Consider the following 246,526-nt stretch of genomic DNA (forward strand, 5'->3'; position numbering starts at 1 on the left):
CACGTATATTTACTATTGTTATATCCTCTTGCTGAATTGACACCTTTATTATCATATAATGTCTTCTTTGTCTCTTTTTCTGGTTTTTGACCTAAAGTCTATTTCATCTTATAGAGGTATAGCTACTTATACTCTTTTGGTTTCTATTTGCATGAAACATCTTTTTGCATTCCTTCACTTTCAGTTTATGTTTGTGTTTACAGATGAAGTGAATTTTTGTAGGCAGCATATAGTTGGTCCTTATTTTTTACTTCATTCAGCCTCTCTATATCTTTCAATTGGAAAATTTAGTCCATTTCCATTCAATGTTATTATTGAGAGGTAATAACAATGAATAACTACTGCTATTATGTTGCTTGTTTTCTGGCTATTTTGTAACTCCTGTCTTCCTTTCTTCGTTTCTTACTGTTTTCCTTTGTGATTAAGTGATTTTCTTTGGTAGTATGTTTTAATTTGTTACTTTTTATTTTTAATGTATCTATTATATGCTTTGGCTTAGTGATTACAATAAGGCTTACCAAAAACATCCTATAGTTCCGGGGTGTCCAATCTTTTGGTTTCCCTGGGCCACATTGGAAAAAGGAGAATTGTCTTGTGCCACCAATAAAATACACTAACACTAATGATAGCTGATGAGCTAAAAAACATCACACAAAAAATCTCATAATGTTTTAAGAAAGTTTACAAATTTGTGTTGGGCCACACTGAAACCTGTCCAGGGCCACTGGGCCATGAATTGGATAAGCTTGCTATAGTTCTAACAAGTTATTTAAAACAGACACCAATTTAACTTTTATCACAAAAAAAAAAGACCACCAGCAAAAAAGTTGGTATAAATTAATTCTCTTCTCCTTCCACATTTAAAATTTTTGATATCACAATTTACACTTTTATGTTGTCTGTTTAAAAAGTTTTGTAGTTATTATTTTTAATAGCTTTCCTTTTAGTATTGTTGTAAAGATATAAGTGCTTTATACACCAAGATTACAATATTAGTGTAACAATCATGTTAGCATTCTTTTCTTTTGGTTTGAAGAACTCCCTTTAGCATATTTTGTAAAACAGGTCTGATAGCAATTAATTCCCTCACCTTTCATTTGTCTGCGAAAGTCTTTATTGTTCCCTAGTTTTTGATGGACAGCTTTGCTTGGTATAGCATACTTGGTTGACAGCTTTTATTTTTCCTTCAGCACTCTGAATATATTGTCTCACTCCCTTCTGGACTGTAAGTTTACTGCTATGAAGTCTGCTGCCAGGTGTATAGGATCTCCCTTATATGTTATTCGTTTATTTTCCCACTCTGCTTTCAGGGTCTTCTTTTTGACTTTGGCCTTTGAGAGTTTGATCATAATATGTCTTATGGTATTCTTATTTGGTTTAAATCTTATTGGTGATTTTTGACCTTCCTGTATCTAGGTATTTCTATCTTTTTTCAGGTTTGGAAAGTTTTCTGTGATTATTTCTTCTAATAAGCATTCTACCCTTTTGTTTTTCTCAGTTTCTTCTTTAACTCCAATAACTCAATTATTTGCTCTTTTGATGTTTTCTCATAGATCTCATAAGGCTTCTTTCTTTTTTATTCTTTTTTTGTCTTCTCTATTTTAAAACAGACTGTCTTCAAGCTCACTGATTCTTTCTCCTGTTTGATCAATTCTGCTGTTGATGCTGTCTGTTGCATTTTTCATTTTATTTACTATGCTGTTCAGCTCCAGGATTTCTGCTTAATTTTAAAAAAATATTTCAATCTCTTAAATATTTTCTGATAAATTTATGAATTAATTTTTTTGTGTTTTATTGCAGTTCATTGAGCTTTCTTAAAACAGATGTTTTGAATTCTTTCTATAAGAGATCATACATCTTCATCACTTTAGGTTCATTCTCTAATACCTATTTTGTACATTTGGTAAGGCCATATTTCCCTGAATCTTCTTGATGCTTATGAACATGCAACAATGTCTGCACATTGAGAGATTAAGTATTTATTTTAGTCTTCACAGTCTGGCTTTGTTTGTGCTTGTCCTTTTTCAGAGGGCCTTCCAGAGATTCTAAGCAGACTGACTGTTGTGTTTGCTGAGCGTGTGACCACTGCAGCTGCCTCAGCAGTAGAGAATGCTCTAAGTCCAGGCTTGCTGCAAGTCTCATGAGGGCTCTGAGGTTTATATGGCAACACTGGGTAGGGACATGAGTTCAGAAGACTGTCCCAGTGGCCCAGATGGGTGTGCCTCCCAGCAGGTCTCTGCACATACAAGATAGGTCCCCCACTGCACTGAGAGGGGCTAGAGTTGAGACTGGACCCCCTCAGGATTTACTGGTAGGAATGAGGCTGGTAGGCCCATCTCATTGGCTCAAGTGGCTGTGCATCACCCTGCAGGACCCTGCAAAAGCCAAGTAGTACCTCAACTGCAACAGGAGGGTCCAGAGATGAGATGGGGTCTTCTTAGGATCTGCTGTGGAATGAAGGTTGGCATGTTTATCATGTTATCTCAGATGGGTATGCATCTCCCAGCATGTCCATACATGGACAGGCTAGTTCTCCAACTGTAGCAGAAGGAGCTGGAACTGAGACTGGAATCTGAGATTTGCTGTAAGAAAGAGGCTGGAGAAGCTGAGTGCGGTGCCTCATGCCTGTAATCCTAACACTTTGGGAGGCCAAGGCAGGTGGATTACCTGAGCTCAGGAGTTTGAGATCACCCTGGGAAACATGATGAAACCTCATCTCTACTAAATAAAAAATTAGCCAGGCATGGTGGCACACACCTGTAGTACCAGCTACTCAGGAGGCTGAGGCAAGAGAATCGCTTGAGCCTGGGTGGCAGAGGTTGCAGTGAGCTGAGATTGTGCCACTGCACTCCAGCCTGGGTAACAGAGTGAGACTCTGTCTCCAAAAAAAAGGGAGAGAGAGAGAGAGGCTGGAGAGTTGGGTCTCATTGGATCAAAGTGGCACACACCTCCCAGCAAGTCCCTGCACATATGGGATAGTTCTCTGACTGCAGTAGGAGGAGCTGGAGCTGAGACTGAGTACCCTCAGGATCTGTGGGAGGGAGATTGGTGAGACCATCTGGGAAGCTCAGATTCCTGGGCTGTGAGACATGGGTGAATCTTCCTCTGGGTCCTTGTGTGAGTGGTTCTGAGCTAGGAGCTCAGCTGAAGGGGGCTGGAGCAGAGCCACAGGACAACTTTCAGGTTCACTGCTGTGACTGCTGTCAGTAAGTAGATAAACCTTTCTGCCAAGCACTAGTGTGTGCAATTCCTTCTGAACCCCTTGGCAGATGGTTTTATTTGCAGGCTCAAGGCCAAATGGGGCTGTAGCCAAGCCCCTTGGAGGACTGGGCCATTTCCAGGCTTGAACCCAGGAGCAATCTTGGCAGATTAACCACCTGGGTGTTGGTTTTCACTCTCAAAGTGACCCTCCAAGATCTTGGACTCCACTGGGGTTTCACAAACTCTTACCTAAATCCTGAGGCTTTTGCTGAGAGAATGTGGATAGATGCAGAATTCTTGTTGTGGCGGAATATTATTAGGTTATCTTCTATTCTGCCATCTTGGTGACATCACTCTCTTTTAATTGTGGATAATTTCTATGCTTTGAAATACTCTCCTGTATTCCCCATATATTGCCTTTTTTTTAACAAATAATAAAACAAAATCAAAGATAGGCTGGAGAGGGAGTAACAGGCCAGGCAGAAACTTCAAGGATGAAAGAAGTAACAGCTTTAGAAATCTTAGAAATCCTAGAAATCTTGCTTAGTGACCAAGACTTTGGTGTGCTTTTTAGAGGTTGTATTGACCTAACCCAGGCCAGAAACAAAACAAAGGAACTAGTACATAAACAAAAGTAATATTTTTATTTCATTTAATGCAAGTACTTACTAAGTAGTTCTTATGATGGAGCTTAGAAATATTTATGAACTGTGGAATTATACTCCAATGTATTGTCATGTAATTTAACTTATCATTCAATTATTGGTATTTTGTTAGTAACTAAAACTCTGCTCTTAATAATGTTTGTTATAATTTTGATGTTACTATTTCTTCAGGACCAATGAATTAATTGATCAGCAAATTTTTACTAACACATTTTATTTAGATAACTAGCTTGAGAACTATTTATTAGATACCTACTTTAGATCTCTGGCTCAGTTTTCTGGTACATTTAATAAAAGGTGTGGCTTTCAAATTTTTCTGTGTATGTGAATGACTTGAGGATCTTGTTAAACCACAGATTCTGGGACAGTAGTTAGAGAGGGTGCCTGAGAGTCTGCATTTCTATCCAACCATTACTTTTAATAGCAGGATTTTAGAGAACTCTGAGGCCCCCAACAACTTCAAGTCTATGATATCATTTCTTACCATTAAGATGATTCCTGCAGAGCTGTGGGACTTAGGACTAGTTATACTGTAAAGGGCCTTTTCTACATTGTCTCCTCACCAACAATTTTATCAACTTAAGTCCTTTGGCTGGAAGGCAGAGGTGGGAAGTGACATCTGCCAGATTGTGACTGTCAGTGTCAAAGAGGTGGTCGAACGGCGACCGTGGAGGGAGAAGGAAGCAGAATTATGTGCTGACATGAATTGCATTGGCTGACTGACTTCTATTTTTATGACACTTCATCCTTCTCCTGCCTTCTCACTGGAACTAATTAAATAGGCCCATCAGGCTGAGATGTGACACAGCTTCAACCCCATCAAATTGTAAAATCACTTTCAGTTGTCCCATTCTTCCAGGCCGTAGAGACTGTTTTACCCAGCAGACTCATGCAAGACACTCAAGGCAATAAAAAACAATGATGCTTGATATTTTTTTCTCTGGAGGAGCTGACACCCCACTTGAGGAGACAAGAAATTGGGAGAAGCAATGAGAAAGTGAGAAAAATTGGAGTACTGTTAATTACTTTGAAGAACTGAGGACATCAAGTTAACCTTGCTTTGTTTAAGAAATTTTGAGGTAGTATGAATTTAAGAAGAGAAAACATTGCATCTGAATTGATCCCAATCAAGTTAATTGAACAAAGGGAAGCATTCCAGGAATACCTTTAATACTAAATGAGAACATTGATTTTCATTGCAAGGCATACACCCTAAGGAACCCTCCATATATTTCTGAAATAAAATGTAAACACTTACAATAAAGTTGATATTCCATTTTTACATTATTAGTAGGATCCAACCATATATTGGGAATATTAATAAATATGTTCTAAATTTATAATAATGAACTTTTTTGTTTTTAATTCAAGAAATATATTTGATAAAATTATTGGCTACCACAGAAACAAAGAAAGTTGGTTTGACATTTGGTAAGGCAATTAAAAACAATGGTTTCACATTCCTGTTGTTGAAACTGTTATTGAAAGTACTTTTATTGGCTTGATAGCAGAAATGTATAGTGTGACCTTGTGAAATCTAATGCATAGAAAATTTATTTAAAATTAGTTCATAGCAAAGCTCTGGCGTCTTTGGATAACATCATGCCTGCTCAATTGACCTTTTTCTTCTTTAGGGTGCTCTGCTGGTTAATGGTAGCTGTTTCAAGCAGGGAAAGCTTAGTGGTAACATGGTGCTCAGTTTTATGGTAAGGATAGGAAAGAAAACTCTCAAGAGGGAAAAAGATTAATGCTTCCAAATTAGAAATTTTTAAATGTCTCCTAGATTTAATTATAGTGGCTAAAGTTTTCAGTGCCCAGGATGGAATTTAAACTACAGAATTAATGGAATTCTGGTCTGGATCCAGCAAGATAGGAAAAGACTAAGGAGATTTTTTGAAAATGGTCCCCAGACCCCTAGAATTGGCCTGAATCTCAGAAGGTCAGAAAGTAATATCTAAAGCAGAGCCTAAGGTCAAACACACCTATATAAGATGCTATTAAATCAATTTTAGTTAGAGTTATATCATTTCCCCAAAAAATCTTTTTTATATGTAATCTTTTTTTGCAAACTAAACTAGAAATCCTTTTCCAAAATACATTTTTAAAAACTCTCTTAGTGACCTTACAGTGCACGAAGTATTTAGGTCAGTGAGATTTTGGAGTATTTTCCAAAGCAAATGGGAAAATTTTGGCCCATACTCTGGGCTGCACATTAAGATCAGGCCTGAAAGAAGCCTATAGTCTTTCAAGTGAAATCTAGGGTTATTTTGGAGGATTAGAATTATTTTCAGACATGACATAATCTGCATTTATCCTCATGGATCTCTGTGGTAGAAACAATCAATCCCTCTTCCAGAAAGAACTTAATGCCTCAGGTGTCAGCACCTTCTGAGTTTGCCTCAGTTGCACAGCCCCATTTTTCCAGGGCAAAGGCATTCCCAGAAGCCCACATCCAATGACTGATGGCAGATACAATGACTGATGGTGGTGGAGTATAGAGGACCAATGTGGTACCCCTCTGATAAACATATGTGCCCCAGCTTCCCTGGGGATTGGCTGAGGCTGTCATCCTATATCACAATTTGGCATATCCCTTTGCCCAATTCTGGCCCCACCTCTCCCTTATACATGAGTTGATTTCTGAATCCTGAGCAGCTAGTCTGAGACACGACCAGGAGTGGTGCCAGAATGCAGGTGATAAGATGGAGATTTGGAGCTGTATCACTTACTGTCCAGTGGGCAATAAGGACTCCAATAATGGTGCTGGATGGAGCACAGTGCACCTGGCATTGACTGTGAATTAGGATGGTATACTGGTGGAAAGGAATTCACTAGCAGATGTGATTTATTAGCCTTGTTGAGAAGTATGAGGAAATAGTAAATATAAAGAAAATGGCATTGGATAGCTATTGTTTAGCATCACTGATAATTTTGAAGATAAAGAAAAGCTATAGGTGAAGAAACAGTGCTTCTACCAACAGAAAATAAGTTGGGATTCAGATAAACCAATAAGGAAACACATTTCTAGGCCATAGGACATTCTGTATAGGTGATAACTCTCTGGAATAGTGAAAAGAAAAACGAATAGTTGAGAAGGGATTAAAGATTTTAGTAAAGCAAAAAAATGTGAAGGTTCTCCCCACCAATGTAACTTGTTGAAATAAAGCTGATTATTTTTGGTCACTCTTCTTACTAGCTTTTTTTTTTTAACTTTTCTACCTTTCCTTGTGGTTTTTGAGGGATTATCAATACCCACATTTGTGAGTTTCAACTGTGAATATTCAAATTCTTTTCACATATAAATGTGTCACTTAATTTTTCTTTGTTGGGCTATTTGTCATGATTGCTATTAACTAGATGTGCAAAGTGCTAATGCATCTCTTTTGTTTACATCAGAGATATTCTTGAATTTTGTTGATCTGAATGCATTCCACATTGCTCACCCCAAAAGCAGAAAATGTGAGCATTTTTCTGCCTTCATTATCTTGTCAAGTAGAATTAAGGCACTGAATGAACATAATAAGCATTTTGCAATGGACCACTGTTTCTCAATTTCCTGATGGAGAGAGAAACTCTTCTTTTCCCAAATCTTTTCAGAATCCTTCTAAATGCTTTTTTAAATAAACAGAAAGTGAAAACCACCAAAAATCAGAAGATTAACACTGAGGATATCAGAACATTGGCTTAACTAATGTCAGGTAGAGATATAAAAAGACACCTGAGAGAAATATATATCACTTCTTTCATATTTATTTATAGATACTCTTATGCATTGTCATTTTTAAATAGTAGAAATTATCAAAGAAAGTTTTCATGGGAAAAGAGACAGAAATGTTCACTCACTCTTAGGTGAAAGAGATCTCTCGGACAGCCCATGGAATCTACATAGAGTGGGCTTATTAGGGAAAATACACGCAGTTCAAGATTTGGGATTCCATCGTGTAATACATATAATGAAGTGCTGGTTTGAATCTTTTTTCCCTAATGGCAGCAGCAGCAGCTAGGAATCAAGAGACCTTGGCCAAATTGCCTCACCTTCTGGGCCCTCAGTTACCTCCTCTGTATATAAGTGGTTCTCAAACCTAGATGCAAATTAGAATCATTTGGGAGCTTTTTAAAAAAATCTATCATTATAGGTTATTTTTGCCTTTCTTTGAACTTAATAAAACAAAATAATACAAAATGTACTTTTTTCTGCTAGCTTTTTAAGTTTAACATCATTTCTGTGAAATTTTCCTTGTTGCATATACTAGTAGTTATTCTTTATTATTGCTGTAAAACATTCATTGTATAAATATGTCATAATTTCTCCATTCTCCTGTTGGTAGTCATTTGGGTTGTTTCTAGTTAGGGGCTATGAATAGAATACTGCTATAAAAATTCTCATCTGTGTCTTATAGTATAAATACATACTCATTTCTTCAGGGTAGGTATCTTATCTTGCCTTATAGTATAAATACATACTCATTTCTTCAGGGTAGGTACCTAGAAGTAGAAATGCTGGATCAAAGGGGTTTGTATATTTATCTTTAATAGCTATTGCCAATCAATTTTCCAAAGAGGTAGTGCTAAACAGCAGCGTATGAGTTCTGGTTGCTCCATATCCTTTCTGACCCTTGGTATCATCATTTTAAAAAATTTCAACCATTCTGGCAGATGTGTCATGATATTTCATTGTGGTTTTAGTTTGCTCTTTCCTACTGGCTATCAATCTTGAGCACTTTCTAAAAGTTCTTATTGAACCTTTAGGTAAAGTTTTTTATGAAGTGCCTGTTTAGAGTTTTTGCCCTCTAAAAATTAGTTTGCTTTTCTTTATTGAGCTTTAGTCGTTCTTTATATATTTTAGATACAAGTCTTTTGTTAAACATATCTATTAAAAAATTATTTTCCCTCTCTGTGACTTTTCATTTAGTTGATACTGTCTCTTGATAAAGAGCATTTATTATTTTAATAAAGTCTAATTTAATGAAATGTAATTTGTTGTGGTTTATGATTAATGTTTTTTGTGTCTTACTTAAGAAATCTTTGCCTTCCCCATGGCCATTAAATATTCTATATTTTCTTCTCAAAACTGTATTATTCTCAAAGCATTTATATTTAGATGTATCTACAATCCATTTGGAATTAGCATAAGTTAAGGCTCAGGTTTCATTTTTCCATATGCATATCTAATAATTTATTAAAAATATTTTTTGCATTTAAGTTCATGAGATATATGGGGTTATAATTCACTGTTCTTATAATGTCTTTGCCAGTTTTTTTAAATCTGGATTATGCTGGCCTCATAAACAAGTTTGGAAATGTTTCCTGTTTCTCCATACTCACAGAGTTTATGTAAGAGTAGTGTTATTCCTTCTTTAAACATTCAGAAAAATTCACCAGTGAAGCCATCTGGTCAGTTTCCAAAATCAAAGTCTTGGTGGGTTTCTGGAATAGCCTTCTAGTTATTCTCTAGCCTGTGTATGCCCCCCACCCCACCCCCACAATTTTTTTTTGCTTATTTGATCAGTTATGAAGTCGTTTTAAAGTACAAAAGAGGAATTAAATATCATTGCAAAAGATTTTCTGAGAGTATTCACACTAATTCCCCAGAGGAAATTCTAGTTATGGTTTAGAAAACTAGGAATCGTGTCATTTCTCCATTTAAGTGGATTTAAGTGCATTTAAGTGGATGGAAATGGGGAAATAATAGTGTGTAGGTGTGATAAGTGTTCTTTCCTTTTTGTACCAAACAAAATAGGAGAGCTGTGTCTGTGATCTAAGGATGTATTTGCTTATTTGTTAGATTTCTAAAAATGTGCTGCTGGGTATTTATAAAAATAAGCATTGTAATTAAACAAACTAAATGGTATGGCTCTGTTGAACTGTGAGTTTTGTTTTCACACAGAAATGACTGCAGTCCTATTTAGGGGAGGGGTAGAGAATAAATGAGTAGGTTGTCCAGGTAACAAATATTACCACTGTCTGGGAAAAATGACTGCCTCCATTAACTTAGCAGTATATGAAGTGACTTTGAAAGGATTAGCTACTGCAGCAGGTTGGAATTTTATAGAGACTCAATCTCTGTCTCCCTCACTTTTTCCCTCCGCCCCAGCTTTGACCTTCCATACTTACATTCCGGCTCCTTTGACCTCCCTGACTCCCACAGTCTTGCCAACACAGCTTAACTACATGCAGAAGAACACCCATCTCCCAACAAAATCCCCACAAAAACTCGAATGAAAACTAGATGGTAAAATAATTCAAATGGGCAGAAAATAAGACCAATAAAGTCTGTCTGAAGCGGTGTGATATGGTTTGGCTGTGTCCCCACCCAAATCTCAGCTTGAATTATCATTCCCATAATTCCTACATGTCATGGGAATTGTCCCTGTGGGAGGTAATTTAATCGTGGGGGCGGGTCTTTCCCACACTGTTTTCCTGTTAGTGAATAAGAGATCTGATGGTTTTATAAAGGGGAGTTCCCCTGCACACGCAATCCTGCCTGTGGCCATGTAAGATGTGCCTTTCTCCTCTTTCGCTTTCTGCCATGATTGTGAGGCCTCCCCAGCTATGTGACACTGTGAGTCCATTAAACCTCTTTTTCTTTATAAATTACCCAGTTTAGGGTATGTCTTTATTAGCAGCGTAAGAATAGACTAATGCAAGATGCTATAATGTTTCATTTGGGGTTGTTTAGAACTAGATGTGGGCCTTGGAGTGTGAGCTCCCTGGGGACTGAGGAGATCCTAGGAGTTAGAAAAAAATCATTGGAAAAATTGAAAGCAAACTTGAGAGTTTTTAGAGAAGGTTTCAAAACATGAAGAAGTAGTTACAACATAAATAACTTTGAGCCTCTGAACCAGGGATATGTAATTGGTGATAATTTTATGAACAAAGTTGATAAACGTTGTTAAAAAGTTTAACAATTTAACAAATTGTTAAACTGTAACAAAAAGTTACAGTTGAAATAGATTTAAGCAATGAAATGAATATGACCTGGAAATGGGGGTGAACCTGTAGCTCAAAGAGAAGAAATTTCGCTTTCCTATTAATAAGGAGGCTGGGAGAATTGGTTCTGATTTTCAAGGAAGATGCAAGTACACAGAAATTAGGAAAGGGCCTATGAAACTGCCATAAAATGCCATCACATTTGTCGACTTATGCCAAAAATAATGTATCGCTCCAAACTCATGAGGCTGTAACTCACGTGCTTTACAGGTAGTAAAATGTTTGTGCATCCCATACAACTGACTAAAGAAATGGGGAAAGGACAGTGTGAGAACACGAAGGATCATGCTCCAAGGAAACAGTCTCGTCAGGGGAATCTTCTGGTCTACTGGGTGTTAGACATAGAAGGTAAACTAGGTGAAACTGCTGAAAGCCTTTTTGCAGCTGTATTTTGCCATCTTATATGGCTGTGACATAGCAGCCAAGACAAAGATTGTTTACCTAGCTTCAAAGAAAGTCCAATTTGGTTGGCTGCAAGAATTCCATGTGTAACCTTGTGTAAGTGTTTTGACCTCTAGGGCATGATTTACAGCTTTGCCTTTTTTGTAGTCTTTGCATTGCCTCAGCCCAATAGGAATCCCCTGGGCCCTGATGTCAGCAGTCTAGGATTTTCAGACAAACAAGTGTTTCTTGGCTGTCACGAACCATGTTAAATTGTTCCCAACTGCGCTTCTGTGAAACCATGAAGCATTATATCAGACCATTAGATGTACTGATCCTCTGTCCCACCCCATCTTGCTTGCTGGTCTCTATGAAGCTGGTACTGATGTGCTCAGCTATTGTTCTTCCTACTGTGCCTTCCCTGTTGGGTAACCTGAATTCACAGTTTCACTTCCTTTCCAGAAACGAACCAGAAATATTTTGTTCATTTGTGGTGAATGAAGTGCCTGACGAGAAAGAGGAATGTAGCTTAATTCCAGTGTTGAATGTGGCTCTTGAGGCCAGTATATGCTAAAACTCAGAATAAGGATCCCTTTCCAATTCTTTCTCTCTTCTCATCCTTTGTGGTTAGTTATACTAGAGACAAATCAGTTGGCAGGGAGTCATTAAGGCTGGAGATTAAGCTACACTTCTAGGCAGGAGGATAACTGCTAATGACCCTCTAAATTCCACTTTTCTAGCCCTAAACACTAATTATTTTAAATATTTACTGTTTCATATATATTTACTGTTTAATATTAAATATTTACTGTTTAAAATATAATTATTTTAAAATAAAATTATTGTTTTGCTGCTTGCATGCTGGCAAGTGAAAGCACATCTAGGAGATCATGCAGGTGAGATGGGCCAGAGGGACCTCCAAAAGAAAATAGCCCAAGTTACATGTGTCCCTACCTTTGCTGTTGACCATAGACAGTGAAATCTATAAATCTGTGTGGAGCCTTCTCTGATTCTTGCAGAGTTTGGGCTCACACTGAGTTCATTAAAGCCTTGCTGATGGGCTCATTTTTTGCTAATCCCACTGTAGTTATATTTTTCTACCCTGCTCTTCTGCCTCAAAGCTACAGAAAGTGCTTGGGTGTCATGGAGGGGTTGCTCTTTGATCACTCTCTTCTCTTTGTCTATAGTAGGAAATTAACAAATGTTGACTGAATGTGCGAGTGAGTGAATGTTAGGGATTTCTGGACAATATCAGTCAAGGGAATGTGAAAGAGCAGAGCAGCCAAGGAAGGAAAATAGGGCTTGGAAGAATGGACTGGAAGACAGGTCCAACGGTAAACAGATTTGAGGAATACAAATGGATAAGGTTTTGTAAGGAGGGTTAGCAAGTTTGTAAAACAGTGCTCCCTAGATGCTAAAAATGAAGCCGTAACCTCTCCCAGCTTCTTCTCATCTGCTTGTGCACACCAATGGTAAGACATAGGGAAGAAGAAGTAGGTATTTGACTAGTACTTGTGTTGGGGGTGGGCTTAGAAAGTATTCAAGGGGGTAAAGCCACCAGACCTCTAGTCACTCTTCCTTTCACATCTTGAGTTTGTATGCATTGATTCTCTTTCCTTAGGACTTCTCAAGTCCATCTCTTCTCCATTCCGATGGCATGCCTTAATTCCAATCCTCACGTCATTTCTTACCTTGAAGCCTAGAGTGATCTTCTAATTCATTTCTTAGACTTCAGTAGTACCCGTCCAATCCACTGCCAACACTGCTACCAGAGAGATCTTTATAAAACAAAAATCCAATTGTATTACTGCCTTACTGAAAATTATTTAGTGGTCACATTGTCCTCCAAACTTGGGGGCTGCAAGACACTTTATGATCTTCCCTCACCTACCTCTTCAGCCTATTTCTTGCCAGGCCCCTAGCATTGCTGAACCACCTGCAGTCCCAGGGATTTACAGTGAATTTCTAACCTCTGTTCCTTTCTACAAATGGCTCCATCTGCCAGGAATCCTCTGTGTTCTTCCTCTTCATCTTTGCCAACCTCCTACTCCCATCACTGAGGTGACTCTTACTTATTCTTTTAGACATTGTTCAGGCATCATCTTACCTGAGAAGTCTCTCTGGAATCCCCATCTTCCTTTCCTCTCCTGGATGATTAGCTTCTTGAAAGTAGAGACTGAGGCTAGAATAGTAATGGGTACGTGGTGGGTATTCAGTAGCTATTTGAAAAAAGAAATGAGAGAAAAATAGAAGACTATACTGAGATATTGATCATTGCCTGCCCTGCTCATAGCCCTTTCTGTATCCATGTGATCCTATCCCTCAGCCTGAGTGGATTAGGACCATCAATGGCCTGGCTTGAAAAGACCAGCTGAGCCAATCAGATTTATTTATTGGTATTTTGGAGTTGGGGAATGAGAAACTGAGTGAATTAGAAAAGACAACTGGAGTTGAAGGTATGATGTAGAGTCAGGATATAGAGGCATGGTGGAAATGGAAATTATAGGAAGAAGAAGTTAGTTAATAGATGCGAATTGAGCAAATGCACACAGAAAAACAAAGATGTCATGAGAGAAAGGTCATATGAGAGACAGAGAGAGAGAGAGAGAGAGAGAGAGAGAGAGAATCTTCTGTTGTTCCTAACACTTTTTCTTGGGTGGGTTCCTGCAAAATCTGTTTTGTTTTGGGGGGTGATTTTTTTTTTTTGACAGTGTCTCACTTTGTCACCCAGGCTGGAGTGCAGTGAGCCATCTTGGCTCACTGCAGCCTTGACCTCACAGGCTGGAGTGATCCTCCTGCTTCAGCCTGCTAACTAGCTGGGACTACAGACACACGCCACCACACCCAGCTAAGTTTTGAATTTTTTGTAGAGGTGGAGTTTTGCCATGTTGCCCAGGCTGGTCTCCTGGACTCAAGGGATCTGCCTGCCTCAGCCTCTCAAAGTGCTTCTATTACAGATTTGAGCCACTGCAGCTGGCCTTTTTTTTTTTTTTTTCCCTTCTTCTTCTTTTTGAGTCAGGGTCTCACTCTGTCGCCCAGGCTGGAGTGCAGTGGCCTGATCTCAGCTCACTGCAACCTGCAACTCCATGGCTCAAGCAATTCTCCAGCCTCAGCCTCCTGAGTAGCTGAGACCACAGGCACATGCCACCATACTGAGGTAAAATCTCTGGATTTTAACATTAAATCATTATGGGAACTAATATGAGCAAATTTCTGTTCTGAGTATGTAAAGGAGTCTAAACTGAAATAGCAAGAGAAGAGAGAAAGGGAGAGAGGAAGAGAAGAGGGAAAGAAAAGAGCAAATAAGGCTGGTTCTAGACCACCAACTTCCCTTTTCCCCTAGGCTTCTGTTTGCTTGGGATTTACTCCATGCCAGAAAGGAACAAGGAAACCCATTCCCTCTCCACTAGCCCTGACCAGGGAGGAAGTCTGCCCAGGGTTTGACATCCATAATTTCTCCATGCCTATGGGCCCACCTTGGTCACTCACTGCTCCATAGCATTGTCATTGTGAATTATGCACAAATAAACAGAGGTCTGAAGAAACACCATAAATCCCTGGTGCTAACATAAAGAAATTAATTAAGAAAGTTAAAAATGTTAAATATCTTATTGAACCCCAAACACAGTTCACAAAAACAAAACTTCAGTAACAAAAAAAAATTCGGTCAAAGATATATTTTTGATCTTAAGAAATTGATTAATAAATGTTTTTAAAAATATGCATGAATTAAATATCAATGCTATCAAAAAAAGTTGCAAAATAAATGAGAGACAAAAATTATTTTGTTTCTAGTTATGTATCTGAACAATTGTTTTATTGGTTGCTTGTTTGGTTGAAACTTAATAATTTATTATGCAAAATGGACATGAGGATTTATAATGCCAAGAAATAGAACTCTGTTTTGCTCTTTTTTGGATTTCTCAAAAGGAATACCTTGAAAGAATGTCTTATAAGGGTGTTCAAAATATTCTGAGCTACTTATTGGTAAACAAAAATTTATATACTTGGATGAGATGCCAAAAAATTGAAAAAAATGAAGTCATATTTTTTCTTGTAGTGGGAAGTATGGCTAATATTTTAATACATGTATAGGCATTTATCATAATTGCTTGTTAGATATTTAATACATTTATCATAACATAAAAATGTATGATAAAGTGTTAGATGCTGGCACAAATTCATTAATTCTGTGTGATAGGTGTCATGGAAAGACTTTCTTGGAAAAAAAAATTCTTCAAAGCATATTGTTATGGGAATGACCAAAATTTCCAAGAAGGGTGGTTTTTTTGCTTGTTAAATGAGAGGAGTTTATACTCAATTCTTGAATTCTCTCTTGATAAAAAGCAGAAGTGAGAAAACTGTCAACTAGAATGATAGATGTGTAGTATAAAATTTAATGAACTCTGGGGAATTCCATATATTTTAAAGCAGTTTCTTTTCTTAAAGAAACACATTAACAGAATGGATTCTTTTCTACAGGAGCATTTCATTTATTTATTTTTTTAACTTTTATTTTAGGTTCGGAGGTACATGTGCAGGTTTGCTGTATAGGTAAACTTGTGTCACAGGGGTTTATTGTACAGATTGTTTTGTCACCCAGGTATTAAACCCAGTACCCAATAGTTCCTTTTTCTGATTTTCTCCCTCCTCCCAACCTCCAACTTCAAGTAGACCCCAGTGTCTTTTGTTTCCTTCTTTACATCTGTATGTTCTCATCATTTAGCTCCCACTTATTAGGGAGAACATGAGGTATTTGGTTTTCTGTTCCTGTGTTAGTTTGCTAAGGATAATGGTCTCCAGCTCCATTCGTGTTCCTGTAAAAGATACAATGTCATTCTTCTTATGGCTTGATAGTATTCCATGGTGTATATGTACCACATTTTCTTTATTCAGTCCGTCATTGATGGGCATTTAGGTTGATTCTGTGTCTTTGCTATTGTGAATAGTGCTGCAATGAACATTCTCATCCATGTGTCTTTATGGTAGAATGATTCATATTCCTCTGGATACATACCCAGTAATGGGATTGCTGGGTTGAATGGTAGTTCTGTTTTTAGCTCTTTAAGGAATCATCATATCACTTTCCACAATGGTTATGCTAATTAACACTCCCACCAATGTGTATAAGTGTTTCCTTTTCTCCTTGACCTTGCCAGCCTCTGTTATTTTTTTAGTTTTTAACAATAGCCATTTGGAACGGTGTGAAATGGTACCTCATTGTGGTTTTGATCTGCATTTCTCTAATGATCAGTGATATTGAGCTTTTTTTTTCATATGCTTATTGGTTGCATGTATGTCTTCTCTTGAAAATGTCTGTTTATGTTCCTTGACCCCTTTTAATGGGGTTGTTATTTCTTGTTAATTTGTTTAACTTCCTTATAGATGCTGGCTGTTAGACCTTTGTCAGATGCATAGTTTGTGAATATTTTCTCCCATTCTATAGGTTGTCTGTTTACTCTGTTGATAGTTTTTTTTTTCTGTGCAGAAGCTTTTAAGTTTAATTAGATCCCACTTGTCAATTTTTGCCTTTGTTGTGATTCCTTTTGGTGTCTTTATCATGAAATCTTTGCCTGTTCCTATGTTCAGGATAGTATTGCCTCATTGTCCTCCAGAGTTTTTATAGTTTTGGGTTTTACATTTAAGTCTTTAATCCATCATGAGTTGATTTTTGTATATGGTATCAGGAAAGGGTCTGGTTTCAATATTCCACACATGTCAGTTATCCCAGCACCATTTAGTGACTATAGAGCCCTTTCCCCATTGCTTATTTTTATGAGGTTTTTTGAAGATCAGATGGTTGCAGGTGTGCAGCCTTATTTCTGGGCTCTCTATTCTGTTCCATTCGTCTATGTGTCTGTTTTTATACCAGTACCATGCTGTTTTGGTTACTGTAGCCCTTTCACAGGAGCATTTTAGTTGTATTGTTCTTTATTAAGAAGACTATAGCTAATGTTAACAAAATCAAATTATGAATAAAATTAGAAAGCTTAAGTACATAACCTATCTTTTTTCATCAAGGGCCACTAATTTCTTTTTTAAATTGTTTTATTTATTTATTCATTTTTTATTTTACTTTAAGTTCTGGGATACATGTGCAGAACGTGCAGGTTTGTTACATAGGTATACATGTGCCATGGTGGTTTCCTGTACCTATCAACCTGTCATCTAGGTTTTAAGCCCCACATGCATTAGGTATTTGTCCTAATGCTCTCCCTCCCCTTGCCCCTGCCCCCAACTCCCCAACAGGCCCCGGTGTGTGATGCTCCCCTCCCTGTGTTCATGTGTTCTCATTGTTCAACTCCCACTTATGAGTGAGAACATGCGGTGTTTGGTTTTCTGTTCCTATGTTAGTTTGCTGAGAATGATGGCTTCCATTTTCATCCATGTCCCTGCAAAGGACATGAACCCATTCTTTTTTATGGCTGCATAGTATTCCATGGTGTATATGTGCCACATTTTCTTTATCCAGTAGAATGACTTATAATCCTTTGGGCATATACCCAGTAATGAGACTGCTGGGTCAAATGGTATTTCTGGTTCTAGATTCTTGAAGAATTGCCACACTGTCTTCCACAATGGTTGAACTAATTTACACTCCCACCAAGACTGTAAAAGCATTCCTATTTCTCCACAGCCTTGCAGCATCTGTTGTTTTCTGACTTTTTAATAATTGCCATTCTGACTGGCATGAGATTGTATCACATTGTCATTTTGATTTGCATTTCTCTAATGACCAGTGATAATGAGCTTTTTTTCATATGTTTGTTGGCCGCATAAATGTCTTCTTTTGAGAAGTGTCTGTTCATATCGTTCACCCACTTCTTGATGGGGTTGTTTGTTTTTTCTTGTAAATTTGTTTGAGTTCCTTGTAGATTCTGGATATTAGACCTTTGTCAGATGGGTAGCTTGCAAAAATGTTCTCCCATTCTGCAGGTTGCCTATTCACTCTGATGATAGTTTCTTTTGCTGTGCAGAAGCTCTTTAGTTTGATTAGATAAGGGCCACCAGTTTCTAAATGTTAATCCACTGTGGTCATATAAGAAGAAAAATAACTTGTTTTTTTCAGAAAAATAAGAAATGTTCAACTCATCCATTTAAAACCCAAATACTGAAAGGTGACATCACTACAGATCCTATAGACAGTAAAAGGATAACACAGGAATGAATATTACAAGCAATTCTATGCCCACAACTTCAATAACCTAGATAAAATGGACCAATTCCTTGAAAGACACAATCTGCCAAAACTCATACAAGAAGAAATAGACAATCTGAATAGACCTATATCTATTAAAGAAATTTAATCAATAATTAATAACATTCCAAAGCAAAAAGCATCAGGTCCAGATGGGTTCGCTGGTGAATTCTACCAAATATTTAAGGGAAAAACTATACCGATTCTCTGCAATCTCTTCCAGAAGATATAAGCAGAATAAATATTTTCTCACTAACTCTATTAGGCCAGCATTACTCTATTGCCAATATCAAAGACATTATAAGAAAAGAAAACTATACACCAATATCTCGTATGAATATAGATGTAAAAATACTTATAGAATTATAGCAATCAAATCCAATTACAGCTAGAAAGCTAAAACATCATGATCAAGGGGGTTTATTTCAGGAATACAACATTGGTTTAACATTCAAAAATTAATTAATCTACCACATGAACAGGCTAAAGCAGAAAAATCACATGATTATACCAAGAGATGCAGAAAAAGCATTTGACAAAATCCAACCCCCATTCATGGAAAAAAAGAGCCAGTAAACTAGGAATAGAGGAGAATATCCTGAACTTAAGAGGAAATATTTATACAAATCCTACAGTGAATAGCATACTTAATGGTGAGAAACGAAACTTTCCTGCTAAGATCAGAAACAAGACAATAATGTCCTCTCTCACCACTGCTCCTCAACATTGTGTTGGAAGTCCTAGCTAATGCAAGAAGATGAGAAAGGAAATTAAGGCAAAAAGATTGGGAAGAAATTAAACTATCTTTTTCTGTAGATGACATGATCATCTACAGTCATCCCTTGGTATCCATGGGGTATTGGTTACAGGACCTCTCTCACAAACCAAAATTGACAGATGCTCAAATCCCTTATATAAAATGACATAGTATTTGCATATAACCTGCACATATCTTCCTGTATACTTTATCATCTCTAGGTTACTTGTAATGCCTAATACCATGTAAATGCTTTCTGAGTAGTTGTTATACTGTATTGCTTTTTAATTCGTATTATCTTTGTTGTTGTACTGTTAATTTTATTATTGTTTTCTGAATATTTTTTATACACTGTCGTTTGAATCTGTGGATGTGGAACCTGCAGATACAGAGGGCCAAATTCATGTAGAAATTCTGAAAGAATTGACAAAGAAATCTTCTGGAACTAACAAGCAATGTTGCAGGTTACAAGGTTAATATATAAAAGTCTATTGCTTTTCTATATACCATCAATGAACAAGTGGAATTTGAAATTAAAAACACATTTAGCACCCCTCCACAAAGTAAAATACTTAAGAATAAATCTTACAAAATATGTTTTATGACTTATCTTCTTGTATAAACTTTTTGTTGATTACAAATGTAAACCTTATATGAGGTTCTATATGCAGAAAACTACAAAAGTCTGATGAAAAAAGTCCGATGAAAGATATCAAAGAAGAATTGAATAGAAAGATATTCCAGTCTATTGAAAATAAGACAATATTATCAAGATGTCAATTCTTCTCAACTTGATCAATAGGTTCAATGCAAATGCAGTCAAGATCCTAGCAAGTTATTTTGTGGATATCAACAAACTGGTTCTAACGTTTGTACAGTGAAATATGGCTGGGTGTGATGGTGCATGCCTGTAATCCCAGCACTTTGGGAGGCTGAGGTGGGTGGATCACTTGAGGTCAGGAGTTCAAGACCAATCTGGCCAACATGGCAAAACTCTGTCTCTATTAAAAATACAAAAATTAGCCGGGTGTATTGGCACGCACATGTAATCCCAGCTACTCAGGAGGCTGAGGCACAAGAATCACGAACTCAGGAGGCAGAGGTTGCAGCAAGCCGGGATTGCGCCACAGACTCCAACTTGAGCCACAGTGTGAAACTGTGTCTCTCCCTTCCGCTGCCCACCACAAAACAAAAAGGTTTATACAGTGAAGCAAAAGGCCAGAATAGCTAACTATTGAACAAGAATAAAGTTTGAAGGACTGGCATTACTCAGCTTCGAGACATACTTTAAAGCTACACTAATAAAGGCAGTGTGACATTGGCAAAAGAATAGGCAAATAGAGCAATGGAACAGAATAGAGAGCCCAGAAATATACCCACAAATATATAGCCAACCCATCTGTATTAGCCAGGGTTTTCTAGGGGGACAGAACTAATAAGATAGATGTATATATGGAGGGGAGTTTATTAACGAGTACTGACTCACACAGTGACAAGGTGAAGTCTCACAATAGGCCATCTGCAAGCTGAGGAGCAAAGAAGCTAGTCCAAGTCCCAAAATCTCAAATGTAGGGAAGCCAACAGTACAGCCTTCAGTCTGTGGCCAAAGGCCCGAGAGCCTCACTGGTCTAAGTCCGGGAGTCCAAAAGCTGAAGAACTTGAAGTCTGATGTTTGAGGGCAGGAAGCATCCAGTATGGGAGAAAGATGAAGACCAAAAGACTCAGCAAGTCAAGTTCTTCCAACTTCTGCCTGCTTTATTCTAGCTGCACTGGCAGTTGATTAGATGGTGTCCGCCCAGATTGAGGGTAGGTCTGCCTCTCCCAGCCCACTGACTCAAATGTTAATCTCCTTTGGCAACACCGTCACAGACACACCCAGGAACAATACCTTGCATCCTTCAATCCAATCAAGTTGACGCTCAATGTTAATCATCATACCATCTTTGATAAAGAAGCAAAGGCAATACAGTGGAGCAAAGGTAGTCTTTTCAACAAATGGTCTGAAACAACTGGACTTCCATTTGCAAAAAAGTGAATCTAGACACAGCTCTTGCACCTTCACAAAAATTAACTCAAAATGGATTGCAGACCTAAATGTAAAAATGCAAAACTATAAAGTTCCTGGAAGATAACATAAGAGAAGGCCTAAATGACCTTGCGTACAGAAATGACTTTTTGGATATGATATCAAATGTATAATCCATCAAAGAAATAGTTGATAAGCTGGACTTCATTAAAATTAAAAATTGTTACTTCGTGAAAGACAATGTCAAGAGAATGAGGAGACAAGCCACAAACTGAAAGAAAATATTTGCAAGACACATCTGATGAGGACTGTTATCCAAAATATACAAAAAACTCTTAGAACTCAAAATAAGAAAATGAACAACTGGGTTAAAAAATGGGCAAAAGACCTGAACAGACACCTTAACAAAGAAGATATATGGATGCTTATGAAAAACATACAAAATATATTCAACATCATATGTCCTTAGGGAATTATAAATTTAAACAACAGTGAGATACCACTACCTACTAATGAGAATGATGAAAATTCAAAACAGTGACAACAGCAAAAGCTGGCAAGGGCGTGGAACATGAACTCTCATACATTGCTGGTGGGAATGCAAAATGGTACAGTCACTTTGGATGATAATTTGGCAATTTCTTACAAAACTAAATATACTCTTTACATACAATCCAGCAATTGTGCTCCTTGGCATTTACCCAAATGAACCGAAAACTTATATCCACAGAAAAGCCTACACATGGATATTTATAGCAGCTTTATTTATAATTGCCAAGATTTGGAAGCAACGAAAGATGTCCTTCAGTAGGTGAATGGATAAGTAAACTTGGACTATATGGACAATGGAATATTATTCAGCATTAAAAAAAAGAGCTATCAAGACATGAAAAGCCATGGAGGAAATTTAAATGCATATAACTAAGTGAAAGAAGCCAATTTGAAAACACAACATATTTATGACTCTAGCTATTTGACATTCTGGAAAGGGTAAAACTGGGGAGATAGTAAAAAGATCAGTTGTTGCCAGAGGTTTTGGGGGAGAGAGCAGAGAACAGGTGTAGCACAGAGGATTTTTAGGGCAGTGAAATTATGCTGTATAATGCAATAGTGGTGAATACCTGTCATTATGCATTTGTCCAAGCCCCAACATCAAGGATAAACCCTTATGAGGCTGGATACCATGGCTCCTGCCTGTAATCCTAGCACTTTCGGAGGCCAAAACCTTAAGACCAGGTTGGGCAACATGGTGAAACTCTGTCTCCACAAAAATACAAAAAATTAGCTGGACATGGTGGCACATGCCTGTAGTCCCAGCTACTTGGGAGGCTAAGGTGGGAGGATCACCTGAGCCTGAGAGGTCGAGGCTGCTGTGAGCCATGACTGTGCCACTGCCCTCCAGCCTAGGCAACAGAGTAAGATCTTGTCTCAAAAAAAAAGAATAAACCCTAATGTATACTGTGGACTTTGGGTGCTAATGGTATGTCAGTGTAGGTTTGTCAATTGTAACAAATGTCCTACTCTAGTGAGGATGCTGATAATGAAAGAGGAAGAGGGTGTGTGTGTGTGTGTGTGTGTGTGTGTGTGTGTGTGTGTGTATGGAGAGAGAGATATGTGGGAACTCCCTGCACTTTTTGCTCAGTTTTACTGTGAATCTAAAACTTCTCTAAAAAATAAAGTTTACTAACAAAAAAACTGACTAGAAAACTGTATTTAATAAGCACAGAAAATAATACATTGTTTTAATTACATATTATAACCAATTTAGGGAGAAGTAGGACTCAGTCATGGCTACTAGTTCCCCCTACACACTCCATTTTCAAGGTCCCAACTTCTAAAACTTGTATCACTGTCTATTCCTCCCCTAGGTCTAACAAAAGGAACTTGGTAAAAATACATGAACAATTTTAGAAATGCAATGTTATAATATGCACAATAGTTCTGCTGATTTTATTGTTAAGAAACTGTTATCCTTTAGGACTCAACTAGGAAATATCTAACATGACTGAATGGAATTCAACTATTCAACAAACCAAATAGTAACTTAATGTTTAGCACCTTTGAGGTCCTTGAATCTAGTCAAAATTAATTTTCTCCTGAAACTGACAGAGATCTCTAAATGGTCTTGATCCAGTCCCAAACCTAAATCATGATTCACTTGTTGATTTATATGTAATATAATATAATATATGACATATTATATATACATAATATATAATATAAATAACATATATGTCATATAATATTTTATTATTGATTTTATAGTCACAAAAATGCTGACAGAATGCATTCTATTATAATTTCATGAATTGAATGAAAATTTTTGAAGTGAAAAATGTCTTAGGAATCGTCTCATAAAACACTTCATTTTATAGATTAGGGAATTGAGTGACAGTGAATTTAGTGACCTGACAGTGAATTTAGTGTCATAGTTCATTAGCGGCAAAACTGAGATTAGAACACAATTTTTCTGACTCCATAAATTAAGAGTTAAGTCCATATAATATACAAAGTGTTGACATCAAAGGGAAATGGGAAAATATTTGTAGACTTAATGGTTTCATCAATCAAAATTTTGAGCAATATGAATTATCAGTTTGACCAAAAGGAGTTAATTTATTTTTATTTTTTTCTGTTTTATTTTATTTATTTATTTATTTATTTATTATTATACTTTAAGTTTTAGGGTACATTTGCACAATGTGCAGGTTAGTTACATATGTATACATGTGCCATGCTGGTGCGCTGCACCCACTAACTCGTCATCTAGCATTAGGTATATCTCCCAATGCTATCCCTCCCCCAAAAGGAGTTAATTTATTAACTCAGACTTTCTTGGACTTGATATAGCTCACTTGTCCTGGCAGTACAATGTAACACAACCCAAGGAAACAAGAAATTTATTGTAGGATGTGATCTCAGTTATGTCTCTCAAAATAGAAGCTAGCTCTATTTAGAGAGCAGGTGTGTTATTGGGAAAAACATACCAACTTTTCACTTTGAATATAGTCCAATGCAGTACTCAATTTCTGATGAAGGGAAGAGAGGAAATATGCTGAATATTTAATATGCTGTTTTGTGGTTTCTCCTAAACCTCGATGTGAAGACAATATTTGTTTGTCTTGAGTGATGATTACATTTGGTGCATTATGTTCCATTTAGTATATAATCTATGCCATGTCAAAATCATTAATGCTATGAGAAAAGAAATAAAACAAAACTACAGTTGTTTATGGTCCTAGAGAAGAGAAGCAATGTTTTTATTAGGGTATAAATCAGTTTTCACAGATAGAATGCATCTTCACCAGAGACAAGCAAATAATAACTTATTCCCTTTATTTGAGCTTGTGTCCCTTTGATGACTCTTCCTAAAATGACTAAGATGACTCTTCCTTCAGTTAAAGAAAGAACATACTTGAGTGTTTCTTTCACTTCACTCAATTCATTGATTTACTCCCCATCTTATAACAGAGAATTCAAGAATTTTGTTAAAATGTTTTCAGATTTCCATCAAAAGCAAGGCTGAATGCTCCCTACCTTGAACTTCTTTCAAATATTTTGAATCTCCCTGCATGACATTTCTTTCCCTTACCTAGTCCCCAAAAGCTATTCTAATTTTAACTTTTTCCTTGACAACTCCTCTAAAGAAAAAAAAAATTGATTTTAGAACTAATACTCACAACGGTGTAAACACAAGCAAGCAGTGTAATGCCTTTTTTATGTAATTATTCCTTATTTCTATTTAAGTTAATAATGACATTTAGGAAGTGTGTTATCAGATCTCAAGAATTAAGCTCTAAATGTAAACATTGCTTTTGTCACATGATGAAACACTAAAACATTTTTCTTGTCACATTCCCTTATATTGTTGAACTATCAGGCAAATCTTTGTACTTTGGTATAAAGAATTTGCATCAAGCATGCAAATAACTTTGAAAAACCATTAGGTGGCAGAAATTGTATATTGATTGGCCATTCTTAACATTTACAATTTCTCATTCCAGCCTCTCCTGCCTTATTCTACTGCTGCCTCTCAGCACTGATGAGGAGAGTGCTGTTGCCTTACGAAAGCAGTTACTCTGAGATGGTAGGCAGACTCTCATTATCCAGCAAAGCACACCAGAAAGGAGGGGCATGATCGTTTTACAAAAAGTGAGACGATTTATTGACAGGGATTTGCGATTGCAAAATAACGTAGTAAAAATGTAAATCCAAGGTATTAAATTATTATTAGGAGTAGTTGAAGCCAGGATAATAGAATGGCAGGCAGGAGCACTTATTACCAGACTCAACCCTACCACTAACTACTTACATGATTCTGAGAACAGCATTTAATTATCCTTTTCTCCTGTGCTTGTATCACTGCGTAAGTTAGTCTACCACCAAACCTATTGTGTTACAATTGTTTGCCTATGTATCTTTCTCACCTATCAAAACTACATTTTCCTTGAGTATAAGAATCACATTACACACATTTCTCCATCACTCATGCGCACCTCTGTTCCTGATACAAAGTAAGTGCTAAAAGAACTTCAGTTGATGAATACATTTAACAGTTTTTGCATCTAAGATCTTATTGCTTAATTCTCATAAAGTCTAGTTAAGACCCCAGGTACAAAGCCTGGTGCCTGTTCTTTTCACATCTGATTTAAAATAATCTTGGTGTAAGGAAGTGAGATGGAGAATATAAGGTGTAAGGGATTATTTTACAGACAAAACCTCTGTGGAATATCAGCAGCATTCTTACTCAGGTGAGGTATTTTATAAGATCACTGTCAAAGTTTAAACGTATGCATGTGAAGCTCCCACTGAAATGGGAGTTACACATCAGCGTCTGCCAAATTGAGCCTGCCTTCCCTATTTTTGTCAGGCAACTCACCTCCCACATGAAAACCACCACAAATGCCTGCACATGCTATTTTTAAATGCATTTTTGGGTGTGCTCTTGAGTGAGCACCACTTCTAGCTGTCCATTCCTTGTGATACAGATTTCATCTGGGTCAAGTTGTTGGGGCACTATGTTTAGAAGAATTCCATCAGAAGTTTTTTGAGCCAATGTCTATGTTCAATAGAAGCAAGTGTTCTTGGTTCAGGATGTGGCCGTACACATGCCAAGGGTTTGTCCTCTTTGTTGGGTGTGTTTGATGGGTTTGATAATAATGACGTCTAATATTTATTAAATGCTTACTGTGACAGGAACTCCTACAAAGCACTTTACAACCATTACTTCATTTGATCCTTTCAATAACCCTTTGAGATATGTACAAAAGTCACTATTTTACAGATAGGGAAACAGATGTTCGGAGATGTTAAGTAATCTGTTCAAGGCTATTTGTATGTCTATACAGTAGCTGGTCAACCATTTAAAACACAAGCCATCATTTTCCAGGGCCTGTACACCTGACACTATACATACTAATCCAGATATATTCACCATGAAGAATCTTGTTTCTCTCTGATATCAACAACAACAACAACAACAATTTATGACACTATGAAAGCTCTCAAGTCCTCTGCCATCTGCCATGCCTTTTCTTAAAAGGAAAAACTGACTTCAGTGCTCAGGGGGACTCTGCTTCCTTTCTGTAAATGGCATATGGCAATGGACTTGAAATGGCATATCTCCAACATACGCATCTTTAAAAGGTATAAGTTTGGAAGTTTGGGGAGGCTGTGGGATTATTGAGTTCATTGCTTTTTCTTTCCTTTTTCGCCAGTGAAGACGTTAGCCATGATATTATCTGAAGAATGCTTTTGCTTTGAATGTAGTTGCTTCTTTAGTAAAAAGTTCAATAAGGTGGAGCCTGCATCTCGTTAACAGGCCACACTTCCAAATCCCATGTCGGTTGAAGGGCACAAATGTGTACCCATTTAAACTGAAGGTTCTGTGTCATAAAATACAGGAGAAAAATCTTTGACTTAGAAGATTTTTTTTGAGATGTGTCTTGCTATGTTGCCCAGGCTAGAGTGTAGTGTCTATTCACAGGTGCCAACATAGTGCACTACAGCCTTGAATTCCTGGCCTCAAGGAATCTTCCCATCTCAGCATCCTGAGTAGCTGGACCATTTTGAAGATGGAAGTTTTAAAATACCCTCACTCACATTTATCCTCATATGACTTACCATCATTAAATCTTTACATAGCTCCCCTTGCATATTTATTTTGTGCAGAAAGGTAACCTTACAACCCTGGCAGATTCAATAAGTATTTTTTTTTCAAAACCACTCTATGCTAGTATCTGTGCCAGATAATATTAGCTACAAAATAGACCCTGAGTAAATGAGCTGATCTATTCAATACAATTGTTTGATAGCATTCATTAGCATGTATGTTTAACAAAAACAACAGTCTGGAGGTTGGTATAATTAATATTTAGATGTTTAAAACATCTTGAGCTTCTCATAAGACCATTTCTAGCACTGAAAGAAAGGCTCATACAAGCAGAATATGGATTTTTACCATCATGTTTATTATGGTTAGGGTCACCCGGTTTGCCTGGGACAGTTCATGCTGATACTTCTTGCCTCGGTTCAGTTATTAATAGAATCCTATTCTACTTTCAAAATTGCCATGATTTGGATGACAAGCTATATCATTATCTTTGTATTGGCATGTGTCATAACTCAGACAAGCTCAGGCCTGGGGCACACTGTAACTGAGCAATATGGCTGAAGTGGGGATCAAGAAGGAAACCTCACCAGAATGGGGAATGGATGGGAGAGTGGAAAGATCTCATGGAACTATAACACACTAAAAAGTCCCAAAGTGGTGCATTTTTGTTCTAGAGGGTGTTACATAAGATCTAATATGGTGGATGGGACCATCAACAGGCAATTCTCAAAACCAGCCATGTGATCTAGTTCTGCTTAGGATAAGACTGAATATGAGTGACTGTGCACAGAACAGTTGGTTGTGGTAGTGACGACGGACATATACAGGCAGGAGCTGCGTGTGTCAAGGCCCCCAAAAGTAGTCTGACTTAAGGCACATCCCAGTCCTGGGAGGGAGACTAGGATGCTAGTTGGAGAACTAAAACATAGACTTTATTTTGTGGATTGGGCAATACAGCCGGAAGTAAGAGAGGGCTGCAATGTGGTGGGTTAATTTCAGGTACACTGGATATTGGGTCCACAACAGAAAGACCAATGGCAGATTCAGTCCACCATTAGTGCTACATGTCCTGCTGATCAGTATCGGCTCAAGAGCCAGATGTGACTGAATGACAGTTAGAAGTCATCATATTAACTACATATGGAAGGGGGTGGGAAAAGTGTTGTCTAAGTCTCTCTTTTAGAGAATAAGGAACAAATTGAAGAACTAGATTTCAAGTCAGGATGCTTGACACATATTAGCTGTTTAAAAAAGATTTATTGAGTGAATGAATACCCAAATGGTGTGGATTTTACCACTGAGAAAACCCCAAGTGAATAGAACTGTTAGTATAAATGCAAGCCAGAGTCTTTGAAGGGGAATCAAGATATGGACCAGAAACTCAAGACTCAAGGTCAGGAATGGGATCACACACAATTGATGGAGGCAGAAGCCAGAAGCAGACTGGGTCACAGGAGGAACAGATGGGAGGAGAGTTCATGTCAATGGATATTACTACCAATAGATAACAGTGGCATATCTTTGTGGGCCTGCAGATTATGCAGAGAAGCTGTGTCTGTTGCAGATACAGAGTTGAACTTGGTGATAGGCAAAACTGACCACAGGAAGGAAGCCGCTTTGTGTTCTGAAAACTGACCCAATTATGAAGCGCACATTGAAAAAAACAAGAAGGGCTAGGGTAACATCCTGTCTTATGCCAATGTGAAAAATATAATAATGCCAGAAAGGCTTTTCTGCCCACACTAATTCAAGTGTGGTGATTTTAATAAAGATGCTTAGGGAGCTCTAAAAGCTTTAAATCAATATTGCAATTGTACCACTTTCTCCTATGTGTGATTCTTGTCCATGACGTAAAAAAGACAACACGTCATTAAATACTTCCAAAAATAAACTCAATCATTTATTTTATGCAAAATTGTCTTAGTTAAAACAATATGATAGTCAATGGTACAATAGTTGAACTTTAAAGGTGATGACTCCTCCTGTGAGATATTAGATTGAGAAACTCTTTTTTTTTTTTTTTTTTTTTTTTTTTTGAGATGGAGTCTTGCTCTGTCACCCAGGCTGGAGTGCAGTGGCACGATCTCAGCTCACTGCAAGCTCCACCTCTCAGGTTCACGCCATTCTCCTGCCTCAGCCTCCCAAGTAGCTGGGACTACAGGTGCCCGCCACCATGCCCGGCTGATATTTTGTATTTTTAGTAGAGACGGGGTTTCACTGTGTTAGCCAGGATGGTCTCGATCTCCTGACCTCGTGATCTGCCCGCCTCAGCCTCCCAAAGTGCTGGGATTACAGGAGTGAGCCACCGCGCCCAGCCGAGAAACTCTTAATTTATTGGAAAATAAAGTGGAATATCATTTTAAGGAGAATATTTCATTGAAAGATTTGTAGCTTGGAGAAAATAATGAATTTGTTCTCTTATAGATATGATATAGACTATTTTGGTCAATCCTATGGATACTATATCCAAAATCTTTTTCCAGATTAGATTGTCATGCACACAGACACAGACACACACACACACACACACACACACACAGTTCTCATAACCATCCTACAAGTCTGTAACCTTCCTTTTATAGATGAGGAGATTGGGATAATTCACCTAGGGCTAACTGCAAGGTACTGGTGCAAGGTTTCAAATCCAGGCCCGACTTAACCTCAAAGCCCACTTTCTTTCTGTAAAGCAAACCACACTATGCCACCTCAATTTATTTTACTTCCTAGCCTGGTTTTATGCATATGCTAGGAACTCAATAAACAATACTTACTGATTAAATACTTACAGATCAATACTTATAGGTTTATATAAATAAGCACATTAAATACTATCAAGGTTCCATGTGAGATTAAAATCTACAGGGTCCTAAGACTGCAAGTTGCTGGTCTCGTGTATATCTTGTGTATTTGGCATGGAGCAAGCACCCAAACATTTGGTAAAGGAAGGGTGGGAGAGAAAGAAGGAGAAGGGAGAGAAGGAGAGAGGAGTAATATTGCCTTGGATGTTATATGATTATGAAGAATGGGGAAAGGGATTTGAAGTATTAGTACTTAAAGGTAAAGGTGATTTTGTAATTATCACCCAATGTGGAAAAGTGGCACCTGAGGCGAAAGTCAAGCAATGGAAGAATGTTCCTGGCTCATACGAAGAAAAATGAACACAAAGGGCAGAGAGAAACATGTGGAAATCTATGATTTTGAGGACTGAAAGTCTGGAGGGCATTTGGGTGAAAAGAGGAGAGAGAAAAATCAAAGATAGAAGAACATAGAAAACACAATGTTCCCAAGAGGTGAACTCGGGGACTTGTCAGACATATAACCCAGGTAGAAAAGCAATTCCTCTTTTGTGCTTCCTGCTATTTCCTCTACCCAGTGTCCATTTCAATCAATGGAGGTTTTCAAAGGAAACACATAATAGATAAAAGGAGACTTAAAATTTCAAGGATCCATGTGTGCAAGTGACAGAAACTTAGAAGGATAATATCAGAAAGACTCAAGTGTAGGATGTGCTGACTCTGGCAGAAATGCTAACAATATTTTCAGAAGGTTTTGAGTGATCTTTTTCTTAAGCTAAGTCCAGAACAAGAACAACAAAAAAGAGACATGGCCAAGGCTTGGGGCAGGTGGTATATCAACAGATGGTAGAGAAAAGACAAAGCTCAACTGTCTGTTTTATTTTTCTATCAAGAAAGATGATACTTAAACTGGGATTCATAAAGTAAATGTTGTTAAGAGGGCACAAAAGACCAGTTTAAGTGAAGCAACTATTGAAAATCATTTGCTTCTTTAAATGTCGTTAAAACTGTGGGTTTACATGAATCGTACCTGAGATTCTAAGAGATATCTCCATTCTGTAAGCTTCGAAGTTCATGGCAAAGAGTTTAGGTTCCAGAAGTAGAAAAATGTCACTTTTTTTAAAAATTTGAGACAGAGTCTTGCCCTTGTCACCCAGGCTGGAGTGCAGTTTCATGATTTTGGCTCACTGCAACCTCCACCTCCCGGGTTCAAGTGATTCTCCTGCCTCAGCCTCCCAACTAGCTTGGATTACAGACACCCAGCACCATGCCCAGCTAAGTTTTGCATTTTTAGTAGAGACGGGGTTTCACCATGTTGGCCAGGCTGGTCTTCAACTTCTGACCTCAGGTGATCTGCCTGCCTTGGCCTGTCAAAGTGCTGGGATTATAGGCGTAAGCCCACCCCACCTGGACATGTCACCATTTTAAAAAGTTAAATTTTGAAGGGTGGATTTGGGAAATGCAGATCAATGCCTGGCAAAATTCTAGCATAGGTTATTAAATAGATAGACAGTGAGTACCTAGGAAAGCCCATTGCCAAGGCATTGCTAGCTGGAATATTTACAGTGAAAGGAAAAAGGTGCACAAGGTAATTCTGAGGGGTCTGAGGAGCTATTCTGATTAACAAGCCTGAAAAAAAGGAAATCAAACGTGGAAAGAATCAGAAAATCATTCTGACAAGGGGAAAGAATGGAAAAAAGGATACCAACCAAATACAGAGTAACAAAAGGGCTGGGTGAGCTGATGTCATAGACAACAGGAGACAGAAACAGGCAGGGCTAGAGAGATATTGGAGCTAGGCCAAGGCAAGTGGGTATGAAACCCACTGGATCCAGTAAACTGAAGTGGGGTTTGTCAGGACTAAACTATCTCCTCACGGTTTGGTGCCTTTGGAAGCTTCTAACTCAGTACTGCATCTGGGCTACCGGGGAACATATGCCCTCTAAAGAGCCAGACACCTGAGAACTCGTCCTCTCAACCCCCTTCAGTTCAGAGCACCTTCCAGGTGTTTTCCTTTCTTTGTGTAGAAAATCAGTCATACTTTGAAAAGAGAAAGAATTTAATTGATTGTACTATTAGCTGCTTAAGATGCTTATTATGGTATGAATGTTTGTGTTCGTGCCCACCCCTTCCCCCACCACCCTATAATTCATGTATTGAAATCCTAACCCCCAAGGAGATGATATTATGAGGTGGGGCCTGTCATGGGAGCAGAGCTCTTATAAATGGGATTAGTATCCTTGCAAAAGAGGCCTCAGCGAGACCCCTCACCCTTCCATTGTGTGAGAACACATTGTAGGCATTGTCTGTGAACCAGAAAGCCAGTCCTCATTAGACACTGAACCTGTTGGTGCCTTGATCTTGGACTTCCCAGCCTCCAGAGCTGTGAGAGATAAATTTCTGTTGTTTATAAGCCACCCAGTCTATAGGTCTATAGTACGCTGTTATAGCAGCCTGAACGAACTAAGACAATGCCGCCTCATGGAAGCCTTAATTTTTTCATAGTCATCAAACATTAAGCACTTACAGTGCTTTTCTAAACATTACTGTAGGCAGAAAATGAGTGTTGCTGAAGAAGTTCTGCATGGCTAAATACTATTTTTTCTCTGTAATTTTAATAAAGGATGTTAGGTAAGAAACAGAATAACATGTTTTCCTTAATTAATTGTAATGAATGTTGCTTATCATTTTCAGCATCTTTTTTAAAAATGATAACTTGCTCCAGGTTAGCTACTCTTGGCAAGACTGTATCAACTGTTATAGTTCATATTTCCTGTGTTCAAAGAATTCTTCATTAGAAGAATTTCACTAGAAGTTCAGCTATACATAATAGAAATTTATATTTCTCTTATGACAGGTTTGAACAGCATATTTTATATATAAAAAAGTATTTCCTTCTGACAGTTGTATAGTCCATTACGTTTTTATGTAACCTTTCCTCAGATTTAATTTCCTGTCTACTGTCATGTATTTTTCTCATACTTGAATGTGTTCAGGGTTAGGAATAAAATGGATTTGTTTTTATTCACAGGAAATATCTTGAATTATAGAACTTTCTATTTGGTATTTGCTGCCATTGTATTAACTTCCTGACTATGTAATCAATCACTGATAAGAAAATATATAGTATTGATGATTGGAAGGCGCTTATTCTTGAGTTAAACAAACCACCATTTTTCATGAACTCTGTCTCGCTCTCTGTCTCTGTCTCCTTCCCCACCCTTCATTCTCTGTCCCTACCCTCTTTCCTTCTCCCTGACCCCTACCTCTAATTTTGACACATTTTATTAGTTAAAAATATTTTCCATATCAAATAATAGAAAACACTTTTGTAGTGGCTTAAATAGACTGGAGTTCATTTTTCTCACATAGGAAGAAGTCCAGAGATTGGCAGTGCAGAGCCTCTAAGAGCTCAGCAGTGTTATCAAGGATCCAGGCTCTTTCTGTCTTACAAGTAGTACCATTGTTAGCATGCAAGCATCTATCCTCATGATTACTGCCTCATAGCTCCTCCACCTGGGAGCAGAAATAGAGGGGTGAGAGTGGCAAAAGTCAAGTCTATCCCTTTACAAAAACCTTGTATTCACTTCATTGGCCCTAATTGGGTTGCATTGAAATCCCCACACAATCACTGGACAGTAACTAGAGAGAAGGAATACAGATGGGACTAGGTCAACCAAGCAACATCAACTGCCACACTTACCTATTTCCTCCTAGCACACCCTATAACTTAGTAAAAGAGTAATTTTAATGATTTCTAACATGTTTTGAATGTTCAGTATGTGCCAAAGATGATACAAAATGAATTATATTCATTATTTTATTTAAACCTGATAAAACTCCATGCAATTATCATCTTTGTTATTATAATTCTCATTTTACAGTTGAGAAGAGACAGAGGCTTGGACAGCATAGGGTCATGCAGCTAATGAGTGACAGAGTACACATCTGGTCTCCTCTAAAGCCCATGGGCTTAGTATTAATTTGACCTCTCAGCTGGGAGATATAGTGTAAAAAGTGGGCTTGAGTATTGTTTTTCTCCTAAAAACAAAAATGAGAAATTTTTGCATGTAAATCCACTCAGGTAGCCTTCAGATTTAAATGAATAAATGAGATATGAAGAAACGAAAGAAAGGAATAGATGGTTTTCTACCATCAACTATTGTAATCCTATCCCTCTGCCCCACATCTCTTTGAGAGGAGAAAACAAGTGGTTTGAGAAAAAGAATCCTAAGCCTGGGACACAGGGTCTGACTTTGTGTATCTCCTTTAACCATATGAGTTTTGTCAACTTGGGCTGGAGATGTTTAGCACCTGGTTCCCTGTGTGCAGTTCTGACATGAATGTCGATGATATTTTCATTTATGTTACTGGGAAAGAAAAAAGTGAAGCATCAAAGACATATGTTGGAACTTTATTTGTTCATTAGTGAGGTGACTTCTTTGCTAAATCAGATAATAAGATTTAAACATCCAAAGAACATTTTCTCAGTTTTTTGTGCTATTCACAGTGTAATAGCTATAGACATAAAACATTAATCCTTGTGAACATTTTTCATCACTTTTTAAAGTCTAGACAATCAACAAAGCAATAAATCAAATCCTGATTTCCATGGTGTAAATGTTTCCACCATAGCCAATTTCATGCTACCAACATCACATCACTGAATGTCGAGTTGCGAGGCATGTGCAGTAAGTAGCATACACTTCTATGGTATTTCTACCATGTAGACACAATAGATGTCAATAACCTCCAGATAATAGTAAAATGTAGCAAAAAAAGAACCTGGGAAGTGATGGGTTTTGCATATCACTTTTAAAATGTAATTTATTTACCTATAAATTAATAAAATTTATTTTTTTCTCTGTTAATATTTTCTACTTTTATTATTTTTAACTGACATAATAATTGTACATATTTGTGGAGTACAGGGAATATTTTGATACATGAATACATGTATCATGAATACATGATACATGAATGTATAATGATCAAATTAGTGTAATTAGCATCTCCATCACATCAAATGTCTGTTAATTTTAAAGTTTATGAGTATAAAATGACTCTCCTTTTCCCATTTTATAGCTTTTGCTCTGAATTCCACTTAGTTTAATACTAATGTGGGGACTCCTGCTTCTGAGGGTGACACAATTGTCTGATTCAACTTTTTCATCAATTTAATATTTCTGAGGCTCTTTGTCAAGTATGATACAAAAGTATCCACTGGATGTGGCCACAAGAAGTCCATCGGCAATGGTGAACCAGGGGGTTTCAGTGGAAACATCGAGCCTGCCAAACTTCAGAGTGCTGAGTGCTCCTGGGCTGTATAGAGCCTACTGCAAGCAACTCTTCCCATAAATGTGTCTGTGAAGAGTCTGACGTGAGAATGAGATAGGACGGGAGACATAAAAAGAAAAGAAAAATTCGGGGTAGAGGGTGGGGGAAGAGAATTAAGCCCCTTTAAATGCTGATGGGAAAAGCCCCAGTATAGAACAACCGTTTTGAAAACTCAGGTAAGAAAGTAGTTAATTTATGGCATTAAATCTCTGGAGAAACTGTTGGAAATGGGACCTAGACTGTAAGTGGAGGCATTAGTTTTATGAAGGAGGCAAGATGCTTCTCCCATCATCCTAATTAGGAGGGTGAACATAACCTTTAGGAACAATGGGAAGCTTGGGGATGAGGTGGCAGGAAGGTATAAGGCGCTTCCTCCTATCTTGTGATTTCTATTTTACCATGATATAGGAGGCCAGTTGTCCATTGAAAAACACAAGGGGTATGATAATACACAGATTTTCAGTGGTATAGGTTTGAAATAGTCACTCTGAAAAACAAGAGGTAAATTTGATGAAAGAAAAACAGTCAAATTGTCGCAGATTGCTGGAAACTCAGGAGAAGGTGAAAATCATGGATTTGAGATCACACTATGTCATGAAGTTGTGAGATTTCCCCCACTAAACTTTAATTTTTAATAATAGTTGTATTTAACAACTGGTTGACAAGATTCTTGAAAATGCAAGTGAACTCCAGTATCCAAGTTAACCTATTTTAGTTACTGTTCCTTATCATGCAATGAAAATTAATATTCTTGCTTTGTCTACCTGTGATTGTTGTGAGAATTACATGAAGTGATCCATTTGGTGAAAGGACTTTGTAAATGGTGAAGTCCTATGTAAATATAACCTCAGGAACAGGAAGAGATGCAGGAAGACAAAGAAGTCTGCTTTGGAGAAGTGTGTGCTGTATCAAAGACAATAAATTGAAAATAATTTTTTCAAATTAATTCATCAATTTGAGAGTGAAGACATTTTGCTAATGTGTAGGAAAAGGAAGGGAAATGAAGTGAGGGTCATGTTGGATTAAAAAAATTGCCACAATTCTTTGCACCTCGTCTCATCAAGAGGTTAAATGTGAGCTGATCTTGTGACTTGCTTTGGCCAATAGAATGCAACAGATGCAACATCCAGTGAGTTTTGAGCTTGGTCTTGAAAGGCTTGGCATGTTTCTGTTTGTGGCTTCTGGAACCCTATGACAGCTATGTAAAGGAGCTCGGGCTACTCTGTTTGGGGATGAGAGGCCATATGGAGAGGAACCCAACCACCAGAGCCAATAGCTCACCAGATCTCAGCTGATTAAGCAGCCAGCTGCAGAAGCATGAGGGAACCCCTGCAGAGACTGGTACAATGGCCCAGTTGAGCTCAGCCCAAATTATTGACACTTAGATCTATGAGTTAAATAAATGGTGTTGTTTTAACTCACTAAAAGTTGAGATGGTTATTACAGAGCAAAATCGACATGGCCCTATAATGTTCAAGAGTTTATACTGGGTTCTTCCTGTTATTTGGTCCCAATTAATCTTTATGAGTCTTGTGAGTATGTATTTTTAATCATATTCTAATTCTTAAAGGACACTGGTTAGAGGAATATGGTAACCATCAAATTGAAGGGTATATGGAAGGGTATATAAAATTTGTGTAAAGACTATCACTCTACCTGACTTCAAACTATACTATAATGCCACAGTAACCAAAAACAGCTTGGTACTGGTACAAAAACAGACACATAGACAAATGGAACAGAATAGAAAACTTAGAAATATAGCCACACACCTGCAACCATCTGATCTTTGACAAGGCCAATAAAAACAAGCAATAGGGAGAGAACTCCCTATTCTGTAAATGGTGCTTGGATAACTGGCTAGCCATATGCAGAAGACTGAAGTTGGATCCCTACCTTTCATCAGATATAAAAATTAACTCAAAATGGATTAAAGATTTAATACCTCAAAGTATGAAAATCCTGGAAGACATCCTAGGAAAAATTCTTTTTGACATCAGCCTTGGCAAAGAAGTTTTGGCTAAGTTCCTAAAAGCAAATGCCACAAAACCAAAAATAGACAAGTGGGACCTACTTAAACTGAAGAGCTTCTGCACAACCAAATGAACTATCAACAAAGCAAACAGATAACCTGCAGAATGGGAGAAGATATTCGCAAACTATGCATCCAACGAAGGACTAATATCCAGAATCTATAGGGAACTTAAATAAATAAACAAGCAATAATAATAATAATAATAATAATAACCCCATTAAAAAGTGGGCAAAGGACATGAACAGACACTTCTCAAAAGAAGATATAAAGTATCCAATACACATGAAAAAATGCCCAGCATCACTAATCACTAGAGAAATGGAAGTCAAAACCACAATGAGATACCATCTCATACCAGTCAGAGGCTGTGAAGAAAAGGGAATGCTTATACCCTGTTGTGGGAATGGAAATTAATCCAGCCACTGTGGAAAACAGTCTGGAGATATCTCAAATAACTTAGAACTATCATTTGACCCAGCAATCCCATTACTGGGTATATACCCAAAAGAAAATAAATCATTCTACCAAAAAGACACCTGCACTCATATGCTCATTGCTGCACTATTCACAATAGCAAAAACAGGGAATCAGCCTAGGTGTCCATCAAAGTGTGGTACATATACACAATGGAATACTATACAGGCATAAAAAAATAACCAAATAATGTCCTTTGTAGCAACATGGAGGGAGCTGGAGGCCATAATCCAAAGCAAATTACTGCAGGAACAGAAAACTAAAATACCTCATGTTCTTACTTATAAGTGGGAGCTAAACATTGAGCTCTCATGGACATAAATACGAGAACAATAGTCACTGTGTACTACTAGAGGGTTCAGGGGAGGTGTTTAAGAACTACTTGTTGGGTACTATGCTCACTAACTGGGTGATGAGATCTTACTCCAAACTTCAGCATCATGCAATATTCCCATGCAACTAATCTGCATACATGCCACCTGTATCTAAAAGAAAAGTTGAATTTTTTTAAAAAAAAGAATATTCACAGAAGATATATTAGAGTTTAAAATTGATATGTGGAAAAGATTTGAGAGATGAGACATAAGGAAGTCTATTTTTGTTGAGTAAACAGTACATGTTTACTTTCATAACTGTAAAATTTGGATCACTTGAACACATGGAAAATATACTGTGTAATCCCCATACTTAAATTTTAAAATAAAGGCAAGTATTTGGAGGAATCAATTTTCTTCACAAAAAGTCTGAGACTGTATCTGAAAGTCACTACTAGTTATTCTACAATAACGCTCAATGCTTTTTAAAGTTGAATGTCTTTTCTGAATTTCATAAAGCTAGTTTAAATTCAAGACTCTTTACTGATACAGTGACTATTAATATTTACTGCATTTGGCCAATATATACTATAACTCCTTATTTTGAACTAAATACGTTAATAGAGAAGTTGAAAGCTCTCTAAATTATACATACACATGTAAACTTTTAAGTAATGAATTGATATATATATATGAAATTAATTTAATCTTAAAATTACAAAAAAAAACACCCTGCAATGTCTTTACTTACACAAACCTTAGTTTTTATTAAGACACTGAATATAAAAATGCTGAATTTCAATTATTTCTCCAACTCCCCATCATTCTTAAGATATTCTCATTTCTTGCACGCGCGCGCACATACACACACACACACACACACACACACACACACACACTGTCCTGGTTGAGTTATAGGACATCCTGGTAAGAGTGTCTGCATAAAGCAAGAAACTGCTTACTACTTGTTTATTATTATCGCTTTACTTCTTTATGAAAGAAGATTGTTTTGGGACCAGCTCCTAAAAGTCATAGGGAAACCACCAGAATTATTTGCACATTTCTTTGCAAAAGAATTGCAGAAAGTATAAAGCTTATTCTAAAGATCCAGTATTGGTCACAGGCAAATCATGAAGAGGGTCTCATTTGTCTTTGAGGCCCCCATTCCCTACTTCCACTGCTGCTTTTCCAGCATCCTCATCTTCCCTTCTCACTACCAACGCTTTATTTTATTATTATTATTATTATTATTTTTTTTTTTTTTTTTTTGAGACGGAGTCTCGCTCTGCCGCCCAGACTGGAGGGCAGTGGCGCAATCTCGGCTCACTGCAAGCTCCGCCTCCCAGGTTCTCGCCAGTCTCCTGCCTCAGCCTCCGGAGTGGCTGGGACTACAGGCGCCCGCCACCACTCCTGGCTAATTTTTTTGTATTTTTAGTAGAGACGGGGTTTCACCGTGTTAGCCAGGATGGTCTCAATCTCCTGACCTAGTGATCCGCCCGCCTCGGCCTCCCAAAGTGCTGGGATTACAGGCGTGAGCCACCGCGCCTGGCCTCAAGGCTTTATTATATTACCCACTCTAACAAGTATTTGCATTTTTATAAGGACCAAATCCTTAAAGTAAATGGATAAAATTTTGTTGCAAGAAATTATCGAGTGTATGTGCGTGTGTGTGTGTGTGCAAATAGGAGTATATGGATCATTGTAACATCATATCATAGGGCCAGTGATCTGTTTCATGTATGCAGATTTGGAGCTTCAATGCTCTAAACACTGAGATTATATTGCCCTTCCTCCCATTTGTTATTTAAAATAAAAACAATATTAAACTATAAAATAAATGCAAGGAGTTCAGCAAAGTTCTGGCTTTTCTAATGGCGTTTCCTTGAATTTATTTTAATATTAATTTGAAATGTTTTCAAACATACTGATTTTTTTTTTTTCACTGTCTTTGGACCTCTGCTTACCTCTGAAGCCATAAACCAGACACTGGTGCTGCCCGTTGGTGACCCAGCAGAGTCTGCATGGTGAGGTCTTTTCTGCTATGATGAAAGCTAGCTTTCCAGGAAAAGTAATAGTGAGACAGCCTCATCAAGGGTCATTTGACACGGGTACAAAATGCTGACTTCTTTTTAGTACATTTATAAATTGGTAAGTATTTAGAAAGATCCTCTTTAGGACTAATTAGCCCCCCCTCAAAACTGTATATAAATTCATACAAAGTCAGGAAGGATGATAGCAGTAATACCTCTTGGGTACCTGGGCTCCTTACTTACTCTCCAAGCCTCTTCCTGACCTAACTCTTTCACTGCTCCCAGCTCCTGAGTCAATACTATCTACCTCATCCCTCTCCTGGTGGGATTTGACTAAATCCCTAAACCTCTGTCCTGGTCTTACAGTTGCAATTGCCTATTGTAGTATTGTCTTAGGGGGTTCAAGACAAATCAGGCAGAGGTGGAGCAAAGTCTGGCTGCACAGCAGGGTCTGTAGCAAATAAATCATGTGATGGGAGACTCAGGCCAAGAGGCACCTCCAAGCAGGATTGGTGTGCCCGAGAATCTGGGTAGGGTGAGGGAAGAGCCTAAAGTGATGAGTTCCACCAGCAAAATGCCTGCCCTTCACCTTCTGCCCTATTTCAATCTGAGTAAACTACCATGATTCACTAAGAAAAAAAAGAAAAGAAAGGCCACAAATACAGTAGTCAGATTCCTCTGAGTTATCAGTTCTGACATCTTGAACCATGCCAGGGGCATTAATATGAAAATGAGTCATTTTATTTTTAAATACATTTTTTATTATTTTATTTCAAATTAATGCACAGTAATTGTAGAAAATTAGGAAAATGTAAATAAGTAAAAAGAAGAAACAAGAATCTCAAATATACTACCCACATATAAATATTGTTAATATAAAATAATTTTGCTGTGTCTATACACTGTGGTCATGCGTAATGTATGTTATCTATCTATCTTTAAAATAAGGTCAAACTGTACAAACCATTGGAAGTTTGCCTTTTTTCATATAACTATATGTTGTGGATATCTTTAACAGAATCATTTTCAAGTGGTTTTCCTTTACCCTTTTCTTTTCATAGCGTGATTTGACATCTCTTTAATCTTGTACGTTCAGTCATTTTGAATTATCTGATATAGTTGTTTTAAAGTATGTTTTCAATAGCCTCTTATTAAGTCCAATTTTTATATAAAGAATTTTAACTGAGAAATTGTTAAGGCAGACAAAGAGAGCAAAAGAAAAATGACTAAGACAAGAGAAGTGTTGACTTAAAACAAAATACTTAATACATTTTGAAGGTTTTTTCCTGAGTTTTAAATGAAAACAAACCACTCCAATTCCCAACTTGTCCCAGAGCTCTTGAGACACACGTCTATTCAACTTAAATTATTATAAATTGCTATCGTACGTGTATTCCTATGGATAAAACATACAGTAAGTGCCTAGAAGGGAATCATTCTGTGAAAATACAGGCCCAAGTAACATAGTTCAGCATGATTCCCCAAATTACTTTGTGATTCTAAATTTCATGGTTTTTCATAGCACACTGAATGTGTTCAGTCTCATTCTGTGAGTGTACCACTATGAGGGTTCTTTACAGATGTCCCTACACAAAAGGTCTCTCAACCTGCTTTTTCCCCTTGTCTGAAGACATCTATCCAGACAATGGGACCGTCTACATTACAGTGTGGAATTACTATATTAAGATTCCTGTCTAAATTATCTTTTTCTTATCATCTAAAGAGATATCGTTTAACTATCAGATAATGAATGTTTTCCTTCATACTATAATCTTGATTTAAATAGTTCCAGACTCTTCTGGTGGATTCACCTGTTCAACAGTTGTGGTACATCACTTTACTGCTTTACAGGATTTAAACTGGGTTATTCATTTCTTTTTTTTTTTTATTATACTTTAAGTTTTAGGGTACATGTGCACATTGTGCAGGTTAGTTACATATGTATACATGTGCCATGCTGGTGCGCTGCACCCACTAACTCGTCATCTAGCATTAGGTATATCTCCCGATGCTATCCCTCCCCCCTACCCTCACCCCACAACAGTCCCCAGAGTGTGATATTCCCCTTCCTGTGTCCATGTGATCTCATTGTTCAATTCCCACCTATGAGTGAGAATATGCGGTGTTTGGTTTTTTGTTCTTGCGATAGTTTACTGAGAATGATGATTTCCAATTTCATCCATGTCCCTACAAAGGACATGAACTCATCATTTTTTATGGCTGCATAGTATTCCATGGTGTATATGTGCCACATTTTCTTAATCCAGTCTATCATTGTTGGACATTTGGGTTGGTTCCAAGTCTTTGCTATTGTGAATAATGCTGCAATAAACATACGTGTGCATGTGTCTTTATAGCAGCATGATTTATAATCCTTTGGGTATATACCCAGTAATGGGATGGCTGGGTCAAATGGTATTTCCAGTTCTAGATCCCTGAGGAATCGCCACACTGACTTCCACAATGGTTGAACTAGTTTACAGTCCCACCAACAGTGTAAAAGTGTTCCTATTTCTCCACATCCTCTCCAGCACCTGTTGTTTCCTGACTTTTTAATGATTGCCATTCTAACTGGTGTGAGATGGTATCTCATTGTGGTTTTGATTTGCATTTCTCTGATGGCCAGTGATGATGAGCATTTTTTCATGTGTTTTTTGGCTGCATAAATGTCTTCTTTTGAGAAGTGTCTGGTCATGTCCTTCACCCACTTTTTGATGGGGTTGTTTGTTTTTTTCTTCTAAATTTGTTTGAGTTCATTGTAGATTCTGGATATTAGCCCTTTGTCAGATGAGTAGGTTGCGAAAATTTTCTCCCATTTTGTAGGTTGCCAGTTCACTCTGATGGTAGTTTCTTTTGCTGTGCAGAAGCTCTTTAGTTTAATTAGATCCCATTTGTCAATTTTGTCTTTTGTTGCCATTGCTTTTGGTGTTTTAGACATGAAGTCCTTGCCCATGCCTATGTCCTGAATGGTAATGCCTAGGTTTTCTTCTAGGGTTTTTATGGTTTTAGGTCTAACGTTTAACTCTTTAATCTGTCTTGAATTGATTTTTGTATAAGGTGTAAGGAAGGGATCCAGTTTCAGCTTTCTACATATGGCTAGCCAGTTTTCCCAGCACCATTTATTAAACAGGGAATCCTTTCCCCATTGCTTGTTTTTCTCAGGTTTGTCAAAGATCAGATAGTTGTAGATATGTGGCGTTATTTCTGAGGGCTCTGTTCTGTTCCATTGATCTATATCTCTGTTTTGGTACCAGTACCATGCTGTTTTGGTTACTGCAGCCTTGTAGTATAGTTTGAAGTCAGGTAGTGTGATGCCTCCAGCTTTGTTCTTTTGGCTTAGGATTGACTTGGCGATGCGGGCTCTTTTTTGGTTCCATATGAACTTTAAAGTAGTTTTTTCCAATTCTGTGAAGAAAGGCATTGGTAGCTTGATGGGGATGGCATTCAATCTGTAAATTACCTTGGGCAGTATGGCCATTTTCACGGTATTGATTCTTCCTACCCACGAGCATGGAGTGTTCTTCCATTTGTTTGTATCCTCTTTTATTTCGTTGAGCAGTGGTTTGTAGTTCTCCTTGAAGAGGTCCTTCACATCCCTTGTAAGTTGGATTCCTAGGTATTTTATTCTCTTTGAAGCAATTGTGAATGGGAGTTCACTCATGATTTGGCTCTCTGTTTGTCTGTTGTTGGTGTATAAGAATGCTTGTGATTTTTGTACATTGATTTTGTATCCTGAGACTTTGCTGAAGTTGCTTATCAGCTTAAGGAGATTTTGGGCTGAGACAATGGGGTTTTCTAGATATACAATCATGTCATCTGCAAACAGCGACAATTTGACTTCCTCTTTTCCTAACCGAATACCCTTTATTTCTTTCTCCTGCCTAATTGCCCTGGCCAGAACTTCCAACACTATGTTGAATAGGAGTGGTGAGAGAGGGCATCCCTGTCTTGTGCCAGTTTTCAAAGGGAATGCTTCCAGTTTTTGCCCATTCAGTATGATATTGGCTGTGGGTTTGTCATAGATAGCTCTTATTATTTTGAAATACGTCCCATCAATACCTAATTTATTGACAGTTTTTAGCATGAAGGATTGTTGAATTTTGTCAAAGGCTTTTTCTGCATCTATTGAGATACTCATGTGGTTTTTGTCTTTGGCTCTGTTTGTATGCTGGATTACATTTATTGATTTGCGTTTATTGAACCAGCCTTGCATCCCAGGGATGAAGCCCACTTGATCATGGTGGATAAGCTTTTTGATGTGCTGCTGGATTAGGTTTGCCAGTATTTTATTGAGGATTTTTGCATCAATGTTCATCAAGGATATTGGTCTAAAATTCTCTTTTTTTGTTGTGTCTCTGCCTGGCTTTGGTATCAGAATGATGCTGGCCTCATAAAATGAGTTAGGGAGGATTCCCTCTTTTTCTATTGATTGGAATAGTTTCAGAAGGAATGGTACCAGTTCCTCCTTGTACCTCTGGTAGAATTCGGCTGTGAATCCATCTGGTCCTGGACTCTTTTTGGTTGGTAAGCTATTGATTATTGCCACAATTTCAGCTCCTGTTATTGGTCTATTCAGAGATTCAACTTCTTCCTGGTTTAGTCTTGGGAGAGTGTATGTGTCCAGGAATTTATCCATTTCTTCTAGATTTTCTAGTTTATTTGCGTAGAGGTGTTTGTAGTATTCCCTGATGGTAGTTTGTATTTCTCTGGGATCGGTGGTGATATCCCCTTTATCATTTTTTATTGCGTCTATTTGATTCTTCTCTCTTTTTTTCTTTATTAGTCTTGCTAGTGGTCTATCAATTTTGTTGATCCTTTCAAAAAACCAGCTCCTGGATTCATTAATTTTTTGAAGGTTTTTTTGTGTCTCTATTTCCTTCAGTTCTGCTCTGCTTTTAGTTATTTCTTGCCTTCTGCTAGCTTTTGAATGTGTTTGCTCTTGCTTTTCTAGTTCTTTTAATTGTGATGTTAGGGTGTCAGTTTTGGATCTTTCCTGCTTTCTCTTGTGGGCATTTAGTGCTATAAATTTCCCTCTACACACTGCTTTGAATGTGTCCCAGAGATTCTGGTATGTTGTGTCTTTGTTCTCACTGGTTTCAAAGAACATCTTTATTTCTGCCTTCATTTCATTATTTACCCAGTAGTCATTCAGGAGCAGGTTGTTCAGTTTCCATGTAGTTGAGCGGTTTTGAGTGAGATTCTTAATCCTGAGTTCTAGTTTGATTGCACTGTGGTCTGAGAGATAGTTTGTTATAATTTCTGCTCTTTTACATTTGCTGAGGAGAGCTTTACTTCCCAGTATGTGGTCAATTTTGGAATAGGTGTGGTGTGGTGCTGAAAAAAATGTATATTCTGTTGATTTGGGGTGGAGAGTTCTGTAGATGTCTATTAGGTCCGCTTGGTGCAGAGCTGAGTTCAATTCCTGGGTATCCTTGTTGACTTTCTGTCTCGTTGATCTGTCTAATGTTGACAGTGGGGTGTTAAAGTCTCCCTTTATTAATGTGTGGGAGTCTAAGTCTCTTTGTAGGTCACTCAGGACTTGCTTTATGAATCTGGGTGCTCCTGTATTGGGTGCATATACATTTAGGACAGTTAGCTCTTCTTGTTGAATTGATCCCTTTACCATTATGTAATGGCCTTCTTTGTCTCTTTTGATCTTTGTTGGTTTAAAGTCTGTTTTATCAGAGACTAGGATTGCAACCCCTGCCTTTTTTTATTTTCCATTGGCTTGGTAGATCTTCCTCCATCCTTTTATTTTGAGCCAATGTGTGTCTCTGCACGTGAGATGGGTTTCCTGAATACAGCACACTGATGGGTCTTGACTCTTTATCCAATTTGCCAGTCTGTGTCTTTTAATTGGAGCATTTAGTCCATTTACATTTAAAGTTAATATTGTTATGTGTGAATTTGATCCTGTCATTATGATGTTAGCTGGTTATTTTTCTCGTTAGTTGATGCAGTTTCTTCCTAGTCTCGATGGTCTTTACATTTTGGCATGATTTTGCAGTGGCTGGTGCCGGTTGTTCCTTTCCATGTTTAGTGCTTCCTTCAGGAGCTCTTGTAAGGCAGGCCTGGTGGTGACAAAATCTCTCAGCATTTGCTTGTCTGTAAAGTATTTTATTTCTCCTTCACTTATGAAGCTTAGTTTGGCTGGATATGAAATTGTGGGTTGAAAATTCTTTTCTTTAAGAATGTTGAATATTGGCCCCCACTCTCTTCTGGCTTGTAGGGTTTCTGCTGAGAGATCCGCTGTTAGTCTGATGGGCTTCTCTTTGATGGTAACCCGACCTTTCTCTCTGGCTGCCCTTAACATTTTTTCCTTCATTTCAACTTTGGTGAATCTGACAATTTTGTGTCTTGGAGTTGCTCTTCTCGAGGAGTATCTTTGTGGCGTTCTCTGTATTTCCTGAATCTGAACGTTGGCCTGCCTTGCTAGATTGGGGAAGTTCTCCTGGATAATATCCTGCAGAGTGTTTTCCAACTTGGTTCCATTCTCCCCATCACTTTCAGGTACACCAATCAGACGTAGATTTGGTCTTTTCACATAGTCCCATATTTCTTGGAGGCTTTGCTCATTTCTTTTTATTCTTTTTTCTCTAGACTTTCTTGCTTCATTTCATTCATTTCATCTTCCATCGCTGATACCCTTTCTTCCAGTTGATCGCATCGGCTCCTGAGGCTTCTGCATTCTTCACATAGTTCTCGAGCCTTGGTTTTCAGCTCCATCAGCTCCTTTAAGCACTTCTCTGTATTGGTTATTCTAGTTATACATTCTTCTAAATTTTTTTCAAAGTTTTCAACTTCTTTGCCTTTGGTTTGAATGTCCTCCCGTAGCTCAGAGTAATTTGATTGTCTGAAGCCTTCTTCTCTCAACTCGTCAAAGTCATTCTCCATCCAGCTTTGTTCTGTTGCTGGTGAGGAACTGCGTTCCTTTGGAGGAGGAGAGGTGCTCTGCTTTTTAGAGTTTCCAGTTTTTCTGTTCTGTTTTTTCCCCATCTTTGTGGTTTTATCTACTTTTGGTCTTTGATGATGGTGATGTAAAGATGGGTTTTTGGTGTGGATGTCCTTTCTGTTTGTTAGTTTTCCTTCTAACAGAGAGGACCCTCAGCTGCAGGTCTGTTGGAGTACCCTGCCGTGTGAGGTGTCAGTGTGCCCCTGCTGGGGGCTGCCTCCCAGTTAGGCTGCTCAGGGGTCAGGGGTCAGGGACCCACTTGAGGAGGCAGTCTGCCTGTTCTCAGATCTCCAGCTGCATGCTGGGAGAACCACTGCTCTCTTCAAAGCTGTCAGACAGGGACATTTAAGTCTGCAGAGGTTACTGCTGTCTTTTTGTTTGTCTGTGCCCTGCCCCCAGAGGTGGAGCCTACAGAGGCAGGCAGGCCTCCTTGAGCTGTGGTGGGCTCCACCCAGTTCGAGCTTCCAGGCTGCTTTGTTTACCTAATCAAGCCTGGGCAATGGCGGGCGCCCCTCCCCCAGCCTCGCTGCCGCCTTGCAGTTTGATCTCAGACTGCTGTGCTAGCAATCAGCCAGACTCCGTGGGCGTAGGACCCTCCGAGCCAGGTGCAGGATATAATCTCGTGGTGCACCGTTTTTTAAGCCCGTCGGAAAAGCGCAGTATTCGGGTGGGAGTGACCCGATTTTCCAGGTGCCGTCCGTCACCCCTTTCTTTGACTCAGAAAGGGAACTCCCTGACCCCTTGCGCTTCCCAAGTGAGGCAATGCCTCGCCCTGCTTCGGCTCGCGCATGGTGCGCGCACCCACTGACCTGCGCCCACTGTCTGGCACTCCCTAGTGAGATGAACCCGGTACCTCAGATGGAAATGCAGAAATCACGCGTCTTCTGCGTCGCTCACGCTGGGAGCTGTAGACCGGAGCTGTTCCTATTCGGCCATCTTGGCTCCTCCTCCTAAGCTGTAACTCTATTCATTTCTTATATACGTGGCTGGTTCTGGGTCCCTTGCGGTAAAATGATGTATCTGGTTTAAAATTAAACACAAAGATTTGATAACTTCTCATTGCTTCTAAGCATGTGAATTCTGTGGTTCAGCCAGGTAAAGATAATTTTTAAAATCAGAATTAATTTAAACTTGCAGGTGAGCATATGGCTGCTGCATTCATATAATTTCTGCTTGAATGGCCTGTGCTTTTGATGTTCTTTGCTTCTCTTTGTAAATCCTTATTTTTCTTTCCATTTGTGATCTATTCAGTTGTTGATTCCATATAACTGGAGAAGCAGTTTTAATGGAATCATCAGCAGTTTTCACTAATACTTCTCAGAGTTTTGTAGCCAGGGAGACATTTCTCCCAATTCACCTTTATTTCCTTCTGAGCCTTGAGCATACTCTACTTTTCCTGAGGAGTGATTTTCAGGAGTATGATTTGCCCCCTGAGAAGGATTTCAGTGATTTGGTAGAGGAATGAAGAGTATAAAGACTTCTTTGCTTAAGCTGTGTAGCAGCAATTTTCTTCCTTTAAAAGTTAAACCATCTCTTTTCCTTTTCCTACTCTGATATGTTCTCTTACATCAACTCTTTTTTAAAAATTAACATTTAGAGCCACAGCAGGTTGCTAAGAGTACATAGCATGCCATCGTGTTCCAGGGCCACCATGGCCTCTGCTCCTCCTGAGATCATGATCCCTGTAGAGTCCTCCCAGATGGATCTCTTATTTTCCTTACCTTTTTCCTCAAGGGCTCTGGAAGCATTTATCTTTTCATTTAAGACCATTTATAACTAGAAACTAAGCTTTAGTGCTTAGTTCCTTCAGCTGACTTTAGTCTTCCATGATTTCTGTTTCAATGCTAGGGTTTTCTGGTGTTTGATTTTGTTTTCTCTTTGTTCTGAAACATTCAACTTTCCTCTCCCCAGCATTCTATCAGGACATAAAATTGATGCCTATCAAACCCTTAGTATAAGAGTCTGTAGTATGTCACATTCATGTAAGTACATCTATGCTTGTTTATCATGCCACAAACATGTTAAATGATTTTTATCTTTGCAAAAGGTAACATTAGTGTTCCCTGAAGCCAGGTCACATGGAGTAGAATAGGTATAAATTCAGTAAACATAAATCCTGTGTTTTTTTCTTATGTTTTCAAGTCAATATTTTTCTATACACATATTTGCTTATATGTTTAGAAGTTGTTACTTGATGATTAGGGTTGTGATGAATGATACCATCCTTAGACCTAAAAAATTTGTTAAATTAACTTTTTGGTTCATATGGTGCACTCTAGTGGGGTCTACTTGAATTACAAACTGTCCTGTTCCCAGCTCCTTCCATCATTTTTGAAGATTGGGGAATTATCAGAGAGGCAGAAATTAACTAAAAATATACTGTGGCATAACATATATCATTTAAAAACTGGTGAACTCTTCTGAATAAAAGAAACATAGATCCAGAAAGGAGGTGGAAGTATCCAGTTCTTTCTATTGCTTCTAATGAGCACTTCACCTAAGTCAATCCAGAAGATAGATTTCTACCCTAAGCATATGTCTGAAGGAGAGAAGTAAATCATGCAACATAACTATTTTGTGTTTACTTTGAAAAGGTTTCAAATCGATGTTAAACATCATTATCATCAAATATTTACAGAGCATGAGTTTTGTACTTAAAAGTGTACAAGATGCTATGATTATTTTTTCCTGGGCTACTACATACATTATAACTACTGACAAGCCAGTACATTCAAGTGTATCTTTACATTTAATTGGAAAATCAAAATAGAATTCTTTTTTTTGAGACAGAATCTCACTCTGTCACCGAGGCTGGAGTGCAGTGGTGTGATCATAGCTCATTGTAAGCTCAAACTCCTGTCCTCCTGCCTCAGCCTTCCAAGTAGCTGGGACTATAGGTGTGTGCCACCACTCTGCTTTCCCTGGACTAATTTTTAAATTTTTTGTAGAGATGAGTCCTCACTTTGTTTCCCAGGCCTCAAGCAATCCTCCTGCCTCAACTTCCCAAAGAACTGGGGTTACAGATATGAGCCACTGGGCTGGGCCCCTAAAATAGAACTCATAGGATGAGGTGTATATTAGTCTGTCTCACCCTGCTAATAAAGACATATCTGAGACTGCGTAATTTACAAAGGAAAGAGGTTTAATGGACTCACCTTATGATTGTGAGGAAGGCCTCACAATCATGGCAGAAGGCAAATGAGGAGCAAAGTCACATCTTACATGGTGGCAGGCAAGAGAGCTTGTGCAGGGGAACTCCCATTTATCAAACCATCAGATCTCAGGAGACTTATTCACTAATATGGGAAGACTATGGGGGAAACCACCCCCATGATTCAATTATCTCCACCTGGCCTTGCCCTTGACACGTGGGGATTATTACAATTCAAAGAGAGATTTGGGTGGGAACACAGCCAAACCATAGCAGGGTGATACCATAACACTGTGGAAAATAGCCATGTTCTGCCAATAATGTTGGAGACCAGAGATATTCTTCATGGAAAATTTCTAGTCCATTTTCTTTTAATATAGCACATTTTCATTTCTGTGTGATTTTTTAAAAAAGAAAATCCAATAGACAATGTAGATATGAAGCTGTGCAATGTTGAAAGCAGAGAGGACTGAGAATTAAGAGATCTGGATTCTAGTTGGTGTGCTTTCACCAGCCAGCTTAGAGACTGGGCAAGCCAGTGAACAGTCTGGTCTTCCACTTTTTCATCTGTAAGACTAGGAGGTTAGCCAAATATTTCTTCATTGGTTGGTTCATTAGTTGATCCTAACTATGACATTGCATTGTTCACAAGTAGAAACACTATTTTTCACAGTCCCTGAAAATCTGTGAGAAATTTAGGGTACTTTAACGTTCATATTAAAGTCCTGTCCAAAGGAGAAAGTCGTATTAACTAGTTAATACTAGTCGTTTGTAACATAATTCAGACAAATAAGAATCATAGAAGAATGTTCTTTGAACATTCTCATTTGTTGGTAATGTTTACATTCTCTTGGATCACTAGAACTCGGTAGTTATGAAAGGTTTATAGTACTCATAACAGAAAGGAATGCTTAATTGCATAATAGGAACTTTTTGATAAGAAAATATGGATACAGATAGACTCCGTCAAAGTCCATATATATCCTTCAGTTTGGCATGCATGGGAAAACATTATTCACATGTTCTTCTCATAATTATTATTAAACCTATATTAATATATAATATAATAAAGATTTTTAGAGATGACTTTAAATATCTCTATATGCCTAAGGTTTTATATTAGGCCATAATAAAATGTGTGGATTCTGAATAATAATTTCTGGTTGTTACTTAAAATTTATACAGAAATATATTCTGCTAAATGAAACAAAGTTGAGGCAAGAATCAATGGCATGAGAGCTTCCTTGAGAAATGATTAAGTCCATCGCTTTGCCCACCTCTAAACCTATGTGCTACATTATCTGAAGAGAAAGAGACACTGACCTATTTTTAAATTCCCCATTCTGGTAGGTTCCTCAGTCCTCCTGAGTAATGCCCACATTCCTGTGTCTGACTCTTCAGATTCCTGCCTCCTCTTCAGGATATGGTGGTAACTATGTCAGCATTTAAAGAATGAAAAATTAAATATCATAGGGTACATAATTTATGCTACAAATTAATCCCCATTTCATTCACATATTCCATTGGTTCTCTGTTTTGCTTTTATCTCACCATGATTATCAAGTAGATGTAGTTAAATAATATCTTCACCTTCTGCCATTTAAAAAATAATAGCTCTTAGTGCTTAGTAGGTACTGGGCAGTATGTAAACACCAGGGTTAGAGTCAAGTAATTATTTTAAGACCTAAATTTGTTCTTTTTCTGATTTTATTAATGTCCCTAATTCCACAACATGAACTCTGTGGTAAACTACTTAATAAACTACTACCAAACGAAACAGTTGATTCAGTCAATATAGGGACAACATGTAGTCAAGATTTAAACAAAATTCTATTCAACAGCAAAGTCAGTTAAGAAAAAAGAAAACAACACTAATAAAACTATATTTGGATTCACACCAAACCAAGTATTTTGTTATAGTATAATACAATTCTTGCTAGTTTCTCATATATACATAAAGCAAATTTTAAAAAATCACCAAAATGTTGAAATATTATTCACTCAAGATTGGTAAGGTACTTGTCCCTGATGCTAATGAAATGTACTGAAGTCATGATATGAAATGTAAGCTTACTACAAAAGCTTTAATCATTTATGTTACAGTTCTACATTAAGGCACAAGCCAAGAGCAGTTGAAGAATTTGCCATATAGAGACCCAGATCAAGTTTCTGCATTTAATGAGCTACAAAAGGACACTATATTTAGCTCATGTCTCAGAGCAGTAATTCAGTCATTACCTCTATCTTGTAAAAAGATTGTTGGAAACAAGTCATTTTAAAAGCTGTTAAAATATCCTAACTTGATGAATTCATTCTAAAAATGGATACTATATAGATTAGTGCAGGAAATATATAAATACTATAAGAGGATTCACTTCCCCAGAAATTCACATATAGTCCATCTCAGGGGAAAAAATGCTGATTCCAATCCAGTAACAATTACCTCCTATAAATTTATCTGTCATAGGTTATTTCCCATCATCTTGGTATGTTCAGACTCTATAAATAAATCCACGGTGGTTAGAAATGTCACACTAAGGCTGGGCACCATGGCCCACACCTGCAATCCCAGCACTTTGGAAGGCCAAGATGGGAGGATCTCTTGAGCCCAGGAGTTCAAGACCAGCCCGGGCAACACAGCAAGACCCCATCGCTACGAAAGTAAAAAAAAAATTAGCCAGGTGTTGTGTTGCGCACCTGTAGTCCCAGCTACTCAAGAGGCTGAGGTGGGAGGATCCCTTGAGCTCAGGAATTCAAGGTTGCAGTGAGCTATGATTGTACCACTGCAGTTAAGCCTGGGCAACAGAAAGAGACCTATTTCAAAAAAATAAAAACATAGAAATATCACACTATGGCATTCTGGCGACATTTGATCTGGCTAAAACAATGAAATATAATCAGATTTTAAAATGTGTTCTCTTCTGAAAATGCCAAAGAACTCAAAAAGAATAATCACATTCACTTTCACGAAATATTCTAGCATCAGATGCATAAAATGCTAAAAGCCCCTTTCTAGAGGTAGAAGCATATAATACAATGAAAGACCTTAGAAGGAATATATTTATACACATTAAAGAGTCTCATTCTAGAAGAGCATGAATTTGCTTGAGTTGTTTTCTTCCTGTTATATAAGAGCATGGGAGTCAGCCAATGGACATCTTGCCACAGAGGATCGACAGATGCTTGCAGAGTAAAAGTGGGAAAAAGCCAGGAAGTCCAAATTAGCAAACTTCATTTTGACTATGGACAAAACATTTGTTTTAATGAAAGATATTCAACTCGTTTTCTAGTTTTGACATAGGCCTTATGACTTTATAAACACATTTTATTATCCACTTCTTTAAGGTTTTTAAAAAACAATCCATATTCTCGCTTTCATAGGTGCAGTGTTGTATTTTATTATACGCCAATAAATGAACTGCAATATGTGGCCAGAAATACTGAATATTTCAATATTATAGGCATAGCATTGTTGTTTTTAAGATGCAGCGAGAAATCTGAGCATTTGCATGGGAATGGTCTATTAGAAAAGTTTGTAAAAAAAAAAAAGAAGAGTAAAATTAATATAAATTTTCCTGCAAACAATTATTACCTTGAAACACTATATTTCATGTCCTTAGCATTCCTCATCTTGTTCTAATTATCAGCCTCTTTCCACCTTACCATGTAGTGTGATAGAGAGGGCACGGGCTCTGAAATTTTACAGGTCTGCCTTCAAATCCAGCTCCACTACTTGCTTGCAGCGTGATCTTGGAAACTGAGCCTCAGTTCCATCATTTACACAAGTATAATAAATTTAATTTAAATGGTGTTCTGAGGATGAAATCAGAAAATAATGTTTGTCACACTTAGTAGGTAGGGGTACGGTAGCTGTTTCTTCTTTTCAAATCTCCCTTCTACCCTCAAAACAACAAAACAATAAAACCTGGGTACATCGTGAGTATATTCTGGTTTTTGGTGGTGTAAAGCTTAAGAATACAAAATTAGTTTTAAAAATATACACTTAGAGGAGAAAATAAATCATAACAAATTACAAATTTTTAAAAAGCTGATTAAAAAATGAAGCATCATACTTTTTGATCACTTCATCTGTCAGCAATTTTGTAATAGCATTTTTCTATATTGAAAAAAAAATCAGACTTTTTTCCCAGCATGGTTGATTGAACTTTGGTTTTTAATATGTCTAGTCTGCACATTATTTTTCAGGATCATAACTGGTTATTGATAATGGCAGGTTAAATTTTAGAATTGTTGCCAATTTTAGAGGATTATTTATCAAATTTATTTAATTATACATTTCAAGATTTGGAAGAATTCCAAGTTTTCTCTAGCGAAAAATTTTAAATAACTTTTAAATTGGCAACAATGGACCAACTTTTTATTGATATTGTCATGTCCTGATGCTGGACAGAATAAGAAGTAGTATTTCTAGAAACTGTTCAGCCAGCAATTTATACCCAGATGTGACTTTGCACACCATGATTCCCATTAAATACAAACAAAATATATCTTCAATTCAACTGTCCCTTAATTGCACCTCATACTAAAAACGGAAAGTTACAGTAAAGAGAAAATGGTCTTATTGCCAACTGCAGTTAAAATACCTTGCTATTGCAAAGTGTACGAAACTTATGACTGCATGAATATATGGTCAGGGCCCTTCCCAGGCCTTGAAAGGAGTCTGTGTAAGGGGCCCTGAAGCATAAGCTTCATTAGCTTCATCTAAAATTCCTGCTTCTCATTTCTTTTCATTGTTTGTCTTCCTTTCCCACTCAAACTCCCGTCACTTCTCTGCTTCCACTCCCTACATTCTGACTATTAGCTCCATCACGATATTGAAATTGCTCTCTTGAATGCATTGACATTCAACTGCTTTTCCTCAATTCTGGTCCAACTTGATCTTATCACATACTAGGCCATTGATCACATGCTCCTTGAAACTCCTCCTTCCTTTTGTTTTCTGGTGACTCCTTAGTTCCCTATTTGTCTTGTAGCCTTGCAGCCTTCCTTCTTTGCCCTTTCCTGGCTTGTCTTTCTCTTTCACCTCCCACCTTATATGGATCCCTACAGTTCTCTTCTCTGCCTTCTATACTCATCATCCTGTGAACTCCAGAGAGAACTCTCAGCTCTCATGGCTCCAGCTGTGACCTCTACCTGGATGATTTCTAAATCTCTAATTCTCATCTTAACCTTTTAGTATGCTCCAATTTCATTTTCCCATCCATTTGAATAACAAGCCTGTTCAATGTCTCATCACCACCTTAAAAACCAGATGTTCAAAACCTACTTCATCCTCATTCATCCCAACTTACCCCATGTGTACTATGCCATTTGTACTACCTAATTATTCACTGGCCTCTAATTATGTCATCTCCTAAAATACTATATAAGTTTATGAAGGCTTAGAAATGTATCCTCCTCTCCCTTCCTGCCCCTCTTCTCCTTCTCCCTCTCCTCCTCCTCTTCTTCCTTCGACTCCTAGACAGTGCTGGCTATACAATTGATATTCAGTAAACATGTGCAGATTAAATAATATTCTCTAGAATGTTGAGAAAAATTCTATACATCTATTTCTTGTAAAGAAATAGATCATTTTCATCCTTTTTTTTTTTAAAAAAAACTGACTTTACAAGCTTAAAACCTTTTAAACTTTCAGGAAATCTTTTTTTTTTTTTTTTTTTTTTTTTGAGACGGAGTCTCGCTCTGTCGCCCAGGCTGGAGTGCAGTGGCGGGATCTCGGCTCACTGCAAGCTCCGCCTCCCGGGTTCTCGCCATTCTCCTGCCTCAGCCTCCCAAGTAGCTGGGACTACAGGCGCCCGCCACTACGCCAGGCTAATTTTTTGTATTTTCAGTAGAGACGGGGTTTCACCGTTTTAGCCGGGATGGTCTCGATCTCCTGACCTCGTGATCCGCCCGCCTCGGCCTCCCAAAGTGCTGGGATTACAGGCGTGAGCCACCGCGCCCGGCCTGGAAATCTTAAAACATGGGGAAATAAGGAGAAAATCACTAAGATTTATGAAGATGACACATGCACAATGCTCCAACTGTTTGGTCCTTCATTAAGATGAGAAAATCTGTGAAACACTACCATCTGCCATCCAAAGAATTACAAAATTTAAAAACACACTCAAATTAAGTCAATTGATGACTCACAACAGGGATACAGGTTTAAAAGGCGACACATTATATAATGAGTAATAGAGTGTAAAACAATGGCAGGGCAGAGAGGAAAGAGGAGAAGAGGACGAGAAGGGGGTGGAGGACCAATGGTGATTACCCAGTTGCCATGTCACTGCCAAGCTACAAGACAAGAAGATGGGAGGGAGAGAATGACTAAATTATTCTCTGCCCTCATCATTAGCAACCCACTGTTGCTGAGAGTCAAGAAAGTGTTCAATTTCAGGAAGAGTTCTTGTGCTTCAATAATATGATTGTGTTTCATTTCTTAGTTAAATCTTCCATCAATGGTGGGGGGCAAAATGAAAGAGTTGGGAAGCCCTAACTTACTCACAGAAACGTAGTTACACCCAGACAGAAGCATCTGATCCATGGTTGTTCATATTTTTTCGGGAAATAACCCAGCCCTGAAAAAGAAAAATGCTTCTGAAAAGAACTGGAGATTGAGACTGCATAACCCAAACTGGACAGTAAAAACAATGAAAGTAATAGCTACCCTCTGTTGAGTTCTTAATATGTGCCAGACACCTTTAAGTGCTATATACAGTTACTATTTCATTGATCCACACAGAAAGTCTATGAATTAGGAATGATTATTATCCTAATATGACAGATGAGGAAAGTAAGGCACAGAGAGGTTAAGCAATTTGCCCAAGGTTACACAGTATGAAAGTTTCAGAACCAGGATATGAACCCAGGTGATCTCACTTCAGACTTCACATCTTAATGAAGAAACTTTCATTCTTATTCTATGCTAATATACTATGGTGCATTTTAATGTATTTTAGGTGATTTTTTTATTATATAGACAGAATAAGATGAATTAGCTGTATTATTAAAATATCAATAAAGTCCTTAAAGTTCATAAAAGTAGGTATAACTATTACAATCACTTCAGCTTTAATAAAGGAAACAAGCATAAAGGAACTATAACTGAAAACAATGTAAAATACTGACATACTTAGGAATTTATCATTTTTATCTCCTAAGCAATCTCAGTTTGTATACCATTTTACAAATAAGTTAAAAACCTTAATAAGCTATGGTTTTGTCTATTTTGAAATTTAGCTCATTGTTGAAAATGAAAAAAATAGAAAGTATTTATTTTCTACTGTTACAGAAAATCTAAATAGACAAATTTTATTTAGTACCTAAACTTAGAAGGTTTTGAAAGGATTTATGAGATTGTAAAGTGACTAGGGGCACCTAGCACAAGCTATCTTTAAAAGGTTTCCTTGTAGGCTGGGCACGGTGGCTCACCCCTGTAATCCTCCCAAACACTTTAGAAGGCGGAGGCTGGTGGATTGCTTGAGCCTAGGAGTTTGAGACCAGCCTGGGCAATATGGCAAAACCCCTTCTCTACAAAAAATACATAAATTAGCCAGGCATGGTGGCAGGCACCCGTAGTCCCAACTACTCAAGGGGCTGAGGTAGGAGAACCTGAGTCTGGGAGGTCGAGTTTGCAGTGAGCCATGATTGCATCACTGCACACCCCGGACAACAGAGGGAGGCCCTGTCTCAAAAAAAAAAAAGTTTCCTTTTAATACAACTAAAACTAATATATAATAAGCCAAATTGCTGTTAATCTCCTATCTTAGTTTGGCCTCTTGCAGACACAGACCCTGAGATGAGGATTCAAGTGCAACCAGTTTGGGCAGAGGAGGACATGATCAGAAGAGAGTGAGGAAATGAGACAAGGAGGGAGGGCAGCAACAAAGGATGTGGTATGAAGTCTGCTATCACCTGTGAGTGAGGCCTAATCCCACTGGGCAAATCCTGAAAGCCAGTGTATACCATGTTCCTCAGAAGAGCGAGGGAGCTAGGACATTTACACACTAACTCCCATCAGCCCATTCCTTCAGGCGTTGCATGAGGGCTGCTCTGGTGAGGGGCAACAACTCTGCCATTTGTCAGGCCTGCCATACTGGAGGGCAGAGTGCACTCCAATAGCAAGAGAAAGCCCTTGGTGCAGGTGCTGGCGATGGGACATCCAGCAGCATATGCTACGCTTCTCCTCTGTGCTACTTTCCACTGTAAAAGGGACTATTTTTTCTATAAATCTTTACGTTCAAAACATCATCTACTCTTGGAAATAAGAAAACAAGAGATCAAATTATCCAACAATGAGACTTTTTTATCATGTTAGTTTGTGTGAGGCCTTCACAGAAGCAATGCTCAGACTCCCTGTTTCAAGCTGCTCTGGATGATTAAACACATGATGTCTTGCACAGAACAGTAGAGGAGGAGTTAGCAGGAAGACGTGTGCAAGAAGCAAAATACACTGAGTGTATCCCTTATTGAAGATATCAGGGCTGGGTGCAGTGGCTCATGCCTGTAATCCCAGCACTTTGGGAGGCTGAGGTGGGCAGATCTCTTGAGGCCAGGAGTTTAAGACCAGCTGGGCCAAAATGGTGAAACCCCGTCTCTACTAAAAATACAAAAATTAGTCTGATGTGGTGGCATGCGCCTCTGGTTCCAGCTACTTGGGAGGCCGAGGAAGGAGAATCACTTGAACCCAGGAGGCAGAGGCTGCAGTGAGCTGAGATCACACCGCTACGCTCTAGCCTGGGCAATAGAGCGAGACTCTGCATCAAAATATATATGTATATATCAGGATGCAGTCTGGAAAGTCTCTTCCTCTTCCAGTCCTTAGGTAAATTGATTGTTACTGTTTTGGGTCTCATGGTCATCGGAGGAAGCCATTTATCCTTCTTACTTTATCTATTCATGAACCCTAAATTTCTGTGGGCCTTCAAATCCCTTATTTATGAGGCAAGGGGATTTGCAGTCCTGAGAGAGACCAAGTGGCTTATCATTGGTCTTAAATTGAGTTGATGATTTAACTTGAGCCAGAGCTGACTCCATATCTGGTCAAGGAGATGGGAAGATTTGGAGTAAGAAACCTGCTCCAGCTCACTCACTGTCCTCTAAGATACACACATTGCCATTCCCACTTGCCTTCAAATTTGTCTCATTCTTTTCTTTCTTTCACATAAAAGTTTCCAAATTGGCCAAATGGCCAAATGACCAAATAGATGTTTTTCTTCTTTAATGTTCTTGCTTCCTTGTAGCTGTAGGTTAGAATTTGCATGTACTTCTTCAGGAGTGAAAGATATGTAGTAACGAGATAAATCCTCATGTGATTAGAAGACATAAAGGACATTTCAACCATCCCTACCTGCCCTTGAACCCTATTTTTATTCATCTTTCTCTCAGTCATACACTCACATAGTTAGAAAAATAGATTTGTTTGTATATCTTGTAGTTTGCCTCTTTTTTATTCATATTAAACTTTTTCTCAGGCTGTACCTTGATGCTTTGTTCTGAAACATCCTCACTCATTATCCAAACACAACTAATTAAAATTAGTTAATTTTGAAAAATTAATCATAAAGATTCCCCAAGTTGAAAAAAATTCAAGAAATAAATGTCAGGCTTTTAACAACAACAACAACAATGAAAAAGGTGATGAAAATCAGGAAATCACATGCCTAACTAAGAAGTGTGATTTTTCACCCTCTTGTTGGATGCCTGGCAGGATTGCAAAGAAGATGAAAAAAAAAGATTAACTATGTGATTTATATTTGTGCTTTGAAATTTGTCCCTAGCCTGAAATCAGATCTCTGTGTTTACTCAGCCATAAGTTGGAATAACATTACACCTCCAGCTGATGACTCACAGGAAATACTGGATGATTTTTAAAAGGAAAAATAAGCGTAACATTCTTTTTCTGAGCATCCTGAAAGATAGGGAGATAAGAGAAAGAGGATGGAAATGCCTTCCCACAGTCACCACTCAATAATACTCATTAAGTTCTGAAGAGAACAGAAATGCTGATAGTTTTCTCTGGTCTGTACACGGGGAAGTGTGAAAGGATGCTGTTACATTGTAAGTGCATTTGTTGGGAGGTTTTCTTCCCAGCTGTAACTCCAGGATGTATGTACATGTGTGAATATGTGCATGTATGTGAGTGTGTGTATGTAAAGGGGAAAGGTATAGTCAGAACTCAGAAAATGAAACATGAATATTTATAACTAGGCTTCTTATGTATTTCTCTTTTATATCTTTGAAGAGAAACATCATAAAGATGGAAAGTATATAAACATATAGATGATTACAATAGAAGAGCAACATACAGCAAAGGTATCAGGGTTGCATATTGCAATTTTGCATAATCCAAGCATTATATTAAATCATCCTTTGCTAGAAAAACATGCATTCCTATAAAAATTAGAGTACAACATATGCATACAACAGGCATACAACAGTGTTTTAATTGCATCAAGAATACTGGTAATCAGCAAACATTGATTGGACTTAGGATTGCCAAGAATATCCTGCCAATTTAGGGTTTATTGATTTACTTTGCTTGGTTATTTAGTCGAAGATGTTTCAATTATTTATTTAATGCTCTTGTTAATTTGATCTGCACCACATGTCTCTTTGTCTACAGTCTAGTAGACACTGACTCTTAGGCATGTGCTTAAGACAGAGAATGTGTTCTCTTTATATGCAGGCATGCTACCTTTATAGTGTGCTTAGATATTCAAGTCAGATAAAAGCATGAAAACCAAATTTTGGTTTCCTGGTGAACACTCATATTCTCCTTTTATGTCATATCATAAACTGAGGCTTGATATTCAAGGAATACATAGGGAATCTGGACCCTTGAATATGAATAAAATGTTATGACAACGTAATAGCAACTTGATAGACATTCATACTTGCCAGAGACATCTTAAAATAGTGGAAAATTGCCCTAACTACATCTAATAATAATTCAATTAGGTAGAAATCTAAATTAATGACACAAGCAAAAGAACAAATTATCAGAGTATTCTGGCATTACACAGAGACATTGAGATCTGTAGATAGAAGATGTAGCATGTTCTTACCCTGTAAAAATATAATCCCCTGAACCTAAAGACTAATATTGTCCAACAGAACTATCTGTAATTATGAAAATGTTTTATAATCTATTCCATCCACTACAGTGGTCACTAGCTACATGTGACACTTGGAATTTAGCTAGTACAATGGATAAACTGTATTTTAAATTTTAGTTAATTTAAATTAATTTAAATTTAAATATCCTCATAGGGTTAATGCTTTTGCAATATGTATATTCAATAATATCAAGCATAATGCCTGGCTCGAGATAAGTGTTTTATAAATATTTCAGTCTTTGTCATTCTTTCTCTGATATTCAGAATCACATTTTAAAACTGTCTATTGCATGATTGATAATTAGTTTATGAATATATATCAGTTTAGAAAGCCTTCAGTTATCACATATCATAGAACACCACATTTATGGAAGATTAAACCCTAGGGATATTTACTGTATTCTTCCAAGTTTTTATCAACAGCTCAAAAATGTCTTTCTTCCCTTTGGTTTCACCATTCTCAGTCTGTTGGACTTTCATCCATTTACCTAAGTGATAGAGCAGGTAAGGTACTTTTACTTACCATCACAAGATAGCGGCTGTAGCTCCAGGCATTATATCTTGATATAATTGTCCCAAGGTGTAAAAATGTATCCATGGCAACTGTGTCATCCCTAGCTAGAGAGGCCAGAAAAAGGAATGCCTGGGAAAGGAGAAGAGGGATTTCATGATTGGCTTAGACAATTCATCACTTGGGGCAGAGTATATTGCTATCCAAACAAAATTGGAATCTTCTTGGGAAAGAGAGACATGGCTCTTTTATAGGCTTAGGGAATGTCTGCCCCACTCTTGCATTTTTACTCTCGACTGTAGTTTCCTTGAAGGAAGAAATAACATCTTTATCCCCCAGAGTGCACAGTGGTCTTAAAAACATAGCAGTCACTCAGTAATTATGTGTTTGATGGTTGAATCCTTAACTGGTGTTTGGGACATTTCCTGTGCCTTCAAATTATGTCTTTATTTTAGGTACATTTCAGAGTCACAAACAGCTACCTATTTTGTAAATAAGAAAAGTTCAGGCCAGGCATGGTAGCTCACGCCTGTAATCCAAGCACTTTGAGAGGCCAAGGTGAGTAGATCACTTTGAGCTCAGGAGGTTGAGACCAGCCTGGGCAACATGGCAAGACCATGTCTCTACAAAAAATACAAAAAATGATCCAGGCATAGTAGCTTGTGCCTGTGGTCCCAGCTACTTGGGAGGCTGAGATGGGAGGATCGCTTGAGCCTGGGAAGCAGAGGTTGCAGTGAGCCAAGGTCATGCCACTGCACTCCAGCCTGGGCAGCAGAGGTTGAATTGAGCCAAGATCATGCCACTGCACTCCAGCCTGGGAGAGAGAGCAAGACTCTTGTCTCAAAAAATAAATAAATAAATAAATATTTTAAAAAGTTCAGCAGCACACTGAGCCAAAAGACACATAAGTTTAACACACTTTGTGTAGATTCCTACAGAACTCAGAAGCCAAAATACAAACTTTGAGACTGAGATTGTTTTTATTATATCTGCCAGATGTAAACATTACGTACTCAGCTAAACTGAGAGTCCTTTAATTATCTTTTTCAGGAAGCCTTGCTGAGGGTGTAGATCCTAAAGCTACCACCCAGAGCAGCTTCCTGACAGCTCATGCTTCTTTACAGCAGGAGTCAACCCCAAATAATAGTTTCTCTATCCATACATTATAGTATTTGTCTGAACACAAAGTAATTAATACCTCCATCAAATAAAATCTCTAATTGCATCATATGGTCTGAGCTACTCTCAGGTCACTCATCCATCTGGTTGGATTGATTTTGCCATTTGCCAGCATGTGGGTTTGTGTGTGTAGTGAGGGGTGTGTGGGGCAGCAGAGGATTGTTGGGTGTTTGGAGTAACACGTTACCACATGTGCATGGTCAGGTTTGCAACGTGCACCCTATCACTCCACCACTGTGCTCAAGTAAGAAAAAGACAATTGCTCCTGGTCACAACACTCTTGGGTTTAAATTCTAATACATCCCTATTTTGGTGTCTCCAGAGAGCATCAAGCATAGATGATATACATGTTTTACAATTAACTGGGTGAAAAGCTATAGCCTAGCAATTCCTCAGCTCTAAAAGTAAAATTCTACAGTTCACAGAAATAATGACAACTCTAGATGAAAGTTACACAGAGTTTTTGAGCCAGTGGGGAGAAAAATATAGAAAAAAATGTATGCAAAATAGTCTCAGTCTATGTATGTATTCCCAAATTATGTATATGCAGATTAGTTTGTACATACTCCCCAAACATTGGGATGGAAAGTGAAAAATTCCAAAAATCATCCACATTATTTGGTTATATGACATTGCACCCAGATGTTTTGCATCCAGCTTTTTACTTTTCTTTCAACTGCTTTGAAATTACATACATGTGATAAACAAATCTTCATAGATAAAAGGAGGACTGGTCCAATTTATACTGTAATAAATGCCAAAGATAGAAAATATTTAACCCAGAGTTTTTGGATTGTCTGAAGTTGCTGTTTATAAGACTGTCCTAAGAAGTCACTGAGGAAGTATAGATTGCATAGTAGACATACTGCAACTCATGAAAAGCCATTCCATATGTATGTTGAAATAAAATAAATGAAATAAAATAGGATATAGATACTTCACACAAGCCAAACGTAGCACTTGCAATGAATATCACTCAACAACGAATGAGAGTTGTACCAACTATACGTTTTACTTTTTATCAACTATTTCAATATACCTTTTCGTTTAGTTTTGTTTTCCATGAAGAAAAAATGAAAACTCAAACTGGAATGAGCACTTAATATGCTCTCCTCATAGGGGCTACACTTAAATTAACAATTTTAGCTGCCAAGCTGGGTAGGGAGTGTGGGGTGATGCAGGTGCAGAGAGGAGGATGATCAAAAATATTCACTTTGCTATTTGCTACTGTTGGTTATTATTCATTTTCTTAGACCATTTAACCCATGCTGATGTTTACCACTGAGGGTGACAGAGGGCATTAGGGCAGTCAGTATAGTGTTGGAGTGGAGGTTCTGAATGGGTTGAAATTCTGCTCCACTAGGGCTGGCAAATTGTCTGGGCTTGGCAGCTTGGGTAAGTTGCTTAACTTTTCTAAGTCTCAGTTTCCTTTTGTGTAAATTAACATAATAACAGTAATTATTTTACAAGATTGTGGGCAGACTGAATAAAATAATCATAGATAGGCCGGGCATGGTGGCTCACGCCTTTAATCCCAGGATTTTGGGGGACCAACACAAGGGGATTCCTTGATTTCAAGAGTTCTAGACCAGCTTGGGCAACATAGGGAGATGCCGTCTCTACAAAAAAATTTAAAATTAGCCAGTCATGGTGGCACATGCCTGTAGTCCCAGCTACTCAGGAGGCTGAGATGGGAGGATTGCTTGAGCTCAGCAGGTTGAGGCTACAATAAGCAGTGATCGCACCACTGCACTTCAGTTTAGGCAATGAAGTGAGACTGTGTCTCAAAAAATAAATAAAAAGTAAAAATAAAATCGTATATGTTGGAGTCCCCCTTATCCACGGGGAATATGTTCCAAGACCCCCATGGATGTCTGAAACCATGGATAGCATGGCACCCTATACACATTCTGTTGTTTCCTATACATATATACCTACAATAAAGTTTAATTTATAAATTAGGCACAGTAAGAGGTTACTAACAGTAACCAATAATGAAACAGAACAATTATACAATCTAGTGTAATAAAAGTTAGGTAGATGTGGTCTCTCACTCTCAAAATATCTTTTTTTTTTTTTTTTGAGATGGAGTTTCACTCTTGTTGCCCAGGCTGGAGTGCAGTGGTGCGATCTTGGCTCACTGCAACCTCCACTTCCCAGGATCAAGCGATTCTCCTGCCTCAGCCTCCCAAGTAGCTGGGACTACAGGCGCCCACCACCACACCCAGCTAATTTTCTTTTTGTATTATTAGTAGAGACAGGGTTTCACCATGTTGACCAGGTTAATCTTGAATGCCTGACTTCAGGTGATCCACCCACCTTGGCCTCCCAAAGTGCTGTGATTACATGCATGAGCCACCGCGCCTGGCCTCAAAGTATCTTATTGTACTGCTCTCACCCTTTTTCTTGTGGTAGAGAAGGGATAAAGCAGAATGGTGTGAGATTTCATTTGCTACTCAGAATTGCATGCAATTTAAAACTTATGAACTGTTTATTTCTGGAATTTCCCATTTAATATCATCAGACTGCAATTGACCATGAAAACCATTGAAACCACAGAAAGCAAAACTGTGGATAATGGGGAAAGTGCTTAGCTAATGGTAAACTCTACAAATGTCAATGTTGATATTATTCTAGTTACAGTGGTAATAGGAGAGAGGGGTACACAAGGGAGCGTTTTAAAGCCTATTCCAGACATCAATCATCCATTTATTTCTTCATTCAAAGGAAGTATACAGATTGTCATATTGCATGCCTACTGTATTGAGGTAGACATAACTGCTTTGGGAACAACACAAGATCTTGGTGAGATTCTCAAATAGGGATATTTGCATCTAAAAGCTTCTCGCTCTTTCAGCTTCCCTCCTCTAGAGCAGCAGTCCCCATGGTTTGGGGATGATTCAAGCACATTCCATTTATCATTAGAGTCTCATAAGGAGCACGGAACCTAGATTCCTCACATGCAGCAATTCACAATAGGGTTTGCCCTCCTCTGATAATCTAATGCCTGCTAATCTGACAGCAGGCAGAGCTCAGGCGGTAACACTCACTGGCCTGCAACTTACAGGGACCAGTAGATTTCCACTGCCCGGGAATTAGGGACCCGTGGTCTAGAGTACTGTTATCCCCACTGCCCTGGTGGTTCAGAATCACTCACTGGAGTTTACGTTAACAGACAAACTGTCACCTTAGTCATCCCCACCAAAAATCTCCTGGGCAAGCTCCCATTTCCTCAGGTGTTTTTTTGGTGACTGGCTTGATTAATGCTAAGGTGTTAAATTTTCTGGTCAGTGTGTACATGTTCTTAACTCTTCCAGGTATTAAGCTTGCATTTCAAGAGGAGCACTGTAGTGACACCATGCCTTACACAATGGAGTCCTTCTCATGCTGGAATTTCAGAGCTCAGAGTGGGCCTATGGGACCAAGACTCTGGGGAAGATAAGATGTTCCACATTTCACAAATCAAATCACACAGGCAGTTCTGTCTACATACAGGGATGGCTTGGCAAGAAGTAATGAGGTCCTGTTGAGAACTGAAGCAGCATAGAGTATAGTTGGAAAGATAAGAAATGTATCAATTAGACAATGATGGAATAAAACCCAATGGATGATAATATTGGTCTGAGAGCATATAAAAATGCCAAAGGTTTTTTTAGTTGTAATAACTGATGTGTATTGAATGCTCACTCTGTAAAAGCATATTTTATTGTGATAAAACACACATTAACATAAAATTTACAGTTAGTGTTATTTGGTATATTCACAGTATTGTATAACCATCACCACTAACTAGTTACAGAACATTTTCATCCATCCAAAAGGAAACCCCATGCCTGTTACACTTCCCTTTCTCCCCTATCCCCTGGCAAATACTAATCTGCTTTTTGTCTCAATGGATTTGCTTATTCTGGATATTTCATATAAATTGAATCATACAATATGTGGCTTTCTAGGTCTTGCTTCTTTTACTTAGCATGGTATTTTCAAGGTTCATCCATGTTGTAGTATGTATCAGTACTTCATGCCTTTTCATGGCTGAATAATATCCCATTTTATAGATATACCACATTTTGTTTATCATCCGTCAGTTGGTGGACACTTGGGTTGCTTGTATCTTTTGGCTATTGTGAATAGCACTCCTCTGAACACTCGTGCACAAATTTTCATTTGGGCTCCTGTTTTCAATCATTTGTGGTATATACTCAGGAGTGGAATTGCTAGGTCATATGTAATTCGATATTTAACTGATTGAGGAAACACCAAGCTGTTTTTCAGTTTCCACTTTACATTACCTCCAGCAATGTATGAGGTTTCTAATTTCTCCACACCCTCACCAAACTTGTTATTTTTCATTTTCCAAAAAATCCTAGCCATTCTAGGTGGTGCAAAGTGATACCTCATTTTGGTTCTGATTTGCATTTCCTTAATGACTAATGATGTTGAACATCTTTTCATACATTTGGTGGCCAGTTGTATAGCTTTGTAATATAATTTTAAATTCCTTACCTCATGTAATTATTACCATAGACTTGACAGGTATTTTATAGATAAGTAAACCAAGGGTTTATAGATAAGGTGAAATAAATTGTTGAAAGTCAGGCAGAATCCAATTCAAACCCATATATTTAACACTCTGGAAATGGGGGAAACAAGCCCGAAAAGTGATGGGCTTGCATTATAAAGAGTATCTGGTCCTCGGGTTAAGAAAGACCTCCAAGGACAGTGTCATTTCAATAAAGGCATGTGGGAAGCAAGTGACCTGGGAAGCAAGGCATCCAGAGGAGAGGACACACACAGCTGGGTCTCTGCACCAGTTGCTCAATGTGTTAACCCGAGGCATTCAGCTTTCACAAAAGGGGCTTTGGGAGCTTCTATAGGCCATTGAAAACTTATTTTTATTTAACAGCAGCGGCAGCAGCAACTGACACCACCTATCGTAATTACACTAAGATCTAATATCTTCCATAAAATGCCATTTTATTTCACTAACTAGGTCACTGTGGTCAGAATGTAGAAGATGAAGAAGTTAGACTTACATAACCCACTAGGAACAAAATCCCATGTTTCAAAGAGTTTCTGTTCCCTTAGGATATTCAAAGAGCTTTGATATAGGACTGGTGAATAAAGAACATATGACCTGGGACCAGTACTTTCCTAATGCACAGACTGACCTGACAGCCCATAAGAAGGGAGTCTGTGTACCGAGATATGCCACACATATCACCTATGTGGATGCTACATACAAAGGCATGCCATTGGCACATCACATATTATTAGCAACTGCTAAGACTTTACACATGTCTTGGCATTACTCTGCCATTGATTATGTAATTTGGAAATTAAATAATGCACAAATAGTAAAGAAAGTTCCTACAAAGTGCCATCGATATAGTGGTTTCTAGGTATCATGGTAAAAAGATGCCTAATGTCACATGGAGATTGAGCCAAATGTAGGATTTTAAGTTCCAGTCTATTTTACTCCAAATACTGAATAACCTTTCACTCTCTATGAGGCAGTATTAAAGTGATGTATGGCAGGACACTGTAAACTAGAGGCAGAGAGAATCAAATATACTTCAGGACTAGTTAGAGAAACCAAAGGTTTAAATGTTTAAACTTTAAAGTGCATTCATGAATCACATTAACGGGACAAAGCTGCCTGTGCTCTGTGGGAGCACTGTATTTTCCCAGGTACTTGTGTGAGTAACACTATCACATACCCTGAGTCATGTGGGGTGTTTTCATTAGCACGCAGAGGCAAATCTCCAGCAACACTAAAGCTTTCTGTTTACTTTAAAAGAAGTGCAAAGTATAAATGTTTACCAAATCTGGACTAGACTGCCTGGTCTCCAAACGAGTTTGGCTGTGATTTCTGTTTTCTTAAATGTGTTTTGATATGAGTAGAGCAATGGGACAGAAAATAGCAAGATTCACTCAGATCCCTTTTCTCCTATGATCTCTGCCTCCCAGGGGAAAGGTGAGGAAATTGGCAGGAATTTTCCTATCAAGAATGGTGACTGTGTAACATCACTTGTGTTAAGTATACGGCATTATGTTTTTAATAAATACTTTTTAAAGCAAGTGATTTTTTAAAAACATTTTCTTCAAGAATCTTCTCTCCTCATATAAAAAAAAACTCAGCAAAAGTAACATTTATGTTAAAAAGAGGCATTACTGGAAACAACTGGGAAGCATTTGCTGGTGCCAGGCCTGTATCTGCAGCATTTGTTTCCTGCAGAGTGTGATGAGATAAAGTGAGCTCTTTTGTCCACTTGATCCAAAATACACATGACTCAAAACCGTCTTAGTGCAGGGCTTAATCAAAGACGGGACCAAACAGTGAACACACAGATCATTCCCAACAAGATCTTTACATATGTGACTGGCTGTGGCATGGAGGGTATAATCCAGCTGAATTGACTTGAACTCCCTGGAGGTTATAAAAATGAATGAACTGTCAAAAGCAGTTTTACTTGTGTGTTTGAATTATGCAATTCCAAATTCAAAAAATAAAATAAGATAGTCTACATTGAAGTTTATTAAAAATTGGAAGAAGTAAACATTACTGGCTTTTAAAAATCTTCTCACCCCTAAAACATATTTCACTAAGGGTAGCACATAATATAAACATGACCAGGGGTTTATCTCTTTGATGCTAGCCAAAAAGAGCTATGTTTTTTCTTTACTTTTATATCATTTTAGTCTAAGTTTATCGTATTTTTCTGGTTATAGATAGAATATATAAACATTGTTGAAAAAAATAAAAAGTGTAAAAAATACATTGCAGAAATTGCAACCCCAATTGTAACAAATTTTAATGGTTTGGTCTATTTTTCTAGTTTCTTGTCTATGTTTGCATGAATGCATATGTGTAATATCTAGATATTTACTTGAAAAGTTGAATTTACACCTTAAATACTTTTTGTCTCCAGTTTCACTGAACATTATAAAATGAGATATTAACATGTCACTAAACACTTTTTGAGCATAAGATTTTAAATGACTACATAATATTCTTTAACAAATTCAACAGTATTGAGCATGTAGGTTGTTTTTAATTTTTTGTTCTTGTAAGTGATAACAGTGATAAGAATTTTGATACATCAATTTTGGAACCTATCTCTGATTATTTTCTTTGATAGATTCTGGAATTGGAATTGATGAGTAAAATATAAACCTTTTAAAAGTTCATGATATGTTTTTCCCTTACTATTTTGAATAAATATTCCAGTGTAAATTGCATTAACTCCCACCACTGGTGGAAAAGAATGGGCCTATCTATCTCAGCACATTTTCATTCAGATTTAATGATTAACATTTTAAAAATACTTTCCAGTTTGATATGCCAAAAACAGCACCACTAGCCAGGCATGGTGGCTCACGCCTCTAATCCCAGCATTTGAGGAGGCCAAAGTGGAAGGATCACTTGAGGCCAGGAGTTTAACACCAGCCTGGGCAACATAGCGAGACCTCCATCTCTACAAAACATAAAAAAAAAAAAAAAAGAATTAGCCAGGCATGGTGTCATGAACCTGTACTCCCAGCTACTTGGGAGGTTGAGGTGGGAGGATCACTTGAGTCTGGGGTTTTGAGGCTGCCATGAGCTATGATTACGCCATTGCACTCCAGCTCTAGCCTGGGTGACAGAGTGAGACCCTGTCTCTAAAAATAATAATGACAGTAATTGGAAGAGTATCAGTTTGTATGTTTTCTTTCAAAAATTGTTTATTTCCCTTGCCTATTTTTTGTTGTTAATTTGATATTTTTCTTCATTTTTGGTTTTTAAACTAAAAATAAATGCTCATTATAAAACTCAAATGAATTATAATTGTGTACAATAAAAATATTAAAATTACCCTTCACCTCTACCCCAACAGTATTGTATGCATATTTTTATGCAATTACATTTACTTTTACAAAATACACAGACATACATGCACATCTATAAGATATTCTTTGAACATAAATTAGATCACTTGCTTTTTTACTTAAAAGTATATTATGGACTTATTTACTTTTCAGTCATCAAAATTTCTCACTCATTTAAAAAGTCTATAGTAGCATTCTGAAAGTTGGATGTTGCATAGTTTATTTCACCACTTATTTGTTTGTGTACATCCTTGTATGTACATTTTTATGCTCATTGTGAATAAGGCTCTGGCCTATTTATATGCATCTTCTCTCTAACTGAATGTAAAGCATGGATCTCACTTTACACTTAGTCCTTTTCTGAGGGAAGAGGTTTCTCTTTTGCAGGCTGAGAACACAGTTCTTACAAACTAGTAAGTAAAATCAAGGGCAAAATAACAAGCTCTGGTAAGTTCCATTCTCCATACTCAGAAATGACAGAACAGGATTCCTGGAAAAGCTGCAGAAGATGTCTCTGAGCCTTCTCCCACCCCATTGTCATTCTGAAATCAGAGAACATGAGCATAGCTAGTCACAGCGCTAGTGGGGAGGAGGGGACTGAGTCACTCTCCTGCTGCACATCGCTGCTGAACTGGTGGCCTAATGCCTTAGCTATTGAGCAGGTTGCCACTGGCCACACTGACCAATCTGGCCCTATTTCTAGTGTAAAAAGCTCAAACAGCCTGCACAAAGTAGGCTCTTGGTTTCTGCCTCCAGGTAGTTTCAAGGCCAAAAAGCCTCTAGAGTACATAGGAAGGAGAAGCTGCCAGGTTCAGTCTCATTTTACCTCTTGCCTCTGAGCATTCTCAGACTGGACTTCCAGTAGAACTGCTTCAACCACCTGCCCAGCCTGCCTCAGGTGAGCATGATGGATGGATGCCCTGTCATGCAGATCCATCATTCACAAATTCTTACTCCTGAAAATCCTGGCTGGGGTGTGAAGGGGATCTCCTACAAAATCCATTCATTCATCCATTCATTCATCAATCACACATTTATTAAGTAGCTCCATAATTTTAGTTTCAGACATCTTGTTGGGCAGCAGGGACAGAATAAGGTAAAAACATGGTATTTGCTTTTGAGAAGCTTGTTGTCTATTATAAAGTGATAGATGTGAACAAATGATTATAATATCACATGAATGGTGCTAGGTCAAGAGTGCGTATAGAATAGGGGAGGCACGAGAGAGGAAGTGAGTTATAATATTTCTACTTGAGGGGTGAGGAGACTAGGAAAGCGGTCATGGAGGAGGTGCTGCTGAACCCTAGTCTGTTGGTCTTCCCAAACACTTACTTCCAGTGCATCCCTTAAGCTATGTCTGACCTCAGAGCCAGGTACTAACGGTTGCCAGAGCAAATATCCACTAGCTAAGCATGGCCACCCCAGAGCCCAAGGTTATGGATAAGTGTCTCGCCCATGGAAAGCTTCTTAAACTAGAGACAACAAGTCCAAGCCTAGGAATACAATGTCTCCAGGTCAAAGATTCAGCCCTCAGAGAGGACATGAATTTGAACCTATGATGGAGTTTCATTTGGCCTTTGCTGTCCACACCCTCCTGTGGATCCAAAAGGCCTTGGTTCCACTGTCAAGGCTTACAGTAATGAGAGCCCAGAAATGTTATTTAGGGCAAGAACACCATCAAGGTGAGGAATTTCTTAAAAATAGTACTTTTCTGTTTAATTTTATGAGGAAAATATGGTTATTAAAAATTTAAATATGTTAGACCCTCATTAATAAAATCCACTTTATTTTAAAAATTAAACTTCTATCTATTAACTAACTTCAAATAATTAAATCTAATATCACGGAGCAGACATGCTTTAGAGAGTGGAATCTGGAGTCCATTATCTTTGTCACAGAAAGAACACTCCCACACACCACTCATGTGTCTGTGGACAGGAACCTCCAATTGCAGCAGTCAGCACTGGGGGCACAGAGACATTCATAAGAGCCCTGAGCCCCTGGATCTTCCAGTGTGACCTCTGAAGCCCCAAACAGCTTTGGCCAACAATAGAGACAAGAGTGTTCACACCTGCCATGTTCTGATTAGCCCATTTCAATCCCTACCTATTCAATGTGACCACTGGGGTGTTTAGAAGTCACCCTCCTGGGGAGGTCACCTAGAAAACGGTGACCCTGTCCGGAGGCAGTGACAGACAGGCCTATTACTGTGCTGCCTCATAGTTGAGACGATAGGAGTTGACTTGATTGCCTGAGCTCAAATTCCAGCATTGCCATTGACCAGCTGTGGGATCTAGAGTTAAGTTGTTCAGCCTCCTTGTTCCAATTTCCTTATCCGTGAAGTGGAGATAATAATAAAATCTTATTCAAGGGTTTTGAAGAGTATGCCATGTCTTCTAGGCCTTAGATCAGGGCCTCATACATAAAAAGCCTTCAGCAAACGTTGATTCTGATGAGCAGGTTGATGCTTGAAGGTTCCTATCAGAGCTTTTGGAGGATGCTAGTTTTATACTTTCAAAGATTATAAGGGCACCTGCCAGGCTTTGTGGTGGTAGTCAAGGCCCAAAGCCTATACCTTTCAGGCCATGAAGTCTCTCAGAGCAATTTTTCTCAAACATTCATGTATCTGTGAATCTCCTAGGGGAATCTTGTTAAAATGCAAATCTGAGCAGATCTGAAATTCTGCAAGTTTAACAAATTTCCAGATAAGTTTGATGCTGCTGGTTTGCAGATTATCCTTTTAGTGACAAGCATGTGGGTTTCTTCAAGATACTGGCTTCACAGCCTCTTTAGTGGGCTCACATTTATAAAAATACAGTCATATAGAATGTAATTGTAAACCTATATAACATGGAGTTTAAAAGCAGAAAATTTAGAATTACATGAACCTGGAATTCATTTTTGGGTATATACTAGCTATATGACCTTAGACAAATTGTTTAATGTACTTAGGCCTCAGTTTCCACCTCTGCACATAGGGATAATGATATCTAGTTTACTCAGCTGAAAGACCTATGTGAATTAATGTTAATGCTGAAACACTTGGGCTGGGAGATCCCAGACTCCTGGCATCATGGAGGCAGCTCCTGGTCCTGTAATAGTAGCTGATCTGATCTAGACAGGTGTTTCTGGATGGCCCACCTTTTCTGTGTTCTAAAAGGACAACTAATATCAACCAATATTTGCCCATACTTTGCTCTGCCCATTCCCTCCAGCTTAAAGAAGATGTCCCAGTAAAGGGTCGTCACAGCACAAAGCTACCCTGAATTTGTCCCTTGAATCTCATCCAAACCCATTATCTTTAGTCTTCCATTCTCTGGGCCAAGGACTTTGCTATCCATTGTCCTGGTTTCATCTTTACCTCAGTGTTCCCACTAGATGCACAGTTGTTCCCCTGGCTGGACTGGTTTCTCCTGAGGACAGTTTGTTCTCTAATGCAGGTGCACTGATCTCATCCTCCTTTCCCAGAATGACTCTCTTAATTCAGACACATGACATAATATATATTTTGGGTTATTCTTGATCCCCAATTAATATTTGGTTTCCACATTATATTTGAATACTGCAAGTTATAAACTGGTTATATCTTAGGTTTTCATTGATTGATATATTTTACCATGAAATGTCTGAAGGAAATAAATGAAAGTGGAGAAATATTTTTTGTCAGGCAGGTTATGACCCTCTCCAACCCAGTCTATCTCCACTATCATATTTACCTTGGCTTAAAATCAAAGCAGACAGATCCATTTTGGTTGTGGAGTATTGTCAAGAAACATTCTAAGGAGCACATTCAATTCATTGCAAAACATTTATCCCAGCTAATTCAATATACTCTAAATCCATTATTTTTGGAAACTACTTAAAAGGTGCTTGCTATAACAAAAGACTTTGCAAGAAATTTCCATAGGAATATGTTGTATTTTCTACAGTGATGGATCCTGCTTTTATTGTTATTAGGCAGGCAATAAGCCCAACATGCCATATTGTCTTTTAGATTTTTCTCTATTATGATATTTTTCTATCTTCATGTTTTTATTGCTAGGTCTCATAGTAAATTTTTTAAAAATCTAAACTATTGCATTCTTGCTCTGAGCTATGTGCTCTACTACATTGAATACAAATGACACAGATTTATAAAATGACACAAAAATCCTTATTCTGGGTCATGCTTAAAATATAAATTTAGCTTAAATTGACTGTATATTCAGTCCCAAGACAATACACACATGTATGCATGGCATTAATACATTTCTGTGAATAAACATGTAGGCTTTCTATAAAATCCCCATTAATTTAGTATATTCTAAGATCTCTATCTAGTAATCACTTGAACAAGAGTCTCAAGATCTAGGCTGCATTATTGCATTCAACAATAATGATATGACATTATCCTTTCTCTGTTGCATTTCTCTATCTAAATATTAGGAGTATCAGTTTTTATTACTTATAGATCATTAGGGGAAAATGTTAGCTAAAAAACTATTATACCAAGATTCTTGGTCTTCTCCTATTGGTTTGCAGATGTGAAGGTCTGAAACTGGAGTTAGGAGATTTTTGTTGGTGTGCTGGTGGACAGGCTCTTTGGACCCTGCCTTCCAAAAATAAGAAGAGGAAGAAAAAAAGACCCCGCTTTGTAGAATTTGCCAATTTACATGGTGTAGATAGTCCTGCCATGTTGGATTTCAAGCTACCAGCGGTTTAACAGCAGGCTAGTCAAATGTTAACAATCAGTTCTTGAGGTGGAGACTGAGAGGGAGAGAAAGAGAAAAAGAGACAGACAGAGAGAGAGAGAGAAAGGGAAGGAGAGAGGGAGGGAGTGGAGAGGCTGCTGCAGCATGCCACTGGGTTTTGATACAGAAATGGTCAAAATTCTCAAGTAACCAAGGAGGTGAGTGTGATAGTGGAAATTGGTCAATTTAACGTTAAAATTCATTCTCTTTATACCTGTGCCATAGGTAACAAACATCTATATCATATAGTGTATGCAGAAATGTTTTGAGCTTTTCAAAGAACCATCTCTAAACAAACATATTACTAAACATAGAAAATTTTAGTAACCTGTAACATAAAGCTAGGATTACGATTGCATTGTCATAGACTTTGACCAGAATCCACATCCATGTGCCTAAAAATTCCCCAAAACTGATATTAGGCATATATGTTTCTGTAAGAATGGGAAAAATCAAAAATTAATAGATAAATATTCATAATTCATTTTCCAAGTATGTATTTAAAAATAGGTAACCATTTCCATTTTTCTCTATGTCCTACTCAATCCTAACATTATCCAATCTTCATCATTAATAGAGCTATGAGTTTTTCATCAAAATAAGTAGACACTAAAATTATCATTAAAATATACCTCTAAGACTCTGTGGATAAATTTGAGATTATAAAATGTTTCTTGCTATTCCTGTAAATGTTTAAAGCATCAGATTGCTACAGGAGCTTGTTTCCAAATTTGCCTTTCTTGTTCAATCAAAGGAAGGGATAACACTATCGAAGCTCCAAATATTCTTCTGAGTTGTATTGCATAACATTTTAGGGTTCCTTTTTTAAGTTAGAGGTTTGGAAATTTTTGTCCAAGATCAGTTCCTTAGCAGCAGTGTCTAGATAATATAACCTCATGGTTTGATGTTACAAGCCTATATCTTTGCATAATGCCTATACAAAAACTTATCTTTCAATTAGAGTTGACATGTTTAAATTTTGGGAGGGCTTTAAGTGCTTAAAATGTTCACTCAAAGAAATTAGTTAACTTCATTACATGAAACTTTGTTATGATTATTGCCCTGAAGATCTTGCATACTTTCACATTTAAATGTGATGTTGTAGATGTCATAAAAACTGTATGTAAAAATTATCTATTACCTTAAAGGAGATGTCTAAATTTAATCCAGATTAATTAAATGATTTTATCCAATACATTATGATATGGTTTGGCTCTGTGTCCCACCCACATCTCATCTCGTAGCCCCCATAATTCCCACCTGTTGTGGGAAGGACCTGGAGGAAGATGATTGAATTATGGGTGTGGGTCTTTCCTGTGCTGTTCTTGTTGATAGTGAATGGGTCTCATGAGATATCATGGTCTTAAAAATGGGAGTTTTTCTGCACAAGCCCTCTTTTTTTGCCTGCTGCCATCCATGTAAGATGTGAGTTGCTCCTCCTTGCCTTCCACCATTATTGTAGGGCCTCTCCAGCCATGTGGAACTGTAAGTCCAATAAGCCTCTTTCTGTTGTTGTAAATTGCCCAGTCTCAGGTAGGTCTTTATCAGCAGCATAAAAATGGACTAATACAGTAAATTGGTACCAGTAGAGTGGGGCACCGCTGAAAAGATACCCAAAAATATGGAAGAAACTTTGGAACTGGGTAACAGGCAGAGGCTGGAACAGTTTGGATGGAGATGAGGAACTTGTTGGGAACTGGAGCAAAGGTGACTCTTGTTATGTTTTAGCAAAGAGACTGGCAGCATTTTGCCCCTGCCCTAGAGATTTGTAGAACTTTGAACTTGAGAGAGATGATTTAGGGCATCTGGCAGAAGAAATTTCCAAGCAGAAAAGCATTCAAGAGGTGACTTGGGTGCTGTTAAATGCATTCGGTTTCAAAAGGGAAACAAGGCATAAAAGTTTGGAAAATTTGCAGCCTGACAATGCAATAGAAAAGAAAATCCCATTTTCAGAGGAGAAATTCAAGCCAGTTGCATAAATTTGCATAAGTAATGAGGAGCCAAATGTTAATCACCAAGACAATGGGGAAAATGTCTCCAGGGCATGTCAGAGACCTTTGCGGCAGACCCTCCCATCACAGGCCTGGAGGCCTAGGAGAAAAAAGTGGTTTCCTGGGTTGGGCCCAGAGTACCTGTGCTGTGTACAGCCTAGGGACTTGGTGCCCTGCATTCCAACCACTCCAGCTGTGGCTGAAAAGGGGCCAACATGGAGCTCAGGCTGTGGCTTCAGAGGGTGTAAGACTCAAGCCTTGGTAGTTGTCACTTGGTGTTGAGCTTGTGAGTGCACAGAAGTCAAGAATTGAGGTTTGGGAACCTCTGCGTAGACTTCAGGAGATGTATGGAAATGCCTGGATGCCCAGGCAGAGTTTGCTGTAGGGGCAGGGTCCTCAGGGAGAACCTCTTCTAGGACAGTGCAGAAGGGAAATGTGGGGTGGGGGCCCCCATGCAGAGTCCCTACTGGGGCACAGCCTAGTGGAGCTATGAGAAGAAGGCCACTGTCCTCCAGACCCCAGAATGGTGGATCCACTGACAGCTTGCACTGTGCACCTGGAAAAGCCACAACACTCAACACCAGCCTGTGAAGGCACCCAGGAGGGAGACTGTACCCTGCAAAGCCACAGGGGTAGTGCTGCCCAAGACTATGGAAACCTACCTCTTGCATCAGTGTGATCTGGATATGAGACCTGGAGTCAAAGGAGATCATTTTGGAGCTTTAAGATTTGACTGCCCTGCTGGGTTTCTGAGTTGCACGAGACCTGTAGCCCCTTTGTTTTGGCCAATTTCTCCCATTTGGAATGACTGTATTTACCCAATGCCTGTACTCCCAGTGTACGTAGGAAGTAACTAACTTGCTTTTGATTTTATAGGCTCATAGGCAGAAGGGACTTGCCTTGTCTTGCATGAAACTTTGGACTGTGGACTTTTGAGTTAATGATGAAATGAGATGAGACTTTGGTGGACTGTTGGGAAGGCATGATTGGTTTTGAAATGCAAAGATATAAGATTTGGGAGGGGCCAGGGGCAGAATGATAAGGTTTAGCTCCATGTCCCCACCCAAATCTCATCTTGTAGCTCCCATAATTCCTATGTGTTGTGGGAGGAACCTGGTGGAATATGATTGAATTATGGGGTCAGGTCTTTCCCATGCTGTTCTCATGATAGTGAATGGGTCTCACGAGATATGATGGTTTTAAAAATGGGAGTTTCTCTGCACAAGCTCTCTTTTTTTGACTGTTGCCATCCATGTAAGATGTGACTTGCTCCTCCTTGCCTTCTGCCATGATTATGAGGCCTCCCAGCCACGTGGAACTATAAGTCCAATAAACCTCTTTCTTTTGTAAATTGCCCAGTCTTGGGTATGTCTTTATCAGTAGCATGAAAATGGACTAATACACATTATTATTATTGATTCTATGATAATTTAAAAATGAGGGAAGGTAGTATTGGTAAGAAGATTGCCTAACATTGGACAGAACTTGAAGTCCATATCTCTGGAAAATTCTCTCCTTATCACATTGAAATGGGTTTTTTTAATCTAAAACACTTCATATGGACAAGTGTGTAAAACTGAATTCCCCTCAACAAACATTTATTAATACCTCTTGTAGTTTAGGCACTGATTTCAAAACTGGAAGTACCTAAATGATCTTTTCTGGAGAGAAGTTCAGGCTCTGGCAAGGAGAACGACCTAAATAAATGATTAGGTATATTCACAGTGGCGTGGAAACAGCAAGAGAAAAAAAAAAATAGGCCAGGGCTGTCCTGAGCAAAGGGAGTTTTGAACTGAGCCTTGGAGCCTGATTAGAGGTTTAACCAGGGGGTAATTAGGTGCATAAGAGTGGGAGTAGAGGAGTAGCAAAGGCAGAGTTTCAAGATATTTGATAAACAGTGATTCTCTTACAGTGGTTGGAAGATATAGAGGGGAGAGAGATTGGAGATGATGTTGGAAAAGTAGGCTGAAACCAGGGTGGAAAGAGCTTGGGTACTATGGGACCTTCCTATGGCTGCTGTAACAAAGTACCATAAATTTACTGGCTCAAAATAACACAACTTTATTCTCTTAAAATTCTAGAAGTCAGAAGTCTAAAATAAGTCTTATGGAGTAACAGTAAGGTGTCAGCAGGGCTGGTCCCTTTGGGGGCTGCAGGGGAGAATCCATTCCTTACCTCCTTCAGGTTCTAGGGGCTGCCTGCATTTCTTGGCTCATGGCCCCTTCCTCACATCACTCCAAGCTCTTGCTTCTGTTACCACATCTCCTACTACTGACTTTTATCCTCTTGCTCCCTCTTATAAGAACTCTTGTGATTTCATTGGTTCATCCAAATAATCCAGAATCATCTCCCATTTCAGGGTGCTTAGTCACATCTGAAAAGCCCATTTTACCATGTCTGATAACATATTTACAGGTTCTGGAGATTAGGATGTGGATATCCTGCTCTGGCTGGGTGGAAGGCGCGGGCGTGAGGAGGCATTATGCTGTCTACCACAGGTATCCTGTTGAGTGTTTTGAGATATAATAAAGATAATATATCTTTAGGATTATTGGGAACTACTATAGGTTCCTAAACTGTGGAATGCTTTGGTCAGATTTTCATTTTAGAGGACAACAATATCTGTAGGGTAGAGGACAAGACTCAGGACAAGACCAAGTAAGAGACGGTGAGGAATGGGAAAAGGGGAACATTAAACAATCATAGTAGAATACAAATATTCGGTCCTTTTAAGAATGAAAGTGTGTTTTATTCTTTCTCATTTCTTTGCTGAATTAGAAGGATGGAATATAATAATTTCCTTTTACTCCCTGGGGGAGTTCAAAGACTGAGTTCTTCATGCCCTTGAAGAAAGGGAGTTGGCTATTTCTGCAGCTTTTAATCTAGGCTCTAGATTTAATGAGCCATTGAAGTCTGTTGTGAGAGAACACAGGGCGTGGAGAAGGATAAAGAGATTGTGGGGATGGGGAAGACTGAAGAGCAAAGGAGCAAAAGATAAGTGATACTAGATGGGACCCCAGAAGCCTGGGGAATTGACCTGGGGGAATTGGCCCAATAAGGAAAAATGCCCAGTCCTAAGAGTGGGCCAGAGGAGAGACAGGAGTCCTCTTCTATGATGGTCCAGCCCTCACTGAATAAAAGCATTCTATCAAAGATATCCCCCTGGGCTCACACAAGGTCTCTAGTCGCAAGGGTCTGGGTGGGGTAGTATGACTTGCTCTGGGTCATTAGATGTGAGTGGAAATAAAGAAGGCTACTTCCTGGCCTGGAACATAAGAAATTATCTATGCTTGATTCTGCTTTCCCTTTCACTTGGAAGACACCTGCCCTGGAAAGCTGCCTGATGAGGAACATTTGCACTGGATTTTGCCTAAGTGAGAAATAAACTTTTATTGTGTAAAGTCAGTGAATGTTAGGGCTTATTTGTTACTGCAGCATGGCTTAGCCTGTCATGACTAAAACCCAGTGGATTTTAGTTTTAATTCCCAAGAGAACTTCACCCTAGGGGCCCCAGCATCATACCCAGTGAGTACACAGTAGGAGGGACATATTTGTAAGAAATACTGTTATGAGATTACTTCTGATTATCCACTGGTTATATCACACTGCACTTAAGATGCCTGTGAGTCCAAGGGAAGTCACATCTTGGATACCTAGTAAGGTAGTGAGATGGTAGAAAGGTCCAACATCTGTACTTGGGAAGACTGAACTGTCCTCACTCCTTTGAGATGGGACACCAGTTACTGATACCTTGGCTACATTGTATTATGTTTGCAATATTTAAGATTAGAATAAACAGGACCCACGTAAGTGTTGCTCATTGATTTCATGGACATGATCCCTGATCAGACTTTGTGTGGTCTCCTAAACATTTAGTCTGTCTTAGCCTGGGTTTTCTCCGAACAGAGCCTAAAACAAGGACTTGTGTACAGGAGGCTTATCTAGCATGTGATCATAGGAAGCAAGAGGAAGGGACCAGAATTATAAAAATTATAAATTAAAAAATTATAATTAAAAAAATTATAAAAGAAGGAAGGAGAAAAACTACCATAAGGGTCTTATACCAAGTTATTCTCCACAGTGGGCAGCTGGGGCTTGATCCCACCAGGATCTGCTGAAGCATGCAGAGGCTGTTTTAGAATTGTCTACTGAAGGATAGACAATTCAACAGGGAGAATTATTTATCCATAACCCATTGGTTGAGGTGGCCCCAGAAGGCACTGACTCCCCTGACTTCAGGGCTGTGCTTGGAGCATGCTGAGATGTCTTCCATGGTGTTAAAACAGTTTCCCCCAGGCAGAGAGCAAAAGATGCTCAGAGCATGCTGGAGGCAAGGTGCTGTCAGTGTGAAACTATCTGAATCTTACACAGTACTGTTTGCCAAAGCCAAGGCTGCAAACAGTGCTGAGGCTGGCAGGATGTGAAGCAGGTGTCTGATGCACATTCCCCTTCCCAAAAGCACCCTGATCTCTTTATGGGGATTTTTGGGGGGCTAGGAATTCCTGGCTCTGATGTCTCATTGCTCAGAAGCTGAAACCCAAGGGTAGAGATCCGTCCTCAGCCTGACCTAAGCTCACCTTATTGGTGAGTGAATAAGCCTGAGAGGCAGGCTACACACGCATCAGAAGGTCCTGGCAGGATCAAGTCCAGTTTCTCACAGTAGTGCACAACTTAATAACATCCCCTTATAGTAGCTTAGGACAGGGAGAGGGCATCCCCTGACCTTGAGTGTCTCTCAAGAGTATACAGCAAAGGACGGGAGCAATTTGGTGGTCAATCTTGTACAGTGGTGGCCTCGGCAGCAGCATTGTGACCAGCCTGTCCCTTTTGGGCGACAGTCTTTGTTTCCTGTTTCCAGCACCAGCCATTTTGAGTTTCTGTGTTCTTGTCATTCCATAGCTTGAATTCTAGTCTCTCATTGAGTCTATGAGCCCCTGATATTATCCCAATAAATTCTCTTTTCCTTAAGCCAGACTCTGATAGAACAATTATTAAATAAGAGAAGACAGGGCTACTCGCAGGGCAAAGGTTGAGAAGTAATTTCATCACCCTCCCAAAACAATCACGTTTGAACTCATCATGTGATTCACTACTAATTTGTGTCAACAAACCAGTGGGTATTATGTGTACATATATGTATTATGTTTATTATGGCACATTTGTCAGTAGAATTGTCAATAGAAACCAGCTCTGACACCATCTTGCTAGAATTAACATTGATTAAGAAAAAAAAAATCCCTCTAGCTTCTGCCTCAGCAGTTTATCAGTAATAGTCTATCAGAATAAGAGTACACATTTCTGATTTTATACTGACCTAGAGATTTTTTGGTTTTGCTTCAGTCCAACTTCAGTCATATGATTAAAGAGATATGGAAATGTGGATTGAACCCACGCATTTGTCTCAGGTCTCTCATGAATCCTGCTCAGATGATGGTAAAGGAACAACGACAACAAAAATGCATACATGTTCAAGGACAAAGAGAAGAGGAGTGGATGGAGGACCAGCTACTGACTCATCAGTCTGAAGAAAGCCGATACCTAAACCAGCAATGGGAGAAGGAAACAGCCAGAAACAAGCTGATTCATGCTGTAGAGCCCTGGGACGGCTTAGAGATTGGAGGCACCCGGTACTGTTGAAGATGAGAAAGTGTGGAGATGCTGAAAACAGAATTAGCTGAAAATCTGTATTTGCAGCAGTTAGACTCTTCCTCCCCAGGACATACACCAGGTAAATGCTCTTTCCCGATCACAGCTGAAGATTGGAAAGGTCGACCCTGACAAATTCCGGATTTGTCAGGAATTTGTCTTATACTCTAAAAATTTTAGATAGACTGCAAATAATCAATGGGTATATAAATTCCAGAACTTTTAATATCTAGGTATCTATTGTAATACAACTTTTCTTAGCTATCACTTACAAATACAACTTCAGGGTCTCACAGAAGTGAGAACAGCCTTGCTCCTGATAATCTGCTCTGGGAACTGGATGAAAACATAACCATAAACTCATAAGCCCAGAAAAGGAGCCCTGTTTTTCATAGACAAGCCACCTAGATGCTGTGTGGTCTAGTGTGTACTTCTAGTACTCCATTCTAGCCACTGATTATTTATAACACAGTAGTTACAGAGCAGTCCCTGGAATTGAATGGCTTGAGTCCAAACTTAAGCTCTGTGTTTACCTATCCCTTAAGGGATCTTGGACAAGTTATTCAACTTCCCTTAGTGCCTCAGTTTCTTTATCTAAAATAATTTTTTTTTTTTTTGAGACGGCGTCTGGCTCTGTCGCCCAGGCTGCAATGCAGTGGCGCGATCTCGGCTCGCTGCAACTTCTGCCTCCCAGGTTCAAGGAATTCTTACGCCTCAGCCTTCTGAGTAGCTGGGACTACAGGTGTACGCCACCACATCCGGCTAATTTTTATATTTTTAGTAGAGACGGGGTTTTGCCATGTTAGCCAGACTGGTCTCAAACTGCTGACCTCAGTTGATTCACCCACCTCGGCCTTCCAAAGTACTGGGATTACAGGCATGAGCCACGGTGCCCGGCCTCTTCCAAATCCTTATTGTAATATGCCTAGGACATACCTCAGTTTTCTGTATAAAAAAGAAAACCACTCAGAATTATATTGCTGTCAAAGACAGAATTTCAAGAGTTTCACTTTACAAATACTACAGATTGCTTTATTCTTTTCCACACCCATAGATTTAAATATCAAACAGAATTCTGAATGATAGGATTGCTGTATTTTTACAAATCAAAATACTAAGGTCTAGAATGCCAACTAATGAATTCAGGATGAATGATGGAGCTAGAAAGTCATAATTTTGAAACAATCATCATAGTAATAAATTTAGGCAAGAATCATCAATGGATGCTAAAACTAGTGGTAAAAGTTTAATGAGAAACAGGTAGCTATAAAGTTTCAAAATATCTTCCTATAACTACTTATTAATTAAAAAGGGAAAATAACTTCACAATGGAGAAACTTGACAGACACTAACTTAAGCAAGTGAATAAAGTTCATATCACAATAGTAGGACAAAGCCACAGTATGTGCCACCTGTTGGGATGCATTGAAAAAGATACAATGTCACAGCTGACTTATTCCTCCCAAATTTGCATAACTTGAATTAATCATGAAAAAAACATCAGATTTACTCAAATTGTAGAATATTCTACAAAATAATTGGGCAGTACTCTTTAAAATGCTGAGGTTATGTAAGACAAAGAAAGGCTGAGAAGCTGTCACAGACAAAGGGAAACTAAAGAAACATGCAAATTAAATTCAGTGCATGATCCTGGATTGAATCCTGGGCTAGGAAAAGAAAAGAGGTATAAAAGACATTATTGGAGCAATTGATGATATTTGAATACTGACTAGGGGGATTAGATAATAGTTATTGTATCAATGTAGAATTTCCTGATTTTATCAATTGTGTTGTGGTTATGAGAGATTGTTGTTGATTTTGGCATAAACATACTGAAATATTTAGGGATAAAGGGGCATGATGTCTGCAACTTACTCTCAAATAGTTGAGAAAAATATGTATGTGTATATATAGAGATAGGACAAGAAATCAAGCAGGGCAAAATGTTTAATAATTGGTGAACCTGGGCAAATGACATATAGGAGTCTTTGTAATCTTTTCATAAGTTTGAAATTACACAATATTAAAAGTTAAAAAAATGCCATGGCCAAAAGATTGCCTCTCAAATATAATCTTCTCCAGGTGGCATTAGATGATTCAGGTGACCACAGTGGATCAATTTATCCTGTTATCTCATATTTCCAAACTTAAAGAAACCTTGCTCAGTGCTTGAGAAAACTTGCTCAAACTATGCTCAGTGCTATGAACAAAGGCAAATAGCTCTAGACTCCCAGATTCCACTAAGTCTGTAAGTATGAAGGTAGGGAACCAATTTTTTTTTTAAATTATTCTTCCAATAAAACTTCTTGCAAGTAGTTTTAAGTAATATCTTCTATACAACAATGTGGCAGAATCTGCTATTTGCCACTCCAATATTCATTCTTTAACTCTTCCTTGGTAATGACCACCCTGATTTTTAGGTAGAGATAAGTTTGCTCACAATGAAGGCTATATTTGACAGCTTCCCTTGCAGCTAGGTGTGGCTAAATTGCTAAATTCTGACAAAGGAGACCAAACAGAAAAGTAACATGGCAACTTCCAAGACACCTCCTTAAAAGACATCAGGCACAAGCCCTTTTACCTTTCTTTTTTTCTGCTACTATATTATCACCTGGAGTATAAATGTGATGCCTGGATCTCTAGCAGTTATCTTGGGCAACACAGGCAAGGTCCATACCCTAGGGATGGTGAAGCAGAGAGACAGAAGAACTTGATTAAAAAAGAGCTATTATACCAACCCTGGAATGTCTACCTGGTAGACTATTTTATATGAGAGAAAAATTAACTTTTATTTTGTATAAGTCACCATGAATTTGAGTTTCTATTATATATAACAAAACAGATGGTTTTTCAAGAAAAAAAAGGGGAGGACTAAGGTCTCACTTAGACTCCTAACCCCAATGACATTTTTGGGAGTTGGTTCACTCCATGAGGGTGGAGGCCATCAATGTATCTTCCTAGAACCTAGCAGTCTTCACATAGTTTCAGTTGATGAACATTTTTAGAATGAACAAAGTTTCTTTTTGGAAAAACAATTTCAAAATGTTACCTGCAACAATATTAGAAATTCATCTCTGTTTGGTACTGTTTTGAGAATTATAAATTGCTACAAAGAGCAAATTCAATATATTTCTTTCCCTATAAATCTTTGGTCAAAAACAATATAATCACTATCTGATCTTCTAACTGGTTGAAAGTATAAAGACAATTTTTTATTATATCATTGCTTCTATAGAACTCTTCATTAATAGATCATAAAGTAAGGTGAATCATAAAGTACAGGCTGAGTTATACCACAATAACAACTCCAAAATCTCACTGTTTAAAACAAGAAAGGTTTACTTCAAGTGAGCAGGAACCTCTGTTCCCTATCTTCCATTTTCAGGCCAATGGAATCTCTTCCCTCAAGGAAGAAGAGAACATGACAAATTGCCCATTGGGTCTTAAGATTTCCATTCAGAAATGAGACACATCACTTCCATTCATATTTCATTGATTGACGTCACATGGCCTGTTTAAAACAACAAAGGTTTAACTTCAGGTGAGCAGGAAGCTCTGTTCCATATCTTCCATGTTCAGGCCAGTGGAATCTTTTCCTTCAAGAAGGAAGAGAACATGACAACTTGCCCACTGGTTCTTAAGGTTTCCATTGAGAAATCAGACACATCACTTCCACTCATATTTCATTGACTAAAGTCACATGGTCATATCTAACTTCAAGGGGCAGACAGTGAAATCCTACCATGTACTCAGCATGAATACCCCAGAATTACTGGATAGCACAACCTACCAGATATAGTATCCCACAAGTAATTCTGAGCTCATATCATCTCACTTCAGTCTTTAAAATTTGCTTTAATACAGTTTTAGAGGTAAGAAAGATTTGGTTGGCTAATAGAATGAGCCAGCTATATTCACTTTGATTATGGAAAGTGAAATTTTCCTGAGAAGCTGGAGAATTAGATCTAACTCTCCTAATCTGTCAGTATTATCTTGTAACTAGCTGATGATAAAAAACAAATCAACATGACTTTTCAAAGTCTTATCATTGTAGTCTGACTATGTTACCTTAGATCAGTGATTTAAGAAGTATGCGGAATTCTAGGGGAATCTCCAGAAAATGCAGTTAAGAGGTCCACAAAATCCTTCCTTTTCCAAACTCGTCTGTTTGACACTGTGTTTTCTCCATGTACTTCAACCAAGACAACATACGGTAACAAACAATGTAGAGCAGACATGAGAAACCACTCACCTCATATTAGGCAAAAATTTATAGAGATTTTCAAAGAAATTAGTTGTGGGAAAATACAGGAATTTAAAAAATACATATTTTATGTTAATATGCAAGAGATGTTTGTTATTTTAAAGGAATATATATATATATACAAATTTTTGTTTTAATTTTAATACAGTAAATATTGATAGATATAATCCACATAAACCTGAGGTTTGTGGGGTCCTTAATAATTTTTGTTTTAGCTTTTTGTTTTGAACTAATTATCTTCAGTAACTTGTAAGAATTTAAAGGGTTCCCAAGACCAAAAGTTTGAGGACCACTATCTTAGATAACACCTTGCTTGGTAAATTTCAACTTAGCCTTTCAAAGGAGATAACTACTAAATAACATTTTCTCTGGAAGATTTTAAGGACCAATGATATAATTATAATAACTTGTAGTTATGTACACAAAGAACATGGCATTGTGAAAAACCCATCTAATTGCTGGGAAAGGTAGTTTGTCCTATCTATGCTGAAACACGAAATCTACTGCATATTTGGATTGCAAGAGAGTATGTCCAGTTAATCCATTGAATAATATCTGAGACCAGGAGCTAGTCACTGAATAAGGATCCATGCACCTGCATATGACTAAAACTTACCTAAAAGAGGCTAAAATTAAAATAAGCAAATTTATATTCTCATATAACAAGAAGTCCAGATGTTGGATATTTCCACAGATGGCTATTCCGTAGGTGTGACAGCATCAAAATACTCCCAGGATCTTTACATCCTTCCAATCTGCTAGTTTCAGCAACTTGGCTCATGTAAACTGGCTCCTTCCATGAGCTCCAAATCCTGACATCAAAAGTAAATGCAACATGGGGTAGTTGTACTTCTCGAGTGGAGTCTTTCTCTTAGGCTGTAAGAAAGACTTTTCCCAGAAGCATGGTGCACCTTAACACTGGCTCCTTTTCAAGTATCCTTGGTCAGTATTGTATCATATGACTGCTCAAATTAATCACTGGTAAGGGAAATGAGGTTATCGTGATTGGCTTAGACAAATCATGATTCTCTCTTTGTGGCTGAGGAAGGACCCAGCTTTTCCAAAAGCACTCCACTTCCTGATATCTGCACAAAATTGCTGTTCTTTTAGTAAGAATAAGGGTGGGGTGGGGAGTAGCTATGGGATGAGTAATCAGTAAAGTCTTTGACAATTACAAAAACTGGAATGTCTCATTGCAATAACTAAGACTATCATGGGATAATAAAAATTCGGAGTTTTATGAAGATCATATTTGCCCATTTTCCTTCGGTCAATTAATATAATAAATGCCTAACAGCATTAAAAATTTGTACTTTCATTTTTTAAAATCTTCATTGGTAGCTAATTTTAGTTTGTAGTTGTCTGTAAGTTCTCATACATATTTCATTCAGTAATAACGAAAAGTCAGTTCTATTCAATCTCATACTACTCCATTTTTTTTCCTTACTTAAATTATCACACACTTGTCATTGCTGACATTATAGTATCCTACCATTTAAACTTAATACTTCCAGTTAAAATTTGTCTCTCTCATTAAACTGGGGTCATTTATAGATTTTAAAAATAAAAATTTCATTCTATAAGCCAAGTAATTATCTAATCTGAGTAATTAATAAAAGTTAGAAACAAATACAGAAATATATTATCCAATATGGCCTTCTTTCTCTGGAACAACCCACATACCAGCTGTCTGCTCTACTACTAATAGTATGAGCCAACTAGGGCTGGGAGATATTTTCTGCTATGATTTTGTTAATTTACAGCTAATTTAGAAAATGATCCTCTGTCATTTTTCCTTCAGGTCTCAGTTTAAATGTCATCTCTTCTGGGGCCTTCTCTGACCACCTTGTTTAAAAGATGCCTCCTGCAATTGTTTTCTATTAAATCACTCTTCTAATTCTGTCTATAGAAGTCTTGCAAACCTGCAATTACCTCCTTAATGTATTTGTTTATTTTCTATTTCCCAACTAGAATGTAAACACTGTGAGAGCTGGAAAACATGTTAGTCTTATTCTATACTGTATGCTCAAAGCTTAATCTCGGGCCTGGCTCATAATGACTGATCAATAAATATTTGTTAATTGAATTTAGTTTTCTTTCCTGAATCACCTCTCATTGAAACATTTTATGTTCTATTCTGAAAGAAATTTTAAAATAAATTTTGATGTTTGTCATATTTTGGCCAATGATATTTAATAATACAAGATATTAAATTTGTGTAGTTAATGAACATTTAACATTAAGTGTCAAATGTGGTAAAACATTGTAAAAAATAGTTTATAATGGAACAGATAAATCTCTTTTTATGTCTGATGGTACCTGTTTATACACTGTATTTTTATTTTACATAATTTATTAGGTATGATAAATTAATCTATTTGGGGTTAACACAGAAATTTTAAAATGTCTAGAAGTGAAGCCATCAAGAACCCACGATAGTTTATTTGGCCAAAGCTAAACTTTGCAAATATTTTGTGTCTTCAATATAGTTTGAATTGAAACCACTTCTCATGAGCTCTCATTGTGGTTTTATTAAATATTCAGTTGTAACTAATAATAAGAAACATGAACTATTTTAAGGCATTAAGTATTTTACTAAGTAAATACATTAACTACTTTATTTCTGTTATTAACTACATAGGAAAGTTACATGAGAAGCACAGTGAAATCTGGCTGTTTTCAGTGGAGATATTCCCATGTATGAGTGTGATTAGCACAGACTTGCTAAATCTCTCTCTGAGCCATCTGTGAGCACCTTCCTGGTTTAAAACAACACACACTAGCTCTGCTCAGTTCTAAGTCAGTTTTTACCACAACTGTTATCTTTATCTTAAACCTGGGAAGATTCTCAAATGCCTGAAGCTTGGAAATGCCACCTTTCACCAAGGATCTGAACCTTACTTAAACTGAAAAAAGAATTATATTAAATCAACTATCTCAAATGAGATTTTATTGGCATGAAGTGTTGACCAAAAAAGTTCTAATCCATTTGTAAGGAAAAAAAATAGAGAATATTCAGCTTACTAGTTAGTTTAGGACATATTCATGTGTTTATTGTTCTAACAATCCTAAATGAAATTCCTAGTCACTTGAGCTCCCTTGCTTCTCTTTAGCTCAACTTCAAGTTACAGTGACACAAACCTCTTTTTATAGTGGCCCCAGTGTGAGGTCCTGGGTTTTGATGAATCAGCAATAGTGGAGACTTTTCTGGAAAAGACTTGGCAGTAAATAACCCACTCCATAGCTTGACAGCCTAGGTCCTTACTGCAGACCTGGTGCAATTTTTTCTAAAGAACTTGTTCTGATCACCACGAATCAGAGCATTCAAGTGGAATTTTCAGAATACTGCACTGTAGCAAAACTACCTAGAACTGCCCAGAGAACTGTAAACACAATGTAAGTTTTAAAACAAATTCTAAAGTTATAAGAGATATTATGACAATCACTTTCTCTACCAAAAATATGTGTTTTAAAAACCTGCAAATCAGGAAAATTTAAAGTAGGCTTGATTTTGACTGTGGTGTTTAGTTCTACAAGCCCAGACTGAGTGCAGTTAAGAATCAATCCTTCATTGTCATATCTAAGGTTTTTATACTGAACTGCACTTTGCATATGATAAAGATCACCCAGTTTAACTGTACAAGGAATGACATTTAGTAAATTTACAGAATTGTGCATCCATCAACACAATCCAATTTTAGAAGATTTCCATCACCCCAAAAAGATCCCCCATACGCATTATGTTTAGGGTTTTCTATTTAATTTTTCCACAGCTTTTCTGTGTGAAAACATAATGCCATAATTGAAATAGAATACCAAAAATGTTAATAAATTTGACAGCTGGCATTCAGACACAACTAAATAATTTGCCTGGAAAACAGCAAATTTTGTATGTACAACTTTTTAAAAAGGAGTCCAGCTAATTAAGCAGATACTAGTTTTCCTTAAATAATATTCATAAGATCATGAATAAGAGGAGATGTGTATGAACTGAGACTAGCTCTGCTCTTGTTATAAGCAAATCTGACATTACTTAGGAGGCACATGGTGGCAACAGCAGCTGTGAGTCATTATATTCCTCTCATTCCTTCACACTTCTGTTTTTCACCTTACTTTCTAAGTGGAGAATCAGTCATATTTGGGCTGAGGTCATCAAAAAGGGTGGGGAAACACCAGGTTACATTCAAAGTGGGAGCCCAGTTCAAGCTCCAATTTTTCTTTTAATTGGTTACTGTTCTCTGGCTATACAGAAGCTCATATGAATGTTTTAAATGTGATCTTGACTTCTCTTTTTCCTCCTCAGGGACCATCATTTAGCACCCTTTCGCCAGAGTATACTTCCTTTCTCACATCTTATAGTAATGCAAAGAGCCAAAGATTAAAAAATAAATAAATAAATAAATAATAAATTAAAAAATAAAAATAAAAAAAGAGTGTTAGGCCCGCAAGCCCCAGGTATAAGGTAAATTTATAATATTTTCTCTTAGTAAAATACAAAGTTTGGTGGCACAGATGTCTGTTAGAAGGCAGCTACACAAAAATATAAGAATTTTGTCAGTTTTGTGCATTTAACATATCCCAAGATCCTAAAATCGTGCCTGGCACATAGTAGGTATTCAATAGTACTTGTTAAATAAATGAAGTTTTAAAAAATGCTTGTCCTAATGGACTATTAAGTTTGATCCACCTCATTGGTGTGTTATGAAAAGTGTGTTGATATGTTAACATAAAATACATTTTAAAAATGTACAAGTGGAACTCAGTATACAATTCTAAAGTAAATTTAAACTGTAAAATGAGTTAAGTTATACCTCAGATTATGTTATTTTATGATTCTGTATCTCTTTATATTTATTTTATAGAGCTTTACGTCCTCATATTGCATACAGCTTGGATAAGAAGTACATATCTATGTTCTAAAATAAATATAATGTCCCTGAAAATTGTACTGGTTTTCTCTTCTTTAGGCACAGCTTATAGTTAATATCCTCCTTAATGATTTAGCTAAGAAATTCCATCTTTGATGGAAATGATAAACATGCAAAAAAAAAAAAACTAAAAGAAAAATAGCATATTGATCTTGGCCTCATGAAAATCATCTTCAAGATCTGTATAAATAGGTAGCATACATTAAATTAACGTATAAATGGTAGGTTTAGGATCTTTCTAATAATTCATATTTCTGTTTCTCAGTTTACTTAAATTTGGTCAAGTAAAAATCTTGCCATATTTTTATTAATTGGTTCTCCTTTTTTTCTAGTAATGCATTTCTTTTCACAATTTTAAGACAACCGATATTTTCTCAGATTCAAGTCTCATCACTACAGTAGATCCCTCCTTCTCCATGCCAGAACTAGTCACCTTAATTAAACTTGTTTCCTGGGAGTTCCCAGACCTGGATTATTGTCGTCACTGATTCACACACTCCATTCTTATGAGGATTTTCTTCAGGGCTATTGATCTCATTTTTTCCTTCCTCTTTGGGGACCATGAACCATCATCCAGCCCCTGTCTCTTCAGAAGCATCTCCTCTCCTGCCTCCTCTCCTCATTTTCTAAACATACTTTTGTCTGCACCCTAAAACCAAGATCCCTTTATGGACCCAGCACTCTCCCTCTATTTTTCCTCTCAAAAGAGTAGCTCAACTCACTGTTTTGATTTCTTCTTCACCTCTAATCTACAACTCAACTTGCTGTAAAAAAAAAAAAAAAAAAAAAAAAAAGGTTCTGTCCCTATACAGTCAAACGATATTGTTCTAAATTCACTTATAACCCCTTAAAGCGGTTATATTGCCAAATCCAATTAACACTTGTCCTTATCTTATGTGACCTCTTGGTAGCCCTGACTGCGTTGGACCTCTTCTGCCTTATTGGAGTTCTTTCATCCCATGTTTCCACCACACCTGCTTTACTAAAGCACTTTCGCACCTTGCTTTACTGAAACACTCTCTTTCTCTTCTTCTTATTCCTCTTCTTCCTCTTCTTCTTTTCTTCTTCCTCTTCTTCCTCTTCCTCTTCTTCTTCCTCTTCTTCTTCTTCTCCTCCTCCTCCTTTCCTCTTTTCTCTCTTTCTCCTCTTTCTCCTCTCTTTCTCTCCTCCTTCCTTCCCTCCTTCCTTCTCTCTCTCTCTTTCTCTCTTTCTTTCCTTCCAGTCTTGTTTTGTCACCCCACTGCAGCCCCAACTTCCCAGGCTCAAGTGATCCTCTGGCCTCAGCTCCCTGAGTAGCTTGGACTACAGGCATGAACCACCATGCCTGGCTAATTTTTTTAATTTTGTTTTGTGGAGATGAGCTCTCATTATGTTGCCCAGGTTGGTCTTGAACTCCTGAGCTCAAGCAATCCTCCCACCTTGGTGTCCTAAAGTGCGAGGATTACAGGAGTGATACACTGTGCCTGGCCTACTGATGCACTTTCTACCAGCTTCACCACTCCTTTTCAGTGAGATGGATTTTTTTGTTTGTTTGTTTGTTTGTTTGTTTTATTTTGCATATCCTCTCACCTTACAATCAAATGTTGATCTCTAGGCTACTGTCCTTGGTCCTGGACTCAAGCTACAAAATTTCCCTGGGAAAACGAATCAATTCCTATTGTTTTAATCGCCATTTTTTTTTTTGCTGATGACTCTCACATTTAAATCTTTAGCCTTAAATTATCTACTAAACTCCAGACCTCATGTCTCTGGTTGTCCCCTGAATATCTTCTCCACCTACATGTTACTGAGCCTTCCAAAGTCTCAGATCTATTCTGAGTTCTTTTCCTTGGGGTGACTGTATTTTACATGTAGGAAGGAAGACAAACTGAATATTTAGTAGCCAGAAGGGCAGATTATGGCACTCTTATATGTTGTTTATTTCTGTTTCTCCACTTTCTGAACACATGGTAGAATTGCACTTCCTTGCTTTTTGAAATTGGTGTGTCATGTGACTTGTTTTAGCCAGTGAAATGTGTGTCCCTTCTAGGCAGAAGCCTCTGAAACCTGGTAGGCAAATAATTTTATTCTTTTCTCCTTGTACATTCCAGCGGGAAGAGGCTCCATCAGCTTACATCCTTAAGTGAAGATGATGTAGAGCCGACCTCACACCAACCAAAAATGGATGTAGGGCATGAGTGAAAAATAAGCCCTTGCTATTTCAAGCCTGTGAGATTTTTGCATTATTTGTTACCACCAAATAGCCCAGCCCATCCTGACTGATTTAAGATTCAAAACCAAACTCATTATTTTTTTCCTGCACATCATTAACAGAATAAAACAACATAAGAGGATCTCACCTGCTCTTTATCCTATGCTCCCTGTTTTCTATGTCTGTGTTTGAGCCATCACCATTTACTCACTTAATCGGGCTAGAAACCTGGGAATATATCCAGACTCCACTTTCAAGTCCTCCTACATTTTATGACTCAAGTAGTTCCTCAGGTTCTATTTCCTAAGTATCCTTCAAATCTATCCCTTCATCTCCATTCTTAGTGCACATCTTACTATCTCTTGCCTAGACGATTACAGTGGCCTTTTAAATGGACTCCCTATCTCTAGCCTTTCCTAAATCCATTTTCCATATGGCTGCCTGAGTGATTTTTATAAAATGCCATTCCACTTTCCTGCTTAAAATCTTTCATCAGTGCTTACAGAATAAAGTGAAAATGACTTAGCATAGAATTTTAGGCTCTTGATAGTCCAAACCCCTTCTATCTCTACAGCATCTCTGCTCCAGAGATATCCAGTCCCTTTTCTTCTCACTCCTGAACAACCCAGACAATACCATTCTTTGATTAATCCTTCCAAAAATATCAACTTAGATTTGATTTACTCTAAGAAGGCTTTCCTGGTTATCCCAAACAGACTTCTTAAGTTCCTCCCACCTATCTGCCTAAAATGCGCTTTTACTATTGAATGTGTCACTTTAAATTTTTTTTTTTTTTTTTTTTTTTGCTTATGTGTTTATTGTAGTGGTCAGAGTTTGGAATAATTGTAACCTTCTCAAGGATAGGAGGAATACCTTACTGTCCTTATCTGGAAAGCACAGTAGTTAGCACATTACAGCCACCTCAAAAAGATTTTTTTTTATTTTTTATTTTCATTTTAAGTTCTGTGGTACATGTGCAGGATGTGCAGGTTTGTTACATAGGTAAACATGTGCCATGGTGGTTTGCTGCACCTATCAACCTATCACCTAGGTATTAAGCCTAGCATGCATTAGCTATTTTTCCTAATCCTCTCTCTCCTCCCACCCCACCCACTGACATGCCCAGTGTGTGTTTTTCCCCTCCCTGTGTCCAGATGTTCTCATTATTCAGCTCCCACTTATAAGTGAGAACATGCAGTGTTTGGTTTTATGTTCCTGCGTTAGTTTGCTGAGGATAACGGCTTCCAGCTCCATCCACGTCCTTGGAAAGGACATGATCTTGTTCCTTTTTATGGCTGCATAGTATTTCGTGTTGTGTATGTACCACATTTTCTTTATCCAGTCTATTACTGATGGGCATTTGAGTTGAATCCATATCTTTGCTATCGCAAATAGTGCTGCAATGAACATACGCATACAAACATTATGCATGCCATCTTTGTAAAATAACGATTGATATTCCTTTGCATATATCCCTAGTAATGGGATTGCTAGGTCAAATGGTACTTCTGGTTCTAGGTCTTTGAGGAATCACCACACCATCTTCCACAATGATTTAACTAGTTTACATTATGGAACTGAAATAATAAGCCATTTTATCAGAAAGGTTAACATCTGTTAAGGCCTTATATTTTTTTACGTAGCTTAAAATCTGTTGAAGGCTTACTATATGCCAGGCACTGCAAAACGCATTTTATAAGCTTTATTTTATTTAGCCTAACAATAACTGTAGGGGATGCAGACATGCATTAGGTATCTATCCTTACTGATTTTCTTATCAGAAGCAACCCAAATCTCACCTTCCTGGCAGGTAGATCATTATAGGCTCTTAGCTACTATTAATAATTAAATTATTTTCCTATGCAGTAGCTGAATGAATAGCAGAGACAACTATAGTTTACAATCAAGATTTTTGTCTAAACTTTTAAGAGAAAGTCCAGTTTTATTATTTAAAACATTTTGAAAAAAATTATAACATTTATATATCATCTTTTCCTCGATGCATAACACTTTTTACAAAGTTTAGTGGTAGATAAGTGAGGGGTAACTCAAATCAGAGAAACAGGGGTGCAGACGTTTGATTAACTTGTCTCATATCATAACTTTTCAAGATTTCATTATCATTCCACAACACTGCCCTCAAAAAAGAATTTTGTAATTACCATTGAGTGACAAAATACCAAGTAGTGACAGAGGTGTATAGACGAACTCAAAAGTTATTGTAGGAGGACACTGATAAAATGTTGGGGAAAATCACAAAAGACACGAGAAGATAATTTAGAGCTCTATGCCCAAATCACATGACTCCAGTCTCTGGCTCTCTTAGCCAGAACAGCGAATCTTTTACAATTTACCTCTTGTTGCCAATAATTTTCTATTATCTTCAAATAATAATAGGCTGGAGTATGAACCTAGTTTATCAATACTTTTTTAAAAAACCGACATTCCTCTCTTAAGGAGTCCATGCATTCTCCCCATTTTTTAGAAAATTGTTCCATGAAGAGGAATTAAGTTTATTCCTTTGAATTCTAGTCTGCATCCCAGCTTTTAGAACACGGGATGCAGAACCAGTTGATTTGCCACAGGCCAAGTCCTGAGTCTCCAGCGAATCAAGCAATTAACCAGTCACTTGGCCTTTTTGCAGAAATCCACAAAACGTGTAGACTCGCTTAATTCCATCTCCTCCTGGCCTCTTCACACGGAAATTGGCTGCTCGGGCGAATGTTGTTTTTCTCCGCAGCCATGTGTCGAAGGGCGATTAACATTCGCTCGACAAAACCCTGTCCCGGGCCATTTGGGAGTTGCACGCGTTCACACCCGGGGCTCAGCCCGGTGCGCCTTCACGCGCAGCCTTTTTGTTTATGCGGCTAGCAGGGAGAGGGGCGGAGAGGCAGCGAACCTCTCAATGTGCAGCAGGCCGCGAGGGCTATATAAAGCTCGGGTCTCGGACCTACTGGAACTGGTCAAGATTGCCCGCGAGCTGGCAGCGGCCTTCCGCCCAGCTCTGCGGCGTCATGGAGAACGCGGGAGGCGCAGAGGGTACAGAGAGTGGAGCTGCGGCGTGCGCGGCCACCGACGGCCCTACGCGGCGCGCGGGCGCGGACTCCGGGTAGGCTTCCCCGCGCTGCTCTGCGCCTCCCAGCTTCCCCCGTCTCTCCCTCCTGCGCCTCCCCAGCTCCTCCCCTCCAACTCTCCATCCCCCACTGCCCGGTGCCAGCGCTCGGCTTCGGTGGATTCTCCCGGGTCTGGGCTCACGTCTCCTCTGCGCGCCTTGTGCTCCCCTATCCCGCAGATACGCAGGCTTCTGGAGACCCTGGGTGGACGCCGGAGGCAAGAAAGAAGAGGAGACGCCGAACCACGCCGCGGAGGCGGTGAGTGAGCCACGCGTCTCAGGCCGCGCCTCCCACGGGTGCAGAAGATCGACCAGGGCTCTCGGGACGCAGGGCCTGAGAGAGACATGCGAGACACCGGGTCCTGCCTCTCGCTTAACATCCCGCCTGCCGGTGGCCATAAAGGTGCCGACGCGGCGGATGTGTCCTCTGGAGCGATGGGCCACAGGCACCCAGCCGGGAGCGAGGCTGCTGAGAGCCCTGGGGTTACATTCCCAGCGGGCACGAGGAACACTGGGTCGTGCACGTTTCCACTTTCTAGAAGGAGGTGGGTGATAACTGGATTCACTTCCTTTCCTCTCCAGATGCCCGATGGCCCTGGAATGACCGCAGCCTCAGGAAAGCTTTACCAATTCAGGCACCCAGTCAGGTGAGTGACAGGCCTCGCCGAAGGTCTCCCGCTCCTCCAGCCCCAGGGAGGAGCCAGGGGCATCGCGCAGCCCAGCTCCGCAGCTGGTCCTGCAGTCTCTCTCTCTCTCTCTGAAAATCTGGCTTCAAGGTTACTTATCTTCTCACTCATCAAATTGAAAAAGGTAGGGGCTCACGGTCCCACGTAAAGGGACTGTTGATGAATACATACTCAGTGAACTTGATGAATATATTACGAAGAGGGAAAGGGGATGATATGGTAAGAGAGCGGTGACATCTTGTGCTGGCAAAACAGTTTTTATTTTTAAATCCTAAAGGGTTCGAATGAAATTGACTTCGCATCAGGCAGAGTGTGTATGCTGCTTTTGTCTTGCAATCTGGAAGGAAGAATGGGATTAACAGTTACAGTCTTACAAGTTTGCCGAGTAGGAAAAAATAGAAATGTAATGAAAATCCTAAAGATTATTGAGAATGGTTATAGAAAGGGTCAAAAGTTTATTTAACTTGCGGAGCTAGTTTACTGTTCCTAGTCACAGGAAGTCAGCCTTTATCTAAGATTCTGTGTCACTTTTATTCAGGTGAAATGTTAAGAATTCTGCAGTTTTCCTGCCTCCGAGAGCTGTTAAATGAAGAGCTGGATGATGTTTGTAAAGTGCCCCTGGTCATAAATAACACATAGAAGTCATTACATCTAATTTCCTACCGTGTGCTAGCACTGGTGAAGGACACAGGAAAAAGTAGTCACAGCACATGGCAAGTGTTGTAATGGAATTTAGTTTGGTTAGTTTTACAAGTATGGGCAGGGCACGAAGTGCCTAAATCTGTCAGTGGTAGGGGGAAGGGTCAGGGAAGTGTATATTATAAGTTGTGGTTACCTGGCTGAGTCTTGGAAAAGTTAGTCAGATGAATGGGAAGTGGGAGCAAAAGAAATAGCATTGGAAAAGAGAAGCAGGATCATGAAACGGTGTGGCTCCTTGCGGGAACTCCAAGGAGTTTAGGTGTGTGAAGTTGTGGTCATTTTAGCAGGGTAATCAGAGGCCAAATCTTGCACACTCTTGTACAGAGTTCTGTCCTGATCCTGTATGTAGTGTTGGGAACCCATGGGCTTTATTCCGAAGGTAGTCTTGGGGGTTATATGTTAAATAGGCTTAGTCAGGGCATCAAAAGTAAAACTGGAAGTTCTGCAATTTTTCAGGTAAGAAATAATGATGAACCATTGTAAGACAGTGGAAGTGAGGGTGAGACTGGGTGAATCTAGGAAATACTTGAATGACAAAATAGATTAGGCTTTATAACGTATTGGATATGTTAGGTGAAGAAGAGGTAAAAGGCCAGAATGGCTCCTAAGTTTGTGGCTGGTGAGCAGGTGAATGCTGTACTAAAAGAATGTAAATTAGGGCCGAAAACAGATTTGGGAGGTGAGATCATGAGTCAAGTTTTCCACTTATCATATTTAATGTGCCTATGGGGCATCCAAAGAGTGATATCCTGTAGAGAACTGCGTACGTAAGTTAGGGGCCCAGAGTCAAGATCTTAAGTGGAAATACAGACTTGGGAGTCCATGGTAAATGTAGGGTGGGGAAATCATGACAGTGGGCCAGGTCATCCTAGTTTGTTTAGAGGGAGGGCTGATGTTCTCAATGAAAACCTGAGGGAAGGCCAGCATCTAACCAGTACACAGAGAAAGAGAGGTCCACAAGGAGACGGAGAAGAATCAGAACAGGAAGAAACTCAGAAAAGTATGCGGGCCCTGGGAGAAAAATGGCCCACAGTGAGAAATTCTGGACAGAGTATCATAATGACTAGCATTCTTTGGGTTTGCCAGTTCCAGTTACGCATTAGGAAATAAATTGTTTCTTATATAAGAAATTCCTTTCTTTTCTGAAGTACGGTTACAATTTAATTGTTCTCTTATATTTTATTTTTATTCATTTATATCTTGACTAATATGGTGTGTTTTATTCTTTTTATTCAGCTGTCAACTTTTTGAGGGTAGGGACCATGATTTATTCATCTTTAAATTGTGAATTATGTTGGCACAAGGGATCACTAAAATATTTATTGAACGACTGAATAATTGATAGTTACTTGTTTAAGCATCAAAAATATAAACTTTTTTTATGATTTTTGCTGGAAACATTTATAAACTGCATTGTTTGTTTTTCTGCCTTTTAAAGTGGAGCATACTGAACATAATGTAATCTTCCATTTGTTGGGATGACTCCATTGTATGGATATATGGGCTGTTTACCCTGCACTAAAATGACTGCACTGTACTTGGTGATTCAGCCTTATCTCTCCTCTTTCTTTTCCTTGATGAAGACCAGAAGGCAAGATTAGTATTTGTCAGATTTTTGAAATTCTGAGGTAATAATACTTACATGCCAGTTATTTGTATAAAACATATATAATTTCTCAACATTTCATATGATATTCACAAATTTAGTTGAATGGGGAGAAGACAGGCACATAGAATCAAAGTTGAGGTCAGAAGTAGTCTTTCTATGCCTCAAGTTGTGAGTGCATAGACAAAAATTTTAAAATACTGGTTTTTATACATTTTTAAACTTACGTTGTCTACTTCTATAAGAGTTAAATCTGTGAGTTTTAAATAAGATAATAGGTTATTTCCACCTTTTTGTAAGGTGCATAATATTTTGTCATCTTTATAAAGCTGGCTATCATTAAAGTTTTTAATGTAGTGGTAGAACTCAATTCATTTTTTCCAAAGGAATTTAGAAACTGGAAGACAAATCTTCTATATATTATAAGAATAAATATATCCATAATGTACAAAGTAAGGTAAACATTGATCTTATGCATATCCAGGGTTTAGTGTAAATTTGTTTGATCCAATTTACAGCTTGAATAAAGATTTACAATAATCAAACAATTATTGATACTTGGGCAGGTAGATTCCATGAAGGCTGTGATAGTAGCATATTTTAACTCTGTATCTTAAGGCTATATCCAAATGTATAAGTCAATTGTTAAATATATGGAGCTCTTGAAATTTGACCATTTCATGAGTTTAAAGATCCTGAATGTGAAAAAATAAAACATGTTGTCTGCTTCTTTCAGACTATTTTGGCCAAAATCAAAATGTTATGATTACTTATATCAAGAAGCAGAAGCTCTTCTGAAAAATTTTCCAATTCAAGCCACAATTTCATTTTATGAAGATTCTGATAGCGAAGATGAAATTGAGGATCTGACCTGTGAAAATTAATCTGATTAGCTACTTTTGATTATATCCAAAGCTTGTGGGGTTTAAATTTAGTGTACAAATGTATCATAATTATTTTAAACTAATTTATTTGTATATAAATTATTAATAAAATGAAATATTTTGTAATTATTCTGGTATTTGGCCTTTTCTTTATCCCTACACTAGAATTGAATGTTGGAATCTAAAACAGGTGCCATCTACAAATGTCTTGATTGTATTATAAATATTTGGGGCTTACAAAGAATACATTTTTCTTTTCGTTAAATTGCACATTTATATTTAGTTATAATTTTGCAAAGAATGACAGTATTTAATTCTCAAGACTGAATCTTTTAACATCTGCTATTTCCTACTGATGCCAGTTGGATGTTGTAGTTACATATCAATGTTATCTTATTAGATAATGAAGAAAATAGACTTATGTTAGAAATCACTCATTTATTAGTAAAGATTTCTTAGCAGATGGAGAAAAACACATTAAATCATTACCTGTAATTGAAAAAGGGAATCAATCTTAGGGCTTTTAAATTATAGATATTTTAAATAAATGATGAGCAAAGTAACTCATATTTTAATACTCCTCTTCAGTCCTTAAATCCAGTAGTAAAATAGTATGGATGTTTAATACTTAATGTACTACATTGAGGGATCCCTAGAATTAAAACAAAACGTTTAAATTTGAGTGATTGATATGGAGTCTAAAAAAGTGGAGTCTAAAGGCCAGAAGTTGATAGCATCTTCCATTTCTGTACAAAGGGGAGCTAAGAAATTTGGAAAGCATGGAACATTCTTCAACAATATTAACTTTTCCTTGCTCTGGTTCTCTGCTTTTGATATTCTTATGTAAAAGTTTTCTCACGAGAAGTGAAATAAATCTCAGTGATTAGTTTTTCTTGTGTAGACTCTAGAAGAATATGTCATCATTTAATGAGAGAGAACACAGAAGCAATTTGCAAAGTCAAAGTAATACAGTTAATTATAGTCATGAGGTTCTTTTAGCTCAAATTCAGTCTTCTCATAATAAGCATTTCAATTGCAAATAAAAATGGATAGAGGTGAATGTCATAGGTGGCTACCTTATTTGAATGCTTGTATTTGAATGGCCACATATAGTCACACACTTTTTCTTCTGATTCTGCAAACATAACCTTGATTTTTTAGGCACTTTAAGAACTAAGTAGTTAAACAGAGAAAGTTTAAAGCATGACAATATGTTCAGAGTTAGGAAAAATTAGTAATTAAAGGAGGATGGGGAGGATTATTTAGAACTATGTTTCTTCTCCTGAAAACTTTCTCCCTTATTGGATTCTACTCTCAAGATCTATGTGTTCCCCAAGGGACACACAAAACAATCAATCAAACAAACAAAAACCATCAGATTTTGAGCATTAGAGCCTGGTGTTTACCTGCACAGTGTTGGTCCTTTTCCCATTAATATGTTGGAATAGCACAAACAGCCACTGCCACTTATTCAGTACCTAATATTAATCAGGCACTGCAGTATGTAGTTTACACATGATCCTTTAATCTTTAATAAACCCATTATGCAGATGGGGAAAATGAGACTTTGAGATACTAAAGTAACTTGCATAAGACAGCTCAGTCATTAAGTGCAGGGATGGCATGCAAACCAAATCTGACTTTTAAACGTTACTTCATCACCACAGCTGGAGGTGAGCTGCATCAGTACACAATTCCCAGTGAAGACAGGAAGTTACATAAGGAGGGAGAATTTGTGAGTGGGTGAATAGAGCAGAAGGTGACTTTACTAACGTCTTTCGCGCATTCATTAGCCCTCAGCATGCTTAAAGGTGAAGTTTAAGGATGATTAAAGGTGAGGTTTTCTTCTTACCCCACAGTAGTGGCTGTTGACATTTGATATTTTTGCTCTTAAAGGTGTGAGATGCTCTTTGCATTACAGCCTAGTGCCTTACAGGAAAGAATTTCAGAGAAACTAAAATTCGTTTTAGTCCATATTTCAAGTAGTGTGTTTTAGTCCATATTTCAAGTAGTGTGATGGTACTGCTTAACAATGAACAGACATTGCTGTTCCGGGTTAACAGGACTAAGAATTTGTTCCCACATTCGGTCAGCACCAAGGCTAAGGAACAGCTTCACTCTCTAATCTTTCCACGAAATAGCTGTCACCTTGCTCCGGTGCTGAAGTTCGGGATGCGGAACTAGCTGAGCATGCGTACTTCCTCCCTGCCGGCCCTCCCTCCGTCCCGTTGGCTCCGCCCTCCGCGGACGTGCTGCGTCAGAATGCGCCTCACCCCTGGCGACCCCGGAAGTGGGTCGGGGGCTTGGCCTCTGCCCGGCCACAGAGCCGGAGCTGGAGGTGCTGTCCCGTCTGGCGGCGATCCCCGGGCAGGGCCCGGGGCCGGGGTTTGAAGATGCTGAACGTCCCTTCCCAGTCTTTCCCGGCCCCCAGGTCGCAGCAGCGTGTCGCCTCCGGGGGGCGTAGCAAGGTAAGCGGGTGGCTCCGTGAGTCTCTCCCCTCGCTGCGTTTCGAGCTCTGGCAGTGTGTTCTCTTCTTCCGCCCCAACTCCCAGCTCCTGCACCCCTCTCTAAGCTGTCGTTCCCTGCTGTCCTTGCCTGCAACCTCTTTCTGATCCCACTTTGTCTACAGTCCCTAAACTCTCCTTACCTCCTCCCTTTCCCCTAGCAGTCCCTCTTCTTTCTGGTCCTTTATCCCGCTCTATCCGTTCCCTTCCTCCAAGTCCTTTCCCGCGATTTAAATTTATATGACAGAGCCAGGCACTGTGTTTGCGGTATTATAGGCTCTCGGTATTAGCCGCCTTCCCTCAACCTCATCTTCTCCCTGGTCTTTTGTTCTTCACTGCCTGAAGGAGTTGTACCACATCACTCGATGTGGGTTCCCTCGCAGGAGGGAAAGGCTTGGCAGTGGCGACAGTGACCGTCCGTGCAAGGATGGGGACTTCTGGAGTTGGGGAGCTAGGTCAGGTTTACAGACACTATCCAAGACATACTGCCTTTCTTTCTTCCTCTGGTACCTGATTGTTTTGTCATTGCCTTTTCTACTAGTATCACTTGCTAACTTCGAAGCAAATATAATAATACTCTTGAGTTCTTGTTGAGCACAGTTGCTGTTAGCAACAGGTGGAATACTGTACAGATATATTTTATATTTGCAGAATTCAATAAAAATTGTGTTCTTTGTTCTTTTGCGAATGTTGTTTGTTCCTATTTGTTAGTTCCTCATTCTGTAACCATATCTTTATCTTTCGTTTGTGACACTTCCACTTAACTTGGGCCACTCGGTTAACTCTTGAGTCTTAGCATCGTTTGGAACCCTTATCGATTTTCTTATTTTTCTCCACTTAGACCTGGCGTTCTGATTCTAGTTCAGAATGAATATAGGTTCAGGGATCTGTGGTTTTCATTAGCTTTCCAGAGATTTCTTAAGTACTTACGGGTGGCCGTGTATATTCTCAGTGCTTTGCATGTATTAACTTTAATTTTCACAATTATCCTTTGAAGTGAAAGCTTTTATTGTCTCTATTTCGCAGAAAAGGAAACTGGCTAAGAAATATTGCCCTAAATTGCGTAGGCTTGTGTTGTGGTTCTGCTGTGAAATTTCATTTACTGATTCATATATCAATCATCTAGCCATCCAATCATGTATATTTTTCTCATTGGTTTTTGACCTATTTCTTGAAGCTAAATACTTGACTGAATAACAGTCTTTCCAGAAAGAATCTCTGAATTAGAATATGAGTTACTGCCCTTCTTCGTTAAAAATACCAACTGTGTTCTTAGCATCCATTTAAAGGAGAAAACTTAGAAGCAAAGACAAAAAGTCACACAGGGGGCGATGGCAAAGGTGAGTTTTTGGTCCAAAAAGAGAACAAAATAAGATTATTGTGCAATTCTAAGGAAAAGTCAGACTCCAGTCTTCTTCCTCTTTTCTTTGTGAAACAAGATGATGCTGAGAATGTAAAAACTGAGTCAGGTTTGGATGAAATGGGTAGAGGTTGAGAAAATAGAACCAAGTTGGGAAGGTCGTGTATTATACAAAAGGTTCTCAAATAGTGTTGTTTCATTCAACAGCATTTAGTTATAATATTGATGAGAAAAAAAATTCGTTTTGGCCAGGGCCACTGTCTTTGGAGTTTGCATGCTCTGTGTCTGCGTGGGTTTTCTCTGGGTACTCTGGTTTCCTGCTACAGCCCAAAGATATGCAAGTTAGGTTAATTGGTGTGTCTAAATGGTCCCAGTCTGTGTGAATATTGGGTGTGTATGAGTGTGCCTTGCCATAGGATGGCATCCTGTCCAAGGTCGGTTCCTGCCTTGTGCCCTGAGCTACTGGGATAGGCTCTGACTACCTGTGACATTGAACTGGAATAGTTGGGTAAATAATTATCTTACTTGTTTTTTAATTAATCTTTCTTAAATGTATATATAGCTAACATTTCTTTCAGTGTTTAATATTAGAAGTATTTTGGTCTTTATTTAGAAGTCTGGTGATGTTTTTGTGACCAGAAATATGCTGCAGGAAATTTTGTTTGTCAATTAACCCACGGTAAAATTAGTTTCGTTGTACATAGTTTAGTTTCCAAGCACCTAGTGACTAGCTTAAGTGAAGGCTTATTGTAATTTTTTAAAGGCACAGATTTTGAAGTGAGAAAGACCTAGATTCTTTCACCATATCTGCCAGTTAATCTCTTTGAGTCTGTTTCCTCAGATGTAAATGAGAATAACAGTACCCATTTTATAGGATTGTTCATAGGATTCAATGAGATAATGTTTCTCTTAGCACAGCCTTGGTAAGCACCCAGTAAATGCTACTTGTCCTGAGGCTTTTATTCAGATCTCACAGACTTGAGTGTGACACAGAATATGCACTCAACATATGATAGTTATTATTTCTATTAATACTGGTAAACAAATACTTATTGAGAACCTACCATATGCTGGAGTTTTTGGTCTCTGATTTCAAGGTGTTTAGTCTCATAGGTTGCATGAAATAGTGAACATTCAGTTATAAAGTCATAAGTACTACAACAGGGTGGTATGACCACTAAGGAGTTGAGGATCAGAGAAGCCTTCCAGAGGAATTAATGGGAGTTGGAGTGAGGTTGATCCATGCAGGGAAAGCAACACTACTATAAGCAAGTACTTGACAGCAATAAAGGAATCAAATAATCAGTTCCCATTTGGCTAAAGTATATAATGGAAAGGAGCAAAAGTTAGAACATGGAGCTAGTACAGTCAACTGTGACCAGATTGTGAAGACCTGGTAAATCCCTAGGGAATTTAGAGACGTTGTTGTAAGGTGACCTGAGGAGCCACTGAAGGAGGGAGAGCCTGTGATTAGATTTGCATTTCTGAAAGATTGCTTTAACTATCCTGTGGATTATGGAATGGAGAGAGGTGAGTGATTTTAGTTTGGGATGGGAAAGGTCATTTTCTCACACTTCATTTATTGGGATCAAGAGACCTAGAGTTTCAGTGATAGCCAGAATGGAATGATGTAGATTGATAGGATAGAATGTGAAAGGCACCACAGACCTATTAACTTGGTTACTTTGGGAGTAAATGGATGTCTAAAATAGATATGATTCAGGAAAGTGAGATATGTAAACATCCTTGAATGTGTCTGCTTTTACATTAAACATTCTTCTGTTACTACGTTACAAATTAGTCAGACAAGCTTAGTTCCATAGAGATATCTTGAAAATGTTCTGGTCAAAGTACTAATAATACTTCTCGTCTGAAAACTTTGAAAATGTGTTTTATAAAACAAAACAAAATAAAAACCCAAACCATCCTGTTACTAAGTTCCCTAGGCAAGGGTTGGCAGTTTTTTTTCTGCAAAGGGCCAGGTGGTGTTTTCGGCTTTGAGAGCCTCATAAGGTTTCAGGCTCTTTACCACCACATGTGAAGACGATTCTTTGCTCAAGGGCTGTATAGAAACAGGTACAGGCCATAGTTTGCCACCCCTTCCCTACAGTGTTACAAGTTTTATTTTCCATTATTTGATAAACTTTGTTACTCAATGGATTCTTAGATAAGATTGCTATCTAATGATTTCTAATAGTCTGTTTATCTTGACAGTCCAGAAAATCAACTATAGTTAATTGTCTCTTTACCTTTTCTTCTGTCAAATCTCTTTGATTTTTAAGGTGAAGAAATTTTGGTCCAAACTGGTTAACTGTAACATATTAATGTCAGAGCCAGGACCAGAACCTCTTTTCTAGTTTCTGGTTCAATACCATTCCTGTTATATGGTCAGCCCTGTGTAGCCCTGGGTTCCGCGTCCAAGGATTCAACCAACTTTAGATCAAAAATATTTGGGGAAAAAAATTAAAAATAACAATACAACAATAAAAAAATAAGAATTATAAAACAATGCAATACAACAACCATTTACATAGCATTTACATTGCTTTAGGTATTATTAGTAATCTAGAGATTATTTAAAGTATATGTGAGAATGTTCATAGGTTATATGTCAGTACTTTGCCATTTTATATGAGACACTTGAGCATCCTGGATTTTGGTATAGGGTAGGGGGAAGTCCTAGGACCAGTCCCCCAGGAATACTGATAGACTACTGTACTGTGACATCAATATGGTGAAAATTTGTGTGGTAGAATTTCTAAGCCCTACCTTTTATAATTCAAATACAGCATAAACAATGTTGACAGCCTCTTAAAACTGTAAAAGGATTTATAGAAGTGTTAGATTTGAGTTTTATTATCTTTTAAAATGGAATTAAAAGTAATGAAGCTAGATTTAATTCTTCCTTTTTCCATTTTTAGGTACCTTTAAAACAGGGCAGAAGCCTTATGGATTGGATTCGACTGACCAAAAGTGGAAAGGATCTAACGGGATTAAAAGGCAGGTTAATTGAAGTAACTGAAGAAGAACTTAAGAAACACAACAAAAAAGATGATTGTTGGATATGCATAAGAGGTAGGTGGTATTTATTAAGTCCTTCAAAAAATGTTGCCTGAACTTTCCAATTATGATGTTACATAACCTCACAGTCATGTTATTTTAAACAATTGACAATTTAACAAAAATATGCCTTGTGCTTGACAATAACTTATATAATTCTGACTTTGGATAGTATTTCTTCCTTAGGTAACCATTATATTCTGATGCAGAAAACAGTGAACTTCTGATACGAAAAAGTTTTTCTTGCTTCCTTGTACTGCATTTCCTTTGAAAGGAAACAAGCATTTGCCAGGCAATATAGTACAAAATTATTTGGTAAAATCCAGTTTATATAGCAATAACTTTCTGTCTCAGAGCCTTATAACAGAATTCTGTTGGAAAAAAAAAATCTCTGAGAATCTAAAGTAAACCTGAAAGTCCTGCATTAAAGCCAAATCTTCAGTTTTCACTTGCAGCAATTTTCATTACATGGTATATGTTTCTTAGCAATATTAGTTACTTGATTTTGTTTAGCTCAGAGTGCATTAGAAACTCCAAATTAAATATAAATGTATTGGAGGAGGTGAGCAGGCAGACAAGAAGGTAGCTGATAAAAGCTGACTTTGTGGTAGCCAACAACCTGATATCTAGTAGGGGAACAAAAATAAAAATGAAAGGCATCCAACTATACCATGAGGCTCCATGCATGGTTAACTGTGTTTACCATCTGTTTAGAGAGGAAGGGAAATATATCATTTTTGTTCTTAATGCAATTGTAATTTTATCATTGTATAATTTTGGTTTGTTGTCAGTTATCCTGACTGCACTATAACCTATATGAGGGCAGGGACATTGTTGGTCTTACTGCTCTGTCCTGAGTGGCTGGCACATAGAGGCCATTGACTTGTATTTGTTCAATGAGTGTAACACTTACTTTTAAGAAGTATGGTCACTTAAAGAGGTATCTGGTGGTTTTCACAGTGGATTGGTGATATCAACACCAATAAATGCTGTATTAATTTCCTATGGATGCCGTAACAAAGGACCACAAACTAGATGGCTTAAACAACAGAAATTTGTCTCATAGTTTTGATGGCTAGAAGTCTGTGATTAGGGTGTCAGCAGGGTTCGTTCCTTCTGATGACTGAGTAACAATTTGTTCCATGCCTCTCACCTAGCTTCTGGTGGTTTGCTGGCAATCTTTGGAGTTCCTTGGCTTATAGAACATTACCCTAATATCTGACTTCATCTTCACGTGGCATATTCCCTATGTGCTTGTCTGTGGTCAGATTTTCTGTTTTTATATGGACCCTAATCATACTCGATTAGGGACCTCCCCTACTCCAGTATGACCTCATTTAATTTTGCATCTGTAACAACCCTATATCCAAATAAGGTCATATTCTGAGCTACTGATGGTTAGGACTTCAACCTATGAATTTGGAGGGGGACACAGTTCCACCCATAACAGACACAATTAGAGTGTGAAATTTTCAGTGGCAAAGGGTATGGAAACTTCCAGCAGGTGATGACGTAGTTTATATTGAGACATAACAGGTGTTCAGCTCCCCAAAGTTCCTCAGAGACCTACAAATGTGAATGGTACCAGCAATCTGGAATGAGGATTCTGGCAGGTGCAAAAAGATCCTTTTGACATTTTATAGGGTTTTTGCCACCCTCTTTATCCTTCCTTCATGCTCCCTATCTGTTTACCAGCTGCAAGTAACTGGTACAAAATGACTTCCCCATTGTGCCTGAGTGTTTTCTGCTAGATAGGGTGAAGTCAAGATTAATTTCCCAAGAACACCTTTCAGCTGGCCCAGGCTGCAGGCATGCCTGAGTTCTGTTTCTGCACTAGGAAACCACTTTAGAAAACTTGATTATGTGAACCCTTCATATCCTAGTGATATTAGATAATTGAGGCATTATTAGAATACAGTTAGACTTTATTATTCATATGATGTATTGATGGGGACAAGGGACTGGATTGCTGTGTTTGAAAAGTGATACAGGTTGAGTATCCCTTATCCAAAATGCTTGGGATCAGAAGTATTTTGAATTTGGGATTTTTTCAAATTTTGGAATATTTGCATTATATACTTACTGGTTGAGCATCCCAAATCCAAAGACCGGAAATTTAAAATGCTCCATTGAGTGTTTCTGTTAAATATATTGGAGCTCAAAAAGTTTCAGATTTTGGAGCATTTCAGATTTATGAATTTGGGATACTTAACCTCTACACTGCTCCCGGTTCCATATCCTCTGTAATGATTTGAATGTATAGCACCTCGTCTGGTAAGGTGGTTGAATTAATCATGGTTTGTTTTTTTTTTTTATAAAGGAGACAGGATCTCGCTTTGTCCCCTAGGCTGGAGTGCAGTGGCTTGATCTTGGCTCACAGCATCCTTGACCTCCTGAGCTCAAGTAATCCTCCTGCCTCACCCTCCTAAGTAGCTAGGATGACAAGTGTGCACCACCATGCCCAGCTATTTATTTTTTATATTTTTCTAGAGATAGGGTCTTGCTCTGTTGCCCAGGCTGGTCTTGAATTCCAGGTCTCAAGCAGTCCTCCTGCCTCAGCCTCCCAAAGTGCTGGGATTACAGGCATGAGCCACCATACCTGGCCATGAATTTTTTAGAGGTTTCTGCTGGGGAACATGTTCTACTCTATCTATAGTAAGATGTTTTCCCCTCTTTGTAGAAATAAGATGTGTCTTTTTTTAAATCTTTTTACAGAGTTTGGTCTTTTATTTTATCAAGAAATACTCAGTTTAGACCCTGCTGATGGAGGAAGGATAAATTATTGTTAGCAGGCAGAGTGAAGCACCTTAAGAGGGCTACAAAGTGTAAGTGATATCAGACTGTTGGAAGGGAGACACATGAGTTAGGAAAATCAGGGATGCTTTTGTGGTAGAGATAAGCCTTGAAGCAGTAGACAGGATTTCAATAGGAAATGAGGAAGTGCACTCAGGTGGAAGGAAAGGCCTGAACAAAGGTACAAACACAGGAAAGTTTGAGGTGTTCTGGAGCTTAGGTTAATTGTTGGAGAATTATAAGAAGGAAGGCTGGAAAGGTATGTTAGGTCAGATTGTGGACAACCTTGAAAGCCAGACTGGGAAATGTGTTCCTCATATAGATGGCAGTGTGTACTCTTGAAGGGATTTGAATGTGGGGACAGTGTTATAAGAGTATGCCTTGGAAAGATTAATCTGGTGGTAGGTGTGGTGAATTGAAATAGGGTAAGGAAAGCATTTATCTTCTTACAGAAGTTCGGATGATAACAGGAGGTGAACCAGGATGTTGACAAAGGTCATGGAATAATAGGATGAATGTGAGACAAACAGATTACTGGTAACTTCTAGCACGATCCCAATGAAACTAAAATTACATGTGTAAGGGAAATGGCTGTGCTTTAGTCAGGAGTAGGCCGAGGTGGCCTGTATGCACAGCATGACTCAGCGGGTTTGGAGCGCAGGCACATAACCTCGCACATTATGTAACCATGTCATGTGAGCTCGTGCTTGGCTCTGAGTCACTATTGTCTGTAAAAAGTATAATTGCCCTGCTTACGCTGTACATACAGCTTGCTCACACCCAGTGAGAGAGTAAAGCCATGTTGAAACTGTCTGCGATTCCTCAAGTGTTTTTCCAGCTACCCTCCACTTGCCCACCCACTCCCCTCAGACCTCAGTTAGAACCTGACAACATGACTAAACAAAATTACCTTTTTCTTCACAGCTGTTCTAATTTAAAATATTACTGATAGCTTCTTAATGGGGGAATGTGTGTGCCAACTTTAGTCTTGAAGGTTAGAGATAGTGTTTGGACCCAAGTTTTCATCAAAACTGTGCCACAGGGAAGCATGGTATCATAGTGCCTTTTTTTTTTCCCTTTTTTAAAGTACTAATTCCTTCATTTTGTGACAATTGCCCCATTTTTAGATTAGGTCTGAATTCAACTGATCACAATGTGGGAGACACAATCAGTTTCTTCAGGAAATCTTAGAAAATATACAATTTGGTATGGGTTTTTATGACTAATATTTTGGGGACTGTTTTCTTTTTTTGAATAAGTAGCAGCATTTCTGCTTCATGTTCAGGTGTGCCGAGCCTAGTCACATACCTTAAAATGATGGTATAAAAACAGCACTTGGCTGACAGTGGGATATAAAAAATGAGCATCAGTTTGGAATGATCTCTAAGACGTGTATCAAGTTCCTAATTTTTTCATTTAATTTTCACCATTTTCTGTAAAGTATGTAATTATTGTAATGCAGTAGTAGTTAATTGGAATGCTGAAGAAATCGGTTTGTAGGGGGATTACTGCTTTTTTAAAAAACTTGAATTTACCATTAATTCATGCTTTTATATTTTTCTCTCTTGTTTCTCCCTCTCTTTCTCAAGAACTAAAGATTTACAGATATGTAAAGTGTTGAGCAAGTAGCTAAATCACTCGTCTGAGAGTTCTTCTGTCAAGCCTAGATCAGACTGTTTTTACTGTAATATGATATGTTTTATTGTAGTACAGTCAGTGTTAGTAATGATGCATTAAGTAGTGAAATCATCATTTGGGCAGCATGGTTCACCCTTTTATCTTAGTGAGGGTAAGGGAAGTGTGGCTTGATACTCAATAACAGTCCATTTGAATAAATGGTATTTCAAAAAAAGTTGACTACAGCCAAAGGACTAGTGTCCCTGTTGCTAAAAATTTAGCAGATTAGGTTCTCCAAATGGTATTTTAATGGATTTTACTTATTTAGAAATGAACACATTTTGATTTCTCCTTATGCTGATTGTCATATACTAGTAAATTGAAGAGGCCTGCTTGATGCCACTGCAAAAGTGGCTTATAATGGGTCTGTATTTTTAATTTCATAACTATTTTTTAAAACTTGTGAAGTGGATCCTAAGAAGTAGTATTTAGTCCTGTTATATTTCCATTGCAGTTATTTAGATTTCTAGGTTCATTTACAACAGACCTTTTAAAATTTACTCATAGGAAGGTAGTGTAAATTTTTGTGAATATAGTTGATCCTCATTATTCATGGACTTTATATTTGCAAGTTTACCTACTTGCTAAACTGCGTTCATAACCTCAAACTCAGTACTCACAGTGTCTGTTATTCATTCAAAGACACACACAGAGCAGTGAAAAATATCTTTGTTGCCCAGCGTGCACATTCCTAGCTGAGGTTAGACAAGGCTATGTTCTGACTTCTTGTTTTAGTTCTTATACTGTAAAAAAGTGTCTTTTTGACCAGGCACAGTGGCTCACGCCTGTGATCCCAGCACTTTGGGAGGCCAAGGCAGGCGGATCACCTGAGGTCACGAGTTCGAGAACAACCTGCCCAACATGGCAAAACTCCAGCTCTACTAAAAATACAAAAAATTAGCTGGGCATAGTGGCACATATCCCAGCTACTCTGGAGGCTGAAGCAGGAGAATTGCTTGAACCCGGGAGTCAGAGGTTCCAGTCAGCCGAGATCACACCATTGCACTCCAGCCTGGGCGACAAGGGCATAACTTCGTCTCAAAAAAAAAAAAAGTGTCTGTTTTTGAGGTCTGTTTAGTGCCATAATTTTTACACTTTTGTGTTTTTGGTTGGTGTTTTTACTGTTTAAAATGGCCCCCAAGAATAGTGCTGAAGTGCTGTGGCAAGAAAGCTGTAGTATGCCTTATGGAGAAAATATATGTCAGATAGGTTTCATTCAGACCTGAGTTATAGTGAGTTACAGCTGTTGTCTGTGAGTTCAATGTTCATGAATCAACAATATATATTAAAGAAGGTGTCTTTAAACAGCAACACACATTAAACAAGTTTATGTATTGATTGGTTGACAAACATGTTGTCATTATAGGCTCATAGGAACCCAACTTTGTATTTTTTACTAGTAGCAATGGGTCAGTATTCGCTAATTCAGTGTTTGCAGCATACAGGAACCCAACTTTGTGTTTTTTCCAAGGAGCAATGGGTCAGTATTTACTAATTCAGTGTTTGCAGCAATTTTATGGAAATGATTGCTATGAACAAGGATAACCAACTATATTTCTTTAGATTATCTTTTATTTATACTTCAGTAATGATAACGAAAGCTTTGTACTTTTTGGGTTAAATTCAGACCCACCAAAAATAGAGCTGATTTATCTAACCGTTTTTTTTTTTTTCCTAGGTTTCCTTAGCTCCTTGGTTCATTTCTGTTTTCAGAAACTGCAGTGTTATTTGTCCATAGCAGGGAAATTTTTCTACCTGCTCTTTTAGGAGCAGTTTTTCAAATTTGGAACTAATGTTTTAATTTGTAATAGAACATATTAACCCAGTAATATACTATCTAAATAATAATATATTATTATTACAGTTAGTTCAACCATTCTGTAGTTTACTTTGTGTACTATCATCATTACTTTCTTGGCAGATTTTTGAACAACTCTCTTCTTCCATTTTCTTGTTTAGGTTAGATTAAAACCCACTGTATTTGTAACCTCAAACTCAGTACTCACAGTGCTTTTAGACATTCAAAGACACGCAGAGAGCAGTGAAAAAATCTTTGTTGCCCAACATGCAGGTTCCTAGCTGAGGTCAAAGAAGGCAGTGTTCTCCCTTGAATACAAATCAACAATGTTCTGCCTGGAAGAAAATCAACATTATTTTAGTGGTACATGTCCCTTCTTTCATTGTTTGCTTTTTTTTTTTTTTTTTTTTTTGCGATGGAGTTTCACTCTTGTCACCCAGGCTGGAGTGCAATGGCACGATCTCGGCTCACTGCAACCTCCGTCTCCCGGGTTCAAGCGAGTCTCCTGCCCCAGCCTCTTGAGTAGCTGGGATTATAGGCGCCTGCAGCCATGCCCGGCTAATTTTTTTGTATTTTTAGTAGAGATGGGGGTTTCACCATGTTGGCCAGGCTGGTCTGGAACTCCTGATCGCAGGTGATCCACAGCCTTGGCCTCCCAGACTGCTGGGATTACAGGTGTGAGCCACCACACCTGGCCTGTTCATTGAATTCTAACCTAACCCATAGATTTTTCAAGTTGCCTTATTTCACATGATTATGCAAATAATCTAGTCTTTGTCGATTGTATTAATTCCTGTCTTACTAACATCTAAGATTATTTGCTTTCTCTTACTTTTACCCTGTCTTTATCTCCTAAATTGTCATTCACTCTTTTCCTTCTCCTCCTTTTTTTCACTTTTTCTCTCTCTGTACTTCTCTCCCATTCATTAAAAATTTAGTGGAGAGGAAAAACTGCTGATCTGAGGGCCTTATCTAACCCTCAGGTGTTCTGTTTGGTTGACACAGTGGTTTAGAAATTGCAGCCAACATTCTGAAATTTTCTTTGTGGGAAAGTTTTTCTTTTTTATTACAAATTTAATTTTAAAAAAGGATATAGGGCTATTTAAATTTTCTCTTTACTTTTGTGTCAGTTTTAGTTGTGTTTTTCAATGAATTCATTAATTTTATCTCATTTAATATATTGGCATATAGTTATTTGTAATATTCCCTTTTTATTTCTTTAATGTCTTTAAGTTCTATGATATACCCTATATATCCTTTTTCATTCCTGGTGTTGCTAATTTTTTCTCTCTTTTTTTTCTTGATCAGTCTTACTAGAAGTTTATCAATTTTATTAACATTTTGAATAAACTAATTTTGGTTTGTATTTTCTCTGTTGCTTCTTTTCTGTTACATTGTTTGTTGTTTCATTACTTGTTGTTTTCTATTTTGTTACTTTTATTAGTGATATAGCTAGTTTAAGATTTTTTTTCTTCAGCATTTGCATCCTTATATTTCTAGAGATAGTCTGCAGTAACTCTCATTATATTCCTGGTTATTGCCTGAATTACTTGATAGTGGCAATTTTTACTCCTATTTATGGTTTGGCTGTTGCCATTATCTTTTTGCACATTCAGATGTATTACCCAGTCACATAATTCTCAGGTTTAAATTAAAACCTCATATATAGTTAAATATTCTTTTTAGAAAGTGCTTCCTTTTTTTAAGTACCCTAGCAGGGTTATTGATGTGTCAGTTATATGCTATGTGCTAAGTGTTAATTTTCACAACAGACCAATGAGGTAGGTCCTCCATTTCACAGATTGAGGGTACTGAAGCTTAGAGAATCCGCATTTACCAAATAAGAAAACTGAAGCTGATAAAATCTATTAGTGGGGAGTCATAGATGTAAATGATAGAAAACTATTTTGGCTTAAGCAGAAGCAAAAAGTTACTAAAAAGTTAGAGGTGAGGATTGATGCAGGGGCTCAGACCAAGTCCCCAGGACCTGCTTTCACATTATCTTTTGGTTTCCCTTCTGAGATCACTGTGTTTTAGGATTAACGCTAAGTTCATAGCCTGAAGATGATCACAGAAACTTCAACCCTAGTTATTTTCTAGTTCTGTTCTGTTTCTCTAATAGCTGAGATAAAGGTCTTAGATTTGACTTTGATTGTAACAGTTTTGATCAAGTTCCCATTGCTGGTACAGTAATTCTATTTCAGGGAAAACGGTATACTTACTCACTTAAACCTAGGTCACAAACTGCATCCTGTAGCCTAGTGTGGGACCAAACTGAAGCATATATGACAGGGAGTAGTTCCCTGAACAAAAAGTGATACTGTTGCTAGAAGGGATTGGATGCTAGGGGAAAACATTAATGTCTACCACAGAGAGTCTGGTAACTTGCCAAAGGCATAGCTGATGAGAATGGAGCCACTGTTTCAATTTAGGCAGCCTTATTCTAAGCCTTTACACTTAAACTATAGACTGTGCTGCCTCCTGTTTTACTATATTCAGCTCTAAAGTTAATCATGCTTTAGCATTTGTGTGTGTTTCTCACTTTGAGTGACATAACATAAATTAATTAAGAAATTATCATGGGGTGTCTGTTACTTATAACTCTTCTCGTGTTAATTAACATTGCTAGTTAAGAATCATATAGGGTATCCTTCTTTTTTTTTTTTTTTTTTTTTTTTGACAGGGTCTCACTCTGTCACCCAGGCTGGAGTGCAGTAGCATGATCTTGGCTCACTGCAATCTCCACCTCCTGGGTTCAAGTGATTCTCGTGCCTCAGCCTCCCAAGTAGCTGGGATTACAGGCACCGATCACCACACTCGGCTAATTTTTTGTATTTTTAGTAGAGATGGGGTTTCACCATCTTGGCCAGGCTGGTCTTGAACTCTTGACCTCAAGTGATCCACCTGCCTCAGCCTCCCAAAGTGCTGGGATTACAGGCATGAGCCACCTTCTGAGACAGTTTTTATCTTTAGTAATTTGATGAAACATAGTTTTTGCTTTTTCGTATGACTGTGTGTAGTTGTCGCTCATAAAATATAGAGAAGACAGGTTTTAAGTTTCCTTTGTTGGTTCATTCATTTAATGAATATTTCTCAAGGGTCTGCTATGCGTGTGCATTACACCAGGTTCTGGAGGGTAATACAAATTTAAAATAGAGATGGCTTGTGCTCTCATAGAATTGACAATCTGCTCGGGGAACAGAAAGTGTTAATCCAGTCTGTTAGGTGTTGTTAAGGAGGTGTGCTGTGCTGAGTGAAGATCGCAGAAGACTGAGCTGAGACCTGAAGGATACATGGGAGTTAACTAAGCAAGGAGAGGAATGGGAACATTATTCCAGGCTTCAGGAAAAAGCATGCAAAGGATGGGTGGTGTGTTTATGTGTGATTTCTTTGTGATAAAAGAAATTATGTACATGGGCAGGTGTTTACAGTGAATATAAGGAACTTGAAGTGGTAGCCATATTCTGTCTTCTCCTTTTTATCAGAAAGACACTTCTTTCAAAGACTTCCTTCCTGCCTGCTTGCCTGCCTCCCCTCCCCTCCTCTCCCCTCCCCTCCCTTCCCCTCCCCTCCCTTCCCCTCCCCTCCCCTCCCCTCCCCTCCCTTCCCTTCCCTCTTATTTTTTTTGAAACAGTGTCTCATTCTGTCACCCAGACTAAAGTGCAGTGGCATGATCATAGCTCACTGTGGCCTCAACCTCCTAGGCTCAAGTAATCCTCCCACCTCAGCCTCCAAAGTAGCTGGAACTACAGGTGTGCACCAACATACCTGGCTACTTTTTTAAAAAAAAAATTATTTTTTTGTAGAGCCGGGCCTCACTGTGTGGCCCAGACTGGTCTTGAACTCCTGGCCTCAAGCAATCCTCCTGCCTTGGCCTCCCAAAGTGCTGGGAATGAGCCACTGTGCCAGGCCTCAAAGACCTCATTCTTTCTCAGACCTTTTTTTTTTTTCCCCCTAAGGCTAATCCCTTTATGTGTTCTTACCAGTCCTTTCCAGCCTTTTTTATCATGTTGGGCCATTGGTCGTCCTTTATTGTCTGACATCTTCAATTCTTGCCTTTCATTCTTCCAGCAGCTTCTTTCCTTCAGTCTCTTCATCTTTGAAAACCTGACTCTGACCCTCCCTGATCGCTTCTTCCCCAAGGCTTTCTTCCTCTGTACCTGGTATGTAGGACTTCTGTTAGAACATCTGTTTCGTTTTCTTGGCCACTTTTTATATTTTTGTCTTTATTCTTTATTTTTTTATTTTTATTTTTTTTTTTAGATAGAGTCTCACTCTGTCGCCAGGCTGGAGTGCAGTGGCGCGATCTTGGCTCACTGCAACCTCCGCCTCCCAGGTTCAAACAATTCTCCTGCCTCAGCCTCCTGAGTAGCTGGGATAACAGGTGTGCACCACCAAGCCCAGCTAATTTTTGTATTTTTAGTAGAGATGGGGTTTCACCATGTTGGCCAGGCTGGTCTCAAACTCTTGATCTTGTGATCTGCCTGCCTCAGCCTCCCAAAGTGCTGGGATTATAGGCGTGAGCCACTGTGCCCGGCCGTCTTTATTCTTAAGTTTCAGGATATTAATGTACCACTTTTCTCCCTATATCCCTTGCATCTGGCAGAGGGCATAGCTCATGGTTAATATTCAGTAAATGTTCTTTGAGGCATGTGTAGATTTTGATATGTGCAAAACTTTTTATTTTTTAATTAAAATTTTAATGTTTTTTTAGATACTGAGTCTCACTATGCTGCCTAGGCTGGACCCAAACTCCTGGGCTTAAGCGGTCCTCCTATATCAGCCTCCTGAGTAGCTAGGACTACAGGATGTGCAGGACTTTTAAACCACATTATGGTAGTGTTACAGGACCACCACCACTTACCCAAAGGTAGCCATTGGGTCAGGATTTCTGCACTGTGGTCCCTTCTGTGGTTACAGGAAAGTGTTCCCGATCCAGACCCCAAGAGAGGGTCCTTGGGTCTTGTGCAAGAAAGAATTCAGGACAAGTCCACAGTGCAAAGTAAAAGCAAGTTTATTAAGAAAGTAAAGTAGTGAAAGTACAGCTACTCCATAGGACAGAGTAGGGTGTTCCTGAGAGTAAGAGGAGGAACGCATCCACCCTAGGTACAATGCTTGTATACATGTGGAGATGTGCTCTGCTACAAGGGTTTGTGATAAAGGATTAATTTTCTTAATTACTACATTTTGCAAGAATCAATATTATTATCTTTGAAGAAAAATTAGGAATGCCTTTGTTCTCCAGATATCAGGATATCTGGATACTCCCAAGTCTGGGTCTGTTTAGTGGATACTATTAATTTGTTCCCTTAACCACAAACATCTAGAGGCTAGGTATGTCTGACTTTCTCGGAATTTAGCCTGGCAGGTCCCAGCCTCTTTTTCCTAGCCCTCTCTCAAAATGGAGTCGCTCTGGTTCGAACGCCTCTGACAGTAGGGATATTCTAATGTTATCACAAGATAGAACCCAGCTGAGGGACTTCCATGTTTCGTGTTTCCATATTGTTGGCTCCTGGAGTTGGGAAATATACTAGTTCCTTAATAAGAAACTTCGTTATTTCTGGACAGTTCTCTAATATAGATTCATGGTCTATCAATTCAAATGTGAGCAACAGCCTGATAGGTTTCATATGGTTTCTCTCCTTTGTATAGTTTTGTATTTTCTTTTGTAGACTTTGCACACTGTGGGGATTGGGTAAATATTGAAGATTTCTTAAGGGTCATTTTTGTCATTAAATACTTTTTAATGAAGTATTTTATTTTGAAAAAAGTTTCAGACTTACAAAAAAGTTGCAAGTGTGATGCAGTGAATTCCATAAATTCTTCAACTGCCTGGATTCATCCATTGTTGACATAGTTATCATTATATTTTAATGAAACCATTTTTTCTCCACTATTATTTTTTATACTTCTTTGCTTTTTTTTTTTTAGCAGCTGCTCTAAGGGTTTATGATATACATTTCTAATGTATCAGTCTACTTTCAAATAATATACTATTTCACATATAGTATAATAACCTTTTAATAATATACTTCCATTTTCCTTTTCTGTGCCTTATGCTGTTGTTGTTATTCATTTTACTTCTATATAAGCTGAAAACCCCACAATATGTTACTATTTTTGCTTTATACAGTTACTTATCTTTCAAAGAGATAAAGATAATTAAAAAATTATATTTTATGTTTACCCACATTTTACCATTTTCTGTGATTGTTATTCCTTTTTGTTGATCCAGATTTCTGCTGAAGAACTTCCTTTAACTTTTTTTTTTCAGACAGAGTCTTGCTCTGTCACCAGGCTGGAGTGCAGTGGCACGATCTTGGCTCACTACAACCTTCGCCTCCCAGGCTCAAGGGATTCTCCTGCCTCAGCCTCCCCAGTCTGGGAGTACAGGCGTGTGCTACCACACCTGGCTAATTTTTTATATTTTTAGTAGAGATGGGTTTCACCACATTAGCCAGGATGGTTTCGATCTCCTGACCTTGTGATCCACCCGCCTCGGCCTCCCAAAGTGCTGGGATTACAGGCATGAGCAACCGCACCCAGCCCTTTTAACATTTTTTTATAGTGCAGGTCTGTTGGCTATGAATTCCCTCACTTTTTTTCTGAAATGTCTTTATTTTGCCTTCATTTTAAAGATATATTGTCATTGAGCATACATTTCTAGATTGACAGTGTTCTTTTTTCCGTCAGTTTAAATATGTCACCCTATCGTCTAGTTTGCATAGATGAGAACTCTACCATCATTCTTTTTTTCCCATAGTATGTGTCTTAGTTCATTTTATGTTGCTATAAAGGAATGCCTGAGGCTGGGTAATTTATAAAGACAAAAGGTTTATTTGACTCGTGATTCTTGATGGCTTGAAAGTTTAAAATTGGGCATCTGCATCTGGTGAGGGTCTCAAGGAGGAAGATGAAAGGGAGCTAGCGTGTACAAAGATTACATGGTGAGAGAGGGGGAAGGGCAGGAGTGGGTGGGTGGGGGAGGATGTGCCAGGCTCCTTTTGACAATCGGCTTTCACAGAAACTAATAGAGTAAGAACTCACCCACAAAAGAGGGCATTAATGTTTTCAAGAGAGATCTACCCCGATGAACCAGACACCTCCCATTAGGCCTCACCTCCAACACTGGGGATCAAATTTCAACATGAAGTTTGGAGGGGACAAATGTCTAAATCATAGCAGCGAGTAAGATTTCTTTTTTCTCTGACTGCCTTTAAGACTTTCTTTTAGGTTTTTAGCAGTTTGACTATGATATGGTTTTCCCTGTATTTTTCCTGCTTGGGGTTCTCCAAATTAATTTTGGGAAATTTTCAGCCATTATCTCTTCAAATATTTCTTTTGCATCTTCCTCTGGGATTCCAGTTACAAACATGTTAGCCTATATTGTCCCAGGGCTCTTAGATGCAGCATTGTATTATCTCACTCTTTCCTCTTTTGTTTATGTTTGAATAATTTTTATTGCTCTTTCTTTAAGTTTGCAGAGTCTTTCCTCTATTTCCAGTCTGCCAATAAGCCCATTAAAGAAATTCTTCATTCTAATATCATGTCTTTCAATTTGCTATTTCCTTTAGACTTTGTTTTATGGTTCCCATCTCTCTGCTGGAAATTTCTCATCTGTTAGATGTCATCCACATTTTCCACTAGATTAAAAAAAAATCAATCATAGGTATTTTGACATGTCTAATAGTTCCAATACATTCTGGTTGTGTTGCTGTTTTCTCTTTTGACAATGAGTTGTTGTATCTTTTAAAAAAGATGTGTTTTGTAAATTTTTTTTTTTTGAGACAGAGTCCTGCTCTGTCACCCAGGCTGGAGTGCAGTGGTGCAGTCTCGGCTCACTGCAAGCTCCGCCTCCCGGGTTCACGCCATTCTTCTGCCTCAGCCTCCCCAGCAGCTGGGACTACAGGCACACGCCACCACGCCTGGCCAATTTTTGTATTTTTAGTAGAGACGGGGTTTCACAGTGTTAGCCAGGATGGTCTCGATCTCCTGACCTTGTGATCCACCTGCCTCGGCCTCCCAAAGTGCTAGGATTACAGGCGTGAGCCACCGCGCCCAGCCGTGTTTTGTAATTTTTGAATGAATGTCACACATTACATATAGAAGAATAATAGAAACTGTGGTATTTACACTCAGACATGTAGTACATTTTTTTTTTTCTGGCAGGTAGTTAGGTTGAATCAATCTAGTAAGTAGTTGAGCTAGATTTGGAGTGTATTTTGCTATTGTTACCATCAGTGTACCACAGACTTCAAATTCCTCCAGTGGTGGGCCACTGCTACCTTGGTTTTAATTCAGGGCCTGCAATGCTAGAGGGTTTTTTTCCCCCATTGTTCTTGTTCTACTCTTAGCTGACACCTTACCCTATATATCTTTGCAGGATCTTTCTCCATTGCTCTTCCCCCTCTCCAAAAGGCAGTGCTGTTACTTATTACTTGGTGTAAGACTTGTAGTGGGGGCAGAAGGGGTTTTGCAGTTTTCCTGTTTCAGCCTCAGTCTTAGACAGGTTTTATGCACCTGAGCCCCAGGGGCTGAGCTTTCTCATTGCTTTTGTACTTCCCCAAGGGCAGATAACTCCTGCATCGTACTCAATGCAGCATCTAGAATGCAGGCAGGTTTCATGAGCCTCTTCCCTTTGTGGCAGCTGGACTTTGCCTTGTATCAGGTGGGGAGGGCAGGGCAAAGGGTCTAGGATGTGAGCAGTTTCCCTGTCTCTTTTCCAGTGTGAGAGTATCAGTGTTTTGTATTCACACCGAATCTGGGTCTGAGTACATTTTCTGTTCTTTCCCAGTATTTAGCTAGCATTTGCCTAGTGTCAGTGCAGGATAAGGGAGCGTGTGTGTTTTACACTCTTTCCAGCAGCAGTTAGTATTTGCCTCCTGTCAGTACAGGGACCGGTGGTGGGAGGCTTTACTGCCCCTTTCCATCAATAGATGGCTTTTGCCTCCAGATAGGATCTGTGGTATGGGTGAAATTTTCCCTTTACCCTGGCAGTAGCTCATTAACACCTTGTACTCCTGTAGGCCTTAAACTATGGATGGACTTTTCTTTGTACTCTTGCACTACCCTCTAATCTTGCTGCAGATATTACACAGCTGTGCTACCAGTGGGCCTTTCTCGTGTCTGCTTTGCCTATAGTATTTCTCATGAGCATCTCAAGAGGTGAAAGATTATGAAAAAAGAGTTGGCAAGTGGGGACAGAATCCCCTTGTGTCTGAGGTTCTCAGGGATTCCAAATTGGCTCTAGTGCGCACTTGGCCCTTAAAGTTTGTTAAAATTTCAGTTGTTTTGTGGTGACGTCTCATTTTTCTGTGCTCTGCTGAAGCTGAAGGGGTTCATGTGGTTCATCTCCTCAGAGGGGCGTGTCATCCTTTGGAATTTAGATCATCTGGTTGCCTTATGACCTCACCTCTCTGATGGGCTCAAAATTTTATGATTTTTTAATGGATTGTCTGCCTTGTTGTTAAGGGTGAGAGCAGTGTTTTCTTGTGGCCTTCTACTGTTTTCCCACTTTTTAAATTTTTGTTTTTTATTGACACGTAATTGTACATATTTATGGGCTACCATGTGTCATTTTAGTACATGTATACATTGTGTAATGATCAAATCAGGGTAATTAGCTATTGATCACCTCAAATATTTATCATTTCTTTGTGATGGGAACGTACAATCTACTTCTTAAGTTTATTTTATCTTAATGAATCTTTGCAGCTGACTTGTTTTGGAAAATAGGAAATAGCCAAGAGCGGAAGGACTCATTGGCTTTAATTTTTTTTGCCATCCAGGTGACTAACAGCAAAGGTAGTTAAGTGCTGCTAACTGTCACTGTTAAACCTAAGGCATAGACAGTCAGGAAAATGAACCCATGAAGTTGAAAAGACATGGAGGAAGGCAGGGAAACTGATTTTTTTTTTTAAAGAGAATACTTGTGTAATATTGATGTAAGTTGTAAATCCGATTTAATTATTGTAAATGTGGCTATTGCTAATGACTTCTAGTCTCCCTAGGAGAAGTTTATAATTTTTTTTTCAAAACATTTAGTATGTAACTGATTGCTTAGATTACTGATTAATTTTTTATGCTTTTACTGGTCAATTTCCATTTAGTTAAATGTCAGGGCTGTTTTTCCAAGTAGTAATAACGTCACATAAGATGATCTTTGATAATTATGCCTAGTTAATCTTCTGAAGTGCTTAGAGACCTTTATCACATTCTGTTTATTAAGGAGGTAGTATTTAAAAATATTTCTCCTCCTGCATTGGCATCAATATTGGGCCGGTCTACTCTCACTAAGAAGAATCCTACAGTCATCTGCAAATAAGTGTCCTGGGAGCTGTTTAGGAATGGGTGGTGGTGGTAGGAGGTAGATCATAATGTTTTGACATGCAGTCTCTTTGCTTCTTGTTTTTAGTTCATTCTATTTCCTCACTTCAAGTATGTCTGTTTCCCTGAGTGTAATGTCTCTCTGGTTTATCTTCTCCAGAGAGCACACCTACACTTCTCATAGGGTTGGGTAAGAGGGTTGTTCCTTGGTTATGTGAGATATGCCACAGAGGATTTGGGGATTATACTGCCTTTTTTTCTTTTTCTTTCTTTTTTTTTTCTTTAGAGACAGGGTCTTGCTCTGTTACCCAGGCTGGAGTGCAGTGGTGCAGTACCAGCTCACTGCAGCCTCAGACTCCTGAGCTCAAGTGATCTTCCTGCCTCAGCCTCCTGAGTAGCTGGGACTACAGGTGCATGTTACCATACCTGGCTAATTTTTAAATTTTTTATAGAGATAGCGTCTTGCTTTGTTGCCCAGGCTGGTCTCAAACTTTTGTCCCCAAGCAGCCCACCACTCCTTGGTCTCCCAGAGTGCTGGGATTACCAGGCATGAGCCACAACACCCAGCCTCATACTGCTTCTTGTATTGAATTCGATAACTTCTTACACTATGACTTTCGGAGCTGCCTGGAATCTAATTCCTGTACCTTTTGGGGGTTCTGTTGAACAAATTGTTTTTTATGGAAGTTCCTCTCCACCTTATACATAAGCTTTAGTTTCACCTTTCTTCATTCTTCTAAGTATGTTATTACTCATCTGTTTGGTTTTCAGGCTTCCAGAACTTAGTTGCTGTCATCTCTTCTGATTTCTGTAGCTCTGTGATTTTATGTCTTATTTATCCTTTACAGCCATTTTAGAAAGTTTTCAGCATGTGGGAGACAAATGAATGCTTTTAATTCGGAAGTCCTAAGTTCTCTGTTGTCCTAGCAGCTTTTAAGCCTTTTTAGTTAACATTCTTGAATATACCGATACCACATTTACTTTAAATTATTATAAAATCAATTTGTCTTTCATTAATTTATTTTCCATTTGTCTTCATTGAAGTTGGAAAGTTTTATTGCCGAGTGCTCTAAAATAATATGCAGAGTTTCAGTGATTATAGCTGATTATCTCCTGTTAGATCAAGACTCCAACAAATGCCAACTATAAACTCAGACCACATATTTTAAAATACTATCTAAAGATACTGGTGAACAATCAAAACTGGTGAAGATGACTGGTGAACAGTCATCTATATGTAGAAGAAGGGATGTCACTGTGTGAGTTTCCCATTTCTTATGGCATTGAACTTGAGGTTATGTGTGTGTGTTCGTGCTGTGAAGGTGAAAACTCAGGTGGAGACTCAAAGTCTTACTGGCTTGAATAACTAGATGTCAGAAGTTGGGGCATCTGCGGTAACTGGAAGGGGAGAAGATCCAGAAAAAGATTCAGAGAAGGGTATAAACTGTCTAAATCTTGTATACGGGACAGACTCTATGCTACCTGAAGGCTGAAAACGTTGAACAGAGGCTTCATTTTTCACCCCAGCAAAGGGGAACCAGTTTGGAGTTGTGTCCAGTCGAGTTAATTGCCTACTAAAACAGTCAATAATCTTTGCAGGAATATTACAGAATCCAAAGTTTCTACAACATATTTATAAGGTCAGAATATAATCCAAAGTTACTAGATATACTCAAGAGAAAAGGCAGTTATTGGAGTCTGACTCTGAGATGATCCAGATGTTGAACTTAGTTCACAAGTATTTTAAAGCACTATTTATAACTGTGCTAAGTAAGTAAGTAAAAGAATATATGATACAGGCCCGGCGTGGTGGCTCACGCCTATAATCCCAGCAGTATGGGAGCCCGAGGTGGGTGGATCACGAGATCAGGAGATCAAGACCATCCTGGCTAACATGGTGAAACCCTGTCTCTACTAAAAATACAAAAAATTAGACCATGCCTATAGTCTGAGCTACTCGGGAGGCTGAGGTAGGAGAATCACCTGAGCCCTGGAAGCAGAGGTTGCAGTGAGCCGAGATTGCACCACTACACTCCAGCCTGGGTGACAGAGTGAGACTCCATCTCAAAAAAGCAAACAAACAAAGGAAAGTATGGATATAATGAATAAAAAATAGAAACTCTCAGAAGAATAGAAACTAAAAAATAGAAATTTAGAATTGAAAAATACATGAAATAACAAATTTGTTGAATGAGCTTAATAGCAGATTGGTGGCAACATAGACAAGACTTAATGAACTTGCAGATAGATGAATATAAATGTCAAATCTGAAGAACAGAGAGGAAAATTATCAGAAATAAAATGAACAGGGACTCAGGGGCCTGTCAGACAAAATAAAAATGTTTAATAAATGTGTCATTGGAATTCTAGAAGGAAAGGAATGAAAGAATGGGGCAGAAAAATATTTGAAGAAATAGTGGCCATATATTTTACAAATTTAGTGAGAGACATAAATTGTAAATTCAGAGGCTTAGCAAATCTAAACATAATTAATACAAAGAAAATAACATCTAGGCACATCCTAAACTGCTAAAAGCTAACAAGGAGAAAATCTGGAAAGCTGCCAGAGAAAACACACTAGGAAATAATAAAAACGACTGCTGAAGGAAAAGTAACACCATCAACCCTGAATTCTATACCCGTAGGGAGACAGAATTCTTGAAGGATAAAGATGAAATAAAGACTTTTTCAGATAAACCAAAACTGGAAATTTATTACCTGTAGATCTGCAATATAAGATAGATGCTAAAAGGCATTCATCAGGTTGAAAGTTAGTGATACCAGATAGAAGTTCAGATATTTAGGAGGTGGTAAATATGTAAGAGAAAATACTACTTTTTGTCCTCTTCATTTTATAAAAATACATATAAAAAATACATGACTTTAAAAGTTATAACATTGTATTGTGGAGTTAAAGGATAGGAGTTAGAGAGCAGTAAATGGTTCTTATATTACGTGGGAAGGCATACAATATTAACTCTTAAGTAAGCAGGTAAAAGTTGAGGATATATACTACAGTTCCTAGAACAATCACTTAAAAAATAATTTAAAGAGGAAGGCCAAAAAGCCAATCGATTAAATGAAATTCTAAAAAAAGTTTGGTTAACCCAAAAGAAGGCAGGGAAAGAGAAACAGAGACATATAACAGAAAACTTGGGGCTGGGAGGGAGATTAGTAAAATCTCCCATATTAATAATTAAGTGTAAATGAATCGAGCACTCTAATTAAAACTATTATAAATGATAGTTTATAATAATTATCTATCATGTAATTATAATTATCTATTGATAATTATCTTAATTATAGATAATATAGAGATTATCTCTTTGTGTGCACCCATGTGTAGATGTATGTATTATCAAGACCTGACTACATGATGTCTATAAGAGGTATACTTTAAAAACACAAATAGGCTAAACGTAAATGTTTGGGAAAAAGTATGCTATCCAGCTAGTAAATTTTATTATTGGTTGGACTATATTAGTATCTGATAAAAAGGATTATGAGGCAAAGAATCTTACCAGAGGTATAGACATTTTATAATGATAAAAAGGGTCATTTCATTAGGAAAACTGTTTATGCCTGTGATAGAAAAGATTCAAAAGGCATGAAGCTAACATTGATGGAATTGAGGGGTAGAATTAAAATCCTTAACTACAGTTGCATATTTTAACACCTTTCCTCAGCAGTTGACAGGAAGTAATTACAATAATGTGCAATTTCATTACTGAACACAAGATGGCAAAGTAGTCACAGTAATTGTAACAATCGACCTGTGCATTTCAATACAGTGAAATATGCCATAATTTTATCGTGTGAACACATCTTTTCTCCTCGTTTATTTTATAGACAGGAAATGAACAGTGGTGAATAATTGCAAGAATGCTACAGTATACTGGCATAATATTTGGTATATACGTTATAGGCATTAAATGAATTTTTGTTGAATGAATATAATGTGGGGCTTTTAGAATTAAATATTTGTTTGAATTTCAAAACCCAAAATTATTTTTTAATCTTATCACGGAAATAACGCTTTTACTTAAAGCAGTGGTTCTCAAACTTTTTGGTCTTAAAATATCTTTACTCTTTTATTGTTGAAGACTCCAAGGACTATTGTTTAGGACATATCTATTGATATTTATCTTTCAAAAATTAAGAAATGTAAAGAATATTTTTAAAATAATTTTACAAATAATGAGCCCACTATATGTTATAAATAGTACCTATGTTTATGAAAAATAGAAAAGTAGCATTGTTTTACATTTTGGCAAATATCTTTAATGTGTGGCTTAATAGATGACGACTGTATTCTCATGGCATCTTCGATATTCTATCTTATTTGTCATGTAGTATCTTGAAAATGTTACACTTGTGAAAGAATGAGAATAGAAAAAGACAAATAACATCTTGGTATTACTATGAAGAATTTTTGACCTTGAGCCACCAAAAAGGTCTTAAGCTCCCTCAGGAGTCCCTAGACCATATTTTGAGACTCTCTGACTTTCAGAAGTAAACAAAGAAGAAATGAAAAATTATTAATTAGTGGATGTGTGGCCTGAACCATGGTGATACAGTTCACTCCTTATTGGTGAGCCGTTATGGTTCACATGTATGGTTACCTAACCTGAAAATTTGTGGGAACTTCATCTGGAAGATAGATTAGTAGGTATAAAATGTCGCTTTAATCTTGCATTGTACTACCTTTAACCAAACCCTATCATATAGAGCTGGGTGTGAGATTAAGTTGGAGCATGCTGTAATCCAGTTCTGAATTCGGTCTTCTGAGCTATTTGTGATGTGATTCAGATTTTATAGATGGCTTTTCTTCTCTGTGGAGAGTTGGAATAGTGACTAAAAAAGAGCTCTCTGAAATTGGAACCTCTAACTATTGCTGGTAAGAATGGAAAACAGTCTGGCAGTGCCTCAAAAGGTTAAATATAGAATACTCTGTGACCCACCAAATTTACTTTTAGTTGTATATACTCAAGAGAAACGAAAATATAAGTCCACACAAAAACGTGTACATGAATGTTAATAGCAACATTCTTCATGATAGCCAAAAACTGTGCCTTAGTTCATTTTCTGCTGCTTATAACGGAATACCTGAAACTGGGAAATTCATAAAGACAAGGAATTTATTTCTTACAGTTATAGAGGCTGAGAAGTCCAAGGTCAACAGGCCACATCTTGTGAGAGCCTTCTTGCTAGTGGGGACTCCCTGCAAGAGTCCCAATGCAGTATAGGGCATCCCATGGTAAGGGGGCTGAGCATGCAAGCTCAGTTCTCTCTTCCTCTTTTCATAAAGCCACCAGTCCTACTCCCATGAACCCACTAATCCATTAATTCATGAATCTGCCCTGATGACCCAATCGCTTAAAGGCCCTACCATTCAGTACTGCCACATTGGGGATTATATTTCCACATGAACTTTAGAGGGGACAAATATTTAAACAATAGCAAAGTGGAACCAGCTCAAATGCTCATCCACTGATAAATAAATAAAATGTGGTATATCCATAGAAGAAATATTATCCATCCCTAAAAAGAAAAAATACTGATACATGCAACATTATGGATGCATCTTGAAGGCACTATACTACCTGAAAGAAGTTAGTCACAAAGACCACATATTGTATGATCCCATTTGTATGAAATGTCCAGAATATGCAAATCTATAGAGACAGAAGGTAGACTAGTGGTTACCTAGGGGTAGGGTGGATGGGAGTAATGCCATGTAAGGATGTTTCTGTGTACTGTTAAATTGTAATATCTGTTATGTGGTTAGTGTTCCCTTTATGAGGACTCATAATTCTTCACAATATCAAGAGTTACTCCCTTTTAAAGAACTAATGAGCTAGCAAGTCTTCTTTGTTTTATTTTTAATAAATTTTAAAATTAGATAATGAGACCACTGTTACTAGTGCCTCTGTTGGCTTTGGCTGCTAGGAAGTTCAGGACTATATTAAATGCTCACAGTAACGCTGTTAGTGAGGTTAGACAATTGGTATACTTTCTTTTCTAATACACATTTTGTTGTGGGTTTTTAAGTTTTTACACACAGACTTTCACAAACTTGAATTTAAATATTTTATTGTAGGATGCCCACAGTCTTTATCAGAGGCAATTGGGGTTAAATTGAAAACAAATAAATATAAAATGCACAAATGAAAAACTATAGGCAGTGTCTTTCAAGAGAGAAAGAATTCTTTCTGTATAAAAAGGCAATATTCGTTTTTAGGTAAAAAAATGATATCCTTGAACTGAGCTTTTTAAAAAAGTGGTGAGCTACTAGGCACTGGATCTGTTCAAGCAGATGCTGGATGATGCTTTGTCTGTAAGATATTATAGAGATAAAGCCTGTGCTGGATGAGGCTAAAAATTGCCTTAAAGTTCTCCTAGTCTTTAAGACTATCATTCTGTGATTTTGAAGTTTACATTTCTGACAACACAAAGTACTAAATGGTAATTTTAAAATGGGTAATTTTTATTCAGAGAACTTGTTTGAGAGCTCAGAATTCCAGATATAACACAAAAGAGGTAATTTAGTATGAAAAGATATTAAGAACAGGTACTACCAGTACATTGCCTAGAGAAACTCAGTGTAGTTATTGTTCTGAATATGTGTTTTAAATTGTGCTGCCTCTCTGCTATGATGAATTAGCTATACAGTGTACCCCTAATATTGCTAGGGCATTTAAAAATGATTTATTTAAACATTGGAGTATACCTTCCTAATACAACCGTTGTATTTTAGTTTTAATAAGTGGCTCTTCTGAACAGTTCTCAGTCAGTCCTTTTTTGGGTCTGTTCCTGGTTAGAGTTTAAAAAACAAAACACACACAAAAATAAAGTATCAGCATAAAGGAGGGGATGGGTGGGTGGGTGAATGGATAGATGGATGGATGGATGGGTAGATGGATGGATAGATAGATATTCTCCCTAAATCCCCCCTTTGCCACTGAAGAGCACCCATGTCAATGATCTAAAAATACCAGTTGGATTGTGACCAGGAGTCCTTATTTACAGTCCAGTTTTACACCATGGAGGATTGGTGTTTCATGAATCTGTTTAAGCCCATTTTTGCTGTTAATTATTATTAGGATTTAGGTTTTGCAGAACTCACTAATAGCCTAGTATCAATTTGAGATTATATCTGCTGGCCCATAATTATTATTTATTTATATTTAGTGAGTAATTGGATGCTCAGATCTGCCAGACCAGAGCAATTAGAGATGTGGGAATAACTTAATAAAATTGCATCACTGGAAAATTTAGATGGTTTCAAAATTAGTTTCTAAAAACCAGGTGGAACTCATAGAAGGCTAGAACCTTACACATGAGAGATTTTATTTCTAGAAGCCATATATAGTACAAATAGAGTACAGGCATACCTTGTTTTATTGTGCTTCACTTTATTGTACCTTGCAGGTAATGGATTTTTTACAAATTGAAGATTCGTGGCAACTCTGTGTCTAACAACTTTTTGGCACCATTTTCCCAAGAGCATGTGCTCACTTCATGTCTCTGTGTCACATTTTGATAGTTCTTGCAAACTTTTTCATTATTATTGTATCTCTTATGATGATCTGTGATCTTGATGTTACTATTGTAATAGTTTTGGAGTGCCACAAATCGAGCCCATATGAGATGGTAAACTGAATGGACAAATGTATATGTTCTCACTACTCCCCTGACTGACAATTCCTGTCTCACCTTCTTCTTGGGCCACTCCATTCCCTGAGACCCAACAATATTGAGATTAGGACAATTAATATCCCTACATTGGCCTCTGAGTGTTCCAAGTGAAGGAAATGTTGTATATCTCTCACTTCAAATAAAAAACTAGAAACGATTAAGCTTAGTGAGGAAGGCATGTTGAAAGCTGAAAAATGCTGAAAGCTATGCCACTAGTGCCACACAGTTAGCTAAGCTGTGAATGCAAAGGAAAAGTTATTGAAGGAAATTAAAAGTGCTATCCCAGTAAGCATACGAATGATATAAGAAAGCAAAACAACCTTATTGGTGATATGGAGAAAGCTTTAGTGGTGTGGATAGATTAAACCAGCCACAACATTCTCTTAAGCCAAAACTGATTTAGAGCAGAATGCTAACTGTCTGCAATTCTAGGAAGGCTGAGAGAGGTGAGGAAGCTGTGGAAGAAAAGTTAGAAACTAGCAAAGGTTGGTTCATGAGGTTTAAGGAAATAAGCCACCTTCATAACTTAAAAGTGCAATGTGAAGCATCAAATGCTGATGTAGAAGCTGCAGCAAGTTATCTAGAAGATCTAGCTAAGATCAGTGATGTAGTTGAATACACGAAACAACACATTTTCCATGTAGATTAAATAGTCTTCTATTGGCTAAAGATGCCACGTAGGAATTTCACAGCTAGAGAGGGGATGCCTGGCTTCAAAGCTTCAAAGGACAGTCTGACAGTCTGACTCTCTTGTTAAGGCCTAATGCAGCTGGTGACTTGAAGTCAGTGTCCATTTACCATTCCAAGAATCCTAGGGCCCTAGAGAATTATGCTAAGTCTGCCCTGCCTGTGCTCTATAAATGGGACAACAAAGCTTGGATGACAGTACCTCAGTGTTTATAGCATGGTTTACTGAATATTTTAAGCTCAATGTTGAGACCTACTGCTCTTTAAAAAAGTTTCTTTTCAAATTACTACTCATTGACAATGCAACTGGTCACCCAAGAGGTCTGATAGCACTGTACGTCATGCCTTCTCTATTAAGCTGTTCTTGCATTGCTGTAAATAAATACCTGAGACTGAGACTAGGTAATATATAAAGAAAAGAGGTTTAATTGGCTCATGGTTCTGCAAGCTATACAGGAAACAGTGCTGGCATCAGCTTCTTGGGGAAGTCTTAGAGAGCTTTAACTCATGACAGAAGGCAAAGCAGGAGCAGGCACATCACATAGCAAAAGCAGAAGCAAGAAAAAGAAAGAGGAGGGGTGGAGGTGCCACACACTTTTAAATGACCAGATTCTTCAGAACTCTCATGAAGACAGCACCAAGCCATGAGAGATCTGCCCCCATGATCCAGACAACTTCCACCAGGCCCCACCTCCAGCATTGAGGATTACAATTCAACATGAGATTTGGGCTGGGACAGATATACAAACTATATCACCTTCTAACACGGCATCCATCCTGCAGCCCATCAATCCAGGAGCCATCTTGATTTTCAAGTTTTATTATTTAAGAAATACATTTTATAAGGCTATGACTGCTGTAGATAGTGATTCCTCTGATGGATCTGGGAAAAGTAGATTGAAAATCTTCTGCAAAAGATTCACCATTCTGGATGCCATTAAGAACATTTGTGATTATGAGGAGAGAACAAAGTATCAACATTAACAGGAGTTTGGAAGAAGGTGATTCCAGCCCTCATGGGTAACTTTGAAGGGTTCAAGACTTGAGTGGAGGAAGTCACTGTAGATGTGACAACAGCTAGAAAACTAGAATTAGAAGTGGAACCCAAAGATGTGACTGAAATTGCTGCGTGATAAAACTTGAATGGATGAAGAGTAGCTTCTTAGGGATGAGCAAAGAGAGTGGTTCTTGAGATGGAATCTACTCTTGGTGGAAGATACTGTGAACATTGTTGAAATGACAACAAAGGATTTATAATATTACATACACTTAGTTCGTAAAACAACAGCAGGGTTTGAGAGGATTGACATCAATTTTGGAAGCAGTTCTACTGTGAGTAAAATGCTGTTAGACAACATGGCATGCTACAGATAAATCTCTCATGAAAGGTCGAGTCAGTTGAAGGGCAAACTTTACTGTCAACTTATTTTAAGAAATTGTCACCGCCACCTCAGCCTTAAGCACCCAACATGCTGATCAGTCAGCAACCATCAACATCAAGGCAAGACACTTCACCAGCAAAACGTTTAACTCAGTTAAGGCTCAGATGATATTAGCATTTTTATGAAAGTATATTTAATAAAGGTATGTACATTATTGTCTTAGACATAATGTTATTGCACACTTAATAGACAACAATATAGCGTAAACATAACTGTTATTTATTTTAGAGACAGGGCCTCACTGTTTTTTCTGGCTGGAGTGCAGTGGCATGATCATGGCTCACTGCAGCCTCAAACTTCTGTGTTCAAGCGATCCGCCCACCTCAGCCTCCCAAGTAGCAGGGGGACTACAGGCACACTCCACCATGCCTGGCTAATTTTTAGGGTTTTTTTGTAGAGACAGGATCTCACTATGTTGCCCAGACTGGTCTTGAACTCCTAGCATGAAGCAATCCTCCTGCCTCGGCCTCCCAAGCTACTGGGATTACAGGCATAAGCCGCCATGCCTGGCCTAAACATAACTTTCATATGCACTGGGAAACCAAAACATTAGTGTGACTTGCTTTATTTGCTTTACTGCAGTGGTCTGGAACCAAACCTGCAATATCTCTGAGGTACACCTGTATAATAAAGCACGAAGAAAAAGCATAAAGTTTGTTTTTTTATGTTTGTATTTCTCTGCCACATCCAGGGGTCCAAGTTTTTAGTTGTTCAGAAATACTTTTGAGAAGGAAAAAAAGGGAGATAAGGAAGGAGAGAAAGAGCAAAGAAGAGCCTCTGAATCAGAAGAAATGCACCTGTTCTGTTTTGGGGCTAGGTTTAAGTTTCATAATTAGCAAATTACTAACACAGCCAAGTGCTTTTTGATCTAAAGCATCTTGGACTGAGACACTATTTAACAGTGTTAATTCCTTGTGGTAAGGGATAGACATTCCTAGTTTTTTTCGTCTGGAAAGCATGGGATACTACTCACGTCCACGGAGTGATCCTAGCCCCTATCAGAAAGAAAGATAAGATTGTGACAGTATAAGGGTCAATGTAAAGGGCTAGCAGGTTAGCAGAGAACATGTATGGAATGTTTTAGGCTTTATGTGCTCATCATGGATAGCTATTTAAGCTACCAGAAGAGCTGGTTGCTGAAACTCGTGGAATTCCATCACAAATGATCATGGGTTGTAGATTTCTTGTTCTTGAGAAACTGTAGAACTCCAGTCAGGACTTGATTGTAGAGAAAGTTTGGAACTCTTGTTTGGGAGGCATCCTCTGTCTTAAAAAAGCCTATTGGGAGTAATTCTGATCCTAATCATTACCACTCACGTTTTTGGTCTCTGGATTTTGGAGCATTAAACAATGGGAAAAAATTCTTCTAAATCTTGTGGGACTCTAGGCATATGGGGAAGGAAAAAAGAGGGAACTTAACTAGTTTTGTTCAGACTTATTTGGAATGCTGCTGAAAGAAATTCTGTGAATTTACTTCCTTTTGTGCTTACCTTTAAGAGACTTTATAAAGCTGGACTGGTTGGTTATTTTCTAATATATAGCTGGTCAAAAAACTGCAGTACTTTTCTTGGGTCTGAAATCCAACCTCTTCTTTTCTTCCAAGATTATTATATAGGATGAACATTTTAAGTTATCTGAGGTTATTTAAATTCATGGAAGTCATCATATAAAGAGGAAATAGTCCTGGATATTTAAAAAAAACCAGTCGTTGTTATTGCACTTTCGTGATGTCTTTAGGGCTAGATTTGTCTGGTATCTATCTAGTTTTCAAGAATGAAAAAGCAACTTACTTCCTTGGGAGAGCTGTGCATTGAGATATTTTGTGTTTGTTGTTCCCTATTCCTTTCTTAAAAGATAAAAATAAATAACAGTTGAATAGATGAAAGAAATATTTGGAGAAGACAAAATGATTAAATTCTGAATAATAATCTTTGAGAATAGTTGGGCTTCCTTTTCACAGAGCGTGCCTAAGTGGTCACCATTGCTTAACCTTTGCTGAGATGATCAGAGACGTGGATTAGAGCTTGATTCTTTTTTCATCAGATTCTTCTACCAGGGCAATATGGAAATGTTATGTCTGTAGTAGTCACTTTCTCTCTCTCTCTTCCTCTCTCTCTCTCTCTCTCTGTGTGCGTGTGTGTACTTTCAAAAATTATATACACAGTATTTCATTTCTTTGTGTTGGGAGACAATTTTCTTTTGCATTTTTGCATGTCTTGAGAGTAGAGGCACTGTCTTTTTGTACAGTCTTTTAAAGGATATTTGCATTGTGAACAACCTTGAATGTTAGTGTCTCCCTCTAGAAGAAAGGACAGCTTTGCTTACTCTTCTGTATAATAAATATCTCCCTCAGGAGCAAGGGCAGGCATGCTTATAAAAGATTCCAGTTTCCTGAGCTCAGAGTTCCTCTTCTGTAATGCAGCGCATTAAGTGTACAGGTGTTACCTGGCCCTCTTCACATAGCACTCTAGTGAATTAGAGTTCAGTGAACTGACACAAATGTTTATATTCTGACTACTGCTATTGATGTGAGTGCTAAACTCTTCTTTGTCTCTGACCTAGGAGTCTCTTGTTATCTGCCAGGACCCATGAAAGTGGCAGGTTAAGTTGTTTGCTTGCAAGTGTGATGAAATCTCAGATCCTTTACAGTTAGTTCTTGATACTTTGAAATAACAGTGATTAATTAAATGGAATGTATTTGGAAAGATTTATTGAAACTTATATTTATAAGTTTTACAATTTTTGAGAAGTTCATTTAGGATATTATTTCTGTTTGCTTTGGTACAGGTTTCGTTTATAATGTCAGCCCTTATATGGAGTATCATCCTGGTGGAGAAGATGAACTAATGAGAGCAGCAGGATCAGATGGTACTGAACTTTTTGATCAGGTAAGATGTGCTGAAAGTAACCAAAGTATTCCGGTGGAAGAGTACTCAGATTTATCAGTGTGACATTTGTAGAAAGAAAGGAAATAGTTGCATAAATTCCAGATGCATTGGCTTGAATTTTGAAGTGTGGGAAGATGCTCACAAGTAGCAGCTGTTCATTTAATTTGCCCTTTGAGTTATTAAAATTTTAGAGATGTTTCAAATCTGCGACTAGGGGTCTTCTTTTAAGTGTTCGCTGCCTCCTTTGTTGGTAAGTGTTTATTCAGTCTTGATTAGTTTTGATAATGATCGGCTTATGGGAGGTAGTGACAATTGGAAGAAGGAACATTGGGATCCGCTGCTAACTTGCTGAATCACTTTAAACAAGTAACTTAGCTTCTTTTCTGTTAGTCCTTTGTCACCTAGGGATTGCTATATATTCAGCCTACTGCTATATACTGAATTTGCATGTCATGTAGAAAGTTAGCCGATGGTGATTAATGAATAGAAACTTATTTTTCCTAGCATGATGGCAGAGATTCTGTATAGGTTATCTCAAAAGATATTTAAATTAGTCACTTTTCCCCTTATATTTACTAAAAACTAGCATTAGCTCTTAAACTATTTTAAAGTTATGCAGAATGTTGATTACTCTCAGTAATTCTGAGTATTCTGAGACAACAGTCTTTAGAAAGATAGAAATTTGCCTTTGTCTCATATATGCTTTATTTTGTATTTTAATGATGATTAACCATGTTGTAATATTGGATTTTTATCATTCGAGATACCTGAATCAGGTTGGGTTATATTATAGCTGTTTTTTTGATCAAATATAATTTGATTTCTGTTCTTCCTATTTTCTCATCCATTTTAGGACTTGTTTTTTGACCATGTTGCCAGAAATAGAATTTGTTTTATATAGTTGACCTTTGAACAATACAGGGATTAGGGGTGCCAACACCCTCACTCTCCCATGCAGTAGAAAATTCATGTATAACTTTTAACTTCCCAAAAACTTAACTACTAACAGCCTACTGTTGACCAGAAGCCTTACTTATAACATAAACAGTCAATTAACATATATATGTATGTTATATGCATTATATACTATATTCTTACAATAAAGTAAGCTAAAGAAAAGAAAATGCTATTAAGAAAATCATAAGGAAGAGAAAATATATTTATATTCCTTAAGTGGAAGTGGATCATCATGAAGGTCTTCATCCTCATCTTCATCTTGAGTAGGCTGAGGAGGAGGAGGAGAAATAGGGAGGGTTGGTCTTTCTGTCTTGAAGTGTCAAAGGTAGAAGTAAACCCATATGTAAATGGACTCGGTTGCAGTTCAAACCTGTGTTGTTCAAGGGCCCATTGTGTTTGAGAGCACTTAGGTGCATTTGCTTAAATGGCAGGATCTCATTTGCTGTTAATGTTCTTCCTGGGTTGGAGAAGAGTCATGTTTACTCTTGGTCATAACAGCATTCTCCTTGGAAGGTTTTTATTGCTGTTTTAAGGCAAGTTCCCATTGTTATTTGGTATTTGCTTTCTCTCTGTCTGCCTGCCTGCTGTCTGTCTGTGTATCTATGAGACAGAGTCTCGCTCTGTCCCCCAGGCTGGAGTGCAGTGGTGTGATCTTGGATCACTGCAACCTGCGCCTCCCAGGTTCAAGCAGTTCTTGTGCCTTAGCCTCCCGAGTAGCTGAGATTACAGGAGTGTGCCATCTCGCCTGGCTAATTTTTGTATTTTTAGTAGAGATGGGGTTTCGCCACGTTGACCAGGCTGGTCTTGAACTCTTGGCCTTAAGTACTCTGCCTGCCTCAGCCGCCCTAAATGCTGGGATTATAGGTGTGAGCCATTGCGCCTGGCCTGGTATTTGTTATCTAGCAATGCAAGCTAAATAGAAAGGTTTAGGAACATTTGCCTAAAAACTTACCTGCTATACTTTTCTCTTGAATCTGCCTTGTAACCTCCTAATGTTGAATGTACTGTGCCACAAGAAGAATTTCCAATAAAGTCTAGTCTTATTTCTGTTCTTGAGTGTTATGAGGTCATATAGACCTTATTTAAGGAAAGCTTGTTTTGGAGAATTCACAAGAAGTGCTATATTGTTAAGTTTTCTAGTATTTAAAACAATATTTACTAGATTGCTAGATTCAGAACAATTAGATTGCATTCTTCTTGGCTTTAATAAGACCAGTGATGTTTAATTATTTATGACTTGCTCAGCACAGAAGTAAACTAGAAACTACAGTGACGCTTGCATTTTTCAATATGAGAATTTACTTGTGCCCAGTATTTTAGCTGCACAAATAATAGTAATTTCCTTATTGTCCTATTTCTGTTTTTATCCCACCGCTGACCTCTTATCTTGCATTTCCAAATACCTGATAGGCAATTTAATGCCCTATACTTCAACTCATTATGCCCTCAAATAATATCAAGTCATTTTCTTTCCTCTTTTTCCTTCTGTTTCCTGTTTCTTGTAATAGGGGCTTGAATTCCCGGAGTAATCTTTTTCATCTCTGCTTGTGCCCCAGTATCCAATCACTGGCCAAATCCTATGATCTGTCTTTTTCTCCCTTCCCACTACCTTAGTTCACTCACTGTAGCCATATTATTTTAATACTGTCTTGATATCTTTACCTTCATTACCAATTTAGGTAACATGACAGCTAGATTAGATTTCTTAAAGACAATCATCTTAGTACCTTGCTCTGCAACTCTCAGTGGCTCACCCCTGACAGGGAAGTACATTTACACTCATTAGCCTGGCATGTGAGGTCCTAAAAGAATATATCAGGGTAAATATTCCCAACATGCATCTTGCTTTGCACCCTTCCCTGCCTCTGATGTCTATCATTCTATTCTCTATGTCAATGAGATCAAATTTTGTAGCTCCTATGAGTGAAAACATGCAGTATTTGTCTTTCTGTGTCTGTGTATTTCACTTGATGTAATGATCTCCAGTTCCTTCCATGTTGCTGCTAGTGACATAATTTCATTCTTTTTTATGGCCAAATAGTATTCCATTGTATGCATATATTATAACACATTTTCTTTATTTATCCATTCCTTGTTTGTGGACACTTAGGTGGATTCCATATTTTTGCTATTGTGAATGGTGCTGCAGTAAACATGCAAATGCAGGTATCTCTTTGATGTAATGATTTATTTTACTTTGGATAGATACCCAATAGTGGGATTGCTATGGTAGTTCTATTAATATTTTAGTTTTTTAAGAAATCTCCATACTGTTTTCCATAATGGTTGTACTAATTTACATTCCCAACAACAGTGTGTGAGTTCCATTTTCTTTTTTTTTTTATTATACTTTAAGTTTTAGGGTACATGTGCACAATGTGCAGGTTTGTTACATATGTATACGTGTGCCATTTTGGTGTGCTGCACCCATTAACTCATAATTTATCATTAGGTATATCTCCTAATGCTATCCCTCCCCCGTCCCCCTACCTCACAACAGGCCCCGGTGTGTGATGTTCCCCTTCCTGTGTCCATGTGTTCTCATTGTTCAATTCCCACCTATGAGTGAGAACATGCGGTGTTTGGTTTTTTGTCCTTGCGATAGTTTGCTGAGAATGATGGTTTCCAGCTTCATCCATGTCCCTACAAAGGACATGAGCTCATCCTTTTTTATGGCTGCATAGTATTCCATGGTGTATAGGTGCCACATTTTCTTAATCCAGTCTATCATTGTTGGTTCCAAGTCTTTGCTGTTGTGAATAGTGCCACAATAAACATACATGTGCATGTGTCTTTATAGCAGCATGATTTATAATCCTTTGGGTATATACCCAGTAATGGGATGGCTGGGTCAAATGGTAATTCTAGTTCTAGATCTCTGAGGAATTGCCACACTGACTTCCACAATGGTTGAACCAGTTTACAGTCTCACTAACAGTAAAAGTGTTCCTGTTTCTCCACATCCTCTCCAGCACCTGTTGTTTCCTGACTTTTTAATGATGGCCATTCTAACTGGTGGGAGATGGTATCTCATTGTGGTTTTGAGTTGCATTTCTCTGATGGCCAGTGATGATGAGCATTTTTTCATGTGTCTGTTGGCTGCATAAATATCTTCTTTTGAGAAGTGTCTGTTCATATCCTTTGCCCACTTTTGGATGGGGTTGTTTTTTTCTTGTAAATTTGTTGGAGTTCTTTGTAGATTCTGGATATTAGCCCTTTGTCAGATGAGAAGATTGCAGAAATTTTCTCCCATTCTGTAGGTTGCGTGTTCACTCTGATGGTAGTTTCTTTTGCTGTACAGAAGCTCTTTCGTTTAATTAGATCCCATTTGTCAATTTTGGCTTGTGTTGCCATTGCTTTTGATGTTTTAGACATGAAGTCCTTGCCCATGCCTATGTCCTGAATGGTATTGCCTAGGTTTTCTTGTAGGGTTTTTATGGTTTTAAACATTTAAAGACTTAAAAACATTTTTATGTTTTTATGGTAGCGTTTTTATGGTTTTAAACATTTAAAGACTTAAAAACATTTAAGTCTTTAATCCATCTTGAATTAATTTTTGTGTAAGATGTAAGGAAGGGGTCCAGTTTCAGCTTTCTACATATGGCTAGCCAGTTTTCCCAGCACCATTTATTAAATAGGGAATCCTTTCCCCATTTCTTGTTTTTGTCAGGTTTGTCAAAGATCAGATAGTTGTAGATATGTGGCATTAGTTCTGAGGGCTCTGTTCTGTTCCATTGGTCTATATCTCTGTTTTGGTACCAGTACCATGCTGTTTTGGTTACTGTAGCCTTGTAGTATAGTTTGAAGTCAGGTAGCATGATGCCTCCAGCTTTGTTCTTTTGGCTTAGGATTGACTTGGCAATGTGGGCTCTTTTTTGGTTCCATGTGAACTTTAAAGTAGTTTTTTCCAGTTCTGTGAAGAAAGTCATTGGTAGCTTGATGGGGATGGCATTGAATCTATAAATTACCTTGGGCAGTATGGCCATTTTCACGATATTGATTCTTCCTACCCACGAGCATGGAATGTTCTTCCATTTGTTTGTATCCTCTTTTATTGCGTTGAGCAGTGGTTTGTAGTTCTCCTTGAAGAGGTCCTTCACATCCCTTGTAAGTTGGATTCCTAGGTATTTTATTCTCTTTGAAGCAATTGTGAATGGGAGTTCACTCATGATTTGGCTCTCTGTTTGTCTGTTATTGGTGTATAAGAATGCTTGTGATTTTTGCACATTGATTTTGTATCCTGAGACTTTGCTGAAGTTGCTTATCAGCTTAAGGAGATTTTGGGCTGAGATGATGGGGTATTCTAAATATACAATCATGTCATCTGCAAACAGGGACAATTTGACTTCCTCTTTTCCTAATTGAATACCCTTTATTTCCTTCTCCTGCCTAATTGCCCTGGCCAGGACTTCCAACACTATGTTGAATAGGAGTGGTGAGAGAGGGCGTCCCTGTGTTGTGCCAGTTTTCAAAGGGAATGCTTCCAGTTTTTGCCCATTCAGTATGATATTGGCTGTGGGTTTGTCATAGATAGCTCTTACTGTTTTGAGATATGTGGCATCAGTACCTAATTTATTGAGAGTTTTTAGCATGAAGCATTGTTGAATTTTGTCAAAGGCCTTTTCTGCATCTATTGAGATAATCATGTGGTTTTTGTCTTTGGTTCTGTTTATATGCTGGATTACGTTTATTGATTTGTGTATGTTGAACCAGCCTTCCATCCCAGGGATGAAGCCGACTTGATCATGGTGGATAAGCTTTTTGCTGTGCTGCTGGATTTGGTTTGCCAGCATTTTATTGAGGATTTTTGCATCAATGTTCATTAGGGATATTGGTCTAAAATTCTCTTTTTCTGTTGTGTCTCTGCCAGGCTTTGATATGAGGATGATGCTGGCCTCATAAAATGAGTTAGGGAGGATTCCCTCTTTTTCTATTGATTGGAATAGTTTCAGAAGGAATAGTACCAGCTCCTCCTTGTACCTCTGGTAGAATTCGGCTGTGAATCCATCTGGTCCTGGACTTTTTTTGGTTGGTAAGCTATTAATTATTGCCTCAATTTCAGAGCCTGTTATTGGACTATTCAGGGATTCAACTTCTTCCTGGTTTAGTCTTGGGAGGGTGTATGTGTCGAGGAATTTATCCATTTCTTCTAGATTTTCTAGTTTATTTGCATAGAGGTGTTTATAGTATTCTCTGATGGTAGCTTGTATTTCTGTGGGATCAGTGGTGATATCCCCTTTATCATTTTTTATTGCATCTATTTGATTCTTCTCTCTTTTCTTCTTTAGTAGTCTTGCTAGGGGTCTATCAATTTTGTTGATCTTTTCAAAAAACCAGCTCCTGGATTCATTGATTTTTTTGAAGGGTTTTTTATGTCTCTATCTCCTTCAGTTCTGCTCTGATCTTAGTTATTTCTTGCCTTCTGCTAGCTTTTGAATGTGTTTGCTCTTGCTTCTCTAGTTCTTTTAATTGTGATGTTAGGGTGTCAATTTTGGATCTTTCCTGCTTTCTCTTGTGGGCATTTAGTGCTTTAAGTTTCCCTCTACACACTGCTTTGAATGTGTCCCAGAAATTCTGGTATGTTGTGTCTTTGTTCTCATTGGTTTCAAAGAACATCTTTATTTCTGCCTTCGTTTCGTTTTGTACCCAGTAGTCATTCAGGAGCAGGTTGTTCAGTTTCCATGTAGTTGAGTGGTGTTGAGTGAGTTTCTTAATCCTGAGTTCTAGTTTGATTGCACTGTGGTCTGAGAGACAGTTTGTTATAATTTCTGTTCTTTTACTTTTGCTGAGGAGTGCTTTACTTCCAACTAAGTGGTAAATTTTGGAATAAGTGCGGTGTGGTGCTGAGAAGAATGTATATTCTGTTGATTTGGGGTGGAGAGTTCTGTAGCTGTCTATTAGGTCCACTTGGTGCAGAGCTGAGTTCAATTCCTGGATTTCTTTGTTAACTTTCTGTCTCATTGATCTGTCTAATGTTGACAGTAGGGTGTTAAAGTCTCCCGTTATTACTGTGTGGGAGTCTAAGTCTCTTTCTAGGTCTCTAAGGACTTGTTTTATGAATCTGGGTGCTCCTGTATTGGGTGCATATATATTTAGGATAGTTAGCTCTTCTTGTTGAATTGATCCCTTTACCATTATGTAATGGCCTTCTTTGTCTCTTTTGATCTTTGTTGGTTTAAAGTCTGTTTCATCAGAGACTAGGATTGCAACCCCTGCCTTTTTTTGTTTTCCATTTGCTTGGTAGATCTTCCTCCATCCCTTAATTTTGAGTCTATGTGTGTCTCTGCACGTGAGATGGGTTTCCTGAATACAGCATACTGATGGGTCTTGACTCTTTATCCAATTCGCTGTTTTGTGTCTTTTAATTGGAGCATTCAGCCCATTTATGTTTAATGTTAATATTGTTATGTGTGAATTTGATCCTGTCAAATGTTAGCTAGTTACTTTGCTCGTTAGCTGATGCAGTTTCTTCCTAGCCTCGATGGTCTTTACAATTTGGCATGTTTTTGCAGTGGCTGGTGCCGGTTGTTCCTTTCCGTGTTTGGTGCTCCCTTCAGGAGCTCTTTTAGGGCAGGCCTGGTGGTGACAAAATCTCTCAGCATTTGCTTGTCTGTAAAGAATTTTATTTCTCCTTCACTTATGAAGCTTAGTTTGGCTGGATATGAAATTGTGGGTTGAAAATTCTTTTCTTGAAGAATGTTGAATATTGGCCCCCACTCTCTTCTGGCTTGTAGAGTTTCTGCCGAGAGATCAGCTGTCTGATGGGCTTCCCTTTGTGGGTTACCCGACCTTTCTCTCTGGCTGCCCTTAACATTTTTTCCTTCATTTCAACTTTGGTGAATCTGACAATTATGTGTCTTGGAGTTGCTCTTCTCGAGGAGTATCTTAGTGGACTTCTGTGTATTTCCTGAATTTGAATGTTAGCCTGCCTTGCTAGATTGGGGAAGTTCTCCTGGATAATATCCTGCAGAGTGTTTTCCAACTTGTTTCCATTCTCCCCGTCACTTTCAGGTACACCAATCAGACGTAGATTTGGTCTTTTCACATAGTCCCATATTTCTTGGAGGCTTTGTTCATTTCTGAGTTCCCTTTTCTTTACATCCTCACCAGCGTCTATTATTTCTTGTTTTTTTTTTTGTAATAGCCATTCTATCTGGGATAGGATGATGTCTAATTATGGTTTTGATTTGCATGTCCCTGATGATCAGTGATATTGAGCATTTTTTCATGTACTCATCAACTATTTGTCATCTTTTGAGAATTGTCTATTCATGTTCTTTGCCCACTTCTTAATGGGATTACTTTTTTTTTTATGGTTGGGTTCCTTATATATTCTGGATATCAGTCCTTGTTAGATAAATAGAGTGCAGATATTTTCTCCCATTCAACATGTTGTGTCTTCACTCTCTTGATTGTTTCCTTTGCTGTGTAGAAACTTTTAAGTTTAATATAGTTACATTTGTCTATTTTTGTGTTGTCTGTGCTTTTGAGGTCTTAACCATAAAATCTTTGCTTAGACCAATGTCATGAAGTGTTTTTCCAGTGTTTTCTTCTAGTGATTTTATAGTTTCGGGTCTATATTTTAAGTCTTTAATCCATTTTGAGTTGATTTTTTAATATGGTGAAATATTGGAGTTCATTTTCATTCTTCTGCATATGGATATCCAATTTTCCCAGCACCATTTATTGAAGAAGGTGTCCTTTCCTCATTGTATATTCTTGACGTCATTGTTGAAAATCAGTTGGCTATAAATATGTGGATTTATTTCTGGGTTCTCTGCTCTGTTCTGTTGGTTTATATGTCTAGTTTCATACCAATACTGTGCTGTTTTGGTTACTACAGCCTTGGAATATATTTTGAAATCAGGTAGTATGATGTCACCATCTTTGTTCTTTTTGCTCAGGATTGCTTTGGCTATTCTAGTGGGTTTTTGGTTCCATATGAATTTTAGGATTGTTTTTTCTATTTCTGTGAAAAATAACAGTGGTATTTTGATAAGGATTGCATTGATTCTGCATATTGCTTTGGGCTGTATGTTCCTTCTGATTGTTACTAATTCTTCTGATCCATGAGCACAGTATATCTTTCCATTTGTTTGTGTCCTTTCACCAGTTGTGTTCTTTCATCAATGTTCTGTAGTTTTACTTGTAGAGATCTTTCATCTCTTTGGTTAAATTTATCTGTAGCTTTCTTTCTTTCTTTGTAGCTATGGTTAATGGGATTGTCTTCTTGATTTCTTTTTCAGCTATTTTATTATTGGCGTATAGAAACACTGCTGAGTTTTGTATGTTGATTTTGTGTCTTGTAACTTTACTGAATTTGTTTATCAGCTCTAAGGTATTTGGTGGAGTCTTTTGGTTTTTCTAAATACAAAATAGTATTTGTTAAAAGGGACAGTTTGACTTTCTCTTTTCTAATATGGATGCTTTTTATTTCTTTCTCTTGCATTGCTCTGTCTAGAACTTCCAGTACTGTATTAAATAGGGGTAGTGAAAGTGGGCGTCCTGTCTTGTTCCAGTTCTTAGTGAAAAGGCTTTTAACTTTTCCCAGTGCAATATGTTGTTAGCTGTGGGTTTGTCATATATGGCCTTTTATTATTTTGAGGTATATTCCTTCTATGTCTAGTTTGTTGAGAGTTTTTATTATGTAAGAATGTTGAACTTTATGAAATACTTTTTTGTGTGACTGAGATGATCATACAGTTTCTGTTTTTCATTCTGTTGATGTGATGTATCACATTTACTAATTTGTGTGTATGTTAAACCATCCCTGACTCCTTGGGATAAATTCCACTTCATCATGTTTTATTATATTTTTGATGTGCTGTCAAATTCATTTGGCTAGTGTTTTCTTGACATTTTTCCATTTATGTTTATCAGTGATATTGTAGTTTTGTGGGGTTTTTTTGGTTGTTGTTTTTGTACACTTACTTGGTTTTGGTATCAGGGTAATGCTGGCCTTGTAGAATAAATTGGGGCGAATTCCCTTCTCTTCAATTTTTTGGAATAATTTGAGGAGGATTTTGATTTACTCTTCTTTCTACATTTGGTAAAATTTTACAGTGAATCCATCTAGTCCTTTGTTGTTGCTGTTGCTGTTGTTGTTCTTGGGAGTTTTTTTTATTACTGATTCAATCTTGCTACTGGTTATTGGTCTGTTCATGTTTTCTATTTCTTCCTGATTCAATCTTGATAGGTTGTATGTTTCCAGGAATTTATCCATTTTCTCTAGGTTTTCCAGTTTGTTAATATATAGTTGCTCATAACAGTCTCTGATGATCCTTTGTATTTCTTTGGTATCAGTTGTGTTGTCTCCTTTTCATTTCTGATTTTGTTTACTTAGGTCTTCCCTTTTTTTGGTTATTCTAGCTAGTGGCTTATCAATTTTGTTTTATCTTTTCAAAAATCAACTTTTTGTTTTATTGATCCTTTGTATCTTTTTAAAAAATCTATTTCATATAGTTCTGCTCTGACAGTTATTATTTCTTTTCTTCTCCTAATATTGCCTTTGGTTTGTTCTTGCTTTTCTAGTTCCTTGAGGTACATTGTTAGATTGTTTATTTGAAATCTGTCAACTTTTTTGGAGTAGGCATTTATTGCTATAAACTTCCCCCTTAGATACTGCTTTTGCTATTCCACAGGTTTTGGTATGCTGCATTTCTATTTTCATTTGTTTCAAGAAATTTTTTTATTTCCATTTTAATTTCTTCTTTGACTGAATGGTGATTCAGGAGCATGTTGTTTAATTTCCATGTATTTGTATGGTTTTGAAAGTTCCTGTTAGTATTGATTTATTTTACTGGGGCCTGAAAATATACTCAAGAGGATTTCAGTGCTTAAAAATATGTTGAGACTTGTTTTGTAGCCTAACATATGTCTGTCATGGACAACGTTATATGTGCTGATGAAAAAAAATGTGTATTCTGCAATCGTTGGATAAATGTTTTATAAATGTCTGCTAGGTCCATTGGTCTGAAGTCCAGTTTAAATCCAATGTTTGTTGATTTTTCTCCCTAGATGATCCGTCTAATGCTGAGAATGGGATTTTGAACTCCCCCACTATTATTGTATTGGAGTTTCTCTCTCTCTTTAGATCAAATAATACTTTGCTTTTGAATGTGTTTTGTATATCATTCAATGAGTTCTTCAGTTCCAGAATTTCTGTTTGGTTCTTTTTCATGACGTCTATCACTTTTGTAAATTTCTCATTCATATTCTGAATTGTTTTTTGTATTGTTTTTTATAATTCTGTTGTACCTCACTGAACTTCTTTAGAATCAATAGTTTGAATTCTTTTTCTAGGATTTCATAAATTTCTTTTTGATTGTGATCTGTTGCCAGAGAATTATTGTGTTCCTTTGGAAGTGTCATATTTCCTTGCTTTTTCATGTTTCCTGTGTCCTTATGTTGATATTGCACATCTGGTGTAACAGTCACTTCTTTCCTTTTTTTTTTGTATGTTTGTTTTGTTTGTTTGTTTTTTGTTTTGTTTTGAGATAGAATCTCACCCTGTTACCCAGGCTGGAGTGCAGCGGTGCAGCCTCAGCTCACTGCAACCTCCGCGTCCCAGGTTCAAGAGATTCTCCTGCCTCAGCCGCCCAAGTAGCTGGGACTACAGGCACGCGCCTCCACACCTGGCTAATTTTTTTGTATTTTTAGTAGAGATGGGGTTTCACCATGTTGGCCAGACTGGTCTCCAACTCTTGACCTCAGGTGATCTTCCCGCCTCGGCCTCCCAAAGTGCGGAGCCACTGCGCCCGGCCCTTTTTCAGTTTTTTTTAAATTTGCTTTCATATGGGAGAAATTTTTCCTGTAGATGTATCTGTGATGTTGGTGGGGTAGGACACTTCGGCTTTGATCCTGGGTGTGTGCAGTAGTGTAGTCTCTATATGATTTCTTCAGGTGTAAACAGCATCAGTGATGACTGTGACTTCCTCGGTGTCTTAGGGTACAATTATTGGTGGAGGCTGCGATGAAGTTTTGCTGGTTACTAGGACCCCAGGTAGGTTAGTCTTTGGGCCCCAGTGGTGGGAGCAATGGGCTAAGTGTGTCTGTCCTTGGGCCCCAGGATGGCATATGCTGGCACCAGGGTTCATCAAGGCAAGCTGATTCTTGGGCCTCTTGGTGGCCTAGTTGGATCCCAATAGTGGCAACAGTGGGTGAGTTCTTGGGCCCCTGGGCAGGTGGTGTGGCATGGGTGGTGACGGTGGCAGTCGCAGGATGACCTCTGGGTCCCAGGTGGTACACGCTTATGTTGGTGGAGGCTGTTATGGGCTGCGCAGGCCAGTCTCTAACCCTGCAGATGGCATGTGCAAGGAGGTGCTAGCTGTGGTGATAGCAGCCAGGTTGGTATGTCCAACCTCAGGCCCCTGGGAGGAGTGTTCAGGTGCCAGTGTGTTGGACTGGACTGGGCAATCTCCTGGCCCTCAAACTGTGCTGTGGAATAGGCAGAGGGGGGTGAGGCCAGCCATGGCAGGCATGGTAGGCAGGGGCAATCCCCAGGCTATCAGTGGAATGCTCAGGTGGAGGGAGACAGCAGTTGTGGTGATACCCTGCCTCTGGGCAGAGTGGTGCTGCCTTCAGTGGTAGGCAGCCTAGGCCAGTGGATGGGGAATGAACGTACCAGCTGTTCTTCAGCCCTGGTGACTTGCTCTTGCCTCAGCCCATGGTGCGGTAGCTGGCAGTTCCTTGAACCTAAACTCCTGGGGCAGTAGCCATGCTTCTCTTGCACTTCAGTCTGGGTTCTGCTGGGTTCTAGTACAGTGTGCAGTTTGTTGGGGCTAGGGCTCTGAAATGATCGTTTACTGTAGCTGCTTAGGTCTCAGGGGGCTTGTGAGACCCAGTGCAAGCACCCTCCCTGGAGCAGTGCCATCACACAATCTCCCAGCAGCTCTCTATTTTAATGTCAGGGCCTGCAAAGGTCAAAGGGTTCTTCTGTGGCTAGGATTGCATGAGTCCATGGTGGGAATGTAGACTGCTAAAGTTCTCCAACCTGAGTCTTTCTCAGCTCCCAGCTGATCCCAGCCCTGTAGGCTGCCTCACTTCCTTTTCATTTCTTGCTTTAGGTATCTCCTGTCACTTTACTGTTGAATTTCAGTGTTCTCTCTGGATGGTCTATTCAGAATGTAATTATCCATTCACTATCTTGGTTCTTAGTGGAGGAGGCAAGTATGAAATACCTCTAGTCAACTATCTTCTTTCTATACTTTACATACTTACTATTTTAGTGCATATTTATTTACTCTGGAATATACCATAAAGATTCCAGTATCAACATTTTTTTGGCTGGTTATTTTAATGATTATATAGTATTGTATTGAATGGCATTATATATTGATTTTCCTTTGCCGGTCTTTTACAATTGGACATTTAAATTGTTTCCAGTATTTTGCTAATTTAAGTAGTGCTGTGATGAGTATCCTGGTACCTACATCTTTATATACATGCAAATATTTTCTCAGGTAAATTCCTAAATATGTGAGTGAAAGAGCTGCAGATTTTTAAGTCCTTTTTTTTCAAACAGGGTCTTGCTCTTTTGCCCAGGCTGGAATGTAGTGGCATGATCAGCTTACTGCAACCTCGAACTCCTGGGCTCAAGTGATCCTCTCACCTCAGCCTCCCAAAGTGCTGGGATTACAGGCATGAGCCACCCCACCTTAAAATTATTCCTGGCCTATTTTAAGACTTTTAAGGCATATTGAGAAGGTGCCTTGCAGAAAGGTTGTTTAAATATAATTTCCACCAGTGGCATCTGACAACAAATACTGTCAGTTCTTTTCCTTGAAGCAGTAGAATCACTTTGTTTCTTTTCAAGAAAATAACTGTTAAATATCTGAGTCTGAATAATCAGTTTGTTTACTAGCAGTTCTTATAAATGGCCCTTCATTTTTTTTGTTCTTTTTTTTTTTAACTTTTATTTTAGGTTCAGGGGTACGTGTGCAGGTTTGTTATATAGGTAAACTCATGTCATGAGGATTCATTGTACAGATTATTTCATCATCCAGGTACTAAGCCTGGTACCCAATAGTTATTTTTTCTGCTCCTCTCCCTCCTCCCAACCTCCACCCTCAAGTAGTGTCTGTTGTTCATTTCTTTGTTTTCAGGAGTTCTCATCATTTAGCTCCCACTTGTAAGTGAGAACATGTAGTATTTGGTTTTCTGTTTCTGTGTTAGTTTACTAAGGATAATGGCCTCCAGCTCCATCCATGTTCCTGCAAAAGATATAATCTTGTTCTTTTTTATGGCTGCCTAGTATTCCATGGTGTATATCTACCACATTTTCTTTATTCAGTCTGTCATTTATGGGCATTTAGGTTGATTCCATGTCTTTGCTATTGTGAATAGTGCTGTAGTGAACAGTCGTGTACATGAGTCTTTATGGTAGAATGATTTATATTCCTCTGCATATATACTCAGAAATGGGATTGCTGGGTCAAATGGTAGTTCTGTTTTTAGTTCTTTGAGGAATCACCATATCACTTTCCACAATGGTTGAACTAATTTACAGTCTCACCAACAGTTGTATAAACATCCTCTTTTCTCCGCAACCTCGCCAACATCTGTTATTTTTTTACTTTTTATTAATGCCATTCTAACTGCCATGAGATGGTATCTCATTGTGGTTTTGATTTGCATTTCTCAAATGATCGGTAATATTGAGCTTTTTTCACTGCCGGATGACTGCATGTATGTCTTCTTCTTTTTTTAATTTATTTTAAGTTCTGAGGTATATGTGCAGGATGTGCAGGTTTGTTATGTAGGTAAAATGTGCCAAATGGCCTTTCATGAAAAAAGCCTAGTTGCATTTGCAAATCAAACAATCACCTAAGTGTCTCTTCACCGGGAAACCATCATACTTTGTAGCACTAATCTTTTTGAGAATTTCCCACTTTGTCACACAAAATATAATAAAAATATGTACCCAAGGGTCAAAATTTAATTAATAATTTTTCTACTTCATGAAGGATATTCTTAAGTATTCTTAAATATCTTCCTCATGCTCCCTCCCCTGTCCATGGTGGTGAAGAAGATAATAATTACTAGTACTGTTTGGACCCACTGCCTTGATTAATGCAAGATACTAGCAGTTTTACCCACCATTGCTTTTATAGCATCAGAGCAAATGTCAAAACTGAAAAAAAAGTGAGTAACTTTTTATTAGTATTATCATGAAACAAATTGAGACCTCATGGAGACCTGAAAGGGTGTCAGGAACTTCCAAAGGTCCCAACACTTTGAGAATACTATTCTAAACAATCTCTATCTGTGCAGCCTTTCTATCACACCCTGGTAGACTAATTGAATATGCTTCTTAGTTTTTAGGTGTGTGTTGAGAGTGGTTTCAGAAAGTTTAGTTTTGCTCGTACTAAAATGAGAGCATCCTGTGGAGTTAGTCATGTTGCTTTTCCATCATTTGTTTTACATACCAGGTTCATCGTTGGGTCAATTATGAATCCATGCTGAAAGAATGCCTGGTTGGCAGAATGGCCATTAAACCTGCTGTTCTGAAAGGTAAGTGGTGCTGGTGCTAAACCAGCATGGATGTGTGGTGCACATGTATTTTTTTTTAACTTGGATTTAAACAACTAGGTCTATACAAATCACTATGGTTTTGTAATTTTCATTGGCCTCCTGGTCTAGCCACTCCAGAGGTTTTCCTTCATTTCTTCTCTAGAATCATATTGTGACTTTCCCTTAAAAGTTCGACTGTTGTTTAGAGAAAGTTCAGTGTGAGGAGTACAACACTTAGGGTTGATTTTTAGATTAGTTTTTTAGAATTTAATTTTTTGAATAATATAGTCACATGATTCAAACATTTAAAAATACAAAAAGTTATACAGTGAAATTTTCCCTCCCAGCTTTTTCTCCCATTTGCCATGGACCTTCCGACTCTGCGCCTTCACTATAGATAACCCCTATTCTTACTTTAAACTTCTTCTAAAGTATAACCAGTTTCTTCCCCCTAGCTCTGAGATGGAAGAGGGATTTAGAGCAGTTTAAAAGTGAAGATACTGAGGCTTGTAGGTATTGTATCTTACTAAAAACTACAGAGTTATTTAATTGAAAAAGCCCACTTGAAGAAACCATGGGTAAACAAACCTTTTGTAAGGCAGAGAGTTGCCTCATTAAATGGTACCTGCTTTTTTGTAATGTATTTTCTTTTAGTATATGCCAGTTGTTTTTCACTGGGGTTGATTTTGCTCTTCAGGGGGACATTTGGCAATGTCTGAAGACATTTTTGTTGTTAGAACGAAAGTAAATGCTACTGGCATTCTAATTGATAGTGGTCAGAGATGCTGCTAAATATCCTGCGTTGCACAGGACAGACCCCCACAACAAAGGATTTTCTGGCCTAAAATGTTAATAGTGTTGAAGTAGAGAAACCATCTTATATGCATTAGTTTTTTATTATTAAAAATGATGGTATTAGTGGCACATACATGTTAAGCTGGTACGCATGCATTGGACAGCTCTTTGGTTCATCCTAGGCAAACTCTGGCACCTGTAGAGCTGAGGATGGAGATAGACACCAGGACCTATAGTGGGCTGAGACATTACTTTCAAAGATTTCTTTTACTGTCACAGCACTGTGAGCAAGGACAAGACATCTATTGAATGGGCTGCCTGCCAGTTGGAAGTTCAACTTTTGTAAAGTCAGTCAAAGTTCTTTCTTCTAGAAGCCTCAGTTTCCTCATTGGTAAAATGGAGACAATTTAGGTAGACAAAGCACAAGCTCAGAGACTAACTGATAGGGGAGAAGTAAGACGGTTACTGGTGGAGAGAGGGAGGCTGGGAGTCATTCTGAAGTGGGCTTTACTAGACAGACAAGTTTGCTATCTCAGCCTGGCTGCCTTAATTTGCTCCTTCTGCTATAGGGCCCGTTGTCTGGGTAATTCTTGCCAGAAAGATTTAAGGGAAAGGTAATTAAAAATGGGAGGTAGAAGTAAGAAGTCCCTGGTTAGGGGGCAGATGCAGACCTAAACAGGAAGTGTGTCTTCTGTAGTGGTATGACTGACTGATGTTTTGTTTGTGTTAGCATTTGTTTTGTTTTCATAGAAAGAGGAATTTTGAACATGTGTATATTCATGTACAGGTGATTCCAGATAAGAAAGGAATCGTAATCCCTCTGATGATAGGACAGGAATGGAAAATAACTGACAAATTGCAGAGTTGATTAAAAAAATGACAAGTGAAGCCAACTTGGGGAGAAAATATGAACTTCTAAAAATACAGCATATGCTGTGATTAAATGAATAATGGAGGAAAAACTGATCCTAGGATAAATTAATACTCTGGTATTTTTAAAGCTTTTTAATCCTCGGATTTTTCAGAATATGTGGATTTGAACTATTAAGTCTTCATTTTAATTCTGCTAGTGAACTAGAAGTTTGAGAGATGTATAAAATTGAAAGATGATTCAGAAGATGATTACAAAGATGAATAGAAGAAAGTAAGGTAAAGATAGTTTAAAACTGCAAAAATTAAGTTTTGTAAGATTTGAGAAATAAGTATGACTTTTAAATCAAAAACAAGAATTAGGCCTGGCTAGGTGCGGTGGCTCATGCCTGTAATCTCAGCACTTTGGGAAGCCAAGGCAGGAGGACTGCTTGAGCCCAGGATTTTGAGACTAGCTTGGGCAATATAGTGAAACTCTGTCTCTACAAAAATTAAAAAAAAATTATATTTAATTAAAAAAAAGAATCAGGTCTAAGTTGTGTTATGAAGAGTTCTGTTTAGAGATATGGAGGAATTTCTAGAGGAAAAAATGGTTATTAAACACATTATACAGAACCAAGAAGTCTTCTGGCAAGGCTAAGCAGGTAAGGGAATACAGAATGGTAAATTTAGGACTTTGTGAGTAAGATCCCTGGCAACAAGACTGAGCTCTTATCTGATGGTGACATAATACCAACCTTTTGGAATAAGAAAGGGGAATGAGGAATGTAGCTACAAGATAATTGTAAAACATTCAATTAATGCTCAGCATTTTTTTTTTCCTAGAATGCTTTTCTTCAAGGACTCCTGACAAATGCCTACACATTTTCAAAACTTAGCTAAAATACTACTTCTTCTATAGAGTCCTTTCAAATTTCTTCCAGTAGAAACGTTCTTCTTCTGTGCTTCAATAACACCTCCTGTATACCTCTTTTACAGCCACACGCAATCTTAAAAAGAGCGTATCATCTGGGTACGGTGGCTGACACCTGTAATCCCAGCACTTTGGGATGCCAAGGCAGGTGAATCACTTGAGTTCAGGAGTTCAAGACCAGCCTGGGCTACATAGCGAAACCCTGTCTCTACAAAAAAGAAAAAAAAATTACAAAAATATTAACCAGGCCTAGTGGTGCATGCCTGTGGTCCCAGCTACTCGGAAGGCTGAGGCAAGAGGATTTCTTGAGCCCACCAGGCAGAGGTTGCAGTGAGCCGAGATATCACCACTGCATTCCAGCCTGGGTGACAGAGAGAGGCCTTGTCTCAAAAAAAAAAAAAAAAAAAAAGCCTATTGACTTTATTTTTAATTCCGTTTATGGTATTTTTTGAATAAGTATTGCACTCATGTGATTCAAGAAGAAGCATCCTTATCATAGTTCTGCCTCCCATCTACTGTTTTCCTCTCCCATGCACACACCAAGGACATGTTTCTGTTGATGTTGTTGTTGTTGTGACTCTTTCCAAATTATCTTTATGTATGATAAGCAGACTGAATATATTTTCTTATTTTTCTAACTTTTTATCCAAATGGTATGTCAATGTCCGTATTATGTCAATATCGCTGTTAAGATGATCAATAGATGTTTATTAAAGAATGAGCATATTGGTAAAAGAACTTCCTACTGGATCTTTCTTTATTCCAGGGTATCCTCCTGTGCCTCTGCTCAGCAGAGGTAAACTAGATTTGGGTCATAATTAAAGATCCTTACCAAGGAAGAGCTGAGTGCTGTTAGATCACAGCACCAGCCTTCTAAATGACTCTGACCTCTCCGGAAATAAAGATTCTCATCAGAGTAAAGCAGTTTAACCAGCATTATGAGAAGATACAAATTTGATTGGCCATGGAGCCAACTAAATGATGGAATTAGTTACCAAGAGAAAACATCAGATTTCTTTTCAGAGAAGAAAGTATCTCCTGTGACTAAAATGATTCAGATGTAAATATGCTTGAAAGTGAAAAACAGTCTCCTCCATTTCTGTAACTCAGTTTTTGAAAAGAGTTGTAAAAACAGAGTAGGAGAATTTTTAAAGGTAACCCAGATTCTTTAAGTGGAAGTTCTCTTTCTACTAGTACTTCTTGTATTTAAAAAAGACTTGGTGGTGGGGGGGAACTACTAATTTTGCAGAATCCAGAAAGTTCTGACAGATTCAAATCTATTCATATCAGGCAAGAAATAATCATAAGAGATAATATTTTCTTCTTAGAAATAAATTACCTGGGACAATTTTTCAAAATCTGTGAACCTCTTAGGTAAAAACTAATTGTTTTACATGATAAATGAGATTTATTAAACTGTTGACCTTATTGTACACTGAAAATAGATACATGTTCTGTGAATTTCTAAGATAAAACAAATAATCACAACTGCAACAGCAAAGACAGATAAAACTGACTGGATGAAAGTACATGGCCAAGCAGGGACATCAGTGATCCTTTGCAAACTGTAATGGCCAGATTTGTATGTGGCAGTTGATAAACAAAGCTCATTTTGAAGTATAGTTTAAATGGTTTTTAGGCCTACTATCCTTTTAGGAAATATTAACTCCTGGATTGCCAAGAAAAATGGGACTGTGTTTCAGGAGAGACAAATCTAATTTTGGCTTTTTTACTGGAGTGGTAGATTTCATTCAAGTCCTTTGACCTCTGATTTTCAGCCTTTTTTAGGAGATCAGGTGATAATTTGCTGTATGTGGTAAATTCCTTTCAGCTGTAAAATTATTTTGGTAAAATGAGGAAAAGGAAAAGGATGGTCATTTGGCTTCCTTAATTATTATTATTTTGGGATGGATGAGTGAAGTGTAATTAATTATGGAATTTCTGGTGAAATATTGGAACACAAAAAATTTGAAAGCTTTGATTTTAAATACGTTAGTTTCTTTTTGTATAAAACAAGGTGATGTCAGCTTAAGAAATGATGTCTTTCCATTTGACTACTTGAATATTTTTTGTTAGCTTATCCCATTTTTTTTTAAATTTTGACAACTTGCTGAGGTGTTTAGTTTGACTATAATGGTATAACACTTGTGGATATTAGAATATAATATAGCTTTGTGAGTTGGCCGCCATCCTGAAAGAAAATACCTGTTAATTTTTTTCCTGGGTTTGTAACACTAATAATTGCATTGGGTATACATGCAAAAATCTGAACATATTTTAAACTTGTAATAACGATCATTTTATGCATTGAACTCAGTAAAAGGGAAAGATAAGGCATCTTTCTTTGAGTTGTTAATGTGTGTGTTTCATTTATGAAGTATAATCTAATAAATTCTGGTTAACTTGGACTAATTTAAAATATGATAACACGGATGAAACTTGACGTTTACATATGCTCATATAGAAATTAACCAAGATATTAGAAAAAAGTGACCAAAGAATTAGAAAAAATCCAAATGAAATGAGAGACAAACATCTGGAGAAATATGGTCTGGCAGTCTTCAGAGATGAAACTTACTTGTTTAAAACAAAGGCCGTTTCTATATTGGCCTGTTTCTCTCCTCAGGCCTTAGAAGAAAGCCCTTCAAAAAAGAAGGGATGTTATCTTGAAATCAGTAATGTGGACTGACATTCTCATTGACATTAAAGTATTCTTATTTGACTTTTTTTTCTAAATCACTATACAGACTATCGTGAGGAGGAAAAGAAAGTCTTAAATGGTAAGTCTATAAATTTATAATAAATGAATCATATTCACATGCTTATGAATAGTATTGATACACAGAATTGTCTGGGGCATTTAAATTTTTTTCTTTTTTTTCTTTTTGAGATGGAGTATTGCTTTGTCACCCAGGCTGGAGTGCAGTGGCACCATCTCAGCTCACTGTAACCTCCACCTCCCGGGTTCAAGCAATTCTCCTGCCTCGGTGTCCTGAGTAGCTGGTATTACAGGTGCACACCACACACCTGGCTAATTTTTGTATTTTTAGTAGAGATGGGGTTTCACCATGTTGGTCAGGCTGGTCTTGAACTCCTGACCTCGTGATCTGCCCACCTCGGCCTCCCAGAGTGCCGGGATTACGGGCGTGAGCCACTGTGCCCGGCCTAGATTTTTTTTTTTTTTTTTTAATATGAAAGATAGCTTTACTGGCCCAAACTTAAGAGTCTTTTGTAGGGTTTTATAGGCTCCTTATTCCAGCCATTACTCTTATCGTCGTGCCTTCTGTGACATCCCTGAATACATGTTATCTTCCCTCAGCTTGAATACTTGTAGCAGTTAGGAGTTTCTTCCTCAGAAACAAGACAAAATAAGTCAGTTTTCTTAGATGTGAGCTCACCTCCATTGTTTGCATACACATGCCAAATAGTTTATTAATCTACAATTTTTTAAGCTGAGTGGTGCATCCAGCCATTCTGGATGACTTGCAAATAATGACTGACACTTCCTCTCCCCCGCAAAAAAGTTTGGCATGGTGGTCACTACTGACATAAAATGCATGGTGCTAACTCTGACTGAACTATATTGATGTACATTTAGAAACATTTTTTTCTTTCATTTGCAAAAGCAAGTTACAGAAATGCAACTAACAAGCTAGATTGCCAGATGAGTTACCTTTTTCTTTGTTAACTGAAATAGTCTATATTGTGGACTAATTTATGCAATTTATAGTACCTGTAGTTGTTCATCGGATAATATAACACTCTATTAAATGAGGGACTGATCTTTGGTTTCGTCTGATGATTGACTCTTCTGTGGCACTACAAAAGCAACCATTGCTTAATGATTGATTACCGATAGACTAGGCATTTTCTTTCCACCACATGTGGCTTCCAGAACCTGTACTTTTCTGTTGCCTTCTTTGGATGCACTGCATTTGACTAATTTCTCAGTAAAAGGTGGCATTAAGTATGGAATATAGCACTCCACAAGTGATTTGGTTAGCACTGTTACCTCTTGTGACCTGGACCCTGTAAGATTGGAACATATCTGTCTATCTATATATTTATTAGCTGCTTTTCCCTTTTGGCTCATTTAAGTCTATGTGGTATGTCTCTGTATTTGCAAATGTGATCTGCCTGCATTCTATGTTACTATTCCAATAGCTGCTTAAAATACTGAATGGGTTGGACTACTTTCCTATTCCACTAGAGACCCGATCCCTTCAAATTGACGACATTCAATCAACCAATACTTATGGAAGGGAGAACATGCATTCAGTCCACCTTGCATTACTTAATTATTTTTTTTCACTACACATTCACCCCGTATTCTTTCAACTTACTCAAAATAATATTATGTAAAGTTTGAGGGTTTTTTTTGTTTTTAGTTAGTTTTAAATTAAGATATATTCCATGGCTTATTATTCTGTTTTAATAAGATATATCTTAATTATACTAAATAGTTTTTTAGAATGTTTGATTATTGTCTCATTTGCTCACCCATGAGATTGCAGGGACCATTTCATTGCTATTAATAGTTCCAATTTGAGGAAGAGGAAACAGTGGCTTGCATAAAATCACAGTACTGGCACCGAGCTTAAGTATAGATTTTCTGGTCCTAATTAGGTCATACAAGATCAATGTTGACTTACAATTTATCAATTCTGTTTATAGCGTTTTCTTACAGAAATTCTTAGATTTTGATGCATTTGATTTTTATTTATATACTTAAGAGACTTCCAAAAGAGAAACAACATTAATCTCTGAAATCTTTCAGTGCTTCTTAATTTAATAAGATTATTTTGTCTTGCTTTTACCATATTAGAAAAAATACATTTAATTCTTGTAGTCCTCTCTTGTTTTACGTGTAGTTTTGTAGTAGAGCACTCTTCTTTTAGTGCCCACTGCTAATTATTAGTTCACAACTCTGACCTTGTTGTCACATCTCTGAGGCTTCCTTTGTTTATTTGAAAATAGTGTTCTGCAGAGTTATGTGGGAAGAAATGGAAGCTGAATGAGTAAGGCCTGGACTCAGGGCTCACCATCAGCCCATTCAGAAAAATATGACTGTTTTACATCTTACTTGCACTTGAGCTTGTCTTGAAACAAAACGTTTGTGTCTAAAAAGAATCTTGAAAACCTCTAAACTGTCTTGTCCCAAAGGTGTCTTGCAACTCTTAAATTTATATCAAATACTTTGATTTCTAATTTGGGCACCCAAGACTCAGCAGATACTAACCATTAATTTTTGTTCCTGTATAGTTTGAAAAATAGTAATATAATTGATGCAATGATTTTCAAAAGTCATGTAGCAGCAGTACTTCTTTTTTCCAAACTAAATCTTACCATATACAAACAATGCACTTCTATTGTAGGGGGGAAACACTTAATGTTTGCAATATCTTGAGTTCTTCCATGCCTCAGAGTTTTCTGAAGTCATTTAAAAACCATAGCATTAGTGGGCTTTTAAAATGCATCATACACCCAAGATGCATTTTGTGGGTGTACATACCCACAAGAATGCATACCCACAAGAGTGAGTAAAATGGGAAAAGACAGAAGACCACATGTTGGTGAGGTTGTGGAGCAGCTGGAACTTTCAAACACTTTTTACTGTGGTAAAAAGTGTAAATTGGTACAACCACTTTGAAAAGCCATTCAGTAGTATCTTCTAAAGCTAAACATACAAACACCCTTCATACTAACCAAAAATGTAGATATGTGTTCTTTAAGAATATGCATGTACCTGTAAAAGAATATTTATATCAACACTGTGTATAATAACTCCAAACTGGAAACAACCTGAATGTTCATCAACAGGAGAATGAATAAATTGTGAACTATACATATAAAGTAATACTGCTCAGTTACAAAAAGGACCAAGCTGATGAATTCAGTAGCATGGATAAAATTTCAGAAAGCCTAGATTTGATTTATTGCTTATTATTTATCATGCTTATTTCACATAAGAACTGTAATGTCTAGAATATTGGACAAAAAGCCAGACTAAAAGAGAACATGTGTTATCATTCTACTTATATAAAGTTCAAACACAGGCAAATACTAACCATGGTGTTAGTAGTCAGAATACATGTTACTCTTGAGGCAGGGGTGGTGATTGAAAAGGGGGCATGAAGAGAGTGCTGACTGCAAGGGTATGTATGTTTCACTTTATCACGGCCTTTTGGCTAAGATCAAGTGAAAATATATTGAGTAGTACATTTGTGATTTGTATCCTTTTATGAATATATGTGATATTTCACTAAGAAGTTAACTTAAAAGACAAAAAGTTAAAAATACTTTGTAGATGAACTATAGCTATCTTTCTTTGTAAAGGCATGCTTCCCAAGAGCCAAGTGACAGATACACTTGCCAAAGAAGGTCCTAGTTATCCAAGGTATGCATTCTTATTTAAAATTTTTAAAGTTAAATCAATTATGTACAAAAATGTACACATTTAAAAAATAAAGTAGCTCTGGGTTTGATTTATTGCTTACTGTTAGTCATGCTCTTTGACACAAGAACTGTAATGCCTCATTTATTAGATGTTGTTGGAGAATGAGCTGTTCCATAAATGTGAATTTTAAATATAACTGAAGTTTGATCCATTTTAAACACCAATACTTTAAAAAACTATTCTAAAATATTTTTCTGATTATAAAAAAATACATTAATGGTAGAAAACTTAGAAAATAGAGAAATACAAAAGAAAGTGATAAAATCAGTTGTAATCTCACCATCCTTAGATGTATACTATTATTTATATTTTCCAGTTAGATTAATATAATACCTACTTCCATATTATTCTATTTTTATAATATTGGTATGACAGTATATGAGCATTTTTCTATGCTGTTAAATATTCTGCGAAAGCATTTTTCTCTGCATTCCATCATATGACCATGCCATAATGTATTTAAATATTCTATTTTTTATATCTAGTTCATTTTTATCAATTTTTAATGAGAATTCTTCAAAATATATTGCCCAATAGTTGTCTTTAACAGTTAACAGTAACTTAAGCAATACATATATATTTCGTTAATGACACTTAAAATGCCTTCAGGTGTGTTCTCTGTAGTTTTTTCTTTTACCCCTTTTCTCTCTACCACCAGTCTATATTATTCTAATATCAGCATCCTGCTATATTTGTTAAATTATTTCATATACAATTTTAAGTTAGGGACTAAGGATGCCCTCTGTAAATTAGACTATATAGGTGATAAGTGCAAAAAGAGTATCAATTTGATCAATAGCTGTAACAAAACAGAAGACTTAGTTTCACTTTAAGTTTCACTATGGACCCATTAAACAACCTTGATGAGTTCATTTCTTCACTACTAATATATTTGTGACAGGGAGGAATGAAGATAATAAACATGTGCATTTTTTCATGCTCTTTAACAAAATATGTTGTTTTGGTTTTGCTCTGATAAAAGAAGATTTTAGTAAAGAGATGTATAGGCTCTATAAAAAGGGTCTTGTTGAGGATATTTTGTTTTTACTCAAGTGGGAATACATGGAAGTCTAGATATTTTAAATTTAGAAATAGTTGTCAGCTGTATAATGAAGAATGTAACATGGTAAGACCAGTTTATTTAGAAAAAAAGCTTAACCTAGAGAAATACAGATATGTCTCATTATAAATTTTAAACATTTAATGATTAATATATGTGAATGCACATGATTGTCAATATAATTATTCATCCTTTTATTTATATTTTACAGCTATGATTGGTTCCAAACAGACTCTTTAGTCACCATTGCCATATATACTAAACAGAAGGTAAATATGTCTTTAAAATCAGAAAAGAAGAAAATAATAAATGTTAATTTATGTACCAGGTCTTTTTCTAAACACTTTTTTATATTATTTACTTCTCACTATAATTCTTTGAGGTAGATAGTATTGTTATCCCTTTTGTACAGAAGAGGAAACAAAGAAAAGATTAAGTAATTCACCCAAAGTTACACACTGAGTGGCAGATCTGGCATTTGGAACTCAGGCAGTCTGGTTCCAGAACATCTGCTCTTAACAGCCATTCCTATAGCCTCTTAAAAATCAGAGTAGGAAGTATTTTATGTGTTTTTCTGTGTGTGTGTGTGTGTGTGTGTGTGTGTGTGTGTGTGTGTAAAGCATGGATAACAAAAAATGAATCTCAGTTAACATCACCATAAGAACAAATTTCCTAGACATAAACTAGGATTGGAGAAGGTATTTCGCTGTGGCTGTGGCTTAGTATGTTTAAACCACTAATGGTGTTCAGATGCCCATTTGAAACTGAAGTTAGGGAGGTAATTCAGTAACCATCAAAACTAAAGTTAGGGAGGTAGTTCATTCACTAAGTATTTATAACCTGCTTCATGTAGAACACAGCCTTAGAGATCAGGGATCTAATAGGTCAGATACGTAGAGACCTGACTTTCAAAAGGCTTACAGTCCAGCTGGAAAATCAGATAAATATGCAGACAATTTAAAATATCTCCAAGCACATCCTCCAGCAACTGTTGAGGTTCCCACACTTTGAGGGATATGTAGATTTAAAGACAAGCTCTGGCAGCTAGGAATTTTTGAGAATTTATGCTACTTCTATAGTAGCAGAACCATGTCTGAACCAGTGGGTTCCTCTCATTCTTGCAGCATGATTTGGTCATTCTGCAGGAGTGACCAGCCTCTGCTTGGAAAGAGCCAAGATGGCCAGAGGCACTACTTATCCTGTTTTCCACTCCCTCTTGATATTGTCTCTTCATCACACAGTTCAAAACCCAGAGCACAGGCTCTAGGGAGGTCCACTTGCACTGGTAATATCAATGGAACACAGAGGATGGATGGCTAAGGGAAAAGGAAAGGTTTCCATGTGGAATAATGTATTCATTGAATAATATAAATAATATATATCTTACACCAAGGCTATGTAGAAGTTAGAGACATCTAAAAATATGTTAGTGAATTGATTTTTTTTATAAGCTAAGGTCAAGAGGTTATGTAATTTGCCCAGGATCATACATTACAGGAAAGATAAAGATGAACAACAAATATCTTGGTTTCTGCTGATTGTAATTTTCTGGGGGGTGGGGGGAGGGTTCCATATGGCTTATTCAAAAAATATTTATTGAACACCTACTAGGTGCCAAACAGTGTTCTAAAGATAGTCCCTTAACCTTAGAGCTTAGAGATTAGTGGATAAGGTAGATATTAAACAGAGACAAATATGTAGTAATTAAAATTTGGTGTGTCAATTGAAGGAGAAGAACTGGGTTGTAAGAGAAAAACAGAAGTCACATTTGTTTAGCTTGGAGGTTCAATAAAGAAGCACCGTATGAAGTACCGCAGATCACCTTAAAAGTATAGTTGTAGAAGTTTGGGGGAAAATTTTACTTTCTAATCTTTCTATTTTTGCTTTCTCTTTAAGGATATCAATTTAGACTCAATAATAGTTGATCATCAGAATGATTCCTTTAGAGCAGAAACAATTATTAAGGATTGTTTATATCTTATACATATTGGTGAGTACTTTATTATTATTAATGGAAAGAGCTCTGGTTTTCTTTAAATATGGCAATAACTTGGTCTACAGTCTAGGTAACTGTAATATTTTATCTGCTGTTACCATTTTGGTTTGTCATTTTTGATCAGTTTTTTTCCTGTAATTTCTTTACACTAATAAAAGTACTAGCAAGTGGCGGTGTGACCTCACCTTTCGAAGTTTAAGCAATTAGATGCAATCAAAATCAATAATATAAAATACTTGTTGGCCCAGTTGTGTAAAATCTCTCGTGCCTGACACCTACAAGAAGTCTTCCAAGGCCCATTGGTCACATGTCTTACTGACTGTCCTTCGCTAGGTGGCCCATTCCACTGGTCTGTTCCTTGCCAGTTCTGCCATAGGAAGTCAGTGGCTGCAGCAAAGCAGCCTGGACTACAAATTTGTATTGTATCCTCCAGCTGTCAGTCCCTTCGTGGCTAAAGACCAACTTTGTATTTTTTTATCAGGACAGAGAAAAAAGTGGTAGAAACCAGGGAACCCTACACTAGCATACATATTTTAAAAAACTAAAAATTCCACAGTTAAAAATATGAAACTCTTGGTTGCCAATATTGCATTGGAATGACTGAAATCATACAAAATTGTAAATTCCAGATAACCATATGAACACAGTGAAATTTACAGCAGACATTTGTAAGCGTATTTCTTGCATCCCCCACTTCTGGAATATAAGTTCCATAGGGGCAGAAATGTTTCTGTCTTATTAACTGTTGTGTCCATAATACCTAGAAAATACCTGTCACACATAGACGCTCAATAAAATTTTTTTTCAATAACTGAATGGATAGTCAACTTTGGAGAACAATAAGAAAAGGTAAGCTAGACCCAGACCTGGCCTCTGTTCACATACATACACACACACTCACACACTGGGGCTTGCGTGCTTCAGGTGCTGCCTCTCCGTAGCCTGCTCCTCTCTTGGTTTGTAGGATTCCCAGTCTGGAACCATCCATGCTTGGACTAGCGTGGGTTACCCATTTATGGGCAATTGAGTATTTGCTCTTTAGTTAAAAGGGAGAAAAATGAAACAATTGAAAATGTATGTATTTAAATGATTTGATTCTTTATTTTGATTGTGTAAAATTGTTTTGGTCTTTCAGAACACGTTTTGTCTTGAGGGATTTGAAATAGTACATAAAAGAGCCATTTAAATGACATATGGTGTTCAAAAACTGTATGAATTGAAGTTCTATTTTAACTAAATAAATTTGTCTGTCCTAGGGCTAAGCCATGAGGTTCAGGAAGATTTTTCTGGTAAGCTACCAAAAACCAAAAATTATGTATGTACGTACATATACACATACCTACAGAGAGAGAGATACGAAAAAATTGAAAAATTAGCATTTGTTTTATTTTTCATGTCTATATTTTCACATTGCAAAACAAAGATGTGATGTTTTCTCTTTTTTTTTTAAACTTTTAAGTTCTGGGATACATGTGCAAGATGTGCACGTTTGTTACATAGGTAAATGTGTGTCATGGGGGTTTGTTGTACAGATACAAACAAATACATTAATTTTTAAATATACCCCTCCCTCTGGTTTTGGGTTTTTTCCTATTTTTTCTTCCCCTTATTCCTTTTTTGTGTGTGAGATGGGGTCTCACTCTGTCACCCAGGTTGGACTGCAGCAGTGTGATCTTGGTTCACTGCAACCTCTGCCTCTCAGGCTGAAGTGATCCTCCCGTCTCAGCCTCCTGAGTAGTTGAGATCACAGTACACACACCACCACACCTGGCTAATTTTTTTTTGTAGAGACGGGGTTTCACATGTGGCCCCGACTGGCCCCCCTTATTTTTTTTCTCTCTTTAACCTTTCTTTTTTTTCTCCTTAAAAAAAAAAAAATCTGTCTCCTTTTTATTCTTCATTCCTCGTATCTGCCCTACTCCTGACATGCAGCTTATAGAAATATACTATGTTAGACAAATTTTTCTTTCATCTATATATTTAAATGTTTAATGTTGAGAGAGCATACTAAATTATGAATGTTGCTGCATATAAACATGCAGCGTAGGTTTTACACAGCTATTTAATAATAGAAGACTCATCATAGAATGGTATATTCTTGTTTTCAAGTACTGTCATGGTACCTTACACTGGTCCAATGTTTCCTCTTTTCCGTATATCATTATAGGCTCTGTAAATTGTATAAATCAGGCTCTTTAAAGACAAAGACCATGGTTTTATTTTGGTTAAGCTTCAAATCAGTGCTCATTGAATTGAATTCATTTGACTCATCTATCTTTAAAAGTTAAATTGTTACTGGGTGTTGTGTTCACTATAGGGGAGAGCAGAACATTGTTTCTGAAGAAAAATTAAATATGCTTTAAATCTTTAAAAGCATGTTCAATTCATAAAATTTAAATCAGCATATGAAAGCACATATTTTATTATTTTACCCATATATTGTAAACATTTTAATTATTCAATAAATAAAAAGGTAATCTAAAATATTTTTATCAAAGATTCACATGCACTTTATCAATTTACTCTATTGACTAGGAACTCATTCTCATGAGGCTCTTCTTGTGTTTAGTAGGCTCAGTATTAGTCTACTGAATTTAGTCATCAGAATCCTTCAGATTCTAAGGAATGTTAACGAAACAAATTAGAGGCTGACATGGGCGGATCTCGAGGTCAGGAGATCGAGACCATCCTGGCTAACACAGTGAAACCCCATCTCTACTAAAAATAAAAAAAAAAAAATTAGCCGGGCGTGGTGGTGGGCGCCTGTAGTCCCAGCTACTCAGGAGGCTGAGGCAGGAGAATGGCGTGAACCCGGGAGGCGGAGCTTGCAGTGAGCCAAGATCACGCCACTGCCCTCCAGCCTGGGTGACAGAGCAAGACTCCGTCTCAAAAAAAAAAAAAAAAAAAAGAATTAAATTTGCTTTTGTGGGGGCATTCGATGCTAATTTGTACATCTCAACCTTTTTTTTTTTTTTTTTGTTAGCTTTATGTCAATTAGTTGCCATGGCTATATTTGAGCTTGTTTGAAAACCAGCAACACATAGTAGTTTGGCCCTTAATAAATTAGTTTGAAAGAACTTAATCTGAATCTATTAATAAAATAAAGCATATAAGGATAAACAATTATGATTGTGATTGAATATGTAAGCAAAATCTTATTTATCCCACTAATAATCAGTACCATTCATATTAGATCAGGACACTTGTACTATTTGAGAAATACTGGTTTTAAAATAAAATCTTGTATTTAGTATCGATGAACACAAATGGAATTTATCTTCTTTTCAGTGCGGGTTGTTGAGAGTGTGGGAAAAATAGAGATTGTTCTACAAAAAAAAGAGAATACTTCTTGGGACTTTCTTGGCCATCCCCTGAAGAATCATAATTCACTTATTCCAAGGAAAGATACAGGTATGCTGTGTTCTTTTGTTACGTTAATTTCACATTCATGAAATTGTTGTTAGTTGTACAGTTGTACCAGAGTTTGGAAGGCTGCTTTGAAATGAGCTGAAGGGTCCTTGTATCTACTGCTAGGAAGTTTGAAAGGGACAATGTGTGTTGTCCTGCTTTTTTTTCCCATAGAAGTTAAATTTCAGACTCTACTATCTAATGTTTAGGCATAGCAAAGTCATTACGTAATGATACCTGAATGAAGAAGCCCACTTGTGCTTAGACTGTTGATCAACCATTTTCTCTTTCAGGTCCCCTTTTGTGAAAGATACAAAAACAAGTTTAAGTTTATGCTTTGTATGTCTGCTTGATATTTTTCCTAATGAGGAAGACATGTTTACTATTTTTCTTCTTAATTAAACTGGTTTCTCAGTTTACTTCTTGTATTAGTCTCTTCTCACATGGCTATAAAGAAATGCCTGAGACTGGATAATTTATAAAGAAAAAAGGTTAATTGGCTCACAGTTCCACAGGCTGTATAGGAAGCATGGTCCTGGCATTTGCTTGGTTTCTGGGGAGGACTCAGGAAACTTACAATCATAGCAGAAGGTGAATGGAAAACAGGCACATCTTACATGGCTGGAGAAGGAGGAGGAGAGAGATGGGGGAGGTGCTACACACTTTTAAACAACCAGATCTTGTGTGAACTCTGTCACGAGAACACCACCAAGAGGGTGGTCCTAAACCATTCATGAAGGATCCGCCCCCATGCTCCAGTCAACTCCAACTAGGCCCTACCTCCAACACTGGGGATTACAATTCAACCTAAGATTTGGAAGGGGACACAGATCCAAACCATATCTTTTCTAAAAGATGATACCATTCATTTCTTTTCATTTTTAAAAAGCTTTTTATCTAAGTTTAACATATATATAGAAAAGGGTGCATATTAGAAGTGCTCTACTTGATGATACTTTGCAAAATGAACATATCCTGTATTTTCTCTTTGGAAATTGGTAGTATTTGCTCCTTGTTCTAAGTGTTTTGGAATTTCACAATGATGTGCCAGAACATGGATGATTTTTCATCCTTCATGCTGGGTATACATTTTTTGTGCTAATCTTTTCAATATGGAAACTTAATGATCTTCAGTTCTTGGAAACTATTATTGGTTTTTCTTCTCCCCATGGTCTGTTTTACTTTCTACATATTGAACTTCCTTAACTGTTCTTCTAATTATCTTATCTTTTCTCTCTTATTTTCAGTTTTGTCCTTTTGTTCTACTTTCTGCAAGATGTCTTCAGCTGTGTCTTCTAGCTCTTCTATTGAGTTACTCATTTCTACTCATATTTTTAACTTCTATAAATCCTTTGATTTCTTTTCCTTTGTTTTAGCATCCTATTCTTATTAGCTTATCTTTTAAAGAATGACTGGTAATGTTTTCTTCTCACTGTATAACTTCTGTGTCCCTCAGGTTTGTTGTTTTTCATTTGTTATGGTGTCTTTAATATTAAATGCTTTCTTTGAATGTTTCCTAATCTTTTACTATCTGCTCATATTTCAGGGTGGGACTGTAAAGCTAATTGGAAACTGTGCATGTGGGTGTGGCTTGTCAACGGTTATATTCACTATATGGCTGGAACATTTCTTTGGGAAAAGTCCAATGCCAAGAGTCCCTAGAGTGAACAATCTCCTACCTTGTACCCAGCATTTCAGAAGCCATGTGGGGAAGAAGGCTGGGCCTAGCTTCTGGTATATCTGTAAGCGTCACTTAATTTTTTCTTTCTTTTTTTTTTTTTCTTAGAATGTTATATTAGTTTGCTAGGACTGCAGTAACAAACTACTACAGACTGAGTGTCTTTGGCAGAGTCGGTCTCTTCTGAGACTTCTTCCCTTAGCTTGTAGATGGCCTCCTTTTTTCCTGTTTCTTTAGATGGTCTTCCTTCTGTGTGTCTGTGTCCTAATGTCCTCTTTATAAAAATACCAGTCACAATGAATTAGAGCCAACTTAATTACCTTTTAAATGAAGACCCCATTTCCAAATGTCGTCACATTCTGAAGTGTTGGGGGTTATGACTTCAACATATGTGTTTGGTGAGGGGACACAATTCAGTCTATAGCATAGACCCAATCCAAAGACCCCTTGTTTACCCTCTAGAGTGCAAACTTCTTATATTTTGCTCATGTGGGGAAGTGTCAGTCATGTGGCTGTGCTAAGTAGGGGAGGACTTCAAGGGGATGGGAAGACCTATCCAAGCTTCTTAAATGAACTTGTATTGAGAAAGTAATTTTAATTCTACCTTGACTCTGATGCCAGAGGTACTTGGTCCTGCCAGTTTCTGGGCCTTAAAGGAATTTTGTATTATAAGCATGTTGGTTCTTGGCTTTCTACACTTCTGGCTTAGCATTCATCTGTCTTGGGTCTGTTGAGTCATTTACCAGTCTTCTCTCTGCCTTGTCAGCTCCTAAAGTTTTGTTGCTTTTGTCTCTGATTTCCGTTCTTCCTGTCTGTGTGGGCTTATGCCTTAAAAATCAAACACACATACAAAAACCCTCTTTGTTGTTATTTTAGGGGATTCAGAAGGAACTAACTGCATGTATTCAGTTTATCTTCTTTAAATATGTAAAATTATCATATATAATTTATTGCATGAGATAGGAAAAAACAAACTTTTTCCTAGTCTTACCGCTCCACTCAGAACACTAAAATGTGAGATTTCTTCTCACCAACAACCAATTCTACAGCAAACTGTCTATCCTACAATTTAACTCAAGTCTGATACATCCTGGAGTTTAGGGCAGACCCCACAGGTTAAGGGCTTAGTCCCACAAGACTGCCCCCTACTTCACATGCCAGTTGCAAATTCCAGGTTGTGATCTATCTTCTGACCAGCTACCTATAAATCAGTGTTATCACAGCCTCCTTCTTGGGTTCAAAAATTTGCTAGGATGGCTCACAAAACTCAGGGATACATTTAAGTTTATCATTTTACTATAAAGGATATTACAAAGGATACAGATAAATAGCTGGATGGAAGGAATACATAGGGAAAATATGTGAAAAGGGGCACAGAGCTTCCATGACCTCAGTGATTGCATCACCCTCCAAACATTTTCATGTGTTCAGCTTTCCACAAGCTCTTCAAACCATGTCGTTTTGGGTTTTTATGGGGGCTTTATTACGTAGGTGTGATTGATTATGTCAGTGACCATTGGTGAGCAGCTCAACTTTCAGCCTGTCCTGTCCTCAGAGGTCTAGGAAGGGGCCTGCTGGTTCCAATCCTTTAATCACATGGTTGGTTTCCCAGGCAGACAGGTCCCATCTTGAGGCTATCCAGGAGCCCACCAGGATTCTCCCCATTAGAACAAAAGATGCTCCTATCACCCAGGAAATTTCAGGGATTTAGGAATTCTGTTTAAGACACTTGTAGTACTTAGGAGATTACAGAAAGTTTTAGGAGCTCAATGTCAGGAACCAGGGTTAAAGACCAAATATTAGAATAGAAGATTCTTTTAGTGTCTTTTTACAAGGATTTTAGGAGTTCTATGTCAGGAACCAGGGACACAGACCAATAAGTATTTCTTTTTAATTCACAATTACGAAAATATATTTGTAGATAATTTTCAGAAAAGTATGAGGCAGCCTTATTTTGAGTACACCTTGTGTGTAGGAGACTGTTTCAGGCACTGGAATGAAACAGAGTATGGGAAATTTAGTTTCCCAGGTGGAAGATAGAAAATAAGCAAACATGAAATTGAAGAATACTTTTATAAGGAAACAGGCCGACAAGGACAAGTTATACAGTACAAACTAAACATGTTTTGTGGTGGCCCCAAGTGAATAGACACAGATGAATTTGGTCTTGAATGACTGCCTCAAGGAAGTGAATTTGAAGCAGTATTTTCAAAGTGAGGTCCATGGCTTTCAGAAAAAAAAAACAAAACAAAAACTATATGGGACTTTCCAGGTGGAGCTACAGATCATTACTGGTTGCATATTGTGCCAAGCATTTTGCTGGGTGTAGAGAGAGAAAAATGTAAGTGGCATATATAGGAAAGTTCAAATGGGTTAATTTTACCAGAGCAAGAAGTCTGAATTTTTTGGTCATAGAGAAATGATAGTGTGATATAGCAGATCAGAAAACAATAGAAAAGGGACAATGGAAATGAAAAGGTATTTTTAGAGTGAAGTCTCTTTCCCTGAAATTATCTGACTTATCTAGTGACTGAAAAATCATAGCAAACTAGGTAAAAGCCAAGTCCAAGAAATAAATGATACTGAGAACCTGGGCTGACCTCCATTTGGAAATACTAGTTAGAACGACATCATTCAGATATTCTCTGTAATTTCTTGAGGCTTTCCATGAATTCTTTTATTTCTGCTGTAAATTTTTCCTTGAATCCTGAAACACCATTAAAAAAGAAAGGTTTAGCTTTCTTGTTTGAAATGGGAGCTATAATGTGTTTTTCAGTGAAGGTTTTCCACTTTGGAAAATGACTTGGAGTTTAGGAGATATTTTTGTTTATTTCACTGCATTAGCAAAGATAATTTCATCTTTCTCTTTTCTCCTCCTTAACTCATGACAAAAACTAGGTTATTTTATTCACTAGCAAAGCCGAATGCTTACATCAGCAAAGTATTATAATTAACTTGCTTTGAGTAGCCTTAAAGATTTACAGCCAATTATGTGGTTCCTAGATTTTCAATATGTATTGCTGTAATTATTGACTTTATGATAATAGTATGCTGGCTCCATCTTACTAGTTTCTTAGCTAAAAGAACTTGTTTGAAAACAAGTGTATAAGTTGAAAAACTTTTAATATAATGTTTTCACATGTCAAATCTAGAATATACTTACCTGAAGGATTCATATATCAGAAAGAACATCAATCAGAGAAGAGAAACTTTCATTTTTTACCTTCCATCCAAATGTAGTAGGTCAGTATTTTAAATTGTATGAATTGAACCAATATGATTTATAAGTGTGATGCTTCCAATTAATTTTTTTCTTCCCGGAAATGAAGATTATGAGTGAGTAGCTCTGGGGGGTGTGTGGGAGAAAGAGGCAGGGGGAGAGAAAGCTATAGAGAAAGAGATGGCTGAGGAACTTCTCTATTAGGGTTCAGAAATCAATAGATAATTGAATTGCTATTTCTATACCCAAGGTAACATTAGCATTTTATCTTAATTGATACTGTCTTTAATATGGAGTCTTGGATCACCAAACAAAGGTAATTTTAAAGATATGCCAACAAATAACCCAGTCAATTAGTCTTAGGAAACAAGATTTAAAAAAAAAATTGTCTCACAATTTTGATATGTTAACAGCCACTTACAGGCACATGTTGGAGATGTTGTGGGTTGGGTTCCAGACCACCACAATAGAGTATCACAATAAAGCAAGTCACACAATTTTTTTGGTTTCCCAGTGCATGTAAAATTATATTTACATTATACTTTAGTCTGTTAAGTATGCAATAGCATTATGTCTTAAAAACAACTTATACATTTTAATTTAAAAAACAGTATATTACTAAAAAATGCTAACAATCATCTGAGTCTTCAGTGAATCATAATCTTTTTGCTGGTGGAGAGTCTTGCCTCGATGCTGATGATTGGTGACTGATTAGGGTGGTGGTTGCTAAAGCTTGGGGTAGCTGTGGCAATTTCTTAAGAAAAAATGAAGTTTGCCCACATCGATTGACCCTTTCTTTCACAAAAGATTTTTCTGATAGCATTTTATTCACAGTAGAACTGCTTTCAAAATTGAAGTCAGTCCTCTCAAACTCTGTTGCTGTTTTATCAATTAAGTTTATGTATCATTCTAAATTCTCTGTTGTCATTTCAGCAACATTTCACAGCATCTTTGCCAGGAGTAGATTCCATCTCAAGAACCTACATTTTTTACTCATCCCTAAGAAACAACTGCTCATCTGTTCCAAGTTTTATCATGAGATTGCAGCAATTCAGTCAAATCTTCAGGCTCCACTTCTAATTCTAGTTCTCTTGCTGTATTTCCACCACATCTGCAGTTACTTCCTCCACTGAAGTCTTGAACCCTTCAAAGCCATCTGTGAGAACTGGAATCACCTTCCAAATTCCTATTAATGTTGCTATTTTGACTGCCTCCCATAAATCTCAAATGTTCTTAATGGCATCTAGAATGGTGAAACTTCTATATTTGAAGCCCGCTGTTGAGACTTACTATGTGAAAAAAAAAAAAAGATTCCTTTCAAATTGTTATCATTCATTGACAGTCACCCAAAAACTCTGATGGAGATATCTGTCATGAAGATGGCTTCTTTCCTTAAACCTCTTAAACCAACTTCTAGCTTCCAACTTTTCTTTTGTAGCTTCCTCACCTCTCTCAGCCCTCCTAGAATTGAGAAGAGGTAGGACCTTGCTCTGGATCAGGTTTTTGGCTTAAGAGAGTATTCTGGCTGGTTTCATCTATCCAGACCACTCAGACTTTCTGCATATCAGCAATAAGCCTATTTCGCTTTCTTATCAGATCATTCATATGCTCACTGAAGTAGGACTTTTAATTTCCTTCAAGAGCTTTTCCATTGCATCCACAACTTGGCTATAGTGATTGGCTACTAATAATTACTAATCATGTTCTCAAACTTTTAAAACAAGGCCTACTGAGTTGGGACAAGAAACGCTAATAGCGTCTTACTCCATCCCACATCTTTTCCAGCTGCCCTGAGATGTTGGACAAGCTTTTTAACTTCTATAAGCTTCTGTTTCCAGCAGGGAAAATAAGAGTAACTAAGTGCTTCAAAAGTGCAAGAAGGAGAAGCCAGTTGAAGGCAGTGTGGACTCCTAGTGCAGTCTTCTCTTTCTCTTCTATCTCCCATTGAAGACTTTACCTGTGTTTTCTGTTTTGGCCTTGTGAAATTCTATTTTTTAAAAGGGAAAATACAGTTTCTTTTTAACATTAAGAGAAAAGTATGCCCAAATAGTCTTATTATCCTCAGTATTTCACCCTTACCCTGAGTATCTCAATATTAATTGTATGTATTTAATTCAAATAAGTTAGGTATTTGGGGCAGTAATGTTTCTGTCTTATGTTTTTGTTTTACTGTCTTTATTTTCAGTTTCTCATTTTTTAGCATAATTACCTGTGCTTAGAAAGCCAAAAAGTGGACAGTTAGATAATGGCATTGTGCAGGCTGAAGTAGTCAGTGCCATCTGCTTTATACTTCTTTTTTGTTTATATATATATATATTTTTTTTTTATTATACTTTAAGTTCTAGGGTACATGTGTACAATGTGCAGGTTTGTTACATATGTATACTTGTGCCATGTTGGTGTGCTGCACCCATTAACTTGTCATTTACATTAGGTATATCTCCTAATGCTATCCCTCCCCCCTCCCCTCACCCCACAACAGGCCCTAGTGTGTGATGTTCCCCTTCCTGTGTCCAAGTGTTCTCATTGTTCAGTTCCCACCTATGAGTGAGAACATGCGGTGTTTAGTTTTTTGTCCTTGTGATAGTTTGCTGAGAATGATGGTATACTTCTTTTTTCTTATCTTATATACTGCAGTTCCCATCTGTCTGTGCTTTCTCCTTGATGCAATTGAAAGATGAAAACTTTCTTAAATCTTTCTTAAAATCCTTGGAACCTATAGTTAGGCTGTTCTTTTGAAATTATAGTCAGGCTTCTATGGGTAGAACATTGAAATTATCTCAGTAGTGTTAAATAACAAGAATGCTGTGTCAACTCTCTAACAAGGAAAGTCAGTAAATCACTGTAACCCAGGATTTCCTTGTGTTTTAAATATCATTGGAGAGTTGCATAGTTACTATAGCAAACTTTTCTAGCAAATGCTAGAGTAGAAATTGTCAATCCAGAAGGTGAGCATTTTCATACAGCTGTAAAGTTATCAAGATGATATGCACTAGATTTTATTAGAAGAAAACAACACTGTGGTCCTTAGACCTGTGCAAGAGGGTCACCTGCCCTGGGTTCCACACTTGGAGAGCCCCACGTGACTGTCTCCAGCCACACCCCTCCCACAAGGTGAGGAGTATTGCAAGGCCACGAAGTATCCACCTGGAGCTCATCCTCTTTCTTTCAACTTCACCCTCTGTATCTAGAACCATGATTCCCTGCCCAAATGACCCCAAATCTACTTCTATCCAAGGAGTGGCCAGGGCTGTTTATGTGAAAAGCTAGTGCATGAGCTTGAGCCTTTACGTTAATGTATCCACACCCATTTAAGACCCTACTCATTGTCAGACAGAGCCAAGGATGAGAAGACAAGGGGGACAGGCAGTAAGAGTGCAGGTCTCATTCCTCTGCCATCTCACTGATACACTGAGGAGTTTAAGAATCCCGAATTTGAACCTAGCCTTCTAGGACCTTGTAAAGGTATATATTCCAAGATGTAGCATAGAACATACTTTGACAGTTATTTGCGTGATTTATAACGTTAAATATTTATACATATATAGTATGTGGGTCTCTAGTTGTATTCTTACTGTAGGTTCCAGAAAGGGTCTGGAGAAAGAAATAAAGAGATCATTTGCACCTTCATTTCTCCTTGTGCATGGGCCTATGTCCTTTGACCCTTTGGTTAGTCCAGTGCTTGTTAGGCCTTCCGGGATAACTTTAGGGTGGGCTCTTAGCCGTAATCTGGTCCAAGCCTGTGCCCTGGCACTAGAGTGAGGTGACCTCTAGTGATACTCCAAGGTCTTTGCATAAAGCGATATAGTCTAAGCTTATATACTTACTGCTACCATGATAGGTGGAAAATTGAGTGACTGATCTGTTGGGAGCAAAAGGGAGAAGGGAAGTTGGATTCATTTGTGACTAAAATGATTTCTTAGGATTATAGGTGAATTTCAGTTTTCTACTAAGCATTGATTATTAGCTGTTGGCCCTTCACTTTCTAAGATCTGGAGAAAATATTTCTGCACCTACTTGAATATTTTTAGCTTAAAAAAAAGAGAATAGAGTAAGAAATATATTATCAGGGTTTATTCATTTACATCTCTGTAAATACTATTTTATGAGAGAGGAAATAAAAAGTTAATATCTTCACGTTATTCTGATATGCTGTTTATGTTCAAAGATAATTTACAAGTGAAAATCTTAATTCTTTCAGAAATTCTGTAATAAATTCTTCTAATCCAAATGGTATTATTTGCTCTGTATACAAACAATATTTTCTGAGCTTGGGATATTTCAAATTTCTCTAGTATTTATAAAAATATTTGATTCCTTTTATCTATTTGTATGTTAGTACCATAATCCTATTCCTACCATCTTCAGCTTTTCACTTGAATTAATTTTCAGATACCAAAACCTACACCTTTAAGCATAAATGTTTTTGTTTTAATCATTTTTGACAGTTAAAATGTTCTCTAATCATGTATATAAAATACATACACACAAACATAGAGACACAAGAATGTCTATCTTTCTTGCCTTTGTCAAAGAGATATTCTAAAATTGCTTACTAGTGCTACTGTTGTTAAGCCTTAAAGGCTTGAGTTTCAGGACTTTTCCATGGTGTAAGAAAAGATTTTAGAATGTACCGTGGCTCATGCCTATAATCTCAACACTTTGGGAAGCCAAGATGGATGGATTGCTTGAGTCCAGGAGTTCGACATCAGCCTGGGCAACATAGTGAAACCCAATCTCTTTAAAAAAAAATTAAAAAAAAAAAAAAGACTTTAGAATGTAAGTTTCTTCATTATCAAATAAAATTAGGTTATTTTTTATAACATAATGGTTTAACATGCTATAATAACAGATATGAGGAAATAACACTCATTAAGTTCATTTTTCAAGTTATAGAAGTATTTACAGGTCTTGGTCAACACATATCTCAGGAAATAAAATGGAAAAATTAACCTTAAAATATTGATTAATTTTTTAAATGTATAGGCATTTTAGTGAAATTGAAGCTTTCTAGAAAACAGAAGCTGAGTATATGCTTTCTCTTAGTGGTTTAGTATTACTTCTTATTACTTTATGTATCAATAAGAGAAAATGAATCACTTTTTAGGTTTGTACTACAGAAAGTGCCAGTTAATTTCCAAGGAAGATGTTACTCATGATACGAGGCTTTTCTGTTTGATGCTGCCACCAAGCACTCATCTTCAAGTGCCCATTGGGCAACATGTTTACCTCAAGCTACCTATTACAGGTAAGGTGAATAGAGGCTTTGGGACACAATTTATTCTTTTATAAGCAGTTCAAAATCAGTACTATTCTCTCTAGAAAACAACCATTTAAGTTATTAATAAATGTTTCCAGGCAGCTAGATTTAGTGATAGTCAGAATGTAGGTTTGTGACTGCAACGTGTCCTACATGTTGGAACTATAGCTGTACCACATTATCATATGGAACAAAGATATTGCCAGTAGTTTAGACAGATGATTCCACCAGCATTGTAATTTATTACTAACAAAACCCTAAAGGAAAGAGATGAGAGACTGCACAAATAGTCCTCCATGAAGACAACTACTAGAAGCTCATACTGGTGTCTCTTAGCAGCTACTTAGGGTTGTATCATTTATGAAGTTGAATCTATAAAATTTAAAATAAGTGAATGATTGGAAATGATTTTATTATATGTGCTACCAGTATAAGAAGCTCTATAAATGTATAAATATGAATTCTTTTTTCTTTCATTTTCATCCTAAATTTACCTCACTTGTTTTGAATACCCTTCTTATTGACGTCCAACATTTTCTTGGCCTTTTGAAGCTGCAAACGGTAAAATTCTCCTGTCAGCTGTAGTGTTTCTGGCAGTCGTCTAAAATGTTACCACCTAGGTCTCAGAAGATATGATATATTATGATGAGGCACTGTTAAGGTTTTCTGTTTTTCATCACTAATGGCTGGTTTTCTCTTTTTCATCACTAATGCCTGGTTACCTAATTCAAGAGCTGGTATCTTCTCCAGTTATTGCCAATGCATTTTAATTTATATATGTATTTTGTATACATTGAGGAGCCATGCGTAAAATTTTTGGTCTTTCAAACATGCAATGATTCTTCTCTTTGGAATTTGGCTACCTAAAATAAAATGAGTTCTTATTTATTTTACTCTTTAAGAAAATAATATATTCTTAGAAGTAGCTGGATTAACATTCTTTTTATTCAGTTACCAAAGTAATATGTAATATGTTAAAATATTAAAACAATTTAAAGTACATAAAGTAAAAAGTGAAATTTCTTCCTTTTTCTCCGCCAAATGATCCCATTGGTCATCAGTAACATTTTTAAAAATTTGGTGTATAATTAAAATTATTAGGTAAATAGTTTTTTTTTACATCTCCATGGTAACTTTTGATGCCGTTTTTGTTGTAGCCCATTACAAAGTTTATTTGCTGATGGAATAGATGGTTGTCTAAAATTATTACCATATATTTCTATTAAATTAGACTATACATCATAAAAACAGATTGTTTATATTATGGGTACAGTATTGATTTGTGAAAATTGTTTCGGCACACATAGGCTTGGGGTATATATACTATATACATATAGAAAAATAATTAGAATTATATGCCCATTAGGTATATAGTTTTAAATATATACTGATAGTGTCAAAATTTGGATGTTTCATTTTCATTGAGATTTTTGGATTTTTAGAATTTAATTATTTTGCTGTGATTTTTTTTTCTAGGTACAGAAATAGTAAAGCCATATACACCTGTATCTGGTTCCTTACTCTCAGAGTTCAAGGAACCAGTTCTTCCCAACAATAAATACATCTACTTTTTGATAAAAATCTATCCCACTGGACTCTTCACACCAGAGCTTGATCGTCTTCAGATTGGTTAGTATTTTTACATTTTTTAAACCTCATTTGTGCTCTAGATTGGATCACATTGTCCTCTAGTTATCTCCATGTAGGAGTCTATCAGATATCTTTAACTCAACATGTCTACAACCAAAGTTATCTTCTCCTTGTCCTACACAGCGTGGCCATGCTCCATATTCCTTATTTTTATTATTTGCAGCATCACTGTTCATCCTTGATCCAATCTGGAAACTCGAGTCGGCCTTGATTCTTCCCACTTTCTCTTTCCCAGTCCAGTCAGCCGCTAAGTTCTGTTGAGTCTACATCTCAGTGACTTTTTCAGCTACCTCTTCTGCCACTGTCTTACAGTAAGCCTTCATCATATCTTCATTGGCTTCTGTTTCCTTACAATTGACCCTACTGCTTCGCAGCTTTGAAACCTCTGATGGGTCCCCATTATCTGTACTGCATGACCTACAAAGACTTTGATAATCTCTCCAGCTTCATATCTTGCTATACAAAAATACTTGTGCTACTCAGAGTTCCACAGATTTGTCATCCTCATTCACAGGTACATGCAGTTGCCACACCCAAGATGCCCATCAACCTTTTCTTTACCTGTCAAGTACTTTTTTAAAAAGACCCAAACATGGGCTGGGTGCGGTGGCTCACGCCTGTAATCCCAGCACTTTGGGAGGCTGAGGTGGGCAGATCTCTTGAGGTCGGAAGTTCGAGACCAGCCTGGCCAACATGGGGAAACTCTGTTTCTACTAAAAATACAAAAATTAGCCGGGTATGATGGCGGGCGCCTGTAATCCCAGCTACTTGGGAGGCTGAGGCAGGAGAATCGCTTAAACCCGGGAGGCGGAGGTTTCAGTGAGCCGAGATCGTGCCACTGTACTCTAGCCTGGGCAACAGAGCGAGACTCTGTCTCAAAAAAAAATAATAAAAAATAAAAATAAATAAAAAGACCCAAACAGAATATCACTTTATGGAGCCCTCCTCTTCCCCTGAAACCCTCAATAACTAACATTTGTTCATAGCTCTTTTATAAGAATAAATATATTTCTTCATTACAAGACTTTGAGTTTAAGAGCAGAAATTGTCTTACTTATCTTTGTATTTCCACCACCTGGCATGGCAGTTGGTACATAATAGGCTGTCAGTAAATGTGCTTTGTTTTTTTGTTTGTTTGTTTTATTTTTGAGATGGTCTGCTGCCCAGGCTGGAGTGCAGTGGCTCGATCTCAGCTCACTGCAACCTCTGCCTCCTGGGTTCAAGTGATTCTTCTGCCTCAGCCTCCCAAGTAGCTGGGATTACAGGCACACACCACCATGCTGGCTAATATTTGTATTTTTAATAGAGATGAGGTTTCACTATGTTGGCCAAGCTGGTCTCGAACTCCTAACCTTAGATGATTGGCCCGCCTTGGCCTCCCAAAGTGCTGGGATCACAGGTGTGAGCCACTGTGCCCAGCCAGTAAAGGTACTTTGAAGGAATGAATAAAGAACTATAATGAGATCTATTAAGATTTAAAAACTTCTCTTGCTTCTGCTCCCTTTTGGTGTCACCTCCTTTTTCTATATTTTCTTTTCACTTTTTACCTAATAGCAAAAGTGTTCCTCTTTCCAAGGCAGCATTAGCAATACATTGGGATACCAGTGAAGTGGATTACTAAAATTTGGAAATAAACAAAATTACATTACTTTCTGAAATGTAGTAGATATGATTCTGCTAATTATGTCTACTTCACATAATAGATATGATTAGTCATCCTTGGTTACGTAAACCAAAATATTGTATATGAATTTGAACCTGAAGTATTTTGGAGTACCTACAAATCTAATGAAGGTGATTATCACCTTGTGAGAGAAGGACTGACGCATGATTGTAATAAAGTAAGTGGAAACTTAAGGAATGGTATTATAGCCTATTTACGGAGATTTTTGCGAACATAGCAGGGTGGAGAGTTGTCCTAGAGCATGGAAAGGGAAAGCTCAAAGAACAAGATGAAGTATTATTTCAACTTCATTTAGGGAGGCTTGACATGGCACAAATATTTGTGTCACTTAGAGAGTTGTACACTAAATGAATGAACCCATACAATTATTCATCTCTTTGTTTCAATCCCGTGTTCACTAAGCAACATGATTTTACATGATTAATTTGGCTTTCCATGTGTTCTGATACTGGAAACAAGATATCCTCAATGGGACATGTAATGTTCAGGTCACTAGATACATGTAACCCCAGCTGTAAGTCAGTTGCCATTCTGGCATGTGTGCTTTAATCTCTTCTGAATTTGATTAGCATCAGTTATCCTATGTGAGTCTAATCAATTTTGTTAACATTGGAAAGACTGGGCTGTGGGTAAAAGTTACCAAGTTAATACTCTCCTCTGAGGCTTCTTTAGTAAACAACTATCTGGCTTTCCTAAAGACACTCTAATCTTATGGTCTTTTTCAAACTATAATGAGGAGCTTCTATTATTATTATTTTTTTTTTTTTGAGATGGAGTTTTGCTCTTGTTGCCCAGGCTGGAGTGCAGTGGCATCGCAATCTCGGCTCACTGCAACCTCCGCCTCTCGGGTTCAAGCGATTCTCCTGCCTCAGCCTCCCAAGTAGATGGGATTACAGGCATGTGCCACCATGCCTGGCTAATTTTTTGTATTTTTAGTAGAGACGGGGTTTCTCCATGTTCGTCAGGCTGGTCTTGAACTCCCGACCTCAGGTGATCCACCTGCCTTGGCCTCCCGAAGTGCTGGGATTACAGGTGTGAGCCACCACGCCCAGCCCTATTTTCAAATACTTATTTCATCAACTACTGCAAGATTCTTACTATCCTGCAATGGAAAACAGGAAAAATTATGAGCATCCAAGCATTTTAAAATAGAGTATTTTAAATCATTTAAAAATTATAGCAGCTTTATTTTTCCTTTTTAAGATTACATTTCAAGTTTCTGAATCTAGTCCTAAAGGTAATTTTCTCATATGAATGGTACATGGTGATTATATCAACTGGGCTGTAGAAAATGGGCACTGATTTCTCAACTGTGTTGATTCTAGATTGGTAAGTGACATGCTCCAAGTATAGTTGACTGCATTTCTGATCTTGCTTTGTTTTTATGGGAATTAAACTCAGAATAGCCCTTCTTAATAGGTCTTTTCAAAAATTTGGTAGAAGAGAAGTTGGTGTGTTAATCAACATAAGATTTTAGAATGCATTTCTATTTCAATTTTCTCTCCTACTAATCCTGTTACTGTGGTTAATAATCAATGTGTAAATAGTGAATATCTGTTCTTTACTCTGTACCAGGTAAGACAAATATATATGGACTCTGCTTTTGAAGTACTTAGAATTTAGTTTAGCAATCAATCCTTTATTGATAATTTGTGGATAAGTACTTTGCAGTAGTTTGTAAATTTCAGACTTCAGATGGTTTGGCAAAATAGTGGTGGGAAATTATATCATAAAACCTCATTATTAATTTGACTGTAATGATATAATTCAGACATACTTAGGGGCCTAATGAGTATCCTTAAGACTACTTACATATCTTAAAGACTGATAAATAGTCTGCAAGTTAAGTATTTATACTGTTACTCCTCAGTGTTTTAAATTCAGCTAGTTTTGGCTTCTTAGTTTCCCCGCTGGGTTTTTTGTTTTGTTTTTTGTTTTTTTTTTTTCTGATTTAGCTTATGTTTCATTGTTTAGGAGATTTTGTTTCTGTAAGCAGTCCTGAGGGCAATTTTAAAATATCCAAGTTCCAAGAATTAGAAGATCTCTTTTTGTTGGCAGCTGGAACAGGCTTCACACCAATGGTTAAAATACTGAATTATGCTTTGACTGATATACCCAGTCTCAGGTATGTAATTTTGTCTCTAATTACGATCCTTTTTGAGGCTGTTATATTAGTATAAGGTATTCTAAATTGATTACTCACTGGACCTTAATAGACATGTTACCATTTCCTCATTCATCATTTCTTACTTTGCCTCCTCTAATCCTAGCTATTTTATTAACTAGGTTCTTTTATCTCATTTCAGTTTTTGATGATTTTTAGTTACCTACTGGGCACTAAAACATTCACACTGGTTCACTTTAGACTTTCCATTTGTGCATATTTTAAATGTAATTAATTAGTTATTTCTGAGTTTTTTTTTTTCTCTTAAGGAAAGTGAAGCTGATGTTCTTCAATAAAACAGAAGATGATATAATTTGGAGAAGCCAATTGGAGAAATTAGCATTTAAAGATAAAAGGTATTAAACTGATATTAGCTCTGCGTTTAGTTATTTATACCTGGGTAGTAAGTCTATGCCTTATCTTCTCTGGTTGAAGCTTTGATTGTCCAGGAAGCTCCTTCAAAGAAAAAAAATAAACCAATAATTCTCTAACTAGAAATCATGTTAAATGTTCCCCTTCCCTCAAAGAAACACTGTCTGGCAAGATCTAGGCAACCTTATATATGTGTCACTAAGATGCATATTGGGCTTTATGATCATGTTATGTGATTTATACTGAGTTGGGTTTCACTGAAAATGTTCCAATGTAGCCAGTTTGGTAATGCAAGATTTTTCCTGTTATACTGGGGCTGATAAAATAAGCATTTGGTGAGAATGGATTAAGCAAAATTAAACATGATATGGGATTTCTAAAGCCTTTAATATGTTAGTATCCTTTGTGACTTTCCAAGAGAGGAATTTTTTATGCATTGCTTAGCAAAATTCCTTTTATGTTTGTTTGTTTGCATTAACACTTCTTCGCTCTTTCACTAGTGATCCTTGGTACACACTTTGGGAAGTGCTGGTACAGATAATAGAAAAAAGTTCTAGTCAAGCTGAACTCAGTAGTGGAATGGGACAGAAAGGATAACAAAAGTGAAAACTTATTTTATTGATTAAAGAGCTCAGCCCAGTAAACTAAAATAAGAAGATAATTTAACTGAATATATGCTCCATTTCCCCTAAAAAGATTTGAAAGCAGTAGGAAGTTCAGAACAATCTTTTCACAAAAAGTGAATTCAATAAGTTATCATACTTTCTAAAGCATTTCTATAATCATTAAAAGCTATTTCTAAGAATTTTAGGGCTTTATAAATTACACAAAAGATCTGAAGTAAATATGTATGTATATGAAAGGATGGTATACATAAAATTCTAGGCCTTTTAAAAGAGTAAAGCCCTTAGAACTTTGTTAGCTGTCCAGGGGCTCGAGGTTCTTCTGAATATTTTCTGAATGTCCATAATAAGAAAATGCTGTGGTCTTTTCCCATTTTTCCCTCCCTGCTGTCTCCCATCATCCTCCACTTTGTCTTTTAATAAATGACTTTCAAAATTAAGGATGACACCTGAATTTATTTATCCTTGAAGTATTTACTATTCTTTACATACTAAAAACATAGACCTAAGAACATTTATTATAAGTAGTTGTGTGGCATTTTAGAGAATTATTTAAAGAAGTTCAAGTTCTTAGTTTTTCAAGTATTTTTTAACACATTTTCAAAGTGGAAAATTGGAAGCGTTTATCAAGAAGCCTAAAGACCTAAATTCCAGTTGCCATTCTGCTCCTCACCAGCATGAAACTTTATTCACAAATTACTTACCTCTGGGGGCCTCTTTATCTTCAAAAGAAAATAATGCTGTCTTTTCTACTTCATAAAGTATTGTGAGCTTTGGAGAAGATAACGTAAATGCTTTGGAACCTGTGAAGCCCTCCCTCAGACATTTGAATTGTGGTTATAGAGGACCCCTATGTACATGTTTGTTTTCTGTCTTCACCGTTAGAGCTTCTGTTTTTGTAAGTAAATGTTTAAAAGAATTTAAACTGGTCGATTCCTGGGCAAGATAGCCAAATAGGAACAGCTCCGGTCTGCAGCTCCCAGCGAGACCAACACGGAAGGCCGGTGATTTCTGCATTTCCAACTGAGATACCTGGTTCATCTCATTGGGACTGATTATACAGTGGGTGCAGTCCATGGAGGGCGAGCAGAAGCATGGTGGGGTGTTGTCTCACCCGGGAAGCTCAAGTGGTTGGCACTAGCCAAGGGAAGCCATGAGGGACTGTGCCATGAGTGACTGTGCTATCCAGCCCAGATACTACGCTTTTTCCACAGTCTTTGCAACCTGCAGACCAGGAGATTCCCTTGGGTGCCTACACCACCAGGGCCCTGGGTTTCAAGCACAAACTTGGGTGGCCATTTGGGCAGACACCAAGCTAGCTGCAGGAGTTTTTTTTTGTACCCCAGTGGCGCCTGGAACACCAGAGAGACAGAACCATTCACTCCCCTGGAAAGGGGGCTGAAGCCAGGGAGCCAGGTGGTCTTGCTCAGCGGATCCCACCCCAACGGAGCCCAGCAAGCTAAAATCCACTGGCTTGAAATTCTCGCTGCAAGCACAGCAGTTTGAAGTTGATGGGGGACACTTGAGCCTGGTGGGGGGAGGGGCGTCCACCATTACTGAGGCTTGAGTAGGTGGTTTTCCACTCACAGTGTAAAAAAAGCCACTGGGAAGTTCGGACTAAGCAGAGCCCACCACAGCACCGAAAAGCCATGATAGCCAGACTGCCTCTCTAGATTCCTCCTCTCTGCAGGGCACCTCTGAAAGAAAGGCAGCAGCCCCAATCAGAGGCTTATAGATAAAATTCCCATCTCCCTGGGACAGAGTGCCTGGGGGAAGGGGCAGCTATGGGCACAGCTTCAGCAGACTTAAATATTCCTGCTTGCTGGCTCTGAAGAGAGCAGTGGATCTCCCAGCACAGTGCTCGAGCTCTGCTAAGTGACCGACTGCCTCCTCAAGTGGGTCCCTGACACCTGAGCCTCCTGACGGGGAGACACCCCCCAGCAGGGGTCAACAGACACCTCATACAGGAGAGCTCTGGCTGGCATTTGGTGGGTGCCCTCTGGGATGAAGCTTCCAGAGGAAGGAACAGGCAGCAATCTTTGCTGTTCTGCAGCCTCTGCTGGTGATACCCAGGAAAACAGGGTCTAGAGTGGACTCCCGGCAAACTCCAGCAGACTTGCAGCAGAGGGGCCTGACTGTTATAAGGTAAACTAACAAACAGAAAGCAATAGCATCAACATCAAAAAAAAAAGGATGACCAAGCAAACACTCCATCCAAAGGTCACCAACAGCAAAGACCAAAGGTAGATAAATCCACGAAGTTGAGGAAAAACCTATGCAAAAAGGCTGAAAATGCCAACAACCAGAATGCCTCTTCTCCTCCAAAGGATCACAACTCCTCACTAGCAAGGGAACATAACTGGATGGATAATGAATTTGACAAATTGACAGAAGTAGGCTTCAGAAGGTGGGTAATAACAAATTCCTGAAGGAGCATGTTCTAACCCAGTGCAAGGAAGCTAAGAACCTTGACAGAAGGCTAGAGGAGTATCTAACTAGAATAACCAGTTTGGAGAAGAACATAAAAGACCTGATGGAACTGAAAAACAGCACGAGAACATCATGAAGCATACACAAGTATCCATAGCCAAATCGATCAAGCGGAAGAAAGGATATCAGAGATTGAAGACCAACTCAATGAAATAAAGTGAGAAGACAAGATTAGAGAAAAAAGAATGAAAAGGAATGAACAAAGCCTCCAAGAAATATGGGACTACATTTGGTGTACCTGAAAGTGACAGAGAGAATGGAACCAAGTTGGAAAATACACTTCCGGATACTATCCAAGAGAACTTCCCCAACCTAGCAACACAGGCCAACATTCAACTTCAGGAAATACAGAGAACACCACAAAGATACTTCTTGAGAAGAGCAACCCCAGGACATAATCGTCAGATTCACCAAGGTTGAAATGAAGGAAAAAAATGTTAAGGGCAGCCAGAGAGGAAGGTCAGGTTACCCACAAAGGGAAGCCCATCAGACTAACAGGGGATCTCTCTGCAGAAACCCTACAAACCAGAAGAGATTGGGGGCCAATATTCTACATTCTTAAAGAAAAGAGTTTTTAATCCAGAATTTCATATCCAGCCAAATTAAGCTTCATAAGCAAAGGAGAAATAAAATCCTTTAAAGACAAGCAAATGCTGAGGGATTTCGTCACCACCAGGCCTGCCTTACAAGAGTTCCTGAAGGAAGTACTAAATATGAAAAAGAAAAACTGGTACCAGCCACTGCAGAAACATAGCAGAATGTAAAGACCATTGAAACTATGAAGAAAATGCATCAACTAATAGGCAAAATAACCAGCTAGCATCATAATGACAGGATCAAATTCACACATAACTATATTAACCTTAAATGTAAACGGGCTAAATGCCCCAGTGAAAAGGTACAGTCTGGCAAATTGGATAAAGAGTCAAGACCCATCAGTGTGCCGTGTTCAGGAGACCCATCTCATGTACAAAGACACACATAGGCTCAAAATAAAGAGATGGAGGAAGATTTACCAAGCCAATGGAAAGCAAAAAAAAAAGCAGGAGTTGCAATCCTAGTTTCCGATAAAACAGACTTTAAACCAACAAAGATCAAAAAAGACAAGGGCATTACATAATGCTAAAGGGATTAACAAGAAGAGCTAACTGTCCTAAATATATATGCACCCAATACAGGAGCACCCAGATTCATAAAGCAAGTTCTTAGAGACCTACGAAGAGACACTTTCACACAATAATAGTGGGAGACTTTAACACCCTACTGTCAATATTAGACAGATCAATGAGACAGAAAATTAATAAGGATATTCAGGACTTGAACTCAGCTCTGCACCAAGCAGACCTAATAGACATCTATGGAACTCTTCACCCCAAATCAACAGGATATACATTCTTCACAGCACCACATAGCACTTATTCTAAAATCGACCACATAATTGGAAGTAAAACACTCCTCAGCAAATGCAAAGGAACAGAAATCATAACGGTCTCCCAGACCACAGTGCAATCAAATTAGAACTCAGGATTAAGAAACTCACTCAAAACCGCACAACTACGTGGAAACTGAACAACCTGCTCTTGAATGACTACTGCAGAAATAACGAAATTAAGGCAGAAATAAATAAGTTCTTTGAAACCAATGAGAACAAAGACACAACGTACCAGAATCTCTGGGACACAGCTAAAGCAGTGTATAGAGGGAAATTTATATCACAAAATGCCTACAGGAGAAAGCGGGAAAGATCTAAAATCGACACCCTAACATCACAATGAGAAGAACTAGAGAAGCAACAGCAAACAAATTCAAAAGCTAGCAGAAGACAAGAAATAACTAAGATCAGAGAAAAATGTAAGGAGATAGAGACATGAAAAACCCTTCAAAAAATCAATGACTCCAGGAGCTGGTATTTTGAAAAGAATAACAGAATGGATAGACCGCTAGTCAGACTAATAAAGAAGAAAAGAGAGAAGAATCAAATAGATACAATAAAAAATGATAAAGGGGAGATCACCACTGATCCCACAGAAATACAGACTACCATCAGATAATACTATAAACAACTCCACACAAATAAAGTAGAAGATCTAGAAGAAGTGGATAAATTCCTGGACACATACACCCTCCCAAGACTAAACCAGGAAGAAGCTGAATCCTTGAATAGACCCAGTAACAAGTTCTGAAACTGAGGTAGTAATTAATAGCCTACCAAACAAAAAAAGCTCAGGACCAGATGGATTTACAGCTGAATTCTACCAGAGATACAAAGAGGAGCTGGTACCATTCCTTCTGAAACTATTCCAAACAGTAGAAAAAGAGGGAATCCTCCCTAACTCATTTTATGAGGCCAGCATCATTCTGATACCAAAACCTGGCAGAGATGCAACAAAAAAAGAAAATTTCAGGCCAATATCCCTGATGAACATCGATGCAAAAATCCTCAATAAAATACTTGCAAACTGAATCCAGCAGCACATTAAAAAGCTTTTCCACCACGATCAAGTGGGCTTTATCCCTGGGATGCAAGGCTGATTCAACATACACAAATCAATAAACGTATTGCATCACATAAACAGAACTGATGACAAAAACCACGTGATGATCTCAATAGATGCAGAAAAGGCCTTCAATAAAATTCAACACCCCTTCATGCTAAAAACACTCAAACTAGGTATTGATGGAACATATCTTAAAGTAATAAGAGCAGTTTATGACAAACCCACATCTGATATCATGCTGAATGGGCAAAAGCTGGAAGCATTCCCTTTGAAAACTGGCACAAGACAAGGATATCCCCTCTCACCACTCCTATTCAACATAGTATTGCAAGTTCTGGCCAGGGCAGTCAGGTAAGGGAAAGAAAGAAAGGGTATTCAGATAGGAAAAGAGGAAGTCAAATTATCTCTGTTTCCAGATGACATGATTGTATATTTAGAAAGCCCCATCATCTCAGCCCAAAAACTCTTTAAGCTGATAAGCAACTTCAGCAAAGTCTCAGGATACAAAATCAATGTGCAAAAGTCACAAGCATTCCTATACACCAATAATAGAGAGCGAAATCATGAGTGAACTCCCATTCACAAATGCTACAAAGAGAATAAAATACCTAGGAATCCAACTTACAAGAGATGTGAAGGACGTCTTCAAGGAGAACTGCAAACCACTACTCCAGGAAATAGGACACAAACAAATGGAAAAACATTCCATGCTGATGGATAGGAAGAATCAATATGAAAATGGCCATACTGCCCAAAGTAATTTATAGATTTAATGCCATCCCCATCAAGCTACCATTGACTTTCTTCACAGAATTAGAAAAAAACTATTTTAAATTTCATATGGAACCAAAAAAGAGCTCGTATAGCCAAGACAATCCTAAGCAAAAAGAACAAAGCTGGAGGCATCACGCTACCTGACTTCAAACTATACTGCAAGGCCACAGTAACCAAAACGGCATGGTACTGGTACCAAAACAGATATATAGACTAGTGGAACAGAATACAGGTCTCAGAAATAATGCCACACATTTACAACCATCTGATCTTCCACAAACCTGACAAAAACAAGCAATAGGGAAAGGATTCCCTATTTAATAAATGGTGTTGGGAAAAGTCACTAGCCATATGCACAAAACTAAAACTGGACCCTTCCTTACACCTTATGCAAAAATTAAGATGGACTAAAGATTTAAACATAAAATCTAAAACCATAAAAACCCTAGAAGAAAACTTAGGCAGTACCATTCAGGACACAGGCATGGGCAAAGACTTCATGACTAAAACTCCAAAAGCAATTGCAACAAAAGCTAAAATTGACAAATGGGCTCTAATTAAGAGCTTCTGTATAGCAAAATAAATTATCGTCAGAGTGAACAGGCAACCTACAGAATGGGAGAAAATGTTTGCAATCTATCCATCTGACAAAGGGCTAATATCCAGAATCTACAAGGAGCTTAAACAAATTTACAAGGAAAAAAATCCCATCAGAAAGTGTGGGCAAAGGATATCAACAGACACTTTCCAATAGAAGACATTTATGCAGCCAACAAACATACTGGTCATTAGAGAAATGCAAGTCAAAACCACAATGAGATACCATCTCACATCATTAGGATGGCGATCATTTAAAAAGTCAGGAAACAACATGCTGGAGAGGGTGTGGAGAAATAGGAACACTTTTACACTGTTGGCAGGAGTGCAAATTAGTTCAACCCTTGTGGAAGACAGTGTGGTGATTTCTTAAGGATTTAGAACCAGAAATACCATTTGACCCAGCAATCCCATTACTGGGTATATACCCAAAGCATGATAAATCATTCTACTGTAAAGATACATGCACATGTATGTTTATTGCAGCACTATTCACAATAGCAAAGACTTGGAACCAACCTAAATGTCCATCAATGATAGACTGGATAAAGAAAATGTGGCACATTACACCATGGAATACTATGCAGCCATAAAAAAGGATGAGTTCATGTCCTTTGCAGGGACACGGATGAAGCTGGAAACCATCATTCTCAGCAAACTAACACAGAAACAAAACCAAATACCGCATGTTCTTACTCATAAGTGGGAGTTGAACAATGAGAACATATGGGCACAGGAAGGGGAACATCACACAACAGGGCCTGTCACAGGGTGGGGGCCAAAGGGAGGGATAGAATTAGGAGAAATACCTAATGTAGATGACAGGTTGATGGGTGCAGCAAACCACCATGCACATGTATACCTATGTAACCTGCACGTTCTACACATGTATCCCAGAACTTAAAGTATAATAATTTTTTTAAAAAGTAAACAGACATAGGTAGGCTTAAGATTGTTTTTTAGAAAAGTATTTCTGATGGTTTTTTGGCTAAGGTATTCTTTTAGATAGTTACCTTATAAAAGCAATTTTGTAAAATTTTATTTTTTTAGGAATAGACATTGTACTTTTGACTTCAACTTGATTTATAAATTAATTGTTAAGGAAAGTGTTGACAGTCTCTGAACATAAAGTATCTTTTAATAGAGTCAACTGTGTTTTTTCTTTCGTTTTGATCTACATAATTTGGGTTGGTGAGGTTGCATAGGCTGGAGTTTTGAGGATGAGGAAAGGCCCCTTTTTTTTTCATGTCTGGATGCCTGGCTCTAACAGCACTCATCAGGTGAGTGGTACTCTCCAGCTTGCTGACGGAAGTGATAGTGTTCCAACCTCTGGCCTGCCTTTATCCTCCCTCTGCTGTTCCTTCTCTTTCTCTTCTTGCTCTCCCTTGCTGGCTTGGGTGTGCTCTTTCTCTCTCCTCCCTAACCTCTTTCTGGAGACTTTGTTGTCCTTGCTTGAGGCACTGACTCCTAGTATTGTGTAATTTATGATCCCCATAGACTCCTGGCGTTTTGGGCTTTTTTTTTTTTTTTTTAGTGAGGTCAGGTCAAGCCCTAGCTAGAAAACAAAATGACCATGCCTGTGTATATGGCTTTGGAAGATTTAGCAGGAATTTTACCATATTCTGAGGCTTGATGTAAAACATAGGAGAACCCTGGCCTTAAAGGCTTATTGATTGCATTTGCTAGTACTATTCAGCCAAAACATAATTATTGTGTCCCATACAAAAAAGGAAAGTAAAAGTTAAGATTTAAGTTGAGATGATTTTAATTAGTCACAGTTGTATTTTAGTTAGCATTTAAGGATCTTCATTTTCTAATATAGTAAATCATCACTCTTTACCATATCTTGACCCTCTCTATATCACTTTCAGTTTTAGTAGTAAAGTTCCTGATGCCAAAATATGTTACTGGAACACATTTCTGTGGTTAAATTATTATTGAATTGTAAATATTAAAAAACAAATTTTGTAGTTAAGAGAAATACCCTACTGTCTATATAATTAGGTCCCAGTCTTCTACTCCATCCTTTGTGGAACAAGGAGAGGGATAGGAATTATGGATTCTGAGGCTGACATATGATCGAATATTTTCAGCAAGTGTGCTATGCTTGTCCGCAGAGTTTATCTAGAGAATATCATTAGCAAATGGAATTCTTCAAAATAAAATTGTATAATGGAAAGTTATTAATCTCTTGGCCTTGGGCAAATTACTTTATCTGGCTGAGCTTCAGTTTTTCCATCTATAAAACAAACATTAATACCTACACCACAGAATCATTTGGACATGGGAATCAATGAGTTAGCATATGTAGGTTCCTAGCCCAGAATTAGTATGTTTGTAGCAGACATTCATTCATTCATTCGTAAAATATGTGTAACATCTATTATGTACCTGTACACATGGATCCAACAGTGACACGATATTGTGTTTACTTATTTTCTCATGCAGCCCAAGGAATGAATCTCTTCATTTTCCCTAATTACTGCCCTCAGGAGAATTGCAAAAATATAGATACTTCATGAATAATTTTTAGAATACTACTCTTTCTATTTCAATCTGATTTTCATGTCATTAAGTATGAAATCTGAACAGAAAAAAAAATGTGTACCCAAATTTTATCCAAATGTGTTATTAAACTTGACTGTTCTAGCAATTGGGATTCAATTCACCACATTCCAAGTCTAGCAAAATCTTATCCTTTTTTTCTTACGAAAAATGAGACAAAACATAAGGCAAATATGTGCAGTAGTGGATTTAACTAATTATGTAAACTGAAATCCAAACTAAATTCCACTTATCCTTCTCCCAAATATGTGATCAGTGTATGAGGCTCAGTTCATTCAGTACACATTGGCCCACCTGCTCCCATCAGCAGAATGCCCTAGCTCTGTGATGTCTCTGCTTTTGTAGAATGAGTTTTGTGGGGTGGGACAGGTGGTACAGTTTGACAATGAGGTTGACTTCTAGAAAACATTTTGTGGTATATAAATATAACAGGTATTTTCCTTTTGTTTCAAATGAGTCGTTCTTGGAGACCATTAATCTTATTTTAGTAAAGGTAGTGGTACATTTTTTTATAAACAGCATTTGTTGATTTTCCCTTCTTTTTATAAAATTAATACATGTTTATATAGAAAAGGTATAAGAAAAAAATCACCCATAATCCTACCACCCAAAGAACAATTATTAACATTATGGTCTGTATCTTTCTATTCATATGCATACCTACCTTTTTGTTTTGTATATTTAAAATAATGTAGTCATACTAACTATAATTTTTATAACTACATTTCTACTCATTGTATTGTGTGTTTTTTACATAAAGAATATTTTCAACAGGTGGTTTTCAACCTTAAGCAACTCTGCCACCCCAGAAACATTTATTATCACAACTAGGGGAAGACGTGTTACACCTAGTCAGTAGAGGCCAGGATTGCTACAAAATATCTTACAATTCACAGGAGAGCCCCCCTACAACAAAGAATTATCCAGCCCAAAATGCCAGTTGTGCCAGTTAGTAAATCCTGCAGTATACCATGATTTTTAATAACTGCATTGTGTTCAGTCATGTGAGCATACCATAATTTAGTTAACCAATTCTCTGTTATTTGACATAGTGACTAGAAATTGTTCAATACCTCTCTAACTATTCAGGATAAAGAAGAATTATTAGGTCAAACTGTTTTAAGGCTCTTGATACCTATACTTTAAGTTCTGGGATACATGTGCAGAACATACAGGTTTGTTACATAGGTATACGTGTACCATGGTGGTTTGCAGCACCCATCAACCCATTATCTACATTAGGTATTTCTCCTAATTCATCCCTCCCCTGCCCCTCCACCGCCCAACAGGCCTCAGTGTGGAACGTTCCCCTCCCTGTGTCCATGTGTTCTTATTGTTCAACTCCCACTTATGAGTGAGAACATGCAGTGTTTGGTTTTCTGTTTCTGTGTTAGTTTGCTGAGAATGATGGTTTCCAGCTTCATCCATGTCCCTGCAAAGGACATGAACTCATCCTTTTTTATGGCTGCATAGTATTCCCTGGTGTAATGTGCCACATTTTCTTTATCCAGTCTAACATTGATGGACATTTAGGTTGGTTCCAAGTCTTTGCTATTGTGAATAGTGCTGCAATAAACATACATGTGCATGTGTCTTTATAGTAGAATGACTTATAATCCTTTGAGTATATACCCAGTAATGGGATTGCTGGGTCAAATGGTCTTTCTGGTTCTAGATCCTTGAGGAATCGCCACACTGTTTTCTACGATGGTTGAACTAATTTGCACTCCTGCCAACAGTGTAAAAGTGTTCCTGTTTCTCCACGTCCTCTCCAGCATCTGTTACATTTTGACAAATGCCTCTGACAATGAAAACACTTAGCAGAGAATACTATACCCAGCCTACATTGTCATTGTTGATGACATTAACACTGACAGTGTCATTAACAGTGATGTTGTTAGTGTCATTATTTTTACACTAGAGTGGATTGGGAGGTTAGTTGGGGCAAAAGAGAGAGGGGAAATAAAGGGATTCTAAGCAGCATGGAAATGGGTCACAAAGGAAACGGGACTATTTACCCACTTATATGCACCAATAGAAGATAGAAGACAATTTACATCACTTTAAAGATTTGTGTGCTCACTCCCTGCAAAATGTGCTTGACATTACAAAAAGATAAGAAATCAGTAAGACTACCCTAGTGGTGGTGAAGTTCTAAAGTACATAAGTGACTGTAAAGTCTGTGCCTTGAGAGAAACAAAAAACATACCATAGATATCTAGTGAAAAGAATTTTATTCCATTTTTGTGAGGGTGGGAATATCAGAGCTTCATGGAAGAAGGGGCTTTTGAGCTGGGCTTTGGGAAATGATTAGCATTTCTTGGAGCGGGAAAATAAATCTGGGTAGTAGGATTGCATAAGACATGAGGGCCAGGATATTCTAGTGTTTTAATGACAGAGTAGAGTTGTTTTGTTGAAATAAATATTGTGCATGAAGGAGAATGATGCAGAATAACTAAAAATAAACCCATTAAACCTTATATCAGTTTTAGAAGGAATCTTAATAGTTATCATTTCTGATCTTTTTGTTTACAATTGAGGAAACAAGATAGGCTAAAATCAGGTGCTGAAAGACCTTGAATGTAATTAATATGTGAAGTAAATATTATATATCAGATAGACATAGGAAGAAGGCACAGTGACACTCTGTGGCTCATCTCCCTGTAGTGCTGACAGGCTCTGTGGACTATATGTTTTTGTCTTCTGATGTCAGTATTGGGACTGGCAATGTGGCAGTTCCATTTAAGTTAGCAAAAGCTGATGATGCCAGAAGCAGAAGTAAATTGAACAGTATACCTGAAACTGTTTCTTTTTCCCCAGCCTCTTATGCTGACAGATATGCAGCCCACTAATCTGGAGCCTTATAGCACTTTCGGTTTCTTCCAGGAGATGTTCCTCAGATGTTGTGTTGCTCAGAATGTGTTCTTTGAAATGTTAATGTGTTCCCCGGAATGGACTCTGTGATTGAATAAATTTGGGAAACAGTATATGCCTTCCTGAAGATTTACTCTGAACTTAGCATATATAAGGCTTTCTGAAATTCTACGGAAATATATTTAACTTTTTTTAACCCAGTATGTCACAGACTTATTTGATAGTTAGCCTGCTTTCATGGAATAACTACTAACATCTGGAGGCATACTAGTGTTTCATTAGATTCATTTTAAGAAATGTTTCCATATAATTATGGAAACATATATAATTATATATATTTTATCTAATTTTGATTCCTAGTTTTGTGAGATTTTTTTCCTTTGAGCACATAGCAATTTTTACTACAGTTGCAGGCATTTTCTTTAGCTAGAAAAAAAACAAAAAACAAAAAAAACAAAAGCAGGAAAAGCTGGGGCCCCAAGTACTCTGAAATACCAATCTGTGGGCAGTGAGGAATCACTGAAGCTTTTAAGCAAAAAAGTTGTAAAGTTGTATCAGAGTTTTTAGGGGAACTAATATGGCAATGGTATATCAAATAGATTAAGGGCTAAGGCTGTTAATGTAATATTTTAGATGAGATATAAGAACCTGATCTGGAGTTGTGACAGTAAAAATGGGAAGGTAAGGGACTTTGTGTGAGAAAATGAAGGAGGCAAGTTGCTGAAGCTGATTGGCTAGAGGAGGAGGGAATAAGTCGTTGGATGACTGCTAATGATTTAGACTAAATGAATACATTTGTATTTCAAGACTTGTCATCTCAGATCACTATCAGCCTACTTTAAAATAAAATTTTTGACAAGCTTACTTAGATTGACGTTTGAGATCACATAGGCACTCATCAGAAGCAGGTCTGTTCTCTTCCTCTTTCATATTACTTTGTATTTTATGGGTTATCTGAATTTATTTTCAGGTAACCTTTTCAAGGGTCCCAACCCCTTCTGGCACTTTTGAAATTATAAAAGAATTTCAGGATGTTTACTGTGTGCCCCCCACATGTCTCCAGCATCTCAAAGCTGTAATTTTTTAGACAGTAAGTTAACCTTCATTCAGAAAACCCAGGAGAGAGTATTCCACAGGAATTGTCTATATTTTGATATAAAAAATCTTTCATTAAAGAATTATTGAGTCTTAACTTGGGAATGCTCCTGTTCCAGTTTAAGCTCTTTTCTCAGCGTATGAAAAGGAGATAAGCAGGATAACAGCCTCTTTAGAATATCCTTAAATTGCAGCCAGAGATTAAAATGCATGTGTCACTGGTAATTGCTATTTACTGTGATTTATACCAGCATATTATTATTGTTTATTTTGGGTTCAGGGGGTACATGTGCAGGTTTGCTTGAAGGGTATATTGCGTGATGCTGAAATTTGGATTTCTATTGATCTTGTCACCTAGACAATGAACATAGTACACACTAGGAGGGTTTTCAGCCCTTGCCCCTTTCCCTACACCTCCCTCCTTTTGGAGCCCCCAGTGTCTATTGTTCTCATCTTTATGTTCTTATGTACACAGGGTTTAGCTCCACTCATAAGTGAGAACATGCAATATTTGTTCTTTTTTTTCAATACTAGTAGATTATTAATAGAAATGTAGCGTTCTCTGAGATCCCTTGGGATCTTTATTTCATTTATATATTTATTTTTAATTAATTTCTTTTTTAAGAGACAGGTTCTTGCTCTGTTGCCTAGGCTGGTGCAATCATATCTCACTGGATCAAACGATCCTCCTGCCTCAGCTTCCCAAATAGCTAGGACCACAGGCACATGCCACCACACCTGGCTAAGTTTAAACAGTTTTTTTTGTTGTTGTTGTTTTTGGGTTTTTTTTTTTGTAGAAACTAGGTCTCACTGTGTTGCCCAGGCTGGTCTCAAACTCCTGTTCTCAAACAATCCTCCCACCTTGGCCTCCCAAGATGCTAGGGTTACAGGTGTGAGCTACCATGCTTGGATAATTAGTTCAATTTAAAAAAAAATGCCAAATTACATTCCTTATCTATAGGAAAAGCTAATCCTTAGTAAATATAGATTTACCTATACGTTTTTGTTAAATCTTACAATTTTTTTCAGTGTTTTTCTAGCAAGTAAGTGTATCTTTATATATTAAATTGTTCCTTTAGGGGAGAAATATATTCTTGAACTTGAAACATGTTAATAATATGTTTAAAATAATAAACTTTAAAAAGCTGTTTTTCTTTTCCCTAGACTGGATGTTGAATTTGTTCTCTCAGCACCTATTTCTGAATGGAATGGCAAACAGGGACATATTTCACCAGCTCTTCTTTCTGAATTTTTGAAAAGAAATTTGGACAAATCCAAAGTTCTCGTCTGCATTTGTGGACCAGTGCCATTTACAGAACAAGGAGTAAGGTGAGTAACAGTGTAGTAGGAAACAGACTGCCCAACACTGAAGTGAAGATCTTTCATAACAAGCATCTCTCAGTTCTTCCTGTTTATATGAAACTGCACTTTAATAATCTTACAGTTTTAGAAAATAACAAAGTCTTTAAATCTTCGTATAGTTTGAGTTGGAGGCCAGGATTATGCATATTGTTAGATAAAACATAAAAGTAAGTTACAGCCAGCAGTCAGTGTTCTCTGCTCGTGATGGCTGCCAATATTGTTACACTCACAAGATTGGTGCCACAATTCTTATTTGGGACATTAGGCCCAACCTCTTCTTCCATCAAAGCTTCATAATATATAGTAATTAATAAGGAATGTTCATCTCATTGTAGCTTTTGATCTTCATTCTCTGTAACTGAGTGAAAGTAAATAATATATGTGATCAAAAGCCAAGCAGCAAGACAAAAAGGGAAGACTAGAACACAAATAAGGCAAGACTAATAGTTGAAGCATGGATCATGAAAAATCAGTGGTAGTGGCGATCCTGTTTGAAATTCATCTTGATGTGATTTAGCTTTAAAATGGCACTTTAAAATATTTGGTTAAATATAGCCCCTATTGGATTTCTAGATAATTTTAAAATATGGCTGTTCTAAGTGCCCTATTCTTATTTAGTAGGTGACTAACCTAACATTTCTAGATGTTGATGAAAAAAGTCAAACTCTGTAAAATCTTTGAAGAGATTTATTCTGAGCCAAATATAGTGACCGTGGCCTGTGACACAGCCCTCAGGAGGTCCTGAGAACATGTGCCCAAGGTGGTCGGGGCATAGCTTGGTTTGATACATTTTAGGGAGGCATGAGACATCAATCAAATACATTTAAGAAATACATTAGTTTGGTCCAGAAAGGCAGGACAACTCAAAGCTGGATTGGGGGGGGCACGGGTTTCCAGGCTCTAGGTAAGTTTAAACATTTAAACATTTTCTGGTTGACAATTGGTTGAGTTTGTCTAAAGACCTGAGATCCACAGAAAGGGAATGTTCAGGTTAAGATAAAAGATTGTGGAGACCAAGGTTCTTTTGAAGTCTTACAGTGGCTGCCCTTAGAGATAATAGATGACAATGTTTCCTGTTCAGACCTTTAAAAGGTACTAGACTCTTAGTTAACCTCTTCAGGATTGGACTGGCCTGGAAGAAGAAGATCTAGCTATGTTAATAGGATTCTTTACAGATGCAAATTTTCCCCCACAAAGGACAGATTTGCAGGGCCATTTCAAGACATGGCAAAGAAACATGTTTTGGGGTAAAACATTTTTATTTTCTTCCTTGTCTCGTAATGTTATGCCAGAGTCAGGTTGGAAAGTAAGTCACGATATATGGGGTTAAATAAAACCCATCTGATGAGAATTTATGGTTTGTAGGGCATGACTTCCCAGACCCCTTAGATAGGAATTTGGGCAAGATAAAAAAAAAAAAAAAATCAGAGTTTAGTCCTCATAGATAATCTTATATCTTGCTTTTTTATTTAAAATTTTAATTGTAGAAAAGATTGACCCCCCAATCAATAAAAACATTAAAAACTTTTTTCTTGTCATATTTAAAATGTATTTTATTTTTAATTAAATATATTTCTATTTTAATGCTTTAAGAAAAATGTTGTTTTAGTTAAACTCTCTCAACTTAAAAAGATTTTTCAAGTTTCTGTGTAAACTTTTGCTCTTTTAAAGCTCAAGCAAAACTATTAAAATTACAATGAAGACTAACATAGTTTGAATATAAAAAATTTTTTATGAAAAAAGGCTAAGAGCTGTACTGTCTTCTGCTGTATTGCTTCTGCTATTTTAGAAGTATCTCAATGAGTACTTTACAGATTGCAATATAATAATACTTTTAAATAATTAGAATCATTTTTGCATTTTTAAAATTGACCATAAACTTAGGGAGGCCAAGGCAGGTGGATCACCTGAGGTCAGGAGTTCGAGACCAGCCTGGCCAACATGGTGAAACCCCATCTCTACTAAAAATACAAAAATTAGCCGAGCATGGTGGTGGGCACCTGTGATCCCAGCTACTTGGGAGGCTGAGGCAGGAGGATCGCTCGAATCTAGGAGGCGGAGGTTGGCAATGAGCCAGGATCGCGCCATTGCACTCCAGCCTGGGCAACAAGAGCGAAACTCTGTCTCAAAAAAAAAAAAAAAAAAAAAAAATTGACCAGAACCTATATGGCTTTCTTTTCTCAGTTTTACCTCAGAGCCAATCTTTCAATGCTGTGCTAACTGGCTTACCCAGAGTTGCTCAGGAGTATTTATTAATCATTACATGTGGATTCCTGCTATTACTCACTCCTGAACATGCTGCATAGAGTTGCATTCTGAGATGTAACTTGATTCAAATTAGTACTTAAAATTCATAGTAGCTGCCCTTGTGACTCTCAGTTAGGACTCATTTCTTTGGTTTCCTTATCCTCATCATCTTAATGGATGTGGTGTATTTTTCTTGATTAGCAATTATATGGGTTTCTTATTATAGTTTTTGCTGTTCTGAAAAATGAGTCTTTCTTGTGATTGTGATGTCCACTCCTAGAGTGCTGCAAAGTTAATCTCATGTCTGCTACATAGATTATATTAAAAATATAGCCATCCCAGACATATTCTCCATATTTGGTGAACATTTGTCAGTCTGTATGGTATGATAACAGAGAAAGACTCAGAAACCTATTTTTTAAAAAATACAGATAAGCAGCTTATCATTACTTGGCCAATAATGGTTCTTTATCCATTAAATATGTACTTTATTACAGAGGTTAGTAAAACAGTCTCTGCTTTCCAGGACCACACTATCTAGTGGTAGAAACAAATGCACGTGCTGATAACCAAAGTATGACTCAGAACACCACAAATATCTTACTAGAGATAAAATCAAGATGTTACAGGAATTCCGGGAGAGATGGGTTACTTTTACCTAGCGATGTGTGTGTTGGAGAGACAGGAGCTGCATGGTCAAAAAAGTCATGTGCACAGCATGTGGACTAAAACCTACCAGTCAAGAGAGATGGAGAAGGGGATAGTACAGGCAGGGAGAACTGGCAGATGCATTAGGGGTGCAGATTTATACAAAAGACTAGACTGGTTTGGCTAGAGTGAAGCTGCTTGCCTGGGAGAACAGGATGGAATGGTAGCATGGGCCCAGATACTGAGAGGCTTTACTGCTGCACTGTGTTGGCTTCAACTCCTGTGCCCTACTGGCCCTTTGTGTGAGTATGTGTATGCCCTCTGGGAGCTGCCAGCTGGGGTTTAAATCCCAGGTCTACCACTTACAAGCATCTTACAATCATTTGCTGGGTGTCCTAGGGCAGTTCTTAACCCTTCTAAGCTTTAGTGCACTTATCTATAAAAATGAATAAATAATAATACCTATGCATGTGAAGTGCATAGCAAAGTGACATTTATAATAGAGTAAGTGGTAAAAAAGTAGTTATTATACTATTTTCCTAGTTGAACAATACGCAGTATTTCTGCTTTTCCTGTTCAGTAGGGGGAGAATGAAGATAGAATCGTAGGGGAATCAACTCCTTTCTTTGAAAACTGGTGAATAAAGGGGAAAAAAATCAAACATTTATTCTCCCTTTGTTATATGAGCCATACTACTGAATAATCACATAATAAATGAGCAGACATTTTTCTTTATAGGATTCCTCAGCTGATTAATGAATAAAGAATGATAGAAGTAGAATATCACCAATTGCAGTGCTTAATGAACTAATGGATCTATACATAGATCATAATGGTAGCTAGCACTCAAAAAGAGAGGCAACCATTTATTACATGCCTCCAGATAGAGGAACATTACCTGTGAAATAGTCTTGTCAAAAAGATTTGAACCTGTGTCTGATCAAGCCTCTAGATCCATATATTAAGTTATGGAAAATATGAGGACATAAAGACATATTATTAAGGAATACCACAGGGATGTAGAAAAATGAAGGTTTTAGGAGACTCAACAAATAAAAATCTGATTTTTGTCAACAAATAAATTGCAGGATGGAGTGGGGGTCTGGGGGATCTTACAGATCAAAGGATGCCTAAAAGACTTATCAGCCAATCATAATGAGTAAATTTTAATTGGCTATTGATTGAAACTATTTTTTAAAATTATGACATTTATGAGCTAGTTGAAAATTTGAGCACTGCTTAGATATTTCATGATATTTAGGAGTTACTAATCACTAATTTTTTAAGAGGTGATAGTGTTTTTTTATTTAAAAAAAACTACATAGTGAATGGGGAAAATGAAAAAGTATCATGATTATGGTGGTAAACTGCTCTTATTTCTTCATTTTAAAGCATTTTCCCTAAGAAACATGTGCTTTTTATTTGTTTTTCAGGTTGCTGCATGATCTCAACTTTTCCAAAAATGAGATCCATAGTTTTACAGCATAATGAAGAGCTGTCATTGTCCTTTATTCAACTAGTTTATCTAAATTTGTGATTGCTTAGGGTTTTTTAAGAGAACATTTTTGTACATAACAAAAGGTTAACTAGAATCCAGCCTTCAGTTTCTTAAATGAAATCAAATGTTCCTTCAGTACAGGTAACTTCTTGGCTTTCTTTTGTACCACAACTTATTTTACTACTGATATTTGACCTGGAAAGTTAATCATGGCAACAAATACATACAGGATTCTTTGTTATGAATCACAAATTTCCTTGCCATTTAAATTATATCACTGTTCTACAATAAGCACTTGTGTTTTATGACATGATAAAGTAAATGATCACTTCGATCATGTTTCTATGCTGTAAAATGTCTTATTAGCAATACAGATTAAATTTTACCTTGCACTGTTAACTCAGGAAATGATCATTTATGTCCTTGTTATTAATGTTAAAACATAGAATGTTATAACTTATTAAGTGATCCAAACATTTTTTTGTGTGTGTATGGCATTGATGCAGAATAGAATAAAATTATACTTAAGTTCTTTTTAATCCTTGTGGTAGAAATGTGGTTGAATGCAACAATATTGGGCCAGCGTCTCAAGGGGAATTTTAAAAGGCAGCAATAAAATATATTAGAGACATGACACACATGCGCCTTTGGACTAGGTGTGTTAACAGAGCTTGAGAGAGGGAACCTTGACAGCTATTTTTACTCTTAGCCAAAAACAAAGACATTAGGAAAGAGAGTGAAAGTATAGTGTCTAGTTCCACAGCATAAAGTTATTATTTGGTGCTTTGGAATGGGTTGAATTTTAATTCTTTAGTCCATCTAAATCAGCTGGAAAAATGAGGAACATTCTGCCTTGAATGGTTCTTCCCCTGGTTGGCTGCTTTCTCCACAACTGGTGGTTCAGCAGGAAGCCCTCTTAGGTTCTTGCATGTGGGCAACTTATTTTCTCTTCCTGCTGCTTTGTGCAACTGTCAAATACTTTCACAGATTCAGATCAGCAAAGGGTATCAAGGATAGTCATTGTGAGCTTTTCGTGAGGAAACTGTTGAATGCATAGGTAGCTACTGTATAAGCTAACTAGGATTTTTCAGTCTTAGTACAGCTGCAATGTTTTCACAGAAATAGGGGATTGAAAGAGTCTCCAATTTCTCTGTAAATGATTTTGTAAACAGCTAAATCTTTGCTGAATGAATAATATACTCAAGAGGAACACAATATTAATATTCCCCAAATTACAGACGCCCAGCTTGTGAAGCTTCCTATGTGCAAATGGCTGGTTGAACACTATCACTTTTTCCTGTGCCTCTGTCTTCTGTAGCCAATTCCACCATCATCATTATTCACAAAGACAGGAATCTAGCTGTCCTGGACTGGTACTGTTCCCTGGTAGGTAACAAGAACTTTTTCTAGCTTCATGCCTTCCCCCTACTTATTTTTTTCCATCTAAGGGTGAGGTGATTTGGCTCTGTGTCCTCACCCAAATCTCCTCTCAAATTGTAATTCCCACATGTCGAGGGAGGGTCTTGGTGGGAGGTGATTGGATCATGGGAGTGATTGCCCCCATGCTGTTCTCATGATGGTAAGTGAGTTCTCATGAGATCTGATGGTTTAAAAGTGTGGCACTTCCTCCCCACCTCCTGCTGTATTATGAAGAAGGTCCTTGCTTCTTCTTTGCTTTCTACCATAATTGTACATTTCCTGAGGCCTCCCCAGCCATGCAGAACTGTGAGTCAATTAAACCTCTTTTCTTCATAAATTACCCAGTCTCAGGTAGTTCTTTATAGCAGTGTGAAAATAGACTAATATAAAAAGAGACTATTTACCACTTTTTTTTAGTTCATTTGCGATGTATCAAATCTAACTTAGCCAACATCTTTCTCATCTTTTCTAAGCCTCTTCTTTTTTCTCTCTCCTTTCCCAAGCAACAGAATCTCCTATTAGTCGCTATATGTAATGCTTCCTCATTCCTCCTTTTATGTTTTATATTTTTGTTTATATTTTATTTATATTTTGTTTATATTTTGTTATATTTTATTATATTTTGTTATATTTATATTTTGTTTATATTTTAAAACAAATCCATAAGTGTCTCCTGGGTAATCTCCACTGACATGATTTTATCAACTTACATGTTAATTCCCAAATGGGAGTGACTAATTTGAGAATCAGCTGAGCTTCAGTTTTCAATATCCATTTACTTCCTGCATACCACCCCACCATCCACCTAGTAAGCCATTCTAGAACTATTAGGAATCAACATCAATGTCCCCTTCTCCAGTCTGACTCTTCCATACCAGCTAACCCTGTCCTATCATCCCTCAGCTGGATTAGTACAGTAGCTTGATAATTCATCTTCATGCTGCAGTCCTGATCTCCTAAAATTCATTCTCCATTCCAGGGTATTCTAGAAGGACTTGGAGGAAAAAATCCCCTAAGTAGAGCCTCAGTCTTCCAATGAATGCAACCAAATACTGAGGAGCACAGATAGGAGTATAGTTTATCACTGTTATTCTCAAGCAAATAACTCAAAGACTCCTACATCACATATTTGCAGTGAAGAAGAATTACGCTCAAAGTCACATTTGCTTGCAAATTCTGCTTTTTTTAAAAAAAAGTTTATTAATTTTCTATTGCTGCTAGATCAAATTACTACAAACTTAGTAGCTTAAAACAACACCCATTTATTATCTCACAGTTCCATGGCACAGAAATCTAGGCACAATATGGCTCAACTGGGTCCTCTGCTTAAAGCCTCACAAGGCTGTAATCAGATTGTCAGCTGAGCTGGGCTCTTAGCTAGAGGCTGTAAGGGGAAGTCCCTAGATAAGAGTTCTTTCAGCCTCATTAGGTAGATTTCAGTTCCTTGCAGTTGTAGGACTGAGTTCCCCATTTCCTTGCTAGCTGTTAGCTGTGGGCTAGTCTTTGTTTCTAGAATTTGCCCACATTCCTTCTCATACTTTCTGTGTGGCCCTCTTCAGCATTAGTGGATGAATCTCATGCTTTCAGTCTCTCTGAATTCCCTTGTGGGCTTCTTCAGCATTGGTAGATGAATCTTATGCTTTCAATCTCTCTGAATTCCCTTTCTGCCATATCTTTCTTGCCCTAGCAAGAGTTCACTGCTTTTAAGATCTCATGTGGTTAGATTGGACCTATCCAGATATCCAGGGTAATCTTCCTATTTTAAAAATCTATAATTTTAATTATAGCTGTAAAGTCCCTTTTCCTATATAATATATTCAAAGGTTGCAGGCATTTGGGTGTTGACATCTTTGATGGGCACATTGTGTCTACCACAGGCTATAGAAAGAACAGAGAAATTTGTCCAAGATAAGATGATTAGGTTTTGTCTAGATAGGGGCCCTTGCTATGGGCCCTCAGTTTTTACCTTAATGTAACAGAACATGAGAGGAGCTTTGACACCCACCCCAAAAGAGTCAACTTCATTATGCTGGCAAAGGCATGGGTACAACCTGCTCTGTGATCTACCTTCTGAACCACACAAGCTTGTCCTGAACGAGGTTGGGGCTGAGTCTGTTGATAACAGACCCCCATTTTTGGGCAGAAAAAACAGATTCTGTATGATCTACAGTATTTAACATTGTGGCAAATAAATTATAAAGGAAAAATGGAATCTCAAGTAGTTACAGTCTCTTGGTGTCTTTCAACATTGGTTTTATTTTGAAGTCATTTTCACCCAGCATTGCAAGTTTAGCAGACCTCAAAACAGAATGCCAAAGTGATCTTAAAATTCAAAAATGAGTTTACTTTCTTTGTTAAAGTTCTCTTTTGATGCATATCCCCCATTCATGGAATGGAAGCATTATCTTGGGTGCAGCATTACACGTAGAGTTAAAATGTGGAAACAACCCAAACATCCTGATATGGTTTGGCTCTGTGTCACCACCCAAATCTCATCTTGAATTGTACTCTCATAATTCCCATGTGTTGTGGGAGGAACCCAGTGGGAGATAATTTGAATCATGGGGGCAGTTTCCCTCATACTGTTCTCATGGTAGTGAATAACTCTCACAAGACCTGGTGGTTTTATCAGGGGTTTCCGCTTTTGCATCTTACTCATTTTCTCTTGCGGCCGCCATGTAAGAAGTGCCTTTCACCTCCTGCCATGATTCTGAGGCCTCCCCAGCCATGTGGAACTGTAAGTCCAATTAAACCCCTTTTTTTCCCCAGTCTCAGGTACGTCTTTTATCAGCAGCGTGAAAATGGACTAATACAGTAAATTGGTACCAGTAGAGCAGGTGTTGCTGCAAAGATACCGGGAAATGTGGAAGCAACTTTGGAACTTGGTAACAGGCAGAGATTGGAACAGTTTGGAGGGCTCAGAAGAAGACAGGAAAATGGGAAAGTTTGGAACTTCCTTGAGACTTGTTGAATGGCTTTGACAAAAATACTGATAATGATATGGACAATGAAATCTAGACTGAGGTGGTCTCAGGTGGAGATGAGGAACCTGTTGAGAACTGGAGCAAAGGTGACTCTTGTTATGATTTAGCAAAGAGACTGGCGGCATTTTGCCCCTGCCCTGGAGATTTGTGGAACTCTGAACTTGAGAGAGATGATTAAGGGTATCTGGTGGAAGAAATTTCTAAGCAGCAAAGCATTCAAGAGGTGACTCAAGTGTTGTTAAAGGCATTCAGTTTTAAAAGGGAAGCAGAGCATTAAAATTCAGAAAATTAGCAGCTTGACAATGCGATAGAAAAGAAAATCCTATTTTCTGAGGAGAAATTCAAGCTGGCTGTAGATATTTGCATAAGTAACAAGGAACTGAATGTTAATTTCCAAGACAATGGGGAAAATGTCTCCAGGGCATGTCAGAGACATTTGTGGCAGCCTCTTCTATCACAGACCTGGAGGTCTAGGAAGAAAAAATGGTAAAAATGGTTTTGTGGGCAAGGCCTAGGGTCCTTGTGCTGTGTGCAGTCTAAGGACTTGGTGCCCTGTTTCCTAGCCACTCCGGCCATGGCTGAAAGGGGCCAACATGAAGCTCAGGCCATGGCTTCAGAGGGTGAAAGCCTTAAGCCTTGGCAACTTCCATGTGATGTTGAGCATGTGGGTGCACAGAAGTCAAGAAATGGGGTTTGGGAACCTCTGTCTAGATTTCAGAAGATGTATGGAAATGCCTGGATGCCCAGGCAGAAGTTTGCTGCAGGGGCGGGGCTCTCATGGAGAACCTCGGCTAGGGCAGTGCAGAAGGGAAATGTGGGGTTGGAGCCCCCTCACAGAGTCCCTACTGGGACACCGCCTAGTGGAGCTGTGAGAAGAGGACCACTGTCCTCCAGACCCCAGAATGGTAGATCGACTTACAGCTTGTACCAGGTGCCTGGAAAAGCTGCAGATACTCAACACCAGCCCATGAAAGCAGCCAGGATGGAGGCTGTACCCTGAAAGCCACAGGGCCAGAGCTGCCCAAGACCATGGGAAGCCACCTCTTGCATCAGCGTGACCTGGATGTGAGACCTGGAGTAAAAGGAGATCATTTTGGAGCTTTAAAATTTGACTGCCCCACTGGATTTTGGACTTCCATGGGCCCTGTAACCCCTTTGTTTTGGCCAATTTCTCCCATTTGGAATGGCTGTATTTACCCAATACCTGTACCCTCATTGTATCTAGGAAGTAACTAGCTTGCTTTTGATTTTACAGGCTCATAAGTGGAAGGGACTTGCCTTGTCTCAGATGAGACTTTTGAACTGTGGACTTTTGGGTTAATGCTGAAATGATTTAAGACTTTGGGGTACTGTTGGGAATGCATGATTGGTTTTGAAATGTGAGGACATAAGATTTGGAGGAGCCAGGGGTGGGATGATATGGTTTGGCTCTGTGTCCCCACCCAAATTTCATCTTGAATTATACTCCCATAATTCCCATGTGTTATACGTGGGACCTGGTGGGAGATAATTTGAATCATGGGGGTGGTTTCCCCCATACTGTTCTCATGGTAGAGAATAAGTCTCATGAGATCTGATGGTTTCATCAGGGGGTTCCGCTTTTGCATCTTACTCATTTCTCTTGCTGCCACCCTGTAAGAAGTATTTTTAACCTACCGCCATGATTCTGAGGCCTCCCCAGCCATGTGGAACTATAAGTCCAATTAAACCTCTTTTTCTTGGCTTAATTTCTTGGGTATGTCTTTATCAGCAGTGATTCTATTCCTATGAAATGTCTAGAACAGGAAAATCTATGAGACATAAAGTAATTAAGTGGCTGTTCAGGGGATACAGGAATAGGGGATAATAACTAAAGGGTTGGGAGGGTGTTTTTGAAATGCTAAAATATTCTGAAGTTTACTGTGGTTATGGTTGCACATACTTATGAATATACCTAAAAATGTTGAATTGTACATTTTAAGTAGATGAATTGTATCTAATTTGAACCATATCTCAGTAAAGATATAAAAATGTTTTTGGGTACTAAGACTAAACTAGAAAGAACATAAGAGGAAATACATATTATATAAGAAGAAAAGAGTAAAAATAAATCTTTAAAAAAATAAAAATAAAAAGGAGGCCTGTGTGCGGTGGCTCATGCCTGTAATCCCAGCACTTTGGGAGGCCGAGGCGGGTGGATCACCTGAGGTCGGGAGTTTGAGACCAGCCTGACCAACATGGAGAAACCCTCTCTCTACTAAAAATACAAAATTAGCCAGGTGTGGTAGCATAGGCCTGTAATCCCTGCTACTTGGGAGGCTGAGGCAGGATAATTGCCTGAACCCGGGAGGCGGAGGTTGCGGTGAGCCGAGATTGCACCTTTGCACTCCAGCCTGGGCAACAAGAGTGAAACTCCATCTCAAAAAATAAAACAAATAAAAAGGATTCTAGAGGAAGTGGTAAATAGTGAAGATAGGCAAAGAATATCCAACATATGAATAATAGTAGTCCTTGAAGACAAAAATCAAAGGAAAAGAATACTAAAAACTCTACTTAATGAAAAATCATCCTGAAATTAACAAGAAAAATTGAAATTAATGTTGAAAGAGCACCAGAGAGTATACATCCAAAAAGACCAACATTAATATAAATTTTAGTAAAATTACTGAACCATGAAAAGTAAATGCCTTTAGTTATCTAAACAAAAACTAATTACTTAAAAGGGAAAGAAAATTAGATCATCACCAGACTTTTCAACAGCATTGCCTTATGCTTTAAGAAAGTGTTGTACCACATTTGATATCCTGATGGAAAAAAATGTGAGCCAAGGATTTTACACCCAACAAAACTTAATGGTGAATATAAAGGCATAAACCAATATAGAATGCAAAAACTTGGGAAATATTGTTTTCCAAAGCCTTTCCTAAGTAATCTACAAAAGAACAAGCTTTAAACAACCAGAAAGACTAGAAAGTCATCAATAAAAGGATTGGAGAACATTAAACTTGTAGAACTAAAACAAAATGAGAGTTAAAAAAGAAAGAGTATAGGTATATGCTAAACTATTTCAGTAGTTTTGGCAGTGGTTGTATTAGTATTGTTATTCTGAAGATGTGAAATAATGCAAACGCATAATAAAAAATGTCATCTGGTCTCCAGTCTCTCTGTATTTTCCATTTAAATATTTCTGGGGTGAAGTGGATTAAAATTAGCTCTGCTGATCAAACTATTATTAAACTTTGAGAAGAATTTTCACTAAGTTAAACTCCTAGAGAACTGGGCTGTGAGATGGAATCAAAGGTTCACAATACTACCTCCCTCATGGTGTAGTCAGACCACACAAGATCTTTCCTATTTTTTTTTTTCTTAGAGTTTCACTCTTTTTGCCCAGGCTGGAGTGCAATGGCACAATCTCAGCTCACTGCAACCTCTGTCTCCTGGGTTCAAGTGATTCTTCTACCTCAGTCTCCTGAGTAGCTGGGATTACAGGCACGCGCTATGATGCCCAGCTAATTTTGTATTTTAGTAGGGACAGGATTTCACCATGTTGGCCAGGCTGGTCTCAAACTCCTGACCTCAGGTGAACCGCCCGCCTCAGCCTCCCAAAGTGTTGGGATTATGGGCATGAGCCACCACGACAGGCCACAAGATCTTTCCAGAGGAGAAAATGGCAATTTCACTCTTCTTTGTGAGACTGATTTTTAAGGCAATCACAGTTTCTGTCTTATCCACTAGTACTTCACTCTACACCTAAAGATTGTTAACTCCCCAAAATAATTTTATATGAACCAGGTGGAAGACTATCAGAAGCAACATGAGTCCTGGAAGGTGTAGTTTCCATAAGTAAAGTTCTCTGAGGGGGAACAGGAACAAGAGGGTTATTAGTAGTTTATGCTAAGGGTTTACAACATTCATGCTTTCAGTTTTTTTCAGAATGTGAGAAAACCAGGCTTGAGAAAATCATATCTTAGATAATCCATGCTAGGAAAAAAACAAGTAAACACTGGGAATTAAGTTAGGAGTTGTGCGCGTGAGCCATCTAGGTATACATCTGAAAAGGAATTAAAACAGCACCCAAACAGGCAAAGAATAGGGCCAAAGACAGTTTATATACCTATCTGTTGAGAAGATCAAGGCAAGGTTACTCCTCATTCAAAACTGAGCAAATTTTAAAAATCCACAATAGGATTTATTCTAGCATAATACAAAAATATAAGGAAAGGAGGAATATCATTCCAAGGATCCTGGAGGAAGAGCAAAGCTATTTTCATTGGTTTTACTTTGCACTTGTCTGATGTCTAACCAAGTTGAACATGTTAACACATGCTCATTGGCTATTGGTGTATTGTCTTCTGTAGGGCATCTATTTAATCTTTTGCCCATTTTTAATTGGGTTGTTTTCATATTGAGTTGTAAGCTTTATGTATTCTGGATACAGGACCTTGGTCAGATATGTTTTGTGAACATTTTCTTCGAATTTGTGATAAATCTTATGTGCATTTTTGCAGTTGTTAGTGCTTAGTTCAAGAATAAGCTTAGAGAAATATGTCAATTTGTTTGACCAAAATAAAAATGTAAAATAAGTAATAGTACATGCAGCAACTGTGAAGTTGATGTGTGAATAACTGAAACAAGGAAGAACTCCAGTGGCAGAGTGGGGAGAACTTTTGGAGCAGATAGACCTAAAAGGCAAGCAATTAATGACAAACAGGGCCATGAAGAGACACCTTCAAGTTTGGTCCAGTAATATACACATTAAATCATGAAAGCCATAATTCTAGCCATGAAGGCAAAGAACATACAGACATTGCATAAGCTTGGCTAGGTTAGAAGAAACAAACCACTTACATGTTGTAGTACATTTTGTTCATTGCTTTATAAACCAAAAAGTATCTGAGACAGGTCTCAATCAATTTGTAAGTTTATTTTGCCAAGGTTAAGAACATGCCCAGAAGAAAAAAACACAAAGTCACAGAAACAGTCTGTGGTCTGTGCCTTTCTCCAAAGATGAATTTAAAAGCTACAATATTTAAAGGGGGAAAGTGGGCTGCAGGGGAAAAAGGGAAGGGATAGTAATCCTCATGTTGCAAGAGAAAAGGAACAGGTAGGGGAATAGTTAATTATGTATTCATCGCATGCGCAGTAAATCAGCACTTTACATAAGATAAGGTGAACATAGAGTAGCTATTTGGAGATATTTATCCTTTTATATGTAGCTATTTGCTTAGGAACAAAAGGAAAGGTAGCATCTTGCATGACACAGCTTTCAGCTTAATTTTTTCCTTTTGGCATGGTGAATTGGGGTCCAAGTTTTTCTTTTCCTTTCACACTTATCCCCCCTTTCATTTTAAAATCTTTCAGAGAAGGCATTTTAAAAGAACTGAGTCTCTGGTCTTGGCTTTTGCCTGATCTCTTATGACTATGACAGTTTATTCCTAGATGGATAGGTCCCATGTTGTTAGGCAAGCTCATTTTAAGTAGGTTGTGAAGTCCCACATCCCATGAAGTAGAATTAGGGGGAGTAAGGGAGAAAGAGAACAGAGAAAAAAGGAGGAAATGAGAAACAAAAAAGGGAGAACAATCCTAGAAAACTGATACAGGCCATATTACCCTGAAGTCCATATATCAGTAGGCAGGTATGAAAATGGTTTATGTATATAAATATGTTGCTGTTATTTTCCATTGAAGTTTAAGTTGTCTAGCTTCGGTTCACAGGGCTTTAAGAAAAGTGCAGCTTAATTTTTTTTAGTGATTTCAAATCTGGGAAAATGGGAAAAAGGAAAAGAAATTGAAAACATTATTTTGGAGCTTTGTAGCTACAAAAAATTTAGGATTCAGTCCAAATTGCAGAAAATAATAGAAATGGAAAAACACTGGACAAGGCTAGAATGTATTAATAATAACAGGTGTACTGTAGTTTATTTTTAAATGTAATTTTTCTCTCTCCAATTCCCCAATTTTATTAAAGACAAAATGAGAGTAGTACCAATTATTTGTAAAATAAGTTTTAGTCTTACTATACTTGGCTTGATTATTTGCATAAAGTGCAGCAAGAGTCATCATTTGCCATATAGGCTCTCTTTAAAAAAAATGGCTTTGCTGGAAACTTTTCCATAAGGAATCTTTTTAAAAGTCTCAAGCTCAGCCAAAGATTTATCTGTGCCCACAGATAACTGAATGAATTGGGTTAATTCCTCTCTTTTTGAGGTCCCAAGAAAACTTGGGGTTCCTGGACCTGTCAGAAAGTGACATTCCTTACTTACCAGAAGTTAGAACCCTGTAAAGGACAAGATATGAGGCCAGCTATTCCAAGGGGCTCTTATCAATTCCATAAGTCAGCCTCATTTTCTCAAGGCCATCTGAAACTATGTCATTCCAGTCAAAAGCTTCATAAAATAACCATGTCTCCAGTTGTGTCTGGTTATGAAATAAATTCTTATTGAACTTATGCAAATAACTATATTGCCATAAGTTAAGAATACTGACAAACAGTTTCCAAATTTTGGAGAAATTAGGTAGAAAGAAATTATGTTTTAAATCTTGCTCATTAGAGTATACTTTGCTCAATTTTTAAAAGCTATAAATAGCTTAAAAGAAGAGAAAGTTTTCTTGACTCTGACAAAAAGTATCAGCAAATGTTTATTTACATTATCTACATTAAACTTGTAGAACTAAAACAAAATGAGAGTTAAAAAAGAAAGAGTATAGATATATGCTAAACTACTTCAGCAGTTTTGGCAGTGGTTGTATTAGTATTGTTATTCTGAAGATGTGAAATAATGCAAATGCATAATAAAAAATGTCATCTGGTCTCCAGTCTCTCTGTATTTTCCATTTAAATATTTCTGGGGTGAAGTGGATTAAAATTAGCTCTGCTGATAAAACTATTATTAAACTTTGAGAAGAATTTTCACTAAGTTAAACTCCTAGAGCACTGGGCTGTGAGATGGAATCAAAGGTTCACAATACTACCTCCCTCATGGTGTAGTCAGACCACACAAGATCTTTCCTATTTTTTTTTTTTCTTAGACAGAGTTTCACTCTTTTTGCCCAGGCTGGAGTGCAATGGCACAATCTCAGCTCACTGCAACCTCTGTCTCCTGGGTTCAAGTGATTCTTCTACCTCAGTCTCCTGAGTAGCTGGGATTACAGGCACGCGCTATGATGCCCAGCTAATTTTGTATTTTAGTAGGGACAGGATTTCACCATGTTGGCCAGGCTGGTCTCAAACTCCTGACCTCAGGTGATCCTCAAGTCATAAAATAGTATTTCAGTATTCAGTCCTGTTCTGCTTGATATTGGATCAGTAAACTTCATGAATACATTTGGCTCTCCATAAAAGTTCTGGAAATTTTTCACTCTATTCCAATGGCACAATTTCTGTATCTTTTTTTTTTTTTTTAAGACGGAATTTCGCTTTTGTTGCCCAGATGGGAGTGCAATGGCTTGATCTCGGCTCACTGCAACCTCCGCCTCCTGGGTTCAAGTGATTCTCCTGCCTCAGCCTCATGAGTAGCTGGGATTACAGCCGCCCACCACCACGCATGGCTAATTTTTTGTATTTTTAGTAGAGATGAGGTTTCACCATGTTGGCCAGTCTGGTCTCGAACTCCTAACCTCAGGTGATCCACCCGCCTCGGCCTCCCAAAGTGCTGGGATTACAGGTGTGACCCACCATTCCTGGCCCAATGGCATAATTTCTAAATTTATCAGAAACCTATATTTAATAATACTCCTCAGAGTTATAGCTGATTATAAACCACCCTATAAAAGGATCAAAGTAAGACAACAATTGTGAATGACAAAAGTCTTAGCCATGGTTAAAGATACAACTGACAAGGAAATTTTGTTATTTCTGTGTCAATTTTACATAACAATCATAATTACTACTGATAATATATACTAAGACATATCAGAATCACAGGAATCTCATATAATTTTGGAACGCCTACTAAAAGCACGTTTATGTAAATAAAAGAAGATTAAACACCATTTCATATTTGGCAATAATTCCTGTATGATTTTATTATACCAAATAAGCCAAATATATCTCCTTTGGACTTCAGGGGGCCTAATATCAAAACAGTAATGAGGTCAAAAAGATTGAAGTTAGAATTTGATTTTGGAAAGTTTTTCAAAAAACAAAAGTTTAAAACACTTGATATCACAAAATAGGATCACAGGTCATTGTAAAATAAGTCATTCATTTAGCCAAAGTAATAATTCAAAGATTTGGGGAAAAGAAAGCAAAAACTTTTAGAGAGGGGAGACTTACTTTCCCAAATTATAAGCCCTAAGAAAGACAGCATGAGGCCAATTAAATCTGTCTCTCAAATCTTATAAAAAAACTATTAAACGTTAGTCATCTTGACCATAATATATAGTTTCTATAAACATTTTTATAGCCTGTTTTTTATTAAAAAGTTAGTTAATGCTCCAAGAAAACCCTGTTAATCTGACACAGGTGCCCACATGCTGATCTTTCATCAGTGTGCCTTTGATATTAATGTTTAATTCATAGAGAAACTCTGAACTAATGTTCTCTCTCAAAATTGGCCCTTACAATCTCACACACCCACCACTTCTGTGATAGTCCCTGGGCCTAGGGGAGTTGAATAGTTTTCATTTATGGCACTATGTCTCACGAATGTACTTTATTTGATTGTCATCTTCTCCCAAATCTGAAGATGATAATTTAACTGCTGTCACTGTTTAAGATTTAGCAGGACTTGGTGTCCTTTTTAGATCTAGGAGTCAAAGCCCTATAACTTAACAGCATGAGGACTTTAAAAGCAATACAGAAAGTTATATGGATGTAATAAACTTATTTTTTAATCTCAATTTTCTAGGCAAATAAAAAGTTTACTAACAATGACATAGGAATTATTTCAATAAAACATAAAATCTGTTAGGCTGGTTACCAAAAGGAAAAAAAAAAAAGAACTTCTGCAGTGTGATTGCTTTTCATTATGGGGAGTCTGTTTGGATAATCTGCAAGTCAAAATGAATGAAGATAGTGCTTGAATTAGTTAGACAGAGGAAGAGTGTATCCTGGGTCATAAGTGAAAGTTTTTGATTTCATAAAGTCAAGAGCCCAGAATGTTATGTTAGAAGAAAACATTTCCTTTTAGAACTTTAAGATAAAGCGTTTTTAGCAGCAGGCCACAACATCAGTTAGAACCTAAGGAAAAAAGGTTACAGGAGCTGATGAAAGAGTTGAAGAAGAAAGTTATTATCTCAGGCCTTCTCAAAGGGTAAACAAAGCTAAACACAGTGAGATGCAATAAAAGAACTTTTGGGTTTAAAAATTTAAAATCTCTTGTAATTTTATTAAAAATAAATCAGTACCTTTTAATATCTTTTATTAAGAGTAAATCAATTTCCTTTTAATTATAGCCAACTTGATCACATAGGTTTTTTTCATAAATTCACTTTTTACAAACCCTATTACAATTTACACAAACCATTTATGACATGTTTGGACTTCCTGTTTTATCCTAAACATTCTTTTTTCTTAAATAACCAGGCATTTTATTTTAGGGCAAAAAATGTATAATACAAAATTGTTTCTCATATAAAATTATATTCCTTTTAATACCTCTTTATATTTACAACTTTCTTGTCATCTCTCTTACTTAATGGTTCCTTTACCTTGTTTTATAAATAACCTTTAAATAACCTTTGAAGTAGACAAAATTTTTTTTTTAATAAGGACCCATTATTTTTTAGAAAAATGTTTTCCTGTAATTTTTTTAAAATATTGGAAAGACCCATTTAATTAATATTTATTATTAATTTAACTTTAGATTCTAAATTATATGACAAGTTTTTATAAGCATTTATTCCATTATACTTACCTAATTAATTTCTTAATATTTTACCTAGATTCGTTATGAAAACTATGATAATCATTTAAAGTTATTTCCCTATTATCCATTTTTATAGCCTATGGATTTCAGGTGTTTATCTAAGTAAGAACCTTAAGGTTAAATAAATAGGTGGTGGGGGAGTTGCCAATAATTCAAGATTTAGTTGTTTTAGTTAAACCAATTGAAACCAGCCTTGTTGTCTGGGGTGTCACCGAAAGTTCTTGGTCTCATGGCTGAGGAAATCAAGGACCTGGACACTCCAAAGGTGAAGTTAGAGCAGAATTTTAATAAGCAAAAGGAAGAAAGCTCTCTGGCACCAAGAGGGGTCCTAGAAAAATGGGTTGCCATTTTACAGTGAAATGCAAAGGTTTTTATAGACAAACTGGTGGGGAGGTGTGTTTCATTTATATACTGCACAAAAAAAATCAGGAGTAGGTGTTTCATTTGCATATGGCACAAATTTCTGACAGTCTTCACCCCAACCTTTCTAGTGCACATGTGGGCTCCTTAGTCTGAGTTACTCCATCTTGCTTATCTCTTCCTACTGCGTATGTGTGGAAAAAAAAAAAAGAGGAGAGGGTCAGAACCCTCTGTGGTGGATGTGCCTGGTCCAGGGTCGCTCTTCTTATCAGTGCTGCTGCAGGCACTTCCCCTGTGCAAGCCTCCTTGTCTGAGCATTTCCAAGAAGGGAGAGGAATGTGCTCTACTTGGGCTCAATATATATCAGCAAAACTTGTTGATTACATACGAGGTCCCATTCTGTGTTAGAACTTGCCTTCCTTATCTGTGTTTGCAGCCTGATCTTTCAGGCTGCTCTTTGCTAAAAGAGAAATGACTTGTTGGGCTGCTTTTTGTTAGAAGAGAAGCTGCTTTTTGTTGGAAGGGAATTCTACTGAGGACTCTAGCCCTAACTATCTGCCTAGTTGATTTCTTTCTCTCTTCTCTCTCACAATAATATTAAATTTCTTATTTATCAAAAAATTATATAAGATAAAATTCTCTTTGGGGCTACATTTACAGCTTTATAACTCATGCTAAATCTTGATACCTCATAATATTTAGCAGAGATAAATAGAAAACTTCCTAGCTAATAAATCTAAACAATAATGTAGGCTGACAATTCTGAAGACATTTCTAATTTTATTTTACCAATAACTTTAAAGCCAGCTTGTTTATTTGCAATTTACTTATGTCACGTGAACTTGCAAAGCATTTTGGCTCATTTACTTAATTCCTGAGTAGTCCTTTATTTCTAATCCAATTTGGTACCTTGTGGCCACAACACGTAACAAAACACATGTATGTACACCTTAACTCACCTAAGCATGCATACACATATGTACAGATAAACACATCTAAGCACATACACATACTCGTACAAATAAAGATCCTATAGCTTTTACTTCAGAACTCTACTCATGAGATATTAATACAAACTTACCAGTTTACCACAAATGGTTGGATGCAAATAGTGTTTTTTTTCTCAACACCAGTAGAAAGGTCCTTCAAATTGGAAAAAAAAAGTACATTTTCTTAAGCAAAAATCACATCCTCATTGTTTTTTTTGCAAACTTCACCAAAACCGCATCTTATTCTCCTACTATTCTAACTCTCAGTAACCCTAATTCCCAGAGAAAACATAGGATTACTTAATTTAACATAACATGACCTTAAGATTTTAAATTGCTGGAGAAAATTTTGAGACTAAATTAACCAAATTAATCTTACCAAAGATGACTAACGTCATGTGAACTGAAAAGCCTCTGAGCTAGCTTCTATTAGTCTGACAAATGTTTACTTTTCTTTAAGCCAACTAATTAGATGTCTTTCATATAATTGGTACTGAAATATTTTCACATGACACATATGAACATACAGACATAATAGACTCAGAGGCAGATCTTATAGATTTAAAATTTTTCATTTGCTAGTATTCAAAAATTCTCTCTTCCCTACTTTAGACTATGAACCTCTTCATTATCTGTTCCATGTCCTAAATCATTGTTAACTAGGTAATTCTAAATTTGCATCTCCAAAGATATGAATCACGTGAAACAAGGTAGAAAATGTACAACTCAAAGGCACAGGATTAGATCTAAACAAAGACAAGTTTTGTTATGTAAACTTTAAGCTATTGTCTTACCCCTAGTTAAAGTTCCATTAGGAACTTTAGGTGCAGAGACAGATATGCCCTTACAAAATGTAAATTTCCTTTAAAGGTGGTATTTTCAACTTAGCTGCTTAATTAGATTACTGGCTTTAGGGTGGAGGCCTTTAAGGAATGGGGCGAAGAAAGTATACAGGATTTTCTTATCTAAACATTAAAAACAAAGAGTAGTCGTCCCCTATAGTAATGACCATTTCCTGTAAACTGCCCTCAACCACCCCTAACATTGTAGCTCTCATGCAGCATTACACACGCCAAAGGCAAATACTCTCACAGTACAAGGTGATCTCTGGTACTCCCAAAAGCCAAATAAATCAGGTAATGCGATACAAGAAAGCAGAGCTTTAGACCTGAGAAGAATCAGCACATGACTGTTGAAACTCCACAGCAAATCAGAACAGCTCAAAAAGGGGTGAGTGGCACCTTAATTCTGAGTTCTTTAAGGGGTCTGAGTCATTAGAAGCCTTCTCTATTTTCTTTTCACTTGGTACTGAAGATGGCAAAAGGAGAAGGAGATGTTAGATATGAGTTCTAAATTTCTTTTCAAAGAATCAATATGTCAGTATGTTCAATTCTTTGCCTTCTACTTTTAAACTTAACTTCCTCATAAAGCAATCTTTGTCGATTACCTGCTCAACCCTGACTGATTTCAATCACCTGTTCCACCCCGACTCACTCCGTTTACCTCCTCCACCCTGACTCATTCCGATGACCTGCTACCTGCTCCACCCTGACTCATTATCCACCCTGCATAACCATTTTTCCCGCCAAACCACTCACCCCCACCCCCTCACTCTCTTTAAATTAGCCAGTTGGAATTAGTTTATCCTGTGCAGTCTAACCCTAGCCAATAGGGGAATGACACAGCAGCAAGGGCCACGTGCGTCAGGGATAAGAACCCCTTCCCCTCCCTTGTCCAAGTGTGCGCTCACCATTGCTCCACTCTTCTATAGAAGTACCTTGCCTCGCTGAGAATTAAAAAGAAAATATTATATTCAAGTGCTATTTCTTTTGTGGCACCAAAACTTTATAACAGACAAATAGAGTAGAAGAAAAGTAAATGAGAGGACAATTTTTAAAGAAAGGAAGTGAACAGAGAAACCAAATGCGTGCCTTTTTTTTTTTTTTTTTTTTTTTTTTTTTGCAGCTGCATGGAATTTTAGTGAATCCAGAGGCCTTGTTCCCCGTAATTTGGAGTTCTCCTTCGAATTTGACCAACTCAGGTAGAGTTAATCAAATCTGATGGAAGAAAACCAAAATAACAAAACAAATATGATTACTGAGGACTTTTAATGGTAAGGAGAAGTTAAGACCAGTTACTTGTCAATCTTAACTTTTAGTCACTAAGGGGAATTTTCAAGACAAAACTCTAATTGAGCTACTTACCTAGGAATGAGGCTCACGCTGAACACTGCTGTCTACCATCTATGAAGCAGGAAAAAACTCAAACTCACTTTCTCTGTTGGAAGGGAGCAGAAACTCCAGAAAGGACTTGCTGGCCCTCCATCATCATGGAAACAGGAAAACTAATCTTCCTTGTTGGAAGTGAGTAAAACTCCAGGAAAGGAGTTATAAAGCAAAATGAACCTTAGACCTCAACCAAATTTGGGGAGAGCAATGATTCTCTGAAGGGACCTCCCAGACCTCAGCAAATTGTATTATTGGTTTGAGCAATAAAGATAGGCCAAGCTGGTACCAAGCATGGATGGATTTGTCAAAGATCAGGCCACCTCATCTCTTCCATTGGCCACCAGTTTATAAACCAAAGAGTATCTGAGACAGGTCTCAATCAATTCAGAAGTTTATTTTGCCAAGGTTAAAGACATGCCTGGAAGAAAATAACATGGACCCACAGGAACAGTCTGTGGTCTGAGTCTTTCTCCAAAGATAAATTTCAAGGCTTCAATATTTAAAGGGAAAATGTAGGCTGGAGGGGAGAGGGGTAGAGTATAGTAATCCCCATGTTGTAAGAGAAAAGGAGCGGGTACGGGAATAGTCAATTATGTATTCATCTCATGCTCAATAAATTGGCACTTTACATAAGATAAGCTACCTCTGGAATCATTTAACTTTTTATCTCTAGCTATCTGCTTAGGAACAAAAGGAAAGGCAGCTTCTTGCATGACTCAGCTTTCAGCTTCATTTGTTCCTTTTGGCATAATGAATTGAGGTCCCAAGTTCTTATTTTTCTTTCACAGCTTTATATCAACTGGGAACTTGGAAGTAAAGCTAAAAATGTGTTGGCAACTTTCTTTTTCAAATTCAGTTTATGTTCTGACACAGGATTTTCTAATTAGCCCTCTTAGGCCATGGTAATTGGAACAGCAAGGGGACTGTTTTTATTGGAGTGTCTACATCTACACAGTCAGCCTGTGTAGATGTCCTTAAAATAAGCAAAAAGAATAGACGGAGATGAAATTGGAGAGAGAGAGAGAGAGAGAGAGAGAGAGAGACAATGCTGCATTACAATTCTATTTCCTCATTTAAAACATGCTGAGAAAAGCAGTTATTTGTGCTCTGCAATTGCTCTTTAAACATGTGTAAAGGAAAAGCCTGAAATTTTTAGTAAAATACATCCAAGTGTTTGTTAGGCTGAGGGTTTCCACATTCTGAGCAAGTTATTTTATTTATACAAGAATTGTCACAGGCAATTGTCAGAATAGCCACCTACTTGAGGGAAAAAAATCACAGAAAAACATTACACAACATCTAGGTTTTGTTACATTTCATATATTTTGTGGTGTTTTTAAATATACATACTTGTCATATTTTAAAATATTGAATTTATTATTCTAAACTGTGAGGTGGAAATTCTGCACAATAAACCATTAGAAGAAAGTACGCTCTCCCTCACCTAGTTAGGAAGTGGCAAAGGAAACCAAGGACAGGGTTTCCTGCACTCAACGTAGTTTCAGGAAGAGTACAGATTCAAAAGTACTATGAGAAAGTGCCACCTGTGCACTCAGTAATAAAACCCTGGAGCTCTGTACTATTATGCCAGAATGATTCTCTGAGATAACTACCAGTTCCCTCAGGCCCCAACATACAAGCTTGGGCTGCAGAGGAAGGCCTTACATTTGTGCACGAGGTGTTTTGTTAGATGTAGAGCAAAATTCTTGGAGGTGTGTTCACACCTAAATATTCTATTTTTTGTTCTCTTGACCATTAAAACTTAAATAATAATGGCCAATATTTATATAGTGCTTTTCTTTTCTGAATTTTTAATTTTTATGGGTACATAGTAGGTGTATATATTTATGGGATATATAAGATATTTTGATACAGGCATGCAATATGTAATCATCCCCTCAGGGTAAATGGAATATCTGTCACCTCCAGCATTTATCCTTTGTGTTACAAACAATTTAATTACACTCTTAGTTATTTTTAAATGTACAATTATTGTTGACTGTAGTAACCCTGTTGTGCTATAAAACACTAGGTCTTATTCTTTTTTTTCTATTTTTTGTACCCATTAACCATCCTCACTTCCTTCCAATCTTCCCACTATCCTTCCCAACCTATGGTAACCATCCTTCTTCTCTCTATCTCCAGGAGTTCAATTGTTTTAATTTTTAGCTCTCACAAATAAGTGAGAACGTGCAAAGTTTGTCTTTCTGTGTCTGGCTTATTTCACTTAACATAATGACCTCCAGTTCCATCTATATTGTTGCAAATGATAGGGTCTTCTTCTTTTTTTATGGCTGAATAGTACTCCATCATGTACATATACCACATTTTCTTTGTCCATTTGTCTGCTGATGGACACTTAAGTTGGTTCCAAATCTTGGCTACTGCAAATAGTGCTTTAATAAACATGGGAGTGCGGATATCTCTTTAATATCTTGATTTCATTTTTGGGGGGGTATTACTAGTAGTGGGATTATTGGATCATATGGTAGCTCTATTTTTAGTTGTGTAAGGAACCTCTAAACTATTTTCTAGTAGTTTTAGTAATTTACATTCCCACCAACAGTGTACAAGGGTTCCCTTTTCTCCATATCTTCAACAGCATTTGTTATTGTCTGTCTTTTGGATAAAAGCCATTTTAACTGGGGTGAGATGATGTCTCATTGCAGTTTTGATTTGCACTTCTCTGATGATCAGTGATGTTTAGCACCATTTCATATAACTGTTTGCTATTAGCATGTTGTCTTTTGAAAAATGTCTATTCGAATATTTTGCCCATCTTTAAATCAGATTATTAGATTCTTTTTCTATTGAGTTGTTTGTGCTTGTTATATATTCTGGTTATTACTCCCTTGTCAAATGGGCAATTTGCAAATATTTTCTCCCATTGTATGGGTTGTCTCTTCATTTTATTGTTTCCTTCAGTTTGCAGAACCTTTTTAACTTGATGTGATTCCATTTATCCATTTTTGCTTTGGTTGTCTGTGCTTGTGGGCATTACTTAAGAAAATTTTTCCCCAGATCAATGTCCTGGAGATTTTCTCCAGTGTTTTCTTGTAGGAGTTTCTTTGTATAAGGTTTTATATTTAAATCTTTAATCATTTTATTTTTGTATATGGCAAGAGATAAGTGTTTACTTTCATTCTTCCACATATGGATATCTAGTTTCCCCAGCACCATTTATTGAGACCGTCATTTCCTCAATGTATGTTTTTGGAGCCTTTGTCAAAAATGAGTTCACTGAAGATGTATAGATTTGTTTCAGGGTTCTCTATTCTGCTTCATTGGTTTATGTGTCTGTTTCTATGCCAGTACCATGCCGTTTTGGTTACTATAGCTCTGTAGTATAATTTGAATTGGCAAAGTGATTCCTACAGTTTTGTTCTTTTTGCTCAGAATAGTTTTGGCTATCCTGGATCTTTTGTGGTTCCTTAAAATTTTTCAGATTGTTTCTTTTATTTTGTGAGGAATGTCATTGGTATTTTGATAAGGATTGCATTGAATCTCTAGATTGGTTTGGGTAGTATGGACATTTAAATATAATTGGTTCTTCCAATCTATGAACAAGGAATATCTCTCCATTTTTTTGTGTCACCTCCTCAATTTCTTTCACCAGTGTTTTATAATTTTTATTATGGAAATATTTCACTTCTTTGGTTAAATTAGTTCCTAGGTATTTAATTTTCTTTGCAGCTATTGTAAGAAAAACTGATTAAGGTTCGAGAGATTTGTCTGTAAAGTTTTATTAAAGATTGGGGTTGACATTAAGAGTACACTAATGCAAGGGTGAAATTTGGCTTTCTCTCTTGAACAAGATTTTCATCTAATGTTAAAGGATAACGAAATATTTTTGCTTGCCTTTTAAATAAACTACAGGAAAAAGAAGGGAAAGACAAGAGACGGATTGGAAAGCTAAATGTTCCCTCTATCAATAAGTAAAAGTTTTTGCCTTTTTGAAGTTTTTGAGTTATTATTTTGGCAAAATAAATAACTTATGGTGACCTGGAATTCTATTTTATAATATCAAATGTTTGAAATCTTTAACATATTTGACAGGCCTCCCAAAATCAAATTTCAGCTTCAAAATTGTCTTTTCCAACCTCTAACTTTGGGATACTACAGAGGGCCCCTGAAGCATCCAAAAGATAGGTAAACAGGATTATTTGACATGTTAAGTTACATGGGAAGTATTGTCAAAATAAAAAATAATGTTTACTTTTCTTCAGGTTATATTTTAGCGAATGTTAATATATGTTCCAAAATTGTATGGGATTTCTAAAATTCTAATATGACTAAATATATACTATCAATCATAATTATGGTTACTGTATTAGTCCATTTTCATGCTGCTGATAAAGACATACCTGAGACTGGGCAATTTACAAAAGAAAGAGGTTTCATTGGACTTACAGCTCCACATGGCTGGGGAAGCCTCACAATCATGGTGGAAGGCAAGAAGGAGCAAGTCCTTCTTACATGGATGGCAGCAGGCAAACAGAGAATGAGGAAAATGCAAAAGTGGAAACCCCAGATAAAACCATCAGATCTTGTGAGACGTATTCACTACCATGACAATAGTATGGGGGAAACCACCCCCATGATTCAATTATCTCCCACTGAGACCCTCCCACAACACATGGGAATTATTGGAGTACAATTCAAGATGAGATTAGGGTGGGGACACAGAGCCAAACCATATCAGGTATTATGTTAGTTATTGTAGATCACAGAAATAACCAAATTTCCATGTCAATTGTGTTTTTATGACTGTTTAAAGTCATTTCTACAGTTAATTGCTTAATTCTGATGCAGTTTTTGAAAACTTCACAAGCACTGAAAATCCTAGAATATGATATATTTTAGGAGGTTTATGAAAGGATGGAACGGACCCTGAAAAGCACTCTTGAATACAGGTAAGAATTCCTATAACTTTAATGAAAAGGCTGACTGGTTTATAAAACCACTAACCCAGGTAGAACAAAATTAATTGAATACCAAGAAAATACTTTGCCAGATTTTCATGCTAAATCAACCAATACTGAAATTGTTTAGATACACAATTTAAATGAACTCCATGGTCTAAGTCAAATTACCTATGACAACCCATTAGTTGTCAGTGCTACGCACCTAAATTGGATAAACAACTGGTATTCAAGAGAACATAAGTCCAACATTAAGCATGGGCTCACGGAGAACCAGGAGGGCTGCCTTGTCCTTTCTGAGTTCTCAAAACTTTTGTTATTAAAGGTTTTGCATTCTGTGACTCATCATGGAAAACATAAAATGATCCAAATTAAATATATATTGGTGTGGTGATTTCTAAATTGCTAAAATAGTTTATGACCAATGTTTGGTTTGTGAAACCCATATTCCTTGGAAGACAAAGCTTTAGGTACGTTTGGCAACTTTATGGGCCATTCAGACATTTATAGAGGGATTTCATTCAGTTGTCATTTTCAATGCATGTTTTCTGGTTGTATAAAAGCTTTCCCATGCAAGAGGGCTGGCATTATAACAGTAGATTATTATACCACCATGTATTTTCACCAGGTAAAGAAAGCATTTCATGGTTCACTTATTGAGGACCATCAACCACTTCATAATTTAGAACCTGAAGATCGGATCTTCTGAGAACCTCAGAGAAAGACTGCCCTTGTCATCCACACTGCAGCAAAACTTCAGGACCTTGAACCTTGGGCTAATAATTTCACAACTGAGACGGCTTCATCTACACCCTTGGAACTATACCCATTAGAACCCTTAAGGTAAAGCTAACCAAGGAAGTTTCTACCCAGAAGAAGATTGCATCCTTGATATGAACAGCTTTTTCCCAAGATCATGCATCAAGACTTCTCTACTATCATGAGACTCTTACTTTGAATATTTTTCCCTTGCTTATGCCTCTATGAACAATAGAAGTGAAAAGGGGGTCTGTTGTGTGTACTAATTGTGTATACTTTGATTTGTGAAGGATTTTGAAGCCAGCCTTATACATGGATAAGCTTATACCTTGATAGATGGAAGATGAGGCGCAATGAAGGTAAGAAATTTTAAAGGTACATATGTGGCCTCATAGTCAGAAATAACACATTTGTTCATTCTTCTTAACCCACATCATGGGTTAAAGAGAACAATGCCAGGAGGCCTTCACTCTTCTAGAAGGGCATTATTTATTAGGTCCTTTTCCACCATGGTTTGGGGTAAAAGAGACAGTGACTAGAAATTTATCCCTCATAATAAGCTCTATAGCAGATTCTATTGTAAAGGCTATGGTTGCAAAACAGACTTTAAATTCTCTTGTGAAAGTTATGCTAAATAATGGAATTGCTGTAGATTACTTACTGGCTAAACAGAGAAGTGTCTGTGCAGCTGCTGGCACTTGTGGCCTGTGGAGAAATACATCACATCAGGTATTACAGAGATTCAGCTGTAGGGGATTAATGAAGAGACTGCTTAGTTAAGTAGGCAGACCCTTTATCTAGCTTATTCTTTGATCTATTTAATTTTAGGTGGTTTGGATATGGGGATCTTGGGTAACTCTTCGTGTTATGCTCCGATATTCATGATAGTAGTCTCCCTGATATACTGTATTCTCTTAAAAGATTTAAATTTTTGCATGCAGCCATCTCTAGAAAGTCAAATGGTCTCTCCAACTGGAATGACAAGAGCTGAAAGAAATGTGTGACCCTGAGGGCACTGTAACCTATAAATGACATGCTGAGACCAGAAACCCAAAATGGTAGTAACTAAGAGTGACACAAAAGCCCTAAGTTTTGGTCACACTCTCACCTAAGTGAGAACCTGACCAAAAAGGGGAGTTTTTTAACAAAATTATGGGAGGCCATTGTTTTTGACTGAACTCATGCACAAGGCCCCAACAGAGCAGACCAAACCAAAATGGAGTCACTCATACTACCCGTGACATAATCAAACTAAGACTTTAAGGAAACACACAGATCCTAGAAGAGACCAGGTTTTGGGTTTTTTCCTCCTGTTTCTCCTGTTTGTTTGTTTGTTTGTTTGTTTGTTTGTTAACAGGGGAAAAAAAACCCAAACCTGGTCTCTTCTAGGATCTGTGTGTTCCACCATAGAGTAGAAGGTCCCTCCTTGTCCTAGAGAAGATCTAGAACACATTTCTAGGACAGAATGTATAAGCCAGCCTTATCCATGGATAAACTTATACCTTGATAGATGGAAGATGAGGCCCAATGAAGATGAGAAACACATATCTATGACATTCCAGCATAAGAATCTAAGGTATAATTCCTACATGACAGGAATCTGCTCCATTAACAGTTGGTAGATCTCACTTGTAAAACTGTTTCAGCCCTCTTCTCCGAACCCAAGAGCAGTTTTTAAAATTCCTTTATAGATTATATTTAATATTTTTAAGTCTATTTGGTTCTGTGACTTTTTCTTTGAATCATTTTTGCTAACATGTTACCTAGAAAATGGTTAATTTAGTCTAACTTTTCTAATTTATTGGCAAAAAATTTGTTCACATTGTTTTATTTTTGGTATTCTTTCTATATATGCAGTTAAAGCCATTTTTTTATTTCTACTGTTTACCTGCTCTCTCTCTCTCTCTCCTCTCATTCATCAATACTTTCAAAGTTTTAGTTATTAGCATTTTTTAAAGAATTAGTCTCTGGTTTTGTCATTTCTCTCTAATGTACTTTTGTCTTCAATATCATTACTTTTGCTCTTACCTTTGTTATCTATGAAATGCAGCTGCTTTGCTGCGACTCCTTTTATTCCTAGGACTAGGGAGCAGAGCTTGAGAGGAGGAAGAAGAAAGTGTACTATTTTTGAAATGAAATTAAGCCAAGAAAAATTGAGGCTGGCATTTCCTCTGAGAGGTGCTAGACTCAAGTTGTTCTTTAAAGGAAAAATTTTGAAACCCTTCTTTGGAGCTTTTGGAGAGCCCTAGAAGGTATGTTCCAAGGGAATATTTTCAGAGAATGTTAATGTTGTTTTTATTGCATAACAAATTTCTAGGTAACCTTAGAGTCAAGAGAAAAAGGATCTTCTATTTTCTTAAAACACTGATTCACTGCAGAGCTCATAAATGCTAAATTACAGCATGGCAGGCAAGTGAAAAGAAAATAAGAAAGCAATGACTATCTACATAATTTATTTCTAAATCATAGTCCATAGGCTGATTTCTTTTAGCATTTGGCACTTTGCCAAGCTGATGAACCCCCTATCCACATGAAGTCAAGACCCACAGATAATATGGATTTCCCTTTCTCCAGCATTGGCAAGCACCTAAGTAATATGAAGTATTTGGAAGAGCTTGTTTATATATGTCTGTATTGTCACCCATCAATTTGATCTCTTTGGTGACTTAGAATTCCTGATGTCCTCTGAGCCTACTCTGGGGTAATAGTTCCATCCCTCAGTGTAATGGAATTTTTTATTTTAATGAAAAAGTTCTTAGTGTAATTAGGCATGCAGATAAATAGACCAGCAATTATGGTGCATCATAATAAATGCTACATTAGAAATGTGCAAAAGTGATATGAGAGGTAGAGACAGAATCCCTCACTCCATATTAAGGAATCATAACAGGATTCCTGGAAGAGGAACTGAAGCTTAAGTTATAAAGGTTAGCTTTACCTTGAGGCAAGGTTATCTGAAAGCTCTTTCAGACTGGGTATAAATGGATATATTAATCTGTTCTCACGCTGCTATAAGGGCATACCTGAGACTGGGTAATTTATAAAGTTCCACATGGCTGAGGAGGCCTCAGGAAACTTACAACCATGGCAGAAGGCACCTCCTCACAGGGTGGCAGGAGAGAGAATGAGTGTCGAGCGAAGGGGGAGGCCCCTTATAAAACTATCGTATCTCATGAGGACTCACTATCACAAGAATAGCACAGGAAGAACGTCCACCATGATTCAATTATCTCCACGTGGTCCTGGCTTTGACAGTGGCGATTATTACAATTCAAGGTGAAATTTGGGTGGAGACGCAGATCCAAACTATATCAATGGGTAAGAGGAGTTAAGGCCGTAGGAGTGAAGGGATTGGTGGAGCTCTGTAAAGGCAGTAAGGCCAGGTACATGGAGGATCCAGTGTTCCCATCTGCTAAAATGCTCCAGTCATGAGAAATAAGGCAAGAGAGGAGAGGAAGGGTAAGTAGCAAAGCATAACTTTTCTGAATTGGAATAGCTGATCGTGCCTTCTGGCACAGAAGATGCATACCCAACTCTCAGATCTCACCTAGAGAAAACAGTTCTGCCTCACTCAACCAGAGTTACTCTAAGTATGAGCCATCTGCCCTCATCTCACCTGGCTGGCTCGCCCTGTCTCAAATGACTGATGTCAAGGTAAGAACTGTCTTTCCATCTAGACCATGCCATTTGCTGATCTTTTCCCCTACCTCATCATTTCTAGAACAAGTGAGTCAGACCAGGGTAATCAGGGATGGGGGCTTCAGCTGATCCAGTCAGGAGAAAGCCAGGCCTCAGGTCATTAAAGCCAGAAGAAGGCCATGCTGGCTCACCACTAGGCTGATCCCACAATGTCCTTGGGGCAGCAAAACAGGGGCCTTGAGTATCCTATTGAAAGAATGTTCTGTTTCAAAAATATCCTCAAAGCTATTGTCCTAGGAAATATAAGAATGTTGTGTTATAATTCCCTACACTTACATTAGTTTATATAAAGACCGTAATCTGGCCCTAGTTGAAGGTTGGTGTATTGAGACCAGGCCCCTCATTTAAAGTGTTTCTGGAACAGAAGGGCTGGAGTGAGAAGTCCATGGGGGACCTGTTCTCAAGAATAACTGAGATCTGTAGCAATGTTGTAAAGCGCTTTCATAAACTGCATCTCATGTCTTCCTCACTAAAACTTACAAACTGCATTGTATTAATAATTCTTACTTTGCCAATGGGGAAATAGATGCTAGGGGAAGTCGCATAATTAACCAAGTTCCTTAGCTGGTGGGAGTAACATTTAGAACTCATATCCAGATCTCTTGACTCCTGAGCCCACAGCTTCAGTCTCTACCCAAAGCCGTGGTCTTGTGAAACTCTTATAAGCTCATAATTGTTTCACCTCAGCTATGAGGGCGTGTGCTGAAGGACAGAAAATCTAGCCCTTCAAGGTCTGGACTTATGAGTCCAAGGCAAGAGCAAAGTTAGCTGAACTCAGGCTGAGCTAATAAATTGATTTTGCACCCCTTATATTCATTCAGCTAAGGCCAGAATCATGCAGCCTGGATGTACAGGTGGGTATGAGGTGACCCCAGATGGCAGAGTGCAGGAGTAGGTGGGGGGTGGATAATTACAACAAGACTTTGCCTTATCTCTAAGTATTCTTGTCCTGTGGGGTGACCTTGAGAAATTGTTCTACTTCCCTGTTTCTCTAGCTCTGCAATGAATTGAATATGTGAGTGCCTATGCTGTGAAGATGTAGGGATGCTCCCTGTCCTCAAGATGCTCACATCCAGAAGAATGCATTTTAAAAGGTCTAGGTATAAGGGAGAATGTTTTTCATTTTTGTTTTGTAGAATCATTAAGAAACCTATTCTTGTGGGAAACACAGATGAATAACATGTTATTTTAGATTTGAACATTTGTAAAGATTTTGGATGGATTTGGTATTTGAGCTGCTTTGTCAGGAAGTAGAATTTTGATGGTCAGGGCTGAGGACAGACTGGGGAGCAAATACAAGAATGTGAAAAAGCCAGGCGTGCAGTCTCTCTCTCTCTCTCCTCTTCTCTCCACCCCTCTAGTAGTTCTGTTTCTCTGAAGAATCCTAATGTGTACCCCAACTGTTTCCAAAATGATTTTGAGATTGCTAAGCAGCCACATTCAGTTGAATCTGGCTTTACATTTTGTAGGTTTAAGCAATTTTGGGGGCAATGAATGTACCTTCAATAGACTTTTGAGTGTCAACCTTTATTTTCTCCCAGTCCATTGCTTACAGTCCCCAGGCTACTGCTGCTCTGTCTAATGATCCTTACAGTAACTACACTAAAAGAAGAGACAATGCATTTAACAGAGACTGATCCCTGGAGTCTGCACATAAGATTTAGTCTGCAGTTGATACTAATAAACATGAACACAGCCTACACTGCTGTTCCATCTGCCTTAAGGTTTAGATAGCATATGTGAGAATGAAGTGGCCCCTCTGAAGGAAACAGGAAACTTATATAGTAAAGTGTAATTAAACCAGGATAAGCAGCTATCTTGGAAACTGTGGCAAGAAGCTTACAGAAAATTTTGGAGATGTCGATAAGGGAGACATGGAGAGTAAGGGTTGGGTCACTGTTTCTCCAAGGCTGATAAATCATGGCTCCAATGTGGACTTGGTGTCAGGCCTCCCAAATGATGCTGCTCCTCACCACACACACACACACATACGTAAACATACACACACACACACACACACACACACACACACACACACACACACACGGGGAGAGAGAGTTTTAAATTTCCATGCAACCTGGAAGACATACTTCTTCTTCCTGGGGCCCAGTTTTCTCATCTGTAATATGACAGGAGTAAGCCAGACGATCTCTAAGTTCTTTTCCAATTCTGGCATTCTATAACTCTAAAGTTTGTTTTCTCTGATCAGTTCTGTGATTTGGAAGACAATGAGTTGATAATCCAGTGGGCTATGACGGTTATAGTTCTCTCAATAAGTTAAATTAGAGTATTCATGTTTTGGCATATTCACATCCATGTTTGCAGACTCTGATCAGCCTGGACAATTTTCTCTCCCAAATCACTTCCACACAAACTTATCAAATCATCTGACTAGTCGCACTCATCCTGACCATATCACATCACAAGGCGGCATGCATTAGGGCAGTTATAACATCCCCCAAGGTATTTGCACAATGACTGCTCACCGTAGGGAACAGGCTTCCCTCTCTGCAACAAACAAGGAAAATGTCTTTTAAAATGCTCTAAATAATACATGTGAAAACCTAGGCAATACTCAAGGTATAAAGGAAAAAAGCAAAAATGGCTAAATTCCCACCACTCAGAGATTATCACCATGAACTTGTCAGTGAACGTTCTAACATAAATTTTCTATGTTTATATATACACACACATAATTTTGTATAAATGGGATCATATTATATATGCAATTTTATAATAATTTTTAAATCTTATGAAAACTTTTATGTTTTAAATTATATCTAAAACTTACTTTACAGTCCAGTAATATTTTAATACAGAATTTTTAAATTGTAGTATATTTTTCTTGTATTTAAGGAAAGATTATTGGTCTACAAAGGGGAGATTAGAAGACTTGCTTTCTCAACCCATAGTTGTACCATCTATGTCTAAAGATACTGAAAAATGTGAAAACTGACGTAACAGAGAATTCTGACTTTCTAAAGAAATCATGCAAAACTTTACATAAAACAAACAAATGATGAAAACTATCATCATTTGTGAGTTTCCCTCACTTTTTAGATGTTAATAATTTGCCATAGTGGGTCTTATGAAAAACAAAAATTTCAGATGATATAGCGTGTCAATTAAGTTGTTGTCAATTTTGAGGGCAATGACTCATAGTTTAAAGAAGGAAAATTTAATATTTTAATTGTAGACTTGATGAGCTCTTTAAATGCCAAAAATGATTTGTTACAAATTTTTGAACTAGAAATGAAAACTCCCTGAAGCATCTTCTAGGGTAAATAGTCATACTGCATTAACCGTAAGAGCATAACCAATAACTTAGAGACCTTTTACAATTTTAAAACCAAATATTGCTGAATGCCTGCTGGATGAAAAGTAAATAAAAGACGTTACAGCAGGAACACTTTCCAATATTACAGCAACTCAGTGAATTTCACTTCTGCTGCATCCTGAAGGAAGATGGTTGTCTCAGGAAAATCAATTTGAGTTGCAAGCTGAGCTAGCTGCTTTATTTACAGAACACCATTTTTACTTGAATGAACAAGGAAAATACAAACTATGGTTATTCAGTTGCGTATTTTGGCAGATATTTTCTGGAAAATTAACAAAGTAGCCTGTCACTGCCAGGACTAACATTTTTTGTTAATGTTGCTGATTTTGTGTTTGGTGCTAATGATAAAGTTTCAACTTTTAAGAGATTAGAATTTTGGAAAAGTTTTATCTTCCACTGTGAATTTGTCCGCTTCACAATGCTTGAAGACATTTTTATGAGATTTATAGGTATTCATAAATGTGATTTATTTATTTTTTTTTTTTTTGAGACGGAGTCTTGCTTTGTTACCCAGGCTGGAGTGCAGTGGAGTGATCTCAGCTCACTGCAACCTCCACCTCCCAGGTTCAAGCAATTCTCCTGCCTCAGCCTCCCCAGTAGCTGGGATTACAGGCGCCAACCACCACACCCGGCTAATTTTATATTTTTAGTAGAGACAGGTTTTCACCATGTTGGCCTGGCTGTCTCGAACTCAAATGATCTGCCTGCCTCAGCCTCCCAAAGTTCTGGGATTACAGGTGTGAGCCACTGTGCCCAGCCAAAAATGTGATTTTTTTAAATGTCATTTACTTTTTGATATCAATATTCAAATTTATATTTACCAATATGTAATCTTGTAAAAAATATACATGGGTAAAGATCTATTCAAAGTGCAAGATAGACCAGTGGATTTTAATGTTACAGAGTACCAAAAGTTCATTGCTAATCATTTCACATCCCACAATGAAGCTTACCTTTCAGAAACTACCGCCTGTTGAAATTTGATGTTATGTCAAAGAAGGCTATCCACAGTTATAAAAGGCTACTTAAATGCTTCTGTCCTTTTCAAGTATATGTCTCTATGAAGTTTGAATTTTTTCAACCCAAATAGCATATTGCAACAGATTGAAAGCAAAAACAAACATGAGAATCCAGCTGACAGTAAAGAGACGTGCAAAGATGTAAAACAATGCCACGCTTATCACTAAATGTTTTTGTTTTAGAAAACACATTTGTCATAAATATGTTAATTATGTCAACATGCAATTGGCTTATTGTTATTTTGAATCAATCAAATATTTTTAAAATTCAGTTTTATTTCTGATATCATAACTGCTGATAAATATAATCCACAGAAATGAAAGCTCTTTAGAGTCCTCAATGATTTTTAAGAGTTGTAAAATGGTGTTGTGACCAAAATATTTGAGAACCACAAATCTAAAGTAAATCCTAATTTACCCAATTTATTTAATGGATACCTTGATTTAAATTGCCTATTTATTTACCTTATCTATTAAAAAGCTATACCCTACTAATGAAATAAAAATCAATGTATCCTTTTTCATAAAAGAACAATTGCTGAAGCAATAATGTTGATTTGGAGTTTAAATGTATGGTTCAAATAGTACCTACAGTTTTTTTTTTCTTTTTAAGGAATTTGAAGTCAAAATTTATATTTTCATCTCCTGTTATTTTTTATTTTTAATATCAGTTTAGCAATAGGGAAACATTGACTTATTTGATTAAAATGGTTAAGATCCACACTGAATGTGCATTACTACTAGATCATGGACAAACTTATTCATTTCTAACTTACAATTTAGCATTCGTTCATTTTTAAACAAGTTTGAATGTAAATTATTCACTGGGCTTCTCAGAAGGAATTTGTACTTTCAGTTAGGGATATTATTAAATCTTAAATTTGTAGTGTATGGTCTATGGTTTATTATTTTCTCCCCTGGCATTCAGCAAAGTTCTTGACGCATAAGACATACTCAGTAAATGTTTGTTGGATGACTGGCAGATAAATGATGAGCACGAGTGAATAAATGAGTAAATGAGTGAATGACTGGATTTTTTAATCAAAAAAGTATGTTTAGTCATATGCATATTTTATGACAAATTAGAAACAAGAATGATCCTTTGAATATGTATGCCCCACCAGGCAGCCACCTCTGGTTCAGAGCCTCCTTCCCGACCCCAGGCTATTCTGACCCTGATAGCCTAAGTGCTGTTCCTACCTTTACTTGGACTTTCTTTCTTTCTTTCTTCCTTTCTTTCTTTCTTTCTTCCTTTCTCCTTTCCCTTTCCTTTCCTTTCCTTGTTTCATTCTTCTTGCCCAGGCTGGAGTACAGTAGCATAATCTCCGCTCACTGCAACTTCCGCGTACTGGGTTCAAGCAATTCTCCTGCCTCAGTCCCCCTGAGTAGCTGGGATTACAGGCGCCCGCCACCACACCCAGCTAATTTTTGTATTTTTGGTAGACACAGGGTTTCACCATGTTGGCCCAGCTGGTCTCAAACTCCTGACCTCAGGTGATCTGCCTGCCTCGGCCTGCCAACGTACTGGGATTACAGACATGAGCCACCATGCCTGGCCACCTTTCCTTAGACTTTCTTTATGCCCCGTTTAGCCTGGACTTCTGAGTGCCACTTGCTCCTGTCTGACTCTTCACTGACATGACATAGCCCATTATCTCATGTTAGGCTTTTCTTGGAAACAGCACAGGATGAGGATAAAGAAGAGAGTGGACTCAGGAACCTACCTCCTAGCCTGGCTCTAGTACTTCCTGGCTGGCTGACTTTGAGCAAATGCCTTTGTTCCCCTCCTCTGTATGGTAGAGATCATAAGAGCATTACCCTCAAGGGGTTGTCATGAGAATTCCATGGGTGAGTCTTTGTAAAGCGATTAGAATGGTGCCTTGCACACAGTAAGCCCTTTATAGATGTTTATTAAATAAATGTAAAAGTATATAAGGACAGCATGATGTGGCTGGCCTTTAGAAGCCTGTTAGACTTCAGGTTGAGTGAGGGTGTGGGAAGCCCCTTTCCCCAGACCTGCCTACCCCATTGTACAGCTCTTTGGACCCAAGTTCTGGCTCTTCACAGATGGGCTTCATTCTCCACACTGGGTCACATCTGGCTGTATCTTGAGACAGACCATCCTACCTGGGGAACACAAATTTCCACATCTAGGACAAGTAAAACAACTGCCATTAAAATATAACTTTCATGAGGTATCCTTCCACCTACATAGAAATATCAAAGATTATCAGAAAAAGGATGAGAAGAGCATTCTCTAAGAGCAGAAATTACTCATAAGAGCAAAACAGAGGAAGGTAGGAAAAATAAATTCAGACTGGGAATAAACATTTCTGGATTATGTTACAAATCATGTATAGTTGGGAATAGTCACCTGCCTAAAAGGATTAATCAGTCTTCCTTTCTGGATAGTGTATATTCTGTTCAGACACTGCAAGGGTTATTTGAGAGAGCTTGTCCCCTGAAAGCCCATAACCTTTGTCTGCAGCTTGTTCAATAGACATATGTAATTATTGTACATTTGAGTTAGTCCCATCATGTCATGTTGGCTGAGATGTCAAATAATTTCTAACTGGATCAGTTACAAACCTTTCTTTTTCCTGTTTAAACCGTAATCCCTGCAGTTTAGATATGTTTCATTTCCTATGAGCTGTTAATGAGGATGACGTTCTTCTTCAGAGTTGGAATAAAGGAAAAGTTGTCTTAAATAAGCACCTGGAGGCCTAAGAAAGCTCATGGAACTGTTAGGGCCTAGAGATAGGGCCTAATCACCATAAAAGAAGTATCTTAAAATAGTTAAGTTTCACACACCATAACCACCATGTTTTATGTAAATAGGAAAATGCCAGTAACTAAACTCGTGTTTAAAAATGTAACATTTGAGAAGATCCTAGGATTGCTGCATTTGTCAATGGATAATGTAAGTAGCAGTTCATCAACCTGCGAACACTGTACCACATTCACTGGTACACAGTTACAACCTAGAAACCATCAGCAATCTAGTGTGCAGCCCAAGAGACTGTCCCTTCTTTCAGTCATTACTCCCTTCTCTGATTTCTAACAGCATAGGTTAGTTTTGTCTGCTTTTGTATTTAAGTAAATGGAACCATTTTCTATGTACTCTTTTGACTCTGACTTTCCTTCATTACTGGTTGTGAGATTCACCCATTACATAGTTTGATTTTAAATCTTGCTACTTTCAGGCTCTGTAACTTAGGGAAGTTGCTATAGAATCAGGGTAACAATAGCTAATACTTAGGAGTGAGTGCAAGAATGAAATAACAGGAGAAGGCCTCTCAGCCAGTGCCTATTTCTAACAGATGCCCTTCCTATCTCTCGTCCGATAGCCTCTTCTGTCCCACCCTACTCCTTGACCTTGATACCACACTGCAGCTTCCTCTAGCTCTTCTCACATGGGTCTGGGCATCTGCAGCAGTGGGCAGGCAACACCCAGGCTCCTGGAAGATCTGCTTTCCCTAATTAATAGGCTTCATAAAGAACTCTGAGGATAAAAATAAAAGCCATAGTCTGGGAGAAACTACTTGGTGAAGAACCTGTATCCAGAATGTAAAAAGAGACCTCTCAAAACTCAAAAGTAAGAGAATAAATACACAACTAAAAAACTGGGCTAAGAGTTTGAACAAATATTTCACCAAAGGAGGCATGTGGATGACAAATAAACACATGAAAAGATGCTCAACATCATAAGTCATTAGGAAAATGCAAAAATGTTGCGGGAAGTCAAGGACCCCGAATGGAGGGACCAGCTGAAGCCATGGCAGAAGAACATAAATTGTGAAGATTTCATGGACATTTATTAGTTCCCCAAATTAATACTTTTATAATTTCTTACGCCTGTCTTTACTGCAATCTCTGAACATAAATTGTGAAGATTTCATGGACACTTATCACTTCCCCAATCAATACCCTTGTGATTTCCTATGCCTGTCTTTAATCTCTTATTTCCTTCATCTTCGTAAGCTGAGGAGGATGTATGTCACCTCAGGACCCTGTGATGATTGCATTAACTGCACAAATTGTTTGTAGAGCATGTGTGTTTCAACAATATCAAGTCTGGGCACCTTAAGAACAGGATAACAGCAATGTTCAGGGAACAAGGGAGATAACCTTAAAGTCTGGCTGCCTGTGGGCCAGGTGGAACAGAGCCATATTTCTCTTCTTTCAAAAGCAAATAGGAGAAATATCACTGAATTCTTTTTCTCAGGAAGGAACATCCCTGAGAAAGAGAATGCATCCCTAAGGGGAGGCCTCTGAAATGGTCACTCTGGGGACGCCTGTCTTTTATGGTCGTCCATAAGGGATGAAATAAGCTCCGGTCTCCTGTAGCACTCCCAGGCTTATTAGGATGAGGAAATTCCCACCTAATAAATTTTGGTCAGACCAGTTGTCTGCTCTCAAACCCTGTCTCCTGATAAGATGTTATCAATGACAATGCATGCCTGAAACTTCATTAGCAATTTTAATTTTGCCCTGGTCCTGTGGTCCTGTGATCTCACCCTGCCTCCATTTGCCTTGTGATATTTTATTACCTTGTGAAGCATGTGATCTCTGTGACCCACACCCTATTTGTACACTCCCTCCCCTTTTGAAAATCACTAATAAAAACTTGCTGGTTTTGTGGCTTGGGGGGCATCATGGAACCTGCCGACATGTGATGTCTCCCCTGGACACCCAGCTTTAAAATTTCTCTTTTGTACTCTCCCTTTATTTCTCAGACTGGCCGACACTTAGGGAAAATAGAAAAGAACCTACATGAAATAACGGGGGTGAATTTCCCCCGACACAAATTAAAACTACAGTGAGATGCCACTGCGCATCTATTAGAAGGGCTAAAATAATAAAAAAAAAAACAACTGACCATACAAGGTGTTGGCGAGGATGTGGAGGAACCAGAACTCTCATGCATGGCTTGTAGGGAGGTAAACTGATACCACCACTTTAAAAAACAGTTGGCAGTTTTTAAAAAATAAAAACATACACCATATGACCCCACCATTACTCTCCTAGATATTTACCTAAGAGAAATGAAAGCATATATCTACACAATGACGTGTAAGCAAATAGCAACTTTATTCATAAACTGGAAAAAACCAAAATGTCTATCAACAGATGGATGGATAAAAAATTTTGGTACATCTTTACAATGGAATACTACTCAACAATAAAAAGGAATTAACTATGAATAAACACAAAATGGATTTAATTGGAAAATAATTTTGTTGAGAGAAAGAAGCTGGACAAAGAGTACATACTCTATGATTCCATTTATGTATGTTAGTAAATGCAAAATAATCTGTAGTAACAGACAGCAGCAAATCAGTGGTTGCCAAGGAGTGAAGGGGATGGGCTGGGAGGTACCACAAGGGATCATGAGGAAACTTTTGCTGGTGATGCATAGTTTACTATCTTGATGTTGGTCATAGTTTCATGGTTGTATACATATGTCAAAACTTATGAACTTGTATACATTAAATATATGCTCTTTACTCCTTGTCGATTATGCCTCAATAAAGCTATTACAATTTTTTTTTTAAGAAAAAAAGAGGACTGTGAAGCTTTCAGGTCTGAGTGGTACATTAAGCATGTTCAATAGTTAAACAGAACACTGTTTCATTTGGTTACCAAAATGCAATTACTTTTTAAGAACAATTACTAACTTGTGTTTCCTGCCCATTTGGACTATTCATGATCCATTGCTTGGTTGCTTAGGGACTGCCAACCAATAAATAACCCTTCGGGAAGATGACCGCTCTCCAAATCAGGCTTAGCATGCCCATTAATTTCAGCCACCAAGTTCCTCTTCCTACCTTTGAATTTGAATATGGAAAAAAATGGCTCATCATGTCCATTAATTTGGTATAAAACCAACTTTCACCCTTTACCCACTCCCTTCTCCTCCCACCAAGACCTCTCTATGTCCCTCTCTAATCCTGACACAACCCATTCATTGAAGTACCACAGTCCCAGGCAATGTGTGTACACAGAAAGTTGATTTCTGAGAATTGTTTTTTTACAAACTTCAACAGATTTCAAAATTAGCTCATGGCTCAGGAGATCAGTCTGACTCAGGTTTATGTGCAAACAATAGACATAGTTTTAAAAAATCATCAGGAACACCTAAGATCAAAGCTTTTTTGTTCCAGCTGCTAAGCGGGAGATTTTGTGGCATCCATTTTAGTCCCTTGGCAGTCATAATCCTGAGTTCTGTGCTGTGACATAGAAGCAGTCAACGAGATCACTGAAGGAGAAGCTAATAGTACAGAAATTTCCAGTGTTCCCACAAAGAAGTGAATTTGGTATTATATTGTACACAGAGAAAAAATTTTTAATAAAAATCAAAAAATAAGGCTTTGGTTAGAAAAACACTTAGTAAAACAGAGAGGAATAGGCTTTATGACCTGGAGTATTAAGCCTTGTTTCAAAAAATTGCAAAACCAAGAAAATGAAAATCGACAGGTATAAATACAGTAGAAAATCTAAGGTAGAGTGACTCAGTTCTGACAGTTGTCTGATACATAAAGATACACAGGATAGTCCCATGGGAATGAACAGGAATCCTAGATTCCTAGGCCTTGAGTTCAAATTCTGTCTCCACTACTTACTAGATATGTGACCTTGAGTTACTTTTGCAAAGTTTTATCTTCCTATTCTAAAAAATAAGGGTCATAAAACTACCTACCTCATAAGATTGTTTGAGGTGAGCTAACACCATAAAACATTCAACAGAGTGTTTAGTTGTAAGGACTCAATAAATGTCAGCTTTATTTTTATGAAGTATAACTGAGATATGCTCTAATCAATCATCTTGTATCAGAATTACCCAAACTTGCCCATCATAACAATCACCTGGGGCTTTTATGGAACATACAGATTCCAGGGCCCTGACTCAGACCTACTGAAACTGCATCTCCAGAGGAGGGGCCCAGGACTCTGTTTAACAAGAGCCTCAGGGCTCTAGGCACATTTGGGAAATGGAGATGATGTTAGTAAAATTTCATTTCCCTATATCTATAGGTCTCAAATTTGAGGACACATAACAATCATCTGGGGTCTGGTTAAAATACACACTCCTAGCATTCCTATCCCCCAGAGATTCTGATTAAGGTCTAGGATGGTGTCAGAACAAGTGGGTTTTAAACAAGCACTCTCCTGGTAATTCTGGGCAAAAGGGCTTTCATCCTACATTTTGGAAAACACTGCCCAACATTGTGTTACCCTTATTTAGACTAAAAAGATAACTCTAGGAATAGTCTCTAATCTAGGAGAAAATTTTCAATAGCTTTGTTTCTGCTACCAAGTCATGCAATGTATGAATAAGAGGGAATAATTTAATCTCTCTGCCAAGTAGTTCTTTTTCTCATCCATTAAAATTGGTTCTTTCTATGCCAATTTCTTTGGCTTGAGGTTAAAAAGTCCATTATACATTTGATGCATCTGTTCAGAGTTTCATGATTGTGCTATGTCGGCCTTTTTGTGACCTCTGATCACTTAGTCTGATTTAGGGCCCTGTAGGCACCCTGAAGCTAAGGACTTTGCTTGCTTAACTTGTGTTTCATACTGGGTATTTCTGAGTCATTTCTGATGAGCAGAGGGCTTGAGGGAAGCATGAACAAAAGAAGTGAGAGCTGGTTGGGCATATAAGCACTTGGTCCTGATGGAGGCTTTGTGGCACCTGACTTGCCAGCTGCTTCAGTGCCTGTCCTCACAGTTCAGGATTCACCTAATGTGCTGAGATAAAGCAGCAAACAGATCCTGAGAGTAGAGTCAGGCTACACAGGCATTATATGCATGGGCTTTTGCATGACTTTTGATGGGTCAAAGATAAATGCTCAAGCTTGTGAGCATCCAAGAGACAGGTCTGGAAGGATATACCAGTGTGTCAGAACTGGAAAGTGTTGCGATCTGGAAGAGAAGCACAACTCCAGCAGAGAATGGCAGGGAGCTTTTCTGTTAGTCCTGTGGAATTCAACCATGAACTGAGAAATCATCTCACTGGGACACACTTGCAGTCATCCATTTAAAGTTAAGAGCCATAACAGAACAGGATTTAGGGTATAAGTAAATAAAAAATGTGCCACCAATCTGGGGAAATATCTTGCTAAATAATTGCCATCTTCCCTATGTGTATTAGTGCCCGTGATCAATAGACCTGGGTGTAGATCATTTTATCCATCTCTTTTGGAACAGATTCACCTTATTCTTAAAAGCCAACTCAGACACTCAGTCTCATTTTTCATAGTGTTCCAGTTCAAAACTTGACAGTTCTTGAAACTCTTCAAAAATAATTCAGGAAATTATTTCTGTAGCTTTTTAAATATATGAGGTGGATAATATAAAAATTTGAAATTTACCTTGGATAAGCAGCATCACTTAGACGGTGAGGGTGAAGAATAAAAATCTGGGACGCACTAAAGTCTACTCTTTTCTCCACTTCACATTTATTGGGAATATTCTGGAAAGTGGCTTTTGCCCGTGGTTCCTAAATGTCTTCCCCCTGTGAGCTATACCAGTCATCAGGTGTGTTATGTCCATACAGCTTTCCTAAGAAATGGAAATTAAAGTGTCTTTCCAACTCCACAGGCACCATAGCTGCTGAATAATAAAGAGGATAAATGGCTCACATTTAGGAACTACTTACTGTAGGTACAACTGGGAATTTTCAGGATGCAGGTCTTTTTACAAAAGTTCTAGCAGCTGCATTTTACTAAATGAAGGGTTTGTTGCTGTTGTTGTTGTTGTTGTTAATGGCCACACTGGTGTATACCAATAAACAGAAAATCTCATTAGCATCCTTTCTCTTTCCCACACACCCTCTCTATATGGCTTAGAGGCAAAGTGGGGATTAATTTGTTTTGTATCATGGGAAGGGAGGTATTCAGAAAATTAAATCATGGATAAACTTGAAACAGACACAGTCAGAAGTAACCTTATCATTAAGTGACATTTATTATGTTCCCATATCACACAATTCTACTAATTTACAGAGCTCATGCCAGCTTATAAATTTTATGCATTTTTTCCTCCCAATCTTTCGTCTATTTCTGTTTCCCTACATATTAGTTAGGAATGTTTTTAGCTTTAAGTAACAAAGCCCAACTAAAAGTAGCTTAAGTCATAAGGATATTTATTATTTATTTAATGAGCAGTCTAGAGTGGTATAGATGGCATCATGGTTGTTTGGTACCTCCAAGATGCCAATCATAGATCTTTATTCCTTTGCTTCACCATTCTCAGTGTTGGCCTATTGTCCCCTTGGTTGTCATTGTATGTTCACAAGATAGCACAATTCCCGCATCACATCCTTACATCATTTTCAATGCCAGGAAGCAGAAATATAAGGGGCAGGTGCAAAAAAAAAAAAGTGATTTGGCACTGACTAGTTATAAGAAGAGCACTAACTCCTCAGGGTAGTATAACTTGGCAAATGTTAAAACAATGAACAGTAATAATATTGTACACTTTGTGTCAAGCATTGTGCTTTACAATTATTATCTTTTTAATCTTCACAACAGTGCTATGAGAGTAATACTATGAAAATCTTCTTTTTTTTTTTTGAGACGGAGTCTTGCTCTCTTGCCAGGCTGGAGTGCAGAAGCATGATCTCAGTTCACTGCAACCTCCACCTCCCGGATCCAAGCAATTCACCTGCCTCAGCTGAAAATCCTCATTTTATAGCTATTAAAAGATGATGTAGCAATATTAAAAATGATTTTTACAAAAAAAAATTGACATTTTAGCCTACCATTCTATACAAAATGTTTTAATTTTGTCCTGAATATGGACATGTGTGACTCAGATCTACCTTCAGGGAAGGACCTGTTGCCTTAGCTCCTAAGAGTGTTGTTATGAGACACCTTTCAGCTGGCAGCCCCTCGGGGGAGAGAACTGACTCTCCCAGGCTCGCCTTCTCCCTCGGTGGCCAACATCCAATCACTGATTGGGGGTATACAGACCAGGTATTCTGGCCCAATGTGGGACAACTCTAAATGGGCCAGTTCATCTAGACTCCCCCCTCTGCCCATTCCTGATTCCTCTTTCTTCTTTCTACAGGTCTTGATCCTAAGGGTATTTCCTGATAAACATCCTGAATCCAACTCTGTCTTAGAATCTGCCTCCTAGAAAAAAATCAAACTGTGACAACTTTTAAGATCCCTTCCACCTCCTGTCTACATGCATTTTTATTTTACATTATTGCAGACATACTGAAGTACTACTTTTGTTATAATTTTTAATCTTAACGTTCTATCATGATCAACTCCTCATGTTGATAAATAGCCTTCATAGTTACCTTTTTAAAATTTAAAACTAAAGTAATTTAATCATATTACAGAATGTTTGAAAAAAAAATTACTCATAATCCCACTACCAAACATAGTTGATCATTTTGACATATTTCCTGTTATTTTTTCCCAATGAATAGTTTTGATAAGGTTATAATCACAACTTATAAGCAGCGCCCTTTTCCACATTATTTTAAAATTCTTTATTTATTTACTTTTATGATCTCACTCCAGAAAGGATTAAAAGCAGCCTATAAAATTACATAAATTCAGTAAAAGGGAAGCTAGGCATCAGCAGGGGTCTTCTATTCCTCGGGGATTTATG

At 37.7% G+C, this 246,526-nt stretch overlaps 3 protein-coding genes across 10 annotated transcripts, besides 9 other annotated features; all 3 read left to right on the forward strand.

The window, feature by feature from the left end:
• Window positions 83,275-83,475: a silencer, noted in NCBI's record as "peak5930 fragment used in MPRA reporter construct". NCBI's record gives its function as "represses an SCP1 promoter by STARR-seq MPRAs in K562 erythroleukemia cells {active_cell/tissue: K562}" and the evidence as "EXISTENCE:reporter gene assay evidence [ECO:0000049][PMID:32103011]".
• Window positions 97,677-101,963, forward strand: RIPPLY2 (ripply transcriptional repressor 2). Of its 5 annotated transcripts, NM_001009994.3 has the most exons (4): window positions 97,808-97,959; window positions 98,143-98,221; window positions 98,545-98,609; window positions 101,690-101,963. In NM_001009994.3, the coding sequence occupies exons 1-4, from the start codon at window positions 97,865-97,867 to the stop codon at window positions 101,835-101,837; spliced, it is 387 nt and encodes a 128-aa protein (NP_001009994.1). In that variant the 5' UTR covers window positions 97,808-97,864; the 3' UTR covers window positions 101,838-101,963. The 5 variants fall into 5 exon arrangements, 3 of the variants coding, with proteins under 3 accessions (NP_001387829.1, NP_001009994.1, NP_001387828.1); NM_001400900.1 differs by having other exon boundaries at window positions 97,677-97,959; window positions 98,545-101,963; NR_103525.2 differs by lacking the exon at window positions 97,808-97,959 and having other exon boundaries at window positions 98,053-98,221.
• Window positions 97,808-211,871, forward strand: RIPPLY2-CYB5R4 (RIPPLY2-CYB5R4 readthrough). 4 transcript variants are annotated; one of them, NR_174604.1, is made up of 18 exons: window positions 97,808-97,959; window positions 98,143-98,221; window positions 98,545-98,609; window positions 108,623-108,776; window positions 137,970-138,070; window positions 153,457-153,538; window positions 158,864-158,896; window positions 162,453-162,513; window positions 163,845-163,902; window positions 165,530-165,623; window positions 166,886-166,918; window positions 168,918-169,040; window positions 179,043-179,183; window positions 180,672-180,824; window positions 184,504-184,654; window positions 184,963-185,049; window positions 199,746-199,910; window positions 204,272-211,871. NR_174604.1 is itself a non-coding variant. In NM_001400774.1 (17 exons), exons 3-17 carry the CDS (start codon window positions 108,650-108,652, stop codon window positions 204,324-204,326), a joined length of 1,464 nt encoding a protein of 487 aa, NP_001387703.1. In that variant the 5' UTR covers window positions 98,053-98,221; window positions 98,545-98,609; window positions 108,623-108,649; the 3' UTR covers window positions 204,327-211,871. The 4 variants fall into 4 exon arrangements, 1 of the variants encoding a protein (NP_001387703.1); NR_174603.1 differs by lacking the exon at window positions 97,808-97,959 and adding an exon at window positions 170,584-170,779 and having other exon boundaries at window positions 98,053-98,221; NM_001400774.1 differs by lacking the exon at window positions 97,808-97,959 and having other exon boundaries at window positions 98,053-98,221.
• CYB5R4 (cytochrome b5 reductase 4) lies at window positions 104,137-211,871 on the forward strand. Its single transcript, NM_016230.4, has 16 exons — window positions 104,137-104,305; window positions 108,623-108,776; window positions 137,970-138,070; window positions 153,457-153,538; window positions 158,864-158,896; window positions 162,453-162,513; window positions 163,845-163,902; window positions 165,530-165,623; window positions 166,886-166,918; window positions 168,918-169,040; window positions 179,043-179,183; window positions 180,672-180,824; window positions 184,504-184,654; window positions 184,963-185,049; window positions 199,746-199,910; window positions 204,272-211,871. Exons 1-16 carry the CDS (start codon window positions 104,231-104,233, stop codon window positions 204,324-204,326), a joined length of 1,566 nt encoding a protein of 521 aa, NP_057314.2. The 5' UTR covers window positions 104,137-104,230; the 3' UTR covers window positions 204,327-211,871.
• Window positions 104,208-104,257: a silencer, noted in NCBI's record as "silent region_17361". NCBI's record gives its function as "represses an Ori minimal core promoter by ATAC-STARR-seq in GM12878 lymphoblastoid cells {active_cell/tissue: GM12878}" and the evidence as "EXISTENCE:reporter gene assay evidence [ECO:0000049][PMID:35858748]".
• Window positions 115,138-115,432: a silencer, noted in NCBI's record as "tiled region #3398; HepG2 Repressive DNase matched - State 9:DNaseU, and K562 Repressive non-DNase unmatched - State 23:Low". NCBI's record gives its function as "represses a minimal TATA promoter and a strong SV40 promoter by Sharpr-MPRA in HepG2 and K562 cells {active_cell/tissue: HepG2 | K562}" and the evidence as "EXISTENCE:reporter gene assay evidence [ECO:0000049][PMID:27701403]".
• Window positions 129,064-129,133: a silencer, noted in NCBI's record as "silent region_17362". NCBI's record gives its function as "represses an Ori minimal core promoter by ATAC-STARR-seq in GM12878 lymphoblastoid cells {active_cell/tissue: GM12878}" and the evidence as "EXISTENCE:reporter gene assay evidence [ECO:0000049][PMID:35858748]".
• Window positions 149,956-150,457: an enhancer, noted in NCBI's record as "H3K4me1 hESC enhancer chr6:84615227-84615728 (GRCh37/hg19 assembly coordinates)". NCBI's record gives its function as "activates a minimal SCP1, AML or CMV promoter by ChIP-STARR-seq in naive H9 embryonic stem cells {active_cell/tissue: H9 hESC(naive)}" and the evidence as "EXISTENCE:reporter gene assay evidence [ECO:0000049][PMID:30033119]".
• Window positions 218,899-219,504: a transcriptional cis regulatory region, noted in NCBI's record as "candidate enhancer chr6.3721 targeted for multiplex CRISPR interference". NCBI's record gives its function as "positively regulates CYB5R4, CEP162 and MRAP2 gene expression with high confidence in K562 cells {active_cell/tissue: K562}" and the evidence as "EXISTENCE:mutant phenotype evidence [ECO:0000015][PMID:30612741]".
• Window positions 220,895-222,094: an enhancer, noted in NCBI's record as "CDK7 strongly-dependent group 2 enhancer chr6:84686166-84687365 (GRCh37/hg19 assembly coordinates)". NCBI's record gives its function as "activates an origin of replication core promoter dependent on BRD2, BRD4, P300/CBP, MED14 and CDK7 cofactors, with strong dependence on CDK7, by STARR-seq in HCT116 cells {active_cell/tissue: HCT116}" and the evidence as "EXISTENCE:reporter gene assay evidence [ECO:0000049][PMID:35650434]".
• Window positions 221,398-221,692: an enhancer, noted in NCBI's record as "tiled region #12168; HepG2 Activating non-DNase unmatched - State 24:Quies, and K562 Activating DNase matched - State 5:Enh". NCBI's record gives its function as "activates a minimal TATA promoter and a strong SV40 promoter by Sharpr-MPRA in HepG2 and K562 cells {active_cell/tissue: HepG2 | K562}" and the evidence as "EXISTENCE:reporter gene assay evidence [ECO:0000049][PMID:27701403]".
• Window positions 243,285-243,485: a silencer, noted in NCBI's record as "peak5932 fragment used in MPRA reporter construct". NCBI's record gives its function as "represses an SCP1 promoter by STARR-seq MPRAs in K562 erythroleukemia cells {active_cell/tissue: K562}" and the evidence as "EXISTENCE:reporter gene assay evidence [ECO:0000049][PMID:32103011]".

Source organism: Homo sapiens, chromosome 6 (assembly GCF_000001405.40).
Source record: "Homo sapiens chromosome 6, GRCh38.p14 Primary Assembly".
NCBI lineage: Eukaryota > Metazoa > Chordata > Mammalia > Primates > Hominidae > Homo > Homo sapiens.

Excerpts from the sequence above, each read along its gene's own strand:
- RIPPLY2-CYB5R4 (NM_001400774.1), top strand. The coding sequence starts at position 108,650 with ATGGATTGGATTCGACTGACCAAAAGTGGAAAGGATCTAACGGGATTA. Across the intron at positions 138,071-153,456 it reads GTACTGAACTTTTTGATCAG|GTTCATCGTTGGGTCAATTA; the intron begins GTAAGATGTGCT and ends TTTACATACCAG. Across the intron at positions 179,184-180,671 it reads CCTCAAGCTACCTATTACAG|GTACAGAAATAGTAAAGCCA; the intron begins GTAAGGTGAATA and ends TTTTTTTTCTAG.
- RIPPLY2 (NM_001400899.1), top strand. The coding sequence starts at position 98,308 with ATGCGAGACACCGGGTCCTGCCTCTCGCTTAACATCCCGCCTGCCGGT. Across the intron at positions 98,610-101,689 it reads CAATTCAGGCACCCAGTCAG|ACTATTTTGGCCAAAATCAA; the intron begins GTGAGTGACAGG and ends TGCTTCTTTCAG.
- CYB5R4 (NM_016230.4), top strand. The coding sequence starts at position 104,231 with ATGCTGAACGTCCCTTCCCAGTCTTTCCCGGCCCCCAGGTCGCAGCAG. Across the intron at positions 108,777-137,969 it reads TTGTTGGATATGCATAAGAG|GTTTCGTTTATAATGTCAGC; the intron begins GTAGGTGGTATT and ends GCTTTGGTACAG. Across the intron at positions 169,041-179,042 it reads TATTCCAAGGAAAGATACAG|GTTTGTACTACAGAAAGTGC; the intron begins GTATGCTGTGTT and ends ATCACTTTTTAG.